We start from the raw sequence: 266,530 nt of genomic DNA on the forward strand, positions 1-266,530 counted from the left end.
AGGGCTAACGAGGCCTCACTCGTTACCTGTATTAATGGCACCTGTTTTAACTCATTATCAGTATAAAAGACACCTGTCCACAACTTCCGTCAGTCACACTCCAAACTCCACTATGGCCAAGACCAAAGAGCTGTCGAAGGACACCAGAGACAAAATTGTAGACCTGCACCAGGCTGGGAAGACTGAATCTGCAATAGGTAAAACGCTTGGTGTAAAGAAATCAACTGTGGGAGCAATTATTAGAAAATGGAAGACATACAAGACCACTGATAATCTCCCTCGATCTGGGGCTCCATGCAAGATCTCACCCCGTGGCGTCAAAATGATAACAAGAAAGGTGAGCAAAAATCCCAGAACCACACAGGGGGACCTATTGAATAACCTACAGAGAGCTGGGACCACAGTAACAAAGGCTACTATCAGCGAGCGCCGCCAGGGACTCAATTCCTGCACTGCCAGAGGTGTCCCCCTGCTGAAGCCACTACACGTCCAGGCCCATCTGCGGTTTGGTAGAGAGCATTTGGATGATCCAGAAGAGGGCTGGAAGAATGTGTTATGGTCAGATGAAACCAAAATAGAACTTTTTGGTACAAACAAAGGTTCTCGTGTTTGGAGGAGAAAGAATCCTGAATTGCATCCGAAGAACACCATACCCACTGTGAAGCATGGGGGTGGAAACATCATGCTTTGGGGCTGTTTTTCTGCAAAGGGACCAAGACGACTGATCTGTGTAAAGGAAAGACTGAATGGGGCCATGAGAGATTTTGAGTGAAAATCTCCTTCCATAAGCAAGGGCATTGAAGATGAGACGTGGCTGGGTCTTTCAGCATGACAATGATCCCAAACACACAGCCAGGGCAACAAAGGAGTGGCTTCGTAAGAAGCATTTCAAGATCCTGGAGTGGCCTCGCCAGTCTCCAGATCTCAACCCGTAGAAAATCTGTGGAGGGAGTTGAAAGTCTTTGTTGCCCAACGACAGCCCCTGAACATTACTCAATGAAATGAACTGATTGATTGTGAGTGATTCAAATTATATTTACCGTATTGGCCCGAATATAAGACAGTGTTTTTTTGCATTGAAATAAGACTGAAAAAGTGGGGATCGTCTTATATTCACGGTCTAGACGTTATACCCATTCACGACGCTAGATGGCGCCAGATATCATTGAAACGATGTTCTGTCATGATAGATTTTAGCTACTCTCAAGTTTAACCAGTTTGCATTATTTCATTGCAATGTTTTTCTTATTCAGATTTGTTTCAAGACCAGTGTTGGGAGTAACGCCGTTATAAATAACGCCGGTACGTAACGGCGTTATTTTTTCAGTAACGGGGTAATCTAACTAATTGCTTTTTCCGCCGTTACAACGCCGTTACCGTTACTGACGGTCAAAAGCGGTGCGTTACTTACTCTGAATAAATTGAAGAACTCTCGACTCTCTGCTCTGTTGATTTGTCATCCAAGACTTGGGGTGCGTTCAGGTTCGAGAATAGCACACGAACTTCTGACTCCAAGCTGTTTGTCCCTGCTCATTCAATTAGACAATGCTTTCCAAAGTTTGGTAATGTTTCGGTGTTTGCTACACTTGATGCTAGCCTCGTTCCCATCTCCCACTGTCAGCCAGCAATAATGCTGCTTCCATCTTGAGGACGGCAGACGCTTTGAAGGTGACGTGAATTGTCGGGAAACAAGCCTACCTGAATGCATTCCCTCGAGAGATGCGATGGAAGTGATTGTGATTGGCTGAGGGTTAGAGTCATGTGTCGTCGTAAGCCAATCAGAGCCGGTGATTTCACAATCAAACCGGAACGGCGCGTGCGGCAAACACACGCACGCAAAACAGATGCACAGGGTCGGGATGGCAGAGCATTCAGAAGAAAAATTGTCCTTTACGAGGTGGAGATATAGACACTATTTCAAGTTTGTCGAAATTAAAGGAAAGAACCTGCATGTAATGTGTAATTTATGTCCAGGGGCAAAGCTTTTGTCGACATCTGTGGTAAGCAATTCAAATCTACTGAAGCACCTAACAAGTTAACTACCTGTCTGTTCTTCTCTATTCCACTGACTCGAATACTACTCAGAAAATTTCAAATTCTTTGACATACAACAAGTTCTTTTTAAAGTAACGGAAATAGTTACTTTCCCTGGTAACTAGTTACTTTTACTATAGAGTAATTCAGTTACTAACTCAATTACTTTTTGGATGAAGTAGTGAGTAAAGTAACGTGCCCAACACTGTTCAAGACTACAGTTACAGTTAGACTTCACTTTGATGGTTAATGCAGTTATTGCAATTTTGTTGTTTTGTCACAATAGATTGGTTTATTTACATTTCAAAAACCAGAATCCATTCATTTACGAATGTAATTGCACTTTAGTTTACATCAGGGGTCGCGTTAACCGAATATTTTCCGTCGTTGACCGGTTTTTTAAAACGGTGACGGAAAAAACTGAAGTCCATCCGTCATTTTGACAGGTTGCAATTCACACCCCAGACCACAGGGTGGCGAGTGAGCATATTAATTAGCTATTGTCTCTCTTGATGCATGACGTCGTTGGCCTTACTCGGAAAAATGTCAAGGCAACTGAGTGTTTGCCTGGCACGGCCAGACTGTTCTCCCTGTATTTTTCAAACACTGAGAGAAAAGTCAGGGACACAGCCTCTCGAGCAGGTACAAAATCAATCGACAAATCAGATTTGTTTATTTGCGTGACGTGTTCTTCACGAGCAACGTCACTCTTGCGCGCCGAAAGTCGTCTCTACATCAACACGGATGGCGACGGGAGAGCCGAGAATATGTTCCAATCCGCGGTAAATTCAGTTTTAAATGAGCTAAAACACATCGACACGAGTCATTGACAACAGTCTGTCTCGCGCTAGCCATGTTGAATAAACTCCGTTCTCCTCGTATGTTAACTTCCGCGCGCAAGTCCCTCGTCCTGCCCTCGTCGCTTTGCTAACAGCACGTCTGCCCGTCGCTGATTGGTGCACTCCGCTGTCTGTTTGCCTCTTGTTAAGCTTGTTCGGACGGAATATTAATTAAAAATGAATGAAAACTAAATACTATTGAATATGTCATTATTATCATTTTAAAAATGTAAGTGACGGGTAAAAATAGATTATGACCGGATTTTTATGACACTGTCAGTCAAAATGACAGACAACGAAAAAGTCTAGCGCAACCTCTGGTTTACATATTTAAATGTTCAGATATTAAGATTTGAATGAGGCAAAATAACATGCTTTTTGTCTCAAACATATTGTTAAAATCATTTGTTTCAGATGTACTGTAATTATTGTCTATATAAAAATTAATTTGGTGTTTAAAAAGTCTTTTTTCAAACTTGAGTCTTGAAAAAGAGGAGGTCATCTTATAATCAGGGCCGTCTTATATTCGGGCCAATACGGTATTTGAAAAAATTAATCTGGGCACTTTATTTGAAGTCAAAACTGTTCTTATCTTTGTTTTGTTCTTTATAATAATGTTCATGTCATCATGAAAATTCTGGTTAGGACAAAGGCAAATCTATGCTGAATCCACGACTAATATTTTTGACCTACAGGTGTTCAAAAACTCAGGTGAAAATACTTTGAAAAAAAAAATATATATATTATCGGTTATCATATGGGTATCGGCCTTGAGGAGCAGGAAGTTATCGATATCGGTTTAAAAAAATGGATATTATCGTGCACCCCTAATTTTAAATAAGGAAGGCTATCACTCCATTTTGCAACGCCATGCCATACCCTTTTTTCTTTTTGCATCCTTTGCAAATGCTGTAAACCAATGAGTTTTCATGTTTGAAGTGTTACCTCTTAACCGTAAAAGTTTGCGTTTTGGAGAAGACTGCCAATGTTTTATAGCAGGCTAAAGTGCTTACTACATTGTTTTTTTCCATTACCTTCAATGTAACAGTGCTAACGTTTTACAATGTTTAGTATAGATGTGTTTCTTTATTTTGTAGGTCTGAACTTGTGCTTAGTACATTGTTTTTTTCCATTACCTTCAATGTAACAGTGCTAACGTTTTACAATGTTTAGTATAGATGTGTTTCCTTATTTTGTATGTCTGAACTTTAATTCTACCGTGTATTGATGACCAATAAACATCTGTGAAAGGAACTGGAGTCTCATATGCAACCAAAATGCACTTGTACCGGGTGCACTGAGCACAAGCAAACGTGATAGTGACTGAAATCCGTCGGCAGGGGGTGCTGCTGCATGAGTGAATAGGGGCCTATGATTAATTTTACAAACACTAATGATTGTTAGTTGTTTTTTAATTCTGTCTTTTCATGTTTTTGTATATTAGATTTGTTTGCTGACACAACCCTCTGCTGGGTTTTAGCTTCTAATTTCTCTTCATAAATTAGGCTCTTTTATTATAAACCAACAAGGTTAAGCTATTCAATTGGAAAGAATCCAGTGTGTACATGCAGTTTGCCCATGATCACTTCCCAATTCTTATTTTTGTCATTGGCCTTTGAGATAGACTGGGCTAGATTGTGGCTTCATTTCTAAATTCTTATTGGGCTACCCATTTTCATTGATTCACAAAAAATGGCATGGATTTTAATAGCCGTTTTTCCCAAAAATTTGACCAAGGCATCAAGCAAACCTGTAACAGGAAATCACGAAGGAAGGTTCTGGTCTATCTCTAGAAGTCGGGAAACGGAGCGAAGATGATGATAACTTCCAAGTTTGAGGCTGATGCAGTTTGAGTGATCCAATTGGTCTGCACCAGCACATTTTCTTGTTTATTACTGCATGTCATTGAAGCATTGGTATTGAAATACATTTACACTAATAACTCCACTATAAATGTTCAGCCGAACAACAATTTTTCAAATGATTCTGTTTTCCATGTTTTGTTTTACTTTGTTAAACTCATGAACTGCCATTGACAGCAATTGGTTTGGACATCTTATAGCTGTTGAAGGGGATAATACCATTTCTTGTAGGCACCGTCTAACTGTCTGTAACACACCCAATATAAAATAAATAGCACTTATGCCTAGGGATGGGAATTGATAGGATTTTTACGATTCCGATTCCATTATCGATATTGCTTAACGATTTGATTCTTTATCGATTCTCTTATCGATTCTAATTTGGGGAAAAAGAACAAACGTTTTGATTGGCATTGAGTTTGTTTAATCAGAACTCACAACCTTACAAACTCACAACGAAATCAAAAGAGGCCCAAAGCCTCAATGTTAACTGTGGCAATAAGTGGCAAATACACAAGAATGTGTAACATTTTACTGAAACATTTATCAAATAGAAATAAAAAATATTGGTATATATTGGCAGATAGGTTGTTGTTATGCCTTTGGCAATATGTGGTAAAGCAGGGGTCCCAAAACTTTTTCCTGTGAGGGCCACATAACTTTTCCCTTCTCTGATGAGGGGCCGGGGTCAGTTTGTAACAGAAAAAGTGTGACGATTGCAGAAGTGCATAAATGTAAAAAATTATTGTTTTTCAGAAAGCCACAATCAAATAACCCTTTTCTGGATTCTTCATGGAATGAAAGTAAATAAAATAAAAAAAATAATATAATAATAATAATTAATCATAAAAACACTATTAATTAAATAGATAATAACCAAATAACCCTCTCTGAATTCTTCAAGGAAAAAGGCCAGGCAATAAATAACACGATTGAGGAAAAAAAAAAATTCAAAATGGCCGGCCCAAATGTGGAGGCGGGCCGTATTTGGGCCGCGGGCCGCAGTTTGGGCACCCGAAGAAATGCCGCATCCAAGCGAGTGAGCGAGCGAAGTGAGAGAGGGAAACACTTCTACGAGCCTACGTTCTTTGTTAATGTTAATATCTACAGAGGCAACGCCTGTATGTATCATCTTTTGTGTTGTTGTTGTTGTGTTTCCACTCGCGATCGGACACTTAAATCCAGTTGTGTAGTGGTTTGAACGATGTGCTAATGCTAGCGAACGAATGCTAATCATACTGTTATTAGCAGCTAATCATCGCTGATTTACGTTGATGCAAACCTGTTTGTTATTGGGGACGAAATTGATTTGTTTCATTTCTATTCTTAGTTTCACTCTTCAAGTGATGGTTGAATAAAGTCAGCAAATTATACCAACGTCTTCTACATCGTCATTTGGGAGTTTAGCTAGCTGTATAGCCAGAACTGAGCTTTAGCCTCTCTGTGAGGACAGCGCAGTCGTATTCCCTCCCGATGCAGTTACCTCCACCTTGCAATGACTGCAAGTCGCTTTGTTGTAATTTTTCCTCGTGAAGTGAAGACACACTTTCGAGCGTTTGAACCTACGTGCTGTCATTGTTATGTTTATGGCTGCAATGCTCGTGCTTACCCGTCGTAACCTTTCATTTTCACACTCTTTCCTGGTGAAGTGTAGTCAAACTTTGGAGCGAGTGGTTCTTGGCGCCATGCTAGTTTGATGCGTCTGGACAACAAGACACGTCACGACGCAATACGCGTCTTTAGGAATCGTTAAAGGGATCGTTAAGGCTTTTTCATTGTGATGTCGAGGCCTCGAAACACTCGGAACCGGTTCCGAATTGGAATCGGATTTCGATTCCCATCCCTACTTATGCCATGGTTTAAGGAAAACGGAAGCCCAGCGCATGTCGTCATACAACTGACTGAGCAAGACTGATGCACCAACTCTCGCAATCAGTTCTCCCGGACAGTCCAGAACAATTGGCGGGACGCTCTGTCTCAACACAGGGAACACCGGAGAATGCCCGATATCCAACTGATAAGACTCCAAGAGCCCCTTTGACACTGAGGTGGCAAAATCCACAATCTTTGTTGCCCTGACAACAGTAACTCCCTAATCCTCCTGTCCAATCCACAAACAGACAATAATCCCAAACACACCTTTCTTCCTGCCCACTGCCCGCCCCGCGAGAGCCTTCAAAAGACTGCATGGTTAACTAATCGTTGTCATTTTCTCGGGAACCTTTTGCTGACTTCTGATATGGTGACCTTGGAACGAGTTTGCCTTCTCGCCTGAGTCTGTGTCTGTTTCGCCTTGCCATTTTGAATGCTGTCGACCTGAATAAATTGTGAACTTGTTTTTACTGGTGCACGATAATTATTGGTCCGGTAAATATCGGTCCGATAATAGGAATTATGACGTCATTCCGATAAATGCAATAACATTATTAATAGGACAGATAATATGTACTGGGCTTGCTTTGCAGTTCACACACTAGTATGGGAAATCAGTTGACCATTTGCGGGGCATTGCTGCCACCTGCTGGTCAGAATAATTCGCTGCATCTATTTTTTGTTACAATAGTTTGGTTCATTCACTTACACATTACGGTGTCTAGCGGTAGCATTGACAATCGTGAATGCTTTCTGTTACGTTTCCGCCTCGGAAATATATGTCTGTAAGTATCTTAAGTTTACTATAACATATGGATGTGCAATATATGCTTACTTCTGTGATGAATTACCCTGTCGCAATATGCAATCATTCCATTTATGGCACGATAAATAAAAATAAAGGCGGTAATTTTTCCGCTGCGATTTATCGCCTTGTTTTCATTTGCCTAAATGCTTAAGTTATGAACTGCAATTGTATTTTTTTTTTCTTGAAAAACACATTTTATTTATTCTGTTTCTGTGCGGTATTAATATTGTTGTCTTTTACTTAAGAGGCATGGTCTATTGTTTTTAGTTGTGATTTCTTATCGCGTTTAAATGGGTGTACTTGATCTATTAATATATACTGTATTGTAACTGTGTTATTGTAAATTGGTTTAAAAAATATTGGGGGGGGGGCGCAATAATATCGCATATCGCAATAATTTATGAGATAAATTATCGCACACTAAAATTTGTTATCGCGACAGGCCTAGTGGTGAAGGGTCATATCACAGAACTTCATAAGTTGTTGTGTTATAGAAGTCAGCCATTGCTTTAGTAGCTCAAGCTAGTGTGCTATGCTATACATATAATAATTGTGTATATAAGTGTATTGTGCAGTTAGGTGTATATTGAGTATTGAATATGTGTATTTTTCTGTTGTACTTTCACAATATTAAGATGAGTGTCTTCCCATAAAAGCAAGAAAAGACCAAGCCTTGAGGTTTATGGAAGTGCATTCATTCTTAGCTGGCTGTCGGGCAGTGCAAAAGTGAAACGAACTGTTTTGTTCATGTCATGAAAAATCTGGTGAGATCAAAGGCAAATCTATGTTGAAACCACCACTTTTTTTTTTAACCTCCAGGTGTGTAAAAACTCAGGTTATAAAATTAAAAAATTATATATTTATCTTCGGTTATCGATATCAGTATCGGCTTTGAGGAGCAGGAAGTTATCGATATCGGTTTCAAAAAAAGGATATCGTGCACCCCTACTTGTTTTGGTTGAGCCTTCTTTCTCTTACTCTTCTCCAGTACAAAGGGTTAAGACTAAGGTGAACGTGCGGAGTTTGCCCTTCTGGCCGGATTGCCGGGCTCCCACCGGCCCGGGTCGTTGGAGCTGTGCCAGCGCGGGTCTGGCTGTTCGATTGGCACGGCTCCGGCGGTCCATGAAATTTGATATGCGAAATTCTAGGTAACAACAAGTGAGCATGTAAAATAATGGGCTCCTAATGAGTGAGTGACGTGTGTCGTACTTTGGTTTTTGGCTTGGTAGTTATTACAGGTCTCATCCGGGATGCCCTTCTGATGCGCGTAGGCGTAGACCCCCAGGTCATCGCCGCCGAAGCACGACCCCGCTCGTCCGCAGTCAATGACGTTCTGGACAGACAGGTACGCTAAGGGCCACGCACCCTTACGCTTGATATTGATGCGGTCTAAAGCAAAAAGGATAAAATGTCAGTGTGGCTGTCTCCTCACGTCTCCGCCTCATCGCCACCACGGTTACCGGCAAGAGCACTGGTGGCTCCCATAGCCCAGCAGGAGCCACAGTACTGCGGGATGTGCTGGTTCCTGGTGACGCTCACGTAATTCTGCCCATCTACGTTCCTCCAGTCCCATGACCGCGGGAGCTCGGACGCCTTTATGTACTCATGAGGTCGAGGGCGTGTCCTGAAATACAAAATGGATTATAAATGTATTATACAGTGTAGTGCCACAATGATTAATAGGTTAACTGAGGTAATTATATTAGAAAAATGTTTCCAATAAAATTTTTCTGCTTCGAGGATTGCTTTATTAGAGTGGCGCTGTAGTGGTTTGTTTCGAAAGAAAGACTGCCCTCTAGTAGCAACAGTGAATATGACAAAACTATTTTAACAAAGCTGAATCCAGCTGCTCGCTGTTAAGACCAACATAAGGTAAGTTTTTGTTTGCGCAAATATGTTTTTTATGCATACGCAATTTAGTTTATAGGTACATTTGGTATTTTTTTTGTGGGAAAATGTGTTTGAACGATTTGTTAAGAGCAATGAAATTTTTTTTTTTTTTTTTTAGCATTTTAAAGCATTTATGCTAGAGAATTTTTGCTATGCAAGTTAGCCAATTGTTCTTTTGTTGTACTTAGATCCTCATTTATTTATTTATACCGTTTGAGGCTAAGCTCAGGTATTAGGCTCGAGCGTATGATGTGGCACTCGCGAGGTTTCAGCCCCTATCGCCATATTGGAAGCAGGAAGTTCGGTGTCAGAACTCCGGGAAACATAAACAGTGAGGCATTTTGACTCAGGTCGCTCTTTAAAAATGATCGGAAATTATGTTCGGTAAAGAATTGCAACAACCGATCGAATAGAAAGGAGAATGTACAGCTCGAAGGAACCCCTTTGAGTTTCTTCCGGATCCCTACATGGAGAAAATGCGAGGGAAAGCTCATATCTGAACTTACCAAACGTTGAAGAATGGCATGGGTGGCCTCGATCAGAAGGAAGGGCATAACGTTTGATTCTCCAGTTACACACAGAGTTTGCTCTATGCACTTCCACTCTGGCAAGTTAATTTCGTTTGTCAATGCAAATTTTCAGTATCTTTATTCCTTTTAAGTCGGCCTGTTGTTAGCTATAGCTACAGCTAAACAACTAGCATGCATACATGTGCATTGTCTTCATTAGACATAATTCCCGTCGTTTCTAAATGAAAAAGCTGTAACATGTTGCCGTGAGATAGTGGCAAAGAATTTGTACACAGGCTACATTGTCTGCAACAAATCTGTTTTCTAAAACACAGCATTGATTTGTCACTTAACTATCACAGCTTAGCACAGCACAAATTCAAATGTTCATAACATTGAAAATGCCTACCTTTACAAGAACGATGGTGTTGCCGTTTGCGACGGTCATAATGTGCAGGTCCTGCACCGATCCGCAGCAAAACTGTTCGTAGCTTTGTAGCGATTTGTAGTTTCGGAATTGCTGATGAGTGTAGTAACTCACACCAAACACTAAATACAGCATGAGGTCCATTTCGCGTAGTGGTGGAAAGTTGTTGACATCTTTATTCCATTTGTGTTCGGCTTGCTCGTAAGGGTCAACATTGTTCACATCCTTAAAGTTTGCTCACATATCTGTCCTTCGCCGTGGTAACAAGTTTGTCTCTGTATCGAACTGGCAAGTTTTCCTTACTTTTTTCCATCTTTGGCACTCGTAGTTGAACTGTATTTGCCGTTAAGTTTAAATGTCCCGTGATGCAGACGTGCTTCCAATATGGCTGCGTTGTCGCAAATCTCGCATGATCCCGTGTTGCTGTGACGTAAACGCTCGAGCCTAATTCTTAAATGAAAGTGCAATTCATAGTTGGAAAACACTCAGGATTGGAATTGTATTTTGTATTGCATCAATGCTGTTTTGAAAGTGCAATCTCAGCAAGCCTTTGTTATACATCTCCTAAAATTTATTCTGCAATGCAATAGAAGTTTGAAATCCGATTACTCGATTATTCAAACAAGATGATAGATTAAGCGTTCACTAAAACAATCGATAGCTGCAGCCTTAATACAGTGTTTGTTTCACTCTTTATAATAGCTGTGATCTAATTCGGTGAATATATTTGTATTTTTACAATTATTTTTTTTCTTTTATATTTGTCTTTCATATTCTTTTGTTCATGTGCGTGGTACAGTCCAGCACCACCTGAGAATATAGGAACAACAGATGTATTTATTGTGTAGTTATTTATACGAATGAAATAATAAAAATAAAATAATCAGTTAAACAACATAACATGAAAAAAAAAAAAAAAAAAAGTAGTTACTGATTCTTGTTTCGCTAGTGTGAAATATCGTCCAACAGGTTTTTGAAAACGTAGGGGGGAAACCCTTAATAAAGCCGCAAAACAACGAAATAAAGAGCAACAGAACGGTCAAATAACTCACCGTAAAAATTGTGGCCAGCTGTCATTGATGGCTTTGAAACATGGTTCATTTAGAAATTGAGCAGCAACGCATTTAAATACTAGAAACGACAACAAAAAATAACAATAACAACAACATCGAAGTGTATCCAAGGAGGGCGCCATCTTGAAATCTCGGTTTCGTCACTTGCAAGTACACGAGCGTGCTCTAGCGGGCAACCGAAGCATGACAACAACAAATTATGACGTAAGACAGTTAAAATACTGTTATCGAAAATAATCAAGTAAACCTTTTTGGTTTTATACTAACAACTTTTTGCATAGCGTTTGTTGACTGCACGTTTTAAATGCTAGGCCACTGTGAAGCATCTGTGCCAATTAGTAAATTTGCAGCCTCAGCGGTAAACTTTAGTTTGACAGACTTGGTTCCTGATTCAAATTACATTACACATAATGTACAGCATACAAGATAAGATAGGATATATGTGTGTGTGAGGGCATCTACACTGTAAATGATTAAGGGTGGAATTCAATTAGATGTGCATTTGGAACTCGCCACTCATCAGCTGCAGTGATTCACATCCACTTGGTTCTATTGACTTCATCCCTATGATGATGATGATGATGATGAATGTTCAACAATGTTCATTCTCCCACTAAAGTTAAGTCCAAAGTAAACAGCTCAAATACTTGACTCAAAGGTTGCTTAGACGATGTCATGACTGCAAAGCTCACTATTCATGGGACTAATGTTATAATTCTTAACTTGTTATTCTATTTAAACATTGTATTTATTTGTTCTGTTATGAATAAATTAGGCTGCATGAGTGTTTTAGCAAGTCCGCTTCACAGTTCTGGGATCAAGGGTTCAATCCCGAGCTCCGGCCTTCCTATGTGCCGTTTGCATGTTCTTACCGTGACTGCCTGGGTTTTCTCCTCTTACTCAGGATAAGTGGTAAAAAAGATGGATGAATAAAGGTATTACATTTTATTGTGTTGTTAGGACTCCATTCATTTATTTGCCCCTCTCAGTCAAAATGGATTGGACCTTTGGCACCATCAGTGGCCCTGAAAAATGAGCATTAACAGCAGGCACATGCAGAGAGGGGCGGAGGGTGGTTGAGCACCTGCCCCTACATGCCCAAAGTGCCCCTTTTGACTGGGCTTTTTTGTTTTGTTTTTTGTGCGTATATTTGTGCTGGCCGACTGTGCAGCGACGCCTTGAGTACTTGAACAGGGAAAACACCTTTAAAAAAAATAATAAATTAAGCCGTCTGTGTACCGTTAAGCCGGCAGATAACACCCCCCACCCCCACCTGCACGCTGTTTCTCTGTGACCTGGGTGTCTGGTGAGGAGCCTGAGGACATCTGGTGGTTGAAAACAAACTGTGTTACCATATTAAACCTTGTTCGAGCAAATACTGTAGTGACAATTCTTATACCAGGATTTAAAAAAATATATAATATGTAATTTTGTCATATAAAGTTTTCTATTTTAATAGTGAATTTCCCCCCGCCCCAAGGCTATTTCGATCCATCTGTAGGCAACTGTATTTGTCCATTCTTTCACAAAATTATCTAGAAAGGTACCCATCTTTAAGTTTCTAATAATGAAATATTAGTTTTCAAAAAATTGTGCTGATGGTGGCTCAGTGAACATCTAATTTGGTTTGTTCTCAGATAACAACAACTTGAGTAGGTAAAATTTGATATAGAGGACGAAGGAAGAAAAGAGGCAAAGACTGAGTCACAGCCAGAAAGTGTTGATGACAGTGTTGATTTCTATTCACTGTTCCCCCCTACCAATTAAACTCTGTCACACTCACAGCCAATTACGCTGTAAAGCCGGCTAAACTGGTTAGATTGAAGTTATGTTGTTGTAAGGCATATTACATTTTTGTTCATGTGCCCCTTTTGATCTATGAGCACCTGCCCCTCCGACGGTCTCTGCACGTGTATCATCAACAATAGCAGGCAATGAATTAAAAACTAGGACATTTTACATTAATACTAAAAAAAATCAACTTTAGAATGTTATTGGGGACCATAACCGGAGTGTGTTTTTGTTTCTATTCATTTAGTTTATTTTAAAAGGCAAGGCAAATTTATTTGTATAGCACAGTTTAACACAAGGCAATTCAAAGAGCTTTACATCATATGAAGACCCACATACATAAAATGATTTGTAAAAATCACATTAAATAAAAATAAAGTTAAAAACAAAAACATTTGAAACAACACACACAACACATAAAAAACACATTAAATCATCCAGTGAATTGAAAAATAATTGAAATCGGAAATGGAAATTTACAAAAAAAAATTAACAAATAGGAAATAACATGAAATTTTAAATATATAAACACTTATGAATATGCTCTGGTAAGCAATAATGTTTTAGCCCTGTTTTAAAGGAACTAACAGTTTAAGCACAGGTCAGATCTTCAGGTAACTTGTTCCAGAGGTGAGGAGCATAAAAACTAAATGTGGCCTCACCCTGCTTGGTTCTTGTCTAGATGCTTCATAGGGGTCAAACAAATCAAGCATGTATTTTGGTCAAAGGCCATTAAGTGTTGTGCATACAAGCAGTAGTATTTTATCGTCTACCCTTTGACTCACTGGAAGCCAGTGTAACAATTTCATAACTGATGTAATATGGTCCAGTTTCCGTATATTTGTAAGGACTCTGGCAGCAACATTCTGTACTTGCTGCAGCTTCCTGACTGTTTTTTTTTTTTTTTTTTTAAACTAAGACCAGTAAATATGGCATCAGTCCAATCTACTAAAAATGAATACATGGATAAATTATTCCATGTCTTCTATATAGACAGATGCCTCTTAATTCTGGCTATAATTTTCAGGTGGTAATAGGCAGATTTGTTGACAAACCTTAGATGGCTGTCAAATTTTAGGTCTGTGTCAATAATTTTGCCAAGATTTCTGACTTGATTTGTAGCTGTAAGTGACATTGTGCCAAGGTACGTACTAGTCTTTGACCTTTCCTTTTTTGGCCTGAAACTGATCACCTCTGTCTTCCCGACATTTAGCGGGAGAAAATTCTGGCACATCCATTCATTGATTTGATGAATGCATTTACTCAGAGAGGTTAAGGGACTATAATCATGCGGGGACACTGAAATGTAGATTTGTGTGTCATCTGCATAAGTGTGATATGAGATGTCATACTGTTCTATGATCTGAGCTAGAGGAAGCATATTGATGTTAAATAAAAATGGTCCAAGAATGGACCCTTGAGGAACCCCTCATGGGAATTTGGTTCGTTTTGACTGATGGTTTCCAATTAACACAAAGAAGTCCCTATCATGTACAGTAAATAAGATGTGAACCACTGAAGAATAGCGTCAGTGAGCCCTACCCACAGTTCCAATCTGCTGAGTAATATGGTGTGATCAACCATGTCGAATGCGGCACTGAGATCCAATAGTAGCAGAACAGATGATTTGCCTACGTCAAAAATAGCATCTAGCCTTAAAATGAACAATCAGCAAAAATATTATGCGTTTTGAAGGAATAGTATCTTTTCTCGTATTTACTGTTTGACAGTTTGTATTACTCTAACACACTTTATATAATCAACCATGGAATAGCATCTTTTGTCCTATTTACTGTTTGACTGTTTGTATTCCTCTAACACACCCAATATAAAATAAATACAATTTACTGTATATCATGGTTTAAGAAAAAACAAGCGGAATATATTTGATATTATGAAGAGTTGCACTTGGAATGATTAGAACTTGCAGCGCCAAGACAACGTGCAGATAAGGATGCTTTCTGACCATTGAAGACCAACATGTGCGTCATGCAGCTGACTGAGCAAGATTGACGCTGACTACCAGGTGATAGGCAAGACTTGTCAAGCCCATGTCTGCTACACCAAATCCCGCAGTCAGCTCTTCAGGACAGTACAGAACAAATGGTGGGACGTCCTGTACTACCACAACACCCGATAACAAAAAGAACTCCAAGTTTGATAGCTCAGCGCCTCACAGATGGTGAGGTGCGCCGAACCTTCCACCTCAGTTGCCTCATTAACCATGACCCAGCAACGGTAACACACAAACTTGACCGCCCAAATCTGCAACACAAGGAGACCCAAACACACCCCTCTTCCTTGCCCACGGCCCACCCAGCGAGACCCTTCTAAACGACTGAATGTTTAACTAATCGTTGTCATTTTTCTCGGGAACCTTTTGTTGACTTGTGATATGGTGACCCTGGAATGAGTCTGCCTCCTCGCCTGGGTCTGTTGCTATTTTGCGTTGCCGTTTGATCGCTATCGACCTGAATAAATTGTCAACTTGTGTTTCGAATCCTTTTTCCATCTTTCAAAATTGAGTCAGTACCAGGGGTTAAGACTAAGATGAACACGCAGAGTTTGGCCTTTTGGACAGGTTGTCGGGACTTCGCCGGCCCGGGTCGTTGGAGCTGCGCCAGCGCGGGCCCGGCGGTTCGGCTGGCGTGATATCGGCAATCTGGATAAAAGGTCAGATTCCTTCAGTTTTCATACTGTATTTCTTCATTTTATTTATTTATTTATTTATTTATTTTTACTTTTTTTTTTTTTTTTATTATTTAGTTTTTTTGTTTTTTATTTTACTGCTTTATTAGATTTTTTTGTCTGAAACAATGAAAAAAACTTACTTTTATAATTAATGGATATTTATTTGAATCATGTTTTATATACCTTTAACATTTTGAAATGGTTTCAACTTTTTGGGTCCGCATTTTTTAAGGAAACCTCTGAGGTCTGATTTAAAAACACCAAAGTGTTTTGCGTGTGTGCATTAGGTGCAGGTGTGCGACGTCTCCTTCCTGACGTCCAACGCTAAATGACAACAATAAACAAACAAGTAGGCATTGAAACCCATTAGCTTACCATCATCAACTAACTGCTCACGTTGGCCCCATTTGTCCCGCCGTCTTCCGGCGTTAAGTGGAAACAAAACATCATTACCGAGGAAAAGCAACAAGCTTTTTTTTTTAACAAGCAATTTTTACACCCGAGTTTGAAAATTATGCTTATAACACTTGCTGAATTTTGTTCATATAGTAACACAAGCACATTCATATCATTTTCTTAAACAAATAGCCATAGATTTCTAAACAATGTTTACCTTTTGGGCTTCAAGACCTCTTGATCGCACCATAGAGCAAATGAACCACCATGAAGCTTTGAATCAATTGGCTGCAAAGCTTCATTGCTTCAAGAAGCTTCATTTGGCCATCACTGCTCCCTTGACAGTGAAGGGAAATTGTATTTTTGCTAACATGCTAATCAATAATCATAGACAGGCCTGTTTCTTTTGTTTTAGTACAAGATATTACAACCATAGTGTAACCAACAATAAAATACATCTAAGTGCAATGATAATGGAGGGACAGAAAGTTCTGAACTGACATCAACCACCGAGTCAGCCCACTCCCAGCTGACCCTGACAGAAGATAATCAGCATCGCCCTGACAACAGTGACAACAAACTCTTCAGCCCAAATCAAGACTGATGACACCCCTGGTCAACGCCCGGACAGCCCAACCAATCCGACTACCCACCTCCCGGCACCTTTAAAAAGACAGAACATTTTCGTCAGAGATCGTCTCTTCTGTGGATGCCAAGAAGCATGCGGTTGGAACTTGGGCCCACTTTTCTCCTTCCGTTTGCCTGACAGTTTTAATTGTTGTTCTTGTCATTTTTGACTGTTCTCGACTTCTCTTCAGATTATTAATGTTAGTGTTCTTGGAGTCCGATAGCAGTTACAACAACATGAACGCGCAGCGTTTGGCTAAGAGGTCAAATGCCAACATACTGCCACGTGCTGTCAAAATCTCATGCCCCCTGAATGCAATGTGGCACTTTAGATAACATTTAAAGTTCATGCTCTGAACTATTTATTTATTCACTTACTGTTCCAGTTGTTTCATTAACGGCTAGTTATACTATTCAGCTTGTTTTTATGTGATAATTTTAGTTTTGTTTGAAACTGTGAGTTTGAATGACCTTTGATTTCATCACCTGCCATTATTTACCATTGTTCGAGGACAGGATTTACTTGCACTCGAACTGCCACAAAATAGCAGTTGGCTAGTCCAATTCAGTTCAGAGACTGCAAATATTTTTTTATGTTATGTATTGAAATGTAGTTGATATGTTAGAAAACTTTCAGAAAGTGAAAGAGGGTTTCCCCCCGAAGCAATATGGTGCCACTTCCATTAGATGGTGCCCTAGGCAACCGCCTAGTTCGCTTATGCTAAGGAAATAGGCTTATGTCGAACATGCTCTATTTGAATTTTTATGCAGGAATGCTGTGTGAAAATGGCTTGGGTTCACTTTTTACATGTTTGAATTTGGCTTTTTTCCCGGCTCACCGTGAGAAACAGGTTTTGGTCTTTCCCGACTTAGGTTTCAATTGTGTATTTCTAGGGTCTCTGCGTGGAATAAATTTAATTTGCTTTTGACTTCTGGGTAGTGATGCAACTTTTTTGAGCGGTTTAAAAGAGTCTCGTGCCAATGATTTTGGCCAAGGATATGAAGACACGTTTGTTGCTGAATCATCGTCAATGATATAACCAGTCGGGTCCATTTGGTCCGAGAGCGGGTCAATAACTCCCTCTTAAGCGGAGGATGAATAATGAATCAGAGACAAACGTTCTCCCCCAACATAGGCATCTGTCAGGGTAGGGTGGGACCATCACAAATCAAAGCTTGACACTATTGATGGTGGAATCCGGCGTAAATTCACTGACCATCATTGACGGCGATAGACGTCCAATCCAATTTGACTGGGAGGGTTGACAGCGATTATTCAGTCAAAATGGATCGGATGTCAATCGCCGTCAATGGTAGTTGATGAGTTAATGTTATATGACATAATAACACTTACGTGATGAGCTCAGTGCAGTATTGATCAATGCATTTTAGATAATGTATTGTGCTTGTATTGATGCTTTGTGAAATCATAATAATAATAAAGCATTCAAGTATTTCAATATTCATATGCATTATTTGTATATGGCGGAAAACACAAACAAGACTGAAAAAGCAGTTTCTGCTCTTGTACTCCTGTTTAAAAGAAACTGCTGTATTTTAAGCCAAAACAACTGTTGTGTTTGATAGAACAATATGTGTTGCATTTTCTCTGATATGTTAGATGATAAATAATTGATCCAAACAAAGAAAAGTTGAAAAAACCAAAAAACGTTTAGAAGGGTAAATATGTGGATATGATAATCTCAACCACTCCTTAATGTCTGCGACTTCTGCATCGCGACCCTTATATTACCATGTTTCACCCATAAAATCCCCCCAAAATCCAGCTGTGGCCATTCACAGCTATTTCTTGACTCTCAGTGATACATTCTACATGGAATTTTTGGATCGAAACAAGGTAAGTATGCGACAATATCTTGTTAAAGTCATGGCGTCTTTAATTCTGCTGTTTCATCCTCTCACCTCCAGATAGCTTCGTTATTGATTTTTTTTTTTTAAATGCCCTCCTGTTCAAAATATGTATTCCCCCAGAAAATTGAGATTTTTTAGCTTTCCAATGATGTATCACACATCCATATCGGACAATTTTGAAAGTTGATCAAATTGGGGGTCTCAGAGCGGAACTTCAAGTCACCTGAATGTTTTCCGCCATATACAAAAGTAGTATGCCTTTATACCTTCTTAATTTAAAATATTCAATTATTAATGCTGTATTTAGTATTTATTATTATCGTAATTTGACTACTTATTTCATTAAAAATGTATTGTTTATTCAATTAACTATGAATTTCTTACGGGGCTGTTTTTAACTTTTATATAAATATCAGTCTTTGAACTTGAATATGATGAAGTTTCTTTCCACAGGAGTGGACTTTCACAAAGATGCCTATTTTTAAAAAGCTCATGGAGAAAACCTTTACACATATTCTTTTGCATATGTTTTAGGTTGTCTCTGCAGGCCTTTTTACATGTTATTGAGCTCCACTAATGGGCCAACCAGGAGCTGAATATGAAGCAAACAAACAAACAAACAAACAAAAAAAACACAACAACTCCTAAAACCCAATCCAGATTAGTAGCAGGTACAGTATAAAATCTGAATTTTATTGAGGACAATGATCATATCTGCCTTCTCAGGCAGTAAGTGTGAACGTTCTGGACAGATAGTGTCTCCTGCAGTGGAGACCACACTTTCAATGGGTGTAGATGAAGCTTGAACGCATAAATATGAGAAAGCGAGAAAAAGTCGCAAAAATTACGTAGGCGCAAGGTAGCTGTGAACCAGTACGCACTTTAGATACATGTACCTTAGCTGGGAGCTTTGACGAAGCATTAGCATAAATCCTTGTATTGATTATAACTTGATGTAGATGAGGCAAAATAATAAGGGTTTCATTATTTGTGAAACCGATTCTAAAACAAAAGATACTTTTACTACTGTTGATTTTAACGGCGGTGGCAATGCGCTATGTAAAGTGCGTAGCTGCTTACATAGCTACATTAGCCTGATGTAATAATTCGACTTATTTTCGTACTATTCCATCCATCCGTCCGTCCTTCCGTCCATCCATCCATCCATCCATCCATCCATCCATCCATCCATCCATCCGTCCGTCCATCCATCCATCCATCCATCCATCCATCCATCCATCCATCCATCCATCCATCCATCCATCCATCCATCCATCCATCCATCCATCCATCCATCCATCCATCATCTACCGCAGCAGAAGACAGACATAATTTATTGTTTAACCTACCTGGTTCTGACTGGTTAGAGAGGACCGGCGCAGTGTGTCAAATACACGGCACTCAACTATGCACTACTCGACAACAGTATTCAATGAAGCCGGAGGTGTTTAATCATATTGGTCGTGCAGCCACCTTTGGATGATATAGCTGTGCAGCAAATGTTGCACTGAGCTGACTGGTCGTTTTTTCTTTGTGAAGTTGAGCCAAACTTTTTAGCGTCGCCGCATCGTGTCCATGGTTGAAATCAAGTGGCATTGCACAAACACGTTTCATGTGGCTTCTTCTTCATGGTGTTCGGCAGCTATTTTTTTCTGATCGGCGGTCAGGGCATCGGAACATGGACTGTAAATTTAAAAATTTGAACCGTTCTGGGAGAATCGAGGTGTTAGTCCCAGATCCCATCGATGCTCAATGCCCAACCCTAGTAGTAATGCGTTACATTTACTCTGTTAGATTTACTTGGGTAACCTAATGAGAATAATGTTACACTACTAACCACGCAATACATTTTACTTTTAATTGAGTAGAATTGTGAAGGAGTGCTACTCTTACTCCGCTATTTGTGGTAAAGCTAGAGTCGTTACATTTTCCCTTTTTTATTCAACATATTGACTTTATTTTTACCAAAGATATCACAGTAGCCGTCTCAGTTTCACCAATGAGACGTCGCAACAATGACCACATGACTCCATTATACCAATCAGAGGTAACAATGTTTTGATGTGATGTTTCATTGTGTTGTTGTGGTCTGAATTCAATGATTTTTGTGTCATCTTTTGGTCTAATATGGTCGACAGTAGCTGTCTCAGTTTCAACAATAAGATGTCGCAACAATAACCACATGACGCCATTATACCAATCATATGTACAGTAACAATGTTTTTTCTGCACTAGAGGGCACCCATGCTCTTTGGATGGGTGATGTTTCCTAGTGTTTTTCTGGTCTGAGTTCGATGATTTTTGGGTCATCTTTTTGGCCTAATATGGTCGATAGTAGCTGTCTCAGTTTCACCAATGAGTCATCGCAACAATAACCACATGACTCCATTATACCAATCAGAGGTAACAATGCTTTTTCTCCACTAGAGTGAACTAATGCTCTTTGGACAGGTGATTTTTAATAGTTTTGTTCTGGTATGATTCGATGATTTTTGGCCTAATATGGTCATGTAATAGGTTATAGTACAATATAATAATAACAGTTCATGTAGATGAAATTGTGCTGAGAAAAAAAAACATTATTAAAACAATCAGATGTTGTAAGCAGTTACTCACAATGTTACTCTCTACTTTTTCTTTTACTTGAGTAATATTATTTAGAAGTAATGCTTCTCTTACTTGAGAACAATCTTTGGTTGCTCTCATGCCAACGAAAAAAAAATGCAGTTTGAAAATTGAGCAATTTACATTTTCAAGCATATGCTCCATTCATTGTAATGTTATGTTTATCAAATGACCCTGACGCAAATGGCCGACAAGTGACGATGTTCGTCCCTGTTGATTGACAGCTTGCAACAGACATTGAGTTACAAAACAGTAAATATCAAGCTTGAGAACGATAAACCGATACGACCGGATATCCGGTTTTACAGGTGAGAGATACAGCTGTATCGATAGTAAAGTTACCATTCGACAGTAATTAGCCATTAAATATTCAATGAACCGATCGTAGAGATAGAATTCGGCTATCGCGAGCACAAGAATCGGCTTCTAATGCCTAGTTCAATCCATTGCTTAATATGATAATAATTTAGCTTTTACCTCACATGCTGCACTTGTGTCATTCACCACACAGTGCACTTAGATTGTGACCGCCGTCGTGGTTGCCTCAACTTCCCATTCATTTCGGCAGAACCGCTAGTAGTCGCCATCATTACCCGATCGTCACGGGCGTGTCATGACAACGCGAGAGCTAACAAAACCACTGTAACGGACGCTCCGTAGTGTTTTCTTCACAACCCAAAACGAAAACTAGTAGTGGCAACGAAGCAACATGCTAAAACAATGGACAGTTTGCGCACCACGCCAGCGACGTGCAGCGATTGATTTTCAACGCACCCAGGAAAACAAAAATCGGACTTTGAAGTGAGGAAGGCAGCCAGATCTGTTCGCATGGGACAGAGCTAGTGTGAAGTGTGAAGCGGTACAGAGATCGTGAGTTTTTAACCCTGAAAAATAACCCACTACAATGGTGGAAAGGGCAGCACGATCTGCTGGAAATATTGTTTCCACGAAACGCAGTCCACTTAAAAATGAACATGTGGATCAGTTGATCTTCCTCAAGATAATCTGCCCTTCAAAAGAGATATAGACAGTGATGAGGAATAAAAAAATGTGGAAGCACAGGCATAAGTGAATGACTGCTGTGTATAAGGTTAAAGTAATGATTATAGACCTGTCTGTCTAAAATGCCATGTTTTTATTCCCCCAGTTATACCAGTGGTAAAGCATAATTTATTATTTATTTTTGATAACACTGACAGGTTTAATTCTTTTTTTCAAGAGCTACTGCATATAATAGTTTTTTGCTTGTAAGATGTTTACGTTGAAAGTTTGCACTTAAATTACTTACCTATTGTATTCAAAACACCAGAAAATACAGTAATTAAATTACTGCACTTGATTGTTGTCTGTCACTGGAGTTTTATTGTATTATCAATCCCATCCAACAAAATGATGGTCATATAGTAAGCCTTATTTGTTTTCTCATAAAAAAATAAAACATAACATTGGTATGAAATTTTGTTGTTTAATTTTGCTATTAAAAAATGTGGTCTTTTTTATATTTTTAATATACTGTACGAACACACACAACAAATGTTTACTATCATATCGTTTTCACTCTGTATCGAACCATATCGTTCTTAAACTGTACCAAACCGTATCGAATCGCTCGGCCTAAAAAAGGTATCGTTTTTTAATCGAATCGTAACCTGTGTATCTAGATCAGTGCTTCTCAATTATTTTCTGTCACGCCCCCCCAAGGAAGACGTAAATGTTTCGCGCCCCCCCCAAACTCTCTGCCGCCACTGTAAATAGTATCATTTGTCTATAAAATTACTATTATAAATACGCATCTGCCTAACATTGTGTCCTTTTTTTCTAATAAAGAAAAAAAGTAACATAGATCAACTTATAATAAAGTATAACTTTATTAACATTGTTTTGTTTGTAACAGAGAAGACTTGACGTGCATCAATTTGCCTGAATTAAAAAAAAAAAAATTCACATCCAAACTAAAAAATACACTCAAGGTACATTTTTGACCATTTGATACAGAAAAATAAAATGTAATAAAATCAGTAAATAATAACAAATTAAAATTGATTATAAACATTCACTCATGAAGACAATATGCCCAAAAAATTGACCGAAAAAACAAAACTGAATAAAAGGGGGAAAAAAAAGTGTCCTTGGACAGGACAGTTTTTATTTTTGCTGCTCACAGTATTTACCTCCTTTGCAATGGTGTGGAGTTATTTTGCAATGAGCATGCTAACAATGCTCACTGGTTTACTGATATAACATTGACAAAGCAGGACGATTGTTGGCAATATTCGGCACGTTTTCACTGAAAAAATCAAGTGGCTTAACAATGAGATTGGGGTCTAATGTCTTTCAGTGGCGTCTTAATTGATTTGGCTTCTGGCTGTCTGCTATAATTATTTTTAGACACAGCAAACAGTGGTCTTTCATCATCACCCACTGTATTAAAAGTCAAAGCTAAAAGGCAAACGGCACGAAAAAAGCGCATTCACGGCGGCCGAGGTAGAACTGTAGGTGAAGGCGGTCGTCGTGACGATCCCAAGCCGAAAATGGCACTTCTCGGGCGGCGACGTGAGAACCGGACAAGACAGTGGGTCGCTGCGTGAGTGAGTCCGGTCGGAAAACGGCTTTCGAAAACGGCGGCGGCACACTGCTCTTCATATCTGTTGTCTGTGTGTGCTGAGTGCTCTTCCTTAGTTCAAAAATACTGCGCGCACTCTGAAAATGAGAGCGCCACTGCCACCTACTGAGTGGATGTGCAAGTAGACTTTATTCCAGTACGGCAAAAAACAAAAAAAACAAAAAACATGTTCCCTGAGGTCACATGCGCCCCCCCTGGCATCGCTCTGGGCGCCCCACTATTTGAGAAGTACTGATCTAGATACATATCGAATCGGCTTCATGCCAGAGATTCCCAACCCTAGTAAATATGTGTTATGTATAATCAGATGAGTATTTTCTTATGTAGTATCACTTTTAACCGACAGATAGCGCTGTTTCCTTTTCGAACGCAGATAGGTCTTTATATTGTGTTTGTGTGTGCTGGGGGGTAAGAAGGGGGTGTGTGAATGAGAGAGAAGGGGTGTTGAGGGGTTAAATGATCCGAGATTCGTCTTAAAACTTTGTAAATGTTATCTCTGGTTAACAGAAATATGACACGCGAAGATACAATTTCTGGAAATTACAAAATAAACAAGTTTTTTGGGGGGTGACTAATTGTGCACCGGCGTTCGTCTACTAGCCCGCCCCTATCCCGACAATCATGATAAGAGGTTGGGCTCTTTACTTGGAGACGTCTTTTGATTGGCAAGTAGAGATGTCAATCACAAGTTGCTTTCCTGATAAGGCTAGCACAGCCCACGCGCGCGACCACTCCAACTCAAAAGTGTTAAAATCCACCCAGCGAGGCACTACGAGAAGGGAAACGTTCAACTCCGCGAAGTGTTGAAAAGCATAACAGCAACACTTTGACACCTACACGAAGACGCTTTTTACAACGTGGCAACTTGTTGCTTCTCTTCGGCAACCTTTGTCATGCGATTATTTTCCCACCTGAGTGGCTAACATGACATAAACTCGACATCCGAAAAACTGTGGCTTTTCGGCCATGAGCTGCCGGGTGTGGACTGTGATAATGAAGCCTGGAAGTGGCCTCCTCTCGCCGCTTTGGACAAGCCGGCGCTCAGGTGTCTCGTCCGGCTACAACCGATTGATGGAGAGGCGCGCACACCCGTGACAGCAGCCGGGATTTGAGACACTTTTTGGGGGAAGGGGATGCGAGGGAGGCTCTAAAGACCGAGAAAGAGTGAGCGAAATTGCTTCTTGTCGGTGGCCGGAGGAGCCATGGCCTCGGAGGTCGTGTGTGGGCTGATCTTCAGGCTGCTGCTGCCAGCCTGCCTTGGGGCCGGTGAGTTTTTAATTCATTTTCGAATTTGTGTTTTCATGATGGACTGGAGAGGAATGACGGATTACGTCATCGCCTTGTTTCCATCCCGCGCTCCTACTAAACTCACCTAAATGAGCCTTGGAATTGAAGCTGAACGCAATTTACATTCATATTATCCTTCTGTAGTGCAAATTAATATTTTTGGTTATTACTTTTTCCCTAAAAAAATACCATAAATACCTGTTGTCCACTTATGTAGACATTACATTTGGTCTACGTTACTCAAAATGTGATGTTCACGTATGTCGACGCCAGGTATTCATTGGGTTATGATTTTTTTTTTTTTTTTTAAATATTAAAAAAATATTAGTGATGACTAATATTTATTTATGAATGAATAAAATTATAGATCAATAAAATATTTGTAAAAACAAAATGAATAACATTAACATGAATGGTATGGCCCCAAAAGTACGAGCCTTCTTGGAAATGTTGCTTTCATGTTGGTTGAGTAAAGTGACTTTTCACTTTGTAACCACTGTGCTTGATTCATATCAATGTCAAATAAAAAATGGCGTTTTTACCAGCAGACTTAAAATAACGTTTTATCTAACTTTTCATCTACAGTTTGTCTTCGAGTCTTGTGAGAAAGTATGCATTCAGATTTTCCATTGAATTTTATTAACCCTCTATACAGCAAATGGCAATGTATTGTAATTATTAATATTAATAATTTGTTTAAAAAATGGAGGCCAGGCCTTAATTATAATGCTATTATTATTATTTTTTGAATCATGATTTTAATTGTCATATTATTTTTGTGTACATTTTAATGACTAAATGCAGTCATAAATTAATAAAATATTTATATTGAATAAAAATATATTTAAAAAAAAAAAAGTCATAGTATTTAACTCATTGCCTGCCATTGACAGCAATAGATGTCCGGTTCGTTTAAACTGTGAGGACTGGTCGCGATTGCTCATCCTTTAGTACCATTGATGCTGCTTGATGTGCAAACCATTTAGACTGGGAGAGGCTGGCAGCGAGTGCCCCATAATGGGTTGTTAAGTTTTAAAACAAATTATGTGTTTTTCTCCATCTTAGCTTTTTTAATTGAAATTTCCTTAAAATCTTGCATTTTTCACTGCTGGGAAAAATGAATCTTACTAAAACAACTTAATTGCGGTGAAAATACACTTATAAATAAGTCATATCAATGTAAACAGAAAGGGATATTTCCCTTAGCTTAACTTGAAGGCAACATTTTCACAAAAGCTAAATCTTTTACTCAAATAGAAAGGTTAGGAGTTCAGGAGAGACGGATTTGAAATATTGCCTGCATAACTGCCTGGGAAACTTTAGCCTAAGCACTTTGCTTAAGTCATATTCAGGTGAACAGAAAAATGACGTTTTTCTCCAGCGGCTTTGAATGCAACATTTGGTAATCTTTCTCAAAATCTTGCTTTTGAGGAAAGTTACTGTTTGCTGGAGTCATTCAGTTATCCATTTTTTAAAGTTAAGATCACAGAGAATTGGCGCATATTCTAGCTGTTTATGGGCAGAAGAGAGACCATGGCAGTCAATCACAGGGCACACATGTAGAGAGAGATAAAATCAAAATAACACGAGCCATCAGTGAGCAAGTTGAGGCAATGCATTGCAAAATGAAAATTTGGCATATAATAAGAATAACAGTATTAAAGCAAAAAATTGAGAATGTTTAGTTAAAATGTTACCACCAAGGCATCTGTTGGGAAAATGACTGACCACTTTTCTGTTTATATCTGAGAAGTTTACTAAAATGATGACAAATGTGATTGTTTTTGAGAGGATATTAAATTCCAATTGATTCAATTTCCTTTTTTGTTAACAAATGATCTGATCTGAGGCTGACATCCTATCAATAATCCAGCCTGCCAACATGCTCATATTGACGTATTGTCCTGTCCTAAGTCCAGTTGGCTCATCAATAACTCGACTGGCTAATCAATAACTCCCTAAGCTCTATAAAATGACTTCTATTGATGTAAATGTCAGTATTATCATCATCATTTTTGACCCCTCTCAGCTAAATATGATCATGTGACAGGACCAATGTGTCTTGTAATCCACATTGCCTGCTTGGTTGATAGGGAAAACTGCTTGTGACACATCATTTACTCTTTTATACTGTAAGTCAATTAAAGATGAAAATAAATGACAACAGCAAATGGTTCGATTGATTTAAAATGCTATCCATCCATAACAGTGTTTGTAACTTCCACCCAGTCGCAGTCATAATATTTACGATAAGTTAAATTAGTCATTTGGAGGAGTCATGTTGTCTTCTGGGCTGTTTGGGGAAACGGACCTTTTCCAAGTTTTTTATAAAATGTGGAAATGACAGCCATTAAGATAAAATAAACAAGGTCAGGCCTTAAATCTGTCAGCAGGGTAAGACCTTATGTTGAAAATTCCATTAAGTTGTACTCTGATTGATGCCTGTTTATTTACTAGAGTGTCTACCGAAGCCGCGCGTGACTGGGAATGTAAAATCATACACAAGCTGAATTTGTCACTCACAAACAAGTTTTCATTACACTTGGGGATAGCTTCTCATTGAAAGAAAAAAACATGTTCGTCATAGAAATATTTTAAAATAAGAGGCTGAAAACACTCAGGTGACTTGAAGTTCTGCTCTGAGACCCACAATTTGGCCAAATTTCAAGATTGTCCTATATGCATGTGTGATACATCATTGGAAAGCTTAAAATCTCAATTTTCTCGGGAAAGAAAACTTTTGAACTGAAGGGCATTAAAAAAAAAAAAATTAAACCCCTAAACCTTAACTCGATGTGAGAGCATGAGAGAGCATAATTACTATGATTTTAACGAAATATTATTGCATACTTACCTTGTTTCGAGCCAAAACTCTGTGTAGCACGTCTCACCGATTGTCAAGACAAAACTGTGAATGGCCACAGCCAGACTTTTTGGGGATTTTATGGGTGAAACACTGTAATATAACAAGGGTCGCAATGCAGAAATCGCTGACATCAAGGAGTGGTCGAGATTTTCTTCAAATATTTACCCTTTTTAAACTTTTTTTTTGTTTAGATCGATTATTTATCATCTAAAATATCGGGGAAAATGCGACGGTAACAAAACTAAATACAATTAAGCTATAGTTATGAGGTAGATAAAATGATAGACATTTCGAATAATAAATGTAATTACTTACCTTCTTTTTATGGATGGGTTGAAACAAAAGCGGTTGCGCGGTGTCTGTAAACGAGGGTCTCCAGGGTAAAATGGACAAAGTGAAAACAGTTTTGTGGCTTAGTGCGCCATGAAACTGCTATGGCAGGATATAGACATATTGTTCTATCAAACACAACAGTTTTTTTTGGCTTAAAATACAGCAGTTTAATTTAAAGAGGGGTGCCAGAGCAGAAACGGCTTTTTCAGCCTTGTCTGTGTTTTCTGCCAAGATCATTTAAAAATTCAATTATAAACCAATGAGAATCAGATATAAAAATTTTAAAAACTCATGGAACAGGCCTTGACAAAAATGATGGTACGCCTAAAAAAGATTAGGTTATGACCATACATTATCTGTATATGACACTTTTCACTTTGAGACAAAAACCTAGTATGAATGACTTTCATCTGGTTGCTCAAAGAATCTGCATATGCAGATCCAAATGCGAACTGTGATAATGGAGAAAATGTTTAAACAGAAATTGAGACAGCTTGCCAGCGCAGCCATTATTTGACATGCGTGACGTCAGCACATAAACGCTGAAACGGGTAGAATGGAACTAAGAAAATTGGAAAGAAAATTAGTTTCTGCTAAAACAAGCAGCATCCGACTGAAATAAACTGATTACACTCGTAAGACACTAGATTGGTGAAAATATCGTCTTGTTTTGTTGGAATGAAATCCAGCACCCACTGTGCTGTGCACGGCCCTATGTGGAATAGTTTGTATGCCCCTGGTCAAGGAGATCGAACAAGACATTTGCCCTTTTTTGTAAGTATTGTTGGAGTTATGATTTATTTGTGTTATTTTCTTTTAAACGCAAATACTCTGGACCCACCCTGAAAAATCTGAAAATAGTTAATGTCCATCATATTTGCAACGGAGGCTAAAACTGTTTTTTAAACGCCTAAAAATGACCATTTAAAGAAACATGACCAAACATTTAAAGAAAAATGTTGCCCAAAAAATGCAAAAATAAAAAAACGTGGTGGTCGCAAGTAGGGATGCCATGATTAATCGATTAATTTGAGTAATTCGATTAGAAAAAAAGCTTTGAATCAAATATTGCTGCTTCAAGGATTCAGTTATTGAATTCCAGGATTTAATTAGAGTGGCGTTGTAATAGTTTGTCTTGAAAGTGTTTGCATTTTTATTGATTTGGGTGGATACACTGCCCTCTAGAGGCAACAGTGAATATGACATAACTCAATTTACGGCTGAATCCAAGTACCGTATTTTTCAGACTATAAGTCGCACCTGAGTATAAGTCGCACCAGCCCTAAAATGCCCAACGAAGAGGAAAAAAGACATGTACAGTGCCTTGCAAAAGTATTCGGCCCCCTTGAACCTTGCAACCTTTCGCCACATTTCAGGCTTCAAACATAAAGATATAACATTTTAATTTTTCGTCAAGAAGAATCAACAAGTGGGACACAATCGTGAAGTGGAACAAAATTTATTGGATAGTTTAAACTTTTTTAACAAATAAAAAACTGAAAAGTGGGGCGTGCAATATTATTCGGCCCCCTTGCGTTAATACTTTGTAGCGCCACCTTTTGCTCCAATTACAGCTGCAAGTCGCTTGGGGTATGTTTCTATCAGTTTTGCACATCGAGAGACTGACATTCTTGCCCATTCTTCCTTGCAAAACAGCTCGAGCTCAGTGAGGTTGGATGGAGAGTGTTTGTGAACAGCAGTCTTCAGCTCTTTCCACAGATTCTCGATTGGATTCAGGTCTGGACTTTGACTTGGCCATTCTAACACTTGGATAAGTTTATTTTTGAACCATTCCATTGTAGATTTGGCTTTATGTTTTGGATCATTGTCCTGTTGGAAGATAAATCTCCGTCCCAGTCTCAGGTCTTGTGCAGATACCAACAGGTTTTCTTCCAGAATGTTCCTGTATTTGGCTGCATCCATCTTCCCGTCAATTTTAACCATCTTCCCTGTCCCTGCTGAAGAAAAGCAGGCCCAAACCATGATGCTGCCACCACCATGTTTGACAGTGGGGATGGTGTGTTCAGGGTGATGAGCTGTGTTGCTTTTACGCCAAACATATCGTTTTGCACTGTGGCCAAAAAGTTCAATTTTGGTTTCATCTGACCAGAGCACCTTCTTCCACATGTTTGGTGTGTCTCCCAGGTGGCTTGTGGCAAACTTTAAACGAGACTTTTTATGGATATCTTTGAGAAATGGCTTTCTTCTTGCCACTCTTCCATAAAAGCCATATTTGTGAAGTGTACGACTGATTGTTGTCCTATGGACAGACTCTCCCACCTCAGCTGTAGATCTCTGCAGTTCATCCAGAGTGATCATGGGCCTCTTGGCTGCATCTCTGATCAGTTTTCTCCTTGTTTGAGAAGAAAGTTTGGAAGGACGGCCGGGTCTTGGTAGATTTGCAGTGGTCTGATGCTACTTCCATTTCAATATGATGGCTTGCACAGTGCTCCTTGAGATGTTTAAAGCTTGGGAAATCTTTTTGTATTCAAATCCGGCTCTAAACTTCTCCACAACAGTATCTCGGACCTGCCTGGTGTGTTCCTTGGTTTTCATAATGCTCTCTGCACTTTAAACAGAACCCTGAGACTATCACAGAGCAGGTGCATTTATACGGAGACTTTATTACACACAGGTGGATTCTATTTGTCATCATCGGTCATTTAGGACAACATTAGATCATTCAGAGATCCTCACTGAACTTCTGGAGTGAGTTTGCTGCACTGAAAGTAAAGGGGCTGAATATTATTGCACGCCCCACTTTTCAGTTTTTTATTTGTTAAAAAAGTTTAAATGATCCAATAAATGTTGTTCCACTTCACGATTGTGTCCCACTTGTTGTTGATTCTTGACAAAAAAATTACATTTCATATCTTTATGTTTGAAGCCTGAAATGTGGCGAAAGGTTGCAAGATTCAAGGGGGCCGAATACTTTTGCAAGGCACTGTACGTATAAGTCGCACCGAAGTATAAGTCACATTTTTCAGGGAAATTTGCTTGATAAAATCCAACCCATAGAACGGATATGTCATCTTGAAAAGCAATTAAAATTATAAATATAGTATAATAATGTTACATGACGCATGAACAACGAAATGCGAACGTGGCCGGTATGTTAACATGAACTAGCTATTAAGAGTTATTCAGAAAACTATAGCATAAGCAACATGCTAACAAGTTTACCAAACCATCAGTGTTACTCCAAAACACCAAAATAACATGTGAAATGATATAATAATGTGTTAATAATTTTACACATAAGTTGCTCCAGAGTATAAGTCGCAACCCCAGCCAAACTATGGAAAAAAACACTGTGACTTATAGTCCGAAAAATACGGTACTCCCCTGATAATGGCAATATAAGGTTGTGAGTTTTCGTTTGCGCTAATATGTTTGTTTATGCATTTGTAATTTAGTATAGATATATATTTTGAATTTTTTTCGTGACAACATGATTGAAAAATTTGTTAAGAGCTTTGTTGAAAAAAAAAAAAAAACCTGAGCATTTTTTAGCATTTAATCTAGCCGACTTTTGCTATGCCAGTTAGCCAATTGTTCTTTTGTTGTACTTAGATCCTCTTTTTTTTTTTAATACCGTTTGCGGCTAAGCTCAGGTATTTTAATGTAGTTTTAAATGCATTTATTGCTCTTGTGAAATTACAGTGCAATTCAGCATAGTTTAAAGAAACACATTTAATTCTTTTGTAAGTGCAATCTTAGCAAGCCAAAATAAGTATTAGTATAAGTATTATTGTAAGCCTAAACACTTCTTTTGTTTTGCCCCTCCTAAAATTTATTCTGCAAGGCATTCAATGTTTGTCATCCGATTACTCTATTATTCAAACTTACCAATCAATAGATTAATCGATTACTTAAATAATCCATAGCTGCAGCCCTAGTCGCAAGCCTCTCATTTCCAATTTCAGTCAATTGCATTTTAAAGTTAAAAAAACAAAAGAAAGCTCTGAAAAATAAGTGTAAAATGTAAAACGACTGCCTGGCACCCACTACAGGCTAGCTCGGAACCCACAGGCAGCATGCATTGCTGGCAAAAAGTATTGGCCCCCCTACAATTTGGTCAGATTAATGCTCAATTTCTCCCAGAAAATGATTGCAATTACAAATGCCGTGGTAGTAATATCTTCATTTATATTGCTTGCAATGGAAAAAAAACCCAAAGAGAATGGGGGAAAAAAATTAAATGATTATCATTTTACACAAAACTCCAAAAATGGACCAGACAAAAGTATTGGCACCCTTTGAAAAATCATGTTCATGTGATGCTTCTCTAATTTGTGTCATTAACAGTACCTGTTACTTACCTGTGGCACATACCAGGTGGTGGCAATAACTAAATCACACTTGCAGCCAGTTAAAATGGATTAAAGTTGACACAACCTCTGTCCTGTGTCCTTGTGTGTACCACATTGAGCATGGAGAAAAGAAAGAAGACCAAAGAACTATCTAAAGACTTGAGAAGCAAAATTGTGATGATGCATGGGCAATCTCAAGGCTACAAGTCCATCTCCAAAGACCTGAATGTTCCTGTGTCTACCATGCGCAGTGTCATCAATTAGTGTAAAGCCCATGGCACTGTGGCTAACCTCCCTAGATGGAAAAGAAAAATTGACAACAGATTTTAACGAAAGATTGTGCGGATGGTGGATAAAGAACATCGACTAACAGCCAAACAAGTTCAAGGTGTCCTGCAGTCCGAGGGCACAACGGTGTCCACCCGTACTATTTGTCGGTGTCTGAATGAAAAGGGACTATGGTACCCCACTTCTGACCCAGAGACATAAAAAAGCCAGGCTAGAGTTTGCCCAAACTTACCTGAGAAAGCCAAAAACGGTTTTGAAAAATGTTCTCTGGTCAGATGAGACAAAAGTAGAGCTTTTTGGGAAAAGGCATCAACACAGAGTTTACAGGAAAAAAACACGGCCTTCAACGAAAAGAACACAGTCCCCACAGTCAAACACGGTGGAGGTTCCCTGATGTTTTGGGGTTGCTTTCCTGCCTCTGGCACTGGACTGCTTGACCTGGTGCATGGCATTATGACATCTGAAGACTACCAACAACTTTAGCATCATTATATAGATCCCAGTGTGAGAAAGCTGGGTCTCCCTCAGAGGTCATGAGTCTTCCAGCAGGACAATGACCCAAAACACACTTCAAAAAGCATTAAAAAATGATTTGAGAGAAAGCACTGGAGACTTCTAAAGTGGCCAGCAATGTGTCCAGACCTGAATCCCATAGAAAACCTGTGGAGAGATCTGAAAATGGCAGTTTGGAGAAGGCACCCTTCAAATCTCAGAGACCTGGAGCAGCTGGCCAAAGAAGAATGGTCTAAAATTCCAGCACAGCATTGTAAGAAACTCATTGATTGATACCGGAAGCGGGTGTTCACAGTTATTTTGTCTAATGGTTGTGCTACCAAGTATTAGGCTGAGGAGGCCAATACCTTTTTCCGGCCCATTTTTTGAGTTTTGTGTAAAATGATTTAAAAAAAAAAAAAATTCATCCTCTTTTGTGTTTTTTCATTGCACGCAAAGTAAATGAAGATATTACTACCAAAGCATTTGTAATAGCAATCATTTACTGGGTGAAATTAAGCATTATCTGACAGAATTGCAGGGGTGCCAATACTTTTGGCCTGCACTGTAAATCCGTAAACAATTCATGTAATTAATCAGCCCTGAGACAACAAATGAGAACAAAGTCAAACTAGTCAACTTTTAATTGTGTTGCAGTCCCTTTCCTCAGTGCTAATAAGTTCCATTTCCTGTTCTAAGGTTGCCACACCATTCTGACATGTCTTTACAAAAATGAGGAGGGAAAAAAAAATTAGTAGATTTTGTAACTTCTTCTAATAGACCTTCATTTGAAGTGTGGTCACATGGTGGTCCCGCCTTAATGAAGCGGTGTTTAAGCGGTCATTTTGTGGTCAAGCCACAAATGTGAAAGGGTGCCACCGCGGTCTCAATTAGTCTGTGTAGCCTTTTTTTTTTTTTTTTTTTTTTTTTAAAAGTGTAATCCCAGCTATAATGCACTAGCATCACCGCATCGTTATTTCCAGAAGCCATTGCGAGGTCATGCATGGACTCCATTAATTGGTGGAAAGCCGTTTTAACACCATGAATTAATAATGCGGCTTGCTAGTGAGAGAATTGACTTGCCTTTTATCGTAAGCATACCTTTTAAATAATTTATGGCTTTTTGGGAGTGCAAAACGAGCACTCCTGTACGTCGCCGCCCACAGGAAGTGGGAGGAAATGTAAAGTGGAATGTATAGTGCAGTGCGTGGCGGCGGCAGGCGGCGATGGTACCGGTTGCTACCATTGGGTAAGTTCTTGGGGTGTGTTTGTGATGGAGTCAGTAAAAGATAGAAACTGAAAGAGATGGTGTACGCAACAGCACTTGTGTATGTCATCAAATAAAATGACAGAATGTCAGCGATATAGAAGTCAATATATGACAGATTGGGAGGGAAAATACTGGAAAAGTGCGGGACAAACTGGATTTCGCCTTTGAGGCTATGGGAATTAGTAGCTCTGTGTACTCCTGACCACAATCTTAACTATAGAGGGTTTTCATGTGACATCACCGCATTTCTGTCCAAAAAGTGTGGCGTCATATTGGCTGTCAAACAAAGCATGTGGCGGAAAACACTCAGATGAAGTTCAGCTCTGAGACCCCCAATTTGGCCAAATTTCAAAATTGTTCGATATGCACGTGTGATACATCATTGGAAAGCTTAAAATCTCAATTTTCTGGGTGAAGAAAAATTTTGAACAGGAGGGCATTTAAAAAAATTAAAAAATTAAACAGCGAAACCCTAACTGGAGGTGAGAGCATGAGAGAGCATAATTAAAGACACCATGATTTTTTTTAGATATATGATATATGAGATATTATCGCATAACTTACCTTGTTTCGACCCAAAAACTAGCGTGTATCACCGAGTGTCCAGACACAGGTGTGAATGGCCATAGCCGGATTTTTGGGGGGATTTTATGAGTAAAACATGGCAATATAACAAGGGTCGTGATGCAGAAATCTCAGACATCAAGGACTAGTCGAGATGTTCTTTTTCAAATATTTACCCTTTTAAATGTTTTTTTTTTTTTTTTTTTCAATATTTCTGTTTTTGAATGGATTATTTATCATCTAACATATCGGGGAAAATGCGACAACAAAACAAAAACAAAACTGACAACAAAACAATGCAATTAAGCGATAGTTATGAAGTAGATAGCCGTGACTTATTTACAGACACCATTTTTTTCATTGTGACGTAATTTGTTTAAGTTTAAAATATGCGAGTGAATAATTTTTTTAAGTCGTTTTCTTTGTAAACTAAACGTCTAGGCTAAAAATAACAGACATTTTGATTAGTAAATATAATTACCTACCTTCTTTTTATGGCTAGGTTGAAACAAAAGAGGTTGTGCGACATCTGTAAATGGGCGTTTTCAGAGTAAAATGGACAAATTAAAAATAGTTTGGGGGCTTAATGCGCAATGAATCTACTATGGCAGCTTCTAAACATATTGTTCTATCAAACACAATAGTTTTTTTGACTTAAAATACAGCAGTTTATTTTAAAGAGGGGTGCGAGAGACTGCTTTTTCAGTCTTGGTTGCGTTTTCCACCATGTACATTGCGCGACAGCATCTCAACGGCTACATCTACATGGACAAAATTTATTTTATCTGATCTGTTTTCAGATTAATATTATGATCTGATGCACTGTTTTCATGGACACTAGGCCTGCACACGATATCATTTGAATGTCGCCACCACAATGTGCGCATGCGCAATAGTCCCATCGCAGGATGTACAATTGTTATTATTATTTTAACACGTAAACTTATGTTTTGATTCATAAAAGCAGCATGTGTGCAGAGACATGTCCTCCTGTATCTCTTTTATGTACAGCAATCTTCATCATTCATCGATGAACCCCTTAGCCCGGATTAAACGGTATTATACAACTAAAATGTGGTCATGGTGAGTCCATGGTGAACCAGTCTTCCCAAACAGAGCTATTCAAGTCATATGGTGAAAAGTCTTCATGTTTTAATATCGCAATAAATATCGCAATATATCACAAACCGCCAAAAGACGCAATTTCTATTTTTCCTGATATCGTTCAGCTCTCACGGACACAAAAAAAATGAGGTCTTCATGTATCAGAACTTCAGTTGGAACAAATTATTCTCACATGCACAGATCGCTGCTGCCTTCGTGTAGTGTCGTAATTATGATAAATATGATAGGAAACTTTTAGGAAGTTTTTCAAAAAGATTTACTGTCAATTTGCGTGTTCTTTTGCTATCATAATAATGTAATGTACATACAGTATTTACAGAGGTGGGTAGTAAGACGTTACAGTTGTATTTACAATTTTACACGCAATAGTTTTTACTTTTACTTGAGTAGATCTGTGAAAAATAAACACTAGACACACTAGAGTCATTAAATTTTCCTCTTTATTCTCTACATATTGACTTTATTTCTGCCAGAGATGCCGACAGTGGCTGTTTCACTTTCACCAATGAGACATCGCAACAATAACCACATGACTCCATTATACCAATCAGAGGTATGACAGTGTTTTTTTTACGCTAGGGGACGCTCATGCTCTTTGGATGGGTGATTTATAATAGTTTTGTTCTTGTCTGAATTTCTGGTCATGTAATAGGTTATAGTACAGTATAGTGCTGCAATTAATCGATTAACTCGAGTAATTCGATTAGCAAAAAAGCTTCCAATCAAATTTTGCTGCTTCGAGTATTCGTTTAATTAGAGTGGCGTTATAATGTATTGTTTTGAAAGTGTTTGCATTTAGTTTTATTGATTTGGGTGGATAAACTGCCCTTTAGCGGCAACGCTGAATATGACATAACTCATTTAACATGGCTGAATCCAACTGCTCCCTGATAAGACCAACATAAGGTAGGTTTTTGTTTGAGTTAATGTTTTTTTATGCATTCGTGATTTAGTCGATAGATATATTTAGCCGTTTTTTGTGGGAATACGTGTTTGAACAATTTGTTAAGTGGATGGAAAAAAAACAGGAACATTTTATAGAATCTAAGCTAGCGGACTTTTGCTATGCAAGTTAGCCAATTGTTCTCTTGTACTTAGATCCTTATTTATTCATTTTTTTATACTGTTTGAGGCTAAGCTCAGGTATTCAAATGGAAGTGCATTTCTGCATAGTTTGAAGAAACATTCGGGAATTTTTATTATGTATTTGCATTTAATGCTCTTTTGAAAGTGCAATCTTAGCAAGCCTTTTTTTACATCTCCTAAAATTTATTCAGAAACGCATTATATGTTTCTAATAGGATTACTCGATTATTCTAACTAAATAGTAAACAGATTAATCAACGACTAAAATAATCGATAGGAGCAGCCTTTGTACAATATAATAACAGTTCATATCGTTGAAATTGTGCTGGGAAAAAAATATACGATTATTTTATTAAATCAGACATTGTTAGCAGTTACTCATTACTTTCGACGTATTTTTTTCGACGAATACCTTTTTTACTTGTACTTGAGTAAAATTTTGGATGCTACCTTTACTTGAGTGAAATTATTTAGAAGTAACGCTACTCTTACCTGAGTAAAATTCTTGGCTACTCTAACCACCTCTGCGTATTTATGACTTTATTTATTTATTTAATTTTTAAAATAAACTCTTTCGCTAAAATGTTTAGTTACAAGCAAAATTGGTCTAAAACAAGTTTACCATATGCAACAAACCAAAACGAGGTCCACGTGTGCTATGTTTTTTTGCTATGACAACTAAAACACATGTACAGGACATATTCGTAATTATCAATGCGGTAAGGTTGTGGTAAAGTTAATATTTCCCGGAGTATTTAAAGGCATAATGACCAAATATATCCGGGAAATGGTCGTAGAAGCCAACGAAGCAGTATCTACTTCCGTGTGAACAAAACATCGATCCGTCCATTTCCATATTAAACATTAGCGTTATTTCATGTATTTTTCCCTCTTAATATCTCAAGCAATGTGTTCGTCTCTGATATAGACCAGTTTAGTCTTGCGCAAAGTGCGCCTACCCTGTCTTTTGCTTGCTCTGCTCCTACTTCCTTCTGGGAATAACAGCAATGCATATACTAACGTCCAGTTAAAGGCGGTTTGTTCCCAAATTTTGGTATAAAGTGTTTTCATGTGCGCCGATCGAACTATAAATCAACATAAACCACCCTTGTCGTTTGGAATAGAATCTTGATCGGAATGGGCTGGATTGGGTTAGATTACAATATTCCCTATTGGGTGCATACGTGAAGCATTCATTCATTCAAGCATTCATTCAAAATGTCTATGTAGAATGTGAGATGGAGAAGTAGTGTGTTGCATTTGGGTGCACAGATAAGGAGGATAAATATAAAATATGTACAAGGAGCGACGTGAACTGTGGCTTGCGGCAATCAAACACTTTCCAAATGTTGCGTCAAGGCTATGTAATATCCATTTTATATTAGGTATGAAAATTTATTGTCCTTCCCCCAGGTTAACGGCCAGTTTTTGTGGACGAAGTGGTGTTTAATGAGTGATGTGAAGCAAAACGTTCCTCACTTTATGTGCAGAGTGTTGTGTCTGCTGTGGATTTGTATATACTGTATGTTGCTCTGTCTAATGTGCATACATCATGTGCAGGCCTAACAACAGTAATATACTTTTACAAATCCTGCCAGGAAGGCTTTTGCACATTTTTAGAATTGGTGGGTGTTGGTACTTATGGTATTTTTAAATTACCTTATAAGTCTGGGTATACAAATGTTTTTCAGAAGTCAACAATATGTCATTCAAACGCCTTTTCAATAACAAATAGCGATCTGTCGAATGACTCTGGTTGATCTTGGAAATTTGCTGCTTATGATGCAAGGGTGTTAATGCATCTGTATTCTATAAAATGAAGATTACGTTAATCTGTGGATTTTTCTTGTTAGGATGGAGTTCTTGGGACGTCGGTGAAGAAGCCCTAAACAAAAATATTTGTAGTGTTAAACTACACAACATTTACGATAAAGTCAGTTGACCGAACTATTGTTCTAAAAACCGTGAACACCAACCCCAGATGTAGTAATAGTAGCAGTCGCAACAGTAATTCTTGTACTTAAGTATTACAATTACGGCAGTTGTCGTTACTCGACTTAACCAAAACCAGTAACCAGAGGTGTGTAGAGTAGTCTAAAAGTTTATTCAAGTAAGTGTCACGCTACTTCAAAATAATATTACTAAAATAAAGGTGGTCAACCAAAAATTTACTCAAGTACAAGTAAAGAAGTATTTGGTGATAAGATTTAAGTAATGTGTAATGTTGTAAATAACTGCTTACAATGTCTGATTTTTTTTTTTTTTTTTGCTAAACAACAGGATAGTTTTTTTCCCAGCACAACGTCATCAATATGAACTTTTATTATACTGAAGTACAACCTATTACACAACCATATTAGACCATAAAAATCATCAAATTCCCACTGGAAAAATCAGCAGAAATTGAACCTTACCCTTCCATTAGAGCAAGAGAGTTAGTTATTATTATTTTTTACTACAAAAGATTACATGAGCAAAAAAATATGCAAAATCATTTCATTCCAGCTCGAAAAATCTACAGAAATTAATCATCACCTGTCTATTGAGCACGAGTGCCCTCGAGAGGAGAAAACATATTTCCTACCAATGAAATTAAAACAATCTTATCTCTGTTTTCGGTGGTCTGTCAGTGCCAAATAAAAACTGAGAGAGAGGTTGAAATCAGCGATTTGCAGTCATGTTGATGGCAGCACTCAAATAGTTTATTTCCAACGGCGCTTTGAAGACAATGTAATTGAATCCTGTGGCGTGATCATAGGACGACCGACTGCAAGCTCGTGTGTGGTCATGCGAGTGTATTGTCACGTCTGATTGGTATAACAGAGTCGTCGTTATTGTTGCGACGTCTCATTGGCGGGACTGGTAGAGCCACTGTGGGCATCTCTGGAAAAAATAGTCAAATCTAATATATAGCCGAAAGAGGAAAACCTATGACTGTAGTCTAGCCCAGAGTAGTGGAGTAAGATTAACAACTTGTTGCCCCCCCCCCCACTCCCTCAACATTGACACCTTTTTTAAAACGATAACTCAATTCTTGATATGAGCATATCGATAACCTTTTGGGATGCAAAGAATCACGTTATATCACCATTTCGATATTTTATCACACCCTAATTAGACGCAGTGTTGTTTTTGGCATCCTTTTTAATTTTTGTCTTAGTCTTTTGGACGATCATACTTATTAGTCTTCGTCATATTTTAGTCATCTCAAAATGTGTTTGCCTTCGTTTTTGTTGACGAAAACTCAAGACTAATTTTGTCTAGTTTTAGTCGACGTTTCCTAAAAATGTTTTCGTCTGTAAAATTCAAAAAGTTTGCTCCAAAAATAAATAACGGTTTCCAACTATTTCAAATGAGCATTGACAGAGGAGCACATATTGTAGCGTCTACAAGGACAGCGATAACTTGGTGATAATACACACTCAGCAGGAAAACAGTACATTATTTTCAACTAATTATACCCACCTGGGCGCCACGAACTGTTTCTAAAAAAAAAAAAAAAAAGTCAGAGTTTAAGTGGACGCTCGCTTTAGCATTATCCCAATGCTAATGTAAACGTGAATGCTAGGCTAATGCTGTGAGTTACATTTAGTGTGTGATGATCACTCAACACAGACCTTTAAAGGCTAAAGCAACAATGCATATTCTCTCTGGCCAAGATAAGAAAACAAATCTTACCGTGTGTGCATCTTTTAGACTGGAGCAGACACTGCACTGGGGGTGGGGGGGCACAACATGTCACATGAGTGACACAAACAGACAGTGCTACGATGCAGGCTAACTACACATAAAATGTCACATATTGTGAACATGTGAAGAAACAAGTTTTTAGCACGTTATCGTCTCGTCATCTTCATGAAAAAAGTGTGCGTTGACGGAATATTTTCGCCAACGCAGAATTAGAATGACATTTTTCTCAAAAGGTTACGCAAGTAAATGTAATGCGTTACTACCCACTTCTGCTTGTAACCCCGAACTTCCAAGTAGTACTATAGTAGTCGTATATAGTCAGTATAGCAGGAGTATTACTAAAGTACAGGCTGAGAATCCTAGTGGTCCATGCTGCTTTATGGTTTGCGAGAAGCCGCTATTCCGTGTACACTCTGCAGAAGTGTGCAAGCATATAATGTGCCATTCTTGCTTGTTCATGTCGCTTGTTGACCGACAGCCAATTAGTACCGGTCCGGTACACTCGGTTGTGTCTCCGGGACGTCTGTTAGACTCGTTCTATCAGACTGTAATTGAAATGTAAGTGCAAGATTTGTTCATACAATGTGATGCTCTGTTCAGTTTTTTTTTTTTTGTCAAATCCATTAAATGCAATACGTATTCATTTACAAGGGTTTGTGAAGGCTTATACCCTTAACTCATTGATGCTGTGAGTTGTCTAGCCTTTGGAACTGGGATGGCTGACAGTGAATCTTTGATGTGTTTTTGGTCTAAGGCCCAAATTCTTTTTACAAGTGCAGTAGATCCTCCTCAATCAATACAAGAGATAAAAGAATTTGGATGGGCCATATTGCGCTAGATGACTGCCTAACTGGACTAACCATACATCAAAGTGTCAGCTCATGGTGGTCATTAGGTAAATTGCCCGACAGCCAAAACCAACCTAACAAATAGTGGCGACTGGCTAAAACGCAAAATGCTGCCTCTGTCGAAGTATTTCTCTGTGAAAAAAGGCAACGGAAAATGGATAGGGCCTGTCAGTGTCCAGTGGGTTTGCAGCCAAGAGATAAAAGTCACCAAAGTCTGGGCCCCTCAGAGTGACGACAGAGCACAGCAGATGTTTTTTTTTTCCGGTACTCAAACACCTGCCACTTCCTTCCCGTCCACTACAACACACTGCACATCCTCGCAACCACCGATCTTGTTACGTATTCGCTTTTTTAACACCCCTGCATCCTTGACGGCCATCTAACATCACCTCTTTTGATACTCCGGAGCGACAGAATCCTTGTGTACACAATTGTACAACACCCACCACAGCTGTTTGCCACCAGTGTGCTGTAACACACATATACGTACAGAAGATGGCTGCCAAAATTGCACATTATCACATTATGATGACAATGTTTAGCATTTTTTTAATCAGACTTCAGCTTCTGATATGCGACTCTGAAGTCAACAAATAACTCAGCAGAGCCACATCATGCTCTCAAGTTTTGCCCCATATGAAGACATGTTTTTTTAAACTGAAAAGCAGACTTGCAATAGTGCTAATACTGTATTTTGTTGTTGCTTTTCAGTGGCGAGTTAGTATTTGCTATTAGCACTATGGCTAATACAAACTAGCCAAGTCACAAATTTGACATGAATAGACATTGTACTTGGTTTATTAGCAACTGGTTAGCTCAGGTAAAAAAAAAATCTGTCATGCTTTTCCACTTGTTATTCTGACTTTGATATTACTTATTAGGATCAGCAAAAAAAGGTGGTAAACCCACTCAAATTAGCTTGCTAGTTCTAGCCACGTGTTGGGTCAAATGGAGGACACACATATATATATATATATATATATATATTTTTTTTTAATTATACATCGATTAGCGATGTATTTTCATCAACAATAAAGTTTTGTACGGTTTATAGATCATATTTGTGTAACTAAATAGTAAAAAAATGCCAAAGGTAAAACTTCTTTTAGCAATTTATTTAGTTTACCGTGTTGAAATTGTAATGTGCCCAAGAACACATTATTTTGAAACAGTATTAACAAGGAACATTTGTAACAAACAAATTCTTAAGAACAAGGATCTTTTGTTTAAAAATAATGTAAGCATTGAACTGCTCAAAATAAGTGAACCCTTTATTCGAGGAAATTACTTTACAAAGTTTAGCTGCAGTTATTCTATTATCTAGAGGCGACGAGGGTTCTCGAAAAAATGTTTTCAATGTCGACGCACCTGCTGCTCGCCTCATTCTTCTATGTTTCGCATTCTCTGCGTGACATTCTACGGCTGGTTTGCCCCTTCTGCTCACATCCACGTCAAACCGGCAAAGCATGCAGAAAGCGTGGAGCGAATCTCGACTGCTTTTGGTGAGGAAATCGTGCTCCTTTGTCGATGGTAAAAGATGCTTGCCCATAGACTTAGTATGTATTGACGGGACACAGGGCGCAGGCCCGATTCATAGGGGAACTATCTCTGTCAAAGCTGACTGAGTGAAAACACAAAGAGCTTTTTCTGTTGAAAATTCTTATGAATACATGCCTAAATCCCTGATCTTTATAAATATGGATGTAAAACAGTCTTGATTATTAGTTAAAAGCAAAAAAAAAACTACGTATTTATTTTACGTAAATATTGTGAACTATGAGGCTAGTCAGTAAGGAAATTTGCGGCCGACATATGTAAACAAAGAGCTTTTTTCATTGAAAATTCTTGTGAATAAATGCTTAAATCCCTGTATTCTTTATAGATATGGATGTAAAAGGGTCTTGATTCTTTGTTAAAAGCATACAAACCGTGCAGGTAGCATTTAGTTTACGTAAAAATTGCGAACCATGAGCCTAGTCAGTAAGGAAATTAGCGGCCGCCATATGTAAACAAAGAGTTTTTTTCCATTGAAAATTCTGGCGAATAAATGCTTAAATCCCTCAATTCTTTATAGACATGGGCATGAAAGAGTCTCGATTCTTGGTTAAAAGCAAAAAAAACATGCATGTAGCATTTATTCTACGTAAATATTGCGAAGTATAATGCCAATGCTTTAGCGGCTAATTTCTCCCATTGATTTTTTTTTTCCCCACAAAGTTTCAAAATGCATGCTTGGTACGAAAAATATAATAATTACCTTGAATCCTCGAACAAATCACTCCTGAGACAATCCTACCTGTTAGTATGCTGTACGGCATTCATACTTTTTCAACATAAATCCTTTGTTTGAGATATACTGGACTGTCTCAGGAAATTAGAATACACAATATTCTAATTTTTTGAGACAGTCCTGTGTATTCCTGTGTAGTCCTGTGACAGGACTGTCTCAGGAAATTAGAATACACAATATTCTAATTTCCTGAGACAGTCAGGAAATTAGAATATTGTGTATTCTAATTTCCTGAGACAGTCCTGTATATATACACAGGACTGTCTCAAAAAATTAGAATATTGTGTATTCTAATTTCCTGAGACAGTCCAGTATATATATATGGCGGAAAACAGTCAGGTGACCTGAAATTCCGCTCTGAGACCCCCAGTTTGGCATAATTTCCAAAATTGTCCGATATGCATGTGTGATACATCATTGGAAAGCTTAAAATCTCAATTTCAATTTCAATTTCTAAAAAAAAAAAAAAAAAAAAATTGTTTAAAACAGCAAAACCCTATCTGGAGGCGAGAGCAGAATTAAAGACGCCATGACTTTGACGAAATATTATCACGTACTTACCTTGTTTCGATCCAAAAACTCCATGTAGCATGTACCTATCACTGAGTGTCAAGACACAGCTGTGAATGGCCACAGCTGAATTTTTGGGGCATTTTATGGGTGAAACATGCTAATAAAACAAGGGTCGTGATGCATGTCTTGTCTGTGTTTTCCGCCATATATATGGTGGAAAACACAGACTACTACACAAACTAAATGCATCCATTTCAATATAAAAAAGTCAATAATACAATTGAACATACATTGCCAAAGGCAGAACGCGAACGTGGCCATAGCTATTAAGAGTTATTCAGATAACTATAGCATGCTAACAAGTTTACAAAACCATCAGTCCAAAACACCAAAATAACATGTGAAATTATATCATAATGTGTTAATAATTTCACACATAAGTCGTTCCTGAGTATAAGTCGCAGCCCCAACCAAAATATGAAAAAAAAAAAAAACGTGACTTATAGTCCGAAAAATATGGTATATGAAAAAGAAAATCTCAACCACTCCTTGTTGTCTGCGATTTCTGCATCGCGACCCTTGTTATATCACCATGTTTCACCTATAAAATCCCCCCAAAATCTGGCTGTGGCCATTCACAGTTGTGTCTTGACACTCGGTGATACATGCTACGTGGAGTTTTTGGATCAAAACAAGGTAAGTACGCGATAATATCTTGTTAAAACCGTGGAGTCTTTAATTCTGCTCTCGCGTGCTCTGGCATCCAGTTAGGGTTTTGCTGTTTAAAAAAAATATTTTTTTTAAAAAAATGCCCTCCTGTTCAAAATTTTTCTTCCCCCAGAAAATTGAGATTTTAAGCTTTCCAATGATGTATCACACATGCATATCCGACAATTTTGAAAGTTGGTCAAATTGTGGGTCTCAGAGCAGAACTTTGAGTCACCTGAGTGTTTTCCGCCATATACAGTATATACAGTGCCTTGCAAAAGTATTCGGCCCCCTTGAACCTTGCAACCTTTCGCCACATTTCAGGCTTCAAACATTAAGATATAAAATTTAAATTTTTTGTCAAGAATCAACAACAAGTGGGACATAATCGTGAAGTGGAACAAAATTTATTGGATAATTTAAACTTTTTTAACAAATAAAAAACTGAAAAGTGGGGCGTGCAATATTATTCGGCCCCCTTGCGTTAATACTTTGTAGCGCCACCTTTTGCTCCAATTACAGCTGCAAGTCGCTTGGGGTATGTTTCTATCAGTTTTGCACATCGAGAGACTGACATTCTTACCCATTCTTCCTTGCAAAACAGCTCGAGCTCAGTGAGGTTGGATGGAGAGTGTTTGTGAACAGCAGTCTTCAGCTCTTTCCACAGATTCTCGATTGGATTCAGGTTTGGACTTTGACTTGGCCATTCTAACACCTGGATACGTTTATTTTTTAACCATTCCATTGTAGATTTGGCTTTATGTTTTGGATCATTGTCCTGTTGGAAGATAAATCTCCGTCCCAGTCTCAGGTCTTGTGCAGATGCCAACAGGTTTTCTTCCAGAATGTTCCTGTATTTGGCTGCATCCATCTTCCCGTCAATTTTAACCATCTTCCCGGTCCCTGCTGAAGAAAAGCAGGCCCAAACCATGATGCTGCCACCACCATGTTTGACAGTGGGGATGGTGTGTTCAGGGTGATGAGCTGTGTTGCTTTTACGCCAAACATATCGTTTTGCATTGTGGCCAAAAAGTTCAATTTTGGTTTCATCTGACCAGAGCACCTTCTTCCACATGTTTGGTGTGTCTCCCAGGTGGCTTGTGGCAAACTTTAAACGAGACTTTTTATGGATATCTTTGAGAAATGGCTTTCTTCTTGCCACTCTTCCATAAAGGCCAGATTTGTGCAGTGTACGACTGATTGTTGTCCTATGGACAGACTCTCCCACCTCAGCTGTAGATCTCTGCAGTTCATCCAGAGTGATCATGGGCCTCTTGGCTGCATCTCTGATCAGTTTTCTCCTTGTTTGAGAAGAAAGTTTGGAAGGACGGCCGGGTCTTGGTAGATTTGCAGTGGTCTGATGCTCCTTCCATTTCAATATGATGGCTTGCACAGTGCTCCTTGAGATGTTTAAAGCTTGGGAAATCTTTTTGTATCCAAATCCGGCTTTAAACTTCTCCACAACAGTATCTCGGACCTGCCTGGTGTGTTCCTTGGTTTTCATAATGCTCTCTGCACTTTAAACAGAACCCTGAGACTATCACAGAGCAGGTGCATTTATACGGAGACTTGATTACACACAGGTGGATTCTATTTATCATCATCGGTAATTTAGGAAAACATTGGATCATTCAGAGATCCTCACTGAACTTCTGGAGTGAGTTTGCTGCACTGAAAGTAAAGGGGCCGAATAATATTGCACGCCCCACTTTTCAGTTTTTTATTTGTTAAAAAAGTTTAAATTATCCAATAAATGTTGTTCCACTTCACGATTGTGTCCCACTTGTTGTTGATTCTTGACAAAAAAATTAAATTTCATATCTTTATGTTTGAAGCCTGAAATGTGGCGAAAGGTTGCAAGATTCAAGGGGGCCGAATACTTTTGCAAGGCACTGTGTATATAAAAAAAAAAAAAAAAAAAAAAAAATATATATATATATATATATATACACACACACAAACAAAGTTAATCCAGTAGTACTTTTAATGGCATGCCTGGTATGGGTGACAATAATTAACCGTTTGGCTCAAAGGCCAAAATAGTGCTAAATTCATTAAATTAAAACATGTATAATACTAGCCCAACAGTAAGAAAGTAAAAATACAATGAATGAATAATGAATAAACTTTTTCAAAACTTGTTGTTGAGTTTTGGCTCTCAAAGGCCAAACAGTGCGACTTTCATTTTTTTATTATAAGTAATAATAATTGACCACAACATCCTGTCTCTCTATAAGCCTCCCTTTCTGTGCACCAGCAGCAACACACACTTAGCCACTTAGCTTAGCTTACTTTGCTTACTTCTACAGCACTTTTGAATAGGTTTGCCACATGTCCTTTAAAATAAGGAATCGTTCCGAATTGGGAATTAAAAGGTGGGTTCCGTATTGAACCAATATGGAATATACAGTATATAAATACATACTTTTCTATGCATTTTAGGTGTTTTAAGGATGTCCCTTTTTTGTCGCCTGTACGGCTGTGGGCGCAAGGGGGGCGTCCCTTATTTCTATTTCTGAAAGGTGGCCACCCTATTTTTGAAACAGGTCTCAAATTACTGTGGCATTTCTTTCAGTAAAAGACAATAAAAGTGAAGTAGACGAAGTGAGCTGACCTTTATCTTAGTAGCACTTGCTGGTGTTGTAGACTCCTTGTATTCGTTCACGTTTCGTCTCAAATGTTTTATCAGGTTCAAGGTATTGAAACTGGCTGATTTAGCTCCACCTCCCGAAACTTTCAGGCCGTAAATCTTGCATACAGTCATTGTACTCGACTGAGATTATAAAATGAAGTATGTCCTGACCGCCGACATAGTCCTCTTGTAGTTTGTTTTTCCTACATATGAAAAAGTTGCACCGGTATTGGTTAAGAGCAGCTATTGGTCTGCTCTCTTTGGTCTGGAGCAGGCCAATAGCAATAACTGCTTGGCATGCAAAGTGATCACGTGTCATCACACAACAGAGAGTGTAGTGAGCGTCAGGAGAAAAATAGGCTGTGGTCAAGTGTTATAATACTGGACTGGTAAATGGTATCGACGCCTTCTTTGTTGGTACTCGCCGATACTGATACTACCATTTCGTGCCGGATGGCCCGCCCTGCCGATACTGGTATCGATGCATCTTTAGTTTTCAGTTAATCTGTTAATAAAAAAGTAGCTACAGTATCTATAACTTACCACTTAACCTTTTCAGCCACCTTAGTATGACCTCTGAACTTAAGGTACGAAGCAAGCACAGACAGCAAAATTTGATAAGGATTTCAATAGGCAAAAAAAATTCATATATTTTTTGTTCTTAGTTTTTTTAAGTACTGTATATCAAAAGCAAATGTGAATAAAACTATGTAAAGTAAAACTCTGCCAAGGCGTGACTGCATATGCTTCTCTTTAAAAAAAAAAAGTCTTTAGCTGTTTTAGAATTCCTCACTTATCGCCTGCGGTGCTGCACTGCACCTCCTTAACACCCGTTTATGTTTCTGGGCCCAAAGTCTTGACTCCTTTGTGGTTTCTTGGCTGCTTTTGTGGCTTTTTAAAATGACTAGAAGAGACAAAAGCTCGATTCAACTTTTTTCTTGCTTCATGTGATATATGAAAACAAAAGACGCTTATTATTTTTTATAGATCCTCGGGCTATGAGTCACCAACGGCAGACGGGAAGCATGTGGTCAAGCGTCTGCAGATAAATACTTCAAACTGCTTAGCTCCTCTTACCTTTACTTTCATTTTTTTTTTTTTTAGCAGTTGCGTCTATTCTTAATAATTTGATTAAGTGTTGAGTGTGAGAGCACTTATGTGGAACAGTAAGGAGAGCCTAGGCAAATGTTGGTGAATAGGACCTTTGAGTGCGCAAAGATAAATAAAAGCAGCATTCTTTAGCAGTCCGGTGTAATTTTTTTTAAGGCTTGTCAATGACGTGCTTGTTGATTTTATAGCACACAGGGAGAACCTGAGAAGACTCAGCACATAACTTCAGAAAAATGGCATGTGGGTCCATAAGGAAGATTTTATGACTGATAAAAGGGATATATGTACTGTATTATACTGTATTTTCCACAGTGAAAACTGTTATTAGTCTGTTATGCAGGGGTGAAAGTGGCTTGCATGCATTAGGCTGCTGCATTACACTGAAACAAGGCATAAATAAGAAACTAATTTCCATTGAAAATGGTATTTTTTCACTGATTTATAAAATTCCATCTAAAACTCCATCTAAATTTTATTTTCACTCATTTCCCCAAATCTAAAAGCGAAACCTCAATTTTAACTATTCAAGAACATAGGATGTACTTTAAAATTTATGATAATAACATTTACTATTTTGGAAATAATAAAGATACAAAGTAACATACATTAACAAAAAATAAGTGCAACTGAATTACATTATTATTATTATTATTATTGTTATTATTATTATTTTTCCATGATAAGGAAATAAATAGCCTTGCATAAATGAACAAAACAAATCCAAAGTGCACATTAATATGGAAGATGTTCTGAACCTCCCAACTAAAATAAAATAAAATAAAATAAAATAAAATAAAAATAAACCTCATCAACTCCTTCCCTTCTCTTAAAGATCTGATCTTTTTTCCGTTGCATTGCCCCTTTAATTCAACAAGCTTGTTTTTTGTTTTTCCCCCCCAAAAAAGCCTGAGTTTGAACCAAATACAGCTAACTATCCATGCTGATCACATGTCCGTATGTCAGCGAAGTAAATGGACAGCAGAGTCCTTTAAAAAAATTTTTTTTTTTTTTTAGCTTCCTGCATGTGCAGGGCGACGTGACTTCCCAGATACAGAGAGACGCTGGGAAGAACTACAGTGGGGCAAATAAGTATTTAGTCAACCACCAATTGTGCAAAAGTTCTCCCACTGGAAAATATTAGAGAGGCCTGTAATTGTCAACATGGGTAAACCTCAACCATGAGAGACAGAATGTGGAAAAAAACAGAAAATCACATTGTTTGATTTTTAAAGAATTTATTTGCAAATCATGGTGGAAAATAAGTATTTGGTCAATACCAAAAGTTCATCTCAATACTTATGTACCCTTTGTTGGCAATAACGGAGGCCAAACGTTTTCTGTAACTCTTCACAGGCTTTTCACACACTGTTGCTGGTATTTTTGCCTATTCCTCCATGCAGATCTCCTCTAGAGCAGTGATGTTTTGGGGCTGTGTTTGGGCAACACGGACTTTCAACTCTCTCCACAGATTTTCTATGCTGTTGAGATCTGGAGACTGGCTAGGCCACTCCAGGACCTTGAAATGCTTCTTATGAAGCCACTCCTTTGTTGCCTTTGCTCTGTGTTTGGGATCATTGTCATGCTGAAAGACCCAGCCACGTCTCATCTTCAATGCCCTTGCTGATGGAAGCAGATTTTCACTCAAAATCTCTCGATACATGGTCCCATTCATTCTTTCCTTTACACAGATCAGTCGTCCTGGTCCCTTTGCAGAAAAACACCCCCAAAGCATGATGTTTCCATCCCCATGCTTCACAGTGGGTATGGTGTTCTTCGGATGCAATTCAGTATTCTTTCTCCTCCAAACACGAGAACCTGTGTTTCTACCAAAAAGTTCTATTTTGGTTTCATCTTGGTTTCATCCATAACACATTCTCCCAGTCCTCTTCTGGATCCTCCAAATGCTCTCTAGCGTACCGGAGACGGACCTGGACGTGTACTGGCTTCAGCAGGGGGACACGTCTGGCAGTGCCGGATTTGAGTCCCTGGCGGCGCATTGTGTTACTGATAGTAGCCTTTGTTACTGTGGTCCCAGCTCTCTGTAGGTCATTCACTAGGTCCCCCGTGTGGTTCTGGGATTTTTGCTCACCGTTCTTGTTATCATTTTGATGCCACGGGGTGAGATCTTGCATGGAGCCCCAGATCGAGGGAGATTATCAGTGGTCTTGTGTGTCTTCCATTTTCTAATAATTGCTCCGTCAGTTGATTTTTTTTACACCAAGCGTTTTACCTATCGCAGATTCAGTCTTCCCAGCCTGGTGCAGGTCTACAATTTTGTCTCTGGTTTCCTTCAACAGCTATTTGGTCTTGGCCATAGTGGAGTTTGGAGTGTGACTGACTGAGGTTGTGGACAGGTGTCTTTTATACGGATAATGAGTTAAAACAGGTGCCATCAATACAGGTAACGAGTGGAGCCTCTTTAGACCCCGTTAGACCTTGTTAGAGGATGTTAGACCTCTTTGACAGCCAGAAATCTTGCTTGTTTGTAGGTGACCAAATACTTATTTTCCACTCTAATTTGGAAATAAATTCTTTAAAAATCAGACAATGTGATTTTCAGTTTTTTTCCACATTCTGTCTCTCATGGTGGAGGTTTACCCATGTTGACAATTACAGGCCTCTCTAATCTTTTCAAGTAGGAGAACTTGCACAATTGGTGTTTGACTAAATACTTATTTGCCCCACTGTACTGTAATGAATAATAAATATCGGTGGAAACTGATTGCGCTACACAATCTATTTATTTAAGGCTTGTTGTTGACACTTGTGTATGTAAATCTGACGTTAGTAGATTGTTTTTATTGGAGATGCGTGTGTGGCTGCGTGGCAGGGTTATTTTTTTGTAAACATTGGGTTTTGACAGTTGCCGTCATATTTTCGGGATCAAAGCACCATATGCCGGAACACCGTTCCGGCCTGCTTTCACCCCTTCTGTTATGTTGCTGTTAGCTAATGCTAATACTTAGAGGCGGGCAAAATTTCTGATTCTTAGGTTATTCGCGATTCGGTCGTGGAAGATTCGAGAACGATTCACAAACATCCACATTCCGATTATTGAAATATGCCACATAAAGCGGAACTAAATCACAGTCAGCATGGTCTTCGGGACGCAATGAGGAAAGGACCGACAACTTATGCCGCTACATAAAAAAAAAAAAAAAAAACAATAATACCTTGCAGTGGCCGACAGCCGCTTCAAACAATGCCCAAACAACATTGCTACAGACTAAGTCCATACAATGCTACGGTAGATATCACATGTATATAGAACTAGATGCGAAATGACAGACTTGCCGGTGTTGGTAAACAGCCGCCATCTTAAAGGCTGTTGTAGCGAACCTTCTGAGCGAACCTAATTAACTTTTTATTTAAAATACTCGTAAATCGGCAAAATCTTGACTTGAATCTATCTTTAAATGATGAAACGGTTTTAAAACTTTCACATGTCGAAAGTAGACAGAAAGGTAAATTATAGAATAGTGGGAGCAATTTTAACAACTTTAACGGTTGATTCGCAACATTAAATTGATTGATGGAATTTAAAGCTGCTTATACAGAATGGGGACTTGAGTATATTATGTACTGTTTTCAAATGTTAACTTGATAGTGAAATACTAGTTTATTTAAGCCTGAGAGGATTTTTGTCCCAATTTTTGTCAACTAATGTAAGAAACATTAAAAGCAGCTAATAGCTCGGAGGGGGTGGTTGATCGAAGCGTAGGCTCTAAATCGTAATCTAATTGTTAGGTGCCCCGAGATTCCCACCTCTACTCAGACATATGTTCATTAATCATTTAAGATCCAAAGGTGGGGGAAAAAATTGCATACTTGTCAACCACAGCCCAAGGTTTCCCTGATAGAACATCGCTAATTTCCTTAATACTTAAACAAAACCCTTACTGTACACATCTAAAATTGAAGTGTGTGTGTGTGTGTGTGTGTAATACACAATAATGTGACCTAGTTTTACAATTCATAATTTTTCAAATGAAATTTTAATACAATATTAAATGTGATTGTAACACACAGTGTTAGTAATGTTGTGAAATAAAGTTTAATTGGATCTACGAATTGTATGTACAAAATTTTATATTCTCTATTTACTACTAAAATAACCTTTAGAAAACCAAAAATGAATTAATAAAAATTCAATTTGCAGTCTGTCAAATGTAAACATGTTTTTATACATTGTTACGAATCGGGTAGCATGTATTCTCTAGGTTGCAGTGTTGATGTGTGGAGTATTGTGTTTAACATGCTTTCCCTAAACGCACCGCGACTAACTGGAGAGGGAGGGAGGCATGGATTCTTTGTTGGCATTGGCTATGGCTTACATTAGTTGTGTTTGTGCTCTTGGTTGCAAATAAACCCGTGGAAATACTAGTGAAGTTGTCCTCGTAGACCCAACAATGTTATTTTTTTAAATTTGATGCATTCAGTACGATTTTATTTTTAACTGTACGCCGTATCCGCTAAAGATGCTAAACACGGGCAAACCGTACAAGTTGACAGGTATGAAATTGTTGGGGGAAAAAAAAAAGTCGTACATATACTTTATAGTATAGGTTGTCGTTTTTAGAGGGATGTACAGCTAGAAATGACCAGAAAATATATGCTAACATTAGCTTAGCATTACTCTACAGTCTCCACTTTTGACATCTTCATAGATGATATGGAAATGTACACACGCTAATAATGTTGTCCCGATCACATATTTTTGCACCCGAGTTTGAGTCAGAGTCACCTGATTTTGAGGATTTGCCGACGGCAGTGCCAATCCGGAAGTTGGTAATTTATTTATTAATTTGTTACGAAACATTTTTTTTGACAATATAGTTCTTCATCTTGTTAATTTTGTTGCTTCGTAACAAATAAAAATGAAATGTGGAAAAAAAACTATATTATACACCCAATTCCAATCTTCTAAAAATATTGTGTAGAACAAAACATTTTTTTTTTCTTTTGACGATATGCTTTTACATCTTACTTTTGTTGGTTTGTAGCCCCTAAATAAAATTCAGAAACAAATCTTTTTTACCCTATTCCGATCTGAAAAAGATGTGCACGTGATCATATCGGGGACATTACTAATCATTGTATCTCTGGATTATTTTGTTGCTTGTATACCTTAAATTATTCACTGCCATTGACAGCGATAGAAGTTAAAATGTCCTTGAACTGGGTAGGTTGGCATCAAAGTTTCACTGCCATTGACGGCGATAGATTTCCAATCCATTTTGACTGGTTTGTTGATCACTGCCACCCCTCCCAGTCAAAATGGATTATAAGTCTATCGCTGTCAATGTGAGTCAATGATTTCATACTTACAAAGAAAAAAATCAATACATTTTAAAAAAATAACCTTTTTCACCCTGTTCTAATCTTCTAAAAATGGCGTGATCTTGGCGATTTCCGATTACAGGATTGGATCAGGGACATCCCTATGTACTCATATTGCCTCAGCGTTATATGACTATGTTCTACCAACACTTTTCTATTTTGTTTCCTCAGCTTGTCTCTTCAGGTACAACGTCCTGTCCTTCATCTACCTCATCTACCTCCTGCTTATTCCCCTCTTCCCTGAGCCCACGTGTACCACCATGCAGGGTAAGATAATATAAGTGAAAGATTGTCATATAAATTGTCTTTAAGCCTTTAACGTGTTGTCCGCTTTTGCATGGATTCAAAGTTGCATTCGTGTTTCAAAGAAAGAATTCTTCACAATGGCCTGGTTGGGTCCCCTTTTTTCAGGACAACATAACCTTTATGTGCAAACTGTCGTTTTCTTCACTCTGACCAAATATATCAACATTTTGGGGCCATATAGACAAAAAAAAAAAAAAATCCTAAATTTTTTTGTCAAAATTTGTAATATTGATGTCTTATTTACAACTAAACGTTTTGAAGCTTGATAATATTTATTCAACTTGTTAAGATTAACATTCGACAGAAAAATGAGACTGAATAGTTTTATATTTGATAATTCAACAGAAATGACAGGTTTAGTCATAGGTGTTTGAACAACTTTGCAAATTAGTGCAAAACAGTGAAAATATCATACAAAAAATAAAGCCTCTAACCAGTGTTGTTTTCGTCAACAATGTGGATAATGAAAATATTTAATCGATGAACAATTTTATCATGACAATGATGAGCTGTGCTTCTTCTGTCCCTCACCTTCTTTTCTTCTGTTCTTATACTCCTGTGTGATATATTAAAACTGTTCAGATGAATCGGACACTCAGATTTTCATTCTCCGTGTCAAGCAGCTGAACAGGACAGGTTAAAAAAAGAAAAACAAAAAACACTGACGATAACGACACTATTTCATCGACTAACAATTTTATCATGACGATGACGTGACGATGACGAGCTAAAAACGTTGCTTAGGACACATAACATAATAAGACGAATCTCAGTTTTCGTCTAATGAGACGAAAAGACGAAAATGCGACATTTTTATACTTATGTTCACAATGCGTGACATTTTCGTATTGTACATGGAGTACGTCAGCTTGCATCCTTTGGGTTTGGTCACTCATGTGAATTTCTCACATTTCTGCATAAAGTCACCATCAAATGTGATCTTTGTCAAAATCACACGGATGAAAAAACAGTGTCTGATTTAACGAAAACCACCTAAAGATTTATAGGTTTTAATGTATGATGTAATGCAGTTTAGTATTTTAATGAGGATAGCATGCAAGCAATGACAGAAGGGGGAAAAATAAGTAAATGTCTGCCTGAGGAGACTTAAAGAGCAATTGAAGCCAATTTTTACCAAACAATTTAAGTCATGTATGTGCCCAATCACCGATGTGTGGTTTAAAGCTACCCTGCCCACCATAAAACACACACCTGGTAGGAATTGTCTCGATGAGAAGCATTGTCTGATGTGCATCATGGCTCGGTCAAAACAACTGTCTGAAGACCTGCGATCAAGGAAACCATCTCTAAAAGTCTGGATGTTCATCAATCGACAGCCAGAGAGGTTGTCTACAAATGGAAAGTTTGACACAGTTGTTTGTCTCCCAAGTAGTGGCCTTCCACCAAAGATGACACTAAGAGTTCAGCGCACAATACTCAGTGAGATAAAAAAGAACCCTAGAGTGTCTGCTAAAGACTTACAGAAATCATTGGAACAGTCCAATATCTCTGTGCACGCATCCACTATATGTAAAACTATGGCCAAGAATGGTCTTCACTGGAGGACTCCACAGAGCTGGCCACTGCTGTCTAAAAAACATTGTTGTTCATTTAATGCTCACAAAAAGGCACTTGGACACTCCACAGAAGTTTTGGCAAAATATTTTGTGGACTGATGAAACCAAAGTTGAATTGTTTCGGAGTAATGCACAACGACATGTGTGGAGGAAAAATGGAACAGCTCACCTACATCAACATGCCATCCCCAACGTGAAGCTCGGTGGAGGGAGCATCATGGTTTGGGGCTGTTTTGCTACCTCAGGGCCTGGACAACATGCAGTCATAAATGGAAGAATGAATTCAAAGGTTTATCGGGATGTTTTGCAGGAAAACCTGAGGCCGCCTGTCAGACAGTTGAAGCTAAAAAGAGGATGGATGCTGCAACAAGTCATTGATCCAAAACATAGAAGTAAATCAACTTCAGAATGGATTCAGAAGAACAAAATACACGTTCTCAAGTGGCCAAGTCAAAGTCTAGACTTGAATCCGATTGAGATGCTGTGGCATAACCTAAGAACAGCGATTCATGCCAGACAGACATCCAAGGAATTTGACTGAACAACAGCAGTTTTGTAGAGCAGAATGGGCCAAGATTAGTCCTGATCGATATGTCAGAATGATCTGCAGCTACAGGAAGCGTCTGGTTGAAGTTATTGCTGCCAAATGGGGGGCCACAAAATAAAAAATGTAATGGTTCACTTACTTATTTTCCCCCCTTGTGTCATTGTTTGCATACTATCCTCATTAAAATTTGAAAACCTATAAATGTTTGGGTGGTTTTAGTTAAAGCAGACACTGTTTTTTTCATCTGTGTGATTTTGACAAAGATCAGATCACATTTGATGATCTTATGCAGAAATGTGAGAAATTCCAAAAGGTTCAAATACCTTTAAGTCCTCTATATCAAGTTGTTGAAATAAAGGCAAAATTCATCTTCTCCATATTAGCTGTCTAAAGTCGCTCACGCAGACGCTCACTACTCCTAATCACGGTCGCTGATACTCGAGCCCTCTCCTCTTCCTGCTCTCAACACACTTTCATGTGTAACAATCGTCATTTCTGGTGTGACGTCAGAAAAATTGGATCATTGGATATGTAGTTCTCCATGTTGCTTTCCGACTGGAAAAAGGACAAGAAAGGACAAAAATATGGACATAAACACATGGTCCATTTTAATGCTTATTTATGAGGGCAATAAAACTATAAAAGTCGAAGGGCATTTTCTCCCATTTTACTGGGTCTATTGACTTCAAGTAAAAACGAGTGTGAAGCTCTACTCTGGCACTTTCGGATGAGGGGTACCGCAAACGTGTGGGTGACACAATTACCAAGTTAGGAGGCTTGCAAGACAGCATGTGGACAGGACATGCCAGCGTGTCCACCGACCTTACAGGGTTAATAATTATTTAAAAAAGAAACAGCAGCTCAAATATTTTCATTTTTTAAATGCACAATGTTAATAATTTGACCGGAAAAAAATGAGCCATGCAGACAAGCGGGACAGGATCACTGGTGCGAATCCTCTTCGGTTAAAAATCTAATAGCGTTACAACCAAGCATCTAAGGTGCCAACCTGATTGTTTTTGACTCTTGTTTTCCCTTCATTATAACACTGTGCCTCTCCTCAGGCGACGAATTAGGCCTATATTTAAGTGGCTAAAAGTTAATATTGCTTAGTGCTGTGGCTGTAACCATAAAAATCTCACATCCATCTCGAGTTAATCCAATCTGCTTGAAGAAGGAACGTTTTAGACTACAAACAAAAAATTCCGAGCCTGAATGACTTGTTTTGGATTGTGGTCATGAAATAAAAAAAGGAGCGTAAAGCTTTTTTGGCTTTATTTGCAAGGACTTTGTAAAATGTATGCAGCATTTTATTAATCGTAATAGTCGTCACTCCTGACGCTTTTGAACTCAAACATTCCTTATATTTAACACCTATGAATTTCAAACAAACGCTGAGGTTACTTTCGGACTGGCGGTTTGGGTTGCGGTCACCAAGAAGAACACCTCTCACCACGGAAGAAAGCACCCGCGGCTCTCAATAATATATAAATGCAATCTTGGGGCAGTGTCCAGAGCGTCTCCAGCTGAAATAACAATCAGGAAGTCGAGCAGTGCAGCCAGAGTGGACCACTTATATGCTCATCAATAGTTAAAGAGTCAAGGAAGAGGAATGTTCAGTGATCCCATCCCTATCTCTGAACATGTCAATTATGTCATGATCCGCCAGAACATTAAGTACCCCTGTGTAAGGGTGTATCGTCCGATTTGAGAGATTTGTCAAATTAAGTTTGGGGGCACCTTGTGTAGTTTTGGGACATTTTAGGTCCCAAAGTCAGTCTTGCAAGGTAAGGTCACATTCAACTCATTCATTGTGGAATGTCATTTTTTTCTAACAGCTGTATAACATTGGTGGGTTTCACCTCTTTGTGAAAAGAAACATATCAAGCAGAACAGTGACATTGATGTGGATATTTCTTGCTTTTGTTGGAGCTCTAACAACAAAAATGGACTGATACGGGGTTTTGCATGGCAAAAATACAATTTACAAATAAGAAACATGCCATGACTGACGCAGCGTCACAACATCGTTCAAGTTACATTAATAGTAGTGGCGATATTTAATTAGGAGTTTGTCATTCGTTTTCTCATAATAATGACATACATTTTCTACTGGCTATGGAGGACCAAGCTGTCAAAATTAAAAATGACTAGATAAAAGAATGACTGTAAATACAAAAAAGGGGAATAAGATTCAAAGATTAAAATTAAATCAGGAAATAAATCAAATAAAAATAAATATGAGAACAAAAATAAGAAGAATGTGGACCCTATAAATACAAAAGTATAATAAATTAAATTAAATATCAATCAATAAATAAAAGTGCTTTGCTCCAATGTTATTTTCATGAGCGTTGGTGCAGTTGTTAGCAAACAAGCAAACGGCATCCACGTTGAAAAGGGTCTCACAGCAGCCCTGAGCCAAGCAACAGTCGCTAAAAATCACGCCCACTGCAAACCACGCCTGCTTTTAGTACGGTGGCACAAAGAATTTATTTACTATGTAAAGTTTAATGTGTTTTTGGGACAATAGGCCCTAGCCCAATTCCTTACCCCCAAATTAACCAGACACAAGGGTATTGCAGACAAATGGGCGTGCCTAAACATAACTAGATTGTAACCTTTCATATATTTGGAAGTCCAACAGTTAAAGTTGTTAAAATTGCTCCCGTTATTGCATTATTGCTTTATTTCCCTTCCGTCTACTTTCGACATGTGAAAGTGTTAAAACTTTTTCCTCATTTAAAAATAGATTAAAGTCAAGATTTTGCTGATTTATGAGTATTTTATGTCTTAGGTTCGATACAACAGAGCCTACTGTAGAGTCTAATGCGGAAGTCTACTGATGAAATATTTTTCCCCATTCTCTATTATGTTTGTTCATTGCAAGCAAAATCAATGAACATATTACTCCCAAAGCATTTGTAATTGCAATCATTTTCTGGGAGAAATTTAGCATTATCTGACAGAATTGCAGGTGTGCCAATACTTTTGGCCAGCTCTGTAATTTTTTCAGACAGAGAGTGATTGAGACAGTTGTTCCTTTGTGGGGTTTTCACTTCTTCTCAGTGAATCCTCAGCGAAAAAGAAAAAAAAGGGTTTTGATGTCTTCCTAACATTTTGTCAAATCGTACGAGTCAATCAAAATTGAAAAATGAGCACTCACTCATCATTATTCATTCAGGTGGATGGTTTGATAGTTTCAGAGGTGTAAAATAGAATGTTTTGTCAAAGCACAGACAACATCTCTGAATTGAGGAGGAGGGTGTCAGCTGTCTCAATCTCTCTGAATATTTAGTTGCACTGTTTCTTGTATGTATGGAGCTATAATTGTCATATTGCTTATGATGGATGGCTGATGATGCACAACACAAGTAATTTTTTGCACAGATAAGCTTTTTATTCAATAAAGAAACATATGTGGAAAAAGACAACAAAAGACTATATGCAAGGGACTGTGTAATAAAAAAATAAACAAAACAAAACATTTTTAATGTGGTTTTGAGTGTGTGTGTGTGTCTCTGTCTTGTCCTTGTCCGAAACGCATTTCAGCAGTTACTATTATGTCCTGCTGCTTGGCGGAAACATACCGGCTTATGTCCCTTCTTCACTTACCACATGTCTATCTAAAGCAGTCAACACATTGTTCAGTGGTGGGATTGCTCTTGCATTTTTCCTTTACTTAACACTTTGCCATTTTCCCGGGACTAGGTGTTTTAGGTTGTTGCCGAAGCAATGTTTCCTTCTGCGCCTTATTTGCGCCCACATGAGTGAGCCAATTCTTTTGCAACACCACACCAAGGAGTGATCTATTGTTTGACAAAGCCAAGGGAGCCCTGGATTTGCAAATATTCAAGATGCTAATTGCAGCTATCCAGAGTGAAACCCCCCTTCATACCTAGGCAGCGACTACAGAGGAGTGTGTAGGGGTGCGGGGCGGGGGGGGGGTGCTGTTTGATTGCTTGTTTGAGTGGTCTATTGTGCGATAAAGCCCAGTAGTCAGTTTTGTATCGGGGTCATTTGACGCCTTTCCGGTATTTCTTCATAGCCCCAACCCCCCCCCCCCCCCCCCCCCCCCCCCCCGTAGTTCCAGTGTTAAGATGGCGGCTGTTTACTAATGCCGCCGATCTGTAATTTTGCATCTAGTTCTATATACATGTGATATCTATGAGATGCATCAGACGCTACTAGAGCTGGGCGGTAAACCGAAAATTTACCGTCACCGAAATTCTTCACGATGACCGACGTAATTTTGACCATGTCGGTAAATTTGGTAAATTAATAAAACAAGAAAATAGGCTTTTCATCCCGCTTTGACTCTGTGTTGTTCGTCTATGTTCATTCCCCTTTAAGAAACCAGTCAATGTACTTACGTAGGGAGTCACGTGATCATCAGGAAGCCAATCAAACAGAAGCCCGGTAAGCTAACGCTAGCAGCTAACGCTACAAGCAAAACGTGATGGAGTGTGGCTTAAGGGAGGTTCGCCAAACTTTCACCCGACATTTAGTAGACTCTTGGTGGCATCCTGACGGGCTTTCACCCGCTGTCCTCCCTTGTTCTCACGATTTCCGGAGATGGTGCTTTCAGTGCTTTCTACTGGTAGCCAGGCCACAGTCTAACGTTAGCGGCTAACGCTAGCGGCCGCTAGCGGCTAACGCTACAAATGAACGTGATGGAGTCGGATAGCGGCTCTAACCTTGTCGAAATGGCTGAACTTAATGAGTGGATTGGGCACGGACTGCATCTAGGAATTACTATGTCGCGTTATTTTGTATCTGACTGTGTGTGATTTCTCTGATAGCTTTTTTGATGGTAAAGCATTCAGCATAAAGCACAATCCAACGGTGAAACTTATAATATGGCCGAGAAATGGCCCCAGCTATTTTTCTGTATGTGCTTAATTCTGTGTCATTATTGCTATCATAAAATCTTAAGTGTTTCATTTGCAGAAGATCAATATAGCTTTAATGTATGTCTGTTTGGGGGTTCATGTATGCGTGCATATATTAAAAAATGCACTGGGGGGAACCTGAAACCATAAAGTAAACACTTGTATTGAATAATTATGTCACAGCAACCATTAACAATAAATTGTCTTTTTGAAGTGTACTGTTCAAGCTGCAAGTCATTTGTGTTACAATGACATGTTTGCACAGGCATATTGATTTTGACAATGTACATTGTTCAAGCCATACACGCTTTTATAAATGCTCATACTTGAATTCTTATTGTTTACAATACATTTTAATAAACTTAATGTTTAGACTGCATGTACAATTGTTAAATATATCAAATTGAATGCTGGTAACTAAATCAAGAAACTGTTCATCTGTATTTCATGCATTGATTCAGATTTTCAAATTATATAACAGTCCGCTTGGGCGACTTTATCGTCATTTATCGTTATCGAGGTAAATCTGCTCAATTTATCGTGATACGTGTTTAAGGCCATATCGCCCACCCCTAGACGCTACCACTGTAGCATCATGTGGGTGTAATTTGTAGGGGCGTGGTTTGTACGAGGCGTGGCTTGTAGCGGCTGTCACTTGGCTCTGGGCTGCATTCAGGTATTTTTGTTCACAGTAGTGGTATTAGCATGGCATTAGCATTTACATAACCAACCAATAAGCGAAAAGTTCCGAGGCACACGTAGGACCGCCCCCTCATTCGAATATCATTCATAGGAGAGCAAAGCGCTTTTTTGTATTGATTGAAATTTTATTCAATGTATTATTTTGTTTCAGATTTTTAACTTTTTATTTTTTGTATTCATTTTTATTTTTACTTTGAGTTATATATGCATTTATTTCCATATTTTATTTTTTTTTTAAATCCCTTATATCTGTATTTATAGTTGTTTTTATTTGAATTTTTATTTATTTATCGTTTATTTATCATTCTGACAGATTTGGTAGGTTTACCATGCATACGTGCTTATAATTGTGAATTGAGAGGAATATTTATCTTTGGCGGGCCTACACAAAAGTCTGAACTTGACAATACTGCGCCTCAATTGTCAAATCCTGCTCAAAGGTTGTATCATATTTGTTATGACCGACAATGCCTTCTGTTTGGGAAACATCTCAAAGGCTTTCTCAAGATTATGTCTCAATCGTGTGGTAAAAACAAAAATGAGTTCAAAATGAGAGCGAGGCAACCATAGTCGTTGAACAAAATGGGGAAAGATGATCTGCAGCCAGAAGTAAAGTTCTTTGCACCGGTTTTGCTTTAAGAAAGTGGTGAAACACACCCCACATCTCTGCGTTTACAAGCGTTCATTTCCAGGCTCTGTGACCACCTGGGGAATCGAGTGGGGAAATTAGCACAAATTGCTCAAAGTTTTAATGCGCCTGCTGTGGTCGAGCAGATTTGATAACGTCCAGCCAGTAGCGCTTCACCTGAGCCAGGGTATTGTAAAACTGAACGGCGCTCCAGGCAGGTAGAAGGAGAGAGCATTAAATGTCATAAAGTTAAGTAGAGAGAAGCAATGGAGATGTTTTTTCCACACAGAACACCAAATAATACTTGAACCTGCTCGCATCAAAAACAAGTCCCAGGATCTCCATCAAAGTAGTCTGACTGTTGCGTGCTGCCTCCATAGCAACGTTTGCTATAAAAGTGGACACATGTGCAACAGCTGTGGCAGCTTTCTGGTATTTGAGGGCTGCTTTGGGAAGAACATGTGGCTCGAGGAAAGGTCATTAAGCATGACCACTAACAGCTATGTAATCTATATCATCACCAGAGGGGGCATACTCACTAGTGCTCCATGCGAGACTTTACAGGTGTGTGTGTGTGTGTGTGTGTTTTTGTTAAAGCTACTTGTGGACTGTATATCAAACCCAAATGAATTACTGTACTTGTTTTGTCCTTCATTGTGGACCTGACAACCAGCCATCTTCAATCAGTGAAGGAAGGTTTGTTGATGAAAGATGAAGTAGAGAAATGTCATTTAGGGCATAGGCGAATGAGGCGGTTGCCTCGGGGACCATCTATGGGAGGGGGGCACTAAGTTGTTTTGGGGGGAAATGCAATTTACCTGAATTAAGTTTCTCATGCAACACTTCCTGAATGTTTTCTAACATAGGAGTATCAAGTACATTTGAATGGCTACATATAAAAACATATTTGCAGTTTCCAACCTGGATCAGCTTAGCCACCTGCTTTTTTATTTCAGTTAAGCCAAAGTATATAAGTATATAAGCAAATCCACTTCACGAACAATGACAAATAATGACAGGTGATTATATCAAAGGTCGTTCAAACTAACGGTTTCAGAACAAAAGTATTACATAACAACAAACAAAATAGCATAACTAGCAATTAATGAAACAACTGGAACAGTAACTGAAGAAATAATTAGCATAGAACACGAACTTTGAACGTTATTTACAGCGCCACATTGCATGCTGGGAGGCATGAGGCATGTACTAAGACAGCAGTGTTGACAGCAGGTGGCAGCAGAGGTTGTTTGTCTCCCCCATGGGAGCAGTGATGGCCAAATGAAGCTTCTTGAAGCAATGAAACTTTGCAGCCAATTGGTTCAAAACTTCATGGTTTTTCATTTGCTCTATGGCACGATCAAGTGGTCTTGAAGCCCAAGAAGTGAACAGTGTTGAGAATTTTATTGCTATTTGTTTAAGAAAATGATGAAAATGCTTGTTACAATTTGGACAAATTTCAACAATTGCTATAAGTATGATTTGTTATTTATTTTTTTTAGAAATAATAGTTTTCCCACAATGTTTTGGCTTTAAACTGTAAGTTGTACAAAATATACAATATATAAAAAATATTTATTGTCATTTTTGTGGGGGGCTCCTAGCTACACGTTTATGGCACCTAGTCACCTACGGCCGGGGTTGAAATAGATCTTCAGTGACACAAATTGTCTGACAAAGGAAAACCAAACTTTTTGTCTTCTGTCCAGGCTACACAGGGCGTCTGCTGCAGTCACTGTGCTTTACCAGTTTGTCCTTTCTGCTGCTGCACATCATCTACCAGATTACAGTCAACAGCCTCCTGGCCGGCAGCGCCATCGACCCTGACTTCAACTGTAAGTACCTTGGTAAACGGCCTCCCAAGATTGGCAGCTTTTCTGTATAAAAAGAAACCAAAGCTACTTTCAAGGAGTTTGTATTTTCATAGTTTAGCATTTTACGTCTTCTTTGGTGCGCCTCTTTTCAGGTTTTCTGTTTGTCTTCAAGTTATGCTATGGTTTTGTTTTGTGTTTTCTACATTGGTCTCCTTTATCCTTTTCTGTTCCGTCTTAGATTTCTTTTTTAAAAACTCTTTGCTGGTCATATTCCCAGAGGTGGGTAGTAAGGTGTAAGTTACTCAGTTAAATTTACTTCTTTACTGACTTTAGTCTCTTCTTGAGGAGAAATATTTTATAAAAGTAGCTTTACTACACCATAATTTTTACTTTTACTTGAATAGATTTGTGATGAAGAAACCATACTCTTACTCCGCTACTTTGGTGTACACTTCCTCTATATTCTACATACCGTATTAGATTTGACTTTATTTTTGCCAGAGATGCCCTCAGTGGCTCTACCAGTTTCACCAATGAGACATTACAAAAATAATCACGTTTCCATTATACCAAACAGACGTAACAATAATATTGTTGGGACTGCGGAGGGGGGTGTGGCCCGGGAGTAATTGAAAGACTGGCCCAATTCATGGACAATTATTGAATGTTGGAAGCCATCCAGCCAGCAATACAAGTAACTGTACTTGCACCTTTACCTTGTTGGGAAAAAAACAGCATTTGTTTTGGACAATAATCATATTGTAAAAAAAACCTGAGCCCTTGATTAGCCTACAGTAAAATAATTACTCGACTATTGTGATTTCAATGCAAACATGTCATTGAAACAATCTATAAAATCAGTAAAACATTAGAGAACTGTAACCGGATCAAAGTATGCATGGAGGACTTTTAATTTAAAATTTTGGTACAGTATAAATGCATAGTAAATGAGCAGTCAGAGAGGTCCACTACTAATTTTCACCATCCCTGTCCAGAATTTATTTAAAATTGTGGGTTTACAGTACCACAAAAATGAGAACTGTAACCTACCATCCACTAAAACGATCAAGGTAGTCGCATAAGATTGTACTGATGCGACAGCGCACGTAAAGCAAATGTAGATGGAGCAGTTTTAAGGTCAGGCAGATTTCTTCATTTTTAAATGATGACAATGATGGCGTTATATATTTTAGAGTGTTGTGAGTGATTTTAAGAGTTGGGAAAAACCCGAGCACACGGAAGTCAACTGCTTTGCCGCTCGGCCGGAATGAATTTACCTTAATGCTTGGTGCTCTAATTTAGGGTCCGCTCATTTGACCACGGGAACACGAACGTCCGATGGCATGACCACGGTTTTACAACCCTACTTACTGTATTTCTCCTGACATCGGCCCACCGGGGAGATCCACGTTATGCCCATACGCCAGTCCGCCCTTGAACAATGTAGTCACATGACCACACATAAGCTTGCAGTCGGAATCCTATGATCAGGCTGGCCTGTTCAATCATGTGGCGTCTTTAAAGCACTGTGAAAGTAAAAAAACAATTTCACACGCTGTTAGTATTTTACAAAAAAAAAAAAAAATTTTCAACCTCTCTCCCAGTTTTAATTTGGCACCAATACACGACAGAAAATCGGAGATGTGATTGTCTTGATTTCATGGTAGGAAATATTCTTTCTCCACTAGAGGGCACTCGTGCTCTTTGGACGGGTGATGTTTAATTTCTGTTGATTTTCTAGTCGGAGTTTGATTTTTTTGGTGTATTTATGGGCCTAATCTGGTCATGTAACAGGTTATTGTACAGTATAATAAAAAAAAGTTCTCATTGAAGATGTTGTGCTGAGAAAAAAATACTTGTTTAAAAACAAAAAACAAACCAAAAAAACAATCGGACATTGTAAGCAGTTACACAAGTTACTTGCTACTTGAGTATTGTTTTCACTGAATACTTGTCGTTGAGTCAATTTTTTGGATGCCTACATTTGATTGAGTAATATTATTTTGAAGTAACATTAATCTTACATGATTAAAATCTTTAGTTACTCTGCCGATCTCTGTATATTCTACATTTAAACCTTGGTTTGCGTCTTTTATTCATGTATTCTATGGACAAATCATCTCTGTGCTCAGTTTCATATTCAGACCATTACTTTGGATCATGTCTTCTTCTTGACATCTTCAGGTTGCAGTTTCATTTTTGGTTAGCATCATCTTCTGTGTGTGTCTTCATTTTTTTCTCATGATTGTTTTGGGCTTGTTCATATCTTATGATCATGTTGACTTCCCTCCATCGGTTGATGTCTACAGTCTTACTGAGTTGGGGTCTTGAATGAAGGTCTTCCTACTTTTGTTTGCTGTTGGGATGTGCATTGAATGTAAGTGGCTGACAACAAGTTTTTGAATTTAATAATGTAACAAAGACAAGTAAATATCTGCTCTAAGGAGATCCCACAACTCCAAACGCATTCCTCTGGGAGCTAGCAACCTAGCAGCGATGATTGAGTGTGAAGCCTCCAGCCCGGAAATCATTGAGGAGCAAAAAGTGCTTCTTACTTCACAAATGTGACTTAATGAAAATGTTCAGTCGGCTGCCAGGGAGGCAGAAAACTCCATTAAGAGATTATCTTGTTTGAAGTGTACTCAGCGTAATTAAGAAATGTCATTCACTGATCACACAAAATTAACGCTACACTGCATCTCACTTTTTTTAGGATGTTTAAAATAGGATACTGATAGTATATTTGAGGCTAACTGCAGTACATACAATACACATGGCATTCAGAAGTTGGTGGTCTTCAGTCAACAGATCGGCACGTTGAACACTAGGCAAATGATGTGAAATTGTGACGGTTTGAAAATGATAAGAAGCCCCTGCCCCCTCCTCCTTTAAGTCAACTCCACCCATGTCTTTGACGGTTGACAAGTGTCGACCCCCCCAAACTATTTGTAAATATGCACGCGCACACATAATAATACACCATGTCGAGTCAGCACATAGGAATTACGGGTAAGTCTTAAGGAAAAGGCGGTGACCAGTGGATGACCTGCCTACGCAGCTGGAGCTCATGAGGGCTTCCTCTATCCTTCTCCACTCCACGGTGACCGACGTGTTAGAAGGAAATAGATAAAACATTTTCTGAGGGGAGAGGCAGAGGCGCATGGGCGGTGTGGGTAACCGCCTCAGTTTGAAGGAAGCCTTCTTGTTTACACCGGAGCCAGACGGAAAAGGGTGTCAAGGGGTCGAATACCAGATTTAGAAAGGTCAGATAAGGGAGGCAATGACTGGAAATACAGGAAATGATCCTGGAGGCAGAAAAATGCACCTCAACACAAACACTTTCATTTCTGTTTTTCAATGTTTTATGCAACTTCAGTGTAACATAATTGGATTATATTCAATATACTCTATCCAACTTTAATACAGTTATATCATAATGAATATTCTTTAGCATGTAGTATTTAGGACAATTTGCAGGATAATTAATCAAGCAGAGGAAGGCACATTTAAAAAAAAAATTTTTTTTTTTTTTACATCCAGTTTGTGGCTTTTAGGTAGGTTTTATTTGAAAATAATGTACTGCTTTTCTTACTGAGTGTGTATTATCATCACAAAGTTGTCATTGTCCTTGTAGATCCTACAATAGTTGCTCATCTGTCGATGTTCATTTGAAATTGTTGGATACCTTTATTTATTTTTGGACTAAAACTTTTGAATTTTACAGACAAAAACATTTTATGTAACTGTCAACTAAAACTAGATGAAATTTGTATAAGATTTTGTCGACTAAAACTAGATGAAGACAAAAACATTTTGAAGTGACTGAAATATGACTCAGACTAATAAGTATTTTCTTCCAAAAGACCAAGACAAAAATCAAAACGCTTCCAAAAACAACACTGTTTGTTATCGATAGACAACGGAAAAGCAGAGCGAGTTTTAGTTTCATGGTGGAAAATTTGTTTATCCAGTAGAGGACAGTCTAGCTCTTGGGACGGGTGATTTTCATTTCTATTTTTTTCAGTCGGAGTTCATGTATCTGGTATTCTGGTATATTTTTGGCCTAATGTGGTCATCTAATAGGTTATAGACAAGTTTCCTGAGCGAAATATGTATGCGCCATCTTGGACAATGTCTGCCCCGAACGTCCGGTACAGAAAAAAACCCAACATGAATAGCGGTAAGAGTAAGCAGTGTGTTGACAAAGTTAAAACTGCAAAATTAAAGCAGAGAAACTCACGGAATCTCCAAAAATTGATTCAGCACGACGCAGATGAGATGTAGATGAGATTGTATGATTTTTCTGATCGCTTCATTGATCATTCGTGGACAAAATTTATAACAACCTGTCAACCTGTGTTGACGTGATGTGTAGATTGATACGCCAGCCACTTGAGTAACCAAAATGAAAAAGTGATATTACAAATCATATTACATTTGCCGAATGCAGAAGGGCTGACACGGATTTTGTTCATTCATTCATTCATTCATTTTCCATGCCGCTTTTTCCTCACGAGGGTCGCGGAGGTGCTGGAGCCTATCCCAGCTAACTACGGGCAGTAGGCAGGGGACACCCTGAACTGGTTGCCAGCCAATTGCAGGGCACAAGGAGACATACAACCATTCACGCACGCACTCATACCTACGGACAATTTAGAGTGTTCAATCAGCCTATCATGCATGTTTTTGGGATGTGGGAGGAAATCGGAGTTCTCGGAGGATTTTGTTGTTACAAGGAAATCCTACAAGGTATGTACATTTAAACAAAAATAGTATGTCATTCTGTTTTACTGTAGATATTGATCCAGTAAAACATTTGGACAACATGATTCAATTTCTTGTTTTATTTAAAACGATTGGTGCATGTGCAAAACAGGTCAATAAATCACAATTTATAAAATGATTAGCCAAACTTTCACCTGACATTACAAGACCCTTGGCAGCATTCTTTCTCCCGCTGTCCTCGGTAATTCCCGCTCCCATAACGTATCTTAAAGTTGCTGCAGTTAAAAAGCCTGTAGTTGGATCTCGGGATCCAGCTGATCGCCCGCCGCGAGGCGAGCCACTCTCTGTCCAAGCCCCTCCCTCTGGGCCGACCACGGGAGTCGAGCCTTCCATCATCAAAGTAGAACGCACAGTCTTGATAAATGTCCTTCAACATACAAGTCGTCTTCCCTTGCCTAACAGCCTTTTTCCAGCTGTAAACAAACGAACAAAAAACTTCTAACACTTGCATTCAGCGTTGACATAATTGTGCCATCTACACTTACTGATTAGCAACAGGCTAGCAGCAGATACCGTAGTTGTAGTAAATAATATTGAAGATCATCATAATTGCAATTATCATTGTAATAACAATGTCAAAGGCTACAAGTTGTTTCATTCATAAGATTTTAGTCTTAGTATTTTTTGAACACCGGACACATGGAAATGTAGGGATAGGAAGAACTTTCCTTCCATAACACCAGCGGCAACATGGCTACAAAAACACCCGGTCTTTGTGGTGGCACGAGCTTGGTTCCACATCTGCCTTCATGAACATGTTGTCTTCCCCTGTCCGATGATGGCAGACGGATAAGGTATTTCCAAATCGTCTTTTTAAAGGGATTTTGATGAGTAATGTTACTCCAGATCCACTGTTGTTTTGAATGGAGAAATTCTAAAACGGAAGTTGCTGGCAGACATAGGGAAGCGGAAGTACCTCAGAAACTTGTTTATAGTATAACAATAATAACAGTTCATAGAGATGAACTTATGCTGAGAAAAAAACGTATACTATTGTTTTAAAAATTAATAAGATATAAGGAATTACTCAGTACTTGAGTAGTTTTTTCATCGAATACTTTTTTACTTGTACTTTAGTAAATTTTTTGGATAATAATTTTTACTTGTACTTGAGTAATATTATTTTGAAGTAACGCTACGCTTACTTGAGTACAATTTTTGGCTACTCTACTCCCCTCTGACTGTAAGTAAAAATGGACTACGCTAATAAAAACAATAAAATAGGCCAAGGTTATCACAAACACTTATTCTATATGTCAAGTAGTAGCAAGATACTGTCCTGCAGGCCGCAATTGGCCCAGGGTCGCAATTTCAGACCCCTATTCTACTAATGCATCATCTACTTTTTACATCATGTTTAATGCCTAATTCATATGTATGTTTTTCTTTCCCTTTAGCTCATTTATTATATCTTATTCAAAATCCATCAAGGAAAAGTTGATCTTTCTTTTGTAGTTACCCTCCATCCTCCGTACAGAATTCACTCGCGGAACTAATGTGGGGGATGTGTTCCGGATGGGAACTCTTTGTCGCGCGTGTTTCCGGCAGAGAGACTACAGACACGAGCGCCCGACACAACACACTCAACTCACCGAGTGACAGACTCACCAACATCATCCGCTACACTTTTATGTATTTTGTTTGTAAATCATTGGCTGCCATTAAAAGTGATCGAATTGCTCTAAAATTGAGCTGTTTTCACATTGCGTATTAACCCTTACAACATTGAAACTAAAGCAAAACATGTTCACCATTCCTACCGTTCAAATGGCTTTAATCAACTCATTGGCTACAATTGACAGTGATAGACGTTCGTTCCATTTTGACAGGGAGGTGCTGACAGCTCATGTGGTTTGTGGTGTTGCGTTACTCTCAGGAGTGTCGTCACACTCCACAAACCGCAAACTTGCGGTTCTCTTAATTAGTGGTTTAACAAACAGCCCCTGGAGGTGTAAATATGTCACCGAGTCTTTCAGTTGACTTGGCAGCAATTGTGTCTTGCGACACAACAAAGGCAGCAAAGTTGCGCCTGTTTGTCTGAGAGCTTTGAATAGCTGGAAATGGGCTCCCGCTACTCCAGAGTGACGTTCAGGAACACTTGAAGCACTCGGAAGAAGAGATGGTATTCTTGATCCCATGAGATCCAGTGCAGGAGTTGTGTTCAACTATAGTAGCTAGACGTCCATAAGTGGAAGGGTTGGCAGCGAATGAAAGCTGCCACCCTCCAACTTCAAACGGATTGGATGTCTATGAGAGAGAACCTCATTTAAATTCACAGCAGAAGGATTAAAAGAGCCACATGATTGGACATCTATTATTGGCAATGGCAGGAAAGAGCCCTGGAAAAATACATCCCAAATTCCAAAAATGGCTGGGATTCAGGCGTTTATACAAAATGAATAAATAAATATACATACAAATAAGTAACAACAAAAACAACAAAAAATGGTGATGTATGGAACAGTTGTTATCAGTCATTTGCACTGTTGTTGTAGTTTTACATTTTTAGGTTTTTAGATTTTTTTTTTTTTTCTTTTTACAATTTCAGATTTTCATTGTTTTTAATTGAAGTACAGTATATCCTGTGATTTTTTTTTTATTTCTTAAAATTTCAGTTTTAATCCTCCCCACTATATTATTTATTCAATCCTTTTAAAGATTTTTAAAAATTTGCTCTAAGCTTTTTCACATTTTAATCAAGCTTTTATTTTAACATTTTTTTATTTTAGCATCTGAATACCTAAAAAATGTAGGCTTCTTGGAATGTTACCTTACTTTGCATTATTTTTCAATATCTGTACATACTCTATTTTTAGCTTTTCACGTTTTCTTTGGAGGGATGTACCGATCCCAAATTTTTGCACCCAAGTCAGTCACCTGATTTTGAGAATCTGTCGATACTGGGTCCCGATCCGATACTGAAAAAAAGTTTTTTTTATTTAAAAATAAATAACTAAATAAAAATAAAGCTCCAAATATGAGGGGCCGTACAAGACATTTTTCATTCTGGCTCTCTCACACACATACATTCTCCTTTCACATACATATATATTCACTCTCACACACATACATTCTCCTCTCACATGCATACATTCTCCTTTCACATTCATACATTTTTACTTTCACATTCATACATTTTCACTCTCAAATTCATACATTTTCACTCTCACATTCATACATTTTTACTTTCACATTTATACATTTTCACTCTCACATTCATACATTTTCACTCTCACATGCATACATTTTCACTCTCACATTCATACATTTTTACTTTCACATTTATACATTTTCACTCTCACATTCATACATTTTTACTTTCCCATTTATACATTTGCACTCTCACATTCATACATTTTTACTTTTACATTTATACATTTTCACTCTCACATTCATACATTTTTACTTTCCTATTTATACATTTTCACTCTCACATTCATACATTTTTACTTTCCTATTTATACATTTTCACTCTCACATTCATACATTTTTACTTTTACATTTATACATTTTCACTCTTACATTCATACATTTTTACTTTCACATTTATACATTTTTACTTTCACGTTTATACATTTTCTCTCTCACGTTTATACATTTTCACGCTTATATTCATACATGTTTACTCTCACATTCACACATTTTTAGTCTGTGAAATGTATGTTTGTATAAATAGAATATATGTGTATAAGAGTGAATATATATGTATGTGAGGAAAGTATGTATGAACGTGAGAGGAGAATGTATATATGTATGAGTGAAAGTATAGTGAAAACGGAAGGAGTCTAGTTGAAACGGAAGCCAGCTCTGATTGGCTATCTCTGACTGGTAAGCTCTGATTGGCTGAGAACCTGACGCGGGTTACTGTTCATAAAATAACAAGGAAGAGGACGCACAATCACTTCGGCAAGCAGTTGGACTTTTGCAAAACATTTTGTCGACCCCAGAAACTAACTTCTTTGGCTTCCTGTCTCGAGCGGCGGCAAAGGACACAATCAACTGCACCCAACAGAGCTAATTATGACGCAGTTGAAAGTGAAATGAGAGACATTTTTAGACCGAGCAACTCTCGAACCTCTTCAACTGTCCAAGCGGGAGCTAATATGACCTGCTCCCAGACTACTGCGGTCAAGCCACCCTCCACTCGTAAAAACGAAGTCAAGCTAGCCGCCCCTCATTTGGATCATTGTTTGCATTGTGTGCATTATGGTACTGCAACGCGCTGGCTTCATAATGGAACGCCGTGGCTTCACAGCGCAAGTCCCCCGGTGGCTTCACAGCGCTAGTCCCTTTATTGAAAAAAAAAAAAAAAAATGAATAAATAAAAAACGGGAGGCCATCCAAGAACGGGTCCACTTGAGAGAGGCACTCGAGCACCCCGAGACCCAAACTAAAGTATTATGATATAAAAAATAATTTAGGAATTCCGAGTAATACTACTTAGAAAATTGCTAGTTATTTCTGTCATTTACCCTTATTTCAAATTTTAATTTAAAAATATCTGGCAGATATCCCGGGACGGGTCCACTTCTGAGGTATACTAGACGACCCTAAGACTCGAACTAAAGTACACTGATAAAATTCTGATGTATCATTTCAAAATAAAAGTACTTTGAAAATTGCCTATTTTAGCTGTCATTTCGCCTGATTTCAAAAATTGATTTAAAAAAATCTGGCTGATATCCCGGGACGGTCCCACTTCTGGGGTATACTAGACTACACCAAGTATTGAAATAAAGTACTCTGATAAAATTCTGATGTATTATTTCAAAATAAAAGTACTTTGAAAAATAAACGTGAAAGTAAAAATGTATAAATGTGAAAGTAAAAATGTATGAATGTGAGAGTGAAAATGTATAAATGTAAAAGTAAAAATGTATGAATGTGAGCGTGAAAATGTATAAATGTGAGAGTGAAAATGTATAAATGTGAAAGTAAAAATGTATAAATGTGAAAGTAAAAATGTATGAATGTGAAAGTAAAAATGTATGAATGTGAGAGTGAAAATGTATGAATGTGAAAGTAAAAATGTATGAATGTGAGAGTGAAAATGTATGAATGTGAGAGTGAAAATGTATGAATGTGAAAGTGAAAATGTATGAATGTGAAAGTAAAAATGTATGGATGTGAAAGGAGAATGTATGCATGTGAGAGGAGAATGTATGTGTGTGAGAGTGAATATATATGTATGTGAAAGGAGAATGTATGTGTGTGAGAGGGCCAGAATGAAAAATGTCTTGTACGGCCCCTCATATCCAAACATGCTACAGTACTGTGCTTTCTACGGTACCTCCTCTTCCGCTTTTTCCGGGATTGTTGTATTGAAAAAAGTATAAAACGTATATATTTTTGTTTCTTTTATCGATGACGTTTTATTTCTGGATTATTTTGTTAGGTTTTAGCTCTTAAAAAATAAGTATATTTTTTAAAATAAAACCCCGATCCTGTTCACCCGCTTCCAATCCTTTGAAAAATGATGCGATTGGCCCAATTTCCGATCATGTGATCGGATCGGGGACGTCCCTAGTTCTTTATGCCCTTGCAAGCAAAACTGTAGTTCCTGATTCATTGATTGATCATCAGTGTTGTTAATATTACTTCAAAAAAGTAATTAGTTACAATTACAAATTATGCTCCCAAAAAGTAATTGGGTTAGTAACTAATTGTACCTCATTGTAAGAGTAATTAGTTACTTTTTATGTTCTAGACATATATAGAATACATTCCATAGACCCTACTCACCAACGTCACAGAATGACGTGTCGCTGTTTCCAGCCATATTGTCCGTCTTTGTTTATCCGTATTCTCAATGGTTTCAATTTGTCGTGCAATTTATAGTGCAATTCATGGAAGCCCCGGTGCTTTCAGACGCTGTAAACCAGACATGTCCAAAGTACGGCCCGGGGGCCAAATGCGGCCCGTGGTCAAATTTCATCCGGCCCCCTGCCTGTGTCATAAAATGAATAATGTCTGGCCCACACACAGACCTAATAAATTGGTCAGCAGTACTGCTACCAGCATATGAAGTACCTTACACACTAAATGCTGCTCCTCATTTACCCACTAAAAGGCAGCAGCACTCTAAGCAACATTACCCCGCGTGACCCTTTACTCCCAATTTTCTAAAATGGCGACAATCAACAAAAAAAAAAAAAAAAAAAAAAAACGCTGACTGTGATGGCCGATGCTTCATGGATAGGTGGAAATTATTAAAACTATTTTTTTCACTAAAATACCCAAAAACTGTGTCTGCCTCATTTGCAAAGAGACAGTTGCTGTTTTTAAAGAGTTCGATGTGAGGCGATATTACTAAACATGACAAGCTGACATGTACGACAAGATTACAGGGAAGATACATAGCGAGAAATTGAAGCAACTTAAAGCTAGTTTAATTTTACAGCAGAAGAATTTCGCAAGAGCCCAAGAGATGAAAGAGAGTGCCACAAAGGCTAGTTGCAAGATTTTGTGGAAATTCTTATTTAAAAAAAATAAAATAAAATAAATAAAGCAAATGTGACACACAGAATGGCTTGCTAAAATTTGCGTGAATGTATTATTCTATGTAAAGGATGTCAGCCAAGGTCGGCCCCCCACATTTTTACACACAGATTCTGGCCCCCTTTGCAAAAAGTTTGGACACCCCTGCTGTAAACTCATTGGATGTGTTGCATACAAGGCATTATGTGGAAAAGTTTAGGTCGATTCATTCGCCAGATCCATATTTGATGCCTAAATCAATATTTTTCGACCCGCTGTCTTCGCCCTCTGTGCCTGACATCTGCTACCCTGTTTTCTACTACTATCTTGTCCACACAAAATCAGCCTATTCTCACGAAAGTTTGAAAAACTTTAAGAGCAGCACTCTAAGCAACATTACCCCGTGTGACCCTTTACTTCCTATTTTCTAAAATGGCGACAATCAATAAAAAAAAAAAAAGTTGACTGCGATGGCCGACGCTTCAAGGATAGGTGGATATTGGACTATTTCTTCAATAAAACACGCAACAACTGTGTCTGCCTCATTTGCAAACAGACAGTCGCTGTTTTCAAAGAGTTCGATGTGACGCGATAATGATCTTACCGAACAAGACACGCTGACATGTACGACAACATTACAGGGAAGATACGCAGCGAGAAATTATAGCAACTTGAAGCTAGTTTAATTTCACAGCAGCAGCAGTATTTCGCAAGACCCGAGTGTCGAAAGAGAACGCCACAAAGACGAGACTGTTGAAATTATGAATTAAAAAAATAATAAAGCAAATGTGACACACAGAAGGGCCTGCTAAAATTTGTTTAAATATATTGTTCTATGTAAATCAGCCAAGGTAGCCCCCCGCATTTTTACCACACCAAATCTGGCCCCCTTTGCAAAAGGTTTGGACACACCTGTTTAACTGCTGATCCGTAGACGAGGCCAGCTTCTTTCACTTGGTACCGGCTAAATATTATTCAAAATGTAATGATGGTGGAAGAAATAAGCATCTTGAATTTGAAACTGTATGTTGTCGGCGATTAGCCTCGCAATGATCTTAATTGTGGTTGTCAGCCCAAAACCCTCTAAATATATATTAAATGCATCTTACCAGATATAAAATGACTACTACATAATCCGTGGTAATCGTTTGGAGCCCAGTTTTCTCGTCGAATTGCAGCAGTCCATCTCTCGGAATACGGTAGAACTTCAAGTCTCTCCGTCTATCTTCTCTGTTATTGCAACCAACCGCCACACACGCCTTCACCATTTTGATTATTAATGTTAACGAGCAGAAAAACACGCCATAATAGGAGGAATTTACGTAGCGGTAATGCGTCAACACGACGAGTTGACGGACGATATGGCGCGGAGGTGTGGTTGTGACGTCATGTGAGTAGGGTGAGTAGGGTCTATAACATCTTTCACATTTAAGATGTTTATATTAACTGATTGAATTCAGCTGATTTTTACATACACCCCTCTTCCCAAAAAACACATTCCTTTTTCGTTTTTTTTTTTTTTTTTTTAAATTTGACCAATATTAGCGTGTAACGGTAATGGAACGGTGACCCCCGTACCGAGGTACGTACAGAACCGTGACTTGTGTGTATCGTGACACCCCTAATATATATCGATACATTTTTCAATATGCAGGTTAGGCTCTGAATCTCCTGCCTCTCCTGTATTTACTCTAGTTGTTTTGATTAAAAAACATGACGTTGAAGTTGATGGATACGTCATTCAAGAAAAGTTTAGGGCAAGTGACTATTTTTGGTTAAAAAATAATATATATATCTTGTAGCGTCTACAAAGACAACACCAACTTGGTGATGATAATGCACACTCGGCAGGAAAACAGTTACAAATAATACAAAACATTTTTGAATTAATTGTACCCACCTCTACTCCACAAACTGTCTGTAAAAATGTTGTCCGAGATTTTAAAATGACGCTCGTGTTTGCAACAGTGTCAGCACCCCCTTCCCTCCTCCCCTCTCTCCATCTTCATGCAACAAATTGTAACGCGGCCCTTCACATCTTTAGTAACAGTAACAGCGTTGCAAAGATGGGAGACGTACCGTATTGGCCCGAATATAAGATGGTGTTTTTTGCATTGAAATAACACTGAAAAAGAGGGGGCGCCTTTTATTCACGGCCTAGATATTGTTCTACTTCATGGCGCCAGATATCATTGAAGCGATGTTCTGTCATGACAGATCTCAGCTACTCTCCCCATTCACGACGCTAGATGGCGCCAGATATCATTGAAGCGATGTTCTGTCATGACAGATCTCAGCTACTCTTTTTAGTTTAACCAGTTTGCATTATTTTATTGCAATGTTTTTCCTTATTCAGATTTGTTTCAAGACTACAGTTACAGTTAGACTTCACTTTGATGGTTAATGCAATTATTGCAATATTGTTGTTTTATCACAATAGATTCGTTTACGGTATTTAAATTTCAAAAACCAGAAGCCATTCATTTACGAATGTGAGTGCACTTTAGTTTACATATTTAAATGTCCAGATATTAAGATTTGAATAAGGCAAAATAGCACGCCTTTTCTCTCAAATATATTGTTATAATCATTTGTTTCGGATGAACTGTAATTATTTTCTGTATAAAAATTAATTTGGTGTTCAAAAAGTCTTTTTTCAAACTTGAGTCTTGAAAAAGAGGGGGTTGTCTTATAATCAGGGTCGTCTTACATTCGGGCCAATACGGTAATTATTTTGATTGCTCACTCCTCAAAAAAATAATGCCGTTAGAAACGCTATCATGCAGTACCGACTTGCAAACCTCAACTGTCCAACCACTTCCTCGGTCATCTGATGTTCCAGCCAATCAGGAAAAAGGGGCATAACTGCAGACGTGCCAAGGAAGCATCCACCTGGTTGAATTCAAAGTGGTTCTTGTAGATTGTTAAATTTCTGAAGCTTTGTTGGAAATGCACTTCATTTTCCTTATTGGAAGAAGAGCAATGAATGTCACTAAATGCTTTTTTTTTTTTTGATAGGAAACAACATTTTTGCTCTCCCACAAACCATTACGTCACATTGTAGTTTAAGGCCGTTCACACTAGCGGCAGCCCGGTGTAAAAGGGTGCGCGGCAACCCATTCATTGTGCATGTAGGAAGGGGACTTCTCAGCGAAAGTGTGTGGTAGCGGCCGTTTTGGACTGAGTGGCAAGTCTTGATTTAATCTTTGCCATGGGGCGGGGCCCAAAACAGAAACTTGTTTTATTTTCACTGCCTTGCCGCGCTGACGTCAACAAGGTATCCAATAGCAAATGGGCAGGAGTACTGATATCTGTGCTGTCAGGCTGTTTTGGTGGATGGATACACACAAATTACAGCTGACGAGACCTTGATAATTGGGTTTCCCCTACACATAAAACATTGTGGCGCACTGCCACACCAAAATAAAAGCTGCCACGCCGAGCAAAAGAGATGCTTTAAAAAATTTTTTTTTTTTTAAGGCCGTTTCTAACTAGTGGCAGCCTAGTGTGAAGGGTTCAGCAGCAACCTATTTATTCTGTATTGTAATGTCCTCAACTAAGCGCGGCCTCCTTAAGAGACGATCGGACTGGAGAGTTGTGACGTAGAAGGAAGCGAGAAGGAGAACGGGCGAGATACCGATCACATGTCGCGGCAGCCAGCTGTTATTTTGTTACTGTTTTTCTTTTATTGTTGCCACAATAAAGTGGGTAAGCCAATACCGACTCCTCTCCTTCTTCCCCCCATCTGGGGCATTAAAGTATTTTGGAAAGGACTTTTCAGCGAAAGTGAGCTGTGGACGGCCGTCTTGTTTGAATGAAATTACGCTGAGAGGCGGGGGCCTTGCTCTATTTTCAAAGCACCGCCGCGATCACGTCAACAATGCATTCTATTGCAGAGGGGAAGGCGTACTTAAATCTGTTCTATCAGGCTGTTTCGGCGGACGGATATAAGCAATCACGTATGACGAAACCTTGATAAATGCGCTTTTTTTCAAGTTTCGCGACGTCTCGAAATTTGACTCTCATACCTCTTCTTGCTAAGCTAAATTGTACCTTGATGTGCGTTTCTGTGGAAATGTAGATCACGAACAACGATAAAAAAACTATTCACCTTCCCACCGAAACTAGTAAAACTTTATATGGCAATTAGAATTTTCCTCTACTCCTTGAAATGGGTCCATTGCAAGGGCGTAGGTTTGGTCTCAATATTGGTAGGGACGATATAACAGCATAACCTACATGTACACTTTTTGTTTGGGACGGGACATCAATAAAACTGAACAGATTGGGTGAACGGGTCTCAGGGCTACATTTCTCACCAATATGAATCTAATTAATTGATAATCTAAATGATCAATGCAAAAATAAATCTGTATTGACTTGTACTAACTTTCACATTGCAAATTTGTAACGTCTTAACCTGATAATTTTTCTTAAATCTAGTCGAATAATTATCTCTATCTTGTTTTGAGTGTTAAAGACTAGTTAACAGATTAATGGGTGAGATTATTCAATTTACTTTAGGTGAATATTACCATTTCTTCTTATTAAGCCCATACATTTAAAAGGTTGATCATTTTTCACCAAAAGGGGGAAAAAATGCTTCCACACTATGTTTTGAACTATATAATTTCATGAATTAAGAACATTTTTGATGAAAAAAACTATTTTTTAAGATTAAATATACCCACTTTTTGCTTAAAATAAGTGTGTTACGAAAAATAGCTAGTTCAATATAATCTTATTTCAAGAAATCTGAGTAAAATTTACTTGAAGCACTTGCAGATAATTTCACTTATTTCTAGTAGATTTACACTGAAAACAACGGAATTTTACTAGTCATTAGCCAATCGAACGTGCGTTTGAAGAAAAAAAAAAGTAAGTCGGCACATAATGAAAGTAATTCATTTAATAATGGTAGGGTCAATTCTATCCTTACAAAATATGTGAAGACAATCTAAATGACCTCTATAACTGAACTTAGGCCTGTCGCGATAACAAATTTTAGCGATATGCGATATTACTGCCCCCCCTCAATTTAAAAAAAAAAAAAAAAATTTACAATAACACAGTAAGAATACAGTATATATTAATAGATCAAGTACACCTATTTAAACGCGATAAGAAATCACAACTAAAAACAATAGACCATGCCACTTAAGTAAAAGGCAACAACATTAATACCGCACAGAAACACAGAATAAATGTGTTTTTCAAGGGAAAAAAAAAAATGCACTTAATAACTTAAGCATTTAGGCAAATGAAAACTCTTCCCCTCATAGCTTCTGCAATGGTGTTCCATAGGGATGCAACGATACAGTCAAGTCACGATTCGGTACGATTTTCGATACGGGGGACACTATTTTCGATCCGATTCAATACATTTAATGCTCTGAAAAAAAAAAATTACAATTGTATTTTTTGTTTCTTTTTTTTAATTATAAATTTTTTTAATGCTAATGAGCAAAAATTAAATTGCCATCATATAAACATGCATTTTAGTGCATAATATTTATGTGCTTACTTTTTCTTGATCTGAAGAAATTTAGTATAAAAGTGCTGAGAACAATCCTTACTGTTTGTAAAGTGAGGCGGGGCACACTATTGATTGCTACAGCTCTCTTAGCAGCTAGGTTTACTAAATGAGCAAGACATCCTCTTTGTGGTCGGAATCCATCTGTGTCATGTACTGAATTAACAATATTTGCAGCATTATCTATAGTCACTGGTATGGATTGATTTGGCCTGCTTAACTTCCATTCATTCAGTCATGGCGGTTTATAATTAATCGATGTAGTATATGGACTACGTGGCCCATAATCACTGTGGGCTCAAGTAGCCAATGGCATGGAACGTAGCACATCTAGTTTGCTATTTCATGATATCTAGTGTGTGCGCGCATTAAAAAAGTTAGCAAACGCCACAGAAGTCAGGTCTGCTCATAACTGCACAACACCAGCATATGACAATCGACTTTCATAAACAGGACGAGTTTGAAGCACAGCTCTCTTAATTTGCCACTCAATGTTCATCATGTCAATTCAGCTGTCCGTTGTCAAAATACCTTTTTATTATGACAAAGCAGCGAACAGGAAGGGATTATGGGGGGACAGAAGAAAAGAAATACAAGAGAAGAAAGAAAAGAAACACATACACAAACAACAACAAGAAATACATTGAACATCTAAACTAGTTACTAATATGCTGGTGCTATCGTCAGCGAGATGTATTTCCGGTTTACACCATGTGGGGGCCAATTGGCCAGTGAAAGAGGAGAATGGAGGTGGGGATGTCTATAAGACTATAAGCTAAGTGATTGAAAGTGGTAGAGTGTACACAAATCAGTTCTGTGATCTAGAACCCAGTAATCGTGTGAATCTCTTATGAGTGTAAGCCCGTTGGCGACCAACCCTACGCCGCCGCATCGCCAATCCCGGCACCGGAACCCCCAACGTGAGCATGCCCTACCACATCCAGCAGCACGCAAGCCCCACCGGGCGCGCGACAGCCACGCAGACGGGCGGAGAAACCGCGCGGGCGCCAACCCAGGGCCACGGCCCCCACCCAGCCAGCCCGGGGAGGGCGGGTGGGGGGGCCATGCGCAGCCCATCCCTCCTCCCGCCGCCCAGCAAAGGAGCCACCGTCCCCCCCCCGGGACCCAGGGTGGTCCCCCGGGCCACCCGCGCGCCCATCAACCGGCCTTCAGGGATGGCAGGAGGGGACGCATCACCAACCCCACGCCTACACCCACCAGGGGCCACAGCCACAGCCCCCCAACCGGCACGGCACGCCATGGGACCCCCAGCGGCCCACCAAGCCCCAGGCAAGGCAGGGTCCCCCGCCGGTGCAGGCGACACCCCGCTGATACACAGGCGCCCAGCCAGCGACCCGCGACGGAGCGCAGGGCGGATGCCCAGCCAGAGAAGAGAGGGGAAGGCGGAGGCAGGAGAACGCCCAGGAACTGCCACGGGGCGATGCAAGATCGGAGACCTGACCCCCCAACCCACTCCCGCGGCCGGCAGCCGAGGCAGAGGGGAGGCCACACCCCGGGAGCCACGCCATATAGAAAAAGTGTGGGACCCACCTACCACCCTATTACTGTGGCTGCCAGGTTCCCGACTGGCAGCCATCACCCAGCACCGTGATGGGGGTGTGAGGGGAGGGTAGTGCAATGTATGCATTAAAATAGGAGAGCTTGGCTTGGGGCAGTGGGACCGCAGCATGGAGTTTCTGTCCAGCCGCCCGTCCCACCGCCCTTTGCCGGAGCTCTCCTGTGGATTTGGCCTGCTTAACTTCCATTCATTCAGTCATGGCGGTTTATAATTAATCGATGTAGTATATGGATTACGTGGCCCATAATCACTGTGGGCTCAAGTAGCCAATGGCATGGAACGTAGCACATCTAGTTTGCTATTTCATGATATCTAGTGTGTGCGCGCATTAAAAAAGTTAGCAAACGCCACAGAAGTCAGGTCTGCTCATAACTGCACAACACCAGCATATGACAATCGACTTTCATAAACAGGACGAGTTTGAAGCACAGCTCTCTTAATTTGCCACTCAATGTTCATCATGTCAATTCAGCTGTCCGTTGTCAAAGCGAGGTTGTTCGTAGCAGCCAAGTCGGTAACAATGTTTTGGCGGACTTCGTTGTAAATATCTGGTGTTCTGCCGAAAAATAGCCGCCCCGCGTGTTATGTCACCCCTGACGGAAGCGCCCACACGTCAACAACACCGGCATGCCGGAGATTGCCCGCAGTCATTCGGAGCACTGACGCGGCTGGTATATGTTGAACAATAGGATATAATGGGAACAATTGGCTCCGGCGCTATTTTTTGCCGGACCTGGAACGAAGATGCATTTTGCGCAGTTGGTAACAAAGAATCCGAACTTTAACAGCACGTCTGCTGCACGCGCGCACGCACGTGCACTTGAAGCGATAAATTGCAGCGGAAAAATTACCGCCTTCATTTTTATTTATCGTGCGATAAATGGAATTATTGCATATTGCGACAGGCTTAACTGAACTCATTTTATAATGCAAATAGGGTTGCTTAAAAGTTGGTGGGGTCAATTTGAGCATCCTGAAAAGTTGCTACGCTATGCAAACCTACGGCATTGTTCCATTAACAGAAGGACTATTATTGTTGTGGTAACTTAGTACGTATTAGGGCCAAATAAAAGGAAAACGAAGGTCTAAGAGATGTAAATCGTACTATTGCTACGAGAAAAAAAGTCTGATTATTACATAGGGTAATGTAGCTGTAATCAGCTACGCATTTTATGTATATGTACCATAGCTTAGAGCTATGAGATTAGCCTGGCTAATGAAATATTTCAACTAGATTTTTGATATGGTTCTTCTTGGGGAATAAAATGTGCCATGATATGACGCAATTTCGCCGTGGCACAACATAGCGAGGCTGTCCAACTCCGATACAGCCCACCACGTTTCACGAACATTGGAACATTCAAAATTTGGCTCTCACACATCTCCTTGTTAAGCTAAATGGCATCTCGATGTGCATTTCTGTGGAAATGTAATTCACGGAAACAAAAAAAATTCACTTTCTCACCGAAACAAACTCGTAAAATTCTTTACACGAGTTATGTCTTATATAATCTCCCCTACTCCTTGAAATAGGAAAAGTCGCTGTTTTCTGCAACAATGAAAAATAAATGCATTGGTGCTTGGGACTTTAATAAATATGCTTGCAGGAGTCCACCCACTTTTCACTTCCTGACAGCGTCTAACCTGCAGTGCGGCTCCTCCAGTTTTGTGCTTGATACATGCCGCTTTTCACACAGGGCTGCCGCAAGTGTGAAAGCCTTTAATGTGGATTGATCGGCTTCTGATGGGGAGCCAATTAGGGGAAAGAGGCGGGATCTGCAGACGTGACCAGGAAGCGACTGTCTTCTTGAATATTATAGCGGAATGCAAAGCGTTTTTTTTTTTTTTAATGTTTTCCCAAGTTTTGTCTGAAACACTTCATCTCCTCATTAAAAGCAGAGCTAAGAACGTCACTAAAAGCTTTTTTGACGGGGGAAAACAATGTTTTCACGCGTGTGATTGTCCAATCAGCAGCCGTGTATTTTTTTGAACGTTCTTCCCATTAATCAGGTCTTGATTGGTCGATCTTTCGCAGATTGATGTGAAATATATTCTTATCGAATATATGGACCAATCAATCTGGCGTGCCAGGTCAGCTGTGTGGTGCTGCACCCCCATTCTGTTGTACTGTACAAACCATCTTATTTGCAGTATTCATAAACACTCACAAAACATTTTCTCTCCGTGCAGGTTCTGCGTGGGAGAAATCCATCAGACAAATTGGATTTGAGAGGTAAGATTCCAAGCAAGTGTGACCACAAATGTTCACGTAATAACATTATTGTTTGTGTGTTTCATTGCGCTTTGCTCAGAGCTCTAAGTGTTTAAGTGTGGCCTTTTCCTCTTAAGTTTAGAGCGCGGACGTCGTGGTTTTTTTTTTTTTTTTTTTTATCTCACAGTTGAGCAATCAGGTTGTCAGGAACAGTGAGACTGACTAATGTTTTGGTGAAGGGCTGACTCTGCAGCAGCAGAATTCTTACACAATGCTGACGTGACCACACTTGGTGTAGTTTGCCTCCTTTGCGAGTTTTCAAACAGAGAGCACAATACGACCTGTTCCTTTAAACCAGGGGTGTCCAAACCAGCCCTCAAGGGCCGCTGTAGGTCCTGGTTTTTATTCCTACCAATCGAGCACAGGCAGTTTAACCAATGAAGTTTTTGCTAGAACAAGCAGCACCTTTCTGCAATCAACTGATAACACTTGTAAGGCACCAGATTGGTGAAAAGGTGTCGTCTTGTTTCGTTGGAGTGAAATCCAGCACCCGCTGCGGCCCTATGTGGAATAGTTTGGTACCCAACACAAGTGGGTAAGAACTAGGGATGGGCTGATACTTACTACACAAGTCACGATACGATGCACCTCGATGTGGCAGGGTCACTATACGATATTATAAAATGTTTAAAAAAAAAAAAACAAAACTATGGAATTAAATTGTATATGGCGGAAAACACTCGGGTGAGTGAAGTTCCGCTGTGAGACCCCCAATCTGGCCAAATTTCAAAATTGTCCTATATGCATGTGTGATACATCATTGGAAGGCTTAAAAATCTTAATTTTCTGGGGGACGAAAAATTTTGAAGAGGAGGGTGGGACCAAGCGAGAGCATAATTAAAGCCGGCATGATTTTAACGAGATATTATCGCGTACTTACCTTTTTTCGATCCAGAAACTCCATGTAGCATGTATCACCGAGTGTCAAGACACAGCTGTGAATGGCCACAGCTGGATTTTTGGGGGATTTTATGGGTGCAACACGTTAATATAACAAGGGTCGCGATGCAGAAATCGCAGACATCAAGGAGTGGTCGAGATTTTCATTTTCATTTATTTACCCTTTTAAATTTTTTTTTTTTCAATTTTCTTTGTTTGGATCGATTATTTATCATCTAAAATATTGGGGAAAATGTGACCGTATCGAAAAAAATACAATTATGCGATAGTTATGAGGTAGATATTTACAGACGCTATTTTTTTCTTTGTGACGTCATTTGTTTAAAATATGTGAGTGAATAATTTTTCAAAGTCATTTTTTTAAACTAAATATTAGACATCAATTAATGATTCTAAACCACAAATGACAGACATTTCGAATAATATATACGATTACTTTCTTTTTATGGTTAGGTTGAAACAAAAGCGGTTGCGTGACATCTGTAAACGGGGGTTTCCAGGGTAAGACGGACAAATTACAAATAGTTCGGGGGCTTAATGTGCCATGAATCTGCCATGGCAGCATATAGCCATATTGTTCTATCAAACACAATAGTTCTATTGGCTTAAAATACAGCAGTTTATTTTAAAGAGGGGTGCAAGAGCAGAAACTTCTTTTTCAGCCTCGTCTGTGTTTTCCACCATATACAGTTTTTTTGTTGCATTTGCACACACAAATACAGCACAATACAGACTACGTCATGAAGCGGCCACAAAACATGATAGCGATCGTTTGTAATCTCAAATTTTGTGGATTTTGGGATGTGAATGAATGTTATCAATACCTAGTGAAATACTTTCCAAAGAAAACGCTGTAAGCAAAAACTGGGAAAGCTATTATGCCGAAACAAAAATGAACAACAAATGATCCTTATAGCACTTGTGTTGCATTTTGTTCATTTTCGATTGGGATAAAAAGCATCGAATCAAATTTTGCTGCTTCGAGGACTCCTTTAATTAGAGTGGCATGGTAATGGTTTGTTTTGAAAGTGTTTGCATTTAGTTTTATCAATATGGGTGGATACACTGCCCTCTAGAAGCAAAAGTGAATATAACATTAGTCAGTTAACATGGCTGAATCCAGCTGCTCCCCGTTAAGACCAACATGAGGTAAATTTTTGTTTGCGCTAATGTTTTTTTATGCATTAGTAATTTAGTTTGTTGGTATATTTAGCAGTTTCTTTTGGGAATATGTGTTTGAATGATTTGTTAAGAGCATTGTAAAAAAAAAAAAGCTAGCATTTTATAGCATTTAAGCTAGCGGACTTTCGCAATGCAAGTAAGCCAATTGTTCTTTTGTAGTATTTCCTCATTCATTTTTTTAAAAATCGTTTGAGGGTAAGCTCAGGTATTTCAATTATTTTTAAATGCAATTATTGCTATTGTGAAATGAAAGTGCAGAATTTGAAGAAACACTCGGGAATTTTATTTTGTATTTGCATTTAATGCTCTTTTTAAAGTGCAATCTTAGCAAGCCTTTGTTTTACATCTCCTAAAATGTATTCTGCAACACATTAAATGACTCGATTATTTGAACTCATTAATAGATTAATCAATTACTTAATTAATTGTTAGCTTCAGCCCTGAACAAGAGCACATTTATATCATTTTCTTAAATAAATAGCCATTGAATTCGCAACACTGTTGGCCTCTTGGGCTTCAAGACCACTTGGTCGCGCCAATTGGCTGCAAATATTTATTGCTTCAAAAAGCTCCATTTGGTCATCACTTCTCCCTTTGGAGAGACAGACAACCTCTGCTGCCACCTTCTTTCAACACTGTTGTCGTCCAACGCGCCTCATGCCTCCCAGCATGCAATGCAGCACTACAGATCTAGCCAGCGCCACAAAATGACTGGTGGCTTGGCTGGTAAATCCATTTTTTCAAGCTCCATGCGTATCGTGACCTAACGATATTTTGAATTTTGTGAATCCTGTGAACTTTCACACAGAGGACTAACATCTTTAAAAAAGATATTAAATATCTGGTGAGATGGGCAGGAGAAGTGAGTGTTTGAAACGTCATGTTCCTCTTCTGCTATTGCAGAGGCAGAAAATATGCACAGTCTGTGTCGGTGTCTTTTCCAGGCAGTGTAACGACCTGACAATGACGGCAAAGAGCACTTTGGTGTCCCTCTGTGGCTTCCTGATGAAAAATAAATCCAGTTAGGCTGCCGCCATGTCTACACTGATCCCCTTTGCCGCGGTTTCCTAAGCATAAGAATGTCAATGTTAGCCACTGCTGCGACTTGGGTGCATTTCAAGTCAAGTCAAGTCAATACTCAACAGTATATTTGTGTATGTTCCAACTCCAGGACTTGTCACAAAGAATATATTTTTATGTAATGACCAAAAAAGTTCAACATTTGAGTGGTGATTAGTATCTTCTGTTATTTTGGCAACAGTTTTATCCTTTCGAGGACAGTTGTCTTTTTTGTTTTATGAGAGCTGTTCAAAAGTTGACACAACACTTTTAAAGGTGCAACGAAGTACAATACAGCAAGAGACTTTAAAATGATAGCAGACCGTAGTTTGGACACAAATCCATCCAAAAAAGTGACAAAAAATGTTTTCATTATTTATTTATTTATTTAATTATTTAACTGCCTTGGTCCCGCCTACAAAAAATCCCCAAACAGAAGATGATGTAACGCCCAGAATGAGCTGTAGATTTTTGCAATCTGCTAGCATGCTATCAATAGGCTTTAGCATTGAAAATCTAGACATTATCATTTCTCTGGTTGTGATGTCACAACCAGAATTGCTGAAAACAATGTCCCTGACACATTGTTTTCGGTGAAATAAATATGAATTCGTAAAAAAAGAGGACAAAACTAGCCAGATTTAAGTGCCGAATTTGTTTTATACATGTAAAATGTAAAATTCCATAAGTCAATTTCATTTTTTGGCATGCTAACCATTTCATAGAACCTTTAACCATATATATGGCAAGTGACTGTTTAGGTCAATTAAAAAACTTATTTGACAGTTAAGACCTTTAAAACTTTATTGGGCAAGTCTCTATTTTTTGTAATTAAAAAAAATTAAATGTTAGCACTTAATATTATATTATTTTTGAGTGTTTATTATTGTAATTTGTATTTTTTTATGTGTATAAATACTGTACATTTATGAACTAGAAAATGTGCTAGGCCTCCAATCTGTTTTGACTGGGAGGGGCCAATCATTCATTTGCCCCTCCCAGTCAAAACAGATTGGAGGTCTAGCACATTTTTTAGTTCATAAAGGGGCCAATCATTCATTTGCCCCTCCGAGTCAAAACAGATTGGAGGTCTAGCGCCGTCAATAATGGAACTCAAACATGAGCATTCACACCCAGTCCTCCAAGTTCCAATGAATTGGACGTCTGTTGTTGTCCACGACCGGCAATCAGTTAATTTTGGGTAACTTCCTTATTAATTTTTGGGTATTTACTATATTCTTCCTGTTGATTTTGGGTCAGTTTCTGTGATTTTGGCAATATCTAGGTCGCATTCCTGTGGATTTGGGGGCTTTTTCATTACACTTCCCATTGATATTTCGTCATTTTTCCCCTATTGGAAATGAATGGGGCCATTGGAAATTATGGGGATGTTTTTGTCAAATTATGATGGAACCGTACGTTGTTGGCAAAAACTTTGGTGTGTTTGTGATGTCCTGAATTTTTTATGTGTAAATTATGTGAATTGCATCAAAAAGATTTGAACATTTTCAATGTTTTTGCCATTGGAAATGAATGGAGCTTCTGTGTTAATAAAACCTTAGCTTTGCAAAGCGTCCCCAAAATGAATACAATGTTAATAATAGCTATAATAAACACGTTAAAATGAATAAAATCAGAAATACACACTGGTTACGCACCCAAGTAACGCTAAAGTAGATTTTTTTTTTTTTTAATAGTGTTTAACTCATTGAATGCCATTTCTGGTGCGAGACATCCAATTTACGTTGACTGGGAGGGGTGAATAAATGTTTGTTCATTTGCCCCTCCCAGTCAAAATGTATTATGGGATTGGATGCCTACCACTGTCAGTGGCAACCAATTATTGCCCTGCAAGAGTAAAACAAAAAAAAGTCATAATTTTTGCATGAAAGCGTACATGAGGATGGGTTTCTGTTTACCGTAAAACACAAGTAGGAACAATACTTTGGGTGATAAAACTCCGGTTTTAAAGGTTTTTTGAAAGCTGTTAGTCATTTAGGGACAATCATGACGCCTCATAAATGTTGTCCTCAAGCGGCGCCACAAAATCTCACCCAGTCACGCCAAGCTCAATACTACGGTAGCTTAGCTTTTGTGTTGTTTGGCTTTTTTTTTCTCGCACACAAATTTGGGTTTGACTAATAACACCCAAAAGTCTTTTTATGATTAGGAGTCGCTCTGAACATTCTCTTGTACTTAGTCACTTGTTTACAGCCTTGCATTGAAAGCACCAGGCTTTATTTCATTACAGTGCACATAAAAACAAAAGAATCCAGCGCATTAAAATAACACCTGAACAAACGGAAACAATCCTCATGTGAAGAGCTATTGTTTTCACAACGGTGTGCTGTGTTCTAGCGCAGTGGGATTTTGTAAGCTTTTTTTGTTTTGTCTTCTCAGCGTGATCGGTGCGGATGCGGGGAACGGCATCAGAGTGTTCGTACCAGATATCGGCATGTGCGTGGTGGGCGGGGCCATCTGGTTTCTGTGTCGCAGTCTGGTCCAGAAGAGGCCGCCCGAAGACATGGCTCAGGACAACGCTCAATTCCAAGCGGAGGAGCAAGTGCGATTTTCATTTTCAAAAAACAAAAAAACAAGTTGTTTGAAAGTCAAAGAAAAGCCGAACATTTAGTTCAGCGGGACGCAAAAAATGAACTTGCGTTTGTTTTGCCTTTTTTCTTTCCCAAACAATCTGTGCCAAGAAGTTAAAATCACAAAAATTAGTATTCACTTAAAAACCTGTAAAAATAGATATAATCGTAAATTGAAGAGCCTTAGGTATGACATGAATTAAAAGAAATTGGCCCATTCGCACACGCGAATAGTTTGCAAACACGAGCTGCTACTTCATGTGCACGAGCTACTACTTTGTGTGAACGAACAAGTACCGTATTTTCCGCACTATAAGGCGCACCGGATTATAAGGCGCACCTTCAATGAATGACATATTTTAAAACTTTTTCCATGTATAGGGCCCACCGCATTATAAGGCGCATAGAATAAACGCGACAGTAGAGGCTGGGGTTATTTTATGCATCCATGTGACGGTGCCGCGCTAAAGGGAATGTCAACAAAACAGCAACACAACAGCAAGGTAAAACATGTACTGCAACATTTATATCACATAGTGGAGGGTAACTTTTTTTCTTTTCCACAGTCACCTTTTTGTGTTAGATGGGTATATTATGATGGAGAGTGTTATTTGTTCTTTTCTTATTATAATGGTGCAATTTTGTAAGCCCGTTTTTGTTTGCAAATTTGTATAAATCTGTCAAAAAAACCCAACAAAAAACCTGTTGCGGCTCAATATTGATTCATATATAAGGCGCACCAGATTATAAGGCACACTGTCGGCTTTAGAGAAAATTTAGGTGCGCCTTATAGTGCGGAAAATACGGTACTTTGTGTGAACGAGTTTAAACAATTTGAGCGTGTGCGCGAGCTAAATTTTTTCCATTCATATCATGTCTGGGACTTCGTATTAAACAGTGTTGTTTTTTGGCAGCCCTTGCAATTTTTGTCTTTTGGATAATAATACTTATTTGTCTTATTCTTTTTAGTCCAGTGGTTCTCAACCTTGCTAAAGGTACCGAACCCCCCAAGTTTCACATGTAGATTCACCTAACCCTTCGGAATTAGATAATAAAGCTTTTTTCCCCTCCAAATTCAAAACCTATACATCTAAGATGGCAAGCTAATAATTTCGCAAATCCCTTGTATTCCCTCATACCAAGTGCGAGTCAACCTTCCACTGAGCAAACCAGTTCCTCCTCCCATCAGATGCAGGACTAGCAGTTAAAAGAAATGGATTAATGGTTCCCCCTTTTTCAATCCAAACTCAAAACGCACCTGTTCAGACTCGCCTGTCAATAATAATCCCTAATTTCTTTTAGTTTTCTGCTAATTATTTTTTATCTATTAGTATTTTTCGTTTGTTTTTACAATCGATTTAGTATTTTAAATTTGCCCTAAAAGCTCCATACTTTAATATTTTTACTGGCAGCGAAGGAACGAACATTGGACGTCTACTAGTGATAAACTCATTTAAATTGGCAGCAGAATGATAAATGGACACCACGCTATTGGAGATTTTTTACAGTGGCGTGCATAGCTGGCGGTCTGAGTAGGGCGATCGTTGGAAACTAGATCTCGAAGCGTACGTATTCCGCAGAATTTTTCTTAGTACTCCCAATGACGTCGTTTTAGAGACGTATCGGTGCAACACTATATTTAAATTAAAATGATTTATTTATGAATATTAATTATTGTGTATGATTACAATAATATACAAATAAACATACCCAATTTTAATTATTTATCCATGATTGATAAAACTGATGAAATATTAGCTGTGAATACTCTCAAGTATGACCCCTCGAGATCGGGTTTTAGCATTGTCACGTTTTTTAGTTTTGCCCTTTTGAACCTTTTCTGCTTGTATGAGCGTAAATTCAGTTATTCTTACTGAAAGGAAGAAGACGAAAAGCTGAGCTTGGAAGATCACATTCTGCTGGAGGAGGACTCTGACGGAGGCTACGAGGCCGAGGAAGACGAGGAGGATGAGGGTGAGGAAGCGGACGAGGAAGAGGAAGAGGAGGAAACCAGGGAGAGCATCAAGAGGAAAATTCTGCATCTGGTGGCGGAGGTGGCGTCCAAAGTGAAGGAGGTCATCGGGAACCTGATCACGACGGCGGGGAAGGTGGTGGTGACCATCTTGTTGGGGACCACAGGTGAGGCTTCATTCCTTCCTTTCAAGACACTTCCCGGAATACACCACATTGTGCGTGTGGGTTGTTTCAGGGATGATGCTGCCTTCCCTCACCTCGGCAGTCTACTTCTTCATCTTTCTCTTCCTTTGCACTTGGTGGTCCCTACGCCGCACCTTTGACACGCTGCTATTCAGCTGCATGTGCGTGCTGATGGCCATCTTCAGCGCCGGGCACTTGGTGGTTCTCTACCTCTACCAGTTCCAGTTTTTCCAGGAGTCCGTCGCACCAGAAGACGGCTTCATCAGGTCAGGTCCTCAAAGAAAAAATGTGTTAGGGAGTCAGCCAAAAATATTACATTTGTGCAAATCATGACTGTTGTAAATCTAATAGCCAGTGCTGTTTTTGGTAGCCCTTTGAATTTTTCATCTTAGTCTTTAGGACGATAGTACTTAATAGTCTTAGTAATATTTGACAGGCATGAAAATCTCTCACCTTTCGGCGAAATTCGCTGTTATGAAGTCAAAAAGGGTGACCTACGTGAATTGTGTAGATCTGAGGAGAAAGTTTTTTAAGGTTGGGGGGGGTCGGGAGATTTTTTTTTTAACGTCGGACGCTTGGTATGAAAGCGCCACAAAGCCCAAAAAGCGCACCAGAGTGGCTAAAGCATTGACTTATTTCAACAAAACAAAGGAGGGTACATTGTTGTGCCCGGTCTCTTCAATGCTAAGCTTGGCTGCACGTGGGCCATGAATGAACACCTAAAGCGCCATCACCCAGTTGTAATTTTGGAAGACGACAGGATACAATTACAAGCTGGACGATCGTAAGTCTATCTAACTAACTAACAAATTTTTTTATTGAAGTTGCTAAGCCTGTCGTGATATGCAAGAAGTCAATTTATCGCACGGCAAATGAAAATGAAGGCGGTAATTTTCACGGCTGCGTGTTATCCCCGCACGCGCGTGCATGCGTGCATATACACTGTATTTGTGCGTACATGCTGATGGCATATGAGACAACAGTTCCTTTCACAGATGTTTATTGGTCATCAACACGCTGTAGAATTAAATTGCAAACATACAAAATAAGGAAACACATCTATGTATATTAAACACTGTAAATGTTAGCTTTGCTACCTTGAGGCTAATGGGTAAAAAAGACAACCTACTTTAGCCTGCTATAAAACATTGGCAGCCTTCTCCAAAATGCAAACAAAAGCAGTTCAAAGGTGACACTTCAAACATGAAAAATTGCTGGTTAACATCATTTGCAAAAAAAAAAAAAAAATTGATTACTAGCACCATATGCAATGACAAAAAGAGCTTTTTTTGCGGCGTCTAAAGCTTACGGTGAGCAGTTTAGAAAAAAATTTATTAGATTAGTTGACTAATCATAAAAATAGTCTGCTGACTAATCGGGAGAAAATTAGTGGTGGTGCATCCCCTCATCCCATCCCTGAAAGCCGGTTGATGGGGGCGCGGGTGGCCCGGGGGTCCATCCTGGATACCTGGGAGGTGATAATGGCCCCTTTGCTGGGACAATGGATGTATGTCATACTACATGCGATATATTAAAACTGTTCCGATCAATCGGACATTCAGATCTCCACTCTCAGTGTCAAGCAGTTGAACAAGAGATGTTGAAGAAAAAAAAATGTATTCATTTACTCATCCACAGGGTTTATGCAGGTCATTAAAAGCATTGACAGTCATTAAAAGGATTTTTTTCAAAATTCAGGTCTTAAAAAGCATTAAACTAAATATTCAAGGCATTAAAAATTATGTATAATTAAAAACTTTTTTTACATAATTTATTAGAGCTGTCCAGTATTATCCGGTAGCCAATAATCTCGCCGAGCATTTTAAAATTATATCTGATAATATCGACATCGGTTTTTCATTATCGGTTTTGGAACAATATGCGTGTTGCCTTCAGAGAGGCAGCGTACACCCTGAACTGATTGCAAGCCAGTGGCAAACAAATTAATTAGACAATTGAATATAACAAAACAAGTTGTCCTAATAAATAAAAAGTGCTTTCTTAGCTTTCAATACACAATAACTTTTGCGAACACGCTTTTGTTTAAATTACGGAAAATATTTCCTTTTTTTTTTTTTTTTTTTTTTTTTTCATAGATTAGGAGAAGGCATCAAAACAAACAAAAGCAGCTGCAGGGTTGGTGGTATCACTCTCCCCAGTCGGTGCACACGTATGGACGTTCGGGCTTTTAACAGCACCACTACAAGCACCCTGCTTGTTATATTATGCATGAGGCAGGAGACAATCTATGACCACGGCGACTGGCTGTGGTTTGTGTAGTAACAACCACATTGTTTCACAGCTTGACCACACAAATTCAATTCACACTTCACACAATGTTTTATTAAGTCAAAACCTCAATTGCACATGTACTGGGCCTATGGTCTGATATTTGTACCATCAGAAACTGAATCTGAATGGTTTAGCTTGAATAGTTGAACTATGGAACTCTCTGAATAACATCATTTGAAATTGCATTGTCTGATTTGAATCATTGCATGAAAAACGGAATATATGCCATTTACGTGCTCACGAATAGCATGTGTTACATGTTCAAAAACAAATGTGTTGATAGGCCAAAGGATAGCTTTGTAGCCGTCTGTGTTGTCACTAAAAATCGGAAATTGAAATTTTGCAAACTGAATTTGAATCGTGAATTCTGAATGTTAAACATTCAGTGGAATGTTTTTGAAGTTGACTTAGAACAGTGGTTTCCAAACTATTCCACAAAGGCCACAGTGGGTGCAGGAGTTCACGCCAACAAAACAAGACGACACCTTTTCACCAATCTGGCGTCATACAAGTGTAATCAGTTGATAGCAGTCAGGTGCTGCTTGTTTTAGCAGAAACCTCATTAGTTTAACTGTCTGTGCTCGATCGGTATGTCACTTCCTGTTCATTTTAGGGCATTTGCAGGTGACTTCCTGTTGATTCGAAATCACTGCCTATTCTTTTGTGGACATTCTTAAAGTGATCCTCTACCTTAAATTAAAGATACACGATAATATCGGTCGCCGATAATTATCGGCCGATAATGGCAATTATGACGTCACACAGATAATCCAGATAATAAAAAAATTCAACCGATAATGCAATCCGATAATTATATACTTGATTTAGCCTCCAAATGTGCGCAACCGAAGAATTCAGCACGCCACCTCCTCAACCCCTCCCCTCTCTGAAGCCCCTGAGGGAGGAGGGGTTGAGGAGGCGGAGTTACACTACAAAAAATAGTTGAATATTATGGCGGCCGTTACTAAAAAAAACGAAGCTCTCGCCATCTGCGAAACATGTACCGCAGAAGTTCCACGAGGCTGAAAGAAAGCGTCTTCATTCAAAACCACTAACCCAGCATTCATTTAAAACTGCATCACAAAGATTTTTGGAACGAATACAGGCTGCTGCTAGCGGGAATGCTAAAGCTATTGTAAACACAAGCTAAACTACCAGGCTTGTGACAATACAGAGTCGGGTTGTTTGGGAAAGCAGCCCAAGGTGGGTGGTAAACTCGCATCTAAGGCTAAACACTGGCACGACTGGAGACCGATAGTCTGCAAGTAGCCGTCTTCCGACGGAGCCCGCCGCTCTGGCCGGTCCGCCTCGCCCTTGGCGGGGCGGGCAGAGCCCGGTTCCCCGGCTTCAGGACCTCCGGCGAACACCCCGGTTTCTCGAGCGTTCCCCCACGGCGTGCCAGCAGAGCCAGGCCCCGATTACGCCGCGGCGAACAGGCCGGTGCGGGCGGATTATCCGGTACGAACGTAGCCGCCGAGACGAGACATGATTTTTTTTTTTTTTTTACCGAAATGACCCGAGAGACAAAGCCCTACGACCATCATTCTTCATGAAAAACATGCCAATCACATTTTCACCACGGATATTTGGAAAAGTCATGTCCAGTAAGCAAGCTTATCATGACGGCACAGTGGTTAGATGATAATTTAAACATGGAGAAAACGAAGTCAGCCAGTCAATAATGCGTTCAGTATGTAAAATGAAGAGCGGTCAGATGACTTTGTAACGCTGCCTTTATTTTCGGCTTAACAAAATTCAGGCACAAAACAACACGCACGGAGATGCGAGCTCCAACTCCATCCAAATAGTACTGCCGTGTATCAGTTTAGCTGCTGTAAAGCACATGTCGTGAGTGCCGCAAATGTAAACAAAGCGCTGCAGAATGGGTACATGACATCTCGCTCTTCGAGTTAATTATTTTCACAGCGCGTAATAAAGCATATAACATTAGCAATCACTTTTCAAATTAATTTAACTTATTTGTCTGCTCAATTACAGTCACAGTAGATAATCAAAACTTATTGGCACTTATTAACACTTATCAATTTAAATATGCACATTCCTGTTGTAATGAAATAACAATAACATTCTGTAGCCACAAATATTATTCAAAAAAAGTTTTTTTTTTTTTTTTTAAGGATAATAATGTATTGCTTAAAATAAGGCTGTTAAGATTATTTTCAGCTAGCTATTTTTCTTCCAAGAAATCAGAGAAATACACTTAAAGCGCTGGCAGATAATTTCACTTATTTCTAATAGATTTACACTTATAAAACTGACTAGTTTTAAGGAGGTGTGTTTTGCAGTGTGTTAATGTTATATATGTTAGGAATGGCTTACTTTTAAAGGTATTTTTGTGCAACTTAGGTATTTACTCTGTAAGTAATTATTGCCAAAAGATTACCATTACACAATGTTAGACAATCTGTCATTATTTAGATGTTGGAATTGAATACTTCTTCATATTTTATGTTGAAAAAAAAGAGCAATAAATTATATTTTTGCACAGTAATATTTTCTTTTGTGTACACTTTAAAATTTTACATAAATCTTTTAATAGAATTATCGGCTTGACATTATCGGTTATCGGTTGGAATGAGGAGGAAATTATCGGTTATCGTTATTGGTTGAAAAATGTATTATCGTGCATCACTACCTTGAATACTTGTAGGCTCGAATAAACCACAAATGTTCTCTTGCACTAAAATATGCTGTTAGAAACACATAAAATGTTGAATCAATGGCAGTATTTTATCATATTTAGTACATATTTTGACCGATAGTTGGTGCCATGTTTTGCGGGCTCGCAGTGATGACGTAAATGGGATGTTTCCAAATGTGTAGCGTGTACAACAATTGCGTATTGCTGCCTAAACTCTCTTAATAAAAATGCCACGATGTGCTGCTTTTGGATGCAATTTCCAGTCAAATGGTAACAAGTGGAGTGACGTGAGTGATCAAGGTGGAATTATTATTTTTTGTGAATAAATGAGCATAAATGGAAGCTTCTCCCCTTTTTGGTCCCAGTATGCTCGTATCCTACCTACCACGTGTTACAACTGGCGCCCGAACATTTTTCCTGGATCCTCAATCAAGTAAGGGATCCGTCTTATTTCTGGATCTGACGGTCCCACCGCGGCTGCAATATTGGTTCTGGATCTGTCTAGTTTCTGGAAAACGCGATTTGGATTACTAATTGCTATCTTTTTTGTTGACTATTCTTCGTGGGAGTTTTCCCCAAATCATACCAAATGATTAAACCACTATGTCACGCTACGGTGACGACAGTGACTCGAACATGGACCTTACTTTTATGTTGGAGTTCGTCTGGGAACGCGTGTGTGTGTACCGCTGAGCTCCCGAGTGATGAGTGGTCAAGGTGAAAATATTATTTTTTGTGTGAATAAATGTGCATAAGTGGAAGCTTCTCCTCCCTTTTGGTACTCCTGTGCACGTATCCTACCTACCACGTGTTATAATGTACAAGACATGGATTACACTCGATTCCAGGATTTGTTCCCGTCAAACTGTTGGCTTGTACTGTATGTAAAGCATACGACAGCTTTGGACACTAACAATCTACATAATTATACTGGGATAAGTTTGAAAACGCAATATCTTATCTTGAAGATCTGCCAACAAAAAACGGAGTTCTCAACAGCATACACTCTCTGCTCCGTTATCATTGAGACGCACTTGCAGCGAGTACATCACCAGTTTTGCCCAATTCTTCTCTTTTAAGGTACTGTATTTCCTGTTCTCATTTTGCCTTTGCTGCTTGTCTTGTGAATGACCGACAGTGCTGTCCTGCTCTTCACTTTTCCGATCTGGTTCAAATTGGAAGGGCAGAACCGACGACATGTTGGGGTAGCTAAGAGTGACACGCTGGAAGTTTGGCCGGGTGACGTCACGCACTGCGACGTAACAAGAATGGCGACCCATCACTTAAAATAATTTTACAAATTTTATTAAAACGAAAACATTAAGAGGGGTTTTAATATCAAATTATTATAACTCATACTAATATTTATCTTTTAAGAATTACTTGTCTTAAAGATCGAGGATCACTTTAAGTCACTTTCTGTTCAGTAATCCAAAATCAATAGGAAGTGACCTGTGAATGCTTCGTTAGGAAAAGGAATATGCCGAAAATGAACAGGAAATGACAAAATTAATTTGTTGCCTGGCATTGGCTGCTACTGAGGCCATAGACGTCCAATCCGTTTAAAATGGGAGAGATGGCAGGGAATGAACATGGATGGCAGCGAATGAATAAATGTTCATTCGCTGCCACCCCCCACATCCAATGTATTGGATGTCTACTAGTGATTAGGCACGTGCCAGTATGATATTCTGACATTAAGTAACACGGTTTCACAGTATAGCAATTCAGCTCTTAAATGTGTTACATTGAACAAAACATATTAGCAAATTGGAAATTGGTATAATTTTAAGTTAAAATAAATGAATAAAAAACATCAAAATATTCATTAATTTTCTTCAAAATGAAATTAAAATAAATGCAGTACTTTAGGTGAGCCGAAACCCACAGCCACAACTCAACATCATTACCATCTGAGCAAAAATAATTAAATTATTTTTCATAAAAAGCACGAGTGTATGACTCATATCATGTTTACATCATACACACACTCTCTCTCAACACAGACAGTTGCCAGGGAGAAAAACACCACGTTTTACCACCGCTAGACACACTAAACACGCTGGAGTTAACGCTCGTAGCTGATGGGCAACGTTCATGACAGCGTTTACTAACCTTTAATTTCGCATAAATGCGAAATCATATTGGAGGTATTCAGGGGTCGCGTTAACCAAATATTTTCCGTCGTTGACCGGTTTTTTAAAACAGTGATGGAAAAAACTGAAGTCTATTCGTCATTTTGACAGGTTGCAATTCACACCCCAGACCACAGGGTGGCGAGTGAGCATATTAATTAGCTATTGTCTCTCTTGATGCATGACGTCGTTGGCCTTACTCGGAAAAATGTCAAGGCAACTGAGTGTCCGAACTAAGGTTACGTTCATACTACAGGTCTTAATGCACGAATCCGATTTTTTCGTGTTTTTCCGACTCGAGTGAGGCATTAACTTGACGGTCTGAACGTGACAAGTCGCATAGAACGGGACCATTTCAAATCCGATCTGGGTCACTTTCGTATGTGGTCTAAATCCGATCTGGGCCACATTTTTCCAGACTGTCGCGACGGTCTGTACTGTCCAGTCCCGCAAATCGGATTTAATGCAGCAATTACGTCATCAAAAAGCGAGAGACGGTACGGTAGCTACGGTAGCGATGCAGCAGTGCGTTATTAGCGCCTAGCTTGCCTTGAACACGGCTTTTTAGGAAGGGACGGACTTGACAACAGTCATAAAAAAATAAAAATAGGTTTGAGGATAAGCCTGAGAATGATCGGTTTTCTCTCTGCTCCATATAAGCAATATTTCAACATTGCTTACACAGCCGAGAGTCGGGGCAAACTGCCCGTATGTGCGTGTGACATGCACGAACAGTGCGTGCATGCTATCGATCCATATACTTTGAATATAAGCCTAAACGGGGATTATATATGCTTGTTATTTGTGTCCTCTTTTTAACAGCAACAAGCCTGAGGCTACGTTCATACTACAGGTCTTAATGCACGAATCCGATTTTTTGTCATATCTGCGCACTAATTCGCAGTCCGACATGCGCTGAGCAAGACGACCTGCATGCGCAGAAGCATCAAAACAAATGACCATACAATCACACATGCTGGCTGTCATCCGTCATTCCAGGGATATCATATTTTGCTTATTAAAAAGAGGACACAAATAACAGGCATAAATAATCCCTGTACAGGTTTATATTCAAAGTATATGGATCGATAGCATGCACGCACTGTTCGTGCATGTCACACACACATACGAGCAGTTTGCCCCGACTCTCGGCCGTGTAAGCAATGACTTGTCAAGTCCGACCCTTCCTAAAAAGCCGTGTTCAAGGCAAGCTAGGCGCTAATAACGCACAGCTGCTTGATGTGTGATGGCGCGGTGTGGATTCTCTGTTAAGCTTGTTCGGACAAAATATTAATTAAAGATGAATGAAAACTAACAAGCTGCAAGTCATTTGTGTTACAATGACATGTTTGCACAGGCATATTGATTTTGACAATGTACATTGTTCAAGGCATACACGCTGTTATAAATGCTCATACTTGAATTCTTATTGTTTACAATACATTTTTATAAACTTAATGTTTAGACTGCATGTACAATTGTTAAATATATCAAATTGAATGCTGGTAACTAAATCAACTAGAAACTTAATCTGTATTTCATGCATTGATTCAGATTTTCAAATTATATAACAGTCCGCTTGGGCGACTTTATCGTCATTTATCGTTATCGAGGTAAATCTGCTCAATTTATCGTGATACGTGTTTAAGGCCATATAGCTCACCCCTAGTATATGTTGAACCTTCAATGAATGAAATTTTAAAACTGTTTTCATACTGTATATAGTGTGCACTCCATTATAAGACGCAGTAGTAGTAGTAGTGATTGCATTATGGATCCACTAGATGGAATTGTGCTTAAGGGAATGTCATGCCATGGTTAACCAATATTGATACACATATACGGCACATCCGAATTTAAGGTGCGCTTTCGACTTTTGAGAAAATTGAAGGCTTTTAGATGTGTATTATAGTGCAAAAATACTGTAATTACTTATGATCAATGAAAAAACACCTCCTTAAAATCCACTTGGAATGCTGATGGAAACGCAAATATTTTGGCTAACCCGGAAATACTACATCGATCAACCACACGGTTTAAAAAAATCTGTTTTCCTCCCTGCAGGTACTTCGGCATGTCACCCGTTATTCAGAGCGACTGCGGCCGAACGTGGAAGCTAATTGTGCACCCCAAGCGCAAGTGGCACCACTTTGTCAATCCTGTCATGCTGCTGCTGCTCTACTACACGTTGGCCACTCTCATACGCCTCTGGCTGCAGGAGCCCATCGAAGAGCTTACCGTAAGGCTCTCCTCCTTACACTATCACTGATAAAAAAGCATTTCACATGTTAATAACATTGACATTTTTCATTGACTTTTTGACGATGACAGACGTCCAGTCATGTGGCTCTTTTCATCCTTCTGCTGTGAATTTACATTGGTTTATCACTAGTAGATATCCAATGGATTGGACGTCTATCACTGTCATTGGCAGCTAATTTAACCGTTTAAGGTCCAGGTCTATTTTGTCCGATTTTTGCATTCCTTTGATGTTGCATTTTTACAGTATTTCAACGAAAAAAAAAGTTCACAGTGGCCTGGTTTGGTCCCTTTTTTGCAGGACACCATACACATCGTCACCAAACTGTTTTTATTTATTTATTCATTCATTTTTTTTCCCACTGACCAAATAAAATCAACATTTTGGATCCAAAATGTCAACAACAACAAAAAAAAAGTCAAAATTTGTAATATTGATGTCCAATTGACAACCAAATATGTGCAACGAACCGTTTTGAAGCCTGATAATATTTATTCGACTTGTTAGGATAAACATTCAACAGAAAAAAAGACAAGACTGAATAGTTATATATTTGAAAATTAAGGAGAAACAACAGGTATGGTCATAGGCGTTTTTGGCCTTTATACATACTGTGGTCAAAACAGGTTATATACAGTACACCAACAGTGCACAATAGAGGAAATAAAACTTTTAAGACTTTTAAGGGTCAACAAAAATCTCTCCATAATTTTAGATAGCCCCATTCATTTCCAATTGGGAAAAAAAATGACCTGATATCGACAGGATTTTTTTGGGTACCCAAGCATTCGTATCTTGAGTTACCACTGTCATCAAAGATATTGTCAAAAGAAACAAACAAACAAAAAAAAACATGTTTTGTAATAAATAAATTAAGATATCTGATCAGACTCTGTATCGACAGATCTTCAAAATCGGTGAGTCGAACTCTGATGCAAGAATAAGTGATCGGGACAACTCTACTATCGGGACACAAACTCTGAGACACATTGAATTAAAAGAAAGAAAAGTGAAACTGCCCATGCAGCTGTTATTGGATGTTTTAAGGAAAGGTTTCAGCCTTTTGACAAAATAGTAACCCTGGAGCTGTTTTCGAGAGTCAGGCTAAAGGCTGAACACACAAATGTATCATGACATGTTCCATCTGTGGGAACTGAAATCCGAGACCTATTTCTTTGGAGCGCACTGCACCATGTTTCAACACCATGGGCTGTATTGCATCTCGAAGACATTCCACAGTGTGTTGGAACCAAGGGTGTAGGTTTTGTCTCAATATTGGGAGGGACGATATAATAGCATAACCTGCATGTGCACCTTTTGCCGGGGACGGGACATTAATAAGACCAAACAGATTGGGTGAACATTTGGGTGAACGGGGTACATTTCTCACCAGTGTTGTTTTCGGCAGCCCTTTTAATTTTCACCTTAAGTCTTTTGGACGAAATACTTATCAGTCATGTTTTAGTTATTTCAAAATGTGCTTGTCTTTGTCTAGTTTTACTCGACAAAAACTCAGATAAATTTCGTCTAGTTTTAGTCAATAATTCTCAAAATGTTTTCGTCTATAAACTTCGAAAGGTTGGGTCCATGAATAAATAAATGAGAGGTGTCCATCAATTTCGAATGAACATTGACTGGCATGCACATAATTGTAGATTCTACAAGGACATCAACATCTTCATGATGATAATACACCAGGGGTCAGCAACCCTGGTCCTTGAGTGCCAATATCCAGCCTGTTTCCATGTCTCCCTCCTTTGACACACCTGAATCAAATGATCAGCTCATCAGCAAGCTCTGCAGGAGCCTGATAATGATCATGATTATTTGATTCAGGTGTGTTAAAGGAGGGAGACATGGAAAACAAGCTGGATAGTGGCACTCGAGGACCAGGGTTGCTGACCCCTGTAATACCCAATCGGCAGGAAAACAGCACATTATTTGCAGTTAATTAAACTCACCTGGACGGCACAAACTCTATGTAAAAAGTTTTCCAAGCATTTAAAATGCTAAATGCTAATCCTAACGTGAACGCTATGCTAGCACTACAATTTAGTTTAGTGTGTGATGATCACTCAGCACGGACCTATAAAGGCTAAAGTAACATGGCATAGCCAAGATAAGAAAACAAAATTTACCAAGCAGCACTTGACACGTATGTTTCACAAAAGGAGCCTAGAATAGGCACACGCTTACTCACCGGGTGAGTAAGCCTGTGTGTGGGGCGGGGGCACGTCACATGAATGACTCGCGCAAACACTGATACGATGCGTGCTAACAACACTTACGATAAGAAAATATCACACATTGTGAATTTATGACGGAAACTATGACGAAATACCATCTCGTTCTAGTATCGTCGGACGACAACTGGCATCCATCTCGTTATGTTTTAGTTTCCCAAGACATGTTTTTAGGTCGTCACCGTGACGTCATCGACATGAAAAAATTGTTTGTTGATCAAATCTTTTCGTTATCGTCATTATTGACGAAAACAACACTGGTTCTCACGAATTTGAAAATTAATTGATAGGCTAAATGATCAATGCAAAATAAATAAATCTGTATCAGACTAACTTTCACATTGCAAATATATAACGTCTTGATCTGATATTTTTTCTTAAATCTTGTCGAATAGTTTTCTCCATCTTGTTTTGAGTGTTAAAGACTAGTTAACAGATTAATACGTCAGATTATTCCACTTAAATTAAGTATTTGTTCTTTGTAAACCCATACGTCTAAAAGTTTGTTTTTTTAAATTCACCTAAATCCAGAAAAACTTGCTTTTAAATTTTTGAACAATATCTATTCTTAAATTAAGAACATTTTTGACAAACAAGCTTTTTTTTAAGCTAAAATACACAAACTTTTTTTGCCTAAAATAAGTCTATTAAGTTTATTTTCAGCTAGCTATTTTCTGATTTCAAGAAATCTAAGTGAGTAATATTTAATTGAAGCACTGGCAGATAATTTCACTTATTTCAAGTTGATTTTCACTGAAAATAAGGCAATTTAACTACTTTTAAAGGAGGTGTGTTTTGCAGTGCATATCTATTGGTTCAGGTTATACACCGTTCGATTCAAACCTGTTTAAAAAAAAAAAAAAAACTACTAAAAAAACATTTTGAAAACGTCTAGAGTAAATGTCTAGATTTTATTAGCAAATTTAAACTACAACATTTGAACATACGTAAATTACATTAACATACACAATAAACACAAACTTTTTTATAATCTCAACTACCTAGGAAACGAAAAAAAAATAAACATTTGTCTTCAGACCACTCAACATTGCCGTCAGAAATAAAGAAAGCAAATATAACTGAAAAAACTTCCTAGGAAATAACAAAAATTAAAATGGAGCCGTCCTTCACTATTGCTTTTGTCCACAAGCACAGCCAAGTTCGGGAAATTCACACAGATTAATGTTATGCTAACTCTGATGACTTTCAGTAGCAAAATTAGTGGTGTGTTCCCAACCTCTACAATATTGACATAATTTTACATTACTTACAGTGGCTGCTGCTGGCAGAGGAACGCTTCTAATATTCCTTGTCTTCGAAGGGGACGGAGTAGGCGGCATGTTGTATCTGTGTCGGGGCTGTGATTGTGTGTGTGTGTGTGTGTGTGTGTGTGTGTGTGTGAGTGGGCGGGGGTCAAGTCATCAGCAAATCAAACGTGCATTTAAGGGGAAAAATGGACTGGCAAATTCTATCCTTACAACATATGGGAAGGCAATCTAAATTACCTATAGACCCTACCCACCGACGTCACAAAATCACGTGATCGCTGTATTGTTCCGCCCCCTTGTCCGTCATTTTGTGTCTGTATTATCAATGGTCTCAATTGATCGAGCAATTCATAATGCATTTCATGGAAGACCCGGTGCTTTCGGATGCCGTAAACTCACTTGATGCGTTGCATAAAAGGCGTTATGTGGAAAAGCTTCAGTTTATCCATTCGCCAGATCCATATTTGATGCCTAAATCGATGTTTTTCGACCCGCTGTCTCAGCCGTATTTGCCTGACATCTGCTAGCTACCCTGATATGTACAACTATCTTGTCCACACAAAATCAGCCTATTCTCACGAAAGTTTGAAAAACTTTAAGAGCTTGGAGGCTTATAAATACTTCGTTGCTGGTTGGGTGAAACAGGTCCTCGTCCACGAAAATTCGGCAGGAATCTATCTTGTGCTTGGAAAGGTGAGTTACGAAATTTTCAATTCAAAATCTTTTGTTCTTGCTAACATCCACTGTCAAGTCTAATGTATTTCATGTCATTTGTCAATGGAGCTAGGGCTTTTAATGTTTATATGGTTTAGCGATAGCACTCTCACTACATACATAGTTGTATGTTGCCGGCGATTAGCCTAGCAATGATCTTAATTGTGGTTGTCAGCCCAAAATCCTCTAAATATATATTAAATGCATCTTACCAGATATAAAATGACTACTACATAATCTGTGGTAATCGTTTGGAGCCCAGTTTTCTCGTCGAATTGCAGCAGCCCATCTCGCTCTCTCCTCTCCGAGTCTCTCGGAATCCGGTAGAACTTCAAGTCTCTCCGTCTATCTTCTCTGTTATTGCAACTGACCGCCACACACGCCTTCACCAATTTGATTATTAATGTTAACGAGCAGAAAAACACGCCGTAAATAGGAGGAATGTACGTAGCCGTAACAGGTAAACACGATGTGTTGACGGACAATTGGGCGGCACCAGTCAGGAGGGCTGAGTTGTGACGTCACGTGGGTAGGGTCTATATACAGTATATTGCCTTAAAGTTGGTGGGGACAATTTGAGCATCCTGAAAAGTTGGTAGTGTTATTTCCCTACCGTCTCTATGCAAACCTACGCCCTTTGTTAGAACTTTAATGTCTTTCACATCATGGTTTGCAGCGCTGCGCCTCTGTCTTGTAATGGAGCTATAGACTGATGTTTTTTGTGCGAGGTCATTACTTGTAGGCCTGACAGGGCTGTATCCATGTATTGATCCCTTTTGTGTTCACTTTAGAAGAGGCTAATAATAAAACATGGTTAGCGTATAAATCCTTAGTTGGCGGGCGTGCTCAATAATCAGATTATAATGGACCTTGTGTTCTTTTATGGTTTCTCGGATATCATTTTTTTGGGTTGTTTTTTGGAATTAGAGTTTAGAAAATGTGTAGTTTCGCCTTGGTTAATAAAGCGAAGGAGAAACAAACTGTTGGTTGTTAAACCCTGTTAAGCCATCAGCCAATGTAACGGCGTGCAATCACAACAGCGGGTGTGCTGTGTATACTGTAAATTCAACATGGCTGCCACTGAAAGTTGAGCTCAACACAGATTATCCTGTTCGCAACCTAAAGGCATGCATGTATTTTGATAGCCTTTATTTCCTGATTCATTGATTCATCATGCAGTACCATCTTGAAAACCTCAACCGTCCAACCACTTCCCTGGTCATCTGATTTTGAGCCAATCAGGAGAAAGAGGCGGGAGCTGAAGACATGACCAAGAAGCAACTACCTGGTTGAATACAATGTCAGAATACAAAGCCGTACTTGTCGAATAGATAGTTCAATTTCAGAAGTTTTGTTAGAAATACACTTAATTTCCTAATTCAAAGAGGAGCAAAGAACATCACTATAAGCAGTTTTTAGATGGAGAAAGATATTTTTCCGAGTGTGACAAGACGAGCCATCGTCCAATCAGCAGCCCCATATTTTTTAAGCCCCCGACTATGAAACAGGTCTCGATTGGATCTTTCCCATGATTGATATATTCGTAGCGGATAGGCGGAACACTCAATCTGGAATACTGGGTTAACATTTCGAAGCACCATGACAAAATTTCTGCCGGCATTGGATAGAAAAAGCCTTCATCTTTTCCTCAATGCATTTCGGCTCCAAGAAACAAGCAAACTGGGAAAATGCGACTTGAACTCAACGCGCGGCGGCAGCCATATTAGATGTTTAGATGGCCAACCTGCTGTTGTGATTGGACAGCATAACTTCACATGACCAATAGGTGTACAAATTCCACTAAGCAAAGATTAACCTCAAAATACAAGAAAAACTGCACGAGTACATGTGGAGAAACAATAAATCCCCTTTCATACATACACTGAACTCCGGTTAAATCCTGGGATTGAAATGGCTAGCCCCTATGTCTGAAAGCAATTTCCTCAGTCGACTGACACGGAGATGACACAGACATTAAACGGGTCGCGTCCTTGTGTAATGTCTGGGATTTACCCTGGATGCGGCATGTGTGAAAGCAGCTGTTTAATTCCTGGGTCACAACGTGAAGGCTGAGGACGTAAATATCATGGCATGCTGATCGTTATTTCCTCTTTCTTGCGAGTAATACGAAAAGTGGTAAACAAACATCACAATTATCAACATGGCAAACTGGAAAGATGGCAACAATAAACTGGAAACATAATAAAATTAAATTGCTACTGGATCTTTAAGCTGAGGAAGAGACAGTCCATCGTCCATCTTTGGAAATGAGTGGTCTATTTTGTTGTCGATGCCGACCAAAAAAGACATATTATCCGGGTTGTAAAATCCCACCCCCGCCGTCCCTGCACAGTGAGCGCCCGTGTCTCCGACACGTCAACACTTTCGTCTGAAAGTGTATAACCTGGATAATTCCCAGTACATCTGTCCATGTATGAAACCCATGAGACGGTTAAATCCCGTGTCATCTTACACGGGAATTCAGCAGGATATAAGTCTGAAAGGGGCTAAAAGTGTACCCCCCCCAATTCAGGCCAATTGATGCGCTTTCTTTTCTGTTACAAACAAAACAATAATAATAAAGTTATTGTAAGTTATTGTTATTCATTGTAAGTTGATCAATATTACTTTTTTCCCTTTATTATTAAATAGGGCACAATGTTATGCAGAGGCGTACTGTATTTTCCGCACTATGAGGGGCACCTAAAAGCCTTCAATCTTCTCAAAGTCGATAGTGCACCTTATAAGGGTGTAACGGTACATGTATTTGTATTGAACCGTTTCGGTACGTGGTGCTCGGTTCAGAACGGAGGCGTACTGAACAAGTTTCTGACATAATGTAACCCTTACTTTTCGAGGCTGTGAGGCGATCAGGTTACAGTTTCTTTGTGTAGATTATATTTACTCCGCGGAAGGACAGTATAACCCAGAAACGTCAACGGCGCGACAACATGGCCGCCGCGAGAACGCAGTGAAACGCGGGCGTTAAAGTCAATCAGCCAATGCACACCAGTCGCAGTGCGGCCGCGTGTTAGACGCGTCCCAGAAGCGGCTCAACACGACGCATGCGAAAAGAACGGCAGAGTTTATTATTTGACACGAGACGCGACCATCCTGCGTCAATACAACTACTGGTAGCTAGGATCGGGCAGCCCGGAAGTCGCTCGTGTAAAAATATGGTGGATCCGGTCGATTTTCAAACTAATATGCAATCGTAACCCACTTTTTGAGTCCATCAGATCTCTTGAGTGGTAGATCGGGGCACAGTTGACTTGTCTTTGTTGATTTACTGCTGTCTTCTCTGCTATAATAATAACCAACACGGCTCCGTGTTCAATACAAAACCCTCCTACCACAACAAAACAAGTAGGAACTAATATTCACATAGGAACTAAAGTTATACAACATAAAATTACAATATGAATGAATACTACATCACATTTGAAAAATTTAAACACATAATAAAATAAATAATAGCCCATTTAAATGAAATAAATTGAAATGAGCTAAAACACTAATTAAATAGTAAGACACAGATCCTGCTTACACAATTAAATTAATTTCTGTGTGGCGCTTTAACTTGAGAAAATCCACCAATAAAGCTTTTGAAAACTGTTCATAAGAAAGAAAAAAAAGATTAATTGAGGCATTTCATTTGTAAAATATATGTTAAAATCTTTGTCATTGGGATTGCTTTTCTCTTTAGCACAGGACTTCTTTTTTCTTCTTTCTTTCAGAAAGAAAGCTGACCAATACGCGGGGTCTGTAAGGCAAATTGATGTTGGATTATCTTTAAATACCCGCTACTTTTTGAGCAGAATTCTAGCTTTGTATAGGCTAATGTTCCTATTGTTGAAAGCACAAAGGTGTGTAATAAACAACTAGCACATTTATATTTTGCATTTTGTTTTCTACTGTACTGAAAATAAACCGAACCGTGACCTCAAAACCGAGGTACGTACCGAACCGAGATTTTTGTGTACCTTTACACCCCTAGCGCCTTATAATCCAATGTGCCTTTATATATGGATCAATATTAGTTAATCATGGCATGACATTACCTTTAACGCAGCTTCATCTAGTGGATGCATAATGCAACCCCAACAACTACTACTACTGCGCCTTATAATGCAGTGCGCTCTATATATGAAAACAGTTTTAAAGTAGGCCATTCATTGAAGGTGTGCCTTATACCTCGATGCTCCTTTTAGTGTGGAAAATACGGTACTTATTAAAATAATACTTTTTTGACAAATTATAGTATTTACAGTGGGAGCAGAGAGTTGGGGGTGGGGGTGGGGGGTGGGGGAGCGTTTACGTCTTCCTATGGGCGTAACAGAAAATAATTGAGAAGCACTGCATGAGACCAAGAGGACCAGGGTCCACTTGGAAAGCTACCTCGCAACAACACTTGCAAATTACATGTTGAAAAGATTCAGTATTCATACTGTGCCAACCGAACTTTCAGAGTAGCATCACATGGACACAAGACGCGCTCATTGATTGGAGAAATTTAGAAGAGCAAATACCACCCTCCTGGGATATAAGGGGGCGTGGAGCTGCACGTAGTGTAGCATAAGCGCACCCATCTCCGCTTGCATTCACAAGCGAAGCAGGGTGCGCTTAAAGCGGACAGAGACCCACGATTTTTGAACGGACTAGAGTTCGTTTGTTTGGTCCGAACTGAAGTTGAAATGCGCGTTCACATTTACAAAACGAAGCGGACTGTCTGAGGAAAAGAACTCTGGTCAACATAAAAAGGACCAAACAGTGCTAGGGTGAAAGCGCCCTTAGACACTGTATTACAGCGCTACTCATCATCTTACCTTACTGTTTGACCATCCCCTCATACAAACACGCCCGCAAACCGGGACCCTAGAGGCCCGGGTGCAGCCGCACCCTGTTAAGCTCCGCCCTCGTCATGTATGCTTAGCCCACAGATATGTGGAACAAAGTGAACAATAGTGGGCCATGGCTGAAGGCCTTTGTTTTTGTTCAACAATTTTGGTAAAGTACAGCAAAGAGGCTTATGTCTGTTAGAACTCGAGCGTTTAGCACAAACAAAACCTGGCAGAGATTCATGTATTTTGGCGCAAATCCGATCCAAACATGAAAGACGCTCTGACTCCATCCAGAGTAACTATCTGTGTTGTTTCAGGACGACGAGGAGGAAGACGCGTGCGAGGAAGACGAGCTGGTCGGAAACGGGACAAATAACTCCGCCAACAGGAAGAGGCAGATGTGGTGGGAGTCCCGGCAAGGCACTGATCAGAAAAATGTGTGTTTATTTCATAACCAGTTTGGGATTTTTATAAGTAAGACAAATTTCCCCAAACATCATTTTAACGTTTATCTTTATCCAAAGTGGGGCCTCACAGTTTAGCAAGTTGAAGCTGTGCTTTTTGGTCTCTTTATCCGGTTTGATCCTGCACCTAGCACACAATTTATAAAGTCCTTGTCAAGTGAAAAACAGAGCATAATATTATCATGATGAGCTGCCTCCAAGTAATATAAGCAAAGGTGCAAAGCAGTTTTAACCACTCTCGCCCGGCTTGCTCTTTTCTCTTGCCGCCTTAGCTGCTCTCTACCCAGGATGCCATCAGCACAACAGAGGTAACTGGACCAACATGTACTAATGTACTGACTGATTTCCTTAGCTTTTATTATTCACTGTGTTTTCGTAATTTCGTTTGGTTACTTTAATTCCTTGCTGTACTTTACTACTTCATTTGGTGTACTCTTTTCTGACTAAACTACTGATTTGACGCAATTACACTATTTGCTTAACTATTACTTTACCTACTGTAATTTCTGGACTATAAAGCGCACCTGATTATAAGCCGCATCGGCCAAATTTAATCGAATTTTAGAAATAAATCCACATATGTGCCGTACCTGACTATAAGCCACAGGTGCCCAATAGCTTAACATTTGATATTTACATAGATGTTGCACAGAAATATTTGATTGATCAAAAATATATTTATTAACCAGATGAACACGCATCAACATCACCAACTCGTGTTGTCTGAATGCTTCAAAACAAAATAACTTTATAAAACAGGTCACTACATTTGCAAAGATATATAATCCACTTTACCTTGCCTTCTAAACTTGAAGTGGATTATATCCTCTTAAAAATGGTTAACATGTAGCACTAGCCCTTATATAGCAACTTATACTGTGGAAATAAAGTCCTCCGAGTGCCACTTGAAAACTGCTAATCAACGCTAGCATTGGGTTCTCTTGTCGTTGCAAATAGTGAATGCTCATCCATTTAAAATTGTATTTTTGTAGCACCATATATCAAATTGAGCCATATTCATCTATAAAATCCTGAGTTTTTGAGTAAGTCTGATGAGCTTCTGGCAAGCTTTATCGGTGCCAGTGTAGCGGCTGAGAGCTATGTCATGGCAAAATTTGGAAAGCCATGCTTTTAAATATGTGTAATTATCTGTTTGTTTGTTTTTTTTAAAAAAGTAAATATGATGCTCGTTTGTATAATAACCTGCTTCCTTTTAAAAGCCACAGGGTAGAAATGCCAAGAAAAAACTTGCGGCTTATAGTCGGAAAAATACGCTACTTATTTTACTTACATTGCATGATTAAAAGGCTTTATTTCTGATTATTTTATCCAGGGGTCGGAAACCTTTAACACCCAAAGAACCATTTCAAGCCAGTTTCCACACAAGAGACAATTCACAAGCGCAAAGACTTGTGGGTGCACCTTCAAAGTAGCAACCATGACTTTACATAGTTGGTGAATTCATGATGTGCGTGAGTGAACAATGTAAATCTAACGTAACTATTTATGGTTGCTACTCAGAAGGTGTACGCACAATTAACTCTGACTATTAATGGCATAAAGACTTGGATACACCTTCCAAGTGGCAATCATGACTTGACATAGTTGGTAAATTCATGACCTGCACGAGTGTTGTGATAATAAACACACTGTTACGCCCCGGTCTAGGGGAATCAGGACGGAATATGGGGTGTGCTCTTCCTGTCCAACCATCACCCAGAAAGGCCAGTAAGTTCAGAAAATCAAGTGATTCAAGAGCTGTTTCTTTATTCACTTCAGAGGGAGAAATTTGCCAAAACAACAAACTAAGAAAACCCTACCTTCCCCAACAAAAAGAAAAAGGTCAAATTAAAGACATTTCACTGACCTAACTCCTATGCAAAAAACAGGAGAAAACTGTACAACAAAAATGGCTTCTCCCTCCTACGTCACTGCGCTACTTTTTACAATATAGACAAGGAATCGCTGCTGGAATCTGCACACACAAATTCTGGCGTTTCTGAGTGGTCGTATGGCTGGAGAGGAGGCAGAGTGCTTATGGCACGATTCTTAAATAGTTGGCCAATCAGGGGGCACCAATCAGGAGCTGTTGAATAAGCAACACCTGCACCTAATTCACTCAATCAGCAAACCCCCCCCCCCCCCACACACACACACACACACACCACAAAGAGCAATGGAAAAAAAGAAAACAAAACAACTGACCCACAGGTCATAACAACATAATTTACTGAGTCTTACTTGAGCTGCTTTCTGAATTTAATTTAAACGTCTTTGGTAAATCTCACAAGCGCCAGAATAAATTGTAATCAAATATTCAATTATTTGATATACAAGTGAACCACATCAGGGGGTTCAAAAATCTGCGGCTTACCAACCCCTGCTCTGTTCCATGCTTCACTTTCTTGCTGATTCTATTCACGATCTTAGATGACACATTTTACTTGGTTAATATACTTTACAATACATGACTACTTTTTTACTTGCATGCTTTAATTATTTTATTTTTACTTTTCATGTTTTAATTTGCTTGCATGAGTTACTTACCTTGATTATGTACTTTTTCTTACAGTTCTTGACCAATTTGTTTAGGTTTACTTCATTACATTCTGGTTGACGGACATTGGATTTTCAAAAGCCGATACCGTCTAAAAAAAAAATTTCAGCCGATTGCCGATATCCAAACCCGTGGTTTGTTAGCCGGTATTTTAGGCAGATATACTTTTTTTTTTTTTTAAAAAGCACGTACATTATGAAAAGCAATTTAATTTTTTAAAAAAATGCTTCAACTACCTCAAACTTACAATAATGACCCGAGACTAAAAGGATTAATTCGGTCTAGTGCTACCAAACCAATTAGCGCAACACATCTTTATATGATTATACACACTCAGCATGAACAGTTCATTATTTCCAAATAATTAAACCCACCAGGATGCTAAGGTAATACTAACGCAAATGCTATGCTAACGCTATGAGTTACATTTAGTGTCAGGATCACTCAGTAAACACCTTAAATGGCTAAAGCAACATTGCATATTCTCTTGTACAAGATAAAAAAATATTTTACAATATTTACAAAACAGGCAAGCTTGAAGCTTCCTGTAGCAGCCTGCCTTCAAGCCAATTATGCCTGACTGCTGCCAACAGCTGCTACAGACAACACCCAGTTGCTACAAATTACGTCTACGTTGCTACAAACTACGCCCACATGATGCTACGGTAGATATCACATCTATATATCACTACTGTAGATGCGGAAATGACAGATTCGGTGGCGTTAGCACATGTATAGAGAACTAGATGAAAAATGACGGACTCGCCAGCGTTAGGAAACAGCTGTCATCTAAAAGCAGTAGACATCTCAGGAAGGCTCTGTTGTAGTGAACCTAAGTAAATTTTTGTATAAAATCGGCAAAATCTCGACTTGAATCCGTCTGTAAATGATGAAACAGTTTTAAAACTTTCACATGTCGAAAGTAGACAGGAGGGAAATAATGCAATAACGGGAGCAATTTTAACAACTTTAACGGTTGATTCACAACATTAAATGACTTCCAAACATAGCAAAGGTTACAATGTAGTTATCGCAATTTCCGTAATACCCCCGCGTCTAGTTTAGTTTAGGGTAAAGAATTGGGCTAGGGCCTACTGTCCCAAAAACCCTTTGAATTTCACATAGAAGTCGACGAATTCTTTGCGCCACCGTCCCAACAGTAGGCGTGGTTTGGAGGGGCGTAGTCTGTATGAGCCGTGGTTTGTAGCGTGGCTGTGGCTGCAGACCCTTCTCTTTCAAGCTGCTACGGGGTCCTTCTGAGGTCCTACCGTCAGTTAGCAGCGGCCACAGTTGCCCATACAGACGGCTGATAAAAATCCTTTTTTATCAGCTTACTTTTATTTTGGTTATTGGCCAGTGGCCGATGTTGGAAAAGAGTCCATATATAGGCCAGATATATTTCGGCTGGCAGATATATCGGGCCTCTATACATCATTATTGCTACCATAACTTCATCACTTTATTTACAAGCTCTTGCGTTTCTTGTTTCAAAATTGAGTTTACCTATTTTACATACTTTACTTGCATGTATTGTCAAATTACAAAAGTTAGTAAGTTGGTTGTGTTTAGTTGTGGAATTATTCATTTATTTTTACTTTGCCAACTTGTTGTACTTGAAAGCCATTCAGCTGTTCCTTCCATCCAGGTTGTGCTGGCCTCCAACGGAACATCCTTTGACTTCACGGTGACTGACAACGGTCCACGCTATCTGGACTTGTATTCCACCCCTCAATACAAAGGCGATCAGTCCGTCAGTCATTGTAAAGGTCAGTCTGATGGTGGATGACCAGAATGTTAGAGATTATAATTCCTTGGTTTTTGGTTTGAGCAGAGAAGGAGGACATATCTGTATATGAGGTGAGTCTTCCTCCAGAGGATGAGGCTTCGCCTTCAAGAGAGGACAAGTCTGATGGAAGTGAAGACGCCCTGAGAAAGCGTGGTGTGGGTGCAATGGTCAAGGTCTTCCATTTCATCATGAAGCAGAGCTACATCTGCGCACTAATCGCCATGATGGTAAGGCACCACAGTTTACCATGTATTGCAATTGATGTAGCACAGTCTCCACTAGAATATCAAGGTTCATCATTCAAAGTCAGTTGGCCACAAGGTCGCAGTACAGTGATCCCCTGGTTCTTCGCGGTTCAAGTTTAGCAGATTCAGCGCATCGCAGGGTTTCAAAAAGTATTCATTCAAAAATAATTGTCCATATATCGGTATACCGATATACAGTGGTATGAAAAAGTATTTGAACCTTTTGGAATTTTTCACATTTCTATATAAAATCACGATAAAATGTTATGATTTTTGTCAAAATTACACAGATGAAAAAACAGTGTCTGCTTTAACTAAAACAGCTCAAACATTTATAGGTTTTCATATTTTAATGAGGATAGCTTGCTTGAAAAATAAACCCTCTGCCTAAGGAGACTTAAAGAGCAATTGAGACCAATTTTTACAAAACAATTTAAGTCAGGTGTGTGCCCAATCACCGATGAGTGGTTTAAAGCTGCCCTGCCCACTATAAAACACCCACCTTGTAAGAATTGTCTTGATGAGAAGCATTGTCTGATGTGCATCGTGGCTGTGTCAAAACAACTGTCTGAAGACCTGCAATCAAAGATTGTTGATTTGTATATAAAGCTGAAAAAGGATACAAAACCATCTCTAAAAGTCTGGATGTTCATCAATCGACGGTCAGAGAAGTCTGCAAATGGAGAGAGTTTGGCACTGTTGTTTCTCTTTCAAGGAGTGGCGGCCCACCAAAGATGACGCCAAGAGTTCAGCGCAGAATACTCAGAGAGGTAAAAAAACAACCCCAGAGTGTCTGCTAAAGACTTACAGAAATCACTGGCACAGTTCGATATCTCTGTGCACACATCAACTATATGTAAAATTATGGCCAAGGATGGTGTTCATGGGAGGACTCCACGGAGGTAGCCAGTGCTGTCTGAAAAAAATATTGTTACTCGTTTAATATTCACAGAAAGGCACTTGGACACTCCACAGAAGTTATGGCAAAATATTTTGTGGACTGATGAAACCAAAGTTGAATTTTTTGGGAGTAACACACAACGTCATGTGTGGAGGAAGAATAGAACAGCTCACCAAAATCAACACCTCATCCCCACCATGAAGCATGGTGGATGAAGCATCATGATTTGGGGCTGTTTTGCTGCCTCAGGGCCTGGACAACTTGCAATCATTTTGGAAGAATGAATTCAAAAGTTTATCAGGATATTTTGCAGGAAAACCCGAGGCCGTCTGTCAGACAGTTGAAGCTAAAAAGAGGATGGATGCCGCAACAAGACAATGATCCAAAACACAGAAGTAAATCAATTTCAGAATGGTTTCAGAAGAACAAAATACACTTTTTGGAGGGGCGAAGTCAATTTCCAGACTTGAACCACATTGAGATGATGTGGCATGACCTAAAGACAGCGATTCATGCCAGACATCCCAGGAATCTGACTGAACAACAGCAATTTTGTAGAGAAGAATGGGCCAAGTTTAGTCCTGATAGCTACGGGAAAAGTCTGGTTGAAGTTATTGCTGCCAAAGCAGGGGCCACAAAATATTAAATGTGATGGTTCACTGACTTATTTTTCCCCCTTCTGTCATTATTCGCATACTATCCTCATTAAAATATGAAAACCTATAAATGTTTGGGTGGTTTTAGTTAAAGCAGACAGTTTTTTCATCTGTGTGATTTTGACAAAGATCAGATCACCTTTGATGGTGGGGGATTTTTATGCAAAGATGTGAGAAATAACAAACGGTTGAGATACTTTTTCATGCCTCTGTATCGGTTGGCCTTTAGTACACCGTCAGCACTTCCACCAGAATAGTCTCTTAGTGAAAGTGAATGTATACCTGTATAAAGTACTGTAATTGCTGTAAATTGATTCAAATACTGTACAGTGTATGTAAAGTATACATTGTGTGTAAATACATGTAAGTGAATACTGTTTATGTCCATCTTTTCACTTTTTTTCGGGGGGGCAAATCCTACTTCGTGGTTTTTCACTTTCGTGGGGCGTTCTGGTCCCCATTTGCCGTGAGGGAATTTTCACCGATTGCAGCTTTGTCTTTAACGCATTGCATTGAAGCAGTTCTTTTTGTGGTTCTTCCATACATTCACCAGGCATGGAGTATCACATACATCTCGTGGCTAACATTCGTCTTCCTCATCTGGTCGTGTATGCTGTGGATGGTCCGTGACCGGCGACACTATGCTATGGTGTCGTCGCCGTTCATGGTGGCCTACGGCAACCTCTTGATAGTGCTGCAGTACTTCTTCAGCTTTGAAGGCATCTCGCACGTGCCGGGACTTTCCGTGCCCAAGAAAAATCACTTTCACTCCATTTCCTCCAAGGTTTTTATCATTTTCTTCACACCGTATCAGCACTTTTATGTAAGATAGTCTTATTCTTTGTTGGTCGTGAGGTAGTGGTAATGTGTATTTTTCAGCCGCCGGCCAGGCTTATAAAGCACTGTGCATTTGGACTATGGGTATGGCCAATAGAAAAATAGTTTGGCAAGGCTGATCAATAAAATTGTTGCGTGTATTGCAGGTGTTGTGTCTGCTGAGCTTTTGGCTGCTGCTGAGGCAGACCCTCACCGAGAAGTTAGAGAAACAAAAAGAAGTTGAGGCAGGTCTCTTAGGCATTCAAGTAGAGGACCAAAAGATAAAAGGTGAATCAAAAGGATGTGGCATCACGAGCAAATGAATGAATGAATGAATGATAGACCCTCTGTGTCTTCTATAGAGAAAGAGGAGTCTAAGGCAGAAGATGAGCAGGATGTCATGCATGTGGTGGGAAACCTGGTGATGGCCCTGCTGGTCAAGTATTGGATCTACATCTGTGGTGGCATGTTCTTCTTCGTCAGCTTCGAGGGAACAATTGTCATGTACAAGATCATATACATGATGATGTTCCTTTCTTGCGTGGTGCTCTATCAGGTACACTAACTCACATGCATAACTTTGCATGCGCATTACTATGATAAAGTCATAAACTATACCAAAGAGATGTATTATCTTAAGAATGAATGTGTAATGTTGTAGGATTAAAGTTATGAGAACATAAACCAAACACTTGGTGAATATTTGTCATTTTAATATATATATATATATAATATATATTAAAATAACAAAGCTGTATTTTTTTTTTTTAATTCATCAGGAAAAGTTCGTGATAGTATGCAAAATATAGTTGATTTTTAATCATGAAATTTTTACCAGAATGTCTTTTTCAGAATTTTTGTGCCTTTTTAAAAAGTACAGTAATGTTTTATTGAAGTATTAGTAAATATTAAAGTATTATTAACATGAAGTAATATTAAAGTACAGTATTATGAAAAGTATCTGGACCTTTTGGAATTTCTCACATTTCTGCATACAATCACCATCAAATGTGATCTGATCTTTGTCAAAATCAAACAGATGAAAATAGTGTCTGCTTTAACTAATACCGCACCAACATTTATAGGTTTTAATATATTAATGAGGATAGCATGCAAACAATGACAGAAGGGGGAAAAATAAGTAAGTGAACCCTCTGCCTAAGGCAACCTAAAGAGCAATTGAAACCAATTTTCACCAAACATTTTAATTCGGGTGTTTTCCCAAACACTGATGAGTGGTTTGAAGCTTCCCTACCCACTATAAAACTCACACCTGGTAAGAAATGTCTTGATGAGAAGCACTGTCTGGTGAGCATCATGGCTCGGTCAAAAGAGCTGTCTGAAGACCTACTATCAAAGATTGATGATTTGTATAAAGCTGGGAAAGGATACAAAACCATCTCAAAAAGTCTGGATGTTGTCTACAATTGGAAAGAGTTTGGCACTGTTGCTTCTCTCCCAAGGAGTGGCCTTCCACCAAAGATGACACCAAGAGTTCAGTGCACAATTCTCAGTGAGACAAAAAAAGAACCCTAGCATCATGTTGGCGCATCATGATTTGGAGCTGTTTTACTACCTCATGGCCTGGACAACTTGCAAATCTTTAATGGAAGAATGAATTCAAAGGTTTATCAGGATATTTTGCAGGAAAACCTGAGGCCGTCTATCAGACAGTTGAAGCTAAAAAAAAAGGATGGATGCTGCAACAAGACAATGATCCGAAACACAGAAGTAAATCAACTTCAGTATGGTTTCAGAAGAACAAAATACACGTTTTGGAGTGGCCAAATCAAAGTCCAGACTTGAACCACATTGAAGTGATGTGGCTTACCTAAAGACAGCGATTCATGCCAGACATCCCAGGAATCTGACTGAACTACAGCAGTTTTGTAGAAAAGAATGGGCCAAGTCCAGCCCTGATCGATGTGCCAGACTGATCGGCAGCTACAGGAAAAGTCTGGTTGAAGTTATTGCTGCCAAAGCGGGGGCCACAAAAAATGTGATGGTTCACTTACTTATTTTTCTCCCTTCTGTCATTGTTTGCATAATATCCTCATTAAAATATGAAAACCTATGAATTTTTTTTTCATCTGTGTGATTTTGACAAAGATCAGATTACATTTGGTGATTTTATGAAGAAATGTGAGAAATTCCAAAAGGTTCAGATACTTTTTTTTTTTAATCACTGTATAATATGTATTTTTTATACATCTATTCTTTTGCACCCTTTAACGTCGCGGTAAACTGGATCCATAGCCAAAATCTGTGAAATGTGAGGCGGAGGTGCTAACGACCACTAAATAAATTTTTAATGTCGTCAGAATTCTATTTATTTTAACCTTGTAAAATACTTTTCATATAAATAATAGTATTATGTATTGTAATGTTATAACAGAAAAAAGCCCTGAAATGTTGAACAAAAAGATTACGTTTGCTGGATTCATTTGATTAATAAAATGATATAATTGATTCATGTAACATTTTACAGAAAATAATCACACAGTTTATAGAAAAATTACATAAAAATTTTCCAAAGAGTTAAGTCTCATATTACAATCATCAACATATACAGTGATATCTGTACCTGCATTAAAATGAATGTTCTATTAAGCATTTTACAAGCAAAAACAAAAGGACACAATTTGTCCTTATTACATTCTTCCTTCCAAAGTGCAAATTCAATACCGGTCTATTCGTGGGGCCGACCGTTATTGCCGCGTCATTAAAATTGACCGCTTTATAATCGAATCGCCCTCAAACCAAAACTCTCGCCCTCGGTCCCCTTGAGCGTGTCGTGCCATTGAACGCACCGCCAGCCATTAACACCTGGTGATTAAATACCCTCACCCCTGTAACTGGTTTGCTCGTAGGTGCACTACGAGTGGTGGCGAAAACTACTGAAGTACTTCTGGATGTCAGTGGTTATGTATACCATGCTGGTCCTCGTGGCTGTTTACACCTTCCAATTCAGGCCCGATTCAGCTGAGGACAAAGACAGGTGAGGTCAACTACCTGCTGGGGTTAATGAACTCTTTAGACTCTTTATGCCCTCTGTGCAGTTTCAAAGACCTGGGCCTTGAGAAGTTCTCGGTCTCTGAGCTGTTCACCAGGATTTTTATACCCACTTCCTTCCTGCTCGTGTGCATCCTGCACCTGCACTACTTCCATGAACGTTTCCTGCAGCTCACTGACCTGCAGGCTGTGGTGGCCAAAGAAGAGAGCACCATCTATAGGTGAGATAGTTCTCCTTAATTTCTGGATTGTTTTGTGGATGGCATCCATTATCATGAATAACTGGCGGGAGATAGAATAGATTTGGGATAAAATATTGTTTGACAATATATTGCAATATGAAACGTCACTATACCCACTGAGTTTGGAATAAAATGAATCGCGAGCTAATGACTAGATGCATTGCCACATGATTTGAGGAGTATAGTCTACAAATCCTTAATTCATATTGCATTACTGACATAGCAACTTTACCATAAGTAACCACAAGCCGTTTTGTAGTGTTAATAAAGACATATTAGGACAAACAGTCTTCCAACAGTGACACAAGGAGGTAAAAGTAATGGCATGTATTTCAATCAAAGGTCATTCAACTCACGGTTTCAAAACAAAACTGATGAACAAAAATGATCACATAACACCAAACTAAATAGCATAACTAGCAATTAATGAAACAACTGGAACAGTAACTGAAGAATCAATTTACATGGAACATGAACTTTGAAAGTTATTTATATCCTCAGCGCCGCATTGCATGCTGGGAGGCTTGCAGCAAGATTTTGCAAGTAGGTCCAGCTGCTGCCCACAGTACGGAAGCAGGGGGCGTGGTTGGCGGATGACGAACGCTTGAACTGATTGGTCGTTGAAAGCAGGGTGCACGGTTGACGGATGACGAACGCTTGATCTGATTGGTTGTTGAAAGCAGGGGACAAGAGCTAGCTATATTTAGAACCAGATATATTAATCCTTTAAAGTCATATAGTTAAATTTTTATAGGATCATATGAATCATAACATTGCAAGGTCTAGTTGATTTTAAGGCTAAAGAAATATATAATTTTCTATTTATAAGCAAGACTAAAGTTTAGGGCTCAAACCCTTGTAGTTAAGTTTAGAGTGAATTGTGGGTAGTGAAAAGCATTCCTCCAGCATCTTATTTTAGAACTTGATATCTTAATCCTTTAAAGTCATATTGTTAAATTTTCGATAGGACTAATTATATCATAATATTCCAAGCTGTAGTTAGGTTAAGTTTAGGGCTTAAGAAATATATAATTTTGTTTTTTCAAGGAATACTAGTGATGTTTAGGGCTCAAACCCCTGTAGTTAGGTTTAGATTGAATTGCGGGTAATCAGGTTCTTAATATGGTGTTAAGGTGTTACATGTACAGTGGGGCAAATAAGTTTTTAGTCAACCACCAATTGTGCAAGGTCTCCTACTTGAAAAGATTAGGGAGGCCTGTAATTATCAACATGGGTAAACCTCAACCATGAGAAACAGAATGTGGAAAAAAAAAAGAAAAAAATCACATTGTTTGATTTTTAAAGAATTTATTTGCAAATCATGGTAGAAAATAAGTATTTGGTCAAATAACGGAGGGCAAACGTTTTCTGTAACTCTTCACTCTTTGCTTTGTGTAAAGAAATCAACTGTGGGAGCAATTATTAGAAAATGGAAGACATACAAGACCACTGATAATATCCCTCGATCTGGGGCTCCATGAAAGATCTCACCCCGTGGAATCACAATGATAACAAGAACGGTGGCAAAATCACAGAACCACACGTGGGGACGTAGTGAATGACCTACAGAGAGCTGGGACCACAGTAACAAAGGCTACTATCACAATGAGCCGCCAGGGACTCAAATCCTGCACTGCCAGACGTGTCCCCCTGCTGAAGCCAGTACACATCCAGGCCCGTCTGCGGTTCGCTAGAGAGCATTTGGATGATCCAGAAGAGGACTGGGAGAATGTGTTATGGTCAGATGAACCCAAAATAGAACTTTTTGGTAGAAACACAGGTTCTCGTGTTTGGAGGAGAAAGAATACTGAAATGCATCCGAAGAACACAATACACACTGTGAAGCGTGGGGGTGAAAACATCAGGCTTTGTGGCTATTTTTCTGCAAAGGGACCAGGACGACTGATCTATGTAAAGGAAAGAATGAATGGGGCCATGTATGGAGAGATTTTGAGTGAAAATCTCCTTCCATCAGCAAGGGCATTGAAGATGAGAAGTGGCTGGGTCTTTCAGCATGACAATGATCCCAAACACACAGCCAGGGCAACAAAGGAGTGGCTTCGTAAGAAGCATTTCAAGGTCCTGGAGTGGCCTAGCCAGCCTCCAGATCTCAACACCATAGAAAATCTGTTGAGGGAGTTGAAAGTCCGTGTTGCCCAACGACAGCCTCAAAACGTCTCTGCTCTAGAGGAGATCTGCATGGAGGAATGGGCCAAAATAACAGCAACAGTGTTTGAAAAGCTTGTGAAGACTTACAGAAAACGTTTGGCCGCCGTTATTGCCAGTGTTGTTAATCTAACTTCAAAAAAGTAATTACAAGTTACAAATTACTTCTCCCGAAAAGTAATTGTGTTAGTAACTCAGTTACCTGAATGTAAGAGTAATTAGTTACTTGGCAAAGTAACTGGTCATAATTTTCATTTTTTTTTTGTCAAAAAAAAAAAAAAAAATAGGTCACACATTTGAAGTTTAAAGGGTGTTTTTTCGGGACAATTGGCCCTAGCCCAATTCTTTACCCTAAACTTAACTAGACACAGGGGTATTGTGGATATTGCGATAACTAGATAGTAACCTTTGCTATGTGTGGAAGTCATTTAATGTTGTGAATCAACCGTTAAAGTTGTTAAAATTGCTCCCGTTATTGCATTAGTTCCCTTCTGTCTATTCGACATGTGTACGTTTTAAAACTGTTTAATCATTTAAAGATAGATTTAAGTTAAGTTTTGCCGATTTAGGATTATTTTAGATAAAAAGGTTACTTAGGTTCGCTAGGAAGGTTCTCTACAACAGAGCTTTCTTGAGAAGTCTACTGCTTTAAGACGCCGGCTGTTTACTAACGCATCGAGTTCTTTATAATACTTGTTGCTAATGCTGTTGTGTCTGTCATTTGCATCTAGTTCTGTTTATATGTGATATTTACCGAAGCATCATGTGGGCATAGTTTGAAGATTATCGGCTCCAGTCAGGTATTATTGGAGCCACCTAGCACAGTACCATCGCGTTTGCAACGGCGTCACACTCCCTTGCCTCCTCCCCACTCCTGCTCTGCTCTCTCGTCTCTGTGAGTCCGTCTTTTTCAGACTTTTATCGCGTCACTCAACCAACATCGCAACGCATAGTAACGCACGCCGGTAACGACGTTGCCAAGATGAGAAAAGAAATTAATTGGATTACTCACTACAGAAGAAAATAACGCCGTTGTATTCTAACGCCGTTATTAACAACACTGGTTATTGCCAACAAAGGGTACATAACAAAGTATTGAGATGAACTTTTGGTATTGACCAAATACTTATTTTCCACCAGGATTTGCAAATAAATTCTTTAAAAATCAAACAATGTGATTTTCCGTTTTTTTTTTCACATTCTGTCTCTCATGGTTGAGGTTAACCCATGCTGACAATTACAGGCCTCTCTAATATTTTCAAGTGGGAGAACTTGCACAATTAGTGGTTGACTAAATACTTATTATCTTATATCTATTCATTCCTGTATAGAATGGTTAGGATAATTAAAAGCAGGGGGCAGGGTTGGCGGATGACAAATGCCTGATCTGAGTGGTGTTTGCACGGTTACTTAGTACTGTGCCGCAGCTGGATTTTGGAACAACAACAGTGTTCACAGCAGGTGGCAGCAGAGGTTGTCCATCTCTTCCAAGGGAAGCAAACAATTAAGCAGTGACGTCCAAATGAAGCTCCTCAAAGCAATGACGCTTTGAAGTCAATTGGTTCACAGCTTCATGGTGGTTCATTTGCTCTATGGTGCGATCAAGTGGTCCTGAAGCCCAAGAGGTGAACACTGTTAAGAATTCTATGGCTATTTGTTTAAGAAGATGATATGAATGTGCCTGTGTTACTATATGAACCAAATGCAAGTGGTATAAGCATAATTTTAAAATTTCTATGCGTTGTTATCTCAAGATAGTAGCTTTCCCACAGTGTTTAACTTTTTATTTTTATTTTTTTTGGGCAAAGTATTTCACGAGCTCTGAATAATATTCTTTCACAGCACAATTTTTTTAAACATAATTTTGTTTTTAAAAAACATTTTTAAATATCATATTCCGTACATATCGGGTTGCATCGTATCGTGAGTCTAGGTGTAAAATCTCTAATATCCACCAGTGTTGTTTTTGGCAGCCCTATATACATTTCATCTTAGTCTTTTGGATGATAAAACTTAGCAGTCTTAGTCATATTTTAGTCATCTCAAAATGGGTTTGTCTTCGTCTAGTTGTAGTCAACGTTTACTAAAAATGGTTCTGTCTATAAAATAAAAAATAAAAAAAACTCTAAAAGTCATTAAAGGTTCCCAACTTTTTCAAATGAACTTTGACAGACGAGCGTATATTGTAGCATCTACAAGGACAACGCCAACTTGGTGAGAATACACACTCAGTCGGGAAACAGTACATTATTTTCAATTAATTATACCCATCTGGATGCCACAAACTGTAATTTAAAAAGTCCAACAGTTGAAGGGGACACGCGCCGCAAGCATCAGGCTAATGCTAAAGTGAATGCTATGCTAACGCCATGAGTTACATTTAGTGTGTGATGACCACTCAGCACAGACCTTTAAAGGCTAAAGCAAAATTGCATCTTCTCCATGGCCAAGATAAGAAAACAAATCTTACCGTGTGTGCAAGGCTGGAGAGGAGAGGACACTGCCAAGTTGGGGGTCGGGGGGGCAGCACGTCAAATGAGTGGCACAACCAGACACTGCTATGATGCAAGCTAATTACATATAAAATGTCACACATTGTGAACACATGACGGAAACTATTGCACATTTTTGTCTCATTCTCATCTCGTCAGCTGGCATTTGTCTCGTTATGTTTTAGTCTGCCAAAACGTTTTTAGCCCGATATCGTCTCGTCATCATCATGAAAATAGTGTTCGTTGACGAAATATTTTCGTTATTGTCATCATTGACGAAAACAACACTGATATCCACTCATTTTCAGTTATTTTATTAGTTTTATAGTTTTTGTGCAAAGTGGAGTTTACGCTGTCGTACTGGCAAGAGAAGTGATCGCATCAATTCATTCACTGCCAGACACTTTCAAAGCAGCCAACTCCTGATTGGCAACCATTTTAGGGCTTTATATTGGATTATATTTCAGGGTGTAGTCATTACTTGTTACTGCGGGGCCGAGTGGTTAGATGTATTTCACAGCTTGGTGGTAGAAGCTGGTTTGAGTCTTTAATGTCCTGTGGCGTTTTCCAGCTGGAGAAAAGTGACTGTCTGGGGTGGGAGGAGTGTTAAACGATTCCACTGGCTTTCCGCTGTAGTCTGCCAGTCTATATGTCTCTGAGAGGATTGGTAGTGTACATCCAATCACCCACTTTGCTGCTTTCACCGCTCGCATCAGGTTGTTCCTGCTAAACCGACTTGGCAGTAGGTTAGGAGTCTACCCTTAGGAAGGAGTATTTCTACAGTAGTTGTTTGACTTTGAGTCTTTTATTGGATTGTTTATTATTAACTGTCATTTCCAGAGGTGGGTAGAGTAGCATAACTTTAAAATTATATTACTCAAGTTAAAGTAGTAATCCAAAAATTTACTCAAATAGAAGTAATTAAGAAAAATCTGCAGAAATGAAACATCACCCGTCCAAAGAGTGCCCACTAGTGGGAAAAACATTTCCTACCATTAAATTAAAACGGTCATATCTCCGGTTTTCCGTGGTCTACCGGTGCCAAATAAAAATTGGGATTGAGGGTGAAATAAGCTCTTTGAAGTCCTGTTGTTGGCAGCGTTCTATGTCAAATAGTTTGTTTTTTTTCCCATCGCTTTAAAGACGTGCTTGAACAGGCCAGCAAGATGATTGTACTTCCGATTTCAAGCTTGTGTGTGGTCATGTGACTGTATTGTTACATCTGATTCGTATACTTGTAACTGGTCTGCATGGAGCCACACGGCACGACGCGATCTGTCCCCCTGTCTTGTTCCCGCGCCGCATGACGCAATAACCACTAAGCCAAAAGCCAAGGCTAGCAGCCTTAGCTGCCAGGACGCCCTCTTGAAGGCATCAGGAGGGAGGTCTCTATCCACCGCACCCAACAGTCCCGCGTGGACGTGTTAGAAAATGGAGTCATTTGACACTGATGTTGACACGTCTCATTGGTGAAACTGGTAGAACCACTGTGCTAGCAAAAATATAGTCAAATCTAATGTGTCGAATAAAGAGGCAAAATGGCATGACTCGAGTGTCGCCCACAGAGGCAGAGTAAGAGTAGCGTTTCTTCTTCACAAATCTACTCAAGCAGTAGTAAAAAATATGGTGTGGTAAAACTACTCCTAGAAGTAAATTTTTCTCAAAAAGTGACTTGAGTGAATGTAACTGCATAATGAAACGCGTTACTACTTACTACGCACTTGTGGTTATTTTTTATTATGCACAATGTGCCTTACCATGAATAACTGCACTCAAAAAATTCACATGGTAGGTGTTTTTTATATACACATTAGTTTTGCAATTTTACACATTACGGAATCCATTGTTGTATTAATTATGTAAGAGAGTCAATTAAAATACTTATGAAAAAGCATTGCGTAATATATATGTAATGTGATTAAATTAAATAAAATTACATTGAAATAGGTGTTTTTCATTATATATACATATTAGCTTTGTGTTTTTATAAATTACTGAACCCATTGTTGTATTTATCATGCAAGAGAGTCAATGATCACGCTTATGAAAAAGCATTGCGTTCAGTATGTGTAAAGTGATTGCACAAATTTTATGACTTTTGTCCCTCAGAGGTTGCCGTACGCAGCAAAATCTGTCGAGTTGATTTTTTTATGAATTTGAGTTGATTGGTGTTGTTTTGACATTAGCAGTGTCAACAAAGTGAGTTGAACACAGACACTCCAGGCAGAGTTGAATGTACTAGCAGAGTTAATCAGCCACACCAAGTTTAAATGCGCATGTTAGAAAACAAAGCACGCGCAAAGACCTGTGGGTGAAGTGACACCACGAGTGTAAGTAGTGTTATCTGTAATTAGCTGGAGTGTGTTCAGTTGAGAAAACACATAAAAGTGAGCCCGACTTCTGTGCTTACTTAAGGGACTTAAGTCCCTCTATTACCTCTCGCGAGTGCAACAGCAGGGTACAGCTGCCAGTTAAGCCAAGTTCTGCACCAGGGTCCCCCACTCATCCAGAGTATTACCGTATTATTCGGACTATAAGTCATTTTTTTGCATAGTTTGGCTGGGGGTGCGACTTATACTCTGGAGCGACTTGAAATTCTTAACACACTATTATATCTATTCACATGTTATTTTGGTGTTTTGGAGTGACACTGATGGTTTGGTAAACTTGTTAGTATGTTCGTTATGCTATAGTTATCTGAATAACTCTTAATAGCTAAGTTACGTTAACATTCCGGCCACATTTCGTTGTCCATACATCATGTAACATTATCATATTGTACACTTATTCAGCATGTTGTTCTCTATTGGAATTTCATTTTAAGTTCCCTTTCAAGATTACATATCTTTTCTATACGTTGGATTTTATCAAGTAAATTTCCCCCCAAAAATGCGACTTATACTCCGGTGCGGCTTATATGTGTTTTTTTTCCTCTTTGTCGGGCATTTTATGGCTGGTGCGACTTATACTCAGGTGCGACTTATAGTCCGAAAAATACGGTAATAACATTGCAATGTTATGAAGTCTATGATTTAAAATTAACTCTCCAATTTAAAAAAAAAACAAAAGGTGGTTAAACATTTTGCATGTAAAAGGTTTGAAGAGGAATGGCTTAACTTGTTCAAGTAGTTTATTTCGACTCATTCAGGCATTTTTCATTTAACGGCGTAACTTTATAGTTATCGGTCTTTGCCTTTTTGGCAAAGCCAGATAATGTTATTACTTAAAGCAGTTGTGAGTAACCACTTGAAATAAGGTTCTTGCATAAATACTGTTTCATTTTTTTTTGGTGTTACACATTTTGCATGTAAAAGGTTTGAATAGGAATTGCGTAACTTGTTCAAGAAGTTTATGAAGTCTTACTTAAAGAATTTAGGCATTTTTCATTTAACCACATAACCCAATAGTTACCTAAAGCAGTTGTGTGAAACCACTTGAAATAAGGTTCTTGCCTAAATAGCATGTTTCATATTTTTTTATGCTTCAAGCACACTTGCCACAGCCTTAAAAAATTACTCTGGAGTGAAATTTCCCATACTGCACATGCTTTGTTCTAGCATGCATGTGTGGCACAATTGTGCCAGATTTTTGGGGGGGGGGTGCGTTTGTTTCTCTGTGTGTTACTTGCTTTAATCTCTTCCTGCGCTACCAATCTTCCTCTTCTCGCAGCCATGCTAAAGTCAGCGGGCGTGTATATCTGATCATGAATAGGTGGGTAACAGGCTCGCTTTCTTTGGCATCCACTAACTTACTCCTGATTCACCTGTGAAATTCTCAAGTGTCTCCTTGTCCCCGGGCCCTTCCAAATGACCTCCCCTCACCATCTGACCCATCCTCTCCCTCCTCAACAACTTCTTCTGTTGCTTCATTCAAATTAGCTGGGAAGAAAGAAATGTCTCACTTGGAGCTTATGAAGTCTGACATCTGAGTAATCCATTTTAAAGTAAATAAGCATGTTTGAAAACCTCCATAGAACAAATGCAAATTCAAGCAACAACCGTTTTATCATGGACATTACCAAGGCTAGCATTGTTGATGGGTGTAGCAAAAATACTAGCGCATGATGCAGGGTTTCCCCCGGTAAACGTGCAAAGCCTGGTGGTAGAGATCCCCACAGGTAGCTTGACATGTTATGGCAATAAATAACATTAAAACAATAATGTTGTGCCAATCACTTATTTTTGCACCTGAATCCGAGTCATCTGATTTTGAGGATCTGCTGATACGGAGTACTGATCTGATACCTCGGCAATTGATTAATTTATTACAAATTATAAATTTTTTTGTTTCTTTTGGCAATATCATTGACCATCTTAATTATTTTGTTGCTTTGTAGCCAATAAAAATCTTAAAAACACAATCTTTTTCAACCTGATTCAGATTTTTTAAATGTTGTGTAGTACAAAACATACTTTTTTTTTCCCTTTTGATGATAGTCTTGTTCATTTTAATTTTGCTGATTTGCAGTTCTTATAGCAGAAGTTCAGGAATTTTGACATTAGGCTTAGTCTTCGAGTTGGGTTGAGCATGGGTTTAGTTAGTTGGTTGTTGATTTCAACAAATCTCGTTTCGTTTGCAAGTGATTTGTTAATTTCAGGGTTCCGGAGTGGCTAAGCTAGCGCAAGTCAATGGCACCATTATAGCATGCCAATAAAAAAACAACATATGCACACATGAAAATCATCGTTGACCCATGCAATCAATAGTGTAGGCGGTTTTCAGGATAAAGGTATTAAAACTTACCATTACATGTCAATAATTGCAGTATGAACAGCCACATTTGTAATTCAGAAGCTCTGCAGAGGAACAGGGCGGAGTGATATCACATCGGGTTTTTTTTAACACTGATTTTTTTATGTTTTTAGCCAGCAGCAAGTGACCAGTTTTTCCTCATTCTTCATAGGGAATTTGTGGAAACTTTCCTTTGCCCATTTCTTCTGTATGTTTCCACAGCCTCTAAATGCACATTTCGCCATGTTGCCGGCCGTCAGTTAACTCAGCAGACTAATGCTGCATTCGAGGAAGGTGGGAAGTCAGAGTTTCCAACCTCTGATCTGGAAAAATATCATTAGTACGCCTCCACTATTTGATCGCTTACGAGAAGTCAGGTTTGCTGGAGGTCAAAATGTCTTTTGAAGGCCAAAATTAAAAACAACTTGTCTCGATCAGCCATCTTTGCTGTTTACATTTGCTGGGAATGCTTTAAGCTTGCAACTGGTACCCTTCCGGGGGGGATAATTGCTTCCCACCTTCCTCGAATGCAGCGTGAGAACGAGTGACCGAAGCACTCCTCTTTATTGGGGTCGTATTACGCATCTAAAAAGATAGTCCCGCAGAATGAAATGAATTACGGAAGTTTGGTGTGACATTGCTTTGGCCGCATGGGTGTTTTGAAACAATGATCTGTGTTTTGAATTTATTTGACTATGTTGGATCTGTTCGTAGATCTGTATCGTTTTTTTATCGGCATGCTAAAATGGTGCCATTGACTCGCGCTAGCTTAGCCATCCGGAGCCCTGAAACTAACAAATAACTTGCAAACCAAATGAAATTTGTTGAAATCAACTCCACCAACTAACTAAACCCTTGCTAACTCGAAGATTAAGTCTATTGTCAAAAATTCTGAACTTCCGCTTTAAACTAAAAATAAAAAAATCTTAGAACCCCAGTCTTTTTAACCCAAATCCGATCTTCTAAAAATGACGTGATCAGGTTTGATTTCCATTCAAGTGACCATAACAGGGACATCCCTAAAAATATATAGTATATTGATAATAATAATAAATAAAAATGTTAATACAGTTTACAAAAACAAACAAATACAATTAAAATACATGAAAATACTAAAGAATCTTTAGCAACCCTTTGCTGGTCACTTTTAAAAGTAAAATTAACTGCCCGGATTGCTACTTCAATGTCTCAGTAGCCCAGAGACGAGATGAGCATACCCGAAGAGCGCCATCGTTCCCTGTATAATGGAGGAGTAGCAATTTTAGTTAGGGGAGTTAATAATATATTTAATCAGCCCAGGGCCTGCCAGGCTTATAAAACATTGGGGGAAACCCTGATGATATAATATACAGTGTATCACAAAATTGAGCACACCCCTCGCATTTCTGCAGATATTTAAATATATCTTTTCATGGACAACACTGATAAAATAACACTTTGACACAATGAAAAGTAGTCTGTGTTGAGATTATATAATACAGTTAATTTATTTTCCCCTCAAAATAACTCAAAATATAGCCATTAATATTTAAACCCCTGGCAGCAAAAGTGAGTACACCCCCTAGAAACTATGTACATCCCTAAATGTCCAAATTGAGTACTGCTTGTCATTTTCCCTCCAAAATGTCACGTGACTCGTTACAGGAGTGCTGTCAGCACTGCTGCAGAGCTTGAAGAGGTGGGACGTCAGCCTGTTGGTGCTCAGACCATACGCCGCACTCTACATCAAATTGGTGTGCATGGCACGGTTCACAAGAAAGCCTGCAAACAGTTTGCTGAAGACATGTCAACAAAGCACATGGATTAATTGGAACCGTGTCTTATGGTCTAATGAGATGAGCGGGCTTTCTTGTGTACCATCTTCAGAAGAGGCTTCCTCCTGGGATGACAGCCATGCACACCAATTTGATGTAGAGTGCGGCGTATGGTCTGAGCACTAACAGGCTGACCCCCCACCTCTTCAATCTCTGCAGCAATGCTGACAGCACTCCTGTAACGAGTCACATGACATTTTGGAGGGAAAATGACAAGCAGTACTCAATTTGGACATTTAGGGATGTAAGTAGTCTCTAAGGGGAGTACTCACTCTTGTTGCCAGGGCTTTAGATATTAATAGCTAAATTTTGAGTTATTTTGAGGGGAAAGTAAATTTATTTTATAAGCTGCACACAGACTCATTTTCATTGTGTCAAAGTCTCATTCTGTCAGTGTTGCCCCATGAAAAGATAGTTAAATATCTGCAGAAATGCGAGGGGTGTACTCACTTTTGTGATACACTGTATACAGTATTATAAAATAAGAATATATTAAACTGATACAAATATGATTATGATCAGCAACATGAATTGCTTGGCCTGGACCTACAGTAACTCCAGAACTAAATTACAACCCAGCCTGTCCCTACTTACCTCATTGACGGCTATAGACGTCCGATCCATTTTGATTACTCCCGGCCTTCCCATTCAAAATGAATCAAACGTAAATCAACAGCCAGTAAGTTCATATCTGACTTTATCTTCTGCATCGTTCCTACCCACCACCCAACTCCTGTTCCAGTTCAATATCTTTCATTGTGCTTGTCGCCCTGATTATTGAAATCCCCCTACAACTAAAGCATTTGAATGCAACACTATTCTGTACACACATTCAGTCTGTTGTTATCGATTTCTCTCCTTCTCATTCTGCACACTTTTATTGTCCTGAGCAGCATCAAGCAAAAAATAGGTCAAGAGCAGAAGTAAGTGTCAGCATTCCCATAATAATAATATCACAGTTGCTTGTGAGTGACATGCAGCCAAACACCCTCTCTGATTGAGCGTAAACCCTCAAATCAAGTTTGGTTTTTGTAAAGAATGCAGAGAGAATGTTGCACCGCTTTTGCCTGATGCAACGGCACTTCACTTCCTCCAATGAAGAAAAAACCTTTGCAAGGGAGCCCTCGGAGAAATTGCTCGATTTTTCTGTGTGTGTTGTTGTGTTGCTTATGGACGTATGAGGACAAAAAGAGCAGTTTGAGTGCAATAACTCACAATTTAGAGCATGTCGGCACATAATTAAACAGTTATAAAGGTAAATGTGCTCGATAAAGAGTGTTCTATGTTAATGCACACCACTTTCATGTAACTATTTATTAGCTGGGGGCAAGAGTTAATGATCAGTTTCCTGTTTTCTAATAGAAAACTCTCAAAACTTTGATATTTTTCAAGTTAAACTTTCGTCTGTGGAACATTTTAAAGCACTGGTGATACTGCATGAGAAAAAATATGCTGATTAACCAATTAGTAGCCTCTTAATCAGAAAAAAGTCTGAGCAGCTTTAATAGGGCATTCATTGAACTGACTGGCCAGCCATTGACGGCGCTAGATGTCCAATTCATTTTGACTTGGACAGCCAGTACCCCCATTTTAAATGAATTAGACATCTATTGTTGTCAATTGATAAAATGGCAAATATTAGGCTAGGTTCATACTGCACTTCTTAATGCACAATTCCGATTTTTTTGTCATATCAGTTTTTTTTGTCGTGCCTGTTCAAGTATTACGCATGCGCACTAATTGGCAGTCTGAGATGCACTGAGCGAACTGACCCGCATGTGCAGGAGCATCCAAACAAATGACCACACATGCTGGCTCAACAAAATTCAAGGGTGAGCTTTTGATTTTCGAAAAGAGGACACAAATAACAGACATAAATAATCCCCGTTTAGCCTTATATTCAAAGTTTATATGGATTGATAGCATTGCTCATTTGGAGCAGATAGAAAACCGAGCATTCTTATGCTTATCCTCAACCCATTTTATTTTTTTTATGACTGTTGTCAAGCCAGCACCTTCGCCAAAAGCCGTGTTCAAGCTAGGCGCTAATGCTAATGCACAGCTGCTCCGCTACTGTAGCGCCCTGTCTCACTTATACTTTGCTGACGTAATTGCGGCATGAATTCCGATTTGGGGGACTTGACAGTTCAGACCGCAGTCACATTCTGGAAAAATATGGCCCAGATCTGATTTTAACCACATATGAAAGTGAAATGGTCCACTTTTGTGCGACCTGTCCCGTTCAGACCGTCAAGTTAATGCCTGACTTGAGTGGGAAAAACAGGAAAAAAATTGGATTTGTGCATGTGTATGAACCTAGGCTTACTTTTTCACATTCCTTTTAGGTTAATAAACAAAGTAAATATATATATATATTTTTTTTTAAATAGCCTGCATAAAAAAAGAAAAAAAAATGCAATTATTCTTTTTATTTATTTAAAATGTTTGTTTTTTTCCCTTTAACTATCGCATTCAAATTAGAAGGTGTGTAAAGACATGTCCTCATAAATTCATAGCGTCACAGCTTAACGTAGCATGTATTCTACTTTGTATGTAATAATAACATACAGTTTTCCCGCCAGGCTGGTTCACCCCGAAGGCAGTTTGGCCGACCTCACCATGCTAAGCGCAAGCTCTGCGGAAGCCTCGCTCTCCCGTAGCAAGGAGTATGAGCAGGAGGCGAAGGGCGAGCAAACCTTAGTGGTGGTTGAAGACGATTCAGCCTCTTCGGCCGGCGGTACCAAGCCCGGCAGCCTCTCCGATGCCAGGCAGTCCAGCACGGATGACAGTCAGCGTTTCAGCATGGGCACCGAACCAGAACCAAGCACTGAGCAGAGCTCTGGTATGACTACAGCAGTGTTGTCCAAACTATTCCGCATAGGGCCGCAGTGGGTGCGGGTTTTTGTTCAAACCCATCATGCATGTAGGACAATTTTGAAATTTGGCCAAATTGGGGGTCTGAGAGCAGAACTTCAAGTCACCTGAGTGTTTTCCGCCATATACGATTTAATTCCATAGTTTTTTGGTTTTTTTTAAAAAACATTTTTTAATATCGTATCGTGATCTATCGTACCATGACCCTGCCATATCGAGGTGCATCGTATCGTGACTTGTGTAGTATGTATCGGCCCACTCCTAGTTTTTATCCACTTGTGTTGGGTCAGTTTAAAGCAGGGGTATCCAAACTATTCCACATAAGGCAGCAGTGGGTGCTGCATTTTATTCCAAAGAAACAAGACGACAACCTTTCACCAATCTGGTGCCTCACATGTGTAATCAGTTGATTGCAGTCAGGTGCTGCTTGTTTTAGCCCAAACTTCATTGGTAAACTGTCTGTGCTCGATTGGTAGGAACAAAAACCAGGACCCACAGCGGCCCATGAGGACAGGTTTGGACACCCATGGACTACAGTCTAATACAGGATGCAAGAGCCAATTTCTTCCCCTTTGATTTGTTAAACAGAGGATCGGAATTGAGTATAAAAGGTCAGGTTTTTAAAATGTATTTATTTAAGTATCATTGGCTGCCATTGATGGCGATAGACATCCAATTTACTTCACTGGGAGGAACGAATGAATATAAGCACTCCATTCCAGTCTTCCCAATTGTAATGGTTATATATTTTATATACAGTGTATATTCATTCATTCGTTCATTCATCTTCTAAACCGCTTGTCCTCACAAGTGTGCCGGGGCTGCTGGAGCCAATCACAGGCAGGAGGCAGGGTACACCCTAAACTGGTTGCCAGCCAGTTGCAGATACTGTATATGTGTGTTTGTATGTATACATGTCTATTATGTATGAATATATGTATGTGTGTTAAATATATGTGTGCGTGTGTGTACATATATGTACGTATGTAGGGCTGCAGTTATTGATTATTTTAGTCATCGATTAATCTATCAACTAGTTAGTTGGAATAATCGAATAATCGGATTAGGAACATGTAATGAGTTGCAGAATAAATTTTAGGAGAAGTAAAACAAAGGCTTGCTAAGATTGCACTAAAGAGCATTAAATGCAAATACAAGATAAAACTTTCAAACTATGCAGAATTGCACTTTCATTTAAAAATAAATTAAAATACCTGAGCGTAGCCTCAAACGGTATAAAAAAATAAATGAGGATTTAGGTACAAGATAAGAACAATTTTTTTTTTTTTTTTTACAAACGTAAAAAATCGTCCATATTTTCACAAACAAAAGTGCTAAATATACCTATAAACTAAATTACAAAAGCATAAAAAAACATTTTCTCAAACTAAAATTTGCCTTATGTTGGTCTTAACAGGGAGCAGCTGGATTCAGCTATGTTGAATGAGATATGTCATATTCACTGTTGCCACTAGGGGGCAGTGTATCCACCCAAATAAATAAAACTAAATGCAAACACTTTAAAAACAAGCCATTACAGCGCCACTCCAACTAAACGAATCTTAGAAGCAGCCAAATTGTATTTAAAGCTTTTTTCTAATTTAATTACTCAAGTTAATCGATTAATCGTTTCAGCAGTGTGTGTGAGCGTGGGGTGGAGGTGGGGGTGTATGTGTGCAATACTCTGAGAAACTTTTGAGAAAATGTCTTATGAAAGTAAAAAAAGACAAGAAAATCACAAGTAACAATTTATTACACTGGATTTTTTAAATGTTTAGCCATGTAAAACAAAATACTAAAACTACACAATTTCTTACATTGATTTCAACATGTTGTCTAGTTTTCACTCCTAAACTAATAAAGAGGCACTGTTTAAGTGACTAGCTTCATCTAATGTCAAAGCTTAGAAGTGCAACAAAATGTAGGGTGAATTTAATCTTCTTGTGCGATCCATATTCAATGGTATTTTTATAATTTGCTGGGCAGTGAGCGGGTAGTTTAGACACCCCTTGTCTAAAAACATTTGTGGTTTTTCTCGCTTCCATTCCATAGGAGAGAGAAACTGAGTGTCATCCATATTTCTGGTTGTCTTTTTGGAACGACCTATTATGTTGACATGATCAAGGTCCAAGTTGCACGATCCCACCAGGCATTGTTCCAGCTCCCTCATGTTTGTATTACTACCTCCGAAAGCGGAACATCTGCGAGGCAACAACTTTTGAATAATTACCTCATTTAAATCCACGGTGATGCAGTTTTGTCCAAGTTTGTGAGCGAGGAATATCCCGCCAGCAAGATTTACGTGACTCCCACAGGCCAAAGTGCACTCGTTAATAACCGCCCCCAGAGTGGTGGTGGTCCATCTAGTGCGCTTTTTTTTTTCTGGGTCAGATTTATGTGGCCTTTTCAGTTCTGACATCACGCATAGTTGAAGCGCTCACTACAGTCTGTTACTTTTTTTTTCTTACAAAAAAAAAGGAGCTGAGTATATTTGCAATGCAGTATAAACTTTGGCAAAGACTCTTTATGGGTTATTGTAAAAAAGAATCTTCAATTTTGCTGGATTCTTTTATTACAGCATTTACAAGACAGTTAACACTTTATTGTGGGTAGAACTTATTATTGGAATATGATCATTTTGTTGAAGGCTCCATAAAGTCCTTATGGTGCTTGTTAAAACAGGGATTTGCATATGTAGTTTGGAGTTTCAGCCAAGTTCTGCGATTATTTTCACTTTCTGAAGTTGAAAAAGGTTTACAATTGAAGTGTGTGTGATGAATGGTAAAATTTAATGTTTGGATGCCTTGCGTGACTGTCGCTGTATTTCCAGACCTGAAGAGCAAATGGCACCTGGTGGTGGACCGACTGACCGTACTCTTCCTCAAGTTCCTCGAGTATTTCCATAAACTGCAGTTGTTCATTTGGTGGCTGCTGGAGATCCATATCATAAAAATTGTTTCCTGTTACATCGTGTTGGTCTCCCTCCGAGAGGTAACGCAAAATTAAAGCAAGCTACCTGCATTATGGTAGTTGTGTGGTTTTAGTGCTAAAGCCTGCTATGATTGTTAGAATTCAAACCATTGTTGTTTTTGACAGCCCTTTTAATTTTCTGTTTTAGTCTTTTGGACAGTTGGCTAATACTTATTGGTCTTAGTCATATTTTAGTCATCTCAATATGTGTTTGTCTTCATCTAGTTTTTCTGGACAAAACTCGAGACTAATTTTGGCTAGTTTTAGTTGACGTTTACTAAAAATGGTTTTGTCTCTAAACAAAAAAAAATAACACAACAATAAATAAATAAAGGTTTCTAGCTATTTAAAATGAACACTGACAGACAAGCACATATTGTCGTGTCTACATGGACAACGCCAACTTGGTGATAATACACACTCAGCAGGAAAACAGTACAGTGGTACGTCAATTTAGGAAATTAATTGGTTCTGGAATTAGTTTCGTAACTTGAAAATTTTTCGTTTTCCATGTAAATACCCTAATCCAGTGCTTTTCAATTATTTTCTGTTACGCCCCCCCCAGGAAGACGTAAACGTTCCGTGCCCCCCCCAACTCTCTGCCACCACTGTAAATATACTGTAGTATCATTTGTATATAAAATTATTATTATTATAAGTACAACTCTGCATAACATTGTGTTCCTTTTAATATTAAAGAAAAACGTAATATAGATCAACTAACAATAAAGTGTAAAAAAAAAAACAAAAAAAACATCCATTCTGTAAAAATACACTCAAGATAAATTTTTTTGACCGTTTGATGCTGAAAAACAAATCAATAAATAATAATAAATTCAAACTGATTAGCAACATTAACTCATTAGGACAATATGTCGAACAATTAGACCGAAAAAACAAGAATTAATACAACAAAAGGACAGTGTCATTGGACAGAGGGACAATTTTTATTTTTGCTGCAGGCAGTATCAGCTCCTTTGCTATGGTGTAGGGGTTATTTTGCATTGAGCAGCTTGGTATGCCACCTTATATGATGCTGACAGTGCTTGCTGGTTTACTAATGTAACACTAACAAAGCGGGAGGATTGTTGGCAATATGTAGCACTCGCTGAAAAAAATAATTCCTGCTGTCCGCTGCAAAAGTAACCAGTCTGGTCTTTCCTAGTCTCCCACTATACTAAAAGTCAAAGCCAAAAGCGAAATGCTACATATGCTTAGTCATATTTCCTTGTCTAAGCTTTTCATATCTCCAGAGCTCTTTCATATGTCCTCTTGTTTTGTTCAAAAATACTGCGCACATGCTAAAAATGAGAGGGGCACTGTCACCCACTGAGTGGATGTGCAATTACACTTTATTCTAGTCTGACAAAAATGTATGATCCCCAAAGTAACATGCGCCACCCCCAGCATCGCTCTGCGCCCCCGTGGGGGGGGCCCGCCCCACTATTTGAGAAGTACTGCCCTAATCCGTTCCAAGCCCCCCAAAATTCAGACATAAATCTTTTGTAATGCATAAAAATTAATCAAAACAAATACATGTTGGAATTAGATTATTGCACAATAAACATGAAATCAGATTTGTGCATACTGCAAAAAAAACAAGAATAAAGGGTAAAAGTTAATACACTCATGCAAAGCTATCGGAACACGAGGGGCAAATGATGAGGACGCTGGGATACACACATACAGTAGAGGTCCTTCTCAGCCAATTGCATGCCAGGAATGCTTGGCAACAACCAATGGCACAGCAGCTATAAATATGTTACGTACAGTAAACTCAGGGACCTGCGAGTCCCAGCCATACTATATTTTTGCCTTTCGTATCCTGAAATTTCTTTCATAAAAAGAGGCAATATTTTCCCATTGAGGCGTGTCTTAACGTGAAATTTCTATATGTCGAGACGTTCTTAAGTAGAGGTACCACTGCACATTATTTTCCTTTAATTATGCCCACCTGGACGCCACGAACTGTATGTAAAAAGGTTGTTAGCATTAGCCTAATGCTAACACGAATGTTATGCTAACACTACAAGTTACATCTAGTGTGTGGTGATAACTTAGCACAGACTTTTAGAGGCTAAAGCAACATTGCATATTCTCTCTGGCCAAAACAAATCTAACCGTGTGTGCCCGGAGAGTCGAGAGTACTGGTGAAATGGGGGGGCGCAGCACGTGAAACGAATGACACAACCAGACACTGCTACATGCAGGATAACTACACATAAAATTTCACACATTGTTAACCTGTGACAGAAACTATTGCGCATTTTCATCTCGTTCTCAGACGAAAACTGGCATTAGTTATGGCTAATTATGTTTTAGGCTCCAAAACACGATTTTAGCTTATCGTAAGTGTTTGTTGATGAAATGTTATGTTATCGTCATCATTGACGAAAACAACACTGATTCAAACATACTGTAGATCAAAATTTATTTGACTCGCTAACAATTTGTTTGCTAACTTTTTGCCTGCAGGTGTCCTTGCTCAACTATGTGTTCCTGGCGTCGTGGGCCTTTGCGCTCCCCTTCAGCCAATATCGCCTCTTGGCGTCCAGCGTCTGCAGCGTCTGGACGTGTGTCATCATTGTGTGCAAGATGTTGTACCAGCTCAAGTCCATCAAGCCTCTCAATTACTCCAAGAACTGCACCATGGTGAGATATCAATGACTTCATGGTGAGAATTGAAGCGAAGAGCAGCGTTCAACAGCCTGTGTGGGTTTCTCGGCACAGCCAGCGGGCTACACCAGCGAGCAGGAGAAGGAAATGCAGGGCTCTCTGCTTTACAGTGGATCGGTGGATCCTGCTAACTGGGTGGGCCTCGACAAGAATGTTGACCTGCTTGGCTACATCAGGGTAGGTGGAGATGACCACATTTGCTACAAACAGATGTAACACATATACAAGCCAGTCCATTCTTGTTTGAAAGCAAGAAAAAACGTGCAATTAGCATTTACTATACGTAAATATGTCGATGAATGATGCTTGTCTGTTACACAATGTGGCGGCACCCTTACAATAAAGAGCTTTTTACGTTGAAAAGTCTTTTGAAATACGAAAAATGTAATAATTACCTTGAATCCCTGAACAAATCACTCCCGAGACAATCCTTGCTGTTTGTATGCGGCTTTCGTATTTTTTCAACCTAAATTCGGCGTTGGATTGCTGCATGTGTCGCTGCGACCGACTGCGAATAACTGCAGCGGATTGTGGGATGGCCCCCTACTTGAAGGCGTGGCGCTGTGAAAGTCGTATCTAAACCGGTCAATATCATTATGAAGTCTATGCCATAAACAATTTAGTGAGATGGCTTTACTGATTCAGTAATTGGATCATGAGTAGCCCCCAGCCATTTTTCGGCGCACATGTGGCATGAAAGATCAAGTCCCCCTTATAATGATTAAGCACAAGAACAGGCTTCCACCCACTTCATTAAGGATAAAGGTCAATCAAACTCACGATTTCTAAACAAAACTGAAATGATCACATAACAACAAACTAAATAACATACCAAGCAATTAATGAACACAGAACATGAACTTTGAAAGTAATTTACAGTATACCCTCACTGCCGCATTGCATGCTGGGAGGCAAGAGTCTTGAGTTGCAATATTTTGGGATGTCATAGCAGGAGGCAGCAGAGCTTGTCCGTGTTGTCGATGGGGATGACGTGGCTCAGTGGTAGTGGGATCGTTCCCCAACCCAGAGGTTGTGGCTTCGATTCTCCCCTCCTGATGAACTCGCCTAAGTATCCTAGAGTAAGATACTGAACCCCACGTTGCTCCTGGTGCTGCGTCACCACTAGGTAGGTGAGGATACAGTGTAAATTGCTTTGAGGGCCTTAAAAAGGTGGAAAGGCACTATACAAGTGTAACGCTACAGTATTTACCAACTCCATTTGTCCGTCACTTCCAAGGGAAGCTAGCATTGAGCAGTAATGGCCAAATGAAGCTTCTTGAAACAATGAATTGGTTCTCTATGGTGCTATCAAGTGGTCTTGAAGCCCAAGAGCCAACAGTGTTGAGATTTCTATGGCAATTTAAGAAAATATGTATGTACTTGTGTTACTAGATGAAGAATATGGAAAAAGTACTTCATTTTTCAAAATTTGATTCGAAGCTTTTTCTAAGCGAATTACTCGATTAATCGTTGCAGCACTACAAGCGATCACTGTTGCGTTTTGCAGCCACCTAGTCTGTACTGCGTTTGCATGTGCAACTGGAACAAAAAAAAAGTTTTTTTTTTTTTTTTTTTTTGATATCGTATCCTATCCCTGACATATAAAGGTGCATCATATCGCGAATGTAAAGCCCCTTTCAGACATACACTGAATTCCATTTAAATCCTGGGATTTAAACGGGTAGCCTTTATGTCTGAAAGGAATTTCCCGTGTCGACTGACGCAGAGATTAACCGGGTCACGTCGTAGTATAATGTACGGGATTTACCTGGGATCCGGCATGTCTGAAAGGCACTTAAGTGCATCATCCCATCCCTAGAAACCATAATGTAATTGACAAGTACTTTATGTGAGTGCAGCACAACCTCCTGATCCTGGCCCTGCTAGCGTTCGAGGTGACCGTATACCGCCACCAGCTGTACTTTCGTCTAAGAAACAAGCTGTCGCCTCCCGCCGCCCGCATCATCTTCCATGACGTGACGCGCCAACACCTGGACGTGGGCATCGTGTGCTTTGTCAAATACTTCATCAACTACTTCTTCTACAAGTTTGGACTGGAGGTGCCTTTGCTTTTCTACTCCACGATGTACTGCCAAATGTATTAAAACGACTCCTCTCTCCGTAACTCTTGGCAGACTTGCCTGCTGTTATGCGTGAATGTGATTGGCCAGCGTATGGATTTCTACGCCATGTTGCACGCCTTTGCCCTCATCACGGTCATGTACCGGCGCCGTAGGAAGGCCATCGCTGAAATATGGCCCAAGTACTGCTTCTTCCTGGCCTGTATGCTGACCTTCCAGTACTTCGTCTGCATTGGGATCCCCCCTGCTGCCTGTAAAGGTCTGCAAACGCTGCTTCTGCTGTTTGATTACCTCTGTCAATTAATCTTCCATTCTGAATTTTGACACCTGACATAATTTATGAAAAATAAAATATATTTATATTCATTTTAAATCCTATTTATGTATTTATTTTAAAATGCGTTTAACAGTATTCATACAGAAAATATTTAGAATTTTACTGAGCAGTAATATTAGATACTACTTAGTACTGTATGTGTACTTTTCACATCATCACATTTAACTGTTGATACAATAAAATACTGTATATAGAAAAATGAATATATATTTATTAGGGCTGTCAAACGATTAAAATGTTTAATCGAGTTAATTACAGCTTAAAAAATAATTAATCGTAATTAATCGCAATTCAAACCATGTATAAAATATGCCATATTTTTCTGTCAATTATATATATATTCTGTAAAATAAATTGTTGGAATGGAAAGATAAGACACAAGATGGATATTTACATTCAATATACGGTACATAAGGACTGTAGTGGGCATTTCACTCTACTGTCATTTAAATCTGTCTATGCTGTCCTCACTCCGAAGTGTCTACTTTTTCCAAAGCTAGACAGCTAGTGAACGACGCCTTAATAATCAGACTTCTTCCTTTTTCATCTGATTTATTAGTAAAATGACCTCAAACCATTGTCCTCTTTAGACCGTCGTAAAACTACAAAAAAAAAGTACACAAGCATTGCATTAGCAACAACGTTAGCTTAGCACGCTATACAGGTTCACTAAACATAAACAAAACGCGTCTCATACAAAAAATATAACATTTCGCTTACTAACATAATATGTACATTCTTTACAACAACCATACTTATGGACAAATCTTGTCCAAGGATCATATAAGCACAACATTACAACGTAGGCGTCAGCCCGAGACGTCGTGCAGCCATATTGAACTAGCAAGAAAACAATAAACCATGTCGCAAAGCGACCACAAGAGTTCGCTGTTAGACAGCACAAAAAGCCTTGCTGTAAAACTTACCAAAAGGCAGAATACTGTCTGAGCGGGACATGTGCGTTAATTGCGTCAAATATTTTAACGTGATTAATTTAACAAATTAATTACGGCGCGTTAACGCGATAATTTTGACAGCCCTAATATTTATATCTCATATATTTATATTCAACATCAGAGTTGGTCGATAATGCCTTTTTAAACCAATAACTGATATCCCGATATTGTCCAGCTCCAAAAATCTGATACCGATATCAAACCGATACCGATATATGTGGTCATGGACTTAACATATTCATTATTTTTCAATCATTTATTGTTCATTTAATTTTTTTCACCATGAATGCAAATGGTCTGCTCACATAACAAATCCCAAGCATCTTAGTTTGGAGACATCTAATAGTCAATAAGCAAAACTGCTGTGCTAAGCTGTGACTAGCCCTTGAAGAATCTGCATTGGACAAGGTGATGATGCTGGAACTTTTGTTTGGTGCTGTTCCAGTGAGTTCATCAAACATCAAAATTCCCTCAGTCCTTGATGATATGGGGCTGCATGTCAGGCAAAGGCTGTGGTTAATTCTTCAATAAATGCACAAGTTTACATTGAAATTTTAGACAGCTTTCTTATCCCTTCAATTGAATTCATTTTCCAAGATGACAATCCACAGAGCTAAAACTGTTAAAGCATTCCTTGGAGAAAGACTCATCCAGCCACTGTCATGGCCTGCAAATAGCCCAGATGTCAACCCTATTGAAAACCTGCGGTGGAAATTGAAAAAAATGGTCCACAGCAAGACTCCGACCTGCAAGGATGATCTGGTAACTGCAATCAAAGAGAGTTAGCACCAAAGTGATGAAGAATACTCATCAAGTCCATGCCTCAGAGACTGCAAGCTGTCATAAAAGCCAGAGGTGGTGCTACTAAATACTAGAGATGTGTTTTGATTGTTATTTCTTTGTTTGTTTGTCATGATTCCATATATTTTCCTCAAAATGGACCGATTCTATATTTCCCTGCAGTTGCTCTATAAAAGTAACATTTACTGACCATCACAATGTTTTTTATTCATTTATTTTATTGTTTCTGAATGCTAAAGATTTGCACTTTTGAACTAATTTATTATTTTTTTCAACCTTTTATCGGCGTTTGTTCTACATTATAAAATGTCTGAGTGAGTGCTCGTCCGAGACTGGTGATTCCATACTTTTTGTTTGGGGTTGTACAAAGGATGAAGGTTTCTACATTCACTTCAAAGGCAACATGCATATTGTGCAAAAACCGATAATGAAAATCTGATGATGATATTATCTGATATCATTTTAAAATGCTTTTATCGTCAACCTGATAATATCGGACGACAACTATTTAACGCAACACTAGGTAACTTGTCTAAATAGATTAAATATCATCACAAATAAATGATTATGAAAATGTGTTGACTGACAACTAGTTGAATGACATCACATCTGTATCGCTTTCACCAGCACTAATTAAATTTGAGGAGGGTGGCAGGAACCAGACAAAAAACTACAAATGTGCTGACTTCTTTACGGCATACGTCTCTTCACCCTTTCCCCATTGATTATAAAGACGGAAATCGATAAAGACTGTAGTCAATGCGAACGCTTTCGTGCAAATTCTCAAAGATGGCAGCCCAACAAAGAGACAAAACCGCCTTTCATACAAGCCGAAACCCCGGGTAAATCGCGGGATTTAAACGTGCAGCAGTTGTATGTGAAAGCAATTTCCCAGGTAGACTGACACAGAGGTTACGCGGACATTTCACGGGTCGCTTCTTAGTATAATGTTCGGGACTGTCTTGGGAAGTGGTGTGCGTTAAAGCAGGCGTTAAATTCCAGGGTCACAGCACGATGGCTGATGACGTAACTATCATGGCGGGCCGATCGTCACTTTCTGTTTCTTCCCAGTAAGACGAAAAGCGGTGAACATCGCAATTATCAACATAATAAGCTGGAAATAGCTAAATGAAACTGAAAACAACGAAATTAAATTGGTACTGGATTGTAGAGCTGAGGCAGAGAGTCCATCGTCCATCTTTGGAAATATGTGGTTTATTTTGTTGCTGATGTTAGGTTCCGCAACTGCGGAAACAAGGTTGTACCGCAAAGCAGAAAACAACACCGGGATCTGTTCAAGGGTTGTTAAATACAAACAAAAGTACACGCAATCGTGGAAAATGGGGAATAGCACAATGATTCCGTGACAGTAGTTGGACGGGGATAAATAATACTAACTTAAGAGGTAGGCAGAGAGCCGATAAGACAACAAAACAAAGTCAAATACCAGCACAACGTAGGGGATTTCAAAACAAGGGCGGCAGAATTGTCGAATTGCTCCCTGCAAGTTAATATCTCGACACCCTTCTCTTTGATCGCCTGGGCTTAGATACAGTCTTGATGAGCTTGAATTGGCTGCAGTTACAACGTCGGGAACGCTACCTCTGGAACAAAACGCGATTTGACCAACATTGTGACAGCCGATGCCGACCAAAAATGACGTAATGTCCAGGTTATAAAATCGTGCCAGCAGCCCTCCCCGCACAGAGGGCGCCAGTGGGCAACAAGGGACAAGTCTGTGAAAGTTTCCAACCCACGTCATTGTCGGGACATCTCCACATGCATGAAAGCAATGACGTTAGTAAATCGTGCGTCACCTTACACGGGAATTTACCGGGGTATGTTTGTGAAAAGGGCTGTTGTAATTCCCCAAATATAACGCACACTTTTCCTCCCGAAATGCACTGTAAAATCATGGGTGCGCGTTATACACAGGTACAGGGAAAGAGATAGAAAGATTCATAATGATTCATGTTCCAGTGTCAGCATAAACCAGCACAATATTACCTGATCCAAACGACAGTGATATAATAATCAACTTTCATGTCGTAAATACCGTATTGGCCCGAATATAAGACGGCTCTGATTATAAGACGACCCCCTCTTTTTCAGGACTCAAAGTTGAAGACTTTTTGAACACCAAATTTTTATACAGAAAATAATTACAGTACATCTGAAACAAATGATTATAACAAAATATTTGAGAGAAAAAGCATGTTATTTTGCCTCATTCAAATCTTAATATCTGAACATTTAAATATGTAAACTGAAGTGCAGTCACATTCGTAAATTAATGGCTTCTGAATAAGGAAAAACATTGCAATAAAATAATGCAAACTGGTTAAACTTGAGAGTAGCTGAGATCTGTCATAAAAGAACATCGCTTCAATGATATCTGGCGCCATCTGGCGTCGTGAATGGATATAATGTCTTGACCGCGAATATAAGACGACCCCCACTTTTTCAGTCTTAATTCAATGCAAAAAACTCGTCTTCGGGCCAATACGATAATTGTTGATATTTTTCACATCTAATATGATTAAAATGCTTTCGTTACGGTGGCTTAGTGGTTAGCACATCTGCCTCCCAGTTCTGAGATCAAGGGTTCAATCCCGGGCTTCGGCCTTCCAGTGTGGAGTTTGCATGTTCTCCCCGTGCCTGCGTGGGTTTCCTCCGGGAACTCCGCTTTCCTCCCACATCCCAAAAACATGCATGGTAGGCTTGAAAACTCTAAATTGTCCGTAGATATGAGTGTGTGCGTGAATGGTTGTATGTCTCCTTGTGCCCTGCGATTGGCTGGCAACCAGTTCGGGGTGCCTACTGCCCGTAGTTAGCTAGGATGGGCTCCAGCACCTCCATGACCCTCGTGAAGAAAAGCGGCATGGAAAATGAATGAATGAATGCTTTCGTTGTACTATTCGTCTATGATTTACATTTTTCTTACCTTGTTATCGCAACATGCCGGCTTATTGACACTGCCATGTTGTCTTGAAGAGAACATATACAGTCTTCCGGTTAGTATAAATTGTTACCAATCTGCTGTTTTTGTAAGTTATGGTGCTTTTAACTCCGGACCGTGGTTGGGAGTGGACCGGCGATTTATGTGGCTCATTTGTCGTCCGTCCGTCCGGTGTTTCCTTCTGGAAGGTGGCAAGGTGTATATAAAAACACTTAGACCTGTTGGATGGCTTTGCTGGATACTTTATTAACAAAAATATGAAACCAGTGAGGGACACAGCCGATTAACACTGTGCTCTCCGCGAAACTCTCTGCAACACCTGTTCTCTCTCTCCCCCTTTGCTCGCCTGCTTCTTCCACACTAAATTGGCAATGCCGGTCATATTCAAACAAGACCTTGGCCTTGGGTCAAATGTTGACCGCTTACTTTGTGAAAATTATTATACTGTGAGCAATTTTACCACAGAAAATGGTGCTAAAATTAGGGTGCGCTTTATACACGAGTACAAGAATTTTCCCTATATTTTACAGGTAAATTTCAGGTGCGTATTATACACGGGTGCGTGTTATATTTGGGGAATTACAGTCATAAGTTTTGTCCGAGGAGGAAAAAAAGGGAGGCTACCAGGATACTCAAGAATAAACATTGGCACTCGCTGGTGTGACAATCCCCCACCACCACTACCACCACACCCGAACTTGTCAACTTTACGAGTGGGAGTATTAGCCACACTAAGCCCACACGGTTGCTAACCGTCATATGCTATTGTTTAGCCACAACTGGATTCATTACCATATTACTATTCTTTCTTCACACAGCTGCTGGAAACAGAAATGTCATTTAATCCATCTGCAGGCGATGGGGAGATCATGATTTTACGACACTGCGGGTGTGCGCTGGTCCTAATGAGAAACGCAGTCTTCCTTAAGGCTGAAGACTTCCGCTTTTGTCCACCGGCGTTGCTAAAATCAACCAAAACTGAAAAGTTACCTAGTGTTGCTTTAACATACTTTAAAGAAAAAATGTCCAATGAGAATTTACTTAATCCAATAAAACCTAAATAAATATATATCTAAAAAAGAAAATAATGTCAAATAACAAACAAAAATATTTTTTTAATGTGGTACATGTAAAATATTTATTTATTTATTTATTTATTTTTACTTCATCAAAATGTATACTTCATGTAGTGAAATAGACAAAATCTATGAATGCAAAATTTAACATATCAGTACAAAATATATAAAATATAAATGACTGTAAAGCATCATTTAAAAACAATCTAATGTTATAGAACAATAAACTAGCACCATATACTTTATCATACTTTCCTAATATAAATTATAGCAGAACTAATATAAAACTTGTACATTAGTACAAGTAAGTACACAAGTTTATTGTGTCTTGTACATCCTATACCACCTCTTTCAGTGCTATTGACGATGATAGACGTCCAATCATGTGGCTCTTTTCATCTTTCCGAGAATTTAAATGAGTTTCTCACTTCTCGACGTCCAGACCAAATGCATTGAACGTCTATCGACTTCTGTTGCTGTCAATGCCAACCAATGAGTTAGAAACATGAACATATTCATATTTCCCATTTTCAGACTATCCCTGGAGGTTCCCGAACTCCACTACCGACTCCAACGTGGTCAAGTGGCTTTACGTTCCCGACTTCCTGTCCAGACCCAATCCGTCCTTTCTCATCTGTGCGTCCCGCCGCTTTTTCTCCCTCCCGTCCACCAGCCTTCCAGCCCGATGAAGGCGAGCGTGTCCCTTTTTTCTCCAGATGACTTCATGCTGTTGCTGTGCGCCTCCATGCAGAGGCAAGTGTTTGACGATGAGAACAAGGCGGCCGTGCGCATCATGGCCGGCGACAACGTCGAGATCTGCAGGGACCTGGATGCATCTTCCTTCAGCGTGCACAACCCCGTACCTGACTTTATCCATTGCAGGTGAGCCGTCTGCTACCCACAGTGTGTAATAATAGACTTGTGGCAAGTGGGACATCTCAGCTTTCGCAGCCACAAATATCGTGTGTTTCTAGAGTTGTCTGATATATTAATGGCTGGCCAATAGAAGTATTTGAAATAATATCGGAAAATATGGGCATCTGTTTTGTGCCAATATGTAGCTTGGCTTAAAAGTTAATAAATAAGCTTGCAGCTTTTGTACATGGGCTGGTCACAGCTTGGCACAGCAGCTATGCTTATAATAATAATAATAATAATAATAATACATTTAATTTCTAGAGCGCTTTTCAAGACACACAAAGACGCTTCACATGAAAGATAGGAACACGATAGCTCAACAACAATAACAAAACAACCATAAAATTTGATTAAAACCAGGATAAAGGTAAATAAAAATTTATGAGGTCAAGATAAAACTGAGATAAAGATCATGGTGGGTAAGAAAGAGTAAACGGGTATGTTTTGAGTCTGGATTTGAAAAGTGAGAGGGTAGATACTGTATATTGCTAAGATCGAAGGGTATTGGGGGGGGCACAGCGACTAAAAGCTCTGGAACTGAAGGTGGTGAGACGGACATGGGGGACCGAAAGGTGGAGGATAGCGGAGGAGCAAAATGAACGGAGGTGACGGTTAACACAGAAGAGCTTGCATAGGTAGGGAAGGGAGTGCTTTAAAGGCTCTTGTAGTTGATTCTTTGTTTGACTGAGAGCCAATGAAGTTGACGGAGGATGGGGGTGATGTGGTGAGTGGTGGGGGTCCGAGTGATGAGGCGTACTGCTGAGTTTTGGAGGAGCTGCAGTTTCTGCAGGGACTTATTTGGGAGACCAAAGAGCAGCAAGTTACAGTAATCGAGCCGGGAAGTGACTAGACTACAGACAAGATTAAACACGGTATGGCAAGTGAGAGAAGGGAGGAGGAGATAAATATTACGAAGGTGGAAGTAAGCTGATCTGGTGATGTCGATCGGAAGGAGAGTGAGCTGTCAAGGATGACACCCAGACTCTTAACCTGAGTAGAGGGAGATATTGGTACATTGATGATGGTAATAGAAAAGTTATTGTCATTTATTGTCATTAGAGAGCATGGCGTTGTTGCCTACAAGGAGGACTTTTGAGTTTGAGCTATTGAGGAGGAGAAACATGAGTTAATGTCTTGATGACCTCTAGGTGTAGCCAAATTAAGACGCTTGGGATTTGTTGAGGGAGGAAAGATCATTTTCATTCATGGCGTACAAATAAAATGAAATGTAATGAATTATAAACTCCTCACATATAACTCCTGCGTTACCAGAAAGAAATGGTCACTAAGAAAAGTAAGAAACACATAATTTATCATTAAAAATCTGTGCAAAAGCCCAGCAAAATGCAACTTTGGAATTGTCACTCATTGGCATTGTCTGGACTCTGGTCCTATGATTGCCTTGCCTGCCTTTAAGCACTGTGTGGGCCATATGTGATATAGCAGTGTCATATTTACACTTTGCACTAGCCAGGATGATCTCGGAGAGAATATGATCCTAAAAAACTGGTGCTTGCACTATTTTGAGTTGAATAATAAATATAGTGGTGCAATTATGGCACTTTATCCAAAACTTGTCGTTGTTCTGTTATTTTTCACAGAATGTTTATTTGGAAAACCTTGAAGTTGTTACATTTATCATTATTAAATCATCCAGTGGGGCATCACAATACAATTAGCCATAATATGTTAAGTCAACGACCGCATATAACGGTATTGGATTTTTGGAGTTGGACAACCTCATGATATCGGTTAGAAAGTCATTATCGAACAACGTTATGTTATGTTTCACAATGTGGACACTGGAATGTGAAACATTCCAGTGTTTAGAGACCTGTGTGGTCAGACGAGGCGGTGAGAGCCCTTTCGAGGTACAGGTCAGATGTCTCTAGACGTTGACGGTCATCGATCGCGTGCGCTTCACATTGCGGTGTTTTGCCGCACAAAGTAGACACGTCTTTTATTAACGCACTCTGCGTCCATCAACAAGGCCGCGGCACGAGGTCGAAAGCGCGCCACAGCCGCCCTGCACTTATTCCATAGCCGTTTCCCCCTCCAGGATCAAATTACGGATACCGGGTGCAAGTGGGGGTAGAAATCCATAATCTGCAAAAACACTCTGTCGGTCACTACGCTACTTAGGCACTTTTTCCCCCTGCGCTCTAACTCAATAAATAGCTTTCAAGTATGGAAAAGGTATTTTAACCCATCAAGGCGCCGACGAACCATCCCAAACTGGCCGTCAAATGAACGCTGCTTCCTATGTTTTCACCGCATCCATCACGTGTAATGGATGCTGCCGTGTACGCATCATACTACGGAAGGGTGTACACTTTGCCATACAATTAGACGTCACCACTGTTGTTCAAGTTACTTCTGCAAGGTAATGAGTTATTTCTCTGAAGAGTTATTTCTCTGAAAAGTAACTACTTTACTCGTTATTCAATTATGAAAGTAACTACTTTAAGTTACTTTAAGAGAAAAATATAGAAAAAAAAAAACGGTTGCAAATTATTATGTTTTTAATATTTCCACCCTGAAAAGCCTCCACCATAGACTCCACCGTCAGTTACAAAGACAGGTCCCACAGACATTGTGCCACATCTCTCCGTAGGGGGTCGGACCCAGACAGAAGTTGACTTTGCTTTTACTGTGATAAAACGCAGCGTGTGTGTGAGTTCAACGCCGGATTTAAGTGGCAATGGGACAACTGTTTTACTGCATACAAGCAGGCAGGAGTGTCTCAAGAGTAATTTAATCGAGGATTCCAGGTAATTATTATATTTTTTACACCATGCATGCACTTTGAAATATTGTGAATACAATGAAATGAATGGGGAAAAAAAAGCCTAATTTTAGCTTGAAATATTTATGTAAAATTAATGATAACTTACCGTTGTTTTTTTTTTTTTATTTTAACCAAGAGTCTAGAGTATTTTACATTCATATGTATATAAATTTCGCGATTTAAGCATTTATTTGCAAGAATTTTCAACTTAAAAAGCTCTGTTTCGTCACAGCCACCATGTTGGATTACACCAGTACTTCTCAAATAGTGGGGCGCGCCCCCCTGGGGGGGCGCAGAGTGATGCCGGGGGGGGGCGCATGTGACCTCGGGGAACATGCTTTTTTTTTTTTTTTTTTTTTTTTTTTTCTTTTTTGCCGTACTGGAATAAAGTGTACTTGCACATCCACTCAGTGGGTGGCAGTGGCGCTTTCATTTTCAGAGTGCGCGCAGTATTTTTGAACAAAGGAAGAGCACTCAGCACACACAGAAAACGGATATGAAGAGCAGTGTGCCGCCGCTGCAGGTTCACTATCCTCTTCCCCTCACTATCCACTCGCTCTCACTATATGATTGGCCGAAGAGTCGAAATGCTCTCCCGTGATTGGCCGAAGAGTCGAAATGCTCTCCCGTGAAATGCCTGTTTAAAAATGTTCCCGTTGTTACTTCTTGCGTTCGCTTAAAAGTGCTCATTTAAAATGGAAAATCGATGGATGATACTACACACAGAGCGTATTATTAACAAATGCTAAAGTTGTATATTCATATAGCGAGAATAAGGAACGTCACTGACAAGCGCAGGCCCCCGAGACGCCGCCCAAGAAGTGCCATTTTCGGCTTGGGATCGTCACGACGACCGCCCTCACCTACGGTTCTACCTCGGCCGCCGAGAATGCGCTTTTTTCGTGCCGTTTGCCTTTTAGCTTTGACTTTTATTACAGTGGGTGATGAGGAAAGACCACTGTTTACTGTAAAAATAATTATAGCGGACAGCCAGAAGCCAAATCAATTAAGACGCCACTTAAAGACATTAGACCCCAATCTCATTGATAAGCCGCTTGATTGTTTTTCAGTGAAAACGTGCCGAATATTGCCAACAATCGTCCTGCTTTGTCAGTGTTATATCAGTAAACCAGTGAGCATTGTTAGCATGCTCATTGCAAAATAACTCCACACCATTCCAAAGGAGGTAAATACTGTGAGCAGCAAAAATAAAAACTGTCTTTCTGTCCAAGGACACATTTTTTCTTTTATTCAGTTTTGTTTTTTCGGTCAAATTTTTTAGCATATTGTCCTCATGAGTGAATGTTTCTAATCAATTTTAATTTGTTATTATTTTTTTATTTTATTACATTTTATTTTTCTGTATCAAATGGTCAAAAATGTACCTTGAGTGTATTTTTTACAGTTTGGATGTGACTTTTTTTGAAATTCTGGCAAATCGATGCGCGTCAAGTCTTCTCTGTTACAAACAAAACAATGTTAATAAAGTTATACTTTATTATAAGTTGATCTATGTTACTTTTTTTCTTTATTAGAAAAAAAAGGACACAATGTTAGGCAGATGCGTATTTATAATAGAAATTTTATAGACAAATGATACTATTTACAGTGGCGGCAGAGAGTTTGGGGGGGCGCGAAACATTTACGTCTTCCTTGGGGGGGGCGTAACAGAAAATAATTGAGAAGCACTGGATTACACAATACCGTAACTTTTGCTTGAAATATTTACGTAAGATGAATGATAACTGCCCGTTTTTTGCTACAGTACACTGTTTCACGTTCATATCTGTAGAAATTTCACGATTTAAGCATTTATTTATAAAAATTCTCAAGTTAAAAAGCTCTGTTTTGTGACGGCCGCCATGTTGGATTCTGTATCTCTACAAGATAGCAGAATTCAACCTAAATAAGTTGTGATTGTATTTAGAAAAATCTCAGACAACGGCCGGTAGTCTGTAGAGGCCTGTGAGTGAAAAGCCACTAGCCATTCATCGCACCTGGGTCCTGTTCACATTTGTTCAGCCTCTGGTTCCACCACACTATAGAAGTTTTATGACCAAGTCAAGTGTATAAATCACCCGGTCTGCATTGCATCAGTCAGGCAACGTCTGCGGAAGATATCCTGCCGAAAGTTAAACCTTCAGCATGAAAGTATGCCATAAAATACCACAGGTTAACTTCCTTGGTCCAGGCAGTGGTTTTCCTGACTGTAGCATTCAATAAAGAAGCAAAATTTTTTTATTGTGACTGCTAAATAAGTGTCCCCTTCTCTCTGTACATGCCATAAAGAGTCTTCAATAAAGGTAAATGTGATGTTAAATGTTTATTACCTCCGCCTGAAGGTGAAAAAATAAGAAGTGGGTTATGTATTTAGTTGTGTACCTTTGTTTTCAAGATAACTCAAGAACGAAAAAATGTATTTTTATCAAACTTGGGCAATATGCTTGCATTATGGAGTGGAAGGTAATAGGGTCAAAGGTCACAGAGGTCAAAACAGGAATTCAGTGATCACTCAAAGAATACAGGGATTTTCAAACTTCGAAGATATGTTTGTCATATGAAACAGGTGATTACGAGAGATGTACCGAAAGCAAACATTTTGACTGAAACCGAAAGGCCGAATAATACACATGTAGGCTATAAAATAATTTTTGATTAATTATTTAATTTTGATTAAAAGGTGCCGATTGAAACCCCTTGGGAGGGTGCGTTCCCGACGGCAGGGAGCATTTTGTGGCCAACTTTGAACGTGTCCTATAGCAAACGTGCTGACGTAATCGTAGAATTCTTTTCAGTGGGCTTCACAGCCGATGAAACCTTGATATACGTGCTTTCTTGGAAGTTTGGGACACTAGAAAAACGGGTTTGACGCCTCCAGTTTGCTAAGCTTAATGAGATCTCGATGTACGTTTGTGTGGAACTGTAGTTCACAACAACAACAAAAAACGATTCCATTCTCACCAAAACCAGTAAAGCTCTTTACAAGGCCATTACAATTTCTCATACTCCTTAAAATAAGATTTGCTGTTTTCTTGTGCGACAAGTGGAATCATCGAGAGCCAGGCGAGCGGGATGAATCCTAGCGGTGACGAAGTTGAGCAAAATCGCGCCCGGCCGAATTAAACGGCGACTAGCAGAGGAGGTGTGGAAGTCGCTGGGAAAATGTGACAAAAAGAGGAAGTGGTCATGCCATAAAATTATTCTACTAAACCACAGCAAATGCACATGTATTCATTTAAATACTGTACTACTTTATTTGTGTACTGCTCACTTGATTAAACTCAAAACTACTCATGCACGGGCTCAAATGCACTGTACTCGATGTGACATTTGATTGCGTCATTCCAAGAGGACTATGGTTCTTCACACTATTCAGTGGTAAGCTTTTGGTCTTTTAAGCGAAAACGCAATTTTAGCTATTTCTGGATGAAAGTTATCGGCACAGAATTTTCAGTCACATCTCTGGTGATTACATTGTGGGGTGATGACGTCATAAAAACAATTTCGCGATAACATGTTTCATACTTGAAAGGGTTGAATTTGGCTGCTTAGGAGGAGATCTACGCTCTCTGATACATGATGTTCTAAAAAAATAAATAAATAAAATGCTCGTTTTATTCCGGCAAAAAAATAATAAATGAACCCTATCCAAATTTGGTTCCTGATGTTTTTTGGGGGGGTCTCACTGTATCGTATTTATTTGTTCATTCCCTGCTAACCCTCCTGTGTCAAATGGATGGGATATATATTGCCTTCTATAGCAGCAAGTTCATACTTACTTTCCGCTGTTTTTGTAACAATATTTCTCTTCTCCCTCTCTTTCAACTGTGCCCTGCAGGTCCTACCTGGACATGCTGAAGGTTATCATGTTCAGCTACCTTTTCTGGTTCGTGCTGACCATCATCTTCATCACTGGCACCACGCGCATCAGTGTGTTCTGCATGGGCTACCTAGTGGCCTGCTTCTACTTCCTGCTCTTTGGCGGAGAGCTCCTGCTGAAGCCCATCAAGAAGATCCTCCACTACTGGGACTTCCTCATAGCCTATAATATCTTTGTCATCACCATGAAGAACATTTTGTCTGTGAGTAGAAAACTTACAAGGACACAATTATGTCCAACAAGCAGTGTTGTTTTTGGCAGCCCTTTTAATTTTCGTCTTCGTCTTTTGGACGGAGTACTTATTAGTCAGGGTTTATGCGGGTCATTAAAAAGCTTAAAAACTCATTAAATGGATTTTGTCAAAATTCAGGCCTTTAAAAGCATTAAACTAATTGTTTGGGGCATTAGAAATTATGTAAACTTGACGGTTAAAAAATAATAGCATATACATAGCATATACAATAACCAATAATAGCATTTTAAAATGATATCAGATAATATCGAAATTGTTTTTTCATTCATCGGCTTTGGGCAAATATGCATGTTGCCTTCAAAGTGAATATAGAAGCCTTTGTACAAGGGTTGGTCACAGCTTAGCGCAGCAGTTACGCTTTTTGACCATTAGATGTCTCCAAACTAAGATACTTGGGATTTGTTATGTGAGCAGAGCATTTGCATTCATGGTGCAAAAATTAATTGAACAAAAAAGGATTGAAAAATAATGAATTACAAACCCATTACATATAAATTCTGTGTTACCAGAAAGAAATAGTCACTAAGAAAATTAGAAAAGTAATAACCAGCTAAATTAAGCTGACCATTTGGATTCTCCAAACTAAAATGCTTTGGATTTGTTATGTGAGCATTATCATTATTAAAGCTACAAGTAGGGCATCACAATACAATTAGCCATAATATTTTAAGTCCACGACCGCATATATCTACTATTTATTGAGCCTTGAGAATTAAAAAAAAAAATTAAAATGGCTTGTCTAATGTACAAGGTGTTACATGGACTCGCCCCACCTCCAATGTCAGATTTTTTTATGAAATGGGGTCACAGCGGTCCAAAATTAATAAAGGTATCCAACAATTTCAAATCCACATCGACAGACAACGCATATTGTAGCATCTACAAGGACAACGCTAAGGGTGAGGGTTTTACAATGGTTTTATTTGGAACCTGAAGCACGGAGCACTACTACTTTAAGCCGTAGCCGATGCTAACAAAATGAAAACAACACAACAACAGTTAAGAGACCGCTCACTAATCCAAAGTTAATGGTAACGTGAATGCAATGCTAATGCTACCAGTTATATTTTGTGTGTGATGATCACTCAGCACTGACATATAAAGGCTAAATCAATACTGTTTCCAAGATAGGAAAACAAATCTTATCATGTTTCAACACAAGTAAGCCTGAAGCACAGCCTGGATGGAAGAAAAACATCACTGAGTATACGTCTTTGGTAGCGTATGAATTAACCACCAGTAACGGTCAGGTTGGGAGTACAGAACATGTCACACGAGTGACACGACTGCTACGATGCAGGCTGACTAACTCCACTTACAATAAGAAAATGTCACACATTGTGAACATATGGCACATTTTCGTCTGTCATCTTGTCAGACGAAAAGTGGCATTTGTCTAGTCATGTTTTATGTTTGTTCCCAAGACGTTTTAGCTCGTAATCGTCTCCTCATGAAAAAATAGCTCGTCGACGAAATATTTTCGTCATCATCATCGTTGTCAAAAACAACAATGCCAGCAAGGATTGTTTTTCCAGACGCATTGAAAGTTTATTACCGTATTGGCCCGTATATAAGACGGCCCTGATTATAAGACGACCCCCTCTTTTTCAAGACTCAAGTTTGAAAAAAGACTTTTTGAAAGCCAAATTAATTTTTATACAGAAAATAATTACAGTACATCTGAAAAAAATGATTATAACAATATATTTGAGAGAAAAAACATGTTATTTTGCCTCATTCAAATCTTAATATCTGAGCATTTAAATATGTAAACTAAATTGCAATCAAATTAAATTAAGCTTGAGAGTAGCTGAGATCTGTCATGACAGAACATCGCTTCAATGATATCTGGCGCCATCTACCATCGTGAATGTGTATAACGTCTAGACCGCGAATATAAGAAGACCCCCTCTTTTTCAGTCTTATTTCAATGCAAAAAACACCGTCTTATATTTGGGCCAATACGGCAAGAATTTATGTTCGTAACACCCACATTTTTATTTTTGACTCCTTTTTGTATCACAGTAATCCAAAAGTTATTATATTATTTAATTATTGTGTCGCGTAGAATGATCCTTCGTTTACAAATACAATTGCTATCATGATTTTCTCAATAAAATTGTTTGTTCCCAGATCCTGGCTTGCGGCTACATCAACTCTCTGATCACCAACAAGTGCTGGCTCATCCAGCTTTTCAGCCTGTCTTGCACCATCAAGGACTACAACTTAAACACCAACCAGGACCATCTCAGTAAGAAAAGCTTCAATTTCGCATCCATAATCATGCACACGTTCGCACACAACATTGACACGCTGGGTCCGAGCAGGTGTCGACCAACGTTGCGAACTGCCCAAGGACCAGGCGGGCATCATCTGGGACAGCATCTGCTTCGCCTTCCTGCTGCTGCAGCGGCGGGTCTTCATGAGCTACTACTTCCTGCATGTGGTGGCCGACATTAGAGCTTCGCAGATCCTCGCCTCCAGGTAGGCGCAGATCCTCCGTGTACCTGTCGGAGAGCCAGACGGAGTTTCAGTGCTGGCGTATGTGCGTTTCAGGGGGGCGGAACTATTCCAGGCCACTATCGTGAAGGCGGTCCGGGCGCGACTGGAGGAGGAGCGCAAATCTGTGGAGCAGCTCAAGCGACAGTAAGACGCCGGCTTTTATAACATGGTCCAGTTAAAACTTTATTCGGCTAATCATTTAAATATTATGGAATTTAAAAAATACTATTGAGGGCCATAAACAGAGGGTGTTTGTTTTTATTCATTTTAACTCCATTAAATTTGTTTTTCTTAGTATTTGATCATTTGATTTTTATTTATTCATAACATATATATTTTTAAAATGATTCATATTTATAAAATTATATAATTGAGAGGGGTCAGCATAGGTATACATCACATTTTGGTTCATGTAAGCCACACCAGATATATTTAAATTTGTATATATTAGGGCCGCAAGTAACGATTATTTTTATAATCGATTAATGGGACGATTAATGAATGATTAGTGGATTAATCGGCTAAATGTCACTTTTTTCAATTACCTTCACGATTTACCCCAAGTTCTTTTAAGCTTGTTGTAAGTAAATATGAATACAAAATGGATGGCTATTTCCTTCAAAAATAATATTTTATTACAGCTTCCTGACTTAACTGTAGTCTACAACATTACTGTTTTAGGTACATAAAACTTGTTAAAGTTTCTAATAAAGATTCTGAGTATAAAACAAACAAAAAAAAAATCTCAGGACACAAATCTGACAAAAGTCCTGTTCATTCAAATACAAAAAAAGTGCCGCTGATTGACATTATTTCTCTTGTGGGCATGGCGCTAATACAAATTGTGTCAATGACTCATTCATTTTCATTAAACAAACTAAACAACAAAATCGAATAAGGAAGAGGCATACTGTAATGAATCTGTTTTCTTTATCAAACAGTTAAATACAAATACAGTAGTCACAATCGAAATCCAATTTCAAACCACTCTCTTGTATGACAATTTTCGGTTTGAATGGGAGTTTGTGTTGAAAGGAGACTCAAAGCTGGGTTTATGTGTGTAGTTTCTTTATGAAAAGAAATGAGACAACTTCACGATCTAACAGTAACTCAAGTGCTAATGTGCTTTTCCGAAACAATACGACGTAGTTAAACACTCTACACAGTATTGGGGCCAAGTCCTTAATAAAAATGCATTTCTTTTATTTTTGATCAATTTTTATGTATTTTTATTTTTATTTTAATTTTTAAATTTAGATTGCTTTTAATGTGTGTTTTTTTTTTGGGGGGGGGGGGGGGGGCTATATGTGGGTTTTTATTTTTGATGTAATTTACCCTTTTACTCTTTTAATTTACTTAATTATGTTCCTGTATATTATTTTATTCTTTAATATATTTCATTTATTTTGTTTTGTTTTATTTGATTTTCTTCCTCAGTTTTTTTCTTTTCCATTTAATTTTATTATTCCTGGTTGTATGTGTTTATATTGTTCATCTAATTATTATTATTATTTTTTAATTTTACTACCTACTTTTGTTTTTGGATGACCTATTTTTTATTTATTCACTTCTAGTTATATCACTTTTGTTACGGTCAGTTCATAACATTATTACAGTGGGGCAAATAAGTATTTAGTCATCCACTAATTGTGCAAAGTTCTCCAACTTGAAAATATTAGAGAAGCCTGTAATTGTCAACATGGGTAAACCTCAACCATGAGAGACAGAATGTGGAAAAAAACAAAACAGAAAATCACATTGTTAGATTTTTAAAGAATTTATTTGCAAATCATGGTGGAAAAAAAGGATTTGGTCTATACCAAAAGTTCATCTCAATACTTTGTTATGTACCCTTTGTTGGCAATAACGGAGGCCAAACGTTTTCTGTAACTCTTCACAAGCTTTTCACACACTGTTGCTGGTATTTTGGCCCATTCCTCCATGCAGATCTCCTCTAGAGCAGTGATGTTTTGGGGCTGTCGTTGGGCAACACAGACTTTCAACTCCCTCCTCATCCCGTGGCGTCAAAATGATAACAAGAACGGTGAGCAAAAATCCCAGAACCACACGGGGGGACCTAGTGAATGACCTACAGGGAGCTGGGACCACAGTAACAAAGGCTACTATCAGTAACACAATGCGCCACCAGGGACTCAAATCCTGCACTGCCAGACGTGTCCTCCTGCTGAAAAAAGTACCCATCCAGGTCCGTCTGCGGTTTGCTAGAGAGCATTTGGATGATCCAGAAGAGGACTGGGAGAATGTGTTATGGATGAAACCAAGAGGAAACCGAAATAGAACTTTTTGGTTGAAACACAGGTTAACTTGTTTGGAGGAAAAAGAATACTGAATTGCACCATACCCACTGTGAAGCATGGGGGTGGAAACAACATGCTTTGAGGCTATTTTTCTGCAGAAGGACCAGGACGACTGATCTGTGTAAAGGAAAGAATGAATGGAGCCATGTATCGAGAGATTTTGAGTGAAAATCTCCTTCCATCAGCAAGGGCATTGAAGATGAGATGTGGCTGGGTCTTTCAGCTTGACAATGATCCCAAACACACAGCCAGGGCAACAAAGGAGTGGCTTCGTAAGAAGCATTTCAAGGTCCTGGAGTGGCCTAGCCAGTCTCCAGGTCTCAACCCCATAGAAAATCTGCGGAGGGAGTTGAAAGTCCGTGTTGCCCAACGACAGCCCCAAAACATCACTGCTCTAGAGGAGATCTGCATGGAGGAATGGGCCTTAAAATACCAGCAACAGTGTGTGAAAAGCTTGTGAAGAGTTACAGAAAACGTTTGGCCTCCATTATTGCCAACAAAAGGTACATAACAAAGTATTGAGAATTTGAGAAGAACTTTTGGTATTGACCAGATACTTATTTTCCACCATGATTTGCAAATAAATTATTTAAAAATCAAACAATGTGATTTTCTTTTTTTTTTCCCCCATATTCTGTCTCTCATGGTTGAGGTTTCACCATGTTGACAATTACAGGCCTCTCTAATATTTTCAAGTGGGAGAACTTGCACAATTAGTGGTTGACTAAATACTTATTTGCCCCACTGTAACTTGTCCTCTGAGACACTGAATTATCCCACACTTTAAATGAGACTGTAACATTACACGTCTATCCTGTTCAGGCCCTGATTAAAAGTTCTGAAAGTGTATCACGCTACACGGAGTGCGCGTATGTCTGTACAGGATGGAGCGCATTAAGGTGCGACAGCAGAAGTTCAAGCGTGGCAAGGAGAAGATGCTGAGCATGGTGCAGGAGTCTGTGGACGGACAGACGCTTGCCCCGCCCCCTACCGAGGAGGACGAGGGTATGGCGACGGCCCGCCCCCGTGCCCGTGTTGATGATGCTGAGCTAACGTAGCCACTCTTCCTTTGATCCTTTACTTTGTGTCGTGTTGCACTGATGTCATTTGTCAAATTTTAGGAGCGCAGCGAGCCAAAGCCAAGACCAAAAAAAAGCACTGGTGGAGGCCGTGGGTTGACCATGCTTCTAGTAGGTTGACCCCTCCCTCTCTTTTGCTCACTACCTCCTCTCCCATTGGCCCTTGTGTCCTCGACCAGAACACCACCGAGCGTTCCCGCTCCGTCCGAGGGCTCCGAAGGCAAAAGCCGTCGTCCTCCGGTCTTTTTTAGTCCTTTTCTGTCTATTTAAGGACGCTTCTTGACTGTCGCCGAAGAGCCACTTTTAAAAGTCTACATGTACTTGTAGAGCGATGACACGGCCTTAAATAGACACGAGAGCAATGCGGCAAATGAGAAAAGGACTAACGGACAGAGGTTGTGCTTTTGTTTGGAACGCCTGAAGAGCCCGCGGTGGGGAATTGCTCACTTTTTACAACATTTTTACGCAAAGATATGAACTCCTCTCGCCTCTAAAGGTTTCATTCTTTGCCCATAGACATGATCAGAACCAACAGGTCTCACCAGCAAATAAATCTTTTTGTTAAGTTGTTTGGTTAAAAAAAACGCTTACTGAAAAATATCCTGATTTTTGCATCACTTTGTGGTGAAATAGTGTAAGAAACCATCAAATTCAGTTTGTTCAATAACAGTAATATAGCAAATAAGGCAGTTAAAAAAATGTAAGAGTAATTTTACCATGCCATACTTTTTACTTTTACTTGAGTAGATTTGTGAAGAAGAAACGCTACTCTTACCCTGCTACTTTTGACTACACTAGAACCGCTACATCTTTATTCTTCATATTAGATTTGACTTTTTTTTGCCAGATTTTACCAATCAGCTGTAACAATACAGTCAATACCAGAGTTTTCACAGATTACTTGAAAAAGTAATTGAATTACTGATTGCACCTCAAAAAATGTAGTTACTTTAGTGATGACTTTATTATCAAAGTAACTAAGTTACTTTAAATGTAATTCATCAGTTACTTTTTACCAATTTTTCTCCCTTTGCTGCCTCAACATAAGAATGACAACAGAAAAATGTCAACGCATGTAATTGACTTTCCGATAATTGAATTTAAATATTCATATTCATGTTTCCAGTGTTGTCACAGATTACTTGAAAAAGTTATTTAGTTACTGATTATGCCTCAATAAATTAATCCAGCTACTTTACTGATTACTTTAATATCAAAGGAACTAAGTTTCTTTAAAAGTATCTATCGGTTACTTTTACCAATTTCTCTCCCTTTGCTGCCTCAACGTAAGAATAACAACAGAAAAATGTCAACGCATGTAATTGACTTTTCGATAATTGAATTTAAAGGGGAAGATCAGAATTTTTCATGCAAGGCAAGGCAAGGCAAATTTATTTATATAGCACAATTCAACACAAGGCAATTCAAAGTGCTTTACATCACATGAAGATCATAAAAATCACATTCAAATCAACACAACGTAGAAACAAAGACAAAAGATCGCATTTAATCACAGAATAAAAATAAATAAATAAAATAAAAATAAAACAAAAACTACTACTAATAATAAGGCAAGGCTTGATCTTCGAGTTAGCGCAAGTTTAATTAGTCCATGGAGTTGATTTCAACCACCACTGACTTGTGCTAGCTTAGCCACTCCGGAGCCCCTGAAACTAACAAATAACTGACAAACTGCATGGAATTTTTTTTAAGCATAATTTAACAAGTACTTAGATACGTGATTTTATCCATTTTCCCATAAATGTCGCAATCACCACTGTCGGTTCCAACAATTACAGAGGTGCTTGTGCTTGGAACTACTCACGCCTACATGAACCACGTGACCACCTGCGGCAAGATCAGAGAGTGTCGCAACTTTCTTTCTACATGGCTCCGGTGGGGGTGGGTGCGAATGCGCACGCACAACCAGGAAGTACGCCGTACACACATGCGTTCAATTTGGTCACAAAACATGGCGGTAACTAGGCACTTTACACACAATCGTATTTACAACACATCTCAAAGATGTTTAACGAACACATCACCTCACGGCATAAATGTGCAACACGCATTGTTGTCACCAAGTCGCGTTATGTAATCTGATTACTTTCTTTAAGTAAGGACCAATCTAACACGTTCCTTTTTCCAAACCAGAAATCTGATTAGTTTCCTAAGTGTCTGTGTGCTACTATTTTATTGTTGCCTCATAATGTATGTAAAATGAAGAATATTGTAGTCATGTACAAAGAGCATTTTGAATAGAAAATGTTAGAAAGGTTCCTACCACGCGCTCATTTCCAAGGTGACTGCTTATAGTTCCTGCAGCCACCTGTTGAAATGTGTGTGGGAATGTTGATCTGTGTGAGTCTATGAATGAACGTGACTATTTTTCCTTCATTCTAGAGGGTTCCAGCGATAGGCTGGAGCGGCTACATGCGCCACCGTTTCGTATATTTGCTGTTGCAACAGCAAGTAGTCGGTGAGGATTGTTTACATTATATTCGTGTTGCACATTTATGCCGTGAGGTGACATGTTTGTTTAGCATCTTTGGGATGTGTCGTAAGTGCTTGGTTGCCGCCATGTTTTGTGGCCAAATTGACTGAGTGTGTCTACAGCGTAGATCTGAGTTGTGTGCGCAGTTGTGCCTGCGCCCACCTTTGTGTTTATTGCACAATTCATTTGTGTGTTTTTGATTGTTGTGCAGTCAATTTGTGTTGTTTTACATTGGCACTGATATGCTACTAACAAGTAATCTGTGACAACACTGGAAACACGAATATGATGTAAACGATGCTTGCCGACTTGGCGAGGACGAGTGGGAGGATGACTACCCGTCCTCGCAACGGTAAAGCTACAAAACGGCCGCGCATGTAGCGGCTCCAACCTATCGCTGGAACCCTCCAGAATGAAGAGAAAATACTCACGTACATTTCATGCACGCACACAGATCAACATTCCGTCGCACATCTCAATAGGTGGCTGCACTCGGCTTGAATGTGCACCTGCGCTCCTTACGCCTGTTTCAGTTCCAAAACACATGTGACGCGAGACCAAAACAGGAAGTAACTATGAGCGGTTACCATGGAAACGAACGTGCAGTGGGAACATTTCTAACATTTTCTATTCGAAATGCTCTTCATACAGGACTACAATATTCTTCATGTTACTTACATTATGAGGCAATAACAAAATAGTAACGCACATACACTAAGGAAACTAACTTTCATCAGATTACTGGTTTGGAAAAATGAACGTGTTAGATTGCTCGTTACTGAAAGAAAGTAATTAGATTACAATATTACACCAACTCTTGTGCAGGTCTGGTTTAGAAAGCCAGCTTTGTATTATTGAAAAGTGGTGTTTTGATAAAGAACATGTTACTTTGCATTAACATAATGATATGTTATCAGGTTATGCTTTAATGGCTGTTTGTTTTCTGAAATCACACCATTAAAATGCCAAAAATCAACAAATTCTGCTACAGGACTGCTTCAAAATTACAATTTTTATTGTTCTTAAATAGCTGGTTACCTGTTAGGTTATGGATCATGTCGGCTGTTGCACATCCCGTCAGCCCCCAGCATCCCTCCTTCGCCTCCTGCCCGGCCAGCCGTACTTCTGTTCAAGGACACAAGTCAGCCTTGTCTCTTCAAACTCTGCTGTCGACTCTAAACGCACATCACATCAGCGCTTTGTGCTCGTCATGTTAGCGTCTTTTACTTCCCTATGCGTTGTCGTGGCTGTTTGTGCACCTCCAAAGTAACCCTTGTGCTGTGCCCGTCAGTGGTGAGAAGCGGCGAGTATTACTTGTTTGAAACTGACAGCGAGGAAGAAGAAGAGGAGGAGGAGATGAAAGACGAGGAGCTGCCAAGGAGGTCCGCCTTCCAGGTGCTTTCCATGTTGATTTGTAGTTCTTATGACTTGTCAATAACACAATATTTATGCTTTAACGTAACACTGATACATGATTTTCTACTAACCCTCTTAACATTTGTCTTCCCCGCACTACTTGTCTTCTTTTACCCACCTTACTCCTACCACTTCTTTCTCTTTCCCCATCAATAGCGAGCTATCGGGAAGTTTGTGTCGGCCATTCTGGCTTTGCCCAAGTCTGTCATAAAGCTGCCTAAAACTGTACTTCAGTATGTAGTGAGGGCAGGAAAGGTAAAGAATCTATCACTTCATTTGTGCATGACCATAAAGCGCATCCAGTTTCCATTTAGAACAGTGGTGTCAAACCTTTTTTTTTTTTTTTTTTTTTGGTATGGGCCACATCGTAGCTATGTTTTCCTTCGGAGGGCCATTATTTTTGCTGCCAGGGTTGACTACTCGAATATTAAATGAATCGACCATTTTGATAGTCGATTAATTTTCTTAATAGTGATGATTCCCTAATATATGTTTTTTTTTTTAGGTGACAATCAGTAAATATACTGTTCTTTTTTTCATTTATTTTTGTTATTTATAGCAACACTAGGTAACATTTCAACCTTTATAAAATATTTTCATAACATTTGTGATATGTCGACTGACAACTAGTCGAATGACACCTCTTTTATATCTTGAGGGGGTCTATATCGCCTTCACCACAATTAACTTTGAGGAGGGAAGCTACCATACAAAAAAACTACAAATGTGCTGACAGCTTTACGGCATACGTCACTTCCCTCTTTCCCCATTCATTCACAAAGACGGAAGTCGATGCAAAAATAGCGTACCGCACGAATGCTATTTTTAGACGTCGCCATCGTAACGTGGAAGTGGGACATTATCGACAAGCCCTCACATACAAACCATGTTATCTCTGCTTATTTTCTCCGGTAACCTTTCGAAAAAGAACATGCCGATCAAACACTGCTGCGATGGAACTTGTAGAAATAACTCTATACATTACGACATATGAAGGATGTTTTCTTCATACGTTTCCCGAAACCAAAAACTCTGAGGTCGGCTCATCTTTTTCCAGCCCTCGTCACTCAAGCCATCTCTTTAACTGAACATTTGTATGTTCTTCCACATCTTTACTTGTGAATTTGGCACCAGGGACATCATTTTCGGACAGAATTGGTAGTTTTAACCCAGTAAACATCTCATTCGTACACTTTTCGCATTCATTTACTACTAGGGACAAACAGGAGGTTGACCCGCCTAGCCACAATTGCTAACGTCATGAATATTATAGTGCAAAAGTGACGTGTTACTTGCGGTACCCCATTGGCTTTCACCCTCTGGCGTGACCCCCCCCCCCAACGATGGGGTGGGGAAGTTAGCCACACTAAGCCACACTGTTGCTAACCGTCATATGCTATTGTTTAGCCACAACTGGATTCATTACCTTGCTACGATTCATCCTTCACACAGCCGCTGGAAACAAATGTCGTTTAATCCACCTGCAGGCGACTGGGAAATTATGTTTTTACGACACTGTGCGGGTGTGCCCTGGTCCTCATGGGAAACGCAGTCTTCCTTCAAGCAAAACACTACCGCTTTTGTCCACCGGCGTTGCTAAAATCGACTACAACTGAACAGTTACCAAGTGTTGCTTTAATGAAACGATATACAGTATGTTAAATGTTTTTTTCTATTTTTTTGTACTTATTTATGTTTTTAATTGAAAAAGGGAAAACCTACGATGTAGGTTTAGGGCCAAATAAAGAAGGAGGGAAAAAAACAACTACAAGATTAAAGTCATACTGGTACTACGAGAAGAAAAACGCACTTTACATACATTTTCCTTAGCTGGGAGCTACGACGAAGCATCAATATAAAGCCATCTATTGATTATAATTTTATGCAGAGGAGCCAAAAGATAAAGGATTTCCTTATTTATGAAGCAGATTCTAAAATATAGACTCGGGAGATGCTCAGAATTATTCCAATTCGCGATTACATTACTTACGTCGTGGAGCTACGACAAAGTGTTGGTAGCCTATAAATCATTCTATTGATAATGATTTGATATAGATGAGCCAAAATATGAAGGATTTCCATTTCTGTATTTGTAAAAACCGATTCAAAAATACAAGATCCTTTCAATTTTGTGGAGTAAAGTAAGTAGCAGTTTATTCGCTTAGATGAGTCAGACAAAATAATACTTTTATTCTCGTAGTGATAGTACGAGAAAAAGTCATACTATTACTCACAGAAAAAGTCGTACTACTACGTAGCGGTAATGTTGTGCCGCCGTTAAAATCCACAACATTGAAAGCATCTTGTGTTTTAGAATCGGTTTTACAAATAAGGAAAAGGAAATCCTTCATATTTTGGCTCATCTACATCAAATCATTATCACTAGGATGATTTAATAATAACAATACGACTTTTTTTCTCGTAGTACTAGTACGACTTTATTCTCGTAGTCCTTTTTTTTTCTTCTCCTTTATTTGGCCCTAATCCGGCGTTGTAGAAAATAGTAAATACTCTTTTAATTTATCTTTTATTTTTTTATTTAGAAAACAAAAGGGAAGAATTATATTTGAAATACTTTATTTTACAACGACAAGTCACTCACAGCAGGGGGTGCTGAGGTTTCTGTCCAAATTTGTCATGCTCGCGCATTTTCTCCATACATGACATGCACAATAGCAGTACACACGCATGCTTGGATAGTTTACTTACATACTACTAGGCTACGATAAATACAGCAGTTTATTTCACCTACAGTGTGTGTTGGAGTCATTGTATTGGAAATAAAAGCGCCCGTGTATTATAATGCAAATCCCCACAGATAGACGGCGCAATGGCAAACACATTGGAAAACTAAAAGGTCAGAAAAGCGTCAGTTTACAGCCGCCTTTTCACAACACTAAAATAAATTGCACACGAATATCCAACAGCAACAACAAACAATAATATGATGCAAATATGTCTTACCAATTTAAGACACCGAAAGTAGATTTCCTTTCTGGACTCCATGGTCTAAATCTGCAGCAAACCTTTCCTTGCTGGGCAGTTATAGAACTATCATCATCTTCAGTTTCGACTTTGAAAATGTAGCTGTTTTTTTAAAGAAAAAAATCGCGAATTCGTTTTTGCGCCATGTTAACGCCTCCTCTGTCAGCGGTTAACTTTTCCATTCCAAAAGCGCCTTGGTCAACGTGACCCTGTAGCAAGCGAGGTTTTAGGTGCTGACCATGTTATTAACAGAGAAAAACGTTTTCAACATATATATTGATTCTCAACATTAAATAGTAGTTATAGTTTCAATATATTTTATTTACTTATAACAGCAAAAAAATAATCTACCAAAATACTTCCCCCACAACACCAGGGGGTGCTGCAGCACCCTCAATACCCCACTTCTTGCGCCATTGCTATCCACTGAGTTCTGTAGAAAAATATATACTGTATATACATATATAATATAATAATTGTATATAAATAAATAAAAAACTAATTTTTTTTTTTCATTTTAACAAATTAAAAAATGCACATATCTATTTTAAAAAAAATTTAAACCGTTTTCGATCTTTTATAGAAGACTGCGGAAATTGTATTTAAATTTCACTACAACCAGAAACAGGAATTGTAGCACGTGATTTACTTTCATGGGCCTCACAAAAGGACAGGTGGGCCAGATCTGGGCCCTGGGCAAGGGCGTAGGTTTGCATAGGGACTGTAGGGACATAACACTACCAAATTTTCAGGATGCTAAAATTGTCCCCACTGACTTTTAAGCAACCTTATTTGCATTTTATAATGAGTTCAGTTATATAGGGAATTTAGATTGTTTTCCCATATGTTGTAAGGATAGAATTTATCCTACCATTATTTTGTGAATTATTTTCATTATGTTTATGTTTGATAATAAAAACCAGACATTTATTCTGGAAGTTTTCAAAATGTTTCTTTAGTAGTTTTTTAAAACAAAGGTTTGAATCGAACAGTGTTTCACCTGAACCAATGCACATAAAAGTTATTATCAGTCGATACAGATTTATTTTGCATTGATCATTTAGCCAATCAATTCATTATGTTCATATTCATGAGAAATGTGGCACTCATCCAATCTGTTTGGTCTAATTAATGTCCCAGCCCCAGTAAAAAGTGTACATGTAGGTTATGCTGTTATATCGTCCCTACCAGTGTTGAGAACAAACCTACGTCTTTGGCCCCGGGCCTTGAGTTTGACACTTGTGATTTACAGTATTTGCTATGAACGCCTTTAGGTGGATATGAAGTCGTATTTGTGAGCAATAATTGCAACCTTTTGCTTGTGGTGATTGTTGTTGTGTGAAGTCAATAACACGGAATAGGCAGACCTTTTGAATGCATGTTAACTTCCTTTCTAATTGCTTGCTTCATATGGGTGCAGCCTTCCTTCCTTTCTACTTATCATCTTGCCTCTTACGTTACTTGCAGTTCCTCTACCAGACGTGGATCAAAGACCCTAAAGCAGCTCTGAAAGCCAGAGCCAAGCAGAAACGCAGGTTCTGGAAGAGATACACCAAAGGTGTCAGAAGCAAGAAAAACAAAAAGAAGGAAGGTAAGTGGAATGAGAAAAGCTGTTTTAAAAGTGGACAGATAAGATTTAAACTGTTTTGTATGTTTGTTTGTTTGTTAAAGGGATCAAACACATTTCAAATAGGTTTGAATGTAAACTAGCAAAGTTTTAAAACTTTTTTAAATCACTGAAAAGGTTTTAACTGTTTAAAAAGTGACTGGGTGTAATGTATCGAAAAGGTGATAATTGCGATACTTCGTTGCCCAAAATATTATCGATATGCTCTCAACAAGAATCAGTATATCATTTTATATAGGTGTTATTTATTGCTGCAAATAATGGCGCTAGACATCCAATTCTTTTTGACCGGATTGGACGTCTAGCGCCATCAAAGGTACTGAAACCAGAGCACTCTTTGTGGGCATTTACAGGTCACTTCCTGTTCAATTTAGGGCATCTACAGATTATTTCCTGTTCATTTTGAGTCACTTCCTATTCATTTGAGGACATTCTTCAGTCGCTTCCTTTTCAATAACCCATAATCAGCAGGAAGGGACCTGTAATGCCCTAAAAGGAAATGGAAGTGACAAAAATCAACAGAAAATGATGTGAAATACCCCCAAATCAACCCATTGCCTGGCATTGGCTGCATCTGACAGCCATAGATGTCCAATCCATTTTAAAGTGGGAGGGATGGCAGTAAATAAACGCCTGAATCAAAAAATAAATAAATTACAGTGGCACCTCTACATACGAAGTTAATTCGTTCCAGGACCTTGTTGTAAGTCGAAATGGTCGTATGTTGAGCAGGATTTTCCCATAAGAATACATTATAATTCCATTAATTCGTTCCACAGCCCGAAAGCTTACACTCAGTTCTTCATAAATACTGATGTTACTATTGAAAATATCAATTACAAAGAGCAAAACAAATAAATTTTGAATGAATATTGGAATAATATAATAATAATAATAATTCCTGTATTAATGTAACGAATCGGGTTCTAATGTAGCGATGGGCGAATGTGTTTGCGTGGTGTACACCTTTGAACGCATCACGTGGCTGACTTGACGGAGTGAGCCTTTTTACTTTCATTTTGTTTACTTGCTGCGGGGGACACTTGGTGTGTTGTGTTGCACAAGTTGATGGAATAAATGATTAGAAACCTGACAAAGCTGGCGATTTCTTTAGTGATGTAACCACAATAATAATTGCCACCTTAACTTATCAAGACTGGCGAACGAAGGAGGACCGCCAAGATAGACAGTCTACGGCTGTATTGTTGAGCCATATCACTGATGCACACCCCACGCTCACATTTTTCTATCATATCCATCATATCCATCTTCATGTCAGTGGTAAGCATCACTTTTTTCCTTTTTTTCACTACCCGCACTAACATTGTTGGAACCCATGTTGATTTCGCTCACAAGAAAATATGCCGTGCGTCCGTTTTGCGGGAAAACAAAGAAACTGCGGTGCTGTCATTGATCGCCGTATTTAGAGCATGTCGCCAGATGTAAAACAAAGGGCAAGCCAAATTTTACGTCGGCTGTCGAAAAGATAGTGTGTCGAAGCAATTGTATGAGGTACCACTGTACATCCAAACTGTAAAAATACAGCGAACAGAGCAGATTTTGTATTTTCTGTTCGCTGCTTTGTCATAATAAACGAGGTATTTTAAATGATCACAATGGGAGTATGCCATACTCTCAATGTGAAACATTAAAACTGTTCAGACCAACCGGGCACTTGGACTTCCACTCTCCGTGTCAAACAGCTGAACAGGACAGGTTTAAAAAAAAAAAAAAAAAAAAACTGTAAAAATACACTCGATACATTTTTTGACCATTTGATACTGAAAAATAAAATTTCATAAAATGAATGAATAATAATAAATTCAATTTGGTTAGCAACATTAACTGACAGAGGGACAGTTTTTTCTTTTTGCTGGAGGCTGTATCAGCTCTTTTGCTAGGGTGTGGAGTTATTTTGCACCCAGCAACTTGTTATGCCACCTTATATGCTGCTAACAGTGCTGGCTGGTTAACTGATATAATACTGAAAAATTGGGACCATTGCTGTCAATGTTGGGCACGTTTTTACTGAAAAAAAAATCGAGCGGCTTATCAATGTGATTGGGGTCTAATGTCTTTAAGTGACATCTTAATTAATTTGGCTTAATGCTGTCCACTGCAAACATATTTAGACACAGTAAACAGACTGATCTTTTCTCGTCTCCCACTGTATTAAAAGCCAAACGCTACATACGCTTCCTTATAATTTCCTCTTCTTTGCTCTTCATATCTCCAGTCCTGTTTTCTGTGTGCTTTTGTTTGGTTAAAAAATACTGCGCACAATGAGAGCGCCACTACCACCCACTGATAGGATGTGCAATTACACTTTATTCTAGTACGGCAAAAATTTTCCTTGAGGTCAGATGCGCCCTGGCATTCCTCTATTTAAGAAGTACTGCCCTAGAATAATGGAAAACCCCTGCATGTGTAGTCTCTTGTTTTGATGCTCTGCTCAGCTCGGGGTGAACTGCGAGCTAGTGGGCAGGCGTAATACTTAAGCAGGCTTGATGGGGGGAAAAAAAAGCAGTCTGAACGGGCAAGCCAAAAGACCAGATATGACGAGAAATTGAAATTGTGCATTAAAACTAATGAGTCATTTTGTTTTCTCAAACAGAACATGTGGGTATCGAGGTGGACGAGCTTTCGGAGAGCCTAGATCAAGATGACAACTCCGGTCCAGGTTGGTTACTTTTTTCCTTTCCCCATCTTTTCCTCCTCCTACCGTCTAACATTTTTTTTTTTTTTTTTTTAAACTATGTCATGCAGACAACATCTTCAAGCGTGTGTTCAACATCATCAAGTTCACGTGGGTGTTGCTGCAGACCACCGTAGACAGCTTCACACGCTGGATGAACGAAGTCTGCCGGGAGTACATTGACATCTCCACCGTGCTGCGAATCGAGCGCTGTATGCTCACCAGGGAGGTCAAGAAGGTATCAGAACTGCGCTCTGGCACCCCTATACTAGTATCTTGTACTCCAGTGGAACATCTTGAAGAAGACTCTACTTCCAACAGGGCAACGTGCCGTCCCGGGAGAGCATCCACGTATACTACCAGAAGGCCATGCGGCTCAGCATGTCACGGCAGGCTAGCGTCGACCTGCTCAGCGATGACGAGTCGGCGGGGGGCTCGACAAGGGTTCGACGGAGGCGGAGAGGCTACCCCATGGAGAGCCAGGCCTCTACGGCCTCCAGGGACAGCATATCAAGGTACGTGACCATTCAGATTTAAAACACCCTCATGAGACAGTTCTTTAGGTTCACATCCACTCGTATAATTTTTTTGAGGGCCCAAACACTAGTCAAAAACTAAAAAAAAAAAAAAAAAAAAATCCCCGATTAGCAAAACTAGGACAAAATTAAAGAGCAAGTTAACCATTCTGGATGAGTTCCGGGGCTTGAACTTTAAAGGACTGTGATTAGGGAAATCAATCCCAAGGCAAATCATGTAAAAATATCTATCATAATGGCATGCAGAAAAAAAGTCTAACTAGAGGAGCACTCTGATAAAGCTTTATTAATATGATGTTTTCTGTCCTCACCAAACGTGAAATTGTTCAGCTTTACAGACATCACACAAGGCCATTGTGCTTTTTGAAGCTTTTTACTTCCTTCACTTTAGACAATTTGTAAAGCTGTAACACATATGTGCACGTATGTTCAAAACAACATGCATTTTAACAATAAAATACTTGACACAAAACAACTGATGTTTAAACGCCCATCTAGTCTGATCAATATGTAAATTTAGTGGATTAAATTTGCCTAACAAAAGTCCACTAGCTTAAAAGCAATGAATGCTGACGTATTTACATTTCTCATAGCAAATCGCTCACACGGAACTCCATAAACTGTAGCTGTAAACTTAATTATAAAAACATACACAAACATATATGCGCTGAAACAACTCACATCTTTATGTGGGCCAAAGCAGAGCGCAGCTATCCTTTATACATGACAGACGTACATACAGTGGGGAGAACAAGTATTTGATACACTCACAATGGGAAAACCCATTGGCAGTGTATCAAATACTTGTTCTCCCCACTGTACAAGATGACAGTCCAGCCAGACCCAACGCTGCCACCAGAGGGCAGTGTATCCTCCCTCATTAAACAAAATACAATACTTTTGGATATTTGGATAGTTATTTTGGGGTACTTGAAGGGTTAATTCCGACTGATTCGGTTTACTTCGCCAGCATAGGAACGGAACTCGTTCGTAACCCGGGGACTACCTGTACATAATAAATGACCCATGCCCAGTGTTGAACAGGAAGTCAGTCATTTTGATTTGAAGCAGCCATTTTGGGCAAATTCCAGGGCTTAAAGAAATTGAGCTCCAATGAGAAACAGATCAGCGACACATAATAATTAGATCATTTTGAGGATTCGCGGTGTGAGGGCTGGTTATGAACCGATTGGGCGAATTATCACTGCCATCCCTCCCAATCAAAATTGATTGGACGTCTATTGCTATCAACGGCAACCAATCTCTCAAACGCTTGTTTTGCATCAAATAGTGTGGTATCACTGTCATTCCATATCACTCAATGCTAACACCCATGTCACCCCGCTTCTTCCATCCCCGCCATTATTGCCGCATCTCAGCGCATACACCGAAGCCACCACCTTGTTTTCCCGTCAGTCTACACTGGAGGATCTGGACGGGATGCCCGAATGCATCCCAAAAACCAGCGAGCGGGCACGGCCCAAACTACGCAAGATGTACAGTGTGGACATGTCCAACTCATCCATGGAGAGCGGTAGCAGCTTCGTGTCCAGGTGCAACCGACCCCTGGGTGCAATACACGCACATGCCCGCATGCTTCAGGCCTTCCATTTTGTCATTTGTGTGTAAATTCGTTATGTGTTATTTACCTGTCCCATTTTAACTGAGATTAAACGGAGAAGAGTAACCCGGGATCAGATTTGAAACTTCACAAACTAACCTGATTGGACAAACGCTAAACTCAGTGTAAAAATAAACTGAAGAAACCAAGCATACAAATGAACTCAACACTTTATAAACATGTTAAAAATGGCAAAATCAAAATTGGACACACTTTTAACTGTTTTTAAAGTGACCTGGTAAAGCTCTAGGGCAGTGGTTCTTAACCTGGGTTCGATCAAACCCCAGGGGTTCGCTGAGTTAGTCTAGGGTTCGGTGAAGGTTAAGACACACAGGGCCCTAATTTTGGACGTTGACTAAATCTAGGCAAAGTAGCATTTTACACCAGGTTTTGGACTGGTTAGTCCATAATATCCAGGCTTTATTCCAGTTCTTTCAACTGCTAGTCCTCTATCTGATGGGAGCAGAAGCTGGTTTGCTCAGTGGAAGGTTGACTCTCACTTGATATTAGGAAGTACAACAGACCTATGGGTAACTGCGTTGACATAAATGAAAACAAAAGAAACTGAAATTAATAGAGTTTAATTTCCTTTTCCAATGTGAAAAGCAAATCAAAAGGCAAAATTATTTGTTGGAAATTCATACTGGTTAATGGATTTGTGAGAAGATTCATGTTTATTTATTTATTTATTTTTTTTTTTACGTAATGACTTTGTGTACAAATTTGGCGATCATTATGTGCGGGTTTTGTCATTAAATTTGATATCATTTGAGATGTAAACATGACAGATACTGCACGGTCAAGGTTTATGGAAACAAGCAGGTTTAATATTGAACAATATAAGATATATTCCTCTAAATTTAAATGAAACACTCTAAGTTTTAATGGGGGATGGCGTGGCCCGGTGGTAGAGTAGTTGTCCCTCAACCCAAAGGCTGTGGGTTCGATTCTCTGCCCTGATTAACTCGCCTAAGTATGCTTGAGCAAGATACTGAACCCCACATTGCTCCTGGTGCTGCGTCACCAGAAGGTGGATGGTGATGTCGTGTAAAGCGCTTTGAGCGCCTTGAAAGGTGGAAAAGCGCTATACAAATATAGCACCATTTAGCAAGGTTAAGAACCACTGCTCTTGGGGCTAAAAGGATAGTCTTGTGTGGTCCAATTTTCCTTGACAGAGGTAAATAACACATTCCATTACTCTATTTTGGTTCCATTTCCATCTAAAGCACTGCCTGGCTTTTGTTAAAACCATCACACATCTAATCTTATGAGATATGTCCTCCAGACAGGGCACAGCGGAAACCATAGAAGAAGAAGCTGAGGATGAGCGGGATCATCGGGAGGATGGACGGCATCTTCCTCTCAAATCCCAGGATTTAGAGGAGCCCGAGGACGAAAGCGAGGCCTGCGGCGGATCTGAGGCGGAAGAAGTCAAGGCGGAAACGCAAGAGGGACAGGAAGTAGAACACATGGAGGGGTGTGTTCTGAGTGATGACGGACAGGAAATGGAACCTGAGAGGAGTGTTATCTGGGGGTCTTTCACTCAAGATGAAGCGCCTTCTAGTGAGGACGGAGGAGGGGAAGGAGGAAGTCAGAAGGACTTCCCCCAGGCCGAGATGCATGCCGGGGGTCTCACGTGCACTCCTGACACGGACGCTTCCAAGACATCGGACGGTGACGTGCCGCCCAGCTACAGCAAGGCAGTCAGCTTCGACCGGTTGGAGATGAGCGACGACGACAGTGACGTGGACAAGAGACGACGGCGCATGCTCATGACATCAGACAGCCGCTCGGACAGCAGGTCCGACATCATGCTGCCCTCCATGACCACCGAGTTGACCGCTAGCGAGCTGCTCCTCAATAAGTAAGACACCCAAATGCGACAGTCAGCCTAAATAAAGTAGCCCAGGCAGTGGACACTGATGATCTTTCCTTCATGTACCTGCTAGGATGTTCTACGACGAGGAACTCGACCAGTCGGAGAAGTTTTATCAGAGTCAGCCGCTGGTGTTGCAGCTCTGCTATGCACTTTACAACATGCTGGTGGCACACTCTGAGATGGTGTGCTTCCTGGTCATTATAATCAACCACATGTTGTCAGCCAACTTTGCTACACTGGTGCTTCCTGTCACCATTTTCCTATGGGCCATGCTCTCGGTGCCACGGCCTAGCAAGCGTTACTGGATGACGGCAATTGTCTATACTGAGGTAGCAAATAACGCCTAAATCAGGGGTGTCAAACTCATTTTTGTTCTTGGGCAACATTTATGGGAATGGACCTATCACAAATCCCTTGTAAAACTCGGTCAACCAAAGGCTACAGTGGTATCAAAAAGTATCTGAACCTTTTGGAATTTCTCACATTTCTGCATTAAATCACCATCAATTGTGATCTGATCTTTGTCAAAATCACACAGATTAAAAAACAGTGTCTGCTTTAACTAGAACCACCCAAACATTTATAAGTTTTCATATTTTAATGTGGATAGTATGCAAACAATGAAAGAAGAGGGAAAAATAAGTAAGTGAACCATCACATTTACCCCCCCGCTTTGGCAGCAATAACTTCATCCAGACGCTTCCTGTAGCTGCAGATCAGTCTGCCACATCGATCAGGACTATTCTTGGACCATTCTTCTGTACAAAACTGCTGTTGTTCAGTCAGATTCAATATGATGTCTGGCATGAATCGCTGTCTTTAGGTCATGCCACAGCATCTCAATGGAGTTCAAGCCTGAAATTTGACTTGACCACTCCAGAACAATCCGTGATTGGGCACTGATAAAAATTGGTTTAAATTGCTCTTTAAGTCTCCTAAGGCAGAGGATTCACTTACTTATTTTCCCCCTTCTGTCATTGTTTGCATGCTATCCTCATTAAAATATGAAAACCTATAAATGTTTGAAATGTTTTAGTTAAAGCAGACACTTTTTTCATCTGTTTGATTTTGACAAAGATTAGATCACATTTGATGGTGATTTTATGCAGAAATGTGAGAAATTCCAAAAGCTTCAGATACTTTTTCATACCACTGTATGTCAAATTCTCTCAGTGACAGTGATTGAGTGAACGGACGATTAATGTATTATGGCGGAACAAATTATGAACTGCGTTGTAGATGGTGACGGTATTGTTTTTTGTTCTTCAGGTCACCATTGTCATCAAGTATTTCTTCCAGTTCGGCTTCTTCCCTTTTAACCAGAACCAGAAATATGAGAAGGACAATCCATACCATCCGCCCAACATTATTGGCGTGGAGAAGAAGGAGGGCTACGTCCACTACGATCTAGTACAACTCCTGGCGCTATTCTTCCACAGGTCCATCCTGAAGGTATAAGTCTTAGCGTTACTAGCCATTCACTTCTATGTGGTTTTGACTAATGGACGGGACCCCGTGTCATCTTAGTGCCACGGCCTGTGGGATGACGACAACCCCAAGGAGAGGAGGGAGGCGTCTCGCCAGAGCGAGTCGGAGGATGAGGGGAGCCGCAGAGATGAGAGCGGGAGGGAGTCGGGACCCCCCTCCACCGCCGCCAGCACTGTCTCTTCAGGGGTACGCGAGCGGCGGGGCTCTACGCAAACATTGCGCTCCATCAACTTCGGCAACTCCGTGGACTCGGACCATGTACAGCTGCACCACCCGCAGCAGCCCACCTACCAGCAGCGGCGCACCAGCTCCGGTGGGGCTTCGCATATCTCGCACAGATCCCTCCACTCATCAGCTCGATCCAAGCGAGGTGATTTTTTTTTTCTTTCTCCAATTTATTTGGCTCAACAGCGCATATTTAAGCTGTATGTTTAACCCAGGGGTCAGCAACCTTTAACACTATGAGACATTATGACCCGATTTCCACGGTAAACCTGGGAACAGCCGGCTAACTTTTTTTTAATAAAAATAAGCTGTTACCATTTTCCAGTGTTCGATCACAGACAGTTAATTGCAAGCAATTACCAGTAAACAACAAACTGAAACAGCATCTGTTGAAAAAGTGCAAAAATAAATACTCACTCAGTGATTCAATGACTTCAGCCAAGAGCTAGAGCAAAATAAACATTTCCTGATTTGAAAATATAAAATAAATAAGTTTCAAAAAAAGGAGCAATACTGCATTTGATAGTTCTCACTATACATTACATTGTTTCATTCATTCATTCATTCATTTATTACATATACAGTACATTCACCATAACTTAGCCTAGTAATAAAATGCATTATTATTATTATTATTATTAGTTTGTCTTCTTTTTTCAATGATGTTGGTTGTTGGTTTAGGCCCATTACCTCTACCGCACTCTGGAGTGGAGGAGGACTTAGATTGTACTTATTTAATTTTAATTTTAACATATTTGCCATCGGACTGGGTGCTTGACCCATGATGTCCATACAGTGACAGTACAGGACGAATCTATACAGTATGGCGGAAAACACTAAGGTGACTCTAAGGCTAGGTTCATACTACAGGTCTTAATGCACAAATCCAATTTTTTGCCATATCTGTTATTTTGGCGTGCCCGTTCAGACTGCCTTTGTCCATTGAGACCGTTCAGGTATCACGCATGCGCACTAATTCGCACTCCGAGATGCGCTCAGCAAAGAGACCCGCATGCGCAGAAGCATCAAAACAAATTGCACATGCCCGCTGTATGTCATTCCAGAGTGATCATATTTTGATTTCCAAAAAGAGGACACAAATAACAGACAGTAATAATTCCGGTTTAGTCTTATATTCAAAGTTTACATGGACTGATACAACGCATACACGCATGAGCCTTGACCTGTGTGCTGGAAATGACGTGGGTGCGTCAGTTTGCCCCGACTCGACCATGTGTGCAATAATGAAATATTGCTCATCCGGCGCACAGAATGAAAATCCAATCGCATTTGAAATGGTCCACTTCTATGTAGAGGTGCACGATAATTATCGGTCCGATAATTATCGGTCAGATAATAGGAATTATGACGTCATCCCAATAAATCCAATAACAATATATGTTATCGGGCCTATTAATAATATTTTTGGTGCCGGATTGGGATGTGTGCGTTTGTTTCCACTCCTGTTTTGCACGTAAGCAAAGTTTTGTTACTGCTCTAGTGGCCGTATTTTTCCTTCACTGAGTTATAAACCTTACTATGGCAATTAGCAAATGTTTGCATTTTACAGTGTTTTGTTTACAAGTTATTGAGAGGTCTTTTGGTTATTGATAGGCTTGCTGTTCAATAATTAAAAAGGTTAAGAAAGTTGTTTCATGGACCAAGACGACAAAAGTCTCCTCTCCTGTTGCACCAAATGTTTTATCTGCTGACAAAGCACAATACCTGTTGGGTTTGTTTGTTTTAGATCAGTGCTCATTGTTTAGGGGAACACATCATCAATGATATTGACTGATTGATATACATTAAAAAGTTATATAATCGGTTATCGTATCGGTATCACCCTTGAGGAGCAGGAAGTTATCGGTATCGGTTTCAAAAAATGGATATCGTGCACCCCTACTTCTATGCGACTTGTCCTGTTCAGACCGTCAAGTTAATGCCTGACTCGAGTTGAAAAAACACGAAAAAATCGGATTCGTGCATTAAGACCTGTAGTATGAACCTAGCCTAAATTACCTATATAACTGAAATCATTGTATAATGCAAAATAAGGTTGCTTAAAAGTTGGTGGGGACAATTTGAGCATCCTGAAAAGTTGGTAGTGTTATGTCCCTCCCGCCCTGATGCAAAGCTACGCCCTTGATATTCCTTGGGAATGGCGGCTGACAACCTGGCGTCCACATATGACATAGGGGGATATCACATTTTGGTTATGTAGGCCACACTTGTAAACAAATGTTCATGTTGTGGACTACATGACCTAAAATATGATCTTTATGTGGCAATATTTTTGAAGTTATAAAAAAATATTCACTTGCCCTTTGCTTCTGGTTGGATTGCCTCCATAGGAAGTGTCGCCTCCCATGGCAGCAGTCACAAGGATGGCAGTGAAGCAAGTGTTCATCAGAAGAGCAAGAAGCAGATGATCCTAGAGAAATTGAAGGAGCAGGTGTACAAAGCCAGAGCTTTCGTCGTCAACAAGTATAAACCATAATCTTCATTTTCCTTTGACCTGAATGATTGTTTTCGCATGCAGCCGATTTGATCCAAGCCCTTTTTGCACGTTTCAGGTTCATGGACATTTACGTGCCCATGCGTCAATTCTTCTATGATCTCATCCATCCCGAGTACAGCGCCGTGACAGACGTCTATGTGCTCATGTTCCTTGCCGACACTGTGGACTTTATCATCATCGTCTTTGGATTCTGGGCTTTTGGCGTAAGTGTTGCCGCAACACTGAGATCCTCAGAGGGACCTGGGTGGCACCGTTAAAAAGCTAACCCCTAAAAATGCCTGGGCACAAGTTCATACCCAATTGGTACTGTTTTTGCATATAGAAACACTCGGCCGCAGATATCACGTCATCCCTGTCGGAGGATCAGGTCCCTGGACCTTTCTTGGTGATGGTCCTAATTCAGTTTGGGACGATGGTGGTGGACCGGGCCCTCTACCTGCGCAAGTCTGTCATGGGCAAGGTCATCTTCCAGGTCTTACTGGTTTTTGGCATCCACTTCTGGATGTTCTTCATCCTACCGAGAATCACCGAGAAGTAAGAACGTAGCTGCTCGCCATCTCCGCGTCAACCGTTTCATTCATTGTGTTTGCTTTCTACTGTAACCTCCACAAAGGCGTTTCAACAACAACAATGTGGCACAGATGTGGTATTTTGTCAAGTGTATATACTTCGGGCTGTCAGCCTATCAGATCCGTTGCGGGTATCCCACTCGCGTGTTGGGGAACTTCCTCACCAAGAGCTACAATTACGTCAACCTCTTCCTCTTTCAAGGGTAAGGAATCCGCGCCGGACATACGAAAACACCCTAAAAAATTTCTTTTTCTACAGGTTCCGAATGGTTCCTTTCCTGACGGAACTGCGTGCCGTGATGGATTGGGTGTGGACGGATACGTCCCTGTCTCTATCCAGCTGGATCTGCGTGGAAGACATCTACGCTCATATTTTCATCCTAAAATGCTGGCGAGAGTCAGAGAAGGTGCTGGAATACTACAACTGGTGACATTTTGAAAGTGTAGCCGAGTGAGAAATGAGATTGCCAAGCGTTGCTTGAAATGTTTTCGTGGTTGAACTTTTCTTTAATTTTTTTTTTTTTCCTTCCTTGCATCTCATGTTCTACAGTTTAGTCATGCAGTAAAGCCGGTAAGTGTTTTACTGTGCCAACACAGGGCTCCAGACTAACATTTATTACTAGGAGTAAAGTAGCCCCTAACTCAGTGCTTCTCAATTATTTTCTGGTACGCCCCTCCAGGAAGACGTAAACGTTTCGCCCCCCCCCCATCTCCCCCCCAACTTTCTGCCGCCTCTGTTAATAGTATCATTTGTCTATAAAATTATTACCATAAGTACACCTCTGCATAATATTGTGTCCTATAAATATTAAAGAAAAAAATGTAGATCAACTTATGATAAAGTACGACTTTGTTAACATTTTGTTCATTACAGAAAATGTTATTTGTAACAGAAAAGTCTGTAAGTGCATCACTTTGCCTAAATTAAAAAGAAAAAAGTCACATCAGAACTGTAAAAACACACTAAACAAGCTAAAACTGCCCTAACATTTATAGGTTTTCCTATTTTAATGAGGATAGCATGCAAACAATGACAGATGGGGGGAAAAATAAGTAAGTGAACCGTCTGCCATAGGAGACTTAAAGAGCAATTGAAACCAATTTTTACCAAACATTTTAAGTCAGGTGTGTGCCCAATCACTGATGAGTGGTTAAAGTTGCCCTGCCCACTATAAAACACACACCTGGTAAGAATTGTCTTGATGAGAAGCATTGTCTGAAGTTCTTGACCTGCGATCAAGGACTGTTGATTTATATAAAGCTGCGAAAGGATACAAAACCATCTCTAAAAATCTGGATGTTCATCAACCGACAGTCAGAGAAGTCTACGAATAGAGAGAGTTTGGCACTGTTGCTTCTCTCCCAAGGAGTCGCCGTTCACCAAAGAAAGTGATCAGAGAGGTAAGAAAGAACCCTAGAGTGTCTGCTAAAGACTTACAGAAATCACTGGCACAGTCCAGTATCTCTGTACACCCATCAACTATATGTAAAATTATGGCCAAGAATGGTGTTAATGGGAGGACTCCACAGAGGAAGCCACTGCTGTCAAAAGAAAAAAAAAAAAAAAACATTGTTGCTCGTTTAATGTTCGCAAAAAGGCACTTGGACACTCCACAGACGTTTTGGCAAAATATTTTGTGGACTGATGAAACCAAAGTTGAATTTGTTTGGGACTACATAAAATGGAACAGCTCACCAACATCAACACCTCATCTCCACGGTGATGCAAGGTCGAGGGAACATCATGATTTGGGCTGTTTGGCTTCCTCAGGGCCTGGACAACTTGCAGTCATTAATGGAAGAATTAATTCAAGTTTATCAGGATGTTTTGCAGTAAAACCTAAGGCCGTCTGTCAGACAGTTGAAGCTAAAAAGAGGATGGATACTGCAACAAGACAATTATCCAAAACACAGACGTAAATAAACTTTAGAATGGTTTCAGAAAAACAAAATACACGTTCTGGAGTGGCCAAGTCCAGACTTGAACCCCATTGAGATGCTGTGGCATGGCCTAAAGATAGTGATTCATGCCAGACATCCAATGAATCTCACTGAACTACAGCAGTTTTAGTCCTGATCGATGTGCCAGACAGATCTGCAGCTACAGGAAGCGTCTGGTTGAAGTTATTGCTGCCAAAGGGAGGGCGCACAAAATATTAAATGTGATGGTTCACTTGCTTGTTTTTCCCCCTTCTGTCTTTGTTTGCATACTATCCTCATTAAAATATGAAAACCTATAAATTCATGGGTGGTTTTAGTTCAAGCACAGTTTTTTCATCAGTGTGATTTTGAAAAAGATCAAAGCACTTTTGATGGTGATTTTATGCAGAAATGTAAGAAATTCCAAAAGGTTCAGATACTTTTTCATACCACTGTAAGTTGCAAAAGCATTGCATTTATCAGTAATAGCGTAAAAATGAGTATAAAAAATGAAAATATTGACAGGGTTTCCTCCAGCTCATGGAGTTAAATTCAAGAAAATTTACTTGCGTTGTGTCAAATTTTAGGGGTGAAATGCCCTAATTAGGAGCACTCTGGAGACCTGCAAAAGATGGCAGACAGAGAGAAGAGTATCAACAGTAAGGTATACCAACTAGAAAACGCAATTCGTGGAGAAATTGCATTGGAATGTTTCCACGTAAACGTAAAGGATTTTGGGACATTTCCATTTGATTTTGGGGGCAAATTCGGTCACTTCCTTTTCATTGGCGGCCATTTCTTTTTTATTTGGGGGGCACTCCGGGTCACATTCTATTGATTTTGTTTCTCTTCCTGTTTTGGGGCAATCCAGGGTCACTTCCCATTGAGCTTGGGCAACTTCCTTTCAATGTGAATCTAAAGACCAATGTCACTCGGTTAGATAGCATGTGTCACTGGAAATGAATGGGCTTTTTTTGTTAAAAAACACTATTTTGGCCGGAACTATTAAGTATTTTCGCTAATAATGCCTCGTGTGAATTTCCGCAACGGTTTTGGCGACAGAGACAAGAAGCAGCAATTACAAACCAGCTTTCCACCGTTACAGCGCTACCCTCAGCCCCGAGGCCAGAAGAAGAAAAAGGTTGTCAAATATGGCATGGGCGGCATGATTGTTATGCTGCTCATCTGCATCGTGTGGTTCCCTCTACTCTTCATGTCGCTCGTCAAGTCGGTGGCCGGCGTGGTCAACCCGCCCCTGGACGTCTCCTTTGAGATCACGCTGGCAGGCTTCCAGGTGAGACCAAGAGTTAGTGTCATAAAAAAAGTAGCAAGTCAGTCACTTTTTTTAACTTCCTGTTCATGGCAGCCTATCTTCACCATGAGTGCGCAGCAGAAACAACTGCAGGAAGTCAATGAAAAGGACTTTACCGATTTTGTCAAGCTCTACAATGAGAAAGATGTAAGTGCAATTCAAGTAACAAACTGACTGAAATTCACCACAAGTCTCACTAGATATGGGGCAAAATATCTGTTGACTATATATCATTATATATTGACTAGATCAGTGTTTTTCAACCAATGTGCCGCGAGAAATTATCCAATATCGCATTTTTTGTTGTTGTTGTTGTTGTTTTTTTGTTTTTTTTTTGGTTACGTCGTCTGGCAGAGTAGTAGTAGGAGGGAAGGAGTAGGTAGAAGGTTGTGGTCGTGTGCAGATGAGTGAGGTATTTCTAACCATCAGCCACCTTGCTGTCCCCGACAATGTGGACCCCAGCATGTCTACTGTACATCGTTTGATTAGACTCGTCAAGTGTCGATATATACGAAACTGTCCTTTCCATTTTATCTATATATGATGACTGTCAATCGTCCCCCTGTGTTTTATTCCAACACATTGTCAAGGACAGCAAGGTGGCGGATGACTAGAGTTCCAAGCAGTTCTTGAACGCGACATAAGCAGCTATCCAACAGCGCCAATGTGCCGACCAAGTTCAAACGTCATCCTCAAACGAAACACTGGTCGCTTCAAAACAATTTGTTGCACTATTTTTTTCCGCTATTATGAAAACACAGAGAAACAGGCAACTTTTTTGAGAAAAACTACAAAGGTAAATGAGAAAGCCCTCAAAGCCTTGTTACTGAACTTGTTGCTAAATCCACAAAGTCCCACACTTTGACAAAGACATTAAAGTGCCTGTGACAGCATAAAAAAAATCTTAAATAGCATTATTATGTGAATTAACATCATATTTTGAGACGATTCGACTATATAGAACAATTAGGCAATGCGCAGATGACGAGAAATTAGTCTTTTAATCTGCCATTTAGCCCCTGCCTGTGATTATAGCGCTCTCGCGTCCCCAGCTGGAGGATGACGTCGGCAGGGTAACAATTTCAGCTGACTTAGAATCAGCCTATTGAGGGGGAAGATTCAGAATGAGGAAAATGCGACAGAGAGCAGCATAAGGTCATGATTGTTTCAATCTCTCTACTCCAATACTTTTACAGGATATTCTTTTTATCGAAGTATTTTTCCCCAATTGCTAAATAAATGGGATGGTCATGACAAATAACTGTCTTCTGGTAAATGGAATATGAAATATTAGAAATGCATTTAGTCAGTACGACAGGGCAAAATTACTGCATAATGGTCAAAACTTCCGACTTCTTAAACTCCCGAACGGTATTTTATGCCATCGGAGTTAGTCCGGCTTTTGTCATTTCTCTGCCCCACTGATGGAGGAAAGCGCGTAAACAAAACTGGAGGCGTGACAGCTAGCCAACGTGCTAACCCGAACCGATCGGCTTTTTTTTGTCGCCTTTCAAAATGAAAAATCACCACACAAAACTACCCCGACTCATGTCACACACGGCAGCGAGGGTGATGGCGTTCACCGATTGGCCGGCCCCCGGCGGTGAGCAAGTTTCGGCTCGTCGTTCCCCTGCTGCGGCCCCGACAGGAGTGCTCGTTGCCGGGGACGCAGCTGAAGAATGACAACCGGACAAACCTGCCGACGTCGGAGGAGCGCGGGGCTGCCCGATCCCAAGCCAAGGATAGTGGTCTATTGGCGGGCACACGAAGAGGACCGAGGGGGTGGAAGGGACCATGGTGTGTGACAAGCCGCCGGTCGTCGGCCGAGTGGCCTTCTCGGTGGACAGGGCGCATTGTCACCCTCTAAAATGCAAGCCACCTCCTTATTAAAATGTGTGCCATGATCCCAATATTTGACATAATGCAAAACACGTAGTTTACTCACTTCCTCGTCGGTCCAATGGTCCTACAGTTTTCGGAATTATTTTGGCCATTCTCCGCGGTAAACAGGAAACTCAAAAAGGCTCACATGCCTCTCCCTAGTGCAGCAACAAAAGCCTGCAGCACCACTGGTGTGATGCGAAAAATAAAGGAATTAATCCGCAAAATCAGATGAATACGCAGTCTCTCTGCATGCTATATAGTAATTGCTGTATTGTGAGATGGTGACCGGCTGACATCACATTCGCATTCTTCCTCAGTCCAGGAAGTCACTCATTTTCATGGCTAGGCGTTCAAGAAATTGAATAAATATTTTGATCGCTTCTACACACATCCAAGCAGTCCATTTCATTCAGGAGCATAAAATACTCCGTGAAATATGAAATAAACATGCTTTTTGCTGTCATAGGCACTTTAATACTACCTGCCTGCAAAGCCATTACCAGCGATATGCGGTTAAAGACATTGCTAAAGTCCCGCTGTCTGATATTTCTGAGCTTTTCAAGCCTAACTGATATAAAAAAAACAGAGACTGAGAGCTGTTTGAAGAAGATTCCTGCCAGGATATCGGCTTTGTGTTCATCTAAACAGGCTCAAGTTTCACACTGAGTAAGTATAAATATTGAGAAAGTATTAGGGCTGCAGCTATCAAATATTTTAGTAATCAAGTATTCTACTGAAAATTCCATCGATTAATCGAGTAATCGGATAATCTTTTTTTTCTTAGGTAAAGAGCAATTATAAATATACGTGAGAAAACAAGACATTTCACCTATTGTTGAACCATTTTTTAGACAATCAATGCCTTTATTTTAGATGTACAATGTTGAAAACAGCCAACAATTGCATCTCAAATGTGACTACAAGCAAGGGTGATAGTGGCTAGAATTTCTTGCCGGAACTCCCCGACATGAAGGTTGCCACGGAACCAGAAATTTTATTAATTTACTTATTTTTCTTTTCTTTTCTTTTTTTTTTGGGACAAACCTCTTAAACTACTGAAATGCAAATAAAACTGTTTTGGCACAGTTAATTCTATAACACATACAAGAACTGATTTTCATTCAAAATTGTATTTTTTTCAATGATTTGTAAAATAAAAGTTAACAAAAACAGCAATAACCCCAACCTCCATCTTCTATTTTCCCTCATTTCCTCGCATACTAAATGCCAAATCTCAATTTTACTACTTAAGAACATAGGATGTATATAAAAATAGAAGTTAATGTAAACATTGACTTTTTTAAAAAAGTACAAATGGCTTATATTATGCAGAGTGAAATGGAATAGATTTTGAAGATCGCGCAAAAATTTACTTTTTTAAATCATAAGGAAATGAATAGGTAGCCTAACATATACAGTATGAACAAATATAAGTCCAAAGAGCACATTGACAGCTAAGATGTTCTGAACCTCCCCATCAGAGCAAATACAACTAGATATGATAAATAAGCCTCCTCAACTCTTTCGTTGCTCTTAAAGATTTGATCCTTTTTTTTTTATTTTTTATTTTTATTTATTTATTTTTTTTTTTTTTATTGCTGTTCCAGAAAACATGAACATTTGTTTGAACCAATCAGAGCTAACTATCTCTGCTGATCACATGTCAGTATGTCAGCCAATTGAAATGAATAAATGAGTCCAGGCGTTTTGCTTTGCTGCGTGCATTCGCACATTGACATGACTCATCATCGTCAGACTCTGATAACTGCAGCAGCTGGGGAAACCTGCATGCCCTCCGTGGGATAAAATAAATAATAAATATTAGTGGAAACGGAATACGCTACACTAGCACTTTATTATGCTTGTTGTTATCACTTGTGTGTGTAAATCAGATGTTGGTAGATTGCTTTTTTTTTGGAGATGAAATGCATGTGTGGCAGCTTAGCATTTTTTTTTTTTTTTTTTTTACATTGCGTTTTGACAGTTGCCATCATATTTTCGGAATCAAAGCACCGTGTACCGGAACAGCACTCTAGTCTGAATCTTATACCAGAACAGCATTCCAGCCCTGAATCTTATACCAGAACTGCATTCTGGCCCTGAATCTTATACCGGAACTGCGTTCCTGACCGTTCTGGCCCACTTTCACCCCTGACTACAAGAAAAACAAATTTAATGCTTTCACTCAAAAAACTTACGATTTTATTAAAAAAAGAAGGGGGAAAAAAAATCTGACCTAAAAATGTCATTACGCTAGATAACACACATCACTTAAAAGTTCTTTCCTACGTTTCAATTGAATTTCCATTGGTGTCAAACTATTTTTAAGTTCTTGTGAAGTTTTAAGTTTAAGTCTAAATTGTAAGTCCTGATAGGATTTTGAGTTTTTGCAGTGTTCAAAATAAATGTATAATACCTGCTGTATTGAAGCACATTAGGCGCTAGTGCTACTTGGTCTTTTAGCCATCAATGACAACCGAGCTAAAATTGACAGCTAGCTTTATTATGTTTTTATTTTACACCCTCATCACTCTCCAGCGCTGTATTTTTACAGATTAAAGCCTGTATGAAACACACGTTAGCCACTTAAATCAAATATACCCGCCGCCTCTCCCTTTTCCTCTACGCACGTGACGTCAGCGCAATGTGCCGCATTAAAAGAAGTCCGGGCAAAACGTCCTGGGAAAATTAAACGATTTCTCGTGTGCGGTGTGCCGCAAGATTTTTTCCAATGTAAAAATGTGCCCTGACTCACAAAAGGTTGAAAAACACTGCTCTAGATTACATTCTTTACCAGCCTGAAATCCACAAAATGTGATGTTACAGGCGAAAGTCATTGTATTTTGCGACCGCTCTATACTGTAAGTCTGTACTTCCTTAGCATATGCAATTGAAGAGATTATAATATCGAGGTGCATCGCATCGTGAGTTTAAGTGTATCGTCCAATCCCTACCTCAAAAAAAAATTCACGGCATGTTTGCTAGGAGGCACTGGAATGGCTGGAGGGGTTCATGCCAGGCGACCTGGTGATTGCCGAGCTGAAAGGCAGCTCCAACTCCCTGTGGACCATCAGCCCTCCGAGCAGGAGCAACCTCATCGACATGCTGCAACAGGATGAGGAATTCCCCATCACCGTGTCCTGGTCGGTGCAGCGCAACCTCAGCTTGGGCGCCAAGGCCGAGAAGGCCTTCGGCAAACGGGTGACCAACCTGGGCGAGGACACCAAAAATCAGCTGGTGCTGCTCCTCAGCGGAAATGACAGCAGCTTGCATGTGTGAGTGGACCGCTCGTCCACCTGGAGAGTGGGCGATTCCTGTTCACGTTGCCTTTGTTTCCTCATGCAGGACGCTGAGCAACATCTTCCCGCGATACATCAGAGCGCCCAGCGACTCAGACGCAAAGCCAGTTGAGCAGCTGTATAAAGGTAGCGAAATATAGCTGGATGTCTGGTCCCAATTGTCTTACATGTTTCTCGAGTTACAGTGGTATGAAAAAGTATCTGAACCTTTTGGAATGTCTCACATTTCTGCATAAAATCACCATCAAATGTGATCTTTGTCAAAATCACACGGATGAAAAAAGTGTCTGCTTTAACTAAAACCTTTCAAACATTTATAGGTTTTCATATTTTAATGAGGATAGCATGTAAACAATGACAGAAGGGGGAAAAATGAGTGAACCATCACGTTTAATACTTTTTGACCCCTCCTTTGGCAGCAATAACTTCAGCCAGACGCTTCTTGTAGCTGCAGATCAGTCTGGCACATCGATCAGGACTAATCTCGGCCCACTCTTGTCTACAAAACGGCTGTAGTTCAGTCAGATTCCTGGGATGCCTGTCACGAATCGCTGTCTTTTGGTCATGCCACAGTATCTCAATGTAGTGGTTCAAATCTGGGCTTTGACTCTGCCACTCCAGAACTTGTATTTTGTTCTTATGAAACCATTCTAAACTGTTTAGGATCATTGTCTTGTTGCAGCATCCTCTTTTCAGCTTCAACTGTCTGACAAATGGCTTCATGTTTTCCTGCAAAACAACCTGATAAACTTTTGAATTCATTCTTCCATTAATGATTGCAAGTCGTCCAGGCCCTGAGGTAGCAAAACAGCCCCAAATCATGATGCTCCCTGGACCATGCTTCATGGTGGGGATGAGGTGTTGATTTGGTGTGTGTTACTCCCAAACAATTACATTTCTGTTTCATCAGTCCACAAAATATTTTGCCAAAACGTCTGTGGAATTTCCAAGTGCCTTTTTGCGAACATTAAATGAGCAACAATGTTTTTTTAGACAGCAGTAGCTTCCTCTGTGGAGTCCTCCCACGAACACCATGGCCATAGTTTTACATACCAAAACCAAAGTTCCAGCATCATCATCACCTTGTCCAATGCAGATTCTTGACTCTTGACAAGGTGATGATGCTGGAACTTTTGTTTGGTGCTGTTCCAGTGAGATTTACAAAGATGACTGCCTGAAGAAAACTTAAAAATTCCCTCAGTCCTTGATGATATGGGGCTGCATGTCAGACAAAGGCACTGTGGTTGAATCTTCAATAAATGCACAAGTTTACATTGAAATTGTAGACAGCTTTCTTATCCCTTCAATTGAAAATATGTCATTTTCCAAAATGACAACGCATCATGCCACAGAGCTAAAACTGTTAAAGCATTCCTTGGAGAAAGACTCATTCAGTCAATGTCATGGCCTGCAAATTACCCAGATCTCAACCCTATTTAAAACCTGTGGTCGAAATTCTCAATACTCCATATTTTTTTCCTCTGAATGGAGTGATTCCATATATATTTCCATGCACTCTATAAAAGTAACATTTACTGATCACCACGATGTTTATTTTCTTTTTTTTACCAGGTGTGTGTTTTATAGTGGGCAGGGCAGCTTTAAACCACTCTTCGGTAATTGGGCACACACCTGACTTAAAATGTTTGGTAAAAATTGGTTTCAATTGCTCTTTAAGTCTCCTAAGGAAGGAGGTTCACGTACTTATTTTTCCCCCTTCTGTCATTGTTTGCATGCTATCCTCATTAAAATATGAAAACCTATAAATGGGTGGTTTTATTTAAAGCAGGCACTGTATTTTCATCTGTGTGATTTTGACAAAGATCTTTTCACATTTGATGGTGATTTTACGCAGAAATGTGAGAAATTTCAAAAGGTTCGAATACTTTTTCATATCACTGTATAATCACGCCCTTAGGTGACATTGAAGAAATTAATATTTAAACAAAGTGGAAGCCATCCTCTTGACTTGGATATTGTAAATAGAGGCCTACAGCATGCAAGAAAAAAGAAAGTACCGTATTGGCCCGAATATAAGATGGCCCTGATTATTAGACTACCCCCCTTTTTTAAGACTCAAGTTTAAAAAAAAGACTTTTTGAACACCAAATTAGTTTTTGTACAGAAAATAATTACAGTACATCTGAAATATATGATTGTAACAATATATTTGAGACAAAAAGTATGTTATTTTGCCCCATTCAAATCTTAATATCTGAACATTTAAATATGTAAACTAAAGTGCAATCACATTTTTAAACGAATGGCTTCTGGTTTTTGAAATGTAAATAAACCAATCTATTGTGATAAAACAACAAAATTGATGGTTAATGCAGTTATTGCAAAGTGAGGTCTAACTGTAGTCTTGAAACAAATCTGAATAAGGAAAAACATTGCAATAAAATAATGCAAACTGGTTAAACTTGAGAGTAGATTCTGGATTTGTGCACCATAACCTGTCTGATGAGATTTCTTCTCCAAGAATCTTTGAAAGAATTTTTTTTTTTTTTTTTTTTTTTTACTTTTTGACTTCCATATCCTACCCGCCTATAACACTTCTTCAATGTTGACGTCCCTAACAATGCTGTACACTATACTTTGATTTTTGTTCTCAGCACAAATCTGCCACCAAAAGAAAGCTGTTCTCAAAGGTTTCATTTCCTGTTTTCTGGTTATCCTGGGCTGAGGTGTGATTCCACCATATTTCTTTTATTTCCTGACAAGACAATAAGATGCTGAACATCAGCCTTCGCCTGCAGAAAGACAACACGAGCCAGCGTCAGCCCCAGGAGTGGTGGATCGTCAACCAGACGGAACGCGGCCCGATCCCTAGGAATCAGAACAAAGACCCCCGCCTAGAGCTCTACGTCTTCAGCGACCAAGTCAGCCCGCCCAGCCTCGGCTTCTTGGCCGGATACGGGTACGAGTGTCCTGCGGTTGTCCCGTCAAATGCACGTCCTTATGACTGCAGCTTTTGATTATTTTAGAAATTGATTAATTGAGTAATCTGATAAAATATTTCATGCCTCACAGTTTAGAAGTAATTTTAATACACCTGTTCTGTCTACACTTAACATGACGTTATTCAGCTACGCGGACAGCAAACACGACAATTAGTGGTTCTTTCAAGTTCTTATTTTTTTCCAGATTTAGATTTTTCTGTAAAGCTGTAACACAAACACATACTGTATACAACTATGAGCAAAACTTCTCACACATTTCGAGATAAAAACTCTAAATAAAACACAAATGTCTAATTAGTTGGATATGTAAATTTAGTAGACTGAATTAACCTAACTTTGTATAGCAAAAGTGTGCTAGTTTAAATGCTATTAAATTCTAGTTGGGTTTTTTTTGTTGTTGTTTTTTTTTAATTCTCTTAACAACTTACAACAATCATTCCCACGAAAAACTAAATGTACATTTAAAAAGAATTATGAATGCATAACCAACATACAGTGGGACTTCTGCTTTCGACATTAATTGGTTCGTAACCTGAAAATTTCGTAAATAGAGATGCATAAACATCTTAATCCGTTCCAAGCACTTGTGAAACGCCACATAAATATTTATAATTGGGGAAAAACCGGAATAAAACAACGGCCAAACACATTTGAATCGTTCCATATACCTAATTTAACAGTTAATACCTGTAATGAACTATATAATAGAACAAAATGCAAAAAAAAAAAAAAAAACATATATACAGTATTTTACCTTTCGAGTGAGGCAATGTCCTCTTTCACGAGATGGATGGTGCCTATCACACTCTTCGTGACACAAAAACACGAGGAAACCTATGCTCAAATGTGCTATGTACTAATGTAATGAACCACCTTTGGGCTTAAAAAACTCTTCTTGAGACGAAAACACGAGGAGCCTTGTGCTCATTTGGCTCAGACGTCGACCTGCTATAGCAACAATAGCACCATCGCGCCTGTGCATGTCATTATACTGTGACACCCAAATTGAAACCTCATCAATAATAGGCCAATACGAGAGCAGAATCCCATTGCGACGTTATGATGGAAAAGATAATGACCAATTGGGTAGCAGGATCTTACGGCGCGACATTTAAAAGCAGAAAGCAGAAAGTACATGTGGCGGAAAACACAGACAAGACTGAAAAAGCAGTTTCTGCTCTTGCACTCCTCTTTAAAATTAACTGCTGTATTTTAAGCCATAAGAACTGTTGTTTTTGATAGAACAATATGTCTATATGCTGCCATAGCAGATTCAAGGCGCATTAAGCCCCCAAACTATTTTTAATTAGTCCGTTTTACCCTGGAAACCCCCGTTTACAGACGTCGCGCAACCGCTTTTGTTTCAACCCAGCCATAAAACAAAGGTAATTAATTATATTTATTATTCAAAATGTCTGTCATTTTTAGCTGAGAATCATTATTTGATGTCTAATATTTCGTTTATTTTAAACTTTAAACAAATTATATGTCACAATGAAAAAAATCGTGTCTGTAAGTCACGGATATCTACCTCATAACTATCGCTTTTTTTTTTTTTTGTTACTGTTGCATTTTCTCCGATATGTTAGATGATCAATAATCTATCCAAACAAAGAAAAATTGGGTTTAAAAAAAACCTTTTAAAAGAGTAAATAATATAAAATGAACTTCTCGACCACTCCTTGAAGTATGCGATTTCTGCATCACGACCCTTGTTATATTACCATGTTTCACACATAAAATCTGCCAAAAATCCGGCTGTGGCCATTCACAGCTGTGTCTTGACATTCAGTGATAGATGCTACATGGAGTTTTTGGATCGAAACAAGGTACGCTATAATATTTCGTGAAAATCATGCCGTCTTTAATTCTGCTCTCGCTTGCTCTCACCTCCAGTTAGGGTTTTGCAGTTAACATCTTTTTTTTAAACTGCCCTCCTGTTCAAAATTTTTCTTCCCCCAGAAAATTGAGATTTTAAGCTTTCCAATGATGTCTCACACATGCATATATGACAATTTTGAAAGTTGGCCAAATTGGGGGTTTTAGAACTTCAAGTCACCTGAGTATTTTCCGCCCTATATATCTTTTGCAGTACTCTCAAATTTCTTTCTTAACTAAAATTTTCCCGTTTAAAGGTGTCGTAACCTGAAAACCTACCCTTAGTGATCAACCATTTAAATTGAATAAAAAACAAAATTAAATTGCACATAATGTACTGAACTTAACATCAATGCTAAGTGGTGGTGGACAAGACACTGTTACGCAATTAAAAAAAAAAAAAAAAAAACACGACTGGAGACGAAGGCTAGGTTCAGACCGCAGGTCTTACTGCACGAATCTTATATTTTAGTGTTTTTGCGACTCGAGAGAGGCATTAGGTTGACGTTCTGAACGGGACAAGTCGCATAGAAGTGGACCATTTTAAATCCGATCTGGGTCACTTTCGTATGTGGTTTGAATCCGATCTGGGCCACATTTTTCCAGAATGTGGCGGCGGTCTGAACTTTCAAGTGTCCCAAATTGGAATTCATGCAGCACCACAATATGACCACAGACATAAAAAAATAAAATTAAGAAAAGGATAAACCTGATAATGCTTGGTTTTCTTTCTGTGCTCCAAATAAGCAATATTTCAGTATTGCCTACATGGGCGAGTCGGGGCAAACTGACGCACACATATACGGTGGTGTGAAAAAGTATCTGAACCTTTTGGAATTTTTCACGTTGCTGCATGAAATCACCATTAAATGTGATCTGCGAGATGAGTTCTTACAAAATGCGCCCTCCAGTGGCCAGTTTTATTGCTTTAAAATGAGTTTTGAGCATTGTGCATTGCAGTTTAGGTGCGACAGAACCTAGAGATGCCTCTTGTCAAAAAAAAAAAAAAAAAAAAAAAAACAACGTAAAAGACGTATAAAAACGTTTTTGGGACACCGAAACAATTAAAAATAGAACGTATTTATACGTTTTTGGGAGCAAATGAGTTAAATTTATCAAACTACTGGATTTATTCGATTAATTGTTGCAGCACTACACTCTATTCTGATATGCTGGTTTTTGACTGTTTTTTTTTTTTTTAATCTTTTTGGGTCTCCTTCTGCGCACCTCAGGATCATGGGACTGTACGCGTCAGTGGTGCTGGTGATCGGTAAGTTCGTGCGAGAGTTTTTCAGCGGCATCTCTCACAAGATCATGTTCGAGGAGCTGCCCAACGTGGACCGTATCCTCAAGCTTTGCACCGACATCTTCCTGGTGCGCGAGACGGGCGAGCTGGACCTGGAGGAGGACATGTACGCTAAGCTCATCTTCCTATACCGCTCGCCCGAAACTATGATCAAATGGACACGTGAGAAGAATCAGTGAGTCGTTTTCTTCTGACTTTTCGAGCACAAATTTGGGAGAGCGGTACTTTTCACGACATCTGTCGCTGGAAAAAAAGTTCCCACCTGGGAAGTCTTTTTTTTTTTTTTTTTCTTTTTTTATTTTAAGTGCTCAAGCAAGGACCTCCGAAAAAGGGCTTTCCACACCAAATGAGCACAATTCTTCTTCTCTCTGACTGGAATGCTTGGAACGGGGGACCGTGCAATAGTTTTTAATGACTGATGTGGACAGGTGCAAACCACCAACAACGTGCAATGCAAATGTTGTTGGTGTTTGGGTGAACCACTTCTTTTTCATGTTTTATTTGTTTTGCAAGTCTTAACACGCATACGCCTTTTCTCAGGAAGCGCTCTTCTCATTTTGATTCCGTCATGTGATCACAAAATGGGTCGAATGTTCATCTGGCGATGAGAAAACGGCTCACTTTATTTGCAGATTAACATAGTGGGGGAAAAAAATAGCAATTCTAAAAAGACTCGTTAGCATATTTATGAGTGAGCGTTACTGCTTAAGACATTGTATGAACATTTTTAATGATTTTGTTGCAGCAAGTTAACCCTTTATAGGGCAAGTGACTGTTTTTTTTTTAGTAATTTAAAAAATAATAATAATTACTTGATGTCCACATATGTGGACATCACATTTAGGGTCATGTATGCCTCAATATTAACATTTGGTAGCTAGGGGTGGGAACCTCTGGGTAGCTCACGATACGATACGATTTGCGATACAAGGCTCATGATAACGATGATCTCACAATATGGCGATTTAACAATTATCGACACATCGATCAGGAAATAATTCTACGATAATTTTCCTATACAAGTAATAAACAGAAAAACAAGCTCTTTTCATCCTTCTTCTGTAAATTATTCAGACGTCCAATTGATTTGAACTGGGAGGGTGCCACGTCTCCCACTTCGCAAACAGATTGGAGGTCAATGACACCCAATGAGTTAAATTTTGGGGCATTTCAGATCATTTGCTGTTGATTTTCATTCACTTCCTGTTGATTTTACGGGATTTCTGGGTCACTTCCTGTTAATTTTGGCGCATTTGAATGAAGGCCAATAGTGTACCGCACAAATGTTATTTTTTAGAACAAGATGTCGCCATCGGAACACGGAAGTGGGTCCCTATAGACACGCCCTTGCATACAATCCATGTTATTTCTGCTTGTTTTCTCTGGTAATCTTTAAAAAAAAAAAGAACATTCCAATCAAACACTGCTGCTATGGATCTTGTAGAAACGACTGTAGACATTATGACATCTGCAGGATGTTTTTTTCATACGTTTCCCGAGACCAAAAACTCGGAGGAAAAAATGTGAAGAATGCATCAACTAGCGCGGTCGTCCAAAAGACTAGTTTAACGCCAGCAAGGTGAAGCCATTCATATGCAGTAAACATTTTGTTGGGGACCATGGTTCTACAGAGGAGGAAGAGTTAAGAATTTTGATATTTTTACTTATTTTCAGCATGGCATTTTGCTGTGCTGCTTCTGACAATGAATGACCTGAAAAAAATTTAAATTGATTCTGACTGCCACTGTGACCTTTTCTATTGTGAAAAAAACAAAAAACCTTTCGTAAGCGGGAAGTATAAATAAATTATAGAATTAAGATTTGTTATTAATGAAAAAATTAAAAATGTTCGTTGGATCTCTCTGAGTAGTATTTGCGATAGCTACACAAAAAATAGCAATGTAAATCGCCCTCAAGAACTCTCAGAGATGTAAGACAACCAGAGTATATAATATATAAGAAAGACGGGGCATATGGTGGTTAAGGATATATTGTTGAAACAGGACAATGTCATTGTCAGTGGCATAAGAAAAAGGTGTCAATAAAAATAACTCTCGATCAGGTCAGCTCTTTTTCCCGTCTTTTTCAGCCCTCGACACTCAAGCCATCGCTTTAACTGAACATTTGTATATTCTTGCACATCTTTACCGGTGAATTTGGCGCCAGGGACATAATTTTCAGACAGAATTGGTAGGTTTAGCTCAGTAAACATCTCCTTCGTACACTATTTCCATGCATTCACTACTAGGGACAAACGGGAGGTTGACCCGCCTAGCAACAATTGCTAACGTCATGAATATTGCTGAGCAAGAGTGACGTGTTACATGCGGTACGCCATTCCTGTTCATTTGGGGGCATTCCTGTTATGTAACCCAAAATCAAGAGGAAGTGACCTGTAAATGTGCTGAAAATCAGGAAAAACTGCCTGGCCGTCATGGCAGCCAGTGGGATAATGCAGTACTTGGTTTTGCTCCAGCAGTTACTTTTCAAGGAGACAACCTCCCTCGATCTATCTAAAGACCGGGGTGAGATTCTGCATAACCCAAAAAAATTGGTCACGCAACATAATTAACTACGTATGTACTTTTTTTTTCTCTCTCTCTCTGATGCCAAGAGCTACCCACACTAGCGTTGCAATTGACTGGTCGACCGTGACCAAGGTAATGGGCACCCCTGACTTGGACACTATTTTAATGGAAGATTTGGGTAGCGACCTGTTGGTTTTTTTTTTTTTTTTTTTTTTTAAAGTGACACCTTTGTAAAACAACATATCCATTCCTGGCGGGAGCATATCGATAAAGTTTTGGGATACAAAGTATCACGATATGTCACCATTTTAATATTTTGTCACATCCCTATTGGTAGCAGTGTTAGAACTAGTTACTGTAATTTTCGGACTATAAGGCGCACCTATAAGCCGCCACCCACCAAATTTGACACGAAAACGGCATTTTGTTCATAGATAAGCCACACCGGACTATGAGCAGCAGCTGTCCTCACTGTATTGTGGGATATTTACACCAAAAGATATTAACCTGTAACACTGTATTTGACAGCAGGCATCATTAGACTATAATAAAATCAAATGAAGAGCCACGAAGCTTTGAACCAATTGGCTCATTGCTTCAAGAAGCTTCATTTGGTAATCACTGCTCCCTTATGAGAGACAGTCAACCTCTGCTGTCACCTGCTGTCAAAAATGTTGTTGTTCAACATGCCTCCTAACATGCACTGCAGTGCTACAGATGTAAAAACAATCAAACTTCATGTTCTTTGCTAATTATTTCTTCAGTTACTGTTCGTTATTTAATTAATTGCTAGTTATAGTATTTGGTAACTATTTATTAGACATTGGCGCCATAAGATAATTATGACACTGCCATGAGCATTAATGAATGCTTGACTGATGTCCTTTTGTGTCATCTGGCAAATCATTAATGCCCATGATAGTGTCATGACATAAATATGACGGTCTTATGGCCTTCTTATGATGCAGCTGTCGAATAATTTTTTTAATGATTAAACCAAATAAATCAACAAATGAGCCACGCTGGACTAAAAGCCACAGGATTCAAAAGTAAGGAAAAAAGTAGCGGCTTATAGTCCTCAAATTACGATATTTAACAAGATTCTGAACTAATAAAATGTTAATATCAAAATTAAAATGATTAAAAATAAAAAAAAACACTACCAAAATACTGGTAATGTCTCCAAATAGCTTTTTTTTTTTTTAGTATTTAACTCATTGGCTGCCATTGACGGCATTAGATGTTTAATCCATTTTTACTGCGAGGCGTGAATGAATAAAATGGATTGGACGGGTAGCACCGTCAATGGCAGACAAAGGAGTTTAAATTCTCGTAAATGCGTGGGGGTTTTTTTTGTTTTTTTTTTCTTTTTTGCTCCTTTCTCTTCAAACTTAACAATATTTGTACTAAATTGTAACAACCAAAAATACTTTGTATTTAAAGAACAAAAAAAAAAATGGTTACATTTCACAAATGTTTTAAATTGATCTGAAACAAAGAAAAAGTGTATAAATATATTCTTTTAGTTCAGGTTTATTTTTTATCGGCATGTTTTTATCTTTTAGTGACATAATTTAGGAATCGGTAAAAGGGGCGAAAACAAAAAACTTTAAAAAACAATGTTTTTAAGATTTAAAAAACTAACAAAAATATAAGCTTAATTTTTTTTGCTGTTTTTTTATTTGGCAATCATTTTCGAATGAAAATAACTGATCATGTACAAAAAAAATGTCTTCTAAAAATGTTCAAATATGACTGAGGCAACTATGCTTTATGGCTATTTTTTTTTTAAATTCCATAAAATGTACACACACTCAGGAAGCACTGTTTTCACACCCGTGTTCTTTGTATGTTGTTTTGACACGTTGGCTCCAACTAGACTAGATCTACTTAATAGAACGGCATGTCACGTATGTAAACGTTTACCGCACAGGAGGGTCGAGCTGACGGGAGGAAGGAAAAAAACAAAAAAAGAAAAACTATGCATTAAAGGACATTGTAGCATGAGAGAAGCACTTCTTCATTGTTCATTTTTATCGCAAATACATAAGAGGTCTTAATATAAGTGTGAAATGTGAACGTGTATGATCATAAAGGCTGTGATGGAGGGGGTGAATAAAATGGCGCCTGAAAAAACTTTTTTGATCTGTTTTAATTTGGTTTTGGCATCAGGTTAGAAAGACGACAAATGTTGTGCTGTACAGATTCAACGCTGACGTTTAGAGGAGAAGCAATAGTTCGCAGAAGGCACACCAAAATGACACTGATCAAAAACAAAAATATGTTGCATTGATGCAAACACTTGTTTATAGACAAGTTTCCTGAGCGAAACGCCATCTTTGATCATTTGTGCTCCGAACTTCCGGTTTAGACAGAACAACATGAAGTGCGGTTGAAGTAAGCAGTGTGTTGACAAAGTGAAAACTGCAAAATCAAACCAGAGGATCCCACGGAATCTCCGAATATGGATTCAGCACGACGTAGATGAAACTCCGAGACTTACTGTACTGTGCGTGAACTCCTGGAAGCACATGGTTGGAAGTAGAATGTTTTGAACAGCGTCCCGCTTCAAAGCGCCAGAGTGTATCTACCTCACCATATGCCTTTTAATCAAATCCAGCTGCAGACAATAAGGTAAGGATGTACTTTAAACCTAAGGATATACCGAAAAGATATGTTTGTTGTTATCGCTTTGTTGATCATTCATGGACAAAATTATAACATTACCTGTCAGTCTGTGTTGACATATTTACATGTGGATTAATACGCCGGCCACTTGAACGACCAAAATGAGGTGAAATTACAAATACCGTAATTTTCGCACTATAAGGCGCACCTGACTATAAGCCGCCACCCACTAAATTTGACACAAAAGGGCATTTGTTCATAGAGACCTATTAACCCAAATAAATCAACAAATAAGCCACACTAGACTACAGTGGGGCAAATAAGTATTTAGTCAACCACCAATTGTGCAAGTTCTCCTACTTGAAAAGATTAGAGAGGCCTGTCATTGTCAACATGGGTAAACCTCAAACATGAGATACAGAATGTCGAGGAAAAAAAAAACTGAAAATCACATTGTTTGATTTTTAAAGAATTTATTTCCAAATTAGAGTGGAAAATAAGTATTTGGTCACCTACAAACAAGCAAGATTTCTGGCTGTCAAAGAGGTGTAACTTCTTCTAACGAGGCTCCACTCGTTACCTGTATTAATGGCACCTGTTTTAACTCATTATCGGTATAAAAGACACCTGTCCACAACCTCAGTCAGTCACATTCCTAACTCCACTATGGCCAAGAGCTCTCGAAGGACACCAGAGACAAAATGCACCAGGCTGGGAAGACTGAATCTGCAATAGGTAAAACGCTTGGTGTAAAGAAATCAACTGTGGGAGCAATTATTAGAACATGGAAGACATACAAGACCACTGATAATCTCCCTTGATCTGGGGCTCCATGCAAGATCTCACCCCGTGGCGTCAATATGATAACAAGAACAGTGAGCAGAACCACACGGGGGGACCTAGTGAATGACCTACAGAGAGCTGGGACCACAGTAACAAAGGCTACTATCAGTAACACAATGCGCCGCCAGGGACTCAAATCCTGCACTGCCAGACGTGTCCCCCTGCTGAAGCCAGTACACGTCCAGGACCGTCTGCGGTTCGCTAGAGAGTATTCGGATAATCCAGAAGAGGACTGGGAGAATGTGTTATGGTCAGATGAAACCAAAATAGAATTTTTTGGTAGAAACACAGGTTCTCGTGTTTGGAGGAGAAAGAATACTGAATTGCATCCGAAGAACACAATAGCCACTGTGAAGCATGTGGGTGGAAACATCATGCTTTGGGGCTGTTTTTCTGCAAAGGGACCAGGACGACTGATCTGTAGTGATGGGACGAAATGGGCCGAGGTTCCGAAGCTTGTGTCGAGTAATGGGAGGGGCGTTTCCACGAAGCTTGTAGCGAGCCGTGCGTCATTTCGGCAAAACCCGGAAATGATGACGTGAGAATCCTTGCCGGCGACCGGCTGAATCTCGTGAGCGCTTCGGAAGTGATCCGACGTTTGGCGCGCATTGCAAAAACAGAACAGAATACGGTATAAATTGGTTGCAAAACGCAATGGCGATCGCCTGTTATCTCACATTTTGTGGATTTTGGGCTCCTGTACTTGTTACATCTGTGCGCAACAGTGCAACCAGTGCAATCTTTTTTCGAGCCTTGTCCTTTGCTTGCGATGGAACCGGCGCGAAAAAAGCGATCCTCCCCTGTATGGGAACATTTTGATTTGATAGCTTTCAGTAAGGTAAGGGAGAAAAACTACTTTATATAAATGTGAGTGTGTGTGTGTGTGTGTGTGTACCTATCTGAACCAAACATCAACAGAATGAACAATCCATTAGTGTACTGGGAGGCACAAAAGAAAACCTACCCAAATTTATATAAACTGGCACTCACATTTCTCTGCACCCCAGCTTCATCTGTGCCTTGTGAAAGAATATTTTCTAAAGCTGGTGAAATATTGTCCAAAAAAAAAGAAACCGTTTAAAGCCAGCCACTGTGGGAAAGCTATTATTTCTGAATAAAAATGAATAACAAATTACCCTTCGCACTTGTTGTATTTTGTTCACATACTAAATTACTAACACAAGCACATTCATATCAGAGCCTAGTCCGGGCCTAAAAAATCCAGCCCGACCCGACACGGCCCGCTGGTATTGAGGCCCGACCCGGCCCGATCAATTAACTCGATTTGCAGGCCCGAGCACGAAAAAACCCGATTTAAAAAAAAATTATTATTATTTGTTGGAGTGACGCGGGGAAAAAAAAACGCAGCAGCAATTTATTTTCATTTCTTAGAGTTGGCAGAAAAAACGCAAGTTTCTTAATGTTTAAATAGTCTACATATTTTTATGATCATTATAAAAACATTTACACAACGAAATAACGCTGGGAAAGTTTCATATAAAAAAAATGCGGTTTTGCAGACACACAGAGGAGAAGATTCAAAAGGATCACATTTGTGTTGCCTTTGTGTGCATAAATAAAAGTGTCTTTCGTAACGAATTCACAGTTGTCAGAAAAAAAATGCAAGTTAACTCAATATTTTAATAGTCTACATATTTTTATGAGAATTATAAAAGCATTTACACAACGAAATAACGCTGGGAAAGTTTGTTAAAGATATTTCTGAGTGTGTGGGATATTGTTCTCACATGGACGCGCCTCTCTGACAAGGAGAGGGAACAGCAGCAAAAAAAAAAAAAAACTACAAATGCTTTGAAATAACATTCTTTATTGTAATGACAACAATACCAAAACGAAATTATAAAAAAATACAAATGAAATAAAAGCTTTTAAACTGCGGGCTGGCCTTGACTGCAGTCTGCAGCTTGCGGCCTCATGTCCTGCTCTTTATTCCTGTGAAATAAGGTAAATAATTAGACCGGCTCGGACTAAAAATGGCGATTTGAACAGCAGGATATTATGGCTTACTTACAGTGTTTATATTTTTTTGGTCGTCGTCGTGCAGGAATAAGATTGCGTCCACTGGCAGGTTTCAGTGACGTTCTCCGCTGATCTATTGTGCGGCCTGCAGCGCTGAAAACTCTCTCACTGCTGCTGCTGCTGCTTCTTGCAGGGATGCACAACACTTTTTCTTGCCAACTTGGAAAGTTTTGGGTATATATTTGTTGCATTCGACGAAGCCGACACAGTTTTTGTTGCATCTTCCACGATCAATTGAAATTCTTTCCACACCTCACTCCTACCGGTGCATTCTTGCAACTTCCATTCCCCTGTCTTCAGTTTGGTTTTAACTTCTCGCTGCTCCATATTGAAAAAGAAGTACCACGAGGATGAGGAGTTGTGGAGTTGTGTACACGCGGAAGGCGCCAGAACAGGAAAAAATGAAAAAGAGGGCGGTGCCTCGGCCGTGCCCAAGTGCTACAGCGAGAGGACAAGAAGAAAAAGCGGGCGGCGCCACGGCATTCATGTGCGTGTGTGCACAAGCAAAAGCGCAATTTTAAATAATTTATTAGTCCGGCACGGCGGCCCGACCCGACCCGAACGTGAATGCTTAACATTTTGGGCCCGACCTGACTGTCGGGTTCGGGCACAAGATCTAACCTCTAATTCATATCTTTGTCTTAAGCAAATAGCCATTGAATTCTTAACAATGTTGACCTCTTGGCCTTCTAGACCACTTGATGGTGCCAAAGGGTAAATGAAGCACCATGAAGCTTTGCTACATGTGCAAACCAATTGGCTGCAAAGCTTCATTGCTTCATGAGGCTTCATTTGGCCATCACTACTGATCTGTGTAAAGGAAAGAATGAATGGGGCCACGTATCGAGAGATTTTGAGTGAAAATCTCCTTCCATCAGCAAGGGCATTGAAGATGAGACTGGCTGGGTCTTTCAGCATGACAATGATCCCAAACACACGGCCAGGGCAACAAAGGAGCGGCTTCGTAAGAAGCATTTCAAGGTCCTGGAGTGGCCTAGCCAGTCTCCAGATCTCAACCCCATAGAAAATCTGTGGATGGAGTTGAAAGTCCGTGTTGCCCAACGACAGCCCCAAAACATCACTGCTCTAGAGGAGATTTGCATGGAGGAATGGGCCAAAATACCAGCAACAGTGTGTGAAAAGCTTGTGAAGAGTTACAGAAAATGTTTGGCCTCCGTTATTGCCAGCAAAGGGTACATAACAAAGTATTGAGATGAACTTTTGGTATTGACCAAATACTTGTTTTCCACCATGATTTGCAAATAAATTCTTTAAAAATCAAACAATGTGATTTTCTGTCCCCCCCCCCCCCCCCCCCCCCCCCCCCCATTCTGTCTCTCACGGTTGAGGTTTACCCCTGTTGACAATTACAGGCCTCTCTAATATTTTCAAGTGGGACAACTTGCACATTTAGTGGTTGACTAAATACTTATATGCACCACTGTATAAGCCGCAGATTTCAAAATTAGGGAAAAAAGTAGCGGCTTATAGTCCGAAAATTGCGGTAATATTACAGTTGCCGAATTCAGAAGGGCGGACAAAGATTTTGGTGGTTTCAAGGAGATACTACAAAGTATGTATTGTACATATAAACAAAAATGGTATGTGATTCTTTATTGCAGATATTGATCAAAATAAAACATCTGGACAACCTGATTCAATTTCTTGTTTTATTTAAAATGATTGGTGCAAGTGCAAACAGGTCAATAAATCACAATTTATAAAATTATTATAATTAAAATTATTAGAAAAATATCTCGTGTAACTGTGAGAAACAGGGAGGACGGTGAGTGAAAGCCTGTCTGGAGGCCGCCAAGAGTTTGGCTAGGCTCCCTTACGTACAGTAAGGGTTGTTGTGAGCAAGCCTGTCGACGGGGGGGCAACTGGGTATGTTGTCCTGGGCCTCAGGGCCATAGGGGCCCCTGAATGACCCTTAATTTATTTTACATTCACATATTTCTTTTTTATTTAAATCATTGTCTGATTAAATATTATTTAATAAAGTTTTTAAGTATATATTGAGTAGAACATATTTCGAATATATATTTTTTTCCTTTTTTTGCACAACGACCCCCCACCCCCTGTGTCTTAGCAGAGAATGGTTTGACCCCTCTCTGGCGCACTCAAGGCTACACTACGTACAGTGGGGGGAACAAGTATTTGATACACTGCCAATGGGTTTTCCCATTGGCAGTGTATCAAATACTTGTTCTCCCCACTGTATGTGCCCTGAAGCGAGAAATGAAAATCTGTCGTTATAGATTCTGATTTCTGAACATGGCGAGTCGTTATAAATCGGGTGCGCAGAAAAGAAAAAGAGATGAAGATCCAAGAGGTGAATGAGAAAAAAATGATGTTTTTAAAAGGGGGACATGAAGCCAGAGAATTATGGCTAGAGTTGGCTGTGGACGGTGATGTCGGTAAGTGAACAACAGCCGCTAACACGGAACGTTTGCATTTGCGATCACCCTGACCAAAGCCCGATTCGAATCCGTCAACGACCGCTTGTAGCCTATTGAGCTGCAGTATGACAGGAAATGCTGCTCGCGTTGAGCCGAGGAGCAAGAAGGCGATGGGAGATCAGGGATTTATGTTAGCCTGTGGGGAGCAGGTGTGTGAGGCTGAACAGACTCTGGTCCGGCGGCTGGATTTATCTTGGGTTTACAACCCACTGTGTATATAGCAAACGCTAATACGAAGCACACTATTACACACGTAGCACACTGCTACGCATTTTCTTGTCTTTGCCAGTGACTGTAGCTAGAGGAGAGCGAGCCTTCATTAAAATGAAAATAAACTACCTACGCTCCACCATATCACAGGGCAGGCTTAACAACCTAGCCATGCTCTCCATTGAGCGTGAGCTTGCTCAAAAACTGGATTTCACTGACGTTATAAACGACTTTGCTGTCAAAAAATCTAGGTGCATCACTGTTTGAGGGCTTGATAACCCCAGGGATGTGGAAGAGGCAGGCACAGGATGTTTAGTTATACTGTTTTGTTGCTTAGTAGGCAGGCATAGCACTCTCAGTTGTTTTGTATTGTAGCCTACATGGGACAATAGGTGGAAATTGTTTATATTGTTTCATATCACATTACGGTCTGTTAAATTTGTAAATTTAACTATCTCAAATCATTTGAAAATTTACACTGTCATTGCAAAGTGTTAAAAGTACTGCGTAAGTTGTCGTGACAAGACTGTGGCAGAGGTGGCTTGGGGGACCCTATAATGGTGTCTTGTCCCCGGGCCCCTGCAAGTCTGTTGACAGCCTTGGTTGTGAGGCACATCGAGTGGTCTTCCCTTGCCTAACAGCGTTTTCTACCTGTAAACAAATGAAAAAAAAAACTGATACACTTGCATTTATGCGTTTACACAATTGTGCCATCCTACATGTACTGATTGGCACAGCAGTACAGTAGTTGTAGTAAATAATATTAAAAATCATAATATCAAAGACAAGTCGTTTCATGCGCAAGATTTTAGCTTTAGTATTTTTTAAACACTGGACACATGAAAATGCAGGGGTAGAAAAAACATACCTTCCATAACACCAGCGGCAACATGGCTACATAAACACCCGGTCATTGTGGTGGAAAGGGCTTGATTCCACATCCGCTTTCATGAATATGTTCTCCTCCATGATGATGGCAGATGAGGTATTTCCAAATTCTTGAGGGATTTTGATGAGTGATGCCACTCCCAACTTCACTGTTGTTTTGGATGGAGAAAGTGTAAAACGGAAGTCGCGTGCAGAAATGCGGAAGTAAAGCGGAAACTTGTCTATCAGCATCAAGTTGTATGTCAAATGTCGTGAGTCGAAGCAAAAATTTAAAAATGTCAGCAAGTTGTGTGTTTGCCATTATTTTTTTTTTGCAAATGTGCTAAGATTATACAAGCGAAAATGCGTGATGGAAATAAGAAAAAAAAAAAGCCACTTAATGGGTTGTTTATTGATGTCTTCAATATGTACATCAGGTTGACTGCTTGGTCAGGGAATGTACACATGAGCAAGAGCACAAAATAAAATAAATACATTAACCGTCCCTTTAAGAACTTACTCAGCATTTCTGGGTTAACTGGAATACTGAATAAAATAAAGAGCTATAGTATACACACATTTTACATTTTGATTTTAAGACACATAAAAATAAATGTACACATGCACATCACAACTTTCATTCTTCCACCTTAAAAGAAATCTGCAACACTACAATAGGTTTAATTTGTATGATTTGAATGTTTTTTTTTTTTTTTTGCACGTGACAGCCATACAGCAATGTGTCGGAGGTTTGTAACGGGATGGAAGGAAGTCTCGCTCCGAGGCTAACAGAGGCCACCCTCGTATTCGTCATCGTCGCCTTGCTCGGCGGCGGAAGCGTCACCGCCGGCACCCCCAGCCGGTGCCGCGTTGGCTTTCTTCTTCTTGCTTCCCCCGCCTGGCACCCGCAGCGAGATGGCCAACTTAGCGTACTGGTAAATTACAAAGAGTGATCATGTTTAAGCGCCATTGACAGCAGGTAGAAGTCCTGGCTATTGTGCGTTTCCTCACATCATTGTCCATGTATTTCAGCAGAGGGGAATTGCAGACGCGGTACACCTGATCCTCGTCCTGCTCGTCGTAGCCCTGCAGTAGCGTCTCCATGGCGACGCAGTCCTCGCTGCCACTGTAGCCGGGCAGGCTGCGCCCCGCCCACCCCAAAAAATTTGTAAAAAATCAGCTTTTGCATTACAGTAACAAAAAGCTGTGTGAAAGTTACGTGAGACATACCTGTAACTCTCCCTGACGCACTTGTCAGCTGCCACGTAGTCGCCTCGGTGAAGGTGGATCAGAACCTGAGCTGTCGTTTTCTGAAATGAAATAACAGTCATCTTATTATTACATCGCTTATATTACCGGTGTCAAATATAAGGCTCGTGGGCCAGAAGCGGCCCACCAGGCGTAGTCTGCCTGACAGGTACACTACCGCTCAAAAGTTTGGGATCACTTCGGAATTTCCTCCTTTTTGAAAGAAATGCACAATTTTTTTCAATTGAAGTAACATTAAACTACCTGTAATTTCCCGAATATAACACACACTTTTTTTCCCCCAAAATCAACTTGTAAAATCATGGTGCGCATTATAAACGGGTACAGGGATGGAGACAAAAAAAAAAAAAAGTATATATTATATATATATATATATTAGGGTTGTCAAAATTATCGCGTTAACGAGCGGTAATTAATTTTTTAAATTAATCCCGTTAAAATATTTGACGCAATTAATGCACAAATGCCCCGTTCAAACAGATTAAAATGACAGCATAGTGAAAGGTGTACTTGTTGTGTTTTTCGGAGTTTTGCCGCCCTCTGGTGGCACTTGGTAAATGGTGCTACACTCATATAGCGCTTTTCCACCTTTCAAGGCGCTCAAAGCGCTTTACACTATCTCGCCATTCACCTACTAATGACGCAGCACCAGGAGCAACATGGGGTTCAGTATCTTGCTCAAGGATACTTAGGCGAGTTCATCAGGGCGAAGAATCGAACCCATAACCTCTGGGTTTGGGGACGACTACTTTACCGCTGAGCCACGCCACCCCATTGCTTGGGTGCGACTGATTTTATAGGCTTCAGCACCCATGAGCATTGTGTAAGTAATTATTGACATCAACAATGGCGGGCTACTAGTTTGTTTTTTGATTGAAAATTTTACAAATTTTATTAAAACGAAAACATGAAGAGGGGTTTTAATATAAAATTTCTATAACTTGTACTAAAATTTATCTTTTAAGAACTACAAGTCTTTCCGTGGATCTCTTTACCAGAAAGAATGTTAATGCCGTCTTATTGATTTATTGTTATAATAAAGAAATACAGTATTTATGTACCATATGTTGAATGTATATATATCCATCTTGTGTCTTATCTTTCCATTCCAACAATAATTTACAGATAAATATGGCATATTTTATAGATGGTTTGAATTGCGATTAATTACGATTAATGAATTTTTAAGTTGTAATTAAGTCGATTAAAATCTTTAATCGTTTGACACCCCTAATATATATATATATATAGACCGATTTTTTTTTTTTAATTGACACGGCCGTGTTGCGTTGAAGAAACGTAGGCGGCGATCCGTTGCAGACCATTACGGTACGTGACGTCACCAATTTGTGTCGGTCGTGGCGAACCTGGGAAAGAGTCAGAGGTGGAGTATCAAACAACAGCGCTAATCCGCATTGCTTTATTGACATTTAGGCTGCAACAAAATACGGTAGCAATGTCTGTCTCACATGCAACCCGCAGAATATAACTATCTTTCCGGCTGTTCCCTCAACAAAATACCTCCCCCCGGGAACTATACAACGTGCCAACATAAGTTCCGCCGCTGAATTCAGTTATAACTCGCTACACGGTAATACTTCACTCTGATTGGTCGAATGATTTCGTCTGTGTTAAACTCTGCTTTTTTCACTCTTTATAAAGCACAGAATTTAGTTTCTTGAACTATTTGAGTCAACGTTTATTGCAGCTCCGCAACTCGGCCCATAACAAACATAACACAGACATCCTGTGTGTGTCGGTCAACTATATCTGTCCCTCGGGAAACTCGGGAAATCCAAATAACAATAGTTCCTATTGTTACATTCCAGTCAACAGCGCTCTTCTAATTTCCGACCTAAATCACCACTTTTATTTTACCGTATCAAGTTATACAGCAGCCTTTAAAAGAAAAGTCACATCTGTTTTGTTTTCTCCTGGATTCTGGTAAATTGAAGAAGTTATATTATTACCGTACATATTGTCAGTTTACGGTAATGTTATAAACTACCAATGTGCTATGCTTGTGCTGTGTTTCACCAGTCTGTAAAATGGCATTTCTGTATCTGTACACGAGCTCTGTTTTCTTGTATTCTTCTATTTATTGGTGCTAAATTTAGGGTGCGTGTTATACACGGGTACAATAATTTCCCCTAGATTTTACAAGTAAATTTGGGGTGCGCGTCATACACGGGTGCGCCTTATATTCGGGAAATTACGATAATCAGAAAAAAACTATTCTAGCTGGAAACGTCCGGTTTTAATGCAGTATCTACGTAGTTTTGTAAAGAGGCCCATTTCCAGCAAACTTCATCACTCCTGCTTGCTAGTTGCCTTAGAAGGATAAAAGATTAGAAAACCTTGTGCAATTATGTTGGCACAGCTCAAAACACTTTAGGTGGCTATAAAACTGATCTTCCTTTGAGGTAGTTGGGTATCTGGAGCATCACCTTTGTGGGTTTGATTAAACTCTCAAAATGGCTAGAAAAAGACAACTTTCACATAAAACTTGGCAGCTGTTCTTAGAAATGAAGGCTATTCCATAAGAGAAATTGCCAAGAAATTGAAGATTTCCTATAACGCTGTGTACCACTCCCTTCAGAGAGCAGCACAAACAAGATCTAACCAGAGTAGAAAGAGAAGTGTGACCCCGCTGCACAACTGAGCAAGAATCTAAGTACATAAGAGTGTCTAGATTGAGAAATAGATGCCTCGCAGGTGCTCATCTAGCAGCTTCATTAAATAGTACCCGTAAAACGCCAGTGTCAATGTCGACAGTGAAGAGACGACTTCGGGATGCTGGCTTACAGGGCGGCGTGGCAAAAAAAAAAGCCATATCTGAGACAGGCTAATAAAAGGAAACGATTAATATGCGCAAAAGAATACAGACATTGAACAGAGGAAGATTGGAAAAAACTTATGGACAGTCGAATCAAAGTTTGAGGTGTTGGACTTTGGATCAAAAAGAATAACATTTGTGAGACACAAACCAACTGAAAAGATGCTGGAAGAGTGTCTGATGTCATCTGTCAACAATGGTGACGGTAATGTGATGGTCTAGGGTTGCTTTGGTGCTTCTGTGGTAGAGATGTACAAGATCAAGGGGATTTTAAATAAAGAAGCTATCATTCCATTTGGCAATGCCATGCCATACCCTGTGGACAACGCTTGTTTGGGGTCAATTTCATCCTATAACATCACAGTGACCCAAAGCACACCTCCAAATTGTGCAAGAACCATTTAGGAAAGAAGCAGGCAGCTGGTATTCTATCTGTAATGGAGAGGCCAGCACAGTCAACAGATCTCAAACCCATTGAGCTCTTGTGGGAGGTGCTTCTGGATATGTGGAGTGAAATTTCTCCAGATTCCCTCAACAAATTAACAGCTAGGATGCCATAGGTCTGCAAAGCTGTAATTGTTGCTAAGCGAGCGTTTTTTGACGAAAGCAAAGTTTGATGGAGAAAATGATTATTTCAAATAAAAATCCTTATTTCTAACCTTGTCAACGTCTTGACTATATTTTCTATTCATTTTGCAACTCATTTGAAAAATAAAAGTGTGATTTTTGAAGGAAAACAAAATTCTCTGGGTGACCCCAAACCTTTGAACGGTAGTGTATGTGTTGTACAAACAAAATCAAATGCTTTTATTTATACAGTGGGGCAAATACGTATTTAGTCAACCACCAATTGTGCCAGTTCTCCTACTCTTACTTTTGAGAGGCCTGTAATTGTCAACATGGGTAAACCTCAACCATGAGAGACAGAATTTGGGAAAAAACCCAGAAAATCACATTGTTTGATTTATAAATAATTTATTTCCAAATTAGAGGAGAAAATAAGTATTTTGTCACCTACAAACGAGCAAGATTTCTGGCTGTCAAAGAGGTCTAACTTCTTCTAACGAGGCTCCACTCGTTACCTGTATTAATGGCACCTGTTTTAACTCATTATCGGTATAAAAGACACCTGTCCACAACCTCAGTCAGTCACACTCCAAACTCCACTATGGCCAAGACCAAAGAGCTGTCGAAGGACACCAGAGACAAAATTGTCGACCTGCACCAGGCTGGGAAGACTGAATCAGCAATAGTTTACCTACGCATGGTGTAAAGAAATCAACTGTGGGAGCAATTATTAGAAAATGGAAGACATGATCTCCCTCGATCTGGGGCTCCATGCAAGATCTCACGCCGTGGCGTCAAATTGATAACAAGAACGGTGAGCAAAAATCCCAGATCCACATGGGGTGAGTTAGTGAATGACCTACAGAGAGCTGGGACCACAGTAACAAAGGCTACTATCAGTAACACAATGCGCCGCCAGGGACTCAAATCCTGCATTGCCAGACGTTTCCCCCAGCTGAAGCCAGTACACGTCCAGGCCCGTTTGCGCTTCGCTAGAGAGCATTTGGATGATCCAGAAGAGGACTGGGAGAATGTGTCACGGTCAGATGAAACCAAAATAGAACTTTTTGGTAGAAACACAAGTTTTCGTGTTTGGAGGAGAAAGAATACTGAATTGCATCCGAAGAACACCATACCCACTGTGAAGCATGGGGGTGGAAACATCATGCTTTGGGGCTGTTTTTCTGCAAAGGGACCAGGACAACTGATCTGTGTAAAGGAAAGAATGAATGGGGCCGTGTATCGAGAGATTTTGAGTGAAAATCTCCTTCCATCAGCAAGGGCATTGAACATGAGACGTAGCTGGGTCTTTTAGCATGACAAAGATCCCAAACACACAGCCAGGGCAGCAAAAGAGTGGCTTCGTAAGAAGCATTTCAAGGTCCTGGAGTGGTCTAGCTAATCTCCAGACCTCAACCCCATAGAAAATCTGTGGATGGAGTTGAAAGTCCGTGTTGCCCAACGACAGCCCCAAAACATCCCTGCTCTAGAGGAGATCTGCATGGAGGAATGGGCCAAAACACCAGCAACAGTGAAGCTTGTGAAGAGTTACAGAAAATGTTTGGCCTCCGTTATTGCCAACAAAGGTTTTTTTTCCCCACATTCTGTCTCTCATTGTTGAGGTTTACCCATGTTGACAATTACAGGCCTCGCTAATATTTTCAAGTGGGAGAACTTGCACGATTAGTGGTTGACTAAATACTTATTTGCCCCACTGTACATTGACGCCATAAAACCGTATATTTATGATACTTATACACTTGGCTCACTTTCGTGTCGCGGGTCACATTGGTTCATTCGGCCCCTCCCAGTCAAAATGGATTGGACGTCTAGCACCATCAATGGCAGCCAATGAGTTAACAAGGAAGTGACCCAAACATGCCCAATAACCAACAGAAACTGACATCAAATCAACAAGAAGCTGCCCATAAAGTCAACAGGAAACGATCCAGAATTTACAGGAAATGAGTCATAAGTATCTTAAAATGACATGGAAGTGACGCAAAAGGAAGTCATTGCCTGCCATTGACAATGATTGACATCCAATTTTCTCATACTGGCTGTGAATGCTCATCTTCCAGTGCTACTGACGGTGCTCCATTTTAACTGGGATGGGTGAATGAAGGAACGGCTTGCAATGAACGATCTAGCCACAGACACAACTACCAATTTTGGTAGTTCTGAAAAAGTGTTGTTTTTGCCAGCCATTTTAATTTTGGTCTTAGTTTTCGTCTTTTGGACGATAATACTCATTAGTCTGTATATTTTAGTCATTTCAAAATGTGTTTTTCTTCATCTAGTTTTAGTCGATGTTAACTCAATATTTTCGTCTGTAAAATTAGAAAATTCCACTCCAAAAATAAGAAAAGGTATCCAATGAAAATTGACAGACGAGCACGTATTGTAGCGTCTACAAATCAATCACATGATAATTCACACTCAGCAAGAAAACAGTAGGCTACATTATTTTCAATTAGTTATACTCGCCTGGACGCCGAAAATTGTATGTAAAAAAAAAAAAAGTTGTCCGAGAGTTTAGGATGATGCTCGCCGTTAGCAATGGCCTAATGCTAACATGAACGTGAATGCTATGCTAACGCTACGAGTTACATTTAGCACTCAGCACAGACCTTTTAAAGGCTAAAACAATATTGCATATTCTCTCTTGCCAAGATAAGAAGACAAATCTTACCGTGTGTGTCTTAAAACAAGCAATGGGTAGACTGGAGAGGACACTAGACTAGTGCGGGAGTTGGAGCGGTCGCAGTACGTCACATGAGTGACACAACCAGGCAGGCTAACTACACATAAAATTTCACATATTGTGTACATGCGACGAAAACTATGGCGCATTTTCGTCTCGTCAGACGAAAACTGGCATTCATATCATTAATTTTAGTCTCCCATGATAGGTTTTTAGCTTGTTATAGTCTTGATATAGCCATTAAAAAAATTTCGTCGACGAAATATTTTCGTTATAGTCATCGTTGACGAAAACAACACTGTTCTGAACAAGTGCCCTTTTTTTGCATACACCGCTCACCTTGAAGCACATTGGAAAGTTCTCAATCTCCTTGTACATGTTCTTCTCTTTCTGCAAAGCCACGGCAGCATCATCCAACCTTTGCGCGCACACACATTTTTAAAAGTCAACCATTTCGTCTGCAGCAAGGCGGAGATAAAAATGCAGCAAGATACGAACCTTTTTAAGCGCACCAGCAACCTGGAAGCTTTGCCCAGCAACTCCACGGCTTGACGCAAACGGTCCTCATTCTGCGGCAAACATACGACACCATTAGGCAGTTTGGAATAGTGAGACCGCTATAATATGTGAATATTATCAATACCTCAAACACACCGGCAGCCTTCTGGTACAAATCAACTGCTTTCTCAATGTTGAGGGGCTCGATCAGCCTGTGAGCACAAAAATATATAGTATTAGTGCTATATGATATGAAAAAATCTTTCATAATATGGACTATTTTATGTCACGATATCAATATGCCACAATATGATACATTTCAAATTAATCAACTAAAAATTATACAATTATGACAGCTAACGTTGTTTTTGAATTAACATTAAACTGACCTGAAAAAAAAGTGAGCAGTAAGCAGTTTCAGTGCTGCAACCTAAAGCTAAGCAGTATAAAGTAGTTACGTTACTGCATTGCTGTGAGCAGGAATGATCTATCACAGTATGTATTATCTTTCATATGCTAATTACTTGTAATATGGCGATTCGACACGCGACGATTCGATTCATAAAGGTTCAAAAACGATGTTTTTCCCTCAAAACTTTATGACAGCCGCTCGTAGCAGAACGAAATTCAAGACACGTCTGCCGCCGGGCACCGTTAACAGGTGCGCGCACGGTATGATGGATGCTGCTGGTTACTGAGAGAGAGATATTTACACCTTTTTAAAAGACTGGAAAATAAATTTGTGTATGAGAGAGGCAGGGACAGAAGCGCAACCCGGTGGTCGCGCTTTTGTGCGCAAGTTATTTTTTTAGAGCAAGAAGGGAAGAGAGATAGTTCGTTGCTCCTTGTCATTTAGATGTGCAACAGTTTTTAGGCATTTCAATTGAAAAATGTCCTGAGTGTGTTGCCTAGACCCGTGTGCATCTAAAAGAGGTGAGTACACGAACCCTCTTTAGAGGTTAGATCTTGTGCCCGAACCCGAACCCGACCCGTCCCGTCGGGCGCAAAATGTTAAGCATTCACGTTCGGGTCGGGTCGGGCCGCCGTGCCGGACTAATAAATTATTTAAAAAAATAAAAATAAAAATAAAAAATGGAGAGCAGGCTCTCTGTATTGCGCTTTTGCTTGTGCATGCACGCACATGGACGCCGTTGCGCCGCCCGCTTTTTCTTCTTGTTCTCCCGCTGTAGCACTTGCGCACGGCCGAGGCACCACCCTCTTTTTCATTTTCTCCTGTTCTGGCGACTTCCGCGTGTGCACAACTTCTCATCCTCGTGGTACTTCATTTTTAGTATGGAGCAGCGAGAAATTAAAAACAAACTGAAGACGGGGGAATGGAAGAGACAAGAATGCACCGGTAGGAGCGAGGTGTGGAAAGAATTTCAATTGATCGTGGAAGATGCAACAAAAAACTGCGTCGGCTTCGTCGAATGCAACAAATATATACCCAAAACTTTTCAAGTTGGCAAGAAAAAGTGTTGTGCATCCCTGCAAGCAGCAGCAGCTGCGAGAGAGTTTTCAGCACTGCAGGCCGCACAATAGATCAGCGGAGAACGTCACTGAAACCTGCCAGTGGACGCAATCTTATTCCTGCACGACGACGACCAAAAAAATATAAACACTGTAAGTAAACCATAATATCCTGCTGTTCAAATCGCCATTTTTAGTCCAAGTCAGTCTACTTATTTCCCTTATTTCACAGGAATAAAGAGCAGGACATGAGGCCGCAAGTTGCAGACTGCAGTCAAGGCCAGCCCGCAGTTTAAAAGCTTTTATTTCATTTGTATTTTTTTATAATTTATTTTTGGTATTGTTGTCATTACAATTAAGAATGTTATTTCAAAGCATTTGTAGGTTTTTTTTTTTTTTCGCTGCTGCTGTTCCCTCTCCTTGTCAGAGAGGCGCGTCCATGTGAGAACAATATCCCACACACTCAGAAATATATTTAACAAACTTTCCCAGCGTTATTTCTTTGTGTAAATGCTTTTATAATTCTCATAAAAATATGTAGACTATTTAAATATTGAGTAAACTTGCATTTTTTTTCTGACAACTGTGAATTCGTTACCAAAGACACTTTTATTTATGCACACAAAGGCAACACAAATGTGATCGTTTTGAATCTTCTCCTCTGTGTGTCTGCAAAACCTCTTTTTTTTTTTTTTTAATATTAAACTTTTCCAGTGTTATTTCGTTGTGTAAATGTTTTTATGGTGATCATAAAAATATGTAGACTATTTAAACATTAAGAAAACTTGCGTTTTTTTCTGCAAACTCGAAGAAATGAAAATAAATTGCTGCGTTTTTTTTCCCGCGTCACTCCAACAAATTAAAAAAAAAAAAAAATCAGGTTTTTCGGGCTCGGGCCTGCAAATCTAGTTAATTGATGGGGTTCGGGCCGGGTCGGGCCTCAATACCAGCGGGCCGTGTCGGGCCGGGCTGGATTTTTTAGGCCCGAACTAGGCTCTAACCCTCTTGTACTGTGTACACTACAAACATGCGAAATAGTACAGAATTCTGTGAAAACAAAATATATTGGTTAAAAGAAGTCTTATTTCTAAAGACACTTTGTTTCCAGAAAATGTGGAATTCATTCCACCTGTGTAAATTTTATTGTATTGTTGAGAGAAATAAGTACTCCCTTTAAAATGGTTAATGTTTTTGCACGTTCTTGTAAAAAAAAATAAATAAAAGAAATAAAAAACAGCTTAAGGGCAGCTTTTTGTTGTATGGGCATGTTTCCATCGTTCCTGTTGAATCATTAGGATATTTTAAATAAATAATGGACATACATTTGATTGGCTACTGTATTAAGTAGTAATGTACGATGCATCGATAATCGTGATAATCGCGATAACCATGATCATCATCAGTACTAGGCCTGAACGATATATCGTTTAAACATTGCCATCGCGATGTGCGCATGCGCAATAGTCCCATCGCAAGGACGTGCGATAGTTTTTCATTTCATTTTTTTAAATCCACAAACGTTTGTTTTGAGGAAGGAGCGCGAAGGAGAGCGCACAACCTCTCATCTCATTCCCTCCAACTCGCAGTCATCGGCTCCTCCCCCTCCCCTGCTACAGCGGAGTGGAGGGAGGAGGGGCCGAACAGCAGAGCGGAGGGAGGAGGGGCCGTTTTCAAAGTGAAAGCAAGCAACACTTTGAATAGGGAAGACTGTCTCCAAAAGGAGTTTTGGAAGTATTTTGGCTATCGACAAGAATATAAGGAACAAAAAACAGCCCTGTTGACAGTGCCTCGCCATGGTTGCCTCAACAAGAAGTAATCCGTCGAACATGTGGGACCATTTAAAACGCAGGTATCTATGCATTCCTGCTACGAGCTTCCCATCAGAGGCTTTTTAGTACAGGTGGGAACATTGTTACGTGCCAACGTTGTTGTCTCAAGCCTGCAATGGTGGATAAACTAGTAGTCTTGGCCAAAAACCTATGAGACCCAGTTGAGAATTGCTGAGCAAGGAAGGTGGACGATATGCAGACAAATACATAACACAGCTGCAGGAATGTCTTTTCTTCTTTTTATTCATGTGACAGCTAACAGGAAGGCAGGAAATTTGGGAGTTAAAATGGTTCTGTTATTCATCAGTTATTTGCTGTTATTCAGTTCAATTATTTACAAGTTCAATTGAGTTTCTGTTTCTTTTATATTTAAATTAATTGTAAATCGTATTTTTCAAATAACTATAGTACAGCTGCACATAAAGTTTTGATACTTAATATTTTTTAAATATTTTTACAACTTTGTTGCAGTTTTGCAGTTTTATATTGTTATATTTTGTGTAAACAACTCAGGGGACTAATGCACTTGCACTTTTATTTGACAGATTTAATATTTAAGTTCAAATATGTTGACAACTTTATTGTTTTACTGAGGTTTTTATTTATTGTTATAGTTTGTGAACAACTCTTATTTGTCATATTTAATATTTTTGTTCAACTATGTTTACAACTTTGTTGTTATTTTACAGAAGTTTTTATTTATTGTTATATTTTGTCAAAAACTTAGGGGACGAATGCACCTGCTCTTTTATTTGTCATTTAATGTATTTGCTGCTGTTGAAGTGTCAAATATTGTGTTCAATAAATTATCTATTTTGTGCAGACATTGCTTCCTGGATCCCTTCATAATAATACAGCAATCTTAATCATTCAAAAATGAAACGGTATTATATGAATACACTGTGGTCACGGTGTGTCATGCAAAGTATTTCCAAACAGCTATTCAAGTCATCTAGTGAAAATTTCTTTAAAAAAAAAAAAAAAATTATATATATATATATATATATATTTTTTTTTTTTTTACTATCGCAATATAATATCGCAATATATTGCACACCTCAAAAAAATCGCAACAATAGTTTTTTCCAATATCGTTCAGGCCTAATCAGTACCATGATCATCGTTTAATAATCGGATCGTAGCACCCTGAATCGTAATCGAATCAAATCGTGGGGTGCCTATGATGGCACACCCCTACTACTTACAAACTTTTCAGGTTATGAAACTACTTTTAAAACTAATTAAATTGGTAAGTAGACTTACCACTGGATGCCATTTGGAATCACAAAATGTATCAAGTTAGCGAAATTTGGCACCACCTGCTGGCCAAATTGTGCATTGTAGGAACAGGTCTATCGCGATAATGACAAACATGTAAAAACGTCGAAGATTTCATATTGTTTTGTCCATATATATTGTCATGTTGTACAGCGCTACTTCATAACGCATGAACCAATTCTCCGCCATTGACGGCTGACTCACTTGCCAGCACGGTCCAGAGCCATGGCAGCGGTGTCGGGCGTCCCATTCTCCATATACATCATGCACGCCTTCTCGATGTACTGGATGGCTTCGGGCATCTTCTTCTGCTCTTTCATCATCATTCCCGCTTGTTCGATAGCCCTAAGGAAAGAGGCAAACGCTTGAAAAACACAACACGTCTCATGTGTTATTTAAGAATTAAAAAGACTCACTTGGCAGCATGGAAAAGCCTGCAGGGGGAAAGTTAAGGAAAGAAAGCAAATAAAAGTTGGGAGGATGAGTGGAGAGTACAAATGAGCAAAGGATACGTCTTGTTTTCGGTGTGGTATTCGGCTTCCTTCAGGTAAGCGTCCTTGGCTTGCTCATATTGCTTGGCGTTCTTGAAGCACACGGCTGGAAGTGGGCGACATGACAATTGAAACATACTGACAAATAGGTAGAAGTGAAGTATTTTCTTTCCGTTTTGGGTGTCGACATACATAAAATAGAGGGAATTGAGGTCCAATTTGACATTCTTTAACCTAATTGAATGAACAATTTTTTGCCAAAAGCTTTATGTTAAAGGTGAGATAAATTGTTTATCTATTTGTTTTAGGGCCTTCAGAAACAATTATTTGGATAGTGAATAAAACGGACTATTTTCGCTATTAGTTGCCTCATACATAAATTTACATTTTACTGCTTGATTACTTTGCTGCGCATTATATTTTAGATGTACTATGATTATTTACAGTGGGGCAAATAAGTATTTAGTCAACCACTAATTGTGCAAGTTCTCCCACTCCCACTACACCAAGCGTTTTACCTATTGCAGATTCAGTCTTCTCAGCCTGGTGCAGGTCTACAATTTTGTCTCTGGTGTCCTTCGACAGCTCTTTGGTCTTGGCCATAGTGGAGTGCGACTGACTGAGATTGTGGACAGGTGTCTTTTATACCGATAATGAGTTAAAACAGGAGCCAGTAATACAGGTAAAGAGCGGAGCCTTGTTAGACCTCGTTAGAAGTTAGACCTTTTTGACAGCCAGAAATCTTGCTTGTTTGTAGGTGACCAAATACTTATTTTCAACTCTAATTTGGAAATAAATTCTTTTAAAATCAAACAATGTGATTTTCTGTTTTTTTCCCCCACATTCTGTCTCTCATGGTTGAGGTTTACCCATGTTGACAATTGCAGGCCTCTCTAATCTTTTCAAGTAAGAGAACTTGCACAATTGGTGGTTGACTAAATACTTATTTGCCCCACTGTAATAGTTACTAGTGATGTTTCAAGGTGCACCGAGCCTTCGAACTATGTGGCGTGTAATGAAAAGACATTTGTAATGTAATGTGTATATACTACGGCTGTCAAAATTATCGCGTTAACGGGCGTTAATTTTTTTAATTAATCCCGTTAAAATATTTGACGCACTAGGCCCGCTCAGACAGATTTAAATGTCAGTACAGTGAAAGGCCAACTTGTTAATTGTGTTTTATGGAGTTTTTCCGCCCTCTGCTGGCGCTTGGGTGTGACTTGCATATGTTATGTGGCGTACTGTCGCCCTCTGCTGGCGATTCAGTGCAGCGGATTATTTGGGTTTCGGCGCGCTTTTCTGACGTGATTATATGTCGACGTGAACTCACACTAATAGACAGTGCTATTCAGACCAGCTAACGTCCGCATCCAGTATAGGGAATGGGACATACTACGTCACTGTTTGGACGCGCCTCCATGCTGGCAATATGATTTACTTCCGGTTCGGCAGAGTCAATGCGGATTGTAACGTGTGGTAGTGCTAAGCTAACTCCTTCGGTGTTTTAGAAAGAAAATATGGGCGTTTATTGTTGCGTTACCGGGTGCAGCAGCGTCTCCCACAGACAAAAAGGGGTTAGGAAAAATGGACTCACTTTGAACCGTTTTCCTGCATGGAGGACCAAATATCACATCACGAAGGTACTACTGATGGCTGGATTGCAGCGGTTCGTCGGAAAAGCATTTCTTATGATCATATTTCTGCTGGAATGAGAGTATTCCCCTCATCTCTACTCTTGTAAGTTGAACGATTTATCCGTTTTGGTTTCAATACGGTTTTTTGTTGTTGTTTTTTTACTGTTGTGTAAATCTGCCTCGGTAGCAATGCTAACCTACTCCTCCTCCTCACCTACCTGTTGTGTTACTAGGAAAACCTGGATATGAAATGCTGACAACACATCCCGATTGGTCACCATATCTCTTCTTGGGTTATTCTGAGGTCAAGCGCACCACATCAGAGCGTTATGAGAGGTTGGAAAGGCGAAGAGTGCACGCTGAAACTTCAGTTTGCTCTGCTCTTACAAACACGATCCCAAGTGTTGTTGTGAAAAGTCAATAAAATATGAATACCAAAACATGACTTGAACAACTTCTTGACAAACTGTAACTGCTTGTTGTTTACTTCAGGTCTTCATAATAAACAGGTGTAATAATTACAAAGTCAGGTGACTTAATTTTGTTATTCTATTTGGAATATGCATTGACAATGTGTGGACAGTGTTGTAGACAAGAACTGGGACTGATAAGTCGCAATAGATTTATTTCAAGTAATGCAACTTCTCCAATACAGTATTTGAGCTGACAGTTTAAAATCTTTAAATTAGTGCAAACAAGGCCCACCCTCTGACGGGGTCAGCAAATATTATATAATTATAAGTAATATATACAAGTTTAACATAAATGTGTCTTTGTCAAAGCAGTTTAAAAACTATTTACTGGCCTTGGGTAAATTGCCAGACAAAATAAATATGTGGTTTAAAGTTCTTGCATTTCCATTTTAAGTATTGCAAGTACTAGTCTCCAACACAGTATTTGAACTGACAGTTTAAAATCCTTTTAGTACAAAATGGCCCACACTCTGGCAGGGGGCAGCAAATATTATAATACATAATACATTATAATAAGCTATATACTATATAAATACAAGATCACAACAAAACCTGTATTTTTCAAAGCAGTTAAAAAACATCCAGTGGCCTTAGGTAAATAAACGTGTATAAATATGTACTTTACAGTTCTTGCATTTCTATTTTAGGTATTGCAACTTTTCCAACACTATTTGAATTGACAGTCTAAAGCAGTGGTCTCAAACCGGTCCTCAAAGGGCCGCAGGGGGTACTGGATTTTATTCCAACCAAACGAGACAAATACCTTTTCACCAATCTGGTTTCTTACAAGTGTAATCAGTTGATTGCAATCAGGTGCTGCTTATGTTAGTAGAAACCTCATTGGTTGAACTGTTTGTGCTGGATCTGTTGGAACAAAAACCAGGACCCACTGCGGCCCTTTGTGGAGTCGGTTTGAGACCGCTGGTCTAAAGTCTACATTAGTGCAAATAAGAATATTATAAATTAAAAATAATAATAGCATATATAAATTCAACATTACAATGAAACGTGTCTTTGTCAAAGTGATTAAAAAAAACAACGTCACTGGCCATAGTTAAATAGCCAGGCAGAATAAATATGTGCATTACAGTTCTTGCATTTTCACAAGTTAAAAGCCCGCAGTTCATCGACGAGAAGGGCAGACCCAGATGGCGTCTGCAGCAGGGGCTTGTTTGAGTCCGACACAGGACAAATGGAACCACTCCATTGAACAAATTTTCTTTGTCAAATGATCCAAGAAGAGAGATGGTGACCAATCGGGATGTGTTGTCAGCAGGTTTACCTTGGAACACAACAGGTAGGTGAGTCGGAGTAGGCGAGCATTGCTACCGAGGCAGATTTACACAACGGTGTAAAAAAAGAAAAACGTATTGAAACCAAAAGTGGATAAATCGTTCAACTTACAAGAGTAGAGATGACAGGTACACACTCTCATTCCAGCAGAAATATGATCATAAGAAATGCTTTTCCGACGAACCGCTGCAATCCAGCCATCCGTCGTACCTTCGTGATCTGATATTTGGTCCTCCATGCAGGAAAACGGTGAAAAGTGAGTCCATTTTTCCTAACCCCTTTTTGTCTGTGGGAGACGCTGCTGCACCCGGTAACGCAACAATAAACGCCCATATTTTCTTTCTAAAACACCGAAGGAGTTAGCTTAGCACTACCACACGTTACAATCCGCATTGACTCTGCCGAACCGGAAGTAAATCATATTGCCAGTATGGAGGCGCGTCCAAACAGTGACGTAGTACGTCCCATTCCCTATTCAGTGGCAGTTCTCATAGCCCCATAACACTGTTTGTGTCTAATACATGCATCGCTTGTGAGTTATATTCCTCCTTTGTTTATATTCATGAGCATTAGATAGTTATTGATGATGTGTATTTAAATTTGTTCACATATATGGTGAAATGCAGTTACATTGTTAGATGCTTGTGAGCTAATTGGCTAGTGCTACTGCTCAAATGGACACGTGTGTGTACATTTTATGTTATTTTGTGATTTATGCAAGTTATTGACACATTGCCTTGTTATTTTCAGTTTTACAAAAATACAAGAAACGTGCTCCTGTCAAAAAGAGATGACTTCAGTAAAGCCCGTGCAACTTTGCCACACCGTCTGATTTCTTTTTGGAACTTATGTTCGCTATCTGTCAATTTGTGTACTCACACACATTGAGGACAGAATAGGGCTACTAGTTTATTTTTTGATTGAAAATTTTACAAATTTTATTAAAACGAAAACATTAAGAGGCGTTTTAATATAACATTTTATCCATGGATCACTTTAACAGAATGTTAATAATGTTAATGCCATCTTGTGGATTTATTGTTATTAGAGGTGTGCAAAATTTCCGATTCTTAGATTATTCGCGATTCGGCCGTGGAAGATTCGAAAATGATTCACAAACATCCAAATTCCGATTATTGAAATACCGCGCGGTCAATGAGCAACGGAGCGAGAGTAGCTAAACATCATGCTTCTCATTACCCGGCCCCTCGGGTAATGCCAATGCTCAACTCACGGCTCTAGCTCAACTCATGCCACGAGATAAAAAAACACAACAACATACCTGAAGCTGCTACAAAAGTACGTCATCCACATAATGTTACGGTAGATATCATTTATATAAGACTAGATGCACTACGGTAGCGGTAGCGTTTGCAGCACATCTACAAAAAGCTAGATGCAGACGTAGTAAACGGCCGCCATCTTAAAGCAGTACACTTCTCTGCAAGGCTGTTGTAGCGAACCTTCCAAGCAAACCTAATTAACTTTTTATCTAAAATACTCCTAAATCGGTAAAATATTGACTTGAATCTATCTTTAAAATAGTTTTAAAACTTTTACATGTCGAAAGTTGACAAAAGGGAAATTATGGATTAACGGGAGCAATTTTAACAACTTTAACGGTTGATTCACAACATTAAATTGAATGTAGTTTAAAGCTGCTGATACAGAATGGGGACTGGAGTTTTTTATTTACTGTTAATTTTGTATATTTGTTTACTGCTATATGTTAACTTGATACTGAAATAGTAGTTTGGTTTAGCCTGAGAGTATTTTTGAACAATTTTGGAACAAATGTACAAAATATTTAAATAAAAAAAAATTTAAAAAAAGGGGGGGGGTGCATCAATAATCGTTTTAGAATCGAATCGGACCATCTGAATCGTAATCGAATCGTTAGGTGCCCAAAGATTCCCAGCTCTAATTGTTATAATAAACAAATACAGTCCTTATGTACCGTATGTTGAATGTATATATCCATCTTGTCTTATCTTTCCATTCCAACAATAATTTACAGAAAAATATGGCATATTTTATAGATGGTTTGAATTGCGATTAATTGCGATTAATTACGATTAATTAATTTTTAAGCTGTAATTAACTCGATTAAAAATTGTAATCGTTTGACAGCCCTAGTATATACATATACTAGTATACTATAAAATTAATACTATATTTTTAATTTTTGTTACTGTTAGTATGTGTGCTTCTCATTCAAAATAATTGTGGAAATATTTCAGTGTGCCCTCTACTTTATTTTCAGGTTAAAACAAACAGAAGTTGAACAGTTTTTTTTCCCTCCCCCAAAAATGCGGAATGCACACCAGAAAAAGCATCTGAACTCACACAAAGTATTCTGAAAATGGTTGTCCAGGACATTGGAATTCATTTTAACATTTCGAACAATATAGACAATGACATACCACAAAAAGAGTAAGAATTGTTTTGACTCCTATTAAAGAGGTGACGTCTCAGTGTTTCCGTTTACATTTTTTTTGCACTAGTTAATGGCAGCAGCATTTGACATCATTGTTTGTGATTTATTATTGATATTTATGTTATTTATTTATACGGTAATAAAGAATGTAGGTGTTCCAAAATGTTTTTGTGAATTAATAAGCTTCACCAAAAATTTAATCATTAAAGTAGAAAAAAAAAAAAATTATTAGATTAGTCGACTAATCGTAAAAATAGTCGGCTGACTAATCGGGAGGAAATTAGTCGTTTGGGACAGCCCTAAATGTAACAATATATCGAAAAGATGATATATCGCGATACTTTGTAGCCCTAAAGGTTATCCGTATGCTCACCCCAAAAATCGATAAATCGTTTTAAAAAGTGTCACTGATTAAAAAAAAAAAAAAAAAAAAGAACCAACAGGTTGCTACCAATATCTTCCATTCTAAAAGTGTCTACGTTATCCCACTGGCTGCCATTGACGGCGCTAGACATCCTACTCATTTTGACCGGATTGAACTTCTAGTGCCGTCATTGGCACTGAAACCAGAGCATTCACAGCCAGTCTTTTGTGGGCATTTACAGGTCACTTCCTGTTCATTTTAGGGCATTTACCGGTTACTTTCTGTTTATTTTAAGGTCTTTCCTTTTCAGTAACCAAAAATCAACAGGAATTGACCCTTAACTGCTCCAAAAGTAAAAGGAAGTGCCAAAAACTAACAGCAAATGACGTGAAATGCCCACAAAATATAACTCAATGCATGGCATTTAGAGATGACACAAATACTCGAGTTTAAAAATTGATCCGAGTAATTTTATTTGCTTCAAGGAATTTAATTTTTGCCAGCTCTAACCATCACATTTTGCCCACTCTTAATGCAGGACAACACGCTGACGTCATGTGCGTAGAGGAAGAAGCAATAATACCTGACTGCAGCCGACAGCCACTGCAAACTATACCAATGTTCCTACAAGCTACGCCCGCATAATGCTACGGTGGTAGCAGCTGATGCGTCTCATAGATATCACATGTATATGGAACTAGATGCGAAATGACAGACTCGCCGGCGTTAGTCAACAGCCGCCATCTTAAAACTGTAGACTTCTCAGCGCTAATAAGTAAGATTAACGTTACTGTACCTTGCTAACGTAACGTTAGTCCTGCGGAGGGCTAGGTTTGTATTAATTATGACTACTGTCGATGCATGGCTAACATGCCTTTCATACAGGCTTTATTTAATCTGTAAAAACACAGCACTGGAGAGTGATGAGGGTGTAAAATAAAAACATAATCAAGCTAACTTTCAATTTTAGCTCAGTAGTTATTGGTGGATAAAAAAACCAAGTAGCAGGTACAGCAGGTATCATACATTTATTTTGAACACTGCAAAAACTCAAAATCCTATCAGGACTTACAATTTAGACTAACTTAAAGCTTAACTAAAACTTAAATAGCTTGACACAAACGGAAATTCAATTGAAACACGTAGGAAAAACACTTAGCTTTTATGTGATGTGCGTTATCAAGCGTAATGACATTTTTAGGTAAGAAATAAGATTTTCTTTTTATAAGGTCTAAGAACTTTTTGAGTAAAAGCCGTGAATGTTTTTTTTTCTAGTCACATCTGAGATGCAATTGTTGGCTGCTTTCAACAATGTACACCGACAATACATTGTCTGAAAATGGTTCAATATTAGGTGAAATGTCTTGTTTTGTCATGTATATTTATAATTGCTCTTTACCTCAAAAAAATGCTTTATCCGATTACTCGATTAATCGATATAATTTTCAGTCGAATACTCGGTTACTAGGGCTGTCAAACGATTAGAATTTTTAATCGAGTTAATCACAGCTTAAAAATTAATTAATCGTAATTAATCGCAATTCAAACCATCTATAAAATATGCCATATTTTTCTATAAATTATTGTTGGAATGGAAAGATAAGACACAAGACGGATATATACATTCAACATACTGTACATAAGTACTGTATTTGTTAATTATAACAAAATATCAACAAGATGGCATTAACATTATTAACATTCTGTTAAAGCAATCCATGGATAGAAAGACTTGTAGTTCTTAAAAGATAAATGTTAGTACAAGTTATAGAAATTTTATATTAAAACCCTTCTTAATGTTTTCGTTTTAATAAAATTTGTAAAAATTTTCAATCAAAAAATAAACTAGTAGCTCGCCATTAATGATGTCAATAATTACACAATACTCATGGATGGTGCTGAAACCCATTAAATTAGTCGCACCCAAGCGCAAGCAGAGGGCGACAAAACACAAAAAAACACAAGTAACAAATGGACATGAGACTGTCATTTTAATCTGTTTGAGCGGGGCATGTGTGTTAATTGCGTCAAATATTTTAATGTGAATAATTTAAAAAATTAATTACCGCCCGTTAACGCAATAATTTTGACAGCCCTACTAAAGTATTCAATAGGTGCAGCCCTAATGGCATTGACTGCCACTGACTGCAATAAACGTCCATTCTTTTTGAAGTGGGAGGATGGCAGCGAATGAACAAATGTTCATTCAAATGGAATGGACTTCTACTAGTGATAAACTCATTCCAGTTCACAGCACAAGGATGAAAATTGCTTCTTTTTCTTAATATTAGTTTCATAATCTGCCCTTTTTCAAGTTTGCGTTTCACTTTTACTGTCCTATACCTGATTACACTCATGCCATTTTCAGAAAAAAAAAAAACATTGCAAGATCTGCCATATTAAGATAATTTGGGGATTAATTTTAACACACACACTATATTAAAAAAAAAAAAATTATATACATACTGTATGTGATAATCTCTGTACATAGAGGATTTGGTCAGACAATATTTTGTAAATGCATCGTTTCCCAACACAACCACACACACACGCGCACACACACACACACACACACACACAAAAATCAACAAATCACATGTGGTTGAGAGACAACTGACTGTGATTATACACTTAGCAAGTAGATGGTACCGTGCACACATGAAGCTTTGCGAAATGAACCCTTTCTTGAACCAATCGGCTCAAGTGGTTCAATACTTCATGAGCCTTCACCATCACTAATCCCAACTAATAGTTACAATTATTAACGCTTTCTGTGCCATTGACGATAAAAGACGTCCAATCAAATACTCATTTCATCCTTCTGTTGGGAATTTAAATTAATTTGTCACTAGTAGACAACCAATCCATTTGAACAGTGAGTTTCAATTCAAATGGAGTAGGCCTGCAGCTATCGATTATTTCAGTAGTCGATTAATCTATCAACTAGTTAGTTCGAATAATCAAGTAATCAGATTAGGAACATTTAATGCGTTGCAGAAAAAAATTTAGGATTGCACTTTCAAAAGAGCATTCAATACGAACACAAAATAAAATTCCCGAGTGTTTCTTCAAACTATGCAGAATTACCCTTTCATGAAGAAATAAATCAAAATACCCGAGCTAAGCCTTAACCGGTATTAAGAAAATAAATACATGAGGATCTAAGTACAACAAATGAACAATTGGCTATCTTGCACAGCAAAGGTCCGCTGGCTTAAATAATATAAAATCTAACGTTTTTCTTACAATACTCTTATGAAATCGTTAAAACGGTCCCTAAAAAAAAAAAAAATGAAAAAACAACAAAAAAACAGCTAAATATACCTTAAACTAATTACAAATGCATAAAAACTAGGGATGCAGTTAAGTCACGGTTCGGTACAATTTTCAATACGAGGGACACGATTTTCGATTCGAATCAATACATTTAATGCTCCGAAACAAAAAATAAAAGTGTTATCTATTTTTTATTTATTTATTTTTTTTACGATTTTTATTTTTATAATAAGCAAAAATAACAATGCCATTATATAAACATGCATTTTAGTGCATAATATTTGTGTGCTTACTTCTTACTGATCTAAAGAAATTCTGTATGAAAGTGCTGAGAACAATCTTTAATGTTTGTAAAGTGAGGCGGGGCTCACTGTTGATTGCTACAGCTCTCTTAGCAGCTATGTTTACCACAAGAGCAAAACATCCTATTTGTGGTCCAAGTCCATCCGTGTTACGTACTGAATTAATGATCTTTGCAGCATTATCTTTCCTTACTGGCATGGATTGATTTGGCTTGCTTAACTTCCATTCAGTCATGTTGGTTTTTAATTCATCAATGTAGTATATGGACTGCGCGCCCTATGATCACTCTGGGCTCACGCAGCCATTGGCATGGGACTTGGAGGGCGGCGGGGGGGGGGTCTAACGTAGCACATCTAGGCCTTCTCATAGCTTTTTTTTTTTTTACAAGCCAAAGATGCGCCAGACATTATAGCGAGTGAGACCACAAAAAAGTTCGGAAAATACATTTTGGGAGCTTTTTTTAATTGGATTGAATGTTTTGGGGTATTGAATCGAAGAGGGCGTATCAAACGGTTCAATGTAAAACAGAGTATTGTTGCATTCCTAATAAAAACACATATTAGCTTTTTTTGGTCTTAACAAGGAGCAGCTGGATTCAGCCATGTTAAATGAGTTATGTCATATTCACTGTTGCCACTAGAGGGCAGTGTTTCCACCCAAATCAATAAAACAGTGCAAACACTTTCAAAACAAACTATTATATTGCCACTCAAATGAATACTCGAAGCAGCAACATTTGATTTAAAACTTTTTTTGTAATCAAATTACTCGAGTTAATCGTTGCAGCAATAGACTGGTTGTGTATCGTTGTTAAAGGCAGCCAATGAGTTAAAAACACACACACACACACACACACACACACACACACACACACACACGAAAAAAATCATTGGCTGAAAAGCTGAACAATTGGGCAACAGTCTCACTAAGCAACCCTAATTTGTATATACACCTTCCCACAATTCAAACTCAGAATGATCGCTTCATCAGTTTATCATTTCTTCTACTTTTATGTCCTGTGGCACCATGCTTCCTCACATAAGTCAGTCTTGGTAAACGAAAAAACAGCATTAGATGTGTGTTGCCCATTTGGAATACACTACACTCCTTATTTTTCCCCTCTCCTCGTCTAACCTGCTTTGCTGTTCTTTTTCAATGAGTACATACCTGCTTTAGCATATTCAGAGGCAGCGCTATCAAAATCCGGCTTCCATTTTGTTAGACTCGTCTTCAAGCTGCAAGAAATGACATAAATAACGAAGAGTTCGATGACACGTATTCGTTCATCTGTCAATGTGTCACGTATGAAGCCAAAACAGTGGCCTCATTAGCTGCAAACAAGTTAGCACCAAACGTCAGTTGAAGGCGATGTAGAACACTCCTGCTTACCATTTCTCGGCTTTGGCTATATGTTCATGGGCTTCGTTTATTTTCTGGGCCGCCATGCTGTCATTAAACGACGATGCGACGGAGGTTTGGTGATGGTTCGCGTTGCCCTGGATGTTCCGCCGTAGATGTTTGGATTAAGATGCGGCTAGTTAGCGTGACGTCACTCTATGGCGCAGCCTACGGGTGCTGGCGAGGCCCGAAAATTCAACATTCAAAATACAATGCTTTTTTAAAACCATAACAAAAACTATAAGGTAGTTTGAATCGTATATCGCATTAAACCTAGATGCGTATTGCACGCCTTGCACGCCCAGTATTGTTTTGACTGGGAGAACTGGAAGTGACCATTCGCTTTTTTGACCACAAGAGGGTGGTGTTTTCTCGATCAAAACTGCCCAGAAAAAACATAATCTACAATGTTTTTGCTGTAAAAATCACACATCGTTTACTGGCCTTTTGGCTATTATTCCTAATCTTACTTTTAAAAAAGTAATTGATTACAGTTACACTTCTCCCAAAAAGTAATTGAGTTCGTAACTCAGTTACCTGAATATAAGTGTAATTAGCTACTTGGAAAAGTAACTGGTATTACCTTTCATGATTTTTTTTTCATTCAAAACAAAAAACAAAACAAAAAACATTGTAACCTTTACTATGTTTGGAAGTCATTTAATGTTGTGAATGAACTGTTAAAGTTGTTAAAATTGCTCCCGTTATTCCATTACTTCGCTGTGAAAGTTTTAAAACTGTTTTATAATTTAAAGATAGATTCAAGACAAGATTTTGCCGATTTAGGAGTATTTTAGATAGGTCAAAAGTTTACATACACTTGTGAAGAACATAATGTCATGGCTCTCTTGAGTTTCCAGTTATTTCTACAACTCTGATTTTTCTCTGATAGAGTGATTGGAACAGATACTTCTTTGTCACAAAAAACATTCATGAAGTTTGGTTCTTTTTATGACTTTATTATGGCTGAACAGAAAAAAGTGATCAAATCTGCTGGGTCAAAAATATACATACAGCAGCGCTAATATTTGGTAACATGTCCCTTGGCCAAATTTGACTTCAATTAGGCGCTTTTGGTAGCCATCCACAAGCTTCTGGTTGAATCTTTGACCACTCCTCTTGACAGAATTGGTGTAGTTCAGTTAAATTTGATGGCTTTCTGACATGGACTTGTTTCTTCAGCATTGTCCACAAGTTCTCAATGGGGTTTAAGTCAAGGCCATTCGAAAACCTTAATTCAAGCCTGATTTAGCCCTTCCATTACCACTTTTGATGTGTGTTTGGGGTCATTGTCCTGTTGGAACACCCAACTGCGCCCAAGACCCAATCTTCGGGCTGATGACGTTAGGTTATCTTGGAAAATTTGAAGGTAATCCTCCTTCTTCATTATCCCATTTACTCTCTGTAAAGCACCAGTTCCATTGGCAGCAAAACAGCCCCACAGCGTAATACTACCACCACTGTGCTTGACGGTAGGCATGGTGTACTTGGGGTTAAAGGCCTCACCTTTTCTCCTCCAAACATATTGCTGGGCATTGTGGCCAAACAGCTCGATTTTTGTTTCGTCTAACCACAGAACTTTCCTCCAGAAGGTCTTTTCTTTGTCCATGTGATCAGCAGCAAACTTCAGTCGAGCCTTAAGGTGCCGCTTTTGGAGAAAGGGCTTCCTTCTTGCACGGCAGCCTCTCAGTCCATGGAGATGCAAAACACGCTTGACTGTGGACACTGACACCTGTGTTCCAGCAGCTTCTAATTCTTGGCAGATCTGCTTTTTGGTGATTCTCGGTTGAATCTTCACCCTCCTGACCAATTTTCTCTCAGCAGCAGGTGATAGCTTGCGTTTTCTTCCTGATCGTGGCAGTGACAAAACAGTGCCATGCACTTTATACTTACAAACAATTGTTTGCACTGTTGCTCTTGGGACCTGCAGCTGCTTTGAAATGGCTCCAAGTGACTTTCCTGACTTGTTCAAGTCAATGATTGTTCAAGTCAATAATCACTCACAAGAAATTGCTAATTCGTGTTGCTGTATGTATATTTTTGACCCAGCAGATTTGATCACTTTTTCTGTTAACCCATAATAAAGTCATAAAAGAACCAAACTTCATGAATGTTTTTTGTGACAAAGAAGTATCTGTTCCAATCACTCTATCGGAGAAAAATCAGAGTTGTAGAAATAACTGGAAACTCAAGAGAGCCATGACATTATGTTCTTCACAAGTGTATGTAAACTTTTGACCACAACTGTAGGTTCGCTGGGAAGGTTCTCTACAATAGAGCCATTAAGATGGCGGCTGTTTACTAACACCGGCGAGTCTATCATTTCGCATCTAGGTCTCTATACATGTGCTAACGCCGCCGTGTCTGTCATTTCGCATCAAGTTCTATATACAGTGGGGAGAACAAGTATTTGATACACTGCCAATGGGTTTTCCCATTGGCAGTGTATCAAATACTTTTTCTCCCCACTGTATATGTGATATCTAGCATTGTACCTTAGCACCATGTGGGTGTATTTGTAGGCTATCAGCTACAGTCAGGTATTATTGGAGCCACTAAGCATCACGTTTGCAACGGCGTCACAATTTCCTTCCCTCCTCCCCACTCCCACTCTACTGTCATGTCTCCGTGAGTCCATGTCTCTGACTTTTCTCGCGTCATTCAACCAACGTAGTAACGCGTAGTAACGCACGCCTTTACATCGTCAGTAACAGTAACGGCGTTGCCAAGATGAGAAAAGTAATTAATTAGATTACTCACTACTGAAAAAAAAAAACGCCGTTATACTCTAACTCCGTCCTCCTGGCCGGCCGGCCAACTGGGATTTGTCCCGATCCTCTCGATTAACCATTCCGGGCCTGACATTAACCCATTTTGCCCCACTGACAACAATTATTGCCAAAGTATATCATTCACAATTGTAAATTGCACAAAAAAAAATCTGAAAAGTAGTAATGCAATTTTTTAAATTACAGTTGTACATACGAACGCATCAACATACAATTTTTTCAACATACGACGTCAGTGGCGCGGGAAGTGGGGTGCTGAGGGTGCTGCAGCACCCCTTGGTGTTGGGGAGGAATAAAGTCTGTTTTTTTTCTTTTTTTAAATCAATAAATATAACATTGAAAAAATTGCATATTTAATTGGGGATTAAGTATATATGTCAAAAAGTTTTTTTTTTTTTTTACATAACATGGTCACCACCAGACACCTTGGTTGCTACCAGGTCACGTTTGGTAAGGCGCTGTTGGAATGTTAAAGTTAACTGTTGGCAGAGGAGGCGTTAACATAGTGCAAAACAAATTAGAGATTTTATTCTTTACAAAAACAGCGGAATTTTCTAAAATTAATTTGAGGTCGAAAATGAAGATGATCAGGATAGTTAATGATAGTGCCCAGCATTGTTGTTAATCTTACTTTTAAAAAGTAAATAGTTACAGCCTAAATACATCGCCAAAAAAGTAATAGAGTTAGTAATTCAGTTTCTTCACTGGAAGAGTAATTAGGTAATCAGCAAAGTAACAGACGTTACTTTTCATGTTCTACACGTTATTAAGTTATACATTCTATAACATCTTTCACATCAAAGATGTTTATAGTCACACAAAAATGTTTATAGTCAAACGTTTTACAGTTTTTTTTTAAGTTTCACCTATATAAGAGTGTGTACAAAATTTTAACTTCAAAATGCTGTGAGAAAAAAGTCCTTTTTTTCCCCTGTTGTCCTGAACCCGCACAGAGTTTTATTTTGAACCATAACCAGCGTCTTTTAACGTTTTTATTCATTTAAATTTTATTCTTTGAATTAAAAAAAAAAAAAAAAAAAAACGGAAAAAAAAACGTATGTATTGCATGACGAGCATTTTTTCCTCAGTTTAATGGTTTGGAGTCAGGACTAGTTTGACAACGTGGAAGGAGTAAACTTTTAGTTTCTGCGAGGATGGCGACCCCAATTGGACAACAACAATACACGCATTCACACATAAACGGAAACAATTTGGTGCACTTATTCAGTATAAGAGCACTTACCTTAACAGAACTTGACACATACACTACCGTTCAAAAGTTTGGGTTCTAAGCGACCCTAAACTTTTAAACCGACTTAAAAGTTTAGGGTCGCGTAGACCCCAAACCTTTGAACGGTAGTGTTTGTACACCCAAATTTGCATCTCACAACCTCTTGTATAGTCCTTAAAAGTGTAGTAAAGGACTGCATTTTACTCTCATTAAAATGTTAAATGGGGGACATCTTTGTAATTGGACATTTTTAAATATTAACGGCTGTGATGTTACGAATTTTTGAGCAGTGGTGTTAAATGCATCAAAAGCATTTGAAGAAAAAACCTATAGTACATAATCCTAATTTCTTCTATCAATTCATGCCTCCACAAACATATGTATTTAAATTATTTTTAAACAATGACAAACGCAATCTTTGTAAAGAAAAAATAATTTTTTATTTAGAAAAAAACATAACTTAATTCAACTATTTACAAGAAATATATTTTTTTAAGTGTACAAAACCCACACAAATTATATACACTCTATACACATAGTAAAACTTGACTTTTCGAAATGGTCCAAAGCTATTTTCTTTGGTTTCTTTTTACCAGGAATTTGTCAACGTGTGCAAGATAATATATAAGTTCCTTTTTGTATATCATACTGTTTGAATGTCATATTTTGAGAACCCCACTTTTCTTTGATCCAGGTAATAGCCAGGGTCCTCCAAAGTAGCAGGCCTCGATCGTTCCTACTGGCCACTCTAATTCACTGCCTACACCTTCATCTTCATGATTTTTTCCATTCCTTAAAAAAAACAAAAACAAAAAAACACGTAACAATTCTGTTTTTAAAATATATTCCGACTATATACCATTGAAGAGAGTAAGTCACATGCTGTAAATGCAAGTAATAAATCATTATGAAATCCGAATCTCAAAAGTTTAAAGCCATTTCCAGGTAACAATAGCCATAAATCAAGTTATAACCTTTGCGAAGTCACAAACTTGCCATTTCACACTCGGTATTTACTGTATACTTGTATTAGTTAGCTCTACTAGCACATTAACAAACATGTATTTTGTAATGGTCCAAAACCGTCTCTGTATCAAGTCAAGTCTTTCGTAAATTTCAGTTAAAAAATACAAATCCTCATATTGTAAACATCAGTCTGATTTAAGTAAATATGTTATGTAAAAATGTGTTGTGTTAAAGTCACTTGATTTCCTTTAGTACAGCAGTGACATATCCCAACTTGGCACATAAAATACAATCCAGTGATTAAAATAAAAGTCATAATCAAAGTAGATCGAATGAAATGAGAACGTGAGAACAGTGTAAGACCGACAAACAGATGTGCTGCTCATTCAAAAAGGCACCACTGTTTGTTGGTTGTTGTAAATCAATAAGCCCTTGGATAGAATGGAAGTTTCTTTGGTTACCTTCGACTTTTGTGGCGCTGCTCTGTGCTAGTTTTGGGAATATGTCTGGGCTCCTTGAGTGCCTCCCCCAGGTGGATGGTGTGCTCCGGGATCAGCTTCTGAATATGGTCGATCCAGTCCATCTTGGTCTCAGTCGTAGAAGCCTATTGATAAGAAAGACAGTCAAAGGTTAAGGCCATTTGGAAATCAACCACTTTTAAGAATTTTCACTGTCTTTCCACACAAGTCTGAACAAAGCACAAAACCACCTCTTATTCGGTGGAGTTTTAACAAATATATGATGTTCTTCTACAGTTACAAAACTTTGTTTAACTTTTATTCATGTGGATGGGGGAAAAAATACAGTGGAGGCTAAAAATAACATATTCAGAGAAGAACGTTAATTAAATTAAGTCGAGCTGGACACAAACGCTGAGCATCATGTCAAAGTGGCTTATAATCTGTTAGAGCAGCATGTGGAAATCTGACACACTGATCAAACTGAAGGAGGAAAAGAGGAGAGGAAGAACATCTAACCTTCAGAACAATGTTGCCCGATGTCAAGGTTCGGCCCAAAGAAAAGGCAAACTTGTGGGAGTCTCCCTTAAGGTCCTCTGTCAGCTTTATCTCAGGTATCTGAGGAAGAAATGGAATGATCGTCTTTAATGAGAATGAGCATATCAGAGGGACAGCACATGTTAGAGGATTTGGGGAGAAAGTCGGAGAGGTAAGACTGAAATGGTTTGGGCATGTGATAGTAAGTAGATTTCCATATCCCAGGCAGGAGGTCTAAAAGACGACCAAAGAGGAGATTTATCAATCCAGTTTAAGAGGACACAAAGGTAGTAAGTGTGAGACCAGAGGATCCAGAGGACAGGGTCAGATGGAGTCAACTGACTCGATGTAGCGACCCCTGAAGGGAAAAGCCAAAAGGAAAAGGAGAAGACAATTGCATCGGTAGAAAGTGTGTTAAAGATGACTTACATTGAGTTTTCTCTTGTACATGTACCTGCTCTTCCCCTTGTCATCCTTGACCACCTTGCAGATCACCAAGGACTTCTTCAAGAGGAAGAGCTGTCTGTTTTTCCCCATCCTGAATGGTATCTTGGAATCCCAGACCTTGAAGGACTCTTGTAGGAGCAGTTCGCCTTGTGACTCGATGCTCTCGTCGAAACCTGAAGGAAGACAGATTTAGCAATGTAAGCAAATTGAACTTCAACAACGAGCGAAATTATCTTTCCCATGTTCAGTCACCTTCCAGCACGGACAGATGCATGGCATCATTGGCCCTCTTTGGAATGCTGAGAGTCACATCCAGGGCTTTCTTGAGCTCAGCTTTCCCTTCTTCACAGCAGCATTCCAGCAGATCCTAAAAAAGGCAGAATTACACTTAAAGCAACACTAAGTAACTTTTCAGTTTTAGTCGATTTTAGTGACGCTGGTGGGCAAAAGCGGGAGTGTTAGATGGATCGCCTGCAGATGGATTAAAAAAACATTTCTGTTTCCAGCGGCTGTGTGAAGGATGAATAGTAATAATGTAATGAATCCAGTTGTGGCTCAACTATAGCATATTAGTAGCGGTTAGCAACCTGTAGCTTAGTGTGGCTAATGCAATGTTGCTTGAGCCTTTAAAGGTCTGTGCTAGTTGATCATCACACACTAAACGTAACTTGTTGGGTTACAGACGAAAACAATTTGAGTACCTGTCGACTGAAACTAGATAAAATTTGTATGAGATTTTGTCGACTCAAACTAGACGAAGACGAACACATTTTGAAATGACGAAAATATGACAAGACTAAGAAGTATTTTTGTCCAAAAGGCGATAAGATGAAAATGAAAAGGGCTGCTAAAAACAACACTGCAAGTTTTGTTCTATGATCTTTTTTTTTTTTTTGTCTTCAAGAAATTGTCTTGAAAAAATTAATAACTTTGTGTAAGTTGGCATTGCTTCTTAATAAAAAGAAAAAAAAACTGTAAATTGTACGATAGAACTGCTATTGACAGCAACTGAGTGAGAACAGGTGCTAAGGGACACTCAAATTGTGAAGTTGAATGGTGGTGTTATCATCTGGTGTGTCGTGAATGTATCTTCTGCAATTTATGATGGTTTACTGTATAATAAACTTGATTTTTTCCCTCATACCTTTAGCAGGAGAGGATATTTTGTTATCCTCTGCACTGGCTTCAGCAGGTAAGAATTGACAGAGTTTTCGAGTCTGTGCTTCTGCTGAATTTTCTGTTGAGAAAGAGAAAAAACAATGTAAGACAGTGAAATTCCATATATAGTTTCATCTTGGATCAACATGATGTTTAACTTACATGAAAATAGTTCACAGCATACTCCATGATGAGCCGAGTGGATTCTGTGTTGTTCTTGCAGTAATCGACGTATAACTGGAATTTATCGGCCTATTAAAAAAAATGCTCAGAATTATTTATGATTAATTTTCAGTATGATTGTAGTTCCTGAGGAACCGATACGTACCCATGTGATGAAACACTTTCCGACATCTTCAGGGATGTTTTCATATTTTTCCAGCTCTTTGAGAAAGATGCTAACGAAGGATAGGACGAGAAACCCAATGAATACATTTCAAAATAAGAGCGGTGGCCATTGCTGTTAAAGGTTTGCATACATCTCACTCAATGACTGGAAAAGTGCATGCAAACAAACTTGTAGTCATGTCTGTAATGTAAGGCAACAATTATTGATACTGATAATTGACCAAGGAATAGCCTATTTGTTAAACTTGGTCCACTCTAAGATATAAATCATTTTTGAAAAAAGTCGCTGCAAATGCTTACTTATGATGGAATTCATAGAGCTCCGAAATGTTCCCAAAGATGACGTGTTGTGCATTGGCGATTCCTGGAGGGATCTCTATTTCCTTGGTCACCATCTCCCCCATGTAAATCTGCATGATACCAAACAAAGATGAACATGGTTAGAGTTTGTCTTTAAAATCAAAGAAAAAACAAGCATTTTAACAGAAAAGAGACTCACGTCAATGCATTCCCGTAGGTCTCGCACGTAGGCCTTTTCAGTTTGAATTAGCTCTTTCAAAATAAACCTAAATATAAACATAAACAAGGCGTGAGTGTGGCTGTTGTAATTGTCTATCAAATTGCATTACTAAATTCATTAATGGCATCATTAGTCACATACATTTTTCTCCGCGCAAACTTTTGTTTCTTCTCGTTGAAGGTGTCCGCAGTGGCAGGATTGATGTCCATTTGGAGATCCAATGTGTTGGTTGCCATTTTCTCGGCACAGTTGCTCGACAGCGCCGTGTCCATATCAGAGCTTACTGAACCTACAGAGCACTCTGTTATGTATTCTGCAGACGAAATGTAGACGAAACAATGAATAAGCAACCACTGATGGGTACATAAATTGGTTTGCTGAACCAGTGATTCCCAACTGGCGGGCCACAAGAGATCATCGAGTGTGCTGAGGAAAATCTTCCAGGTTCACCTAAGAGGTCAGAGCTCCATAACTGTATGGGGCACCCATCTAACGTGTTGGCTGCCATGGATTGATGACGCTAGACGTCCAATCCATTTTGACTGGGAGAGGATATGGCAGTGAGTGATCGCTGCCAGCCCTCTGAGGTTAAAGACTGAAAAGTGAGTATTCACAGGTAGTCCTCCCAGTTAAAATGAATTGGACGTCAATCGTTGTTAACGGCAGGGGATGAATATTATATATATATATAATGTATGTTTAAAAAAAAAAAAAAAAATCAAGCATCTTTAGAGTGTTATTGGAGCAATAACCAAAGTGTATTTCTGTTTTGTTTTTTTAAAAATCATTTAATGTTACCAATTTTATTTCTACTAACATGTTATTCATGTCTAATTTTCTTTTTTCTGGGAAAAAAAAGAGATAGTTATTAATGATGATATTGTCATTTTGGGTCGTGTAGGCCACACTTGTATAACAAAAGTTGTAGCCTGCATGACCCAAAATGTGATGTCCACGTATGTGAATGCTGGATTTTCGTGGGTAAATTGTTGGTGGAGGTGTTTTATGTAAAAACACACATAGGCATTATTGTCCTCATTCTCGGAACGTACCACTAGAATAGGATAACAGAGGGGTATCCCATACAACGCTTCGCTGATTTAACTACTCAATTCATCTTTAATCACATCGCACGTTAAAAAAAATGCAGATGTTAAATACTGTGCAAATGATTGAACATAAAACACGATAAATAGCTCCCTTAATTCGCATTTGGCGTAGAGCACGAACAGTTAATGATGAATTTAATAATAACCTGCCTGCTAAATATACATTTTAGCAGTTAACTGCTGAACTTTAGCACAACGAGATATCTCCCAAATGTCGTTTTCGACCCAACAAAAGAGAATTACGCATTCCAGTCAGTTAAATGATGAGCACGATAAGGTTAAAACAATAACAACGGGCTGCAACTATCAATATTTTCCGTCAAACATTGTCACAAATAAAACGTTGATTGTAGATACATCGCAACAACTTAGCATAACGAACCAAACATAAACGAAGCTCACTAAAAGCGACAAATTAAAGTTAGTAAAAGCTCCTAACATCCCCCCCCCCCCCCGTTTTTATAATTTTAACGCCGTTATTTGATATTTCTGTTTCGTTTTTTTCATCACACACACTCAAGTGACCATGCGTCTATTAGTCGGCAAATAAACTGTACAACTGCAAGTTAATCAAACTTACCTCCCAGGCTTTCAGCGTTTGCAAAAAGTTGAGATGCGAGGTGTTCCGTGGTAGAAAAGTTTGTGCAAGTGAGTCGTGTGTCTCCAGGTGAGTCTCGTACGTTCAACAGCAGCATCTGACTGAAAGGATGCTGCAGGTGGCATATCAGACCAAAGAGCTGACCACTTATGTGCTTTGTGACGTCATGCTCTTTGATCTCGATTTTGACCTTGACGTCACCTCCTTCGGACGTTTGGTATGTGATGAGAGCACTTGTAGCCATGTTTCTCCTTCTCCCAAATTTATTTTACTCGTCAATATAAGTTTTACAGCATTTTACAACAACATTTACCCATTTTGCCCCACTGACAACAATTATTGCCAAAATATATCATTCGCAATTGTGTGTTTTTTTTTTTTTTTGGTAGATCATTTTGTTCTTGTTAAAAATAAATCAATTTAAAAAATAGAAAAATAGTGTATTTATTTATTTATTTATTATTTATAAATTAAATATAATATAATTAAATATAAATATATAAATTAAATATATTTGTCATAAATATGTTTTTAAATATATGTTGAATATATGTATATATATATATATATATATATATATATATATATATATATATATATAATCTGTTAAATATGTTTATAAAAGTGTTATGAATATAAAATATAAATTCAATGTTTTTGTTGAAAAAGTTTTTTTTTTTTTTTTTTTTTTTTTAAAAGCATGTTCACCACCTGACACCTTGCTTGCTACCAGATCAAGTTGGATAAGGCACTATTGGAATGTTAAAGTTAACTGTTGATAGAGAAGGCGTTAACATGGTGCAAAAATGATTTAGCGATTTTTTTTTCTTTACAAAAACAGCCACTTTTTTATATAATTAAATTTGAGGTCAAAAATGAAGATGATCATGATAGTATAATATAAAGCCTAGCAGTGTTGTTAATCTTACTTTTGAAAAGTAATTAGTTAATTATAAATTACTTCTCCCAAAAAGTAATTGAGTTAGTAACCCAGTTACTTCATTGTAAGACGAATTATTCAGCAATGTAAGTGATATTATTTTTGATGGTCTACACGTTATTACATTGTACTATATTCTACAGCATCTTTCACATCAAAGTTGTTTATATTAACTGATTGAACTTACCCCCCCCCCAAAAAAAAACATAGGTCACACTTTATTTTATTTTTTTATTTCACCCATATAAGAGTGTAACTTTATACAAAATTTTACCTTTAAAATGCTGTGAGAAAAAAAGCCTTTTTGTTTTTCCTGTTGTACTGAACCTGCCCCCCGCACCCAAAACCTTTAGTCACATTAGTTTTTTGTTTTTGTTTTTTTTTCTTCCTTTTTTTATTTACACCTATATAAGAGTGTAACGGTATACAAAAGTTTAACTTTAAAATGCTGTTAGAAAAATACCTTTTTGTTTTTCCTGTTGTACTGAACCAGCACCGAACTGAGACCCCCGTACCGAGGTACGTACTAAACCGTGACTTGTGTGTATCATCGCACCCCTAGTATATAAAGATATATTTTTCAATATGCAGGTGAGGCACTGAATCTCCTACAGTACCTCTCCTGTCTTTGCTCTACTTGTTATGATTAAATAAACATCACACAAGGTTCATGGATATGTCATTCAAGACAAGTTTTGGGCAAGTGACTATTTTTGGTCATAAAAAAATAAAAATACTATAATATTGGAGTGTCTACAAGGAAAACGCCAACTTGGTGATGATAATGTACACTCAGCAGGAAAACGGTACATTATTTTCATTTCATATGATACTCGGACAGGCTAAATGCTAATGCTAACAATGACACGAATGCTATGATAACACTCCGAGCCACCTATCATCATCGCTTTTGCAACAGCATCACCAACCCCCAACCCCTCCCGCTCTGCTCTCTCCAGGGCAGGCAGGCGGATGTGTGACAAAATCAGACAACTTGCGCTTCATTCAACTAAATTGTAGTCACACGCCCGTTCACATCCTCAGTAACGGTAACGGCGTTGCAAAGATTGGAAAGGTAAATAATTAGGTTACTCACTATTGAAAAAAATAATGCAGTTAGAAAACGCTGTTATACTCTAAAGCTGTTATTAACAACCAGTGTTGTTACATTTCTAGTCATGTGCCGTCTAGCTTGCATAGTAATACACTGGCACTTTTATTTCCAATACCAAAACTCCAACACACACTGTAGGTGAAATAGAACACGGTCTTTGTGGTAGCTTAGTAGTAGTGCATAATCTATCCAGCATGCGTGTGTACCGCTATTGTGCGCGCCTTGTATGGAGAAAAACCAAAAGAATGACAAATTTAGACCGAAATGGCTGTTTGTGGAGGAGAAAAACAAAATAACACTCTAAGGAGCCACTGCTGTGAGCAGAGGCGGAGTTTGACTTTAGGGGAAAGGGTGGCACAACATGTTGATGACCCCGAAACGCAGTGTCAGCAATAAAATTAACTTACAAGAATATTTATAATAATAAGTTGAAAATGAGCGTTTTTTTTGTTGTTGTTTCCCATCATTCTTGAGGGGAATTCTAAATCAGGCTGCTGGCAGGACAGCTATACTTTTCACCAAGATCATCATCCATTGAATATGGTACGCCCGCCGTTGTCGTGCCAATGTAGTTACCTCAGTCAAAAATTATATCCCCTGGGCGGAGCCATATGGAGGTAGATTTGTCTCTTTATTATTCAATCAAAAAAAAGTTGCTTCAATCAAAAAAAAAGTTGCTACAATCAAAACACATATTTTCAATTTTAAAAAATGTCACTTAAAAAAAAAAAGTTTGAATGCAAAAATAAATTAGAAATTAAAAAAAATTGAAAGCTACTTTTATTTGAATGTTCTTTTTTTATTTAAGTCATTTTTTTTTAATTGAAGCAACTTTTTTGATTGAAGTCATGTTGTTTTGTGTTCGGGCCACATTTTGGCTACGACATTTGTGTCATTATTAATCAATCAAAAAATAGGTTGCCTCGAAAAAAAAAAAAATTCAAAAGAAAAATCAATTAAATCAAAAAAAAAAAAAAAAAAAAAAATCATCATAGAAAAAAATTTTTGAATCCCAAAAAATATTTGAGACTCCAAAATTTGCATTTGACCACTTAATTTTTCATTAAAAAAAGTTTTCTTTGATTTTAGCCATCCTTTTTGTGTTTGGACCATATTATAGGTAGGGCATTTGTGTCTAAATCATTCAATCCCCCAAAAAGTTGCTTCAATCATAAAAAAAAATATTTTCAATCAAAGAAAAAAAAAAATTATTTTGTAAAAAATAAAATTGCCCTCCCCATTTTTTGGGGGGGAAAATGATATGCAAAGCAATTGACCGTCTAAGGTGCTAGTCACATGATCTGTTCGAAAAATCATTTTAACCCATTAGAAAAATATCTTTTTTTTGTTAATTTCATTAATTTTTGTTGTTTGTTTTCTTGCTTTACAACTTTAAACGGCTAGCCTAGCTTCTCGCAGTAATTCAGGTACGTAGAATTTTACGCAAAATTACCTCCAGGCATGGTATTTCAATAACTAAATTCCGTTTAATTTAGATTTTAGCGTCACTGGTTCGCCAGTCAAAATGTAAAACATTGAAGTTTTTATTTATTTTGAATTTCCGACGGAAACGGAAACCGTTTTAGTTTAGCCAATGACATCCCCGCCTCTCGGCGTCTAATGGCCGGACAACAACAATCCTCATCTGGAAGTGAACTTGCCCAAACTTCCCAGGGGACAAAAGAAAGTTAGCAGTGATAGAAAGTTACAAAGTTCGATTTCTTCAACTTTTAATCACCAATGCGGAGCCGCTGATGGATCCGCGATACGACATCCCGCGGAGGGTCGGCGTCGGCGGCGGGAGCTCCTCCAACTCGTCGCCCGCTCTGGGGGCTCAGTCGCGCCGCAGGAAGATGCCGCCCAGGCCCGCTGACTTCAAACTTCAAATTATTATTATCGGCTCACGGGGTGTTGGTAAAACCAGCATAATGGAGCGATACACGGACGACACTTTCTCCGAGGCCTGCAAATCCACCGTAGGTAAGGGGCGGAAAAAAGTCACCGTTGTGGACTATTTACACAGTAGAAGAGGGCTCCGTCTATTAACAGGTTTACAATGACCAAGGGTCAGTCTAATACAGGTTACCATACTTCTCTCTTACGTTATTCTTTTCACTTTTACCTGATAATAACAGTATACTGTCGAAGTAACTACACCTTTTTCCCCCAAGTTAGGTTTACTGACAGTGTCAATTTAGCTTTTCTAATTAGCCAACTGAGCTAACTTGAAAATATGTAAACACAACTTAAATAGCATTTACTTTTGGCCGAATATCAATTGAGGACAAGTTGTATTAAACTATCCCCCACCCTGTCTTGTTACGATTGTTTCATGTGACTTGCTGCGTATTTAAACCATCATTTAATAATGTTTAAAACGTGACCCTAATAATTTCATAAACAATGTTTTTTACTTGTTGAAGGCGACCACAATTGTTAGGTGAAATCATTTCACACCATGAATGTAATTGTAAACGTTATAATTTAAATGTTGACAGTCACTTTTTCCTGTTCCTGGTTTGTTGTTTGGTGCAAAACAGCTCAGCACTCTTGTCATCAGTGTCAAATCCCAAAATAGTCGCCCATATGCTGGCAGCTGCCAGCTCTATTTTAATATTTCCCTGTACTCACCGAGGGATATCACAACGGTTTATTGTAATCATAAATGCTGTGTTTCTGTCATAGGAGTGGATTTTAAAATCAAAACGGTGGAGCTGAGGGGGAAAAAGATCCGACTGCAGATCTGGTGAGCGACAATTTGTTAATGTCATCCTTCTCGTGCATGTTTTCATCCTGATCACATGCTCACATTTGCTGCCTTACTGCATGTCAGTACCACTTACTAATTATCACTGTTGGTGTCAGTCTCCATTGCTTTGTGTGATTAACATGTCTGTTCGTTTCAACTAAACCTCTACCACCCCCCATCATGTTTGCACCCCTCCCTACCTTCCGTTTGTGTTCTATGACATTGAACAGCTTCCATCATACATCCATCTTTACGGAATAGCACCGTCTTCTAGTAGCTCAGCCCCTACTGTGATGCACGGTAAAGGTACAGTAACACAACCTTAAAGGGGACCTATTACAAAAAATTTATTTTTGAATAGACTGTTTACGATTACCTCTATGAGTTCAAACGTTGGTATTGCTCAATCTCTGCCCCCATATTGAGTACAAGGGTACCGCAAGATATAAAATGAATTTGTTCTGGGGTGGCTTTCGTATCCAGATTTTTTCGTATAATGAACAGCTTTTAACATGTAAATTGCCTGATTTGTTCCAAGCACTACTAAAAACACTAAATAAAATTTTAGAAGTAAGTAAGGGTAAAATCATATTGAAATAACAGGCAAACACATTTTAATCATTCAATATACCTAACCTAAGCTTAATACCTGTAAGGAAGTAATGTAATGAGAAAAAAAAAAAAAAAGAATGTAGAGCCTTACCTTTCGAGTGAAGTGATACCCGAAAGCGAAAGTGATACAAATGTAGCAAACTGGTTTGGGTGTACAAACACTTTTCGCGAGGCTAAAATGAGAGGAGAATTGTGCAATTTTGGCGAAGACATGCTATAATTTTGGTGCAAGCAGCTCAGAGCAGGTAGTGTTTTAGACTTCCACATGCAAAGAGGAGTGCATTTACGCATGCGAAGAATGCATTTAAGAACACGAAGAAGTCACGTAGACAAGATAGAAAAAATTAGACAGACCGATTATCGGCACCAATATTTGGAAATTTGACATATATCGTTATCTGACTTTTTTTTTTCATTCCACCGGCCGTTATGAAAAAATCAATTTAAAACCAGGTTATTTTTGCTCAGATGCAGCCGCACCTCTCCTTATTCATCCCGTCGTCTGATTGGTTAAATGGTAATGGTAAATGGAGTTACACCTGTATTGCGCCTTTCCGCCTTTTTAAGGCCTTCAAAGCACAATCTATCCTCATCTACCTACTGGTGACACAGCACCATGAGCAACGTGAGGTTTAGTATCTTGCTCAAGAATACTTGGACAAGGTCATCAGGGCGGAGAATCGAACCCACACCCACTGATTTATTTGAAAGAGTTCTGTGCAAATTTTATTTAACTTTGTATACTATTACTTAGTAAAATCTTGGGAAGCAAGTTTTTATTTGTATTAACTAAAAATGTTGCTGAGCCTGAGAGCTCCTGCACTTTTTGTTTTTTTGTTTGAAGTTCAAACAAAGTTAAATTATTTCAGTTATATTGAAATGTATTTATTGTGAAAATATTTAGGAACCTATTATTTAACTTTACTAGAGGTGCTGCTGAGCCTGAGAACTCTGAGTATTTTTGTTGTAATGTATTTTCTGTGGAAAAATTTCAGGGAGCTATTTATTTAAACGTTTCAACTTCATAAGAGATGTTTATGAGTCTGGAGCTATTATTTTCTATTTGTATGATTCAATAAACATCTTTAGGCATTTCAATGAAGTTTAGTGTTTGTATTATTCAATTTTTCACGCCAATTTTTACACTTTTACTACAAATGAATATCGGCTCCAAATATTAGTTATCGGCCCCTCTAACTACTTATAATCAGCATCGGTCCTGAAAAACCCATAGCGGTCAATCTCTTAAAAAAAAAGAAAAAAAAATGCTGCTTAAAGCCGACGCTCGCCTTTTGATTCTTGTAAGACATCTTAAGAGGCAACACCTATATGTACGATGTTTTATATTGTTTGTTGTGTGTTTTCACTTGTCATCAGACACTTAAAAGCGAGTTATGTAGTTGTTTTGGACAATGTACAGACACTAGCTTACTATTGCTAACTATTTGTATTAGGAATGTTCCAAAAACAAAATTTTTGGTCGAAACCAAATATAACAAACGCTTGGCCGAAAACCGAAATGCCAAAAAATACACATGTATATGTATGTATTCTTTATTTTTTTTATTTCACAATTTATATATATATATATATATATATATATATATTTTTTTTTTTTTTTTTCGTTTAATGCCCTTTGCCTTGTCATTGGTTCTACAATCCCGGAGGATTGAGAAATTTAGTTTGAAGGTGCCGATTCTGAAACCATGGGAGAGTGCGTTCCAGGTGTTTTGTCAGATTTTGCACACCATCAGAAATTGCAACTCACGGCAAGCTTGGGACTAGGGCTGCAGCTATCGATTATTTTAATAGTCGATTAATCGATCTACTAGTTAGTTCGAATAATCGGGTTAGGAACATTTATTGTGTTGCAGAATAAATTTTATGAGATTTAAGACAAAGGCTTGCTAAAATTGCACTTTCCAAAGGGCATTAAATGCGAATACAAAATAAAGTTCCAAAGGGTTTCCTCAAACTATGCAGGATTGCACTTTCATTAAAAAAATTGAAATACCAGAGTTTAGCCTTAAACAGTAAAAATAAATAAATAAATATAGAAAGAAATGAAGATCTGAGTACAACAAGAGAACAATTGGCTAACTTGCATAGCAAAAGTCCGCTAACTTAAATGCTATAAAATGCTAATGTTTTTTTATTTTTTGCAATGCTCTTAACAAATCGTTCAAACACATATTCCCACATAAAACCATCTAAATATACCTATAGATTAAATTACAAATACATAGAAAAACATTAGCACAAACACATAACTTACTTTACGTTGGTCTCAACAGGGAGCAGCTGGATTTAGCCATGTTAAATGAGTTGTGTCATATTCACGGTTGCCACTAGCGGGTAGTATATCAATCCAAATCTTACTTTTTTTTTTTTCTCGCAATATGAGGTTAAAAAAGCATTTCGTAAACTGAATATTTTGTTTACAAAAGCTTTCGTCTGTTCAGGTACCAATGCACCTGGTTTTAAAATGTGAAAAAATACGCGACTTCTTTAAAAGTCAGCACACTTGATTGAAAAGACTCAGTACAGCTGTCAAAATGGTCTAAGCTCATTAATTTCAGAGCACGATGAAACATGAAAGCTAACTTGCGGCGATGGAGAAATGTGACTCTGTGTCCTTGTCATTGTGAAAGGGACACAGCGGGCCAGGAGCGTTTCAACAGCATCACGTCGGCGTACTACCGTGGCGCCAAGGGGATCGTGCTGGTCTACGACATAACCAAGCAGGAGACCTTTGACGACCTTCCCAAATGGATGAAGATGGTCGACAAGGTCAGCTGTTACATTACTCCTTCATGAGATTATTCCAAATGATGTGTTTGTTGTAGGGGTGTGACAAAATATCGAAATGCTGATAAATGGTGATACTTTGTATCCCAAAAGGTTATCAATATGCTCCTGCCAAGAATCGAGATATCGTTTTGAAAAGGTGTCAATGTCTAAAAAACAAATAAAAATGAACCAACAAGTTGTTTCAAAAATTTTCCACCCAAATAGTGTCTCAGTTACCTCTAAGGCTGCATTGACAGTGCTCGACGCCCAATCCTTTTAGATTGGGAACGTTCGTTCATTCGAAACCAGAACATTCACAGTCATTCTGTCCGATTTTCAGGGCATTCACAGGTCAGTTGCTGTTCATTTTAGGGCATTTACAGGTCATTTTCTGTTGAGTTTGAGTCACTACCTATTCATTTGGGTGATTCCCAGGTCATTTCCTGCTCTGTTACTCAAAATAAACAGGAAGAGACTCATAAAATACCCCAAAATCAACAGGAAGTAACTGAAAATAAACAGGTAAATGACCTTAAATGGCCCATAATTACCTCATTGCCTGGCATTGGCTGCCACTACCGGCCATAGACGTTTAATCAGTTGGAAGTGGGAGGGATGGCAGCAAATGAACTCGTTCATTCGCTGCCACCCTCCCAGTTCAAATGAATTGGACGTCTACTAATGATAAACTCTTTCCATTTCACAGCAGAAGCTTGTTTTCCTGTTTATTAGTTGTTTGTTGATAATCCTAGAATGATTTGCTGACCAATGTATCGATAATCATTGTATCGTCAGATCATCGTTATCCTGAGCTTTGTATCGCAAATCGTATCGTATCGTGAGGTACCAAGAGGTTCCCACTCCTAGTTTGTTGATTGTTTGATTTGCCTTTGCTTCAGAATTGCAATTAAGATTGTGACAAATCTGTTGCACCGGAACTGTATTAAAGCAGGGGTGTCAAACTCATTTTGGTTTGCGGTGAGTCAAGTGCAGTAGTGCACTAAACTCTGGTTTTACGGCACCAGTGCCAAAATAAAAGCATATGATTCTCTGTTTGGAATGAGTTACAAGGTGCCGGTCAGGCAGAACAACCCCATTAATTGGACCTCCTGGTGGGCCGTATGTTTACCACCCCTGTATGAAAGCATGCTTGCTTAGGGAACATTTTTAAGGTCATATCAAAATGTGAATTGGAACGTGGTTAAGTTTGAAAGTGCAACTTGTTCTCTTTATTGAAAATTGATACCAATATATCCTAATTAATTCCTGAAACATTAATTAATACCATATCTGTTAAAATACAGATGTATTTCAGTTGGAGTGGCCGTTTAATTTTAAACATCCAATGTGCAGTTGAAAATCAATTTATATATTTAAAAAGAAAAAAAAAACTTCAAAATTATTTTAATATGACTAAAATATATTTAACCCTTTCAGGGTTAATGGCCACTACGGTTGACAGTTAACAATAAAGAACTCTAAAGCTTTATTGAGCAAGTGACTCTTTTTGGTCAATTAAAAAAAACTAAATATCAGCCTTTATCAATGTTCCCTCTAATTTTTCATGTGTCTGAGCAGACACACAAGCTCTCTGAGCAGACTGCGGACCACTGTGAGCAACATCAAATGTACATGGAGGCCACACTCCAGTATCACGCCTATTCAAAACCTTGGATCATAAGAAGTTACATGGCTTATTAAAAAAAATGAAATTACAGCAGCAATTTTCATTAGTTTACCTTTAATACAGTATAATTGATTTGGCAAACTTAAAATGAAAAAGACCAAGTTCTCGTTGTTCATGAGATATGTACTATGTTATATATGTGAGAGTCCTGCTTTAAACATAGGAGAGTCCTGCTTTGGCCTGGGTAAGGTTCAATTGTGGCATGGGTGAGTTAATAAATAAAACATAATGAACAACCACAATTTATCAGACTATATCCCTCCAACATATTTGTTCAGACAATAAGGACACTCAAGATTCCTATTCTCTGTGTCTGAGCAGCTACACTGCAAAAACACACCTCCTTAAAACTAGTTACATTCCTACGTTTTCAGTATAAATCTACAATAAGTGAAATTATCTGCCAGTGCTTCAAGTAAATTTTTGCTCAGATTTCTTATAATAAGAAAAATAGCTAACGGAAAATTAGCTTAAAAGACATATTTTAAGCAATAAATTAGTATATTTAATCTTTAAAAAGCTTTAAAGGTCTTAATTCAAGAATAGATATTGTTTAAAACATTATTTGGAAGCATTTTTCTAGACACTTGTCGCTCATTGAGTTACGTTGCAAAAATGGTACAGAAAACCATTTTGTTGCTTCAGTAAATCAGCAGAGGAGTCAAACTCACTTTACACCACCAATGGGAGCGTCGTGTTGCTGTATCGAAAGCACCAATGGGAGCGTCATGTTACTGTATGAAATGCACTAATGGGAGTGTCACGTTGCCGTATCGAAAGCACCAATGGGAGCGTCACGTTGCCGTATCAAACGCACTAATGGGAGTGTCACGTTGCCGTATCGAATGCACCAATGGGAGCGTCGCGTTGCCGTATCGAACGCACCAATTGGAGCGTCGCGTTGCCGTATCGAACGCACCAATGGGAGCGTCGCGTTGTCGTATTGAACGCACCAATGGGAGCGTCGCGTTTCTGTATCTAACGCACCAATGAGAGTGCCGTGCTGACAGACTGTAGTCCTATTAGTGCTACAATACATTTCTGCTTAATTTTTTTTTTGTGTGTTTAATAGAATTTCTTGTGCGCTGAGTGTCTGCAAGCAGTGCGTGATCACGCACGTGCGCAGCCTAGCGGGAACATTGGCTATTATCATACATCTATAATTATTGTTTATTTATAATTATATAAATACATATATAAATTAATGCAATGTTAATAAAAACTACACCCCAAGTGACACCCTAAGGTAGATTTAATTTCCCCATAGTATATAACTTGTGCATGCCTTGATGGCGAAAGACCAGTTGATTTAAACCGGGAGCACTTGCTGTGAATGCTAATCTTTCGATGCCATTGACGACGAGCGCCATCAATGGCAGCCAGTGAGTTCAGTGAAAAGGTTAAAATTTTCAGCTTTACTTATAGAAAAAAAAAACCATAAGACAAAAAAATATCACAAACACAACCTTAATAAGCATGTATTTTTTCATCCTTCTTTGACAGTATAATAAAATGAGTGTAAAATCGGAATTTTCGTTTTTGATCCTGTTAATTAGTCAGGTGCTTCCTGCCATTATGTAGCCTGCCAAAATGGATTGGTGACAATCTTTATTGTTTTTTTTTTTTTAATCTTTATTTTTTTATCTCCTTTGCCTTGTTTAATAGTATGCCTCCGAAGAGGCAGAGCTCCTCCTCGTGGGTAACAAGATGGACTGCGAGGGCGATCGCGTCATCTCCAGACAACAAGGCGAGAGGGTGAGTGTTTTGAAACTTAATTATCTCTCTTAGGATGCTCATTCACTACCAAAGACGTAAAAACAATGTCGATCATGAAGTTTAACTGCTCAACTAAAGAACGAAAAAGTAGAACCTTTTTTTGTGTGTTGATGTAGCCATACAGCAGAATATTCTGTGGCACTTGAAAGAAGGGGATGAATTGCGACAAATGGATGGGAGTGAATGAGTTAAGAGCATTCTAGGAGTTATTTGTTTGTTAGTGATGCCAATTGACCTTTCGCAAAAGCTCCGCACCCCCTTAGTTACGGTTGCTAATCTGACAAGCTTCGTCACTAAGGGCCTAGCCATTGCAAGTAGATGTACTTGTTAATTTTGTAGTGTTTTAAGTAATGCTATCAAATTTATCGCGTTTACGGGCGGTAATTTTTTTAATTAATCAAGTTAAACTAGTTGACGCAATTAACGGATGCGCAGAATGACCCGTTCATGCGTTGCCTCAAACAGTTTACAATGACGCCATTTTAGCACACTGAGAGCAAAAAGGCAAAGAAATGCGAGTGGACACAGACGTTTATTGGACCGCGCCTTTTATTGGCTTAAGCTTTGGCAACTCTTTCACAACAAATATAAGTATGTGGCGAATGAGGTGGGGAAGAATGACAGGAGACGATCTTTTTCTTAAAACGCTAAATTGAACACAACGCAGATCATACTGTATACCATTTGCAGACACCACTGACAGTCATGGTTGCCCAACTTCCCATCATGCATTTGGGTGGAACAGTTAAGTCATTTAGTGAAAGCACAACAAAAATAATATTCCTATCCCTCGAAAAAATAATGTTCACAAAAAGAAAAGCTCTCAATGCAAAGAGAACTGGCATTCCCAATCAAAATAGCTATGCAAAATACACATAAAACTTACTCAGACTTTGGCTTGCCTAGATCTCTAATTTATTTAAAACTCGCCATTGACACCTTGTGGTGTATTTCAGTGACTACCTTACGTAGTTAAAGACACTAGTTTTTGATTTAAATGCCATCATGCATTTGGGCAGAACAGATATGTCGCTACAGTATCATTTAGTGAAAGCACAACAAAAATAATATTCCTATCTCTCACAGGAGACGATCTTTTTCTTAACACGCTTAATTGAACACAACACAGAACATACTGTATACCATTTGCAGCCACCACTGACAGTCACGGTTGCCCAACTTCCCATCATGCATTTGGGCGGAACAGTTAAGTCGCTACAGTATTATTTAGTGAAAGCACAACAAAAATAATATTCCTATCCCTCGAAAAAATAATGTTCACAAAAAGAAAAGCTCTCAATGCAAAGAGAACTGGCATCCCCAATCAAAATAGCTATGCAAAATACACGTAAAACTTACTCATACTTTGCCTTAGCTAGATCTCTAATTTATTTAAAACTCGCCATTGACACCTTGTGGTGTATTTCAATCAACTAAGTTACGTAGTTAAAGACACTAGTTTAGTTTTTGATTAAAAATTTTACAAATTTTATTAAAACGAAAACATTAAGAGGGGTTTTAATATGAAATTAGTATAACTTGTGCTCAAATTAATCTTTTAAGAACTACAAGTCTTTCTATCCGTGGATCAGTTTAACAGAAAAAATGTTAATAATGTTAATGCCATCTTGTGGATTTATTGTGATAATAAACAAATACAGTACTTATGTACAGTATGTTGAATGTTTATGTCCGTTTTGTGTCTTATCTTTCCATTTCAACAATAATTTCCAGAAAAATATGGAATATTTTAGAGATGGTTTGAATTGTGATTAATTACGATTAATTTTTAAGCTGTTATTAACTCGATCAAAAATTTTAATCGTTTGACAGCCCTAGTTTTAAGCAATTTAAGCTAATTTTTCATGTGTCTGAGCAGACATACAAGCTCCTTACATACAAGCTTCTTGAACACACTGAGGACCACTGTGAGCAACATCAGATATCTACGCTGTAGCCATACACCATATACCGCCTTTTCAAAACTTTGGATCTTAGCAAGTTACATGGCTTATTAAAAGAATCAAATTACACCTGCAATTTCCATTAGTTTACTTTTAATGTAATTGATTTGCCCCACTTAAAATGAAAAACACAAAAATCTCATTGTTTATGAGATGTGTTCTGTGTTATATGTGAGAGTACTGCTTTTGCCTGGGTCAGGTCCAGTTGTGGCATGCTGCTGCACTGTTGTCAGCTAGCTAACCTGCATGGCGTGTATGGGTAGTGCACATATGCAAACACTGTTAATTCTATGATAGGCTGCGTAGCATAAGTGAACTGCATTGCATTGTTGGCTAGACACCTGACACTCATTGAGTTAGGTTGCAAAATGGTACATAAAACAATATTATTGGTCTAATTAACTGGATCATATCAGTTCTAAAATTAGATATCAATTAATACGTTTTTGTTGAGTTTTATTTTGTGCGCTGCATAGATTTTCTTGTGCGCTGAGTATGTGCAAACAATGCTCAATTGCGCACAGTTCAGATCGAACATTGTTTTTAAGTGATTTATTTTGGCGCAAAACCAGTGCAACATCCTTCAGATTGAAGCAAAATGGTTTACAATATGCAGTGGAGGTTTAAATATAAAGTTTTTAAAAGATATATCAAGCGATTGAGGCAAAAGCATAGAGGTTCAAAAACAGCCAAGCAAAGGGTTGGGATACTAAGGTGTCTGTTCACAAAATGTTACATGGCAAAAAAACAAAACAAAGGAACTTATTACGTCGCTATGTTTACTTAGTTAAAAAGGAAGCATCGCTTTAATGTTAGCTCGCTCGTAGAACGGACTGCGAACGAAGACATGGAGGTTAACTAACTTGAGCTAATCAAACAGCTCTACTTCGACGTTATACCGATGGCATTGTCATAAGATGCAATATTTCATAATAGTAACTTCAATTTTGATATCCAATGTCACAAATGTTCTTGCCTCTACTAAAGCATTTTGGCAAGACTTTTGCTAGTCAGTCTCTGCCATTAGCTTAATCTTACATTAAGAGAACATGTCTGTATTCTTGTTTCTTTTGGAGGCATTTAGCTGGGAGTAATTCCTACGTTGACACTTCTTAATCCAGTTGTTTTTTTCAGCTTTGGGAAGGGAAAGAACGTTTTTTTTTTTTTTTTTTTTTTTTTTTTTACTGTACCACGTTTCCGGTTTAGATATTCCAAAGGTGTATGGCTTCACAATTTTGGACTTCCCCAACTTGACTTTTTGTCTTCGTCCATTAAGTTTTATGGCAGTTGGAGATGTCAAAACCACAAAATCAATTAGACAAAGGGGCATCCGAAAGCTTGGCAGAGTTTGCTCCCTAACCATGGTCTCTTGGACGTGTGATTGATCAATGTCCATTTATGAGGCGGTGTTTGCTAAAGGTCAATTCTAAGCTGTTTATGTGTGGCAGTTTTCCTCTCGGATAAGTGGCATGCGTTTCTGCGAGACAAGCGCCAAAGACAACTGCAACGTGGATGAGATCTTCCTCAAGCTTGTGGAAGACATTCTCAGCAAGGTGGGTACATCATGAGACAAAAAAAAAAAAGCTATGAGTGGAGGTACAGTGGTACTTCGAGATATGAAAGCTTCGGAACAGACACACAATTAGTTGCCACAGCACACTAGTGTTTAACAAGCTAGGCGATGATTGACACATTGGTATCTTTGAAGGTAGCGCTGCCAAGATTCTCTGGCAACCTCAAAACTTCTATGTCTGCCAATCATCGCTAATTTTAACAAGCAAAACTCGCAGTGCACTGCAGACCAAGAAAAGCAGCAGGAGAGGGAAAGTGAGGCTGTACAAGCATGACGCAGAAAAACATAAATATATATATTTTTTAAATTAAAAACCCAATCCTTTTCACCCGATTCCGAGCCTCTGAAAAATGGCGCGATCCCTAGTCCCTATCCCTAGTTTTAAATGGACTTTTTAAACACATCGGCCGGTCGTATTAAAAAAACGCTGAGACCGATATACATCAAGTTTCCAAATATTGGCCCGATATATCGGCCGGCCGATATAGCCGTCTCTCTCTAATGTTCAGTGTTTCATTCATGAATGCATCACATGGGAGGGAGCGCGTGGTCACGCTCTGCTTTGACAAGCAGTCGCAGAGTTGCAGTTGAAATAAAATCTTGAGAAAACGACAAAGTTTAACATTGTTACTTAAGATGTTACAATCATTGTACACTTGGAAAATATCAAATACAAACATGGTGTGGCACCACGTATACTGTATATCCTGGAAGTGCAAATCACAACCGGAGACGACCAGGGGGATATGCGTGTAAATGTGGCCGAGGCAGGCGTAGCCTTTCGGGCGGCCGTTTTGTGAGTCTCACTCTCCTGGAAGTGGCCCCGAAGTCCTTTTCTTTAGTTGTATTTTGCAAACCAGCTTGTTACATCACTGCGAACTAGTCGATTTAACCATTAAGGAGTATGGCACAAAAAACAAAACGCGCAAGTAGATAAAAATACTCGCACTGGCTCTAATTTTAGTCGCAAAATGGCCCCATTTGGTAGCAGTCTGGAGCCCTGTTATACGAAAGATAATATATACTGTAATACAGGAGAGTCAAAGTCATTTTTGTCCATGTGACACATTTATTGAAATTAGAGTTCATGTGGGCCAGACTAGTTTATTTTTGGCCTCCCTCACTGGCTGCCATTGACAGCGCTTTACGTCCAATCCATTTTGACTGGGAGGGACGAATGAACGCCCCTGTCACTGGCATTGGAAGATGAGAATTCGCAGGCAGTCCTTTCAGAATAAGTGAATTGGACGTCTATTGTCGTCAATGGCACACAATGAATTCATTTGGCGTCACTTCCATGTAGTTTTAAGATACTTATGGGTAGGGATGGGAATTGATAGGATTTTTGTGATTCCGATTCCATTATCGATATTGCTTAACGATTCGATTCTTTATCGATTCTCTTATCGATTCTAATTTGGGGAAAAAGAAGAACAAACGTTTTGATTGGCATTGAGTTTTTTAAATCAGAAGTTACAACCTTACAAACTCACAATGAGGTCAAAAGAGGCCCAAAGCCTCAATATTAACTGTGGCAATAAGTGGCAAATGCACAAGAATGTGTAACATTTTACTGAAACACTTTTCTAATAGAAATAAAAAATATTGGTATATATTGGCATATAGGTTGTTGGTCTGCCGTTGGCAATATGTGTTACACTTGCAGGGGTCCCCAAACTTTTTCCAGTGAGGGCCACATAACTTTTCCCTCCTCTGATGAGGGGCCGAGGTCAGTTTGTAACAGAAAAAGTGTGACGATTGCAGGGGTGCCTAAATGTAAAAAAAATATTGTTTTTCAGAAAGCCACAATCAAATAACCCTTTCTGGATATTTCACGGAACAAAAGTAAATGAAATAAAAATAATAATATAATATAATAATAATTAATAATAATAACACTATTAATCAAATAGATAGTAACCAAATAACCCTCTCTGAGTTCTTCAAAGAAAAAGGCCAGAAAATAAATGACACTATTGAGAAAAAAAAAAAAAATTCAAAATGCTCTCTGGTATTGTTGAGGGGGCTGGACCAAATGTCGGGGCGGGCCGTATCCGGCCCGCGGGCCGTAGTTTGGGGACCTCAGTTAAAGTATTATTTACCAGTATATTGAAATGCATGCCTTTTAGTTTTTATGGTGCTTTCACGCTCAAGTGGGGGCACCCTTGCGCTTCCTCACGCGAAGAAGAATGCGCTCACGTGAAGAAGAGCGCGCTTACACCCGAAGAAGAATAAATGCTGCATTCAAGCGAGAGTGAGCGAGTTAGTGAGAGAGGGAAGCACTGCTACGACCCTACGTTCCCTCTTAATGTTTGTAAAATATCTACAGAGGTAACGCCTGTATGTATCATCTTTTGTGTTGTTGTTATTGTGTGTTTCCACTCGCGATCGGACACTTAAATCCAGTTGTGTAGTGGTTTGAACGATGTGCTAATGCTAACGAACGCATGCTAACCGTGTTGCTATTACTGAATTAGCAGCTAATCATCGCTGATTTATGTTGATGCAAACCTGTTTGTTATTGGGGACGAAATTGATTTGTTTCATTTCTATTTGTAGTTTCACTCTTCAAGTGATGGTTGAATAAAGTCAGTAAATTATACCAACGTCTTCTGTATCGTCATTTCGGAGTTTAGCTAGCTGTATAGCTGTCTCGGCGAGGACAGTGCAGTCTATTCCCTCCCGATGCAGTTATCTTAACTCCACCTTCCCTTCCGATGCAGTTATCTCCACCTTGCAACGATTGCAAGTCGTGTTGTTGTAATTTTTCCTCGTGAAGTGAATACACACTTTCGAGCGTTTGAACCTACGTGTTGTCATTGTTATGTTTACGGCTGCAATGCTCGTGCTAAACCATCGTAACCTTTCATTTTCACCCTCTTTCCTGGTGAAGTGTAGCCAAACATTGGAGCGGGTGGTTCTTGGCGCCATGCTAGTTTGATGCGTCTGGACAACAAGACAGTCACGACGCAATATGCGTCTTCAGGACTCGTTAAAGGGATCGTTAAGGTGTTTTCATTGTGATGTCGAAGCCTCGAAACACTAGGAACCGGTTCGGAATTGGAATTGGATTTCGATTCCCATCCCTACTTATGGGTCACTTCCAGTAAATTTTGGATCATTTCCTGTTGATTTTTCGGGCATTTCCAGGCTGCTTCCTATTGATTTTGGGTTATTTTCAGGTTACTCTCTGTTGCTTTGGGGCATTTTACTTCACTTCAATGCGAACTCATTTGCTGCCATTGAAGGTACTAGACGTCAAATCCATTTTGACGGGGTAGGGGCGAAGGAACAAATGTAACTGCGGACACAAAAGTGAGCCAAGTGCAATAGTGCACACACTCAATCACTCATATCACAAATCTACGGTTTTACAGTACCAATATGAAACAAAAGAAGAATATAACTTGATGCTTTATCAAGGCACAAACAGTGAAACGGATAGCATGTAATGGCTGCTAGAGCTCGTATTTTAGCATTTTATGTGATAACATCTGTAGAATGAGCTAGACTCTGAAAAACTAGTTAGACTTAAGCACCACTAGGGAGCAACAAAGCGTTACAAATAAAGACAATCAGGACATGACAGAAAATTTAATGTGTAGTTTTACTAGAGCTTGGAACAAATTACATGTAAAATTTGATTCATTATATGAAAAAATAATGATAGGGAAGGCACTCCTGAACGAATTAATTTCGTATCTTGTGGTACCACTGTGTTTATTTTTCTGTATGTGTTAACTTATCTCCTGTGTTTTGGTTCCAGATGCCGCTGGAGGTTCCCAATAAGGAGCTCTCCGGCAGCGTGCTGTCTCTGCAGCCTGAACCTGAAGTGCCTCCAGAGCTGCCCCCACCTCGTGTACGCTGTTGCTGAACCAACCATCACCCAAAACCTTACTCAATACGCACCAAACAATTGACAACCTTCTGCTCACACGTGCAATGTACCAAACTGACCACGAGGAGGCAGCAGCGATTTGGACGTCGCAACTGTACCCCCCCACCCACATTTTGCCATCCTCATCTGGACTACCTCACTAGTTGTGTACCCACACACGCACACACATACGTGCCTTTGAGGTAGAGCACCCCCTCTTTCCTAGAGTTTAACTGCTACTGTTAAAAAGCACACTTTTTTTTGTTTTTTAATGCTGCCATGAAGATAAGTTGCATGTAGGTTGTTACTCATCAGTATTACGTATACATATTGTGTTTAACATGCAAGGAGTTGACAGTAATGATAAAAATTGAGGATTTTCGCACATGGACAAACGGTTTTCTGCAGTGACGTAACAAGTGCGCTGAATATGTTGACTCCATCATGATTGCACTTAAAAAAGAAAGGTCTGCATCTTCTGTTTAAATTTCTTTGAACATGTTAGCCCTTTCAACATGGTATTCCTTTGGATTTGGTTTTATGTTAAATGACTACAAGCGTACTGAAAATCAGGCCAAAGCGGAGCGTTTTCCCTGCTCAAAATGCAAGCCTTCTATGTTGGATTATCTTATGATTTTTGTGTCAAATGCAGTTTTTCTTCCCTGAGATCAGGCCATGTGTTAAACCCATTCAATATTTGGAATCACACCCTCAAGTCAACACACAACGCTGTAAGAACACTTGCTGATTTATTTTCCCTTGTGTGGGATTTCCTTGTTTGAAAAACAGACATGTGCGTAACCCCCGTGTAAGTTCAGATATCCAGCTTGCTAAAAATGATCTATTTCCACTTTTTATCAGTTGCCTTTGACAACGCTTACAAACATGAGGACCCATTTTTGTAGATCATCTTTTGCCACTAACCTAACTCTTATCATTTCTCTCTATCAAATATTTGAGATTTCCGAGAGGTTGGGACTTCTTTTTGCAATTTGGATTTGTTGCTATTTATAACTATTGTGGCATTGTTGGACTAATGAAATTAAAGATGTCTATATTTATTACTGAATTCACATGGTCTCTGTTGTATTTGTGGAATGTTGTTGCCGACATGTGCCTTTTTTCATAAGTTTGTAATTCTTGTCTTATACATGTCACAATTCTGATTTTCTCTTGCTTTCTGATCTGCAAACAACATTGCTACTGCATCGCCGTTAATTAGTGCCTGTATAATTTTGATAGTTACATGCATACTGTAAGTGTACATAGATAATAGGTATGTATCCAAAATCCTGCCTTGATGTTGACTTAAAAAGGAAAAACTTTGTGAAATAGTGAAAAACTGTAAAATGCTGCCATTTTATTTTAGCCAATAAAATGCCAGTATCCAGAGTCCCCACGTTTTCTCATGACGTGCACTTATTTTATCAGTGTATATGTGCGTGGGTATAACTGCAGGGTTTATGCGGGTCATTAAAAAGCAAAGTCATTAAATTGATTTTGTCAAAATCTAGGCCTTAAAAAGCAAACTAAATGTTCGAGGCATTAAAAATTAAACTTGACGGTTTAAAAAAAACAAAAAAACTTTTAACATAATATCAGACAATTACTATTTTGTGTTCAACAATATAGTGGTGCAATATAGGCACTTTTCCACATAACTACAATTGTCGTTGTTCCCTTATTTTTCACAGAATGTTTAGTGGGAAAACCTTGAAGTTGTGACATCTATCATTATTAAAGTATACAGTGGGGCATCACAATACAATTAGCCATAATATGTTAAGTCCACGACCGCATATATACTGGTTCTAAAAAAAATAGCATATTGTGATAAAGTTCATTATTTTCTGTAGCGTACTGATAATCATTCTTTCATATATTTTAGATTCATTACACACAACTGAAGACAAGTAGTTCAAGCCTTTTATTGTTTAAATATCGATGATTTTGGCAAAAAAAAGGGATTTTTGGTTTTTCTTGACTGTCTCAAAAAATTAGCATATCATGAAAAGGTACTCCAAAGAAGCTACTAACCTAATCAACTGAATCAATGAATTAAATCAAAACCCCTGCGAAAGATTCCTGAGGCTTTTAAAAACTCCCAGCCTGGTTCATTACTCAAAACCGCAATCATTGACTAGACTGCCGACCTGACTGCTGTCCAGAAGGCCATCATTGACACCCTCAAGCAAGAGGCTAAGACACAGAAAGACATTTTTGAGCGAATAGGCTGATCCCAGAGTGCTGTATCCAGGCACCTCAGTGAGAAGTCTGTGGGAAGGAAAAAGTGTGGCAGGAAATGCTGCACGACCAGAAGAGGTGACCATACCCAGAGAAAGATTTTGGAGAAAGGCCAATTCCAGACCTTGGGGGACCTTCAGAAACAGTGGACTGAGTCTGGAGTACAAACATACAGAGCCACCGTGCACAGGCGTGTGCTGGAATATGGCTACAGGTGCCGCATTCCCCAGGTCAGGCCACTTTTGAACCTGAAACAGCGGCAGAAGT

General features: G+C 39.0%; 5 protein-coding genes across 8 annotated transcripts in view; 2 read left to right on the forward strand and 3 right to left on the reverse strand.

The window, feature by feature from the left end:
- Positions 1-11,453, reverse strand: part of LOC130930317 (cathepsin Z) — a 16,983-nt gene extending 5,530 nt beyond the window's left edge. Inside the window, exons 1-3 of the mRNA XM_057858190.1 lie at positions 11,294-11,453; positions 8,876-9,039; positions 8,625-8,804 (exon numbers count right to left, since the gene is read on the reverse strand). Coding sequence (XP_057714173.1) covers positions 8,625-8,804; positions 8,876-9,039; positions 11,294-11,436 — 487 coding nt within the window. The 5' untranslated portion in view covers positions 11,437-11,453. The remainder of the gene's footprint in view (positions 1-8,624; positions 8,805-8,875; positions 9,040-11,293) is intronic.
- Positions 11,454-24,682: 13,229 nt separating this feature from the next.
- Positions 24,683-204,475, forward strand: LOC130929742 (piezo-type mechanosensitive ion channel component 2). 3 transcript variants are annotated; one of them, XM_057857178.1, is made up of 54 exons: positions 24,683-25,205; positions 54,866-54,961; positions 65,056-65,181; positions 85,725-85,767; positions 91,348-91,510; positions 93,419-93,677; positions 93,748-93,961; positions 102,849-103,023; positions 112,428-112,547; positions 112,847-112,882; positions 116,777-116,897; positions 116,963-117,144; positions 119,273-119,503; positions 119,703-119,823; positions 119,898-120,091; positions 122,406-122,533; positions 122,595-122,768; positions 131,117-131,158; positions 136,575-136,834; positions 139,697-139,857; positions 142,312-142,488; positions 142,567-142,689; positions 144,372-144,572; positions 144,648-144,852; positions 151,257-151,358; positions 151,439-151,604; positions 158,267-158,510; positions 160,695-160,812; positions 160,889-161,045; positions 161,118-161,207; positions 164,265-164,386; positions 164,503-164,571; positions 168,246-168,349; positions 168,527-168,625; positions 172,823-172,946; positions 175,597-175,662; positions 175,749-175,915; positions 175,999-176,192; positions 177,593-177,766; positions 179,120-179,698; positions 179,784-180,042; positions 180,983-181,165; positions 181,241-181,571; positions 183,778-183,910; positions 184,000-184,147; positions 184,267-184,478; positions 184,558-184,716; positions 184,773-184,920; positions 187,539-187,727; positions 187,800-187,892; positions 192,615-192,904; positions 192,975-193,054; positions 195,653-195,848; positions 199,002-204,475. In XM_057857178.1, the coding sequence occupies exons 1-54, from the start codon at positions 25,142-25,144 to the stop codon at positions 199,252-199,254; spliced, it is 8,865 nt and encodes a 2,954-aa protein (XP_057713161.1). In that variant the 5' UTR covers positions 24,683-25,141; the 3' UTR covers positions 199,255-204,475. The 3 variants fall into 3 exon arrangements, with proteins under 3 accessions (XP_057713161.1, XP_057713162.1, XP_057713164.1); XM_057857179.1 differs by lacking the exon at positions 131,117-131,158; XM_057857181.1 differs by lacking the exons at positions 131,117-131,158; positions 168,527-168,625.
- Positions 204,476-211,051: 6,576 nt separating this feature from the next.
- napgb (N-ethylmaleimide-sensitive factor attachment protein, gamma b) lies at positions 211,052-234,943 on the reverse strand. 2 transcript variants are annotated; one of them, XM_057858188.1, is made up of 11 exons: positions 234,768-234,943; positions 234,546-234,613; positions 223,617-223,701; positions 223,521-223,538; positions 223,309-223,449; positions 218,673-218,739; positions 218,528-218,598; positions 218,369-218,447; positions 211,884-211,963; positions 211,665-211,794; positions 211,052-211,585 (listed from the first exon to the last, which is right to left on the reverse strand). In XM_057858188.1, the coding sequence occupies exons 1-11, from the start codon at positions 234,821-234,823 to the stop codon at positions 211,439-211,441; spliced, it is 942 nt and encodes a 313-aa protein (XP_057714171.1). In that variant the 5' UTR covers positions 234,824-234,943; the 3' UTR covers positions 211,052-211,438. The 2 variants fall into 2 exon arrangements, with proteins under 2 accessions (XP_057714171.1, XP_057714172.1); XM_057858189.1 differs by lacking the exons at positions 211,052-211,585; positions 211,665-211,794; positions 211,884-211,963 and adding an exon at positions 211,983-213,289.
- Positions 234,944-239,310: 4,367 nt separating this feature from the next.
- Positions 239,311-245,181, reverse strand: LOC130929413 (triple functional domain protein-like). Its single transcript, XM_057856519.1, has 12 exons — positions 244,920-245,181; positions 243,372-243,543; positions 243,210-243,276; positions 243,011-243,120; positions 242,691-242,760; positions 242,525-242,614; positions 242,349-242,441; positions 241,457-241,571; positions 241,187-241,377; positions 240,740-240,838; positions 240,224-240,366; positions 239,311-239,588 (listed from the first exon to the last, which is right to left on the reverse strand). Exons 1-12 carry the CDS (start codon positions 245,179-245,181, stop codon positions 239,456-239,458), a joined length of 1,545 nt encoding a protein of 514 aa, XP_057712502.1. The 3' UTR covers positions 239,311-239,455.
- Positions 245,182-248,569: 3,388 nt separating this feature from the next.
- rab12 (RAB12, member RAS oncogene family) lies at positions 248,570-265,088 on the forward strand. Its single transcript, XM_057856635.1, has 6 exons — positions 248,570-248,971; positions 249,677-249,737; positions 253,004-253,142; positions 256,495-256,584; positions 260,018-260,122; positions 263,909-265,088. Exons 1-6 carry the CDS (start codon positions 248,746-248,748, stop codon positions 264,014-264,016), a joined length of 729 nt encoding a protein of 242 aa, XP_057712618.1. The 5' UTR covers positions 248,570-248,745; the 3' UTR covers positions 264,017-265,088.
- The last annotated feature ends 1,442 nt before the right edge of the window (positions 265,089-266,530 follow it).

This window comes from Corythoichthys intestinalis, chromosome 14 (assembly GCF_030265065.1).
Source record: "Corythoichthys intestinalis isolate RoL2023-P3 chromosome 14, ASM3026506v1, whole genome shotgun sequence".
Taxonomy (NCBI): domain Eukaryota; kingdom Metazoa; phylum Chordata; class Actinopteri; order Syngnathiformes; family Syngnathidae; genus Corythoichthys; species Corythoichthys intestinalis.

Excerpts from the sequence above, each read along its gene's own strand:
- LOC130929742 (XM_057857178.1), top strand. The coding sequence starts at position 25,142 with ATGGCCTCGGAGGTCGTGTGTGGGCTGATCTTCAGGCTGCTGCTGCCA. Across the intron at positions 158,511-160,694 it reads CCATGAAGAACATTTTGTCT|ATCCTGGCTTGCGGCTACAT; the intron begins GTGAGTAGAAAA and ends GTTTGTTCCCAG. Across the intron at positions 181,572-183,777 it reads ATCAGCTCGATCCAAGCGAG|GAAGTGTCGCCTCCCATGGC; the intron begins GTGATTTTTTTT and ends TTGCCTCCATAG.
- LOC130929413 (XM_057856519.1), bottom strand. The coding sequence starts at position 245,181 with ATGGCTACAAGTGCTCTCATCACATACCAAACGTCCGAAGGAGGTGAC. Across the intron at positions 242,761-243,010 it reads CTCTATGAATTCCATCATAA|CATCTTTCTCAAAGAGCTGG; the intron begins GTAAGCATTTGC and ends ATCCTTCGTTAG. Across the intron at positions 240,367-240,739 it reads CGGGCAACATTGTTCTGAAG|GCTTCTACGACTGAGACCAA; the intron begins GTTAGATGTTCT and ends TCTTATCAATAG.
- rab12 (XM_057856635.1), top strand. The coding sequence starts at position 248,746 with ATGGATCCGCGATACGACATCCCGCGGAGGGTCGGCGTCGGCGGCGGG. Across the intron at positions 248,972-249,676 it reads GGCCTGCAAATCCACCGTAG|GAGTGGATTTTAAAATCAAA; the intron begins GTAAGGGGCGGA and ends TTTCTGTCATAG. Across the intron at positions 260,123-263,908 it reads TGGAAGACATTCTCAGCAAG|ATGCCGCTGGAGGTTCCCAA; the intron begins GTGGGTACATCA and ends TTTTGGTTCCAG.
- napgb (XM_057858188.1), bottom strand. The coding sequence starts at position 234,823 with ATGGCGGCCCAGAAAATAAACGAAGCCCATGAACATATAGCCAAAGCC. Across the intron at positions 218,448-218,527 it reads TTGCTGGTGCGCTTAAAAAG|GTTGGATGATGCTGCCGTGG; the intron begins GTTCGTATCTTG and ends GTGCGCGCAAAG. Across the intron at positions 211,964-218,368 it reads ACTTTCCAATGTGCTTCAAG|AAAACGACAGCTCAGGTTCT; the intron begins GTGAGCGGTGTA and ends ATTTCATTTCAG.